Below are 288,358 nucleotides of genomic sequence, written 5' to 3' on the forward strand. Positions count from 1 at the left end.
ACTAGACAGCCGACCCTTGTTCGGATTTAGCTTTAACTTCGGAGTGTGTGTGTGTATATGTGTATATATATATATATATATATATATATATATATATATGTGTGTGTGTGTGTGTGTGTGTGTGTGTGCTTGTATGTGTGTTTTACTAGTACTAGATGATCTGCATGTGCACTGATCAGGTGAACCTTAATTCAGTACATTTGCTCATGACCTCAATTTTTTTTATCGGATAAACATCAATAATAATGATAACGACGATGATAGCACATGATTGTATAATGTTAATGATTATAAATATCATAATGTTGATACCAAGGATGATAATGATGATAATGATGGTGAAACATCACTACATGTAGTGATGATACTAAAATGTTAATGAAGTACACCTGTTTATCAAAGGGTTCTGCGACACTACCAACAACTGGCCAAGCAAAATTCTAAGTGCTAAACCATGGTCAAAAGGTCAGAGATGAATTTTCAAGTTTGCCTTCATTCCACAGGTTTTGATCAGGTCCTTGACTGTTTTTTTTTTAATAGTTAACGATTGCTAATGAGTTGTGAGTGGCTGCAGTCCCTATTGTTCGCTGGTGCTACTCCGCGTGAACTTCGCAGAAGATCTCGATTTGATGTTTAAGATGGATTATGGACAAAATAAAACTGCTTGTGGTTGAGAGTGAACACACAAAATTCTTATCTTCAAGTCCCCCAATTCGTTAATGAAGCGAAGAAGAAAGCAATGCTTTATATCCAGTAATCACACAAAGTGACAAGTCAAATATGAGGGACAGGAGGAGGAGCAGTTTTCTAATGTCACGAACCAACTAAGAGACAGAGAGATAGATGAACACAAAGTATCTCTTGTAATGAGCAAAATATATTTTATTTGATGATGATGATGATGATGATGATGATGATAATGATGATGATGATGATTCACAGCATTCATATGGCGCCATGTATCTGTTAAACAGTAGCAGCAGCAGCAGCAACAACAACAAGAACAACGACAACAAACATTCAAAGCGCAGACTCCTCCCTGAATGTTAGCAATAATTGAATGCCAGGTGAAAAATGTGTCTAAGGCTTCGAAGCGCTCCAAATCGCCAGTGTCAATATTGTTAGGTCTCGAACCCAAAACTTACCAGCTTTGTATGCAATGTAATGTAATGTAATGTAATGTAATGTAATGTAATGTAATGGTTATAAACAGGCGCGCCGGAAGCAGTTTTGGATTGGGGGGGGGGGGGGGGGCAAAGATTGGAGAGGGCTCAAGATTAGACCATGCATATGTTACACAATATATACACACACACACACACACATCTATTATATATATATATATATATATATATATATATATATATATGTATATATCAGCTATGTATATGTAAAGTGGCGTACTGTGGGTCGAAACATGGGGGGAACCATAAAGTAATTTTGACGGTCTGTATGCTTGTGCGTGTGTGCGTGAGCAATAATGGGACTACAATACATTACGGAATGTGATACATTCAACAACGCAGTCATTGAGGAACATTGTAAGTTTTCCTTACATGGATTATGGAATGACGGTGTGAAACGATCGACAAATTATATACTGTCAGCAACATAAGGTGAATGGCATAACAATAAAATGCGAGCGAGCGAAGCGAGCGAGCTTGAAAATGTTGATATTCTACAGTTCCAAAACTGGAGTTTTAATTGTAGCTATATATTTCGCTTTGGAAATAAATGGGGCGCATCGGGCGCAACTGCTGGCAATTATTGGCAGCAGCATTAGGAGAATGGCATAAAGATTCAATGCGAGCGAGCGAAGCGAGCAAGCTTGAAAATTTTGACATTCTACAGTCCCAAATCCGGGGTTTGTAGCTATATCTTTCACTTTGGAAATTAATGGGGCGATGCATCGGCCGCAACTGCTGGCAATTACTGGCAGCAACATTAGGAGAATGGCATGAGGATTCAATGCGAGCGAGCAAAGCGAGCGAGCTTGAGAATTTTGACATTTTACAGTCCCCAAACTCCCGTTTGTAGCTATGTCTTTCGCTTTGGAAATTAAGGGGGGGGGGGGCATCGGGCGCAACTGCTGGCAATCACTGCAGCAACGTTAGGAGGGTGGCATAACGATTCGATGCGAGCGAGCGAAGCGAGCGAGCTTGAAAATTTTGACATGTTACAGTCCAAAAACTCCCGTTTGTAGCTTTATTTATCTTTCGCTTTGGAAATTAAGGGGTGGGGGCATCGGGCGCAACTACTGGCAATTACTGTCAGCAACATTAGGAGAATGGCATAACGATTCAACGAGAGCGAGCGAAGAGAGCGAGCTTGAAAATTTTGAAATTCTAGAGTCCAACAACTGCCGTCGTAGCTATGTTTTTCGCTTTAGAAATTAAGGGGGAGGCGCACCGGCTCAACTGCTGGATGCGAGCGAGCGAAGCGAGCGAGCTTGAAAATTTTGACATTTTACAGTCCAAAAGCTGCCGTTTGTAACCATATTTTTTCCCTTTTATTCATATATATACATATTTATTTCATTTTCTTTGTTTATTCATTTATTTTTATTATTATTATTATTTTAATTTTTTTTTTTTTTTTTGGGGGGGGGGCTTTTTGGGGGGGCAAAAATGCGTTTTGCTCCCCCCCCACTTTTTGGATTGGGGGGGGGGGGGGGGGCGGCCGCCCCCCTGCCCCCCACTTCCGGCGCCTATGGTTATAAAGAATACGAAAATGTAGCACCATTCACAGCTTTTCCGATTCCATTAACAGATTCGAGTCTGCATGGTCTGGTGCAGGCGAATTTAATTCTTTCTTTCTTTCTTTTTTCCTATCTTTGTTGGGAATGCCGTTCAAGTCAAGCTGTGGTTTTGAATAAACGTTGATAGTGAACATCTGTATTTTTTCTCCATCACTTATGAGATAAATGTGCTTGTTTATAATAACCATAATACGACTTGAAAACTTGGATGGGCATATACGCTTCTCACCAACGTTGAACATCGTGTTGCCACTACAGCATATGCTCTGCATATGCTATTTTACCTGGAGTTAAAACACTGAAATTAAATTAAAACAGTTATCAAAATCAAATTAAGCTATACAATTTCCCATCAATGTAACAGAATTACAATTTAAACTGTGGCTCTACAAAGAGATTATTTGAATGCCGAATTCTGCGAAAACCTTGAATTTCATTCAAGTTTAAATACCTATGTCGATCTTCGGGAAGCTGAGAGACAGAGAGAGAGAGAGAGAGAGGGAGAGAGAGTGAGAAAGAGAGAGAAAAGGTGTTTTGTAAAAATAGAACTGAGATCCTGTTTCGTATACCATTTCAGAAAAGTTAATGATTTGGGATGAAATGGGAGCACACCATATTCGAGGAGTTAATTTAGTCAAAAAGAGAATGGATGGGTATCAGATTTACGAATTAGAGCGCGAGGTAGACTTTCTATAAACAGAAATGAATGAAACTCGATATAGTAGTTTGAAGAGCTCATGAAGCTTTCAGGCCGCCATTCTTCAGAAATCTCCGATTCGACGTGTAAATACTGTCAAGTGATTATGACCACATTCAACTGATCTGCAATTTATATGACGTTGTCATTCAGCAATATCATGGTCAAAATTCACTGGAAAATCGATTGAAATAACATTGTCAGTCGATCGATTAATAGGATTGTTAATTCACTCCATCAATGACATGATTATTCAACAACGTTATTATGCAATACCTCACCAACTTTACGATATATATCTTAAAAAGTAACCCATCCCTGGCAGGTCTGCAATATGCGATTCTTTAAGTTCTTTAGTTTTACTGAGAATTATGAGTGTATAAATTATATAAATTACATACTATACAACTGTCCACGTTGGTTAAATGACAGTTGACTGTAGCCACATTTTCTTTTTTAGCATTGCAATGACTCCTTTTTGTTTTTACTCTCATGGGACTAGTGATAAATATCATGATAATCTAGATAATGGATGTGTTACTAATTTTCCATCGTTATTTGTTAGGAATCTTGGAGTGTGTTTTGACACGCATCTGAACATGGAAGCACACATCACAAAATGTGCATACCATATGATTTATAACCTTAGACGTATCAGGAAATATTTTGATGAGAACAGTATGAAAATGATTGTCCAAGCATGTATTGTTAGTAAATTGGATTATTGTAATGGGTTATTATACGTGTTATATGGACTCCCTGATTCTCAAGTTGGGCGCCTGCAGCGAGTCCAAAACTCCTGTGCAAGGCTTATTTGTAACAAACCTAGGTTTTCAAGGATTACTCCTCTTCTGAAAGATTTACACTGGCTTCCTATTAGTAAACGAATATTGTTTAAGGTCTTGTTGATTGTATATAAGTCACTTATCGGTCAAGCCCCCAGTTACATATCCGAATTATTAGTGTTTAAATCTCATCGACCTACTCATAATTTGCGCGGTTCTAAGGACACTCTTCTTTTACTGATTCCAACATGTAAAACAAAAGTAACATTGGGAGACAGAGCATTTGCCTGTGCAGCTCCCAAACTCTGGAATGATCTACCATTAGAAATCTGGATATCCCCAACAGTATAGCAGTCTTTAAATCACGACTCAAAACACATCTTTTCATTTAACTGTTCGTTATTATCAAGCACATTAGAAGCTTTTGCAGCGCAGAAGAATATATATTATGTCTAAAGGTTTTACGCTTTATAAATTGATATACATTGTATTATTATCATAACGTATCATTAGTATATCAATATTTAAGGAAGTATCAGTGTATAGGCCTTTATCATTAAGAGTATACAGCTTCCATGATTCCCACTTCTTCCACAATGTATTCTTTTTTTTCCATATTTTACGCCCTCGCCTTTCACTCTATATATCTAATTTGGCAGGAGAAAATATAATGCATAAGAATGAATAGATTTGGAGGAAAACTATACGAAACCCCTAATTCGGGGGGAGATGATCAATTCAGTGCTTATAAGCTGTTAAAAGCGAGTAAATCCTTGGACTGGTCGAGTCCAGGGATTGTTGGATAAAAGCACGTGGAAATTATTGCCCACTCCTAGCATTTTTACAATCCATTTAGGCCAAGACAAAATGAGATATCTAATGTATTTTGGAAGATCTAATTATAATTTTGTTTCTTTTTTACAATGCCATCATCCACGAAGACTGTATGAGTTCTTTTTGAATGCTTTTTGCCGATGATCCATTCAATATATTCAAAATAATACTTTTATTGCTGTTTGCAAACACATTGTATTAAGATCGATCTATACCACGTTAACAAAGAAGCATGCATAAAAGAAGAGATCACACACACACACACACAAAGAAATGGGATCATGATAATATACAAGAGAGAATTATTAACTACCAAAAAATATACGCACACTCACTACTATATATACTCTATATAGATAATTGAATAATAATAATAATAATAATGATAATGATAATAGACATATATTATATAATAATCATATACATACTTGCATACATATGATTTTGTATATATATATATATATATATATATATATGTATTATATTTATTTATTTATTCATTTATTTATTTATACAGTAATTGAATAGGATGCTACGCAACGGCAATTTAAACTCTGAGCATACAAAAGTAATGCACTTTAAAGGCATCCAGGGTCCAGAAGAGAGAGGGAGAGAGAGAGAGAGAGAGAGAGAGAGCTAGGTCGTTACAGACAACGAGGCGGAGACAAGGCCATTATCGATATGTCACGTGCCAATACCTCTAACATCCATTGTAAGATCCAGATGAACAGCTAGATATCTTGCAGAGCCAGGCGCAGAGAGAGCTTTAGTAAGTCTCGGCAGACATAATGATGTATATCATCAGTCATTCACATTTAATCTACTGTATAAATAATATCATGTATATCTATATCTATATACAACTGTATAGGCCTATATTATTGTCATTATTAGAATAGACACACAGACAGATCTACGTATAATGCTGATCCTTCAAGTATTTACTGATTATATACAGATTTGCGTCGTATAATAATGATTATGCATAATCAAACCCTCAGTAAATTATCAGCGCGCCTCCCTGGTAAAACAGCTCATTATTCATGTCTGCACTGAGGCAGAGGAGATGCCTTTGTTGTGCATCTAAATCATCATTGATTTGTTGAACAATGCAGCAATACTGGCAGAACACATCAGTGAAGTTTGAGGAAAATTGAACAGTGTGTTCAAAGAGTTATGAATTTGTAAAGCTGCGGCGCCGTCATTGCTGGATGTTAAGACTACAAAAGTTTGTGATGTCACTGCAGAACAACGATGTATATATGTTATATATATATATATATATATATATATATATATATATATATATTTAAAGAATGCAATACATTTTTATTTTTCTATAAAGATCTAGGAAAGATCAAGTCACTTACCTCTTTCAGAAATCAGCAGGAATGATGTTACCCTTATTATAATAATGTCAGTGCCAAGTCGACGGAATGTGTCCTTTTCATAAAGAATGACACCTTGCGGCATTCTTCTTATTTTTTTCTTTATAACAATGGTGTTCTGATGTGACGTCACAAACTCTGGTAGTCTTTTCATCCCGTGGTGGTGGAAGCAAGAAAAAAAAAACACAAATGTTCGGATTGACGAACCTTAATTCATTTTGGGATTAACGAACATCTAAGTATAGGGAATTTGTATTGTCGAAATAACAAAACTTCAGAATAACAATTAAATTGATCGTATTTTCGGATTAACGAACCTTCAGGGTAAACGAACACCATCCATCGTAGCCATTCCGTCTATTGCTTCTTGTGTAGAAGAGTGACGCCAGAATAAAACATGCATAATAAGTCATCACATCTTATTCGTATCGATGATGGGATAATTTTGTATAATATAGGTTTTCCCGTCCAATTTCGCACTTTTGTCAGTCCAATTCCTAATTGCTGCATTCAATTTAGCAAAATTTAGCGTAGATGACATGTTCGGTAGTTCAATTTTATGATCTCTTCATTCAAATTCATTTTGGAGCATTCAAATTACCTTTAGCGTCATTCTAATTAACACTTTTTCAATTGAAATTCGTAAAACTAGCACCATTTCGTTATTCGTTCATTCAATTTAGAATGATATAGTCACGTGATCACGGACATGCCGCACTCGTTCATTCAAATTCATTTTTGGGCATCCAATTTAACATCTTTTGCAGTCAATTTAGCACGCATGTTTATGCTTTGGTTCTTTCTTTTTTTGTCAACACAGTTACTGTTTTGCAAGCGTCATTACATTTCATATTTTCGTACTTATTTGAGAGATTTTGGCAACATTTTTTTTTCTTCAATGTGCCTAGTGATTCTTCCAGTCTGAAGATTTAGTGCATCATGTGGCCACAACTTATCTGGCCGTTGAGTGCTTTATTCCGAGTGTGTCGGCCAGTTCTTGGAAGTCAAGGTTATGATCATCAAATGTTTCTATAATTCTTTTTCTGTCTTCTTGAGAAATACGTCTGTATCTAACTTGTGCTGTTATGACTGTAAGAAGATGAACTTAATCTGTAGTATTGGTACATATAGGCCTAAAATGACATATATGAAAGAAAAGGGGCGCTACAGAACAACAAACCCGAGTTATGTATGGTAAAAATTACTTTTACTGCTTAACAGTGAGTGGATGAAACAAAAAGTCTTAATGTTATCACCTTTTCAAAAAAGAAATAACATGACGTTAATTTGAATGAACATGTTAGGAATTAGACTGCCCATACGCGCGAATTTGAATGACTGAAGAGCACGTGCCAATTTGAATTCTCGTTTTACGAATTCGAATGGCACATGTGCAAATTTCATTGATCGAAATGCTAAATTGAACGACCAACTTGCAATTTTGAATGACAGAATGTGCAGTGACGAGGATTTTCGCTAAATTGAATGAACCTTTTATCAAATGGACTGACAAAAGTGCGAAATTGGCCGGGAAAACCTATAATAACATGTGTAGCAGGGTGTCGAGACATGTTGATGTCCTCAGGCGTTTTGATGAGTGGTAATTATGATCAATATGAATGTCTTTATGGTGTGTTTGCACTGATGTTACACTCATTTGCATCTCTGCATAGACATACATGTTAGTAACACGGGAGTATTGGTGCACAGGTTCGTGTCGAAATTTCAAATGCTCTTTAAAATTTAACCACCCCTTAGAATTTAACCTTCCTTTCAAAATTCAATCTCGCTTTATAATTTGACATTATTTCTCCGGATGACGAAGACCACGGGAAAAATGTCGATGATCACAAAACTGCATATACTTCAAGCATCAGGGTGTGATCACTCATTTTTGGATATTGATGATAAATCATCCGCGGTTTACCCAATATTTTGGAATGTTTCAACAGCGCTCTTCACGGGTGATTCTAAAGAATTCTTGGCAGGTGTTTCTTGGAGCGCTTCGTGTTTCGCCTTCTTCAATTTGAGCATGGATCTTTAGCATAAACACCTCTTGAGTCATCATTGTTGTAACACATGTATGTTTTCCTGCCGATGAGCGTAGAGGTTGTAAGTAAGCCGGGCAGCACTTTACTTTCCTTTATTTTATTGTCGTTTTTGCTGTTGTTGTTGTAGAACAAATACAATTTTAAATGCGTTTCCACTGAAAGATCGATTAGTTTAGATCTTTGAAAAAACAAAACAAACGTGCGTGGTCATCATTCTTTAAACAATGACTAGATAAATGTGGCTTATGTAAACAATAATATTATAGGCCTATATACATGTATAGGTGAGTGAGCATGTCGCTAAGTTTCGTTGTCATCTTTAAATGTTCAACTTAAATCCTCATATTATATGAATGAGCATAATTATATAGAATGCACTATAAAATGATCAATATGAATATGCTCATAGTTTATGTATGTATCTTAAAATGCTCAACTTCTGAGACTTTTTCACGAGCGTGCACAGCAAAGGTCGTACTTGCATCTACATCTTTTTTTTTTCTATCCTTACCCGCAGTTGAATGGCGCCAGATTCTGACAGATAAAACACCTATAGGAAGCTCACACATGAAAACTGCACCATAATCATTTCGTGAAGAAAGAGATTGGGAATGTATTCGTAGTAGTGCGTTGGTGTACAATAAGCCGATAATATGATTCCCTTGTTTTCCAAGGACCTTCCCAGGAGAGCGGCAGTTACCTTGTTAAGAAACCCCGATTTATAAATTCGATTCCATTGTGTGTGTGTGTGTGTGTGTGTGTGTGTGTGTGTGCGTGTGTGTGTGTGTGTGTGTGTATGTGCGTGTGTATGTGTGTGTTGTGTGTGCGGTGCGACCTAAATTCATTTGAATCTCGGAGTATATGCCGCGACCCAATTTTACAGGGTTGCATTGGTGTACAGAACACTCATAATGTACATACACACAACAAACACATTCGAACCGTTACCCACATTAAAGTCGCACATCCCGCATGAAAACACATTTGTGGGTACAATTTTCACAGAACCTCGAATAGTGGGCATTAGCATTTAGGAAACTGCTTTCCTGAATAAGACGACATTCCATCTTCATGTATTGACCTAAGACTTGCAATTGAGTTCAAGCTGTGAATTACATCCAAATAAAAAGATAATTGCTGTCGATGTCTATTCAAAAATCAATTGCAGTTCTCTAAAATGAGCACGAGTTGCACTGGCGTTTTCAAAGATTTGTGTGTGTGTGTGTGTGTTGTACAGATTGAAATTCAGGACGTACTAGGTTTTTTTTTCCTCCATGCGAAATTTCAATTAAGTCACTGATTGTTTCCAATCTTTACCGTAACTACCTTTCATTATGAATATTGTCGATACATTTTGTTAGTAAACAAGAAAACGCCCTCAAAAGAATCAAATATTCACCTTGAAACAACGCAGTCAGTGCAAAAAGGTCAGACTTTTGTGGCGCTTATAGCTGGTACGTACAGTGTAGCCAGAATATTTAAGAAAACAACAACAATTCATAATACTAAAAGTGTTGAAAAGGAAACATAATCAAACGACACAGGAAAATCACCTCCTCAAAATGCTGACACCATTATGACCTAACTTACTATTAAGATGTTCACTTGCATGGGTTTACACAATGATTACGTGCCCTTGAGGCAATAGGAGGATATTCCAATGTTAACATCGATGCTGCTACATCAAAGAAGCCAAGTATTCCTCATTCAAACATAAGATGCAACACTTATTCCATCATGTTATCAGGCACACATTTGCATTGTGAAAAACACGAAGATGAATTTCAGAGGAATATTACTGCCGAATATGGCAGGATGAATGGGAAGAAAGAAATTCTCTGCAATTTCTGGTCGACAGTGCGATAATCTTGCCAGCAGCTGGCTTTAGTATAGGTTTTCCCGGCCAGTTTCGCACTTTTGTCAGTCCAATTCCTAATTGCTGCATTCAATTTAGCAAAATTTAGCGTAGATGACATGTTTGGTAGTTCAATTTTATGATCTCTTCATTCAAATTCATTTTGGAGCATTCAAATTACCTTTAGCGTCATTCTAATTACCTTTAGCGTCATTCTAATTAACACTTTTTCAATTGAAATTCGTAAAACTAGCACCATTTCGTTATTCGTTCATTCAATTTAGAATGATATAGTCACGTGATCACGGACATGCCGCACTCGTTCATTCAAATTCATTTTTGGGCATCCAATTTAACATCTTTTGCAGTCAATTTAGCACACATGTTTATGCTTTGGTTCTTTCTTTTTTTTTGTTAACACAGTTACTGTTTTGCAAGCGTCATTACATTTCATATGTTCGTACTTATTTGAGAGATTTTGGCAACAGTTTTTTTCTTCAATGTGCCTAGTGATTCTTCCAGTCTGAAGATTTAGTGCATCATGTGGCCACAACTTATCTGGCCGTTGAGTGCTTTATTCCGAGTGTGTCGGCCAGTTCTTGGAAGTCAAGGTTATGATCATCAAATGTTTCTATAATTCTTTTTCTGTCTTCATGAGAAATACGTCTGTATCTAACTTGTGCTGTTATGACTGTAAGAAGATGAACTTAATCTGTAGTATTGGTACATGTAGGCCTAAAATGACATGTATGAAAGAAAAGGGGCGCTACAGAACAACAAACCCGAGTTATGTATGGTAAAAATTACTTTTACTGCTTAACAGTGACTGGATGAAACAAAAAGTCTTAATGTTATCACCTTTTCAAAAAAGAAATAACATGACGTTAATTTGAATGAACATGTTAGGAATTTGACTGCCCATACGCGAAATTGAATGACTGAATTACCCCTTTCGGCCAGTGTTGGCGAATTTGAATGACTGAAGAGCACGTGCCAATTTGAATTCTCGTTTTACGAATTCGAATGGCACATGTGCAAATTTCATTGATCGAAATGCTAAATTGAACGACCAACTTGCAATTTTGAATGACAGAATGTGCAGTGACGAGGATTTTCGCTAAATTGAATGAACCTTTTATCAAATGGACTGACAAAAGTGCGAAATTGGCCGGGAAAACCTATATTATGTATTTACATGCATGATAGTAACATACGATAACGAAATTTTACGTAATAACAGCATTGATTGTTGAGAGCTGGTTGGTCGAATAGGGGTGATGTTCGCTATTCCGAAGGTTCGTTATTTCTAGGCTTCCCTGCTGACCATTTAAATTTGAAGAGAAGGAGTTGGATATAAGAATGAGAAGTTTTAATCATCATGCCAATAACTATATCAATAACGACATGTGGATCATTATTGTTTCATCATACACACATCCTTTCGCTCCTTGTCACTTTCACTCACTCTTTCTCACAGGTCCATGCATACACACACGCTTACACAATTAGGTATACACAATGGTCCGAATTCAAGAAGGTGGTACAAAATGAAACCAGGGTTTAAACCATGGACAAAAACCATGGAGCGCCAAGTGTCGCATGAAATATTTCGTTACGAAATCAGTCATTTCGTCGATGAAATTACTATTTTGTAACGAAATGACAACTTTTTGTAACTAAATGAACATTTCGTCCACGAAATGATAATCTCGTTAACGAAACGGTCATTTTGTCGACGAAATGACCAATTGCGTAACGAAATATTCCGTGCGACACTTGGCGCTCCTGGTTTTTGTCCATGGTTTAAACCATGGTTTCATTTGTACCACCTTCGTGAATTCGGGCCTATCAGTCCTGTTGATTCCTTATTCTCGCTACGCATCAGTGATCACTAACGTACGCATTAGCCTCAAAACACAGCTGCTACTGGCCAATGAGATTCTTCTATAGGGAGATATACACAACGTACCTTGTAAATTGTATTGTATGGGAATAATTGCTGGGATATCTAAGTAATGTACTCAGGACAGTTAATGAGGTTAAAGGAAAGATTTTGGAGAGGTTCAGGGGATTTCATAGGACAATGTCTCAAGCTGGATATACCAAGATGGCGAAATAATAATCATGGAGTATAGGTTTATACATCAAGTTTAGTTATTCATTTTGACCACAATCATTGAACACGGCTTTGCCTTTTCTTCACTTTTATCAATTATGATTGCAATGGTTCATGAAACAGGCCGGAGATATGTCTACCTTGAGACATGACCAAAAGCATCCACTCTTTATAGATCTTAATCTCCCTCCCATCACACTTAACTTTCATATGTCCCGATTCGCACCATTCTATATTTAATGAAATACAATAATTTATGCTTAAAACAAAAGTAACAGTAATAAAATTTAATACCTCAATAGCATCAGAATATATAAGCATTCCATAACAGCAGACAAACTTTTTTCTTTGTCATAGTCTCAGAAATAAAAGGAATCAAATGATTATACAAAACAGGATATAAATTTCATATTTCTAAAAATGATTACTCATCTTATTTTCCGCAGATTCACGTTGAAGTGATCCTTTAACAAGACGACTGTTGTTGATATCTATTTCTTTTGAGAAAATAATGTCGCACGAACAACTCACTGCACAAGGCTAGAGGTTATTATGCACTATGATTTTCAAATAGACGTAGGATGTACAAAACGCCGTTTCTATAAAAGGGGTCAAAGTCAAAAGGTGAAGAAGAATACGAACATTCGTGTGTACCTTCTTGGATCGGCCGGCCATTTTGTGAGTACTACATATGCGTAGTGCATCTCTCTGTGCGTAACGAACTTTTGATAGTTTTTTAGGGTCTTAAAAGTTTGACCACATTCCATCTGATACGTATTCGCACCTTCCTATAGGTTGAACAGACAACAGATTGTGATGCAATCCCTATATATGTACTTTGATCGGAGCCAGACAGAAATCAGCAATATTGAACCCGGAAGTACGGCATACTAACCTGGTAAGCGTATATACACACACGCATGTTATGAGGCTCATTCTAATCAGCACTTTTTCAATTGAAATTCGTAAAAAAAGCACCATTTCGTTATTCGTTCATTCAGTTTAGAATGATATAGTCACGTGATCACGGACATGCTGCACTCGTTCATTCAAATTCATTCTTGGGCATCCAATTTAACATCTTTTGCAGTCAATTTAGCACGCATCTTTATGCTTTGGTTCTTTCTTCCTTTTTTTTAACAACATAGTTATTGTTTTGCAAGCGTCATTACATTTCATATTTTCGTATTCATGTTAGAGATTTTGGCAACAGTTTCTTTTCTCTCTTCAATGTGCTTATTGAGTCTTCCAGTCCGAAGATAGTGCATGTGGCCACAACCTATCTGGCCGTTGAGCGCTTTATTCCGAGTGTGTCGGCCAGTTCTAGGAAGTCAAGGTTATGATCATCAAAATAATGTTCCTATAATTCTTTTTCTGTCTTCTTGAGAAATACGTCTGTATCTAACTTGTGCTGTCATGGCTATCAAGAAGATGAAGTTAATCTGTAGTATTGGTACATGTAGGCCTAAAATGACATGTATGAAAGAAAAGGGACGTTACAGAACAACAAACTCTAGTTATATAGGGTCAAAATATGATACTTTTACTGCTTAACAGTGCGTGGATGAAACAAAAAGTCACATAGAAATACGCGTTTAAATGTTCTCACCTTTTCAAAAAAGAAATAACATGACGTTAATTTGAATGAACATGTTTGGAATTGGACTGCCCATACGCGAAATTGAATGACTGAAATACCCTTTTCGGCCAGTGCTGGTGAATATGAATGACTGAAGAGCACGTGCCAATTTGAATGCCCGTTTTACGAATTCGAAAGGCACATGTGCAAATTTCATTGATAGAAATGCTAAATTGAACGAATAACTTGCAGTTTTAAATGACAGAATGTGCAGTGACGAGGATTTTCGCTAAATTGAATGAACCTTCTATCAAATGGACTGACAAAAGTGCGAAATTGGCCGGGAAAACCTATATAATACTTGTATCGGGTGTTGCTCGACTTACAACACCTCAGAATGTTTCCATTTCTACAACGTTATGACGTTGTCCATCTCCTCTTCCTTGTTCTCTTTATTTACTTCTCTTAGTTCCCCGTGGTATCAAGGATGTAAATCACTAAATACTTACTTTTCCTGGTAAATACTTACTTCTCTTACTTCCCTGTGGTACCAAGGCTGTAAACTCCCCGAAGAATCAAATTGTGGAGATTTTATGACTTAAACACGATAATTTAGCATTCGCTTCAGAAAGATAAGTAAGGAGGGATGTTGGAAGAAAGCGCCGGACCGCTTGATGTTCTGTCATAATTATTGTTTCTCCCTTTTTTGTCCTTTGTTCGTTTGTTTGTTTGTTTGTTTGTTTGTTTTGGGAATGGAAAGTGTCATCCAAAATTGAGAAGAGTGAGATTAAAGTACATTAATCAGCAATGAAAAGGTGCTATCATGAACGTATCTAATAATGAAAGCATCCAATCAAAACAGTTCTCACAAGATGGCACTGAAGGTTCACACAAAGATGGGGTGATAAGCAGAATATGACTGGAAAGCGATAAAGGAAGCCAATTGTCGCAGTCAAATCTTTCCAATAGTCTGCAATAGCATTTCCCTGGACGATTCTGTTCATTTTATGTGTCCATAAACCCTGAAAGAACATCGATTCCACAGTGACTCTGAAAGGTCTGATGGATCCTTCTTTATTTACTCATTTACTTTAATTCATTACTTTCTTGCACCATTTCGATATAAATTCTTTATCATTGGAGGCTATACCAAAGTTTCGTAAAAATTATGCTACCGGTTTTGTTTGTCTATGAAAGGTGGGTAAGAAGAAGTGATCTACGAAAAATAAAATCATTGTGTTAAATTCTGCTTTAAAGGTAAATAGATGAATTTCTTATTTGTCTCCCAAAACAAAGGAAGAAAGTATCTTCATGTATCTTCGTAAAATGAAATGCAATTTGAATTGAATTGATTTTGAATGCAAATGAATAATTTTAAAAAGTCTTGAAACTATCCCTCAGAAAGCAAATACTTTGTAAAGGTTGAAGGGCAACTTATTACATGGCATATTTAGGCCTACGAATAGCCAAAGGGACACATGTTTACTAATGATTTCTCCCATTTCTCTCAAATTTTCATTATCTTTTTACAAGGTATTTTAACTTTTGTATATAATTACATATACAATGTCTCTGCTGGATGGTAGATATTCTCGCAACTAAAACTGTACAGGATCACGATTAGAAGAATCATATCACCATTACCTGCTCAAGTCATCCCATCATATTTTTGTAAGTGCATTGTAATTAGGCTCTTTCTTGTTTCACTAATATTCCTTATGATTTTATTCTAAGTTGCACAATCCCATAACAGGCTCACCACACAACTCCTCCAGTCAAATCAATCACAATGAATCAACTTTATTGAGCCCTAATATAAAGCACACTTAGTAAACATGGAAACTATAAATTCACACGTCTTCTAAATTGTGGCTCATTACATTGTTCGATTTTAAGAATGCATAAATTTTCATACTTGGTATCAACTTTCCTTCTGTTTTTTACTTGGTATATGCTAATTTCATATTGATGCTGAGTACTTATCGATGTGTTTACCGCTTTGTGTTTCTTTTGCTTCTAGACTTACAGTCACCATGACAACGTTTCATCAAATCAGCCGCCAGAATTTGGAGTGTCCTATCTGTCTGACACTTTTTAACCATCCTAGATCACTGACATGTTCTCACATCTTCTGCACAAACTGTCTGCAACGTATATTTCAAGCTCAGCCAGTCGAACAAGCTATAAAATGCCCTATATGCAGGAAAGAAACGCCATTACCCGGTGGAGATGTGAGTAAGTTACAAACAAACGTACCCCTCAGTTCGATGGTGGACGAAGTGAAAACCAGGAGTCCAACATGCACAGTTTGTGAGATGAACGAAAAGTCGCCAGCCGTGTCCTACTGTCAGGACTGTGGGAAATATTTGTGCAAATTATGTGAGACAAGCCACTCTACTTGGAAACCGTTCTCCAACCACGAAAAGGTGGACATGACCGAGGTGCTCTCGGGAAAAGTTTCACTTAAGAGGAGATGTAAATGTAAGAAACATCCTAACGATGACGAGGAGTGTTTCTGTACCGGATGTCGAGAGTACGTCTGCTTGAGATGCGGGATGTTAGGGCACTTACAAGCAGGGCATCAGATCGAAGAGGCAGCTATCCATGAGGAGAAATTGATGAAAAACATCAAGGAGCTACAAGAAAGCGTAAAATCAAAGAAAACAACCCTTGAAAATTATATCGATTTCATAGAGACACAGCGGAAAGAAATAACAAACATGCTGAGTAAGCTCATTGATGACATCGGCAAGACGTACGACGAATACATGCAGCTTTTGTCAGCCAGTAGAGAAGCGCTGGAATGCCAAGTGCAACGTTGGTCTGAAAAGTTCGAGAAGAAATTACAAGTCATGGAGGAAGAGAGTCGCCAAACAGTTCGTAACATGAACGCTATGGAAGAGCTGGTAAGTACCGGTGTGAAGGTACCACTAGAGAAAGACGCCTTGTTTGCAAACAACACGCTGTGTGAGAACTTAAAGAGCTTTCTTGGACGAGAGGTGTGACAGAACAAGTTCAGAACATTTCATTCATTAAACACGTGAAGGTCAATGAACTTCGTCTTGGAGAGCTGAAAGGTTACACGTGTGATGTCAAAGCAGACTTAGAGCTCTCTAGCAAAGATAGTATGACCTGTATGACTCGTGCACCAGGCGGTAAGATGGCGGTGGGATCCCGTTTCGGCGGAGTCTATTTCTACTCTCCTGATGGACGATTACAGCAGACGGAGCTGAAGGATGTCAGCGTCAGTAAAACTGGATTTCTGTCTGATGGTCGAAGTGTTATTTATGATACAAACGACAGGATGTCACTCTACACTCCACAGTGGGAGAAACTCGACCTCACATTCGAGACAATGACAGTCTGTGAAGGAGGGTTTGATGGTCTCACTGTGGATAGAGATGATAATATCTACACTAGTTATAGAGATCCCAAGAAGATCCAGGTATTTACCCCACAGGGTGGTGAGGCAGTCAGGGAAATAATGCTTGCTGATACACCCTTCCAATTATTCTCTTTTCACACCACGGGGAAACTGATACTGAATAACCTAGATGTTGTCGAGTGCCTTGATGATAAGGGATTGAAGGAGAATCACGTGATGAAGGATAGTATCTTTCCCTTCCCAGCTGTTTGTCGAGATGATTCGGTCATTGTAGCCTGGGTGAAGCATGAGGACGGTCTCGTCAGTATCGATCGATACACGAGAGATTTGGAGCACGTGTGCAATCTCCTCACTGATTTCAAAATACAAAAACCAGAAAGAGGTTGGTACTACTAGGTGTTTCAAAAAACATTTCCCACTTTTGATTCTTAATAATTCAAAAACTATATATCAGATAACACTGTCATTGATATGAGTGATAGCTGAATAGTGTACAATTTGGTTGAAGGTGGTTTAAATATGAAAGCATGAATAAGTTTCATGAAATCCATGATTAATTTCACAGTTAGGTTCCAGACTTTGTTCTATTTTTAACCCTCTGTACAAAATTTCACTTTGCACAGGGGGCAATGGGTGTGTACGGGAGTGTGTGGTTAACACCCTGACAATGGTCCTGAACAATGGCCAGGGTTTGAATGCTTCATTATTCATTCATGAGAAATTCCACTATCACAGCTAGTTTTTATTCAGCCTCTGGCAGTATCTGTGTAAAGTCACACGCCTGTCGATACTGTCGTTGAGTCGCGTCAGTGCTCTCCCTACTTCTGAAAAACAAAATTTCAATGAATACCTTCTGTTCTATCGTAAACGTGGTGACAGGAAGTAAAGAAAATCAATTAGAGTATATATACACTTGTGTATATGGAGCCTTAAATAATCTACTCTGAAACAAATCGCCCCAATGATAAATGCTGCTGAACTCTTTACCAAAAATGATCTCTTTTTCTCGAAAAAGACTACTGTAAAACGAGAAATTTTCGCGTGCATTTTGATTTCACGAATTTCGCGAGCGCCAAAATTCGCAAACTTAAAATGCACGCGAAAGCTTTTGTCTACACTAAATGCATTGAATGCCAGTAGCAATTCGCGAAAATTTCATGCCATGAAAAAGGCTGTCGGCTCCAATTCGCGAAAATTTCATGCCGCGAATATATCATGTTTTACAGTATTTGATTAGTAGACAGTTGTATTAAAATGAGGAACTTTAGATCATTTATGCTTATTTATATCCCAAATTTAGTGATATGTGAAGCAAAATTTGAAAATGATTGCCAGCTGGAATGAAATGTGGTGTTTGCAAGCACTTTACCGTGCATGAATTCAGACTAGCAGTGCCCAGGGCAATACACATGGATTATTGATTAAGCATTCATGTGCCAGGGAGCGCCAGACTGCCACAGGTGGTTCAGGCATGTCCATTGTTCAGGGCCATTGTCAGCACACACTCACATACACATCATTGGTTCCTGTGCCAAGTTCAATTTTTGTACAGAGGGTTAAAATTTGACCAAAATCTGAAACCTTACTTCAAAATCAATCTTAGATTTAATGAAACTGATTTATGCTTTCACGTGCAAATCGCCTCCAACCAAATTGTACACTATCCAGCTATTACTCATATCAATGACAGTTTTATCGAATGAACAGTATTTGAAATATTTGTGATCAAAAGTGGGAAATGTTTTTTGAAACACCTAGTATCTCCAGGAGTTTGAGAGTGGTGAGATAGCTTTCTGCACTAGAGATAGACTCTACATGTTCTTTTAATGAAATTAATGTGAATTGTCAAAGACGACTTTATTTTTTTATGATAGTATGGATCACAGTCAAATGATTGGCTGAGAGTAATCACGTGACCAGTCATTCATTTTGTCTAACATGCCCCGCGGGCAGAAGTTTTTACCTTTGACTGGTATAACAACGGCTCGGACACACGCACGTAACTGTGGCTTGCCGCGTAATTCACGCTCAATTACGCCACAATTTCATGATAACTTAGCAAAACGCACTTACTCAATAAACAATTACTATAGCGCCTACTGAATCACTTTTTTCCCCGGATTTTTCTGAAGTATAAGGTCTACATGTAGTGTTTACCCATAAAGGTAAATAAAACATTATTCACAGAGCCATTTTATAAAGCAAATAATGCGCAGGTTGAAATTCGGGACGTCAGTAGAGATGCAGCTCACTCTCAGTATATCAAAGCCTATATGTATGGGTATATCGACAAAAAAACTCATCTTATAAAATGACTGACTGAAACTACCAATAGCTAGAATCCTTGTAGATTTTCAGAATCACTGATATGTACACATGGCAAACCGCGATATTCCTGTATTAAATTACTCGTAACCAGCTTTTTTGAAAATAATATTCAATGATACATTTACTTGTAGTATTTCAAACTTTAGTATCCATTCACATATTATTCGTCACGCAACGGACTATATCATTATCAGAAAATGTTGAACTTATGCTAGACTTGCCAAGAAAATCAAACACAACATGTACCTGAGATGTAGGTTACCAACTGAACTCACTATCTGCTGATCTTAGAAGCACTCCTTCTCATCAGTATTTTAAATTATCCTTCAAAAACATTTCCTCGCAACGCATCACTCGAATTAGCGATCTTGCTCACAAATTTACTCTCACATCACAAATTGTAACTATTTACCTAACGTATAGTCCTTTACTTTTAGAAGTTAAAAATATAGATCTTTAGGTAAAGATTTTTTGTTTAATTGTGATTGTAAACTAAAAACTACAAAACACTGTATCCCCCCCTCTCTCTCTCTTCTCTGATGTTCTCCTTATTCTGACAACCCATTCTATGTCCGCTGATATTCGTTTTCTGCTTTGTTATATTCCCTTTGTGTTGTCCTCCTCAGCTAAATGTCAGGCCATTTGAAAACACTCGCTTTTCAAACTATTCATTTGTTCGTGTGTGTCCTTGTTGCTCTGTGTTTTTATAAAAGAGATTAACAAGATATTATACCACCCAGAGTTCGTTATCCCAGTCAACAAATGAATTATTGATAACCGTCTCTTCCATCGGTATGTTAAAATTCGATAGAATTTATTAGCATGTACGCACTTGATATTGTACGAGGGATTCTTTAAAGGGAGCGTATAGTTTTGGTTGAGGTTTCTAATATTTTTGGTGAGATAATGAGAAACCTCATATGAAATATGAAAGAGCATGTATAGTTCCAAGAAGGATTCAACGTTTATTTGATGAAAATCGGTTTTAAAATGGCTGAGATATAAAAAAAAAAGAGCATCCTAATAAAAAGCGGGATCCACCTTTTATCAGGACCGCTTGGTTTTACTTTATTTTTGGATGTCTCTAAAACTGATTTTCATCAAATAAACTTTGAATTCCTCTTGAAATGGTATGCTCTGTAGTATTTCATAAGTGGTTTCTTAGTATCTCACAAAAAGTTAAAAGCCCAATTCTCATCTCCACCAATACTCTACAATCTTTTTAAGTACATGTATACTCTTATAAATATTTTGATATAAATATTTGCATCGTTGATTTGTCGAATGATTTCATTTCTGCAAGTGTAGAAACAAAACTGACACTTGAAAATGATAGTCTACAAACTACAGACGTGGTCCTTTACCGATTGGGAGATGTAATAAAAAGAGAAAGTCATTTTGCATTTTTGCGTTATATCATGCACATAATAAATGAATAAGCTTTTCCTTTAGACTTAGCCTCTTGTACTAGTCATGACTCGATTTCTTCTTAAATCACACTAATCCTTTTGTGATCATCCAAACTTTGAATTGAATTGAATTGAAAAATGGTGTGATAAAGATCAAGGAATTAAAGGCATTATTTACCATTTGCAGAAACAAAAACCCAGCTTTAGTGCTACACAGTATAGTTCTAAGATGTGAGTTAGGGATATAGAAACAACCAATGTAAAAATCTAATTAGTACATTGTATATTCAATATTAAGTGTTGTTAAATGTACAAAATGAGAGCAATAGTTATGATAAATTTGTTTTTCGAGTAAACCGTCTACAGTTGTGGTTTATTGAGGAAAATGTTGATATCTCCCTATTAGGCCTTTTTGTAAAATTCTTCTCTTGAACATTTTTTAAATCACTGCTCCCAATGGTAAACAATACCTTTAAGTCGAGAAAGTAAGTGTGCTGCTTAAACGACGTTAAAAAACACACACAAAACATACTGCCAATATTAACTAATTAACAAATCAATGTCTCCTGTGCACTTTGAAGCAAAATTACACTCGCGACATTTTGACAGCAATCAACTGAACCTTTCAGGATACTATGCATGATTGTGGTAAATTAGGATTTGATAATTGATATTGTTCAAGCAATTCACGTATCTACACCTCATTTTCTCGGGGATGGGCCCTTTACCTTCTTTCTTCGTTAAAAAAAAGAAAGAAAACGCACCTATACACATAGATAGGGTCATCGTAAATCAGTAAGTATTGGTAAAATCAATATGTTCACAGATCGAAAAAGTCACTTCTTGTTTCTCCTGAAACGCATTTTAGGTTTACTTTGTGGAGTTGTCCGGATCGGCATTACCGCGGTACAAACACTTTTCTTCTCTCTCGGCTAAGTTAGTGCCTGCACACATTCACTTGTTTGTTTTTTCTTCGCACATAATACCAAAAGGGTGTCATTGTTACAGTACTCTCTTAAAAAGTGTACTTTAAACGCAGCATTCAAATCGAATCACACACTTCCGGGCGACATGTAAAGCGATATTTTGGAGCCGTGTATGAGCTCTGTTTTCTCATCTTTTGCCACACGTTGTACCGCTTTGGTAACAAGGTGTAGAGGAATGGATTCACGCAGGAGTTCAGGTAGGATATGACCAGCGTTACGAGGCCTATGATCTGGCTGGGATCGAACCTGTCGACGTGGAGCACAGCCAGCTGGTACACCCAAAATGGGGTGTAGCATACCCAGAAGACGAAGACCACTAGGAACACGATCTGGGCCACACGCCGTTTCGACTGCCGCACCTGTCGATTACTGCTTCGATCCGGGCTGACTGTGCAGCAGAAGTGCAGCATGAGAAGGACGTAGACCGCGACGATGATTACCGAAGGGATCATGAAAGTGATGAGAAAGACGAAGATCATGTAGTTGTGCAAGGAGTTATCTCCACTCAAAGTCCACGTGCACGTCTTTTTGATCGCCCCTTGGGCGTCACGGATCCGAGTCAGTGACATGCTGGCAATCATGGGCGTGGCGAGCACGATGGCGGAGACCCAAATGACGGCCACCACGCGGCGAGCGAATCCGACGCTGCGGTGCTTGAGAGACAACATGGGATGCACGACGGCGACGTAGCGTTCGATGCTCATTACGGTAAGGATGTACACACTGGCTTGCATGGTGATGATGTCGATGCTCAAAATCAACCGGCAACCGACGTCACCAAACATCCACCCGCCCTGGTTGTAGTTCGTCAACGTGTAGAACAAACAGCCGAATACGTATAACAAATCGGCGGCAGCCATGTTGACGATGTACGTATTGATTGTGTTCACATTCACACTGCTTGTCGGTTTCAAGGCTAGAAGAATAACCAGGGCATTGGCGCACACTCCGATGATGAATATACACAAGAAGCCCGCGATCAGAATGGATTTGAAGATCATGTCGTCGTCGTTGTGGTCGTAATCGTAGCGCCTAGACGGAGTCGACGTTGACTGGACGCGAAGTGAGGCAGAAAACGCGGGAAACGACAACCGCGTAAAGTTGAAGGATTTCAAATCTTCTAACATTGTTAGGTTATTGAGGCATATTAAAGCAATACCTCTTCCTCCTGTATAAAGTCGTTCTGGCCTCTAGCTTGGTAGCTACGCACCTTTAACAATGTTCATGAAGATTTCGACTTGATTTGTGTTGTTGGATACATTAAGCTGACGTCAGCACGTCTCGGTCATGATACGCATTCTAGGTCAGGAAACTTGGCCATAAAGTTTATGAAGTCAGAGTGTGCGAAAGTTTGTAAGAGTCAAACATAACTAGGCTGACAAAAAAAAAGGAAGAAAAAATTAAAAATATCTTTAGATATGCCGAACAGTGTAACTCCAAGAAACACATCTGCTCTGAATCTTCTACATAGTACGAGTCTTGTCAAAGGAAACCATGCGTTTACTTTGGCGGAAATCGTTGCTGAGTCAAAGTGGGTCCAGGTGTAGATTAAGTAGGATTTGGTTCCTTCGCAATTTGAAATATGAATACCAGGTTCTGTGAAATATTTGTTACTCTAAGCCAGATTCTGCTACGATAAGGTTTACTAGAACACACGCTAGCCAATTTACAACACTGCACGCTGTCTCCTGAGGCACTGTGTCCATATCATGGCGGAGTGGTGACAAAGTGACACATCGTGACATGCAATAACCACTCTTGTTCCTTACCTTCCGAACCATGCACTCCCATATACAGGACATGACATTTGCTTTTCCCTGTGCAATATTTTAACGTTGATATCATATCACACACCGTCGAACATCTTACCGCTTCTACCGAAGTCTTTGCTCCGCGCATAGTTGCGGAAGAGTGCCACGTAGAACAAAAAAGTAGATACTCCTTCAGTGTGATGTTGGAAGCAGCCAGCGGGTTTCCATGGTTACACCATCAAATCATTGCTTTGGCATGATCAGGCGTGAAACACAGACAAGAGATGAATCGAGGGTAACCACGGCGTGCTTAATAATCGGAGAGCGCCTCACAGCTGTAGATGTCGGAGAAAATATGCATAATGATTAACAAGGGAATTGGCACAACGCCGCAGCATTAGCGGGCATCCAGCCCTTCTTATCGGAAGAAGGTGGTAATGGGAGTTTTCTCCGCTGAGCGTTAGTGGTGGGTGGTCATCAGCACGCCATCAGTTATCAGTGCATTGTTCTCTCGACAGAGCTGTAGACGCCGAGTGTTTCGTCGACTCCAGTGGCAAGATGCTTTATAGAGTGTCCATGGTGAGCCCTGAACACGAGACAATATTGTGTGCCTGGCTGTTTCCTGTAAATCACGTGATTTTTTTCAGGGCACTGAAGTCACTCTCGCCCCCCCTCTCTCTCTGTCTCTCTTGCTGTCTTTCTTTATGAATAATAATAATGTGTGTATATTTCTTTGACTTATTTGTGTCCAGTCCAGTAAACGACGCCTCCAAATACAGAACAAAAAACAAAACAAAAAAGACACTGAACGTGAAACGATTTCACTTAACTTTCAAGTGTGTATTTTGCAATATGTTATCATTAGCTAGTTTGAGTTTTGTTTATTTGTTTGTTTCTGTAAAGAATAAAAATAAGAATACTTGATTCGGAAAGTTGATAGGATGAAGTAAGACAAGAAGCAGCAAAGGTCGTAATGGCTTCTTTACCTGCTGCCGTATACCCAGACGTGTCACATCCCAAGAATGTATGCCGGTTCATCCCTAGTGTTTACTGGTTCTTTCTTTCAAATGATTTACTTCACAGTCGGCATGCATATCAAACAAGGTTACCAAAATGATTTACATTTAAAGAATCTGAAAAAGAAAAAAAGAAAAAAAAAAGAATCATCCAAAAATGAAATTATTACGAGGCAGACTATACCGGCACATCTAAATTCTATTTTACTAAGTATGCCTATAAATAGTTCCTTTTCAACATGCAGATTAAACGAGGATACATACAATGATGTACATTTAACGAATCTGAAAAAAAAAACGGCTTGGATGTGCAGTGAATTAATGTAAGAATGTAAAACATATAGTGGTCAATCATCGTACGTTTGGTTCTATGTATAACGCTAAAGAAATATGACGGAACCTACTTATTTTCTTGGATATCAGTCTGTGAAAAGAAAAAAAAAGACAAATGAAACGACAAACAGAAAGACTGGTAGAGAGAGGAGGGGGGGGGGGATCTTCGCAGATAAACTTTGAGCAGAAATTCTCTAGCTATCGTATATCACGAAGGGACATGTAGCCAAGAATGGGAAAAAAATATCAATTCAATTATACCAACTGATGCAGTATGACCCGCCGGGGAAATTTAGATGCTTGCATACATCAACCATTAATTCAGCGCACGTGGGCAGACAACCAGGCAGACAGAACAGAGACAGACAGACAGACAGACAGCAATAATAATTTTATACCGGTAGTAATGATAATGACGATGGAACTTGTAATAATTGTGATGGTATCGAAGATGACGTTTAGAGTAAAACATTTGACGATAATAATCATGATCATAATTACATAGAGATACTGTAACTAATAGTGATAAAATGATAATTACAGTAATAATGTGATGAGAACACGAGCAGAAATTAGAGTACACGTGTCATTTATGGCACTCAGAATGCGCTCAGAATCGACAAATATGGCAGAAAAAATCACGAGTAAAACAAAGACGATGAATGACATACCATAAAGATAAATGGGTTTTAACACTTGAAATGGAAGATTGAAGCTCTGATGTTAAATCTAAGTGTTCAATATGTCACAAGAAACATTTACAATATATTATGCGTTCGCACAAATCGGACCGTTTTGATATCACTGTCATCAAAAAAAAGAGATAAAGAACTTGCATGAAATTTTCTAGGTAACTTTCTTTGACTTAATCATGGTAATTGAATGGAGAGAGGAGTAACTTTCTTTTTCACAACGTTTGAATTTGCCAGAATGCCCGTGGGATTATTTTTTTTTTCTCCGAATCGTCGTGTCAGCCAAAGAGAGGACATCACTTTAGAGTGGAATCGATAATTATCAGTTTTACACTGGGAAAATTTCTCAAGGGGGAGGAGGGGCAGAATTGTATTGTGAATATAATATTGTATCTATCTTGGCAGCACTGTGAAGTGCTAGATATTCCTTTCGATAACGTTTCATTCGTTTAATGACGCATAGGCAGTATATAGCACTCTCAGCCATATGCCAGAAGGAGGGAAGTGAGAAAAATGTTAGCTTTTGTCTCTATACTATAGACTCACAAAAATAAAACACTTTTTCAAGTTGATAATTTTTATACAAGATTGCAATATAATTGAATGAAATGTATATCACATGAAAGAAAATTTGTTCTCTTTCGTATTGGTAGGGTAACATAAAGATGAATTTTGAATTGAAACTTATTTCTCTTAATTCATCACAGCAGCTAAATGCAACACATATCACTGGACAAAGTAATATCGAAATCATGAAAATTTAGTAAATATACAACTACAGAAATCACCTAGAAAGTAAATTCTCTATGATATTTGACCAATTAGATAACGAAAAGCTATTTCTTTCTTCTATTTTTTTGTAGAAACATGACGGAATATAAGCTTGGATCCATAAAGAGGAGTGTGAAATATAACGGAACCTTCTTAAAACAATTCTGGTAAGTACGCCGACTAGTTGGTTCCTATCAGTGTAATTCTAAGGATGACGTATTGACTTGGATATCTATTAGTACGATAAAGTTTTCTGCATGTGACATCCTAGTAAGCGTATATCAAGCTACATCATAATCTAGAATATTTTATGTCTCAGATTTGGACGATTCGTCACTTGCTTCCTTTGCCATTGAAATACACATCATAATGGTTGCCCGATGGGTAAATGTCAATACCTGCTTATGTGTCATAAGGACCCAACTGTACTCCCATGGCTCAGTCAAGCTCTGATGTCACCTTTTCCACAAGTGCGCACTCTGTCGTTACCTTCATCTTCTGTCGATGTCAGTATGATTAATTTGGGAATAGTATGATATGCCGTTACCGTTCGATTCCCTATTCCGAGACAATCTATGCCTTTATTTACGCAATGATTTCCGGTGGGAAGTGACAACTGAGTCAAATTCTGCTGTCGTTTAACAGAATAAGGATTGTAGAACGATGTTCACAACTTATGCAGAAATTGTTGAATCTTGTGGCTGTCAGACCTGTCAAGTGAGTGTATAGCATTGGTTAGATTTCAGTTGATTTCAATATTATTTTTCACATTTTTCTATGGAAATGCATCGAATGTGAAAAAAATGATGCATTATGATAATCAGTATTGTCCAGTAGGCAGTTATATATATGCATGTATGACTATAATGTAGGCCCTCCTTATAGTGTTTGACCATGTATCACCCCTAAATGTTATAAAAGCGCTAAATGTGATAACAAGCCTAAATGTCGTGCATTTTAACCTTTGAGGTAATATCGAATCTAAATATTATGGATTAATACCCTGAATGTAATAATCGAATTAACCCTAAGTATAGTAACCCTGAATGTAATACATTTTAAACCTACATGCATTAACTGAAGACAACTCCAAGAGTACTACATGGTATTATCCTATTAGTAATACACTTGTGCATGTGTAAATAACCCTAAATGTATAATAACAACTCTGAATCTATTTTAGCTCTATATGTAATTCAACCCTAAACGAAATATCGACCCTAAATGTTATACATTTTAACCCAAATGTTATATATCTTAACTTTAACAATATCTTTTTTAATAATCAATTACAAATTTTCTTACCACACAAGCTGCCATAGGCTTACCATTTCAGAAATCAACAATATCATCAATTATAACTCTTTATAATGAAATAAGATTCATTAATCCGATAACGAATGAAATTTTGTGACGAACCGTTGGAATAACGAACTTTTCCTTTTTTCTTTTTTCTTTTTTCATGTTCGGATTCGATTAGATTTCGGAATAGCATACCTTATATCATTTTCGGATTAACGATCCTTCGGAATAACGTGTCTCCGAAATAAAGTAATGGAGGCCTTTGGAAAGGGCTTCAAAATGGGCGGATGTCTACATATAGATCAATGAGTTACCTAAGTCACACACAAACACACGTGCACACCCACACAGATACACATGCTTGCGGCACCCACTGCTAAGATAGAAAAATGTTGCAAAACAAACTGTCTGTCTAAAAGAAAAGAAATTGAATTAAAGGAGATTTTACTTTCGGAGCGACTTTATTAAGAATTTACAAAGACTGACACAAAAGGGGGGGGGGGGTTGTGAAGTTGCAAAGTTTTACTTGTCTTTAGTTACTATCACAGTAACATTCGTCACAATTTCAGTTTGCCAATTAGATCATCTTTAACCCTAAAACGGCCGAAGGGGGGGGGGGGGGGGTATAACTTTCAAGTCTCGCACATCTTGTGACACCATTTAAGCAAAAATCGGGCATACCGCTACGACGCTGCACGACGTTTTATACATGCTTGTCAGACCAAAAATGGCTCAAAAACGTGATTTTGTGTACAGAGTCTATGCAAATGGAGTTTGCTCACCTTATTCAAAAAGATATGATCATTTTCACGTTCATTGGCTGAAATTATTAAATTTAGCATAATTATACTAGAAATAGCTTCTGTCGTAAATTTTGCGAAGAAATGATAAAACAAAAGGTCGAAAAACAAAGAAATACATAAAAAATTCATTAAAAAATGCAATACATAAGAACTTAATTTTGATATCTGATTTTTTTTCAAGTTTATAGTTAGGAATGCTACAAAGATTGTTATCACCACACATTAGGATTCTACGAGCTTTATTTTCTGAGTTAGAGCAAAATGTATGATTTTATGCATATATTAGCATAATTAAAAAACATAATGAAAATTTCCATTTCTTTTTTAATAGTTTGGTAGACTACGCCACAGGTAATGCATGTGCCAATTTTCATGGCGATTGCGCGATCGACTGCCGAGATCTCGGGGGGGGGGGGGGGGGAGGGGTTGATTCAACCCTCCACAGAACAGTCAAAAGAGCCCGGCAGGGTTACTTAATCATTACATTACCTCATCTTATTCCCAAAATGTGAAATCACTAGTTCACGGACAAATTTTCATGAAACTTTAAAATTCGAGAACATTCTTATCTTGAATAAGATATCGATTAAACTTTACCTTTCCTGATTTATTCTGTTCATTGGAGTCTACGTGATCATAATGACGTTTCATTTTACGTTTCATTCAGATAGGAATATGTTTATCATGTGGCTCCGTCTTACACACTTGTTTAGATAATCATATTAACTCATTCTTCTTATTATTATTGTTATCATTGTTGATATTCTTATTACTCTTTTATTCTTGCACCAAAACTGAAGATTTTTTTTTTTAATTATAATTATTTTTATTAGGATTGTGCACCTTCACCCGAGCTGGTCATGTGGTTTTTCTTCAGAGGGAAGCTGCCTTTAATTTGTATGTGTGTGGCATATGTTGATGTTTATTTGTTAGTTCGCTTGTGTGTGTGTGTGTGTGCGTGTGTGTGTGAGTGTGTGTGTGTGTGTGTGTGTGTGTGTGTGTGTGTGTGTTGCCGTGTTGTTTAGGTAAATTGAATGAAAGGACTCTGACATCAATCTTACCTAGTCGCGCAATCCTTGGTTGTCAGTCCAATTTCGCGCCGTGTAAAAACAAAAACAAAAAACAGAGAACAACAACAACAGCAACTCTTCCATTGACGTGCTATTGAATATAATTCAGTTGATCGTGGTAATGATACGTTTTAGATTGTATATACGTCAGCTTATCTGTGTAGCCATGAACACGTATGACGTATGACTTCAATCTTATACGCGTGTATTCATGTATTTAGCCAACTTGCGTACATCTATACTGCTCTTGCTCTGGAGGAAAGCAATTCAAATATCATTATCGGGTTTCCTGTGGAAATGCAAACCTAATTTGTAGCTTAGAAGTTTCTTTCTTTCTCTCTCTCTAATTATACATATATATATATATATATATATATATATATATATATGTTGCGAATTCACGTATTGGCTCCAATGTAACGAAGAATAAACCGGTAATGCAATATTTCGCCAAAAAATACAATATTTCGCCATATTTTGGCGAAATATTGCATCATCGGTTTATTCTTCGTTATACATATATATATACACACACACATATACATATATATATATATATATATTTATATATATATTTCTTTCCAGAAAATATCTCACCGTCACTTTTCCTATAACGTCATAGTGGCTCACAAACATCCAACTGAAACTTGGAAGAGGTGATCATAGGTTCCAAGATTCAAAATCATCAATCCCTTCTCACACACACGTAAAAGCACTTTTTTGAAATAAAAGATATGCTTTATTTGACTTTCATTCGATATCAGGCTCCTTTTTTTACAATGAAATTAATTCGAACAAGAATGAGCAGCTGTTCTTCTCATTTTTCTCTCTCCATCTCTCTCTATCTCTCTCTCTCTCTCACACACACATATATATATCATATATATATAAAATATATATATAATATATTATATGTACAATATGTATAATGTATATATATATATACCCTCAGCAAAAAAGAAAGTAAACACTTTTTCGAGTTTACAATATTCATAGAAGATTCTGATGAAAATCAATGTATTATATACCATATTACAGGTAATTTAATTGGATATCAACCTAGTAGGTCAATATAAAGGGAAACTTTACGCATGAGTGAACACATTTGTTTTTGTCCTTCAAGGCACAAAAGTAAAAATTGACATATTGTCATTTGCAAATGCCATTTTGCAAATGCCATTGAAGATAATTATGATAACGAAAGACCAGTTTAACACAATGAGAGACATGAATGAAATAGCAAAAACAAGTTTTCGTTCTCTTTATCTCTTAATGACCTCAAACAAAATCAAAGTGGGGAAACTGAAAGGAGAAAATAAGAATTTTCTTGTCAATTCAAACTTCAAATGACATAGGGAGTAAGGGCATAAAGATTATTAAATGAGCAGAGTATCTTGATTTCATTCATTCAATTTAATGACTTAAGGATTCATGAGACAGATTCAAGAACCAAATGTAATTTACAATTTTCCGTTTTGAGAAATCAATTAAAGATCCTACCATTTTTGTTAATATTGGTCTTCTCATTTTATTTGAATTTGGATTTGACAGAAAATTCTTCATTTTCCTCCATCCTTTTTAGCCTTTATTGATCTTTCTGGGCTTCAAAGATATTATAGAGATCAAAGGTATATTTTTGCAACTGAATTCATGTTTTTTATTGTGTTACATTTGTGTTTTGATCTTATTGTTACATGGAGGAGCATTTGCGAATGAATGACAATCTGTTCTTTTTTGCAATTTAAACTTTTGTGCCTTGGAAGAGGAAAACAAAGGTGTTCACTCATGCGTAAAGTTTCCCTTGTTATTGACTCACCAAGATGATAGCCAATTGAATTACCTTTCATATGGTATATAATTCATTAACATTTAGCCAAAAATTCTATAAGAAATATGAACTTGAAAAAGTGTTTACTTTCTTTCTTTTTTGCTGAGTGTGTATATATACTTATATATATAGTAAACGAATCAGTAGAAAAAGAACGCCGTAAAAAATAATAATAAATCCTAGATCTTGAAGATCTTAAAAACGGAGCATAGCTCTCAGATACTGAAAGGCAAGGTCACACTCTTCATCATATATATATATCTTCTTTATATATACTTATATATATATATATATATATATATATATATATATACAGTATATATATATATATATATATATACATATATACAGTATATATATATATATATGCTGATTAGATATATTTCACTTCTATAGAGAACAAAAAGCACATGACAACAACTGAAAACAAGCGAAGAAAGTCAATTTTAATCCTATAGAAAGTTACCTCGTAATGTGCCATTATAATTCCATGACCGGATGACATTGTGTGTTAAGGTTACGGTCACAACTCAGAGCGACGACCGACCGATTTGTAGCCTGCTCGGTCGCTGCTGAAATTTTGGCACCGCTCAGCAGTTTTTGGAGATGTTGAGCAGGCTGTAAAACCCTAGCGATGACCGAGCAGTGCCCTGTCGATTTCCCGTCGGTCGCCGATCGATTTTCAGTAAAATTTTGGCGAAATATGGGGATCTGCAACGCGCAGAGTCCGAGCAGTCACCGAGCGATGCCCCATCGGCAACTGGACGATCTCCCAACGGCCACCGGCCGATTTTTACGAAATCGCTCAGCGACCGACGAGTGATCGATAGGTCATCTACCAGTGACCCGTAGGCGTACTGGCGGTTGCCCGCCGGTCTCTGACGAAAATTTTTCACGAGCTACCTGTGTTTATTAATGTACCTATGTGATTTGTGATGTTTTAATTAATCAATTAAGATAAAACTCGAGGCAAAAGATCTAAGAGTTGAATTATCAACTAACAAACCTCAGTTATGTGATACCACAGACAACTAGAAATTAGGATATAAACAAAAGGGAGGAACACCCAAGATGGAACAAAGATTAGAATAGATTAGAATTTTCCAAAATATCCTGTTTGGTTCTATATTTTACAATATTTTTCTATTCCTATTTAATTCCATATTCTAATTTTCCCCATCTCTTGTGATGCATTTCTTCTTCAATCCATAGGCCTTTAATGAATGATAAGGTAACCAAACCATGTTTTACTACGTCAACATATCGACACCAACTTTTAGCTTTCATCTCGTTTGTCCAAAGTGGTTATCCCTGTCTTCCATGTCCCTCATGTTGGTTGCCAATGTTGAGATGCTGAGATGTTGGTGGGGTTTCCTTGCTTCTATCCCTCACCCCCCCCCCCCCTGCTTCTTCCACATTGCCCTGGCTTCTCTCCCCCATCATCTAGTCCCTGGTTTCCTTCAGTGCTTCTGTCATTTTTATCTTAACATTTTTAGTCCCTAAATCGCTCGACGGCGACCGCTCGATCTATTCTCTTGGTTTTCTTCTGTGCTGTTGTCATTTTTGTCTCTATAATCTTTGCTCCCTAAAAGCGCTCGGCAGCGACCGCTCGATTAGGTCAGTGCCTGGGCGGTTCCCGCTCGGACACCGAGCGTATTTTGGGCAGCGAGTGAAAACTGGTCGGTCGCCGCTGAAATTTTAACTCCGCGTTAAAACTTCAGCGGCGACCGACCGATGCCCTAAAAATCAGCGGCGCCTGGTCGGTCACTGGTCGGTTACCGGTCGTTGTCCGACCGGTTTTGGCTAAAAACTCGCCGACCGGTCGCCGAGCAGGCTGATTTTGGGGGTTGTGACCGTAGCCTTACGTAAGTATTACAATTGAATGAATGTTTTGAGTGTATAATACATTCCTGCTGCGTGTATTTCGAATTGCAGAGGGAACTATCGTCATACCTTCGGTACGCTTACCGTATTTTAAAATAAATATATCGGAATATCTTTTGCCAATCTTCAGGCACTTGCGATCCACCAATAGATAAGTGTGGATAAGGGTTTTCTAGTTAAAAGCGTCTCGCCGGCGCCCGGGAGCGACTCGGTTTCGGGCAAAATTTAATGCATAGACCCGTAGAGGAAGCGTGACTGACGTGAAGTCTGTTCGGAAAAATTGCTGTTCGTAGGGGGCGGGCTTTGGTTTGTGCGATCAATGATATTTGCCCCCCACCAAAGACGAACCTCTTCAAATGGTGTGAACAATAATCACATTGCAGTATGCATGTTTGTAAAAAATACTTCATTAGGCTGATAAGTGATGTATCCTTGCAGTAGTGCAGTAGCAGGTGATCGTGACAATTTTGAAAGCGTCACTGGCGTAGGAAAACAGGAAATTCGCGTCAACGAAATCAACCTACATTTATCACAACGCCATTGTTGAAGAATCTGGAAGGTCTAAATAAGATTCTGCTTAGTTTGATATACATGTAATTGATATAAGGGATAATAGATATATAAGATTATAATTAATTTATTGATCTAAAATCATTTGATGATTAGAAAGTTAGGAAAGTTTTTCCCCCATCCCCTACTCGTCAGTGATTTTCACTCAAGTCACCATTCATTACAGAAAGTACGGTCAAGCGAAAAGTAATTCAGTTTGAAAATAGATTCTTCGGAGACACGAAATGATATCGTGCAAAAGAATAAAATGATTAAATAATGCTTTATTCAAATATCTGCATACTTGTGATAATATGACACGACTAAGAAGTATAGAAAATACGTATGTGTATTAAATAAATACTCTACATGCCTTCAAACCTGACATTTGAAGTATTTGCACAATACAATGTTGTTTAATCACTTAAGAAGACACCGTTACGTCGAAAGATAGTAAGAAATGCGAGCGTATATCACGTTTCGTCAATAGATAAGCTAGTCGCAATCTGATATACTTGTCAATTCTGTAATTTTTCAGTTCATTCTTCAACTTAAGATAGGTTCAAGTTTCTCCGACGTTTTCTGAAATCTACGAAGTCAAATAGTCGCCCAAGACACCGGAAAGACTCTGCAAGCCTTTTCAACGTTTGTAAAATACCGTAATAATGCGACAACTCCAATAATGTACTCTTTTGTTTTGTTCTCTCGTTTTTTCTTCGAAGATCGCCTCAGCATTCAATTTAACGTGCTTCCGCTCGCCTTTGGTTTTCGTGCCCAGTTCTGTGCCAGACAAACGCCGAGCTGACGCCTTACTGACTATCCTGTGTTGACTCTTTGCCGACTCTGCTCTGCGATGATGACTGCCGCCAACTCTCATGGGTCATCAGAGCATTGACTATCGTGTGATGACAGTTTGCAGACCATAATTCTAACCAATCTTCAATTTTGGCTTGGCTGCTCGTGCCTGTGGCGTTGCTGTCTTTGACCCGTCTTAAAATAGATCACAATTGAGTTTTGAGCCAATTGCTATCGACTGCCGTTCCTCCCAGCTTGGTCAGTTCGGAGGGACAGAGTAGCATCCGGAAAAAATAATATGTGAGGCTACTTTGTTCACAGACTGATCATTTTGCCGTTCTGATAGAGGCTGAGATTCTCCTTCAGTTTGGCGTTCTCTCTTCTCAAGCGGCAGTAGAGGATGGCGAATACAATGGCGATGATTATAAACGTTATCAGTACAGTGGTGAGAGCGACTTTAAACACTGACTGAATACGCGCCCGTGGGCTTAGAGGGAGAGGCCTGGGAGTAGCTGTTGCTTCCGCAGAGATCGAGGTTGGTTGAGTAGTAGGAGGCCGAGTTGTTGACGTCCATCCTGATGCTAATATATCAAAGGGGGAAAATAGAATAATATTGGGGGAAATATCAATGAATAAAACATAGAAGAATATGAGAAAAGATTTGATAATCTAAAAAGTGTGAAAAATGCGTCCCAATTATAACGAATTGGCAGTTTGGTGCTTTGTTGTGCGCTTCACATAAGGGCACACGCCATATCTTTGATCGCATCGCAAAGACCACAACATCAAATCGTCATGGTAACGAAATGTCAAACAAGACATCACAAATACGATATGATATACCACTGGTAGATCCATTCTATGCCGCTACTCATATAGATTACCAGATCATTGTAGCATTCGATTTATATTCATAATCTGATTTAAAGGTAGATATTGAACTTTATTGCAATATTCACTGTGGGCGGGAGACATGATCTAATTCCTCAGAATACTTAGGGGCGATGTCATCTAAAACTGACACGTTGGTGTCACCGGATACAACTTGGATTATTGTGAAATATTTGAAGAAGCCGCAAAAGCAATAAATCCTAAATGGCAGAAGTCAAGAGGAAGATATTATGTGGGAAATAATACATCCGAAAAGTACGACGCATGATTGATTATCGCACCAGCTACTCTGTGTTTGCCAAGACATCGTTCGCCGCGTTAAGGACGGCGATAGCTTCAGTAGATGTGAACGATACTATGCTGGAACATTTATCTTTTTTTAAACGATTCAGTCGGTATGTCACGCGGTAATGGTTAATTTAGTGCATTATTCCTCTGAGGTTCTGTACTTACATTCGTCTATATAATTCATATCGAAGGAAAACTTTGCAAAGGCATGATGTATTTAAAAGGCCCGTATGACACGAGTGGATAATTGTAACAGATGAGATACGTTACATACGTTTGCCACTTTATACCATAAAGGGTATACCATTCCTCTCAATGGTATACAGGGGCGAATCCAGGAATTCCGTAAATGGGGAGGGGCGCCTTTACAAAATATAGGGGGAGCGTGCCCCCTCCATTTTTTCTTTTTATTTCTTTTGTTTTAACCAAAAAATAACCCGGTGCGCCCCGCCTGGATCCGGCACTGGTATACCCTTCAGGCAAGTCATTTCATGTTGTTGTGTTTCTTGTGTCTTGTTCCGTCCTGTCTTAACTATTATTGTGCTGAGTACTTGCAAACAAGTGTTTTCATAAGAAACCTTTGAGTGGTTCACAGTATACAAGCATGCTTTTTAATGGACCTCTCAATTCTTTTTTTCTTTAAACGTAACATTGTATAATTGCCTATATGCATGAATATCTTCATTTGTTGACTGTCATTCATTCTTTGCACAGTGTATGCCTATGATATGATTCATGATTTATGCTGTGTTATGTTTTGTTGGAAAAAAATGAAAATAAAAAAATTGAATTGGATTGAATATTAAGTTTGTTAATCAACTGGAGTACGTGGGACTCCTTTTTCTAATTTTTTTTTGGGAAATAAAAAACATGTGTTGACGTACTTGATGAGAATTCAACGTCCGCGTGGCTGTCGTTGGTGGGAGGGTCAACGAAGGAGAAGGAAGCGGCAAAGCCCGGGTACTGTCCTGACTCGTCCGTCAAGAAGACTATATAGAGTGAACTAGACTCGGAGAGTACGGACACGGGGCCGGTGCCGAATCCGCAAAGATACTCCAGCCGCGGGCTCCTGGTGTCGTTCCCGTCGAACACGCTGAGGCTGTCGAAGTCGCAGGCGCCTTCCTCCATGTCTGGCTCGATGATGTAGGAGGCGATTTCGAGGGCGACGCGCTTGTCGGCCGGGGCGTCGATGGCGTACCGACAGAGAATGTTGGGCGGGTACAGATGGTTGGGCATGTGGAATCGAGGAGAGCTCAGCGAACCGGGCGCCGCCGTGAATTTTTCGTCGCAGCGCCATTCTGGATGGAAAATCAGTATAATTCCAATTATGACCGCGTTTCAAAACGTTTACGCTCTTCCGAACCTTTTATAAATGCCGAGAAGTCTCAGAACGAGACAAAGGAATGAATTACGGACAAACTCGTTGATTGTTCATACACTTTTGTATATCAAATAGGCGCAAGAAATTGAACGTTTTCCCATCAAAAATATTAACGAGCGAAACAATTCAGAAAAGTAAATCTGGTTAAATGAGATGTTATCAAATACCAAGCGAATATCGCTAAGTTTAGACCTACCGGCATCATATTCTAGCATGAAGCCCAGATTCTGCATGTCTGATGCGTAGTAAGTGATGACCGTTACCGGCGAGCTTACGTGGAAAACCTCGTCTGGGGCGAACCCACTTAGGCACCGTGAGATACCGACGCTGCCTGATCTCGACGTCGTGTTTGCGGCCCCGTTGATGGAGAGGAGAGCGAATGTCGACCAGCTCCCGCAGTCGACCTTTCCCCGGATAGCGAGGACCTTGAAAACGAGCGTGTTAAAACTGAGCTCTGAGAGACGAATGGTCCAGGTTTGTGCAGACGATGACAACATATTGGTTGAAACGGCGGTAAGGTAAGAAGGCGACAAAATCACGTCCGTGCTGGATACGTAAACGGGATTATCTCCAACTGAAACACAAGTAAATTAATCGCAAGCTTATCATGGCAATTTGTAATTCAAGATATCAAGCCTACTTACTGGCATAGTAAACGTCATATAGGTAGCAAATTATATATATAGTGTGTGTGGGGGGGGGGGGGTGGAATGGAAGCGGAAAGAACTATTTATTGATGGGTACCGGACAGTTTCAGTAGTAGTGGTGGACGAAATCATAACAGTATAAAAACAAATTTGAACCCGCGTTACTTACTGCATACCGAGTTTGTGATCTCGCCTTAATACGGAGAGTATCAATAAAACAGAAACGTCTATAACTACACTCTCTGCGCAGACAAATTTAGTTCATTCAAATCAGAATACATGTACTTTCCACACGAAGTCATCCGTCGTGAGCGAGAACAGAGACACAATAGATAGCAAATGGTGTGCGGAGTCAAAGTGCGGCATGAGAAAGGTGTAGAGCTATTCCAAGGAAGAAATAAGACCATAACATGGTGGGTTGCAATGCAGTAGCCCGACATCTGTCCTTTGAAAACTCCTTATTCTCATGGTTCACATGCTACGCGCTGCAGGTATGAAGTTATGAGGTAGGTATAAAAATTTGAAAGTTTGAAGTTTAAGAGTGAACATGTTATATGGCTCTCAGACAAATCCGACTAAAAATTGTTCATGTGTATAATAATGCATATAATTATGTGTAATTAAGCATTACATACATATATGTATGTATATATCTATATATATATATATATATATATATATATATATATATATGCAGTTGCCAGTCGTGTGTGTCTGTATGTGTCTGTGTCTGTGTTGGAGAGAGTATCTTCGATGGAATGAACCGAAGAGTCTAAGGCGAGTCATTATGATATGCTCACCTGAGATGTTAACTTTCCTCACGAACTGGATGAGATGGCTTGCTCTGGCTTCGGCGACGGAGACCGCGATCATGTCTTCCCCTGCCTCGGCGATGACGCACTTATACGACGGCTCCGTCTCGTTATCGCCTGTCTCGAGGTCGGAATCGTCCATGTAGAACTCGAACACGCCGCACTCAGCGCCGGCATCGAGGCACTGCTTGGCGCACCGGTGCAGATCACTGGCGGGGACCGCCCGCGTGGCCGATTTATTGGACACTCTCCGGTAGAAGAAGGGGTCGAAAAGTTTCAAGACGCCATCTGAAGGTATAAGATGTATAATCATAATAATCACGTAATATGATCATACTATAGTAAGCCCATCAAGACCGGCATGTACAGTAGCCAAGCTGGGGACCGTTTCATGAAACTTTTTGTCAGTGATTTACACTGACAACTGTCAAAAGCTACTGAAATCCCTGCGTCTGATTGGCTGATAGCAAATTGTCGGTGAAAACCTCAGACGAACTCGTTGATGAAACGCCCCCCTGGTCATCACATTTTGCTCATGCATACGTGTTGCTCATAACACACTATGATTGTTCCCAAGTGCTCTATTCTTTGCACCTGAAGAAATTTGAATGACGTATCTTACTTCTTCAGTAGATATGAACTCACAATGAAAGCTTACAATAAAAGTTAAAAACTTTATTACAACTCATTCGTCTCTACTATCTAGAAAGATTAATGTGAAAAACTGATGGAGAATCACAATGAATCAGTACAATTCTGCACGCTGGCACCTCAGCAGACATTGCACTGTCTACAGAGAAACTTTAAGCAATATTAAGCGAGTTTGCACTTCATAGCTTGACTTCATATCTTTTGATATACACACAATGTCAGAACCTTTTGCTTTTAGACATTTCGGATGGTTTTGATTCCAGTGCGTTTGTGCGTCTGGAATTGTCGTTTAAAAGGAAATGTTACACAACATATACATATATTTAAAATTCAGTTGATGTAGAAATATGAGTGAGTAAAAATACACAAAGTGACGTTTGAATGAAATCGGACAATCCGTTCAAAAGTTATGAATGCTTAAAAACTTCGTGAATCCATGTGATGTCATCGCTGGATAAGAAGACGACAACAATCCATGATGTAACACCAGAGCAACGATATGAAGGAAGTAGAAAGAAAATTTAACATATTTTGAACATTTTATCATAATGAAAGAGTACATGATTATCCTCCCCACCTCTTTCTGGTGGAAAGGGGAGCAATATCATCTTTAACATAAACGCACAAGTAAAGAAGAATGATTATGTAGGCCTACATTATATGATTATGGATACATATATCATCCTCCCTTGCTTCTGCGTTTACTCTTTATTTCCATAACTATGTATTTTTGTTCACATATTCACCACAGTACAGCTCATCGGTCTCCATACGACAATCGGGAAACCCGTCACACTTTGCGTAGTATGGCACGCACCATCCACCCTGGCACGGGAATTCCCCTTCTTTACACGTCACCACCTCTTGGTAAATGAGAGAGAGAAAAAAAAAGATGTGACAATTACACAACAACAACAACAACAATAACAAATGTTGAATTCAATGATGAATGCTTTATTTCGATTTTCTTTACACGGTATTAAAAATGTTGGAGTGCGTTTATTTTCTACTAACCATCTTTATCTTCATAATATGTTTGGATGTGTGTGTGCAAGCGTTTGGAAAACAAGCAAATGACCCTAGACAACAAGGCATTGATCACAATGAGGAAGAGATTGTACTCATATCTCTACCAAAGTAATGACGGCACGTAAGGTGATATGCGTTCGTTTATTTTAGTTCTTTGCTAGCTTTTTTATATCTTACTTCTTGTTGGATCCCTTCCTTCGAAGATGGGCTGGATCCAGTCCTGGAAAGCAATGGTACTGGATGACACACCCCTGAAGCCTGGTACGGCGCATCCCACTCCTCCGATGATTACCCCTACCAGCCACCACCTGTCCCCCTCTTTTGTCACAGTTGGTCCCCCACTATCACCCTGAACCAAACAGACAACGATAACAATAGCAATTATGATAAAAAACAATAACAACAACAATAACAATAGCAGAAGTAGTACTAGTAGTAGTAGGAGAAGGAATATAATGGTAATACATGTAATAATAGTAACAGTAATGGTAATTTACCAATTTGGTTGAGGAGGAGGTCCACGGAAAACATGCAATTACATCCCTTGGCGGCTCCTAAGATATTATAACAACGGGATTTAGGATACTATTTGAGAAATTCTTCACTCTTGAGAAATGTATGAGTGTTTTGACATTAGGATCACTATAGTTTGTGTGCTTTCGGAGTGCTGTTACCTCGATTCTTAAGTCAGAGTATGTCGTGCACATTACCTCCTTGTTATAACAGCATTTTACTGATTCACAGTTAAATTGTGGTAATCGAACCTGGCAGGAGTCTTTGCCGCCCTCTTTCGGCCCGGTGCAGATCATGTTGTCGGTGATTGGGAACGGCTTGTACTCCTCTCTGCACTGAGTGAGGTTCACCAGGGGGACGCTTACCTCCCGTAGCTGATCAGTCAGACGTCCTAGAAAACGACAGATAACTGTCCTCACTCCTTGGCAAATCGACTGAAAACGACGCATAAAATGCGATCTCCCATGGGCCAAAAAACTTCTCAGAACAGAGCAGCATCGAATACTAGTATTTTGATGGACATCAATTTGAATACCGCTCTTGGTTATTTTCGCTATCTTGTTATTGTTTCGGCGAGACTGCGATACTCCGCCCGTCAACAATCGCATTGATTAACCCAACTCGATGTATAATTCTGCGCGTGCAGCCGCCGTCGTGGCAGTTAACATTGTTTGCCTTATTCTAGGTGTGGGTGGATTGTGATACAGAGAAACACGATATCAATAAATGTCCCCACATATAATTTGCATAACTATTTTCGAACGCTGCAGTTGAATCTGTCACCACTTATTTGATATTCAGGGCATTTACTGTGATTGTGTTATGCTCTAAACCAAACCTCTCTGTTTAAGGCCAAAACATACTATATGAGTACGATTAACCTGAATTGAAAAGTTGGGCATTTTTCATGACTCACATGGTAAAGGCATACATTTATTTACACGGATCCACAGTCGCAGTCCTATAAACAAGACTGAATTGCTGTGTCATACATATATCAATGTTATAAAGTGCATTACCCCTCCCCCTCCCCCCCCAAAAAAAAATCAAAGTATGAATTAAACATTCAATACCATAAATATAAATCATTAAAAATCCTGAACTTATGCAAAAACTGAGACCTCTGAAATCATTTCTCTGGGCATCAGCCATACAGAGCCTTCGATGCATAAGACAGCTTGGCGGATAATCGATGGGAGACAATCTTGATACTCGTGTTCGAACGAAATTACAAATGAAAATGATTCCTGGCTGTCACGATTGCCATTCTCATTCTTGGATTCCTTCTTTCCCTTTTAACCTCCCTCACCTCTCTTTCTCTTCCCTCTTTTTTCTTTCTCCTTTCTTTTTCTCATTATCTCTATCTCTCACGCGATTTCGGTAACTTAAGACTCTCTTCCTTTTCATTTCTGTCTTCATTTTTTCTAAAAACCTTCAAGATATAAGCTAAATCCATAAGCAACACTTAACCAATTCTAACATTGCACCTTTTATCGATTTTGTAGCTCTTTCTCTCTATATATATTTTTCATGTTTCTTGAAATCTTCCCAGCTCTTGAAATATTTTCAAACTGTTCAAAATTTCCCTCAATAATCCGCCTCTATTCGACCATCCACTCTGAATGATATGATAGAATTCATTGCTTAAGTGATTTTATTACGATTTTTATTACGCTTTTTAGCAGTCCCCGCCATTTCCAGCAATTTTGTTTCTGCCTCTACCATATTGATAAATACGTTCATTGTATTCCTAATTATTTGTTTGTTGGAAATGAAATAAATCAACTTGAACTGGAACGATATGAAATTCATGAAAACATAATTTCCGTTTCTCGTCTCTCTGTAAGTGTGTATGAGCGCACCTCCCCCCCCCCCCCGTCTCCTTGATTTACCCTCTACTCTTCTTCTTATCTCTGTCGTTCCTTTCACCTTTCTTGTTACTCCTTGATGCTTACCTCCCTGGTAGAGGGTGCCCCACCCGGACATAGTAACCGTCCGCTCCCTCTCGAATACGCTCTTCATATCTCTCGTCGGCAGGCAAGCAGTGGTGACGTAGTCGGTCAGGTTCATGGGTGTCTGCAGCCGGATGACCGCGATGTCGAAGTCGGTGAATTCCCGATCGTAGTTGGGATGGAGAAAGATTTCTTCGGCCGTCGCTGCCTGAGCCGTTTCGGGATGATCGTATACGTTATTGGTTCCCATGAGTGCGCTGTATATTGAGGCGTCGTTCAGGACCTCTCTATTCAAAATAGGATTACAAATCAATGCTCATTCCGTTCGTAAACAGATATTAGGGAGCATTACATCTGCGACGCGAACGCTAAGACAACGCTGTCTCGCGAATGTACAGAACACCATTTGTAGCCTAGTAGCGTCGTCTGTAGCGTTCGTGACGCAGATCTAAAGCTCGCTTATGCAGCTATGAGGGTATCGTTATATACCAGCTTTGTCAAATGGTATTATCAGAAATCATTTCAGTGAGCAGCAAATAAAACTTTGCAATAACGGCTGGCATTTGAAGTGTACATCCTCCGAGGGAATACTATTTTACAATGTTACCCTGACTAAGAATGTTGATCAGTGTTATTTAATGCAGCACGTTGCCGTATTTGGAACGAGACTGATCCCTGATACTTGCGAATGTCAAGAACAAAGCATCGTTTTACTTGTGAAATCCAACCAAATGAAGCATGCCAACGGCAATAATTAGGGTTATCCTTATACACAATTAAGGCGCATTGGCTTCGTGGTACTGTATTGTACTCAACGCGAGGTATTAAGCTTATAGGGGTTCAATTCCTATCTCGTCTCGGTTTTTACCTATATCGTCTTGGCAAAAAGAGGGTGCAGATGAAGCTTAGACTCCTACAACTATTTACAACTGTAACAAAAAAAAAGAAGGATGCAGCACGAGTAGGTAGACAGGATTAGGATTACCTCTCTGATTCTCAACTGACATTATGATTGATAATGTTCATTTTTGTTGATGATTGTTTGCATTGTTTTATTTGTTTGTTTACTTGTTTTGTGTTGTTGTTGTTTTTTCTAAAGAGGAACCCCATTTTCAATAATAGTGCGACATCACTAGCAGTAGTATAAGCTAACATCACGATGATACATTTATGAAGTGTGGCAATTACTTATTCCAGGAAATGAAGACATTATTTTGGAACGTATTATTCACAATTTGATTTTACCGTCGATCGACATTGAAGTTTCAGGCATTACGTTGCACCCCATTTGTCGCTTGAAACGTGAAGTGACACCGTATAACGGTACAACGAATGAATAATTACTTTCTTCTTTTTTTATGACTGCATTTGTATCAAACAAATTGTATCTCTTATCATATTGTGAAGTTCAGACATGTAGTACTAAATTGGACCCCTCTGCACAGCACTGTTATCTCCTGTACAAGATGTTCGTTGTACAACACTCCATCGCATCGTCGTATTGAAAAAAGAAGAAGTCTGAAGTAGAAATGGAAATACGTATGAAATAAAACGAAAGATTTTATGGTGATGTGGGGCTGTTATTTTTTACAAAGTTACGTATGTATATGTCTCAATTGTTGAGCAGTTTAAAAGTCTTCGATGGAGGTTCGAAGAGTTTTACAATTACGCAATTAATCGTCGTTACTGCAAAATTTGTTTGAGAGATTGCGCTTATACATTCTCGCTGATTTTTTTTTTCAAAATGACGGATTTTGAGATACAGCCAGCCATCGACACACACGAGGAAGCCGTACGGATTCCGCCGGAATTAGTTCCGCCATTGCTAGTCCTGTATACATGCCTACCATCTGATGTGTAAAATATATCTTCCGGATGCTATATCATCAGGAGACGGCGCTTCTCAGACATTACCGCAAAACATTCCCGCGTTATGGTCTCATTAGGCGCAATTACAACCCCATGGCCACCCGTCCATGTTCTTCCAGCACAGCCCAAGCTCCTTGGTCATTAGAGACGCAAGATTGGCCGTAAAGGGTTGCTTGTCCTTAACGATCGGTTGTGCATCTTTCTTCCCCCTTTTTTAAAGTCGTTGTTGTTGTGTTTGTTTTGTTTGTTATCATCATCATTTTTTTTTTCGTTTCGCTTCTGCCCTCTCCCGCCATTGGTCTTTTATGGCGTGCTCCCTGCGCGAGATACCAGCGGTGGCCGTGACGGTTGGCTGGACATTAGCGACCTCTCTGACCATCACTCTGTGTCCAGTCGACGTCATTACATGTGATGGGGAGTATCGGTGACGCTGGGGTTTAATAATTGACTGTTAAAGTTTACAAAACACCTCAAGAAAAAGGTCGACAAAGTTTGCCATACAACTGCGCGAATAAAATAACGAAGGAGTCTTTACATCTTGGCATCTTCATTACAAAAACTTCGTATGAGTTATGCAAACTCTCCATGCCAACATAAGACATTAACAGACGAAGGCCTACATCTTGAGGAATACTTTACTATGATTATAGTAATGTGTACTATAGAAGACTTCGCGTGCACGGACGCAGTGTCCTAACACAAAAGATTGGCAGCATTTGAGCCAACACTAGACATGCTCTGTCAGAAACTTTAGGCAAGAACAGTTCGATGTCGGTAGGTAACTAAAATGGTCCTAAAAAGAAGTGGCATTCGTTGTTTGTGAACTGTCATAAAAAGATGCATGTGACTAAAAAAGAATCACAGATCAAGATGAAGATGCAGTCGTAGAACATTGAAATGCAAAGGACCAACGGCATTACAATGGGTTGATTAGTTAGCCCGAAACTGGCGGACAAGAGTTTGACATTAAAAAGAATGAAAGTGAAAGCAGATGATATGAAGAAGAGAAATAGAACAGCCAGAAAAAAACAACAACAAACAAACACATGAGAAGCATAGAATGCGTCAAAAGACGTAGGCTCGATCTGCACCAGCTTTCTTGATGCGCAAATGCGTCATTATTCCTGCATCTACTACTGTTCAAATGCTGTGGGGCAGCTATAAAGATACCCAATAAACCCTGCCGTTAAGGACGTGACCGATTCTATTGGCAGCATACAACAAGGCAATATCACCGAATTAAAGGTGAAGGATTACGTGACTAATCATTAGAGAGATCTCAATCTTGACCTCGACATTTACTGGTCCCCCCTCCCCCTCCCTCCTTGAGACTTAATGTTGTGATTTAATGTTCCTCCAAGGACGTGAATCTTCAAGATGCATCCAGGGTACCTTATCATTGCACTCGTGTTTAACCATTTGTGTCCCCGTAATTTGTTCATTTCACTTCCTCGTCTTTTCTTCTCAGCCCACCTCATCATGTTCGTCTCCTCCTTACGCCGCATCTGATGTCGAGTAATCAAGCAACCACAGGCGTCCTGTCATAATGATTTAAAGAGGTATTTTCCCCAACTTTGCGCCTTTCGAGTATGATGTATCATGCATTAACCTCTTTTTGTCGGTGCTGCAATCAAAGGACGCGCTTGTTGATCTTACCCAGTCCGCCGTTTTTTATCCTTATTCTTACTTTGATTTGTTTATCGTATGGATTCTTTTTTGTTTCTCTACTGCGTTTGTCACACTTGTTTGGTGAATCATTATCGTATAACACTTATGTCGCCGTCTGATGCAGTTGACTGTTACCAAGCGCGTTACGCATAATGATCACAAGACGATATTTTCATAAGATATCCAAATTTACTTTGCTGTCGGTAATGCAGCTTAGTTTCTTATGTACTTCCTTTTTGTCATGGTCATGCTTGTTTAAGACGGAGGACGTGCTAAGATCAAAGAAGACGCCTGCCTACTTTAAGATATCACTGGAATATTTGCCCATGCAGCTAATAAAGAGATGGCCCCGACAAGGGCAGTGGTCCGTTTGATTGCATTTTCCCATTAAAGTACAGCAACGCACGAAACGAGATTTGTATATGAGTTTTAGCCGATATACCGAGGGTTCGCGATGTTCTGCGTCTTAATCAACTATAGTCCTTTGCCACGACAACCAAAATGATGGTGGTAATGCTGTCAATGATGATGTTTACAACTTTTAAATAGTGATGATAAATAATGGCCTCATTGACAAGAAAGAGCCTATTCACTATTATCACAGTGTTATTATTACCACATCATTGGTAGGGCCCACACATTTTTTTTTTTTTTTTAGCAACTGGGTCAAAATATGTGACATTTTGGGTAACAAAGTAATGATTTCCGTTCCAAGAGTCAAGAGCCCTTAGTACCATGTCACCATACTCCTGAAATTTTACTATACCGATTGAGTAGAGTTATGGATCAAAAACTATAGGGATCACCCAACAGTACTGAAGAAACATAAGAAATCATCCATGACAACAGACGTTAAAAAAACCCAAACAAACAGAGATTTGGGATAAAAGTGAACATGTTCACCACATTTCACTCCGCGCAAAAAGAAAAAAAAAAATGTTCCTTACGAAGATTCATAGGACGATTAATTGGCCTTAAAGGATACTTATCTCTTGTGAACATTGGCCTTAAAGGCTACTTATCCCATGTGAACATCGACTGAAAACAGAATTTATCAACCTTTTGTGTGCTTGGAGTGCCGCCGATTAGCACAGAAAACTCCATAGTAAGCCTATTGTAACCACTGTCCACAGTTCTTGACACCTGGCAAAGAGAGGATTGAGTAACATCACATGCTTTTACAATAAACTCTTCTCAATTTTACTAAAGTGGTCTCGAAAAATCAAGTGGCATTTTAACCATGTGCGGACGGACGTGCAGAGCGTTCGTGCATGGACAGGCGAACTTACATGCAGTGCGCTGCCGTCAGCAGTAAGTTAGGCGCGATGAGTGTGGCGCCGCAGATGTGGTGGTCAAACTCTTGGAGAGAAGCGATCCATGGGTACTCGCCGTCCTGGGCCAGCTCTCCCCCGACAATCAGGGCCTCGGGTTTGAGTGGGACTCGCTGGTAGCCACAATTTGAGTGATCTAGATAAAGGTAATCGTGTTGAAAGCAAACAATCATGATGCAGTCGTTTAAGACTTCGGTTTTAAGATGTATGGAGATGGTAATCGAAGTTAGTGTTATCTTAAATCTGAATCTGAATCTGAACGGTTTGGTCAACAAAGTATCATCTGCAGACACATCCACCCTAACTTGGTGATATGAGAAGCGCACAGCGTATGTAACAGCTTAACGATGTCTTCCTAGCTTTGACCTTAATGTTTCCAAAGAATGACTGCTTACAATTAAGGGAAAGTAATTGTTTCCAGTCCCTTACAGTGGATATACGAAGAATGAGTCTTGAAACCACTGGTTTTGTTGCGAATCTGGAGGAACTTTTCGGTCATCTAAATGGGAAAATAGGCCTATATTACCGTGTACAATCATGCGGGCTTTCACTGACAGGAAACCTGACTTCTTCTACCTGATATGCTTTAACGGAAAGGATTATGAATTAAATTCATATTTGATTTGTCATGTGAATGTTTGTCTTTATCAACAGCTAGCAACCACAAGACCAACGGCTTTTTGAATTCCCCTTCGAAGGACAATAGGCGATGAGGAGAGCGCCTCGCCTTGAAAGGTGCACGGCCGCCTGCTGTCAGGGGGTCTCGAACCACGGACCTTGGAATAGAAATTGTCTGTGGTTTTATCTATACTTACCAATGACAGTTTCACTAGACCTAGGGAAAAAAGACTTGAACAGCAATTGCTAGAGATACTGACAATGCAACTCAAAATATTTATTCACATGAGATTCTTTTGCCCTTACAGTAATGTACAAATTAAATAGCAGATCCTTGACAAAAGAGATGGAAAATCATAATCCCTATCTCCTCAGAGTCTCATCAACCCTCCGATCGAGGACAGGTGCTATCGAGTTTTCAAATACTAAAAGCCAAGGGAGAAAATGAGGTTTAACACATAGTATTACTCCAAACGGTTAATCCACAGAAGTGGAATTGATTCTAGCGATTTAAACGACAAAAAATGATTATCTGTGGACGATTCTTTTCGATATTTTCTTCTGGTCATAAGAATGACAAGACTTGAAGAGTAGATACCACTAGAATACCAAGTTACAGTGTGTCTGGATTTTGCATCGTTTATCGTTCACTGTAACGAACAAGGTCCAGTTTGCAAGCCCTTTCAGAAGACCCTGATTTCATCTCCAGATGTATTTATCATATAGGATAGTGGCATGTGGCAAAATTAAGATGTATCAGCTGGTGAATCCATCTCTCAACGCGAGTAAATGGTATTGTTGGGAATAGATTTTTTTGTATTTTCCAGGAGACTACCCTTGCATACGTAAGTTTATTTTATCTGTTTTCCCCACTATAGCAGCATGTTGATAACTTTCCCTTTGTTTGTTTGTTTTTCATTTCCATCTGAGAAGATGGCTGGATATCCTATATTCAGCTGTAATAGCTGGTCTTCCATGGGGTCCAGGTGGATATTAGGCCGGACCACTTCACCGGCACATAGGGTTAAACACCCTGCTCTTTTGCAATGAATAATGAAGCGGGATCTTTTACATACATGAGTCGTGACTCGCGCTCCATTTTATGTCCTATTCGAGGGACAGGGTGTTTTGCCTCTAACTATAGAGGGGACGGTATGATTACATAAAGCATTTCTCAGCACGACTCGGGAATCGAACCTTTGGATCGTGAGGCAGACGCGCTACCGACTGAGCTAACTCACCGTCGTCAATAGTGAGTCAATGGTGAGCGTCTACAACATGACCCATGAGTTCAATCTTTAGGGAGCTCACTTCCAAGTGAGACCTCTTCTTCAAAATACACAGACATACTCACATGCACACTGCAAACATTACATGCTACAAATAGACATTCCTATCAAAGTTTTTACATTTCTTAGTTACAAACAGTCCAACCCAAACTTTTACCAAATCAATATCAAGAATTAAGGTGATTACTAATATATATTATTTCTAGAAGCCTTACAGGATCTCATCCATAACCCAATTTTTGTTAATAAAAAATGCTTTGTTATGGGCGATTTCAATATAGATATATTGAAATGCCACACAGTAAATGCCTCTCAGAATTTACTCGATAGTATGTTTTCAGCTTCTTTTTTACCACTTATTACTAAACCCACCCGAGTGACAGATAATACAGCTTCACTTATTGATAATATATTTTGTAATATTACGCCTACTCCTAAATCGAATATCATTTTAGCAGATATATCAGACCACTTTCCAATTTTCACATCCATCCCAGTCACCACGAAACCAATTAGTCCCACTAGAGAAGTATTTAGAAAAGTCACACCGGATAATTTACAGAATTTGAAGAATAGTCTGAATGAAGAAACTTGGAGAGAAGTATATAGCACTCATGATACGGATTTATCATTTGATGTTTTTATGAATATTTTGAATTCTCATTTAGAGAAATATGTTCCTTTGGTAGAAGTTAAACGTGATTACAAAAAGTATCCTAGATCACCATGGATAACAAAATCTCTTCTACGATCTATAAACCGGAAAAACAATTTGTATTATGCAGACAAAATTAAACGTACTGAACAATCTCATCGTAAATATATTATGTATAAAAACACTCTTACAAGAATATTGCGTTATGAAAAAAAGAAGTATTACGCGGATCAGATATCCTTTTGTAAGCATGACATGAGTAAAACTTGGAAAATAATAAACAGTGCTATAAATAAAGAAAATGATAAGTTTTGTGTTACAAGAGTTGTTTCTGGTGACAAGGAAATAACAGACCCTGTGATGATTGCAGATGCATTTAACCTTTACTTTTCGCAGATTGGACATGATCTTGCTAATAAAACTCCTGCTTGTCAAAAAAATTTCTATGAATTTCTTAAATTACCCAACTCAAATTCATTCTTTTTTGATCCGATTATTAGTTATGAAGTAAAAGATATCATTATGAGTTTGGAAAGTAAAAGAAGCTCGGGACCTGATTGTATTGATAACGTTATTTTGAAAAATATAGCTGAGAATATTGTTGAACCTTTAACTTACATTTTTAATTTGTCATTAAGCAGTGGTGTTGTTCCGCTACGAATGAAAATTGCTAAAGTAATCCCAATTTATAAGAAAGGTAATAAGGAAGATATTAGTAATTATAGACCAATTTCATTGTTGTCATCGTTTTCAAAACTGTTAGAAAAAGTTGTTTATTCTAGACTCCTTAAATTTCTTGATTTTTATGATATCATTTCTGATTCACAATTTGGTTTCCGCAAAGGACATAGCACTTCTCAAGCAATTCTCTCCTCTATTGAAAAAGTAGCCAAAGCAGTAGATAGGGCTCATCACACAGTGGGTGTCTTCCTGGACCTCTCCAAGGCCTTCGATACCATTGATCATAAAATATTACTTCATAAATTATGTCACTATGGTATACGTGGCAAGGCCTTGGAGTGGTTCAGGAGTTACCTCTCTGATCGTAAACAGTATGTTTTTCTATCTGGTCAAAACTCCTGCAACCAATCTGTCACCTGTGGTGTACCTCAGGGTAGTTTACTGGGACCTCTTTTATTCATTTTGTATATAAATGATATAATAAATGCTTCTAATATTTTATCTTTTGTACTTTTTGCTGATGACTCTAATGTTTTTCTTTCTCATTCAGATCCTCATATTTTGGTGGATTTGTTAAATTCTGAATTAAAGAGATTGTTATGTTGGATAAGGTCAAATAAGTTGTCTATAAATCTTCTTAAAACTAAATGTATATAATTTAGTAATACTTTAAATAATCTTCCTAATAATATAAAAAATAGATGATATAGTTATAGATGAAGTTGCATCAATGAAGTTTTTAGGTTTGGTTATTGACAATAAACTTTCATGGAAGTCACATATTGATAGTATTTGTCACACAATATCTCGAAATATTGGTGTTATTAATAGAGTTAAATATTATTTTTCTATTCCCACCCTTTTAATGTTATATTCAGCTTTGATTTTACCTTATTTGAATTATGGCATCATAGCTTGGGGGAACACACATCCATCATATCTCGACAGACTGTCCCGTCTCCAGAAAAAAGCTCTTCGAATAATTTGTCATGTTTCTTGGAGAGCCCACACCGATGTTTTATTTTCTGAAAACAAAATTTTAAAGATAACTGATATTTATTATTATTGTCTTGGCCAATTTATGTATAAACTTTCTAATAATTTGTTGCCGTCTGTCTTCACAAGCATGTTTGCGAGAAACCGCTCGTTCCATAAATATCCAACTCGTCACTCAGATGAATTCCATCTGCCTTTAACTAGAACAATGTTTACACATTCTATATTTACATTTGCTGGACCTAAATATTGGAACAACCTTTCTAACAGTTTGAGGACATCTCCAAGTTTAAGTTCCTTTAAGAGTAATCTGAAGAAAAATATTTTGAACAGTTATAAGAATTGTTGATTCTTTATTGGTTGCAAAGAAGTGTAAAATCCAACCTTATATTCTATTGGAATTACAGCTAAGCGGCTCCATCCATCCACTACCTCTCGTGTCCTTCTATTTTTTTTTTGTCTCTTATCTTCACACCACGCATTAAGCTGCTTTCTCCCCCCCTCTCTCTCATACACACACACACACTCACACACACACACACACACACACACACACACATACTATTTTGTTTCTCTCCTCTCTTTTCCGGCATGACAGCGACTTAGTGTAGTGTAGGGATTTGTTCAGGGTTTTTGTTTCGGATAAGTTAGGTTATAGGTCTTTTTGTCTTAGTTTCTTTGTTTCATCCATTTTCAATGCTTATCAGTCTATCGATCATATAATTTCTTGTATTACGTGTGGGGGGAATGCAGCCTACAAGCTCAGCTTTTTAGCATTCCTCCCCATTTCCAACATTTTCCTATACCTACAAGTTTTCTGTAAATTTATCCTTTACTTTGTATGATGAAATTTATGCACTGTATTCAATTTTTGTAATATATTTATATGTTTTTGTTGGAAATGAAAAATAAATGAATGAAAATGAATAGGTATTTTTTTATCGATTTTTTTTTCATATCGATTCAAGAGTTTAAAACAACGGGAAGTACAAAACAAAACTTATTTCGTAAATGGAATCAGACAAACCGAGATTGCTGTGCTATGTGAGGACGTCAAACTTCGTCATAATTATACGAATTAAGGCCGGTTTGTCCGGATTCCACGTTTTTGCTATGCATGCATAGGCCGCCCAGATTCGGGCCAGCATTATATCATTCCGGTGTAAACAGGGTCACCAGTCAGGCAGTCACAGTGTCTCTGGGGAAGAAGATATTCACTGATTTCGATGTAAGTAAGAATTTAATCGCAAGATGATATTTTAATGACTCATGAATGCAGCTATCACTACTCTTTGGGAAAGACTTTAAGATAGATATGAGTCGTTCTGTTGTGTTTTGTATTTTGCTTATTTAGCTATGTTGTAGCTTCAAAATCACTTCTTTTCAATACCTTGTTTTGTATCAGGCACATTGAAATGAGATATAAGAGCAGAATATCGTTATAAGAACTTGTGAAAAGGATAATGGTCACCGTGTATTCTTGAGAGGATGTTACGCAGAGATTCCTTGAAAAACGTTGAAGAAAGGAAACTAGATACATTCCATGGAGAAACTCAATCAAGAGACACTTCGTATATGAGACGGGAAATGGAGCTCATCCTTTTATGACGTCACAGTCATGTGACCAAGACGAAAATTTTGAAAAGCTTCAGCAGTTTCGATGCTGATTTTTTGCTGATTGTCTCTTTAATTGTCTGACCCCGGTGTATGTTTTGATTCTGTGAGTCGCAGTTATTACACCTTGTTATAACAAAAAACAAACAAACAAACAAACAGAAATCAGCAAAGAAAATGTCATAGGCGTACCCAGGATTTTTTAGAGGGGGGTGTTCAGTGGCGTACCGTGGGTCAAGACATTTGGGGGGGGGGGGCGCACCTCATGGCCGGAAGCAACATCAGAATTGCATAATTATACAATTAAATACGAGCGAGCGGAGCGAGCGAGCTTGAAAATTTTGACATTTTACAGTCCCCAAACTGCCGTTTGTAGCTATGTATAATAATGATATATATATATATATATATATTTGCTTTGGAAATTAAGGGGGTTGCACCGGGTGCAACTGCTGGCAGTTGCTGGCAGTAACATCAGGAGAATTGCATGACGATAAAATGCGAGCGAGCGAAGCGAGCGAGCTTGAAAATTTTGACATTTTACAGTCCCCAAACTGCCGTTTGTAGCTATATTTTTTCGCTTTAGAAATTAAGGGGAAGGGGCGCACCGGCCGCAACTGCTGGCAATTGCTGACAGCAACATCAGGAGAATTGCATAACAATTAAATGCGAGCGAACGAAGCGAGCGAGCTTGAAAATTTTGACATTTTACAGTCCTCAAACTGCCGTTTGTAGCTATATTTTTTCGCTTTAGAAATTAATGGGAGGGGGCGCACCGGGCGCAACTGCTGGCAATTACTGACAGCAACATCAGGAGAATTGCATAACCATTAAATGCGAGCGAGCGAAGCAAGCGAGCTTGAAAGTTTTGACATTTTACAGTCCCAAAACTGCCGTTTGTAGCTATATTTTTTCGCTTTGGAAATTAAGGGGAGGGGCGCACCGGGCGCAACTGCTGGCAATTACTGACAGCAACATCAGGAGAATTGCATAACGATTAAATGCGAGCGAGCGAAGCGAGCGAGCTTGAAAATTTTGACATTTTACAGTCCCCAAACTGCCGTTTGTAGCTATATTTTTTCGCTTTGGAAATTCGGGGGGGGGGGGGGGGGAGGGGGCGCACCGGGCGCAACTGCTGGCAATTACTGGCAGTAACATCAGGAGAATGGAATATAACGGTTAAATGCGAGCGAGGGAAGCGAGCGTATGGCAAGCCTTTTTTACATTTAAAGTTTATTTCTGATATCACAAATTCCATTTTGTGATATCATAAAATCAAATTTTTGATATCAAGAATTCAATTTATGATATCAAGAATCAAATTTGTGATATCACAAATTCCCGTAAGTGTAGCACATGAACTTAATTTGTGATATCAAGAAATCGAATTTGTGATATCACAAAATCCATTCTTGATATCACAAATTCAATTTGTGATATCAGAAATTCGAATTAGTGATATCTAAAATTCAATTTGAGATATCACTAAATGAATTTGTGATATCAGAAATTCGAATTCTTGATATCAAAAATAGGTTTCACGTGAAAAACCAATGGTGATTCGTGATATCACAAAATTATTTTTTGATATCACAAATTCGAATTTGTGATATCACGAAATAAATTTGTGATATCACTAATTTGAATTTGTGATATCAACAATTCTTATTTGTGATATCACAAATGCGAATTTCTGATATCACAAATTCTATTTTGTGATATCACGAATTGAATCATTGATATCACAAAATCGAATTTGTGATATCAGTAATTCACAGGGAATTCGAGCGTTTGTTTTGCGCTGAAATTCACCTGTGAATTCGAGCGTTAGTTGAGCGCAGAAATACATGGGGAATTCGAGCGTTAGATCAGTGCAGTAAATCCCTGTGAATTCGAGCGTTAGTTGAGCGCAGAAATACAAAGTGAATTCGAGCGTTAGTTTTGCGCTGAAAATCAACTGTGAATTCGAGCGTTAGTTGAGCGCAGAAATACAAAGTGAATTCGAGCGTTAGTTTTGCGTTGAAATTCAACTGTGAATTCGAGCGTTAGTTGAGCGCAAAAATACACAGGGATTTCGAGCGTTAGTTCAGTGCAGTAAATCCCTGTGAATTCGAGCGTTAGTTGAGCGCAGAAATACAAAGTGAATTCGAGCGTTAGTTTTGCGCTGAAATTCAACTGTGAATTCGAGCGTTAGTTGAGCGCAGAAATACACAGGGATTTCGAGCGTTAGTTCAGTGCAGAAAATCGCTGTGAATTCGAGCATTAGTTTAGCGCAGATATACAAAGTGAATTCGAGCGTTAGTTTTGCGCTGAAATTCACCTGTTAATTCGAGCGTTAGTTGAGCGCTGAAATACACAGGGAGTTCGAGCGTCAGTTCAGTGCAGAAAATCGCTGTGAATTCGAGCATTCGTTTAGCGCAGAAATACAACGGGAATTCGATAGTTAGTTTTGCCCTGGAATTCAACTGTGAATTCGAGCGTTTTTTTTTCTTCTTTTTTAGCGCAGAATACACAGGGAATTGGAACATTACTTTTGAGCTGATATTCAGATGGAAGGTATATTATACTGCTAACTTTTTTTTTAGAACAATGTTCAAAATACAAACTATATATGAGAGATTTACACATCCATCATTCCCTAAATGATCATCATGCAAGGTATATTCCGCTGAATTATTGATACAAATCAATTATTGTTTTGCAACATCTTATCATGAATTCAATGATACTATGTTCACTTAGGGCCTACATTTAATTCATCGTTTTGGTCCTCAAATTGTCATCTATTACTACATTATTGTTAATCATTATACATCCCCCCCCCCCATTTTTCATGTGGTAATCCCCTTTATATACGGTAAGACTCTTCCACCAAATCGATGATAATTATGTGTGGTTGTATGTGTATGTGTGTTATAAAAGCATACCATGTGTTTGTATTGCGGAGGACCGACCGAGGGCAATCACCCCTCTGGTCTGTGTATGTCAGCAGCGGAGAATAAGATAGAGAGACTGTGAGTCATGCAGGGTGCGAGAGGGAGTCGTAAACTTGTCAAATGTCCACCACTGGTGTCGGCTGGTGGTCACATAAAGCAACGTGTTTCTCCTAAAGACATTTTCTCACTCCTCAAAATCAGTCCTCCAGAACAAAGGGGTGTATCCATTAAGACCAATAGTGTTGGGTGTACAGTTTGCCTGCCCCAATATGTTTATGATTTTGTAAAATAATTTAAAGTGTAATTATATAGGCAAGTTTATTCAAGAACCAAAACCGGGGAGAACAAAACTGGAATGCACAAGCCCAAAAGTCTTCAGACCAGATCAAGAAGAGTGAAGATATCCAGATCTTATGAGGATTTTATGCAGCAGTATGCATGGCAAACAAACAGTTAGAATTTGTAGTAAGAAAAAAGCAGTGGTACGAAGGACTTCAATTTTGTTAATCTGCGTAATGAGAAATCTCTCTTATTAACTCGGAGGAGTAACAGGGGGAGGTCGGGAGAGAGTATCTTTCACATGACAGAGTAAAGAGAAACGCAAACAGAAGTTGTAAGTCAACCAGTCTCTGCCAAATCAGTGGCGAGAAATGGAGAAAAATAAGAATATAATAATGACTTTGAAATAATTGACAACATATCAATAATGGCATTTTAGATATGTTGCTGAACGATTTATTTTCATCGATTCTTTTAAAACCAATTCCTAATCACTTTAAATGAAGACGAGTTGCCAAAACTCTTCATTTAGGGTTTTTTGTAACTATCGTTATATACTATGTAAAGATAACACCTGAAATTCCATAGGAATATCTGCGCTAAACTAATGCTCGAATTCACAGTGTATTTCTGCGCTCAACTAACGCTCGAATTCACAGTTGAATTTCAGCGCAAAACTAATGCTCGAATTCCTTGTGTATTTCTGCGCTCAACTAACGCTCGAATTCACAGTTGGATTTCAGCGCAAAACTAATGCTCGAATTCCTTGTGTATTTCTGCGCTCAACTAACGCTCGAATTCACAGTTGGATTTCAGCGCAAAACTAATGCTCGAATTCGCTGTGTGTTTCTGCGCTCAACTAACGCTCGAATTCACAGCTGAATTTCAGCGCAAAACTAATGCTCGAATTCCCTGTGTATTTCTGCGCTCAACTAACGCTCGAATTCACAGTTGAATTTCAGCGCAAAACTAATGCTCGAATTCCGTGTGTATTTCTGCGCTCAACTAACGCTCAAATTCAAGTTGGTTTTCTGCACTGAACTAAAGCTCGAATTCCCTGTGTATTTCTGCCCTCAACTAACGCTAGAATTTACGGTTGAATTTTAGCGCAAAACTAATGCTCGAAATCAGATTATTTCTTTGCGAAAGATATGTGCTGAAATTCCATGTAAATTAATGATATCACAAATTGGAATTAGTGATATCACAAAATGTATTTCTTGATATCAAGAATGTGAATTCGTGATATCTCGAATTGAATTCGTGATATCACGAATTGAATTTGTGATATCAGTAACTCGATTTCGTGATATCAAAAAATGGTTTTACGTGATAAACCAATGGGTATTTGTGATATCAAAAATTGAATTTGTGATATCAGAAATTCGAATTTTTGATATCACGAAAGGGAATTCGTGATATCAGAAAATCTTTTTTAAAAGTAATATGGCTTGCCATACGAGCGAGCTTGAAAATTTTGACATTTTACCGTCCAAAAAACTGTCGTTTGTAGCTACATGTATATATTTTTTTCGCATTGGAGGGAGGGGGCGCCCGGTGCGCCCCCTGGATCCGCCACTGGTAGTCAAGGGTGTCGGTTTATGTTCATGATTGGGGGAGGTATGACCAGCGAGCTTGAAAATTTTGACATTTTACAGTCCCCAAACTGCCGTTTGTAGCTATGTATAATAATATATGTATATATATATATATATATATATATATATATATTTGCTTTGGAAATTAAGGGGGTTGCAGTGGGTGCAACTGCTGGCAGTTGCTGGCAGTAACATCAGGAGAATGGCATAACGATTAAATGCGAGCGAGCGAAGCGAGCGAGCTTGAAAATTTTGACATTTTAAGTCCCCAAACTGCCGTTGGCAGCTATATTTTTTCGCTTTAGAAATTAAGGGGAGGGAGCGCACCGGGTGCAACTGCTGGCAGTTGCGAGCCGAAAATTTTTATATTTCAGCTTTATACATAACATGGAATTCTTGTCATTTTTGGTTATTAAATCTTCGAATTACAATTCTAATCATAGTGACGGCCTTATAGATAACGATTTGTACCAACAGTGTCCAACCCCATCCCGGTAGGGACTTTAAAAAAGTCCACATGATATGCTTTTTCAAGCACTTATAGAAGGGGTCTTTTGAGGGTGTTTTAAATGTAATAGATATTGAAGAATTTTGGCGAGCGAGTGCAGCGAGCCGAAAATTTTTGTATTTCAGCTTACAAAACATGGAATTCTTGTCATTCTTGGTTATTAAATCTTCGAATGACAATTCTAATCAAGATATAGTGACGGTCTTATAGATAACGATTTATACCAACAGTGTTCAACCCCAATCCCATCCCGGTAGGGACTTTAAAAAAGTCCACTTGATATGCTTTTTCGAGCACTTAAAAGTTTTTTTTTTTTTTTTGAGGGTGATATGAAATCTGATAAATTTTGATAAATTTTGGCGAGCGAGCGCAGCGAGCGAGCCGACAATTGTGTATTTCACCTTACCAAACATGGAATTCTTGTCATTTTTTGGTTATTAAATCTTACAATTCTGATCAAGATGGGATAGTGACGGCTTCATAGATAACGATTTATGCCAACAAACTAAGGACTTGGAAAAATACTCTGAATTACTACGAGTGAGTGACCCGAAATTTTTATATTTCCACGTCATCATTACGTTTTGTTCTTCTTATTTTTTTTTTTGATAAATTTTGGCGAGCGGGCGCAGCGAGCGAGCCGAAAATTTTTAATTTTCAGCGTTATAAAACATGGAATTCATGGAATTCATGGAATTCATGTTCTGTTTTTATCTTGTTTGATTTGGTTTTCTGTTTGCGCGTCAGCTTCGCGCGCGGTGCAGTAACGTAGTATTAACACGTACTGTACACGAGTTCTTTTGTGCGTATGATATTATGTAACTCCATAATGTATCATCATCCACACAAACATTAAAACAAGGAAGAGAGAGAGAGAGAGAGAGAAAATGAACGCAAAAGAAAGGAAAGGCGGAATTCAAAACGGAAATAAAAGCGGTAAAGACAGCTTTTGTTTCATTTGTCAACATCTAAGCATTGCTGAAGAGGGGTGTTGAATAGCTCAAACACCTCCCTCTTGCCCAAGGGGGGTGTTTGAACACCTTAAACACCCCCTTTTGGCAAAGGGGGGTGTTTGAACACCCAAAACACCCCCCCCCCTTCGGTACGCCCTTGAAACCAACTACATATATCTACATGGAGGCACCTATCCCTTTAACGATCTTTCTCTGACCGACAAGCCGACTAATGGGCTATGGCTTTTCCACCCGTGACAGACTGCCATCCGTTATTTCAATGTCATGATCAAATTGTTCACCAAAATATTTTTCTGTTGGCCGTAATCATTCCCGGTTTTTCCTCCCTTCTTCTTCTTCTCGTATAAAGGAAACACGTTTAACATCATCCATTTGCTTCTCTGCAACGTGCTCGCAAAATGTATAAAAACGCCAGAAACTTGTTACTCTGAAGGCTAATCGAAAGTGGACGAATACGGCAAAAGCTCTTCTTCGGTGTTTCCCTGTGAAATATACCAATACCAGCCAGACCACAAATGTCGCTATAATGACCCAAGGACAAGAAGGACGTCTGGTGAATTCATTCTACTTGAACGTGACAATACAAACAGCATTAACCCGAAGGTTGTCTTTTACGGCGGGGTAAATTACCACTGTCTCTCTTTCTCTTTCTCCGTTTGCTTTAGTCACTTTAACAAAACTTGATAGTCCGTCATGCATGCATCTCGACTGAAGTCAAGAGGAACGTGACAGATGTACTAAATTTTCCAAATGTCCTTTCTTATTCAAAAGAAACAAGCCAAAATGGGTGGGGGTTAACATTTTTAAACATCTAAAGTAAGTCCATTTTTAGATAGAGGGAAATAAAACATTTCCACTGATCCCTACTTGAAATACGTATTCTTTACCCGTTCAGGACGGTTTGATTTTGCAACAACACGCATTTCCCATAGACGCTTGCCCGAGTATACTCGGGACTCGTCCTCAACGGGAGTTACCATTGAAAATTCAATGTTTTCTTCTTTTTCTTCTTTATTATGACTTCTTCATATGTTTTAACAGCTTCGTCTCAAATGAAAAAGAATGGAGTTAACTCCTTTTGTGAGCAAACTTTTACAAACTTTATCGAGGAGAAATTATAAAGTAGGGGGAATTCCGCAATCCTCACGTCAATCATTATCTATATGGACTCGGCGTTATTATTATTTTTTTTTAATTTGTAAGAATAATTTTAGTAATTCGTTTTACCGTGATAGTTCACGTTTTTTTTTTTTTTTTTTTTTTTTTTTTTTTTTTTTTTTTTTTTGCCTGTTATCGGCAACTCCGGGAAAGAGGAAGACCGCTTTAGTGACGACCCGGCAGATGGCAAATGAATGAAGGAGAAGCATAAGTAATTAAACACATGAAATGTATGTCAGTATACTTGCTCATTATAATATATTCAAATTCAGTTTTAATTACTTGAATCGAATAAAAAATCATTTAACCTGCAGTTTTGTTTTGTTTTTAGTACCTGTCCTGAAGTTTACATGCAGTCAAGCGAACAAGTCATTTGGCCTAAAAAAATATAATCACAATCATTTTCTTTTCAGCCCACGATGTTTGCTCCTTTCTGACATGATAACACCTTTCATTTTTGTTTGTTTGTTTGTTAGTTTGGTTGGTTGGGTTTTTTTTTTTGGGGGGGGGGTGGCGCAAGGAACTATAGGGAGATATGAGAAGAGGACTTACAGGGGAAGTTTCCCTAATGCGTGTGGATTGCCTAACTGCGTACATAATGGGTATTAGAACACATCCGACGTTTTAGAAAAATCTGAAAATACCTTTTACAGATTTGATTTTTTTGATTCAAGTTTTTGTGCACGCAATCGCTAGATGAGCATATTACAAGAGTTCGTGACGTCAATGTAGAATACAAAAATAAAGGAAATATTGAAAGAGTGTCATAAAAATAAAAATGAAAATAAATAAATAAAATACACATTTCTTTGAGTTGTTAGTGACACATGTACAGGGTAATCATTCCCCCATGCTTTCTTAACGAGGTATCCAGCAAGTCATTTTGATTCCTCTTTTATTATGCGAGAAAAAACGACATTTTCCGGAACTCTCTATTTTTTTTAATATTGTATACATAAAGGTCATAATTGTTTGTTTTGTTTTGTTTTATTTTCATGTTTTGTTTTCTGTTTTTATCTGGAGAATGACGATAATGCAAATTGTTTTAGATAACGCTTTCCCTCACATAAAGGGGATTAGAAAGCTCTCGCATTATTGTCCACGTTGGTTTTCTGTTCCTCCTGCCACTCACGAAGAGCGCTTTACCAGCGATTCCATGACAAAATTTGAAAAGGCTGTCAATGACATGTCGATAACTGATTTGGCTGTCGTTACCCACTCGTCGGCCGCGATCGTGAACGGGAGAACATGGGTTGTCGTTGTCGCTTTTGTATAGTTGAGTTAAGGAAGAGAAGGAGGAGAAAAAGGGACAAAACAAAAAACCGGAAGGAGCATGATGCCAGAAGCTACACATTTGGCAGAAATAGCAAAGTCAGGAGCCCGGATCAATGTCGAGGGCGTGACCTCGTGACCCGCTAATGCGCGCGATTAATCTAACGACGTGGAGAAAGCAGCCCGAAAGTCCCAGACATCTGCAACGAGTTTTAAGGGACCAAACTGGCCTCGGATCCAAACCTGAGAATGATGACGTTTGACGTGTGCAAGTGGACCTGGTGGTGGTTGTACAGGAGGAATGAATATTCAAATAAAAGGAGTTGTTCAAAGTGATAGTATTCACATGTTATAGCGCGACAGAAATGTATAGTTTTGCCATGCTTGCATCAAGGAACGTAGCTGAATATTGAACAGCCGCAAACATCTCCGGAAAATTTTCGTCGGAAATCTGCGTATCAGATGATGCAACATTCCAGCTGAAGCTCATGAGGCGAAGAAAAAAAAATAGTAATAATAATCCCTAATATTTCTTTTTTTTAAAGGTTGCTTTAAAAAGCCATCTAACTGTTTGTACTGCACATCTCACGTGACGACGTTTTGTGGAACTATAGCAATCATATCAATACTAGAAAATTCCCCCACAAAGACCACTTAATATTGGTATCCTCAAATTGTTTGTGAAAAGATGTAAGTGTGCGTGTGTGTGTGTGTGTGTGTGTGTGTGTGTGTGAGATAAAAAGTAAGTACTGTAATATCGGTTACTCGAAAAAAAAAACAATCTGTGTTTACGCGGGAAAAAAAAAGACTATCAAAAGAGTTGATTCGTATTCTCATGTTGTTGTTGTTGTTTTTTACGAACCAGTGAGAAATCTAAGGCCCAAACATCAATCACGAAAATATAGTTAGTATTGATCTCCGACTGCAACAGGACGAAATTAGAACAGTCTTGATTTTTCTTCCCAGCAGTCCGTTTTTTGTACTCTTTGCAAGTAATTTTTTTTTATTTGTCACTGATCATCTCCGAAACAACCTTTCCGCCACGATATGGTTCCCATCTTTATGAAATTGTTGTATACAGCGAAGAGGATTCCTTTGACCTTTAAAAAAACCGAATCTTGCCATTTCTGAGTGACAACACCTGTATAGTTTGATCAATTTCCGCGGGGGTGGTGGTTGGGGGATGGAAAAGGGGGCTTGCAGGATTATATGCCATAGTCTTTATTAGAATTAATTCAAATCGACGCCGGTGAACTAGAATAAAAGGTGAAAATTTCCTCAAGAATGAATAAGAATAAGATCTTTTTTTAACTTTAGTTTTAGCGATAGAGTTTGTTCCCATTCCAAATGTAAATGACGTATAATAGACCGATTGCTGATTACTTTCTGTGATTGACTTGGACATAAATCCTTATGGATGAATTCTTCCACTTTATATATATATATATATATATATATATATATATATATATATATATCGCATCAATATATTCTACAGTTATCTTTTTTAAACAATAGGAACATTTTAACAGAGGGTCCAAGCTTATCAATTTTTGGCCAAAAAAAATATTTTTCCTATGTGACAACGGGAAAGAAAATTGATGTGTGAAAGGATGACATAATCGCTTAAACATTTTTAGAAGAGAAGTGGCAGATCATTTTTCATCTGTTAAATATCACACACACACACACACACACACACGCACACACACACACACACACACACACATACACGCATTGATAATGCATGTGTGTGTGTGTGCGTGTCCGACTGATTCTATAGTCAAACTTCTACATTTTTGCTTTCAGGGGGTATTATCGAAACAAGATTGAAACACAAGATCGAGTTTCCCTTCAAACTTCTTGAACCGTTCGGAATTGAATTGATATGAGCTATACTTCACTCTAGAATTTCGTCAATTTTTTTCCTGTAGTAGAAGCTTTCACAGAGAAATGATTAGAGGTGTATGATCAAAAATTGAAAAGAAGACACACACACACACAAAAAAAAAAACCAGACGGGAACATATTTATCATAACAATTTTATCATAGTTTTCTTTCTTTTAATCTAGTGAAGATTTATATTGTTAACGTGCATGCAGATAATGGCATCACGTTTCTCTTTCCTCCTGTATATACTTTGGAAGGGATAGAAAGAGAGAATGTGTATGTGTGTGTGTGCGCGCGTTTGAGCGTGAAATAAAGAAAAAAAAGAGAAAGAATGCGAGAGTACTGCTGTATGTGATCTGGAGATTCAGACGATGAAAGATCGATTGTATGTGCTTGCTCACTTTACTCCTCACAGTAACCAATGGTAACATTCGTTGTAGATATCACGTATCAATAATGTGCTCAAGGACTACCAAATAATGACTGATAGAAAAAGAATACAATATATTTCACACATCAATATTACACGCCATGTTTCGCAGTCTCATATAACGCTACGGGCGGCTTATATCAAATTAATATTCTCATGTTTCGGTCCTCCACGTCGGAACACTGGGTTTTATGAGGTGAGAGGAGACTACGGAATTGAGTCTCGTAAAAACACACACACACAAACTTACACAGACAGGCACACACATACACACACACACACACACAAACACACATACACACACGCACATACACTCCTACAGAGAGAGCGAGAGAGAAAGAAGAAAAGAGAGCATTATATGCATACTAACATGGAGCTACAACTCTAGCTCCATTAACAAAAAGGGCACTTTGTGTAATATGTACAGCTTCGGAATGTTCTTATACTGACGCATTATCTTTTTTTAGAGTAGAAAGTCAGGTATTTGTATCATTATCATCACTTGGGCCAATTTTTTTTTTGTATAGCTTACATAATAATTCACTTAATTTAGTTTTTGAAAAAGCATTTACAAATACCCCACCCATTGTACAGATGAATATAACGTACGTTTGCACCTTACTCGAACTCTCTTCACTAAATCAAAGTTTATTCATAGTCATGATAGTGGCACTAAATCATGGAATTCCCTTGATAAAATATAAAAGGTTCTCCTAGTTTTGAATCATTTTGTATGAATTTAAAAGATTTTTTTCATTCATTTATATATATCCCACGACTAGCTTATATGCTCGGAATTGTTCCTTTTTCGCCCTGCATCGAGAATATACTGACGTGCCGTGCATTCGGTCTACCCCCTTTCTCTCTTAATTCTAAAATTAGCTTTCTTTCCATCATTGTTCTTCACTGTGACTTTCTTTTGTTGTTTGCTTTCATTCTTCGCCCATGTGAATGTGTGTGTGTGTGTGTGTGTGTGTGTGTGTGTGCGTCATATTATCACTCATTGTCACTGGTATAATGACAAGTGTATTTCTGCACTGGTTGATTAACTTTACGCTTACTGATTTTGTAAATTGTTTTTCTTTTATAATGTACTGTAGTAATGTACCGTAAGTACATGAGGGGAGAGCATTTATAGTTTGCTTTTCAGCAGCCCTAATTTTCGTTTTCAGTCAATGAAACAAGATGCATTCTTTATGATACTGTGTTACATTACATGATTATTTTGACAGTAATACAAATGTAGGGTTTGTGGAAATGGAAAGTGAAAATGAAAATGAATGAATGATGCTACTTACCCTGCCACATTTCAGCCATCACAACGAAGAACAGCACGCTCAAGACGAACAGCTGAGCGACTCCGAGGACGAGGTAAGGACAAACGTACATCTTCCTCGATGACTGGTATTCCAGGGAATGCCAGGTTTGAATTGGAGGGGGAGAACAGCTGGCGGTATACACGCTACCAGAGAGATCCGACTGGGGTATGAGGGATGAGTGAAAGACACGCAGGAATAAATAGGCAAACAATTTGAGAGAGCATTAAAGGAGGAATCTCCTCTCCGCTCGATTCGCTAAACTACCTACTTCTATTGCTAGTACTCGACAGATGATGATTACCACATCTGTTCATTTATATCTGGTATCATGTAACGAAACAGAATGTGTCAAAGTGTATAGTCCCTATATGCTTTCATATTTTCTAATTATCTTGTAAAACCAAAACGGAGAGTAAAAGCACCGTAATCAGTTCCAGTTGCAAGCTTTTGTGAGGAGAGTCCCTTAAACGATTGGAATATCATCTCCAGCTCTAAGTATGAAGATCTTGAAACAGTACCATCACTATACACAATGTGCAAAAGTCACGTTTATCATATCAGTGGCTGTGTTTACGATGCGGGTGAGGATGCATGCAGAAAAATTATGTTTCTAACTAAGAAAAACAGAGAGTTATGTTATTTTGAAGCAATTTGAAGCAATGGCTATAACATAAACAAGTTATACTGCGTGATTTTACATAATTATTGTATGTATATGTATGTACGTATGTTTTATATATAGAATATATATATAATATAATATAATATATATATATATATATATATATATATATATATATATATATATATATATATATATTTCCAATTATACTGTCGTCATTTTTTTAATTGATTGTAAGCGCTTTGGGCCTTGTGGGAAAAGCGCACTATAAATAATAGTAATAATAATAATATATATACATACATAGTATTCAAACTCTTAAAACATATGTTCTTTCTGTCATGCACACTCCCAGCGATTTTTCATCGCTTCTGTGTACAGTCTGCATCATAGACTTACATTCAGACGGACGTTTCCAGGTCTCTGACCCCTCCCTGTTGTTTCATTTTTCATTTTTTTCTTCCTTTTCCTATTTAGTGCGTCGCGTCCTAGGTATTTCCTGGCTTGCTTTTGTCATTCTGCAGTTGTCATTTTCGACGGACCCCAACAGGCTCTTTCGGCAATGTTTAAAGCCCCAGGGTATCACTTAAAATTAAACCTTTTTTATCATGTACAAAGTTAGCCATGGTAATTGGAATGTTTTCTCAAGTGATTTGTTAATTTGTACCATGCAGACACAATAAATAAAATGAAACGAAAAACTGCCGGACCCTTTCAAGGCTCCATATAGTAATCCAAACAAGTAAAATGTTATGCATTGTCAGTATTGGATATTGCAATATGATATATTTTAACGGCGTAATATAATGTACGTATGTATAGTATGCCGTATGAAAGTATCTCAACGAATTGGGAGGTCGCGCAATTCACGAAAAAAAAATCATTGCTATGATAATTAATAGTATGAAGCATTTTGTAATTTTACTTATTGTAGTTGAGAGCACAACACGTGATAGATTATCCTACGCATTCCTTTCAAACAAACTAACAAACCAAACAAAAAGCTAAACAAAGACATTCAGGGACGATAAGTCCAAAATTTAATTTTAACAACATGGGGCTATGCTTGCCACACTAGATACAATTGCTGTAGGTCAGTATTCTGTTCAAGCTGCTTTTTTAGGCGTGTGTGTCTGCACAACGTATTTTTGAATGTGGTTTTTCATTTTGCTAGAAGTTATGCCCAAGCAAGTGTATTAGTTTGGTGACTAGAGTACAAACTTCATGTTCAAGTAAAGCAATTCCACGTCTAAATTCCATATTCAGGTATAAATAGTGAGATATCTAATGGAAATTATCAATATAAAAATTTAAGAGCGGTTTCCCATATATCTGTCCAACAGCTTCAAACGATCTGAAAAAAAAAAAACAAATAATGCTGTCGTTGTTGTTGTTTTTCAATCTGCTCAATCAATGCACAGTCTCAGGCATGCTGTTTTGAGGTCAAGACGTAAATAAGGGGAAATCGAACTGCTGGTCATGGGAGAATTACAACAACAAAAAAGAGGTACATACATGTTGTGCCTTGACTGCCTTTAATTAAAGCGCTACTATAAGATTAAGCACGGCAGATGGAGGCGGGGCCATCGTGCTCGGGCAAGTGAACAGACAACAAACTCTATGGTACATGGACAGATGGAGCATCACTCACACTAGCAGACTTCGTACAAGACTATAGCGTCCTTCTTTATTAGGTTGAATTCGTTCTCTATATATCAAATGCATTACGGTATGTCATGCATGTATGTATTTCTTTTGTGTGTGTGTGTGTGTGTGTGTGTGTGTGTGTGTGTGTGCGTGTGTGTATGTATGCATTGAGCAAACTATCATGTGCCCATTTTGCGAGAATATATGTGTGTTAAAAAAGGGAAAAAATGATTTATTTTCTTTTGTGCTTGTTTGCAGACATTTTCATTGTTAGATACTGGCTCCATGTTCCTTTTTGCATGGTGTCATTTTGTGGCAGATTACTTCAAGCACTATGTGACTATTAAAACCCTCTATATGAAGAATAAAAGCATTTGGTATTTTCACTCGAAATCTTTCTTTTCTATTTTTGTTTCCTTGTTAGAACGTCGGATAACTATATGATCAAGGTGTTGTGTAGTGTTTCTAGCTATCATCTTGTGTTAATAAGTCTACATGTTATACTACTTAAACTTTAGCTATTGATATCAACGGAATTATGAAATATTCAAAGTGTCACGTATTTACGAATTGACTGAATAGAATCGATTTACACACCATGCTCGTATAGTGTTTGTCTCTATTATTGTGTTTGTTACACGGTTATTACGGTTAAAGGGATAATACATTGGTTGAGGTGAGAATTAAACTTTTATCTTTTTGCGAGATACTTAGAAACCACTTTATGAAATGTTAAACAGCATGCAATTTAAAACAATTCAAAGTTTATCTGATGACAATCGGTTTTGAAATGGCTGATCCTAATTCAAAAGCACAGTAAAACAAACAACTCTAATAAAAGTTGGGTCCCACGTTTTATTAGGATCGCTTTGTTTTGGATATCTCAGCCGTTTCAAAACATATTTTCTTCAAATAATCTTTGAATTCCTCTTAGAATTATATACTCTTTTACTTCTCATCAGGAGGTTTCTCATTATTTCAAAACACCGTCATCATAAAAAACTGAAAAACTTTAGAAACCTGAAGCCCCATCACAGCACAGAGGATTGATATTGTGTTGTTATTCTTCTTTTGCTCGCATTTAAAAATACATTTATTGATGCCAAATGTTGTGGTGCCATTATTAGAACGGAGTAGAAAGAAAAAAAAAATTGACCATCGTGATTTTCGTGCTATCATGATAATTACACCCATAAAGTCATCGTCAGGTTCTGTATATGCGACTGCTTTCTCTCCGTCCCTTAAAAAAACCATGTAGATGTCTCTCTCGTTAATGCAAAGCTGCGATGAAAAGACACAGTTTGGGGCTCAAGTAGACCGCACCATCAAATCAAATTGTTTATGATTTTCCCCGCCTCTCGCCCACATGGCGCCAAATAACAGATCATAAATTAACAAGCTGCTGCAGCCCACAAACGCAGGAGCTAATTCTGCCTTTTTGAAGACTCTCAAAAGATTTATTGATTGCACAAACGCATCATTACCTTTGCCTCTGTGTGTGTATGTGTGTGTGTGTGTATGTGTGTGTGTATGTGCGTGTGTGTTTTTATATTATGTTCACGCAATTTAGCCTTTCTCCATCCATTCACTGGTATCTATTTGAGTGAAAGGGATATGAAACATGTTCTCGAGTATCATGTACATTTAGAATGATTTTTGCATGATTTATGACCCAAACATCGTGTTTTTATCATCATTCTTCATGGCTGTCTACCCTAAAGATTTATGCATGCGTCAAAATTTGGTATTAATTGGTTGGACTTAAAAATGCGTTACTTCTCTATTTTGTCATCTTATATGTATGGAGTATATAACTTTTTTTTTTTTTTGCAATTTGTGTGGAATCTACAACGGGTATATAATGCGATGATATCAATATGCCCTTATACTGGTATTGCTGCGATTTCACGTCAATAATATATGACAATAACGGCATTATGCCAAAACGCAATGAAAATCAGTTTTTATGTTTGCTTCTCTGAAAGTACTAAGATTTGTTTGCTTGATTGTGTGTGTGTGTGTGTGTGTGTGTGTGTGTGTATGTGCGCTTGTGTTTGTTTGTTTGTGTGTATGTGTGTTCTTATCTGCTGCTTATCTTTGTCCATATTATAACTTCATCGTTAACATTGGCCTGATATCGAATGAAATTTAAATAAAGGATATCATTAAAAAAATTAAAAATGTGGGTGTGTGTGTGTGTGTGTGTGTGTGTGGTGGGGTGTGATTGTGTGTGTTTGTTTGTGTTGTATATGATTAGGCCTGTATGTGTGAAGTTAATTTTTTTTATTTTTTTACACAGATAATAAATTTGTGCCCACGCATTTCAAAAGCGGTGGCGTTTCGCGACCACTCCAGCATGTCAGCTTTCGACGCAGTGTTTTGTGACTTTCTAAATAACTGATCGATAACTCTAAAGTAACAAAACAAATTCGTTAACCTTCAGAGCAAACTGAAGAGAAAAATAACACACTACCAACAACAACTACAAGCCAACCTATCAATTTCCCCAATTTTCTCACTGGTGGACATGAAAACATATGAATATGTACATAAACGTGGACACCTATCTAGGACACGAATATATCAATATCAGTCTCGTTCACATAGGCGTGGAGGTCATTGAGCGATGCACGTTCTTTGACAGGTCTATCGGAGGGACAGCAAGGTTGAATTTGTTACTCTTTCGAAATTATTAATCTGGAGAATGTCACCTGAAGATGGTGAAACAGAGCATGATCCCTCCTCCCCCCCCCACACACAACCCCAACCCACCCACCCCTTATTCTTATTAGCTGAGTGCTATATAGAGAACAGTATTATATTGTTATGTTGAGATGAGATGAGAGAAGTCTTATTGATTTGTATTCAGGTTATGAAAACTTTCCTAACATTGATGTTTGCCAGTGAAGTGACATGAATCGCTGTCTGATATTTGAGATTATCAGTATTAACTTCGCAACAATGAAAACGCTGGAATGAAAACGTTCACAAAAAGCACACGTTTAAAAAATAAAGTACCTCGTTTTCAAAAGCGACTTGCATTCTTTATAGGTTGAAAGTTATTTTGGATAACAATGTGTGTTTTCTGTTTGTTTGTTTTTTCACTATCATATGATTATTTTTTTCTACCGAATATCAATTACTGTAATATTGTATGGGGTATCTGTAATACATCTGAAATTGATTTGTTATTTCATCAACAGAGAAAAGACATCCGAATTTGTGCACATTCTGCCTATCAAGCTCATACTAATTCTTTATTCAAACACTTCAAAACCCTGAAAGTAAACGATCTTCACACCTACCAATCTGCTAGTTTTATGTTCAAGTACATCAACAAATTACCCTGTCTTTTATGACACATTCTTCCCAAATTGTAGTGTACATTCTTATTTCATACTCGCTATCACAAATGAATGAATTTCATTTAAACAGCCCTTTAAGTGATTCCAAGCTCGCCCGTTTAGATCTATCCGACACCATGGACCAGATATATGGAATTCCCTGCCCGAACAAATATTTCATGTAAATATAATTATCATCATTTTCTTCTTTTCAGAGCAAACATGAAAAAGTACATCATGTCAAATAATGGCGATTGGTTGATTCTGATTATCATAACCACGAAATGCTCTCAGGTATTTATGCCTCTGGTTACTCTCCTTGGGACTCTTAACAATAAACCATTATTCACTCCACACATTTAAGTTTATTTATCAATGAAAAAGACACCTCGTACCACTCGCTTTACTGAGCACGTTCACCTGCACCAGCACTCATCACACTCATCCAGGCACACATCCTACTCTCTTGTTCCTAAAATAGTTTTTTGTTATCATCGCAATGTGACGCAAGATAAAGTTGTCATTTTTTATAAGTACACATACATAATGTTAATGTTGAATGATGTTTATATACATAATTATGTGTAAGTTATCCCTGTACACATGTACTGGACGTCCCAGTCAAGCTTTTTATAACTTAATATGACGATCCACACAAAATGTATAATTACATATTCCATGTTCAAACTATACTGTGCATGTTTGTGCATAATGTATGTATATGTATTTTGGGAATAAATCAAATCAAATCAAATCAAATCAAATCAAATTAAATCAAATGTATGCTTTATACGTGTGTGTGTGTGTGTGTGTGTGTGTGTTTTCATGGCTGTTGTATCTTCAAACGTTTTACTTATTTGACGACAGCCTTTTGCATTCATATTATATTACAATACATTGTACCAAATTCCGTCAGATCATTTTTTATTCCATTTTCCTGAATAGTCAAAGGAATACAATCATAATGAAGATGATGAGTAGAAAAGGACGGTTACAGTTACAGATATATATATATATATATATATATATATATATATATATATATTGTAGTTGCATCGCGTATTGGCAGTACTAGAAATAGCAATAATAATGTCACAACGCATCCCATGATGAAGAGGAAGGATCCTCGAAAATTCGGATTATTCATTAAAATCAAGATTGGCATTTAATGCATTTCTCCGTTGTGACATTATTATTGCTATATATATATATATATATATATATATATATATATATATATATATCATATATAAACATATTTGTAATAAAAGACAAAGTTACAATTTCAGAATAGAAAACTTCATCAGTGATGAATATAATAAGGATAATGATGACAATTACTTAAAGAGAATGATACATTGTAATTGCGATAGTGACATTTATGGTTAGATGTGAGATGTCATCATCGTCACTATGGTTACTATCATTGTCAGCATCTTTATCATCACTTTTAAAAGAAATATACTAGAAAACGGGAAAACGCAACATTGACGTTGATGCAAATATTGATGTTAATAAAAAAAAACAACACAAGCATGAAAACACTGAAGAAGCATAAATATATCCAGGTCCTATGATATGAAAGTGAAAAGTATTAAACTATTGCCAAAAAGATCAGTAAGAAGAGGGAAATTATATAATGAGCTGTAATGGTGCACTTTGGCATCGCAACGTTATGGACGATACTGCCATCAGTCTCATACCTAACTCTGATCCGGTATACCTCGCCAAAGTTAGTCATTGGTCATCTCAAGTTGGTGAAACGCATACAATGTGCAGTGAACTCACCTTTTTCCTCCTCTTAAAAGGCCTGTATATCAGATGACGAGAAATGGTAATGCCGAGTCGTGTTTCTCCTCCGAAGTTGATGCTGGTTCAGCTACGGAGTACCATCCAGATGTCTAAAGAGGTGCATGTATACAGCAAGAGTGTCGATAAGAAAAGTCCATTGTCTGATCTTGGTTGGATCCTCAACGAAGAAGGAAAATGTGGCAGAGCTTAGGTACCAGTCACTGCCAGTGCTCAGTGCAGTGTGCGGAGAACCCGGTTGTCACTCCGATGACCGGAGACTGTGGAAGTTGGAAGGGCGCAGGGCGGGTTAGTGTCTGTCGCCCAGAGGAATCGAATTTTCACTCCTCCTCCACTAACCTATACACACCCTGCTTCCTTATTCTCGCTCCGTAATACAGCTGTACAAGTTTCCTCCAACTCTACCATGTCCACCCCTCCCCCTCTTCTTCCTCTTGTCTTCTTCTTCATCGTTTGCGTTCTACGGTTCTCGGTACTCTTTAAGCTACTCAGATAGAGAGAGAGAGAGAGAAAGACAAAAGGAAAATTGTTCGTCAATTAATATATAAAAGTGTTCTGTCTATTCATAATCATGATCGGGATTATTTTGTGCAAATTAAACTTCCATAACAGCGCACCGTTTAAAGATAATAATTGAAAGAATTGAGGATACCACGATGGCGTGTGGGTTTTCCGTTCTGATTTTGTTTCCTGTTGTGTGTGTGTGTAGTGTGTTTTTTTTTCCACAAAGGTCAAACTGATTTTTTTTTTTAAAGCTTGTTTAGCGGATTAGAATGTGACGTCTAAACCATGGTGTCCGTAATGCTCTTATACCACACACAGTTTATATGTGTGTGTGTGTGTGTGTGTGTGTGTGTGTGTGTGCCCCGCGCTCACTCGCACAATGCTGATTGAACATGCAATATCGCGGCAAGGATCTCAGTCAGGTATTATATTCCATTAGTTCCCAGACTTACCTATAACCAGTAGGAAGAGAAAGAGAAGAAAAGAGAGATAGACAGAGAGAAAGAGAAAAGAGAAGGAGAGAGAGAGGATCCACTACTACTCCTCTCCTCCACAATCATGACAATGATTTGTAGGCATATACAAGAAAAATAATGGCTAAGACCCTGTTACATACACATTTCACAACAATCGTAACATACCAATAGCAAATTATGATCATGATTAAGTATTATAACAGCAGACCCCAATTAGGATAAATGTAACTAATAAGAGTAATAGTTGATATTCTATCAATATTAATAATAGTGATAATGAAATTGTCACTGCTGAGGAAAGAACCAATTAGCTTCAAGCGTGCTGGTTGTAATTGTTAAGGATAAATTCACGGCTCCTCTGCTGCGTATCTTCATGAGATGGCGCCCTGTATGGGCACATACCTGGCACACACTGCTTCACTGCAGTCTTTCTTTAAATCTAAAATAAGTATGTTCAAGGTCGCTGCCCCGTTGATTTAACTTTTTTTCTTTTTGTTGATGAAAAAGAGTTATTACAGAATTATTTGAATTAGTACAGGTTATTGAAAGTTATGATTTATTATTTTTCCACTCCCTTTCATTTGTATCCTTCTCTTTTGCTATTCGCCATTCGATGTTGTTGTTGTTGTTTTCTTTCTCTCAATTTATGAATACTGTATTTCAAATATGTACATTTTTACAAGAGTTATGCATTTCATAATGTCACATTGTATTTGTACTACTTCCATGTTCTGGACCCCATGGAAGACCAGCGATGCCATGTTGGCATCGCTGAATATGGGCCATCCAGCCGTTGTTGTTTTTATACGGAAAATAAAATCAATCAATCAATCAATCATTTCTAAAGTTGATCAATGATCGTCCCCGACACCTGATTATGTGCATCTTTATGAGTACATTCAGGCCGGTGTCTGGACCATAACGATTGTGTGATCATGTATCGTCACTAACAAAAGAATCTTTTCCCTCATTTCAGTCTTGTTTGGCTGATGTGCCTTTTTTCAGACGGAAAAGTCTTTGAATAAATACAGATGATGAGGAGCAGCAAACCTGAGATCATTACAAGTTTTGTGTCAAAAGATGGGTAATTGCTGATTCGCACATTTTCGCACACGCATTAGACCTCGCCTAATGGCAATATATATCTGTTATCTACCATTACCGTCCCCTTTTGCTCTGGAATAAGCTGGAGAAATGTGAAAATTTGATATTGAGATCACAAATTACAACCATTCTGCCAAAATGTTAGCTTTCTTTTAAAAACTGCCTGCTTCTCCCAAGTGAAATTGTTTTAGGTATGATTTCCTAACATACACCACAACTGCACATTCACTTTACTTGATTTTTGTGAGTTATTTTCTTCTGCGCATATATGTATAGGTTTAGATTTCTCGGATCTCCGTCTTGTTCTTTTCTATCGGCTTGCTGGCGGTGACGATCATGGGATCAAACGGTGAAGCATGCTAATGTCTTTGTGGCGCTTTGGAGATGAACGGGTGCATGAATGAATTAACGATACGATAGTGTCCATCTTAGGTCCATGATTTCAGGTATCTCTCACAGGGGTACCGCATCCAGTGGTAGAATTGAGTTATAAAAGTGTTCCGTTTGCCACCGTGGCGACACTTCCTTTTTCGTTTCTTGAAGCATGAAATAAGTATGACTTGAAGGGATGGTATAATAATGGTGGGGGATTCAGCTTTTAACTATATTTGTGAGATACTTAGAAACCACTCAATAGAATGTTCAAGAGCATGCTATTCTATAAAAGGAATTGAAAGTTTATTTGATGAAAATTGGTTTTGGAATGGCCGAGATATCCAAAACAAAGTAAAACAAAGCGATCCTAATATAGGTGTGCCCTACTTTTTATTAGGGTCGCTTTGCTTTAGATATCTCAGTCATTTCAAAACAATTTTCATGAAATAAACTTTGAATTCCTCTTGAAATAATACATGTATACTCTTCATTCATAAGAGATTTCTCTGTATCTAACAAAGAAGGGTTGGAAACCTGAAGCCCATCTCAACCAAAACTATACCATCCCTTTAAATGAAAGACCAAACTATTTCCTCACATTGACTTGATGAGTGACGAAAGAATTCCAGTCATAATCAAGATTATAAAGCGCATTAGACGGCACGCGTATTGATATCTCATCTCAGATTATGCTACACTGGTCACCCTTTTACAAAGGTTCATCAAACATTAAAAAAACAAACACTTCCCATCCCACAAGATCGAATCGCGCAGCCTGGGAACCATGGCCAGACGATCTTCCACACTCACAGGCTTCCCATCTTGCTAAAATACATCACCTCTTCAAAACTGTCCAGTATAACAAGCTGCATTCACCTTTTCTAAAGACTTGTCTATGTTTACACCTGTTAGTAACCAGACTGCAACCTGTTTAAAGTGCTATATAGGATTAATGTAATGGGCTTGCGTCAAAGATTATCAATAACGACAAGGCATGCATGATTATAAGGATTGTGTAGATAATAACGCATTACTAACAAAATGATTTACAGTGACTTTTGATGTAAAAGAAGTATCAAACATCAGTGTGAATACAATGCTACGATAAAGCCGTTCCCATACACCGACTCTGTGAGAAGAAGAAGAAGAAGAAGAAGAAGAAGAAGAAGAAGAAGAAGAAGAAGAAAATCGACTCAGTTTTGCTATTCACTAAATATTCATTAAAACTTAAAGCTATCCTATTGCAGGGCTTTTAAAATTGTTCAGTGATTGCAATGAGGGTTCTGATTTGTGACGTATTCAGATCTTCCCCGTGCCCTGACTGCCTGAGGAAAACTTTGTTCCTGACGCTTGTTAGTCCTATGTACGTAGCAGCAACTGTTAATAAATGCAAAAGTTTGTGTGATTCCGAATATTGAAGTACGCATACATTCAATAACCCTGTTAAACTATAATCGTATAGATCTCCCTAAAACAAAATAATATGCCTATTTATATTCTCAATTTGTTGATAGTATACTGCTCAAACAAGGTCGTTTCAGGTTTCAGGTTTATATATTTAATGTTCAGTGCATGATTTCACACGAGACTGTTCAGAGTGTTGCCGCGCACATTTTTGTCGGTAACTCTTCATTACAAGACACCTGAACACATTAAAAGAACCTCAACGGATATATCTGATGGCGATAATATTGCGCATTCTGCATCGTAAAACCAAAGTACGTAGGGACTTAAAGGCATAATTTATTATTTGCAGATGAAACAAAAACCCAGCATTAGTGCTTTAAAATAGTTCTAAAATGTGAGTTAGGGACAGAAACAACCACTGTAAAAATTTAAATCTGGATAATTGATGTTAAGTATTGTTAAACACACAAAATGTGAACAATAGTTATAATAAGAATGCTTCCAGACTAATCCGTCTACAGTTATGGCTTATTGAGAAAAACACTGACATCTCCTTATATTTTAAGCTTTATTGAAAAAAAAAAGATTATATGGTAGGATGTTTTATCTTGAACATTTTTTAAATCACTGCCCCCAAAAGTAAACTGTACCTTTAAACATGATAAGTGATGCAGTGTGATGAACAAAAAATACTTCCAACATCCTGTTTGCTATCCTTACCCCCCCCCCCTTATTCCCTGCTCCATCTCTCTATCTTCTCTTTCCTTCTTTCTATCTATGGCTTCCATTCTCCTATTTTTTACTTTACTTTTTTTTTATTCGCTTTCCTCCTCGACACCCTTCCCTTTGTTCTCTCCGATCTGCTCTACCGTTTACGTCTTATTGTCCTATTGTATCCTTTTAATTCACTCACTAATTCTATATGGTAACAATATGTAAAATTATTTATGATGATATTCTATTCTTCATGTATAAAGAGTCTCGAAACAAAATGAATTGTTCTTTTAATTGCTGGACGTGTTATTTTTCTGTGTTTTCTATCTTTTTTTTCCTCATTTCAATAACTCGTTTCTCTCCCTTTCTCCATCATTGCACGTGTTTCCTCCTTTCATATTAGTCTATCACCTTTGTCGTGTCTATCCCCTTTACTGTCCTTGTTTTTAACCTCCTTTCTGTTTGGAGTTTTGTTTGTTTTGTTCTTTGACATGTGTCAAAACGTCATGCAATGTGAGCTTGAGCCACCGGGGAATCGCTCCCTCTACGACGACTTTGTGGTCATTGAGTGCCAGATGATTATTAGCTCACTGAATCTCTTTTTTGAGGTGCTCCCGACCCATGATAGAGATCAGTGTTTTAGCTCCATCCAAGGAATTATTTACTGCATAAGACTAGCTCGCCAGATGGCCATACCCATTACTGGCCAAGCGACAAACTAAAAAAAAATAAATAAATGAATAAAAAATCACTTCTGACGTGGAAATTTAACACGACGAAAGTGTCAAGCGAAATGGAAATCAAACTGAATTTAAACCATGCAATTCAAGAAGGGTACATATTCTTATTTGATATTCCTGATACATAATATTTATATTATATTGGATGGCTATGGATGGGATACCAAGGATTATTATCCATACAGAGGATTTTAGAGCCCAAATACAAGTGTTATTTTGTCGACGCACCTCATAACCTCCAACCCACTTAAAAAGTTTGTTGAACTCGACCAATATTTTTTGCCGAGGCGACCAATATTTAAAATATTGGACGGCAAGAGGGGGATTCCCCAAAGTTTTTGTAAACTGCACCGTGATTGGTAGAGATATATACGAGATGACCTGAAATAAGAAGTAAAAACGTCTGTGATTGGTCAATCACGAATTAACTAGAATATCGTTTCTTCTAAAATTCTGTGTTTATACAAACAAATTTCATATATCAATTAGTTGAAATTGTTTTTCACACAATTTTTCAAAATATCACTTTCATAACAGGAAGTTAAATTTAGGTTTGATGAAAACAAGTTGCATTTTTTGTGCATGCAGGCGCAAGGCGACGATTGATCTGCAGCTCTGCATGCTCAGCGCTACTGCTAGATAGCCCGCGCGCGATCAATGTAGCCGGCCGCCGCCGCTGCGCTTGCATTTGCATGCGCGATATGCCGCATTACAGTTACTGTACATGTACGTACGTGTGTACAAGTACGTTATATACAGCACAGTATAGGACTATAGTTGTGGTAGTGGTAGCCTATTCGATCTTTCACGATCTACTGTAGATGTGACGTGAATTGTTTCTCAGATCTCGGATAGAAATACATCTAATTCTGGGCTAAATTAGCTAGATCTCGGTCTAACAGTAGCATGACGGCTACCTTAGTTGGATACACAGATCACTGTTTTATCAGAGACTGAAGTGGATTAACTTGCACTGAAGAGTGTACATGTACCATACCCCATGTCAGGATCACTACACAGTAGGAACAGCACTCGGAGTCGGAGACAGAAAGGGTAGGCCAAAGTGAAAACATTCTTTGCTAAAATCCTCTGTAGGATAATAATGATGATATTGAATGTCCTATTTTCGATTAATACAAGGAAATATTGGACTCGCTAAGCAAAATATTGGACTCGTCTTCGACTCGTCCAATATTTGTGCATAGCTCGTCCAATATTTCCTTGTATCAATCTCAAGGCCATCCAATATTATATAAATATTGCACGAGTTAGGGCCAATATTGCACGAATCGAAGATGAGTGCAATATTGACCCTAACGAGTGCAATATTCCCTGGTATTCCATGAATCAAGGCCATCCAATATAATTATTATCATCTATACAATCAAGCAGAGCAAGCATAAACTGCACAAAATTACCCGGCTTTTACTCGTCTTGGAAGTTGACTCGGCAGTCACATCCCAGCACTGAAAAGGGGAAGCTCCTAAAACTCCGTATGTAACAAACAACTAGCAAGATGTCTGCGCGCTTGTGAATTGTAACAAAATGACGCGCACTAGTAGCAAGCCTTTGCGCATTCAGCAAGCGCTCGCGCGATAGATGAGACAGAATTGAATATGGTGTGATCTTGAACGGCAAGTAACAACGGTAGCCTATGGAGAATTGATACGTTGGCCTATGCGTTTCGTTCATATTGAACGGTAAAAATTGCGCGGACTACAATACGCGTTTTTAATGCGCCGCTAAAACGTCCTATAGTATACTAATGATGCACAGGATAGAGTGTGTTAGTGAAGGTGCGGCGCGCTCGAGAGTATTGACAATGGTGCGACATGCACGAGGCGCAGCCGAGTGCATGTTTGCAACCGTTGTCAATACTCGAGAGTGAGCCGCACCTTCACTAACGCCACGAAATAATCCTGTGCATCATTAGTTTTATAAAATGGGTCGAAAACTAACAGCATTATTCACGTACCTTTGTGGGTCAATACCAGTCAGCTACATGTAGCACTCGCTCAAAAGTCAAGATGTCCGAAGATGTTCGTCCCAAACATTTACGCACGTCGCACTCGGAAATCCCGCACACTATAAGTACTGTACGTGCGTATAAGAGTATACGTACCCCACGTACTGTTATGCACAAGAAAGGCTGTTGTGGCAGCCCGCGGCCCGAACTAGAAGTTGTTTACAGGATTGACAGCGCGTATAGTAGCGCGTGACGCACTTGTAACAACTGATTGAGTGCGCACTGCTAGTGTAAAACATTGTGACGTACGTCAAGCCAGGGAGGTGGAAGAGAGACTCTTCTTAGTGCTTACCAGAAGAAAATAATGCACGCACACGTGACTCATTTCAGCGCTTCCAATTGGCTACATTCTTGAACCCATTTTATAAATGATAATATTAGTTATCCCCTGCTTGTTCACGAAATACGGGCAAATATCTACGGTCTGGTGCCATATTCCATGAGGCCGAAGGCCGAATGGAATATGGCACCAGACCGTAGATATTTCCCGTATTTCGTAAGAACAAGCAGGGGGGTAACGATTTTATCTTTTAGTGTAAGTGCTAACCTTCTTCTCGCTGATTTCCTCTCGTGAATGATGTTGAAATCGCCGGCTGTCAGCCATGACCATGTTGACTTTATAGGCCTACGTCTCGCGAGCGAGCTGATTACTGCATACATGCTATGCGCGCATACTGTACACGTACACCGCCATAAGATACTGCAGTGCAGTAGCCAGATAAGTTGCTGTTGTTTATCAAGCGTCTAGTGGTCTCAGGTTATGTGCGCAATACGCTTGAGGACCGCGCGCTGTCCATTTGTTTTGTACAGGATTAGCGCGCACTTTCCTATAAGCGTCTTTGGTACAGCGCAGCTGGCCGTGTAATACAGGATCATGACGTCATATCACGGAATACGGGATATATTCAGTGGTTGATTGACCAATGAGATTACAGAATTCACCATCACTAAAAGATAATGTTATTTATTGTATGTGGGTCACCAATTGAATAATTACAACCTCATTATACGTTGGTTGATGTTCGACACACTATACCCAACCTAATCCCTACCCCAAGAAAATGAATGTGGAATTTCAACCCACAAAATGAAACAAAGGCTTCCTAGGTTATTTCATAAATTGTCTCTGTTTTCTGTCCCAGTCAAGAATAATGATTAGGAGCTTATGTTCTTCAGCAAAAGTATTAAGTCATATCAGAGGAAGCATCGTCAGTGTTAGCACTGATCACATCCAGGAGGCTAGTCCGGGTTATTACTATACCCCAGCATTGCCGGGTATAATCCATTGATTTTTACTTGTGTCAACAGAGGGACATTGTTGGCAAAGTATTGAAGTTCGCACCAGGTAGGATTCGAATCCTAAACCTCCCGTTAGGAGAACAAACCCTGAGCCATATTCACTCTACCACTGCTCTCGCTACGATTTTCATTACCTACTCATAATAAGCTCATTGCCTCCAACTAATCAGTACATAGGTCCTATGGTCACTATTTCAAAAGAAGCGTTTATCTTCCTCTTCTTCTTCTTCTTCTTCTTTTTATTCTTTGTGTGTGAAGTGATTATGTTTTCCTATTTTGCATCACATTCTCTATTCTATCCATCATAGTTTTGCATATCAAGTCTCATTACAGTGTATGTCTTCAGGCGTGAGTAGGAAGGTATCTACAGACGAGTATCCAAGTTTCTTTATTTTGTTTTCCCTCAGAAAAGTTAACTTAAAAAAGAATGTCGCCATAGATTTTAGGCTACACTTGTAGTAGTAGATACGCCTGATAGCAGACAATTACATCATGTCTTATGCGAATGATTCACTCTCAAATTTATTGCAAAATCATACAAATTGATATGCACGCAATTTCGAATAAGTATGACTGTTCATGTAAAAATTATGTTTCATTTTTCTAGTCACCCAAAAAGTATCACCAACGCATTTAAACACAAACACATCCACACACACTGGACTTTCTGTTTTATATAAGAAGAACAGTCATGTTCATAATTACTCTACTCGTCAGCAAACCTTATTCCATATACCTCGTACAAGCACCACCTTTTGCACAAAACACTGTTATATATTCTGGTCCTAAGCTTTGGAACAATTTTCCAATTGACGTTAAGTCTGCCCCCAGTTTATCTGTATTCAAGCAAAGATACCCCCCCCCCCCCCATCTCATTGCATGTTGATGTTGATTGATGATAATACACTGTATGGCCTTTAATTAATGACCAATATGTTTGTTTTACGCCTACTTGAACTGTATGTCACTACTCTCTCCGTTTTTACTTCTTTTCCTCTCTTCCTTCCCCACCTCACTCTTGTTTTTTTTTTTGTTTCCCACTTCAGCCCTTTATTTACTAAGTATTTTGCAATACACTGTATATCATTTCCACTCATCTGCTTGTAGGCCTACTAGTAATAAATATTATTTCTTTTATGAGGGGACCTTGTTTAACAAGCTGTGCTTGCTCAAGGTCCCCACACAACATTCCATGTAAACATCAACCTAGTTCAATTTTTGTAATTATACAAAACAATGTACCTGTCCCCAGGCGCGCCGGAAGCAGTTTTGGATTGGGGGGGGGGGGGGGGGCAAATATTGGAGGGGGCTCACGATAGACCATACATATTGTTACACAATGTACACGTACACATACATACACACACACACACACACACACACACACATATATATATATATATATATATATATATATATATGTGTGTGTGTGTGTGTGTGTGTGTGTGTGTACAATGGCGTACCGTGGGTCGAGACATGGGGGGGGGGGCATCTTGTGGAAGAGTAATTTTGAGGGTGTGTATGCTTGTGCGTGCGCGAGTCAGTCTGCAAACTTTAAATAATGGGACCACAATGCATTACGGAATGTGATACATTCAACAACGCAGTCATTGAGCAACATTGTAAGTTTTCCTTACATGGATTATGGAATGACGGTGTGAAACGACAAGCACTGTCAGCAACATCAGGAGAATTGCATAACAATAAAATGCGAGCGAGCTTGAAAATTTTGACATTTTACAGTCCCCAAACTGCCGTTTGTGGCTGTATCTTTCGCTTTTGAAATTAAGGGGGCGCACCGGGCGCAACTGCTGGCAATTACTGGCAGCAACATTAGGAGAATGGCATAACGATTCAATGCGAGCGAGCGAAGCGAGCGAGCTTGAAAATTGTGACATTCTAGAGTCCAAAAACTGCCGTTTGTAGCTATGTTTTTCGCTTTGGAAAATGGGAGGCGCATCGGGCTCAACTGCTGGCAATTACTAGCAGCAACGTTAGGAGAATGGCATAACGATTAAATGCGAGCGAGTAAAGCGAGCGAGCTTGAAAATATTGTAACGAGCCAACCTCGTTACGGTCCTCTATTAGTAACTTTCTCGTATAAAAATGTCTTTTCTTACATTTCTTTTATCAGTTACGAAGCAGTGCCTTATTCTATCTTTTCACCTATCCTCTCACTCTATATCCTTCCGCCTGTTGCTATGTCTATTTTCTTTTCTTCACTCTCCACCTCTTCTCTTCTCTCACTGCTTCAAAATGTAAGATGAATTGTAAAAGTCGCTAGAAGTTTATGCTTTGGCTGTGAATTGTCATAGAAATCATTAGAGTTGCTTTAGTCACGACAAGCATATAACTCATAGCATAACTGATCCGAGAATAGAAATCTGAAATTTAATCATTGGTCGGTATTCCAATATCGAAGTTTACGGCATTCATGACCTATAGTTGACATATCCTTAGCTGAATTTGTTTTGCTTGGATACGTGTTATAAGTATAGAAACGGTCAATGCACATTGCATTCAGCAACTTCATACATTCTTTAAGGCATTGAAGAATGCCCGGAATCCCGTTTTGTTATGAACTGACGGCCAGGAATATTTTAATAATTGAAGGATTTAGCATGTGTAGCGAATATTTGAGTGGTAACTTACCCCATGTTGACGGAAATATGAAGGAATATGGAGTTTGAAGACGATGTTAAGTTCTTACGAAGGATCCAAAACATTGCCGATAGATGCGCGTACCGCGTAGTGTTCATTCAGGGTTGTAGACCTTCCCTCGTACGTTATCATCGATATTTTGGCCCATTATTTTAATTCATATCCAAATTTCCTAAATTCACCATATCTGAGAAAAATAAGTTGCAATTACTGATATATGAACTAGCTTTTGGTGATAGAAGTGAATTTTATTATTCTTCGGAAGCTAACTCGCAAATTGATGCAAGTTTGGATGCGAGCTTTGGCTTCGCATCGCTGTGATGACGTAGCCACGTCAGCGTGTGATTTGGATCCTCCGTGTGTGAAAATTACTGTTATTTTGTCGATTCTGGTCAATATTAGAGAAATTTGGTTTGTTATATGTATCTGGTCATTTAGTAAATAACTCACAATTTATAAAGATGCAGATTTTTTTTGTTATGGAAAGTGATAGTTGTCGAGATAATAAGAGATTTGCGACGTCAAACTAGTACAAAATCTACGGAGTGTACAAGTTCAGCGCTTAGCGCTCACCATAGCTACCTCCGCGTAGTGTTTCCCGTGACGTCCGCATTAAGAGTATATAAGCAGGAGAAATTTTAAAGGGACACAGTCCTCACGAAATTTAAAAAAATATGTTGTTGTTGGTACCTCCAATGAACTACTTTCGCCAAAAACAAACTTTAAAATCACCAAATAAGCTCGTACATTTTGGTTGAAAAAGTGTGACTCTGCATGGTGAATATGCTAATGAGCAAGTCTTGGCGGAGAGTCATACGTCGTCGATGCACAACTCTTTCCAGCCGTGTTCTGCTCGTTATCCGTACGCTCCCTAGTTTACCCGGATGCATGAAGACGTCGGTGGCTACTCCGACTCGTATTTGACATTGTTTCTACGTTGTGTGTGTGTGTGTGTGTGTGTGTTTGTGTGTGTGTGTATGTATTGTGTATTATATTCGCACGTGTGGACGGTACAACTAGATGATAGATCTACGGTAGATACGCGTACGCATCCCGTACGCGGTTTGCCCTTCGCACTTTTCCAGTCTCAAGCGCAGCTGCAGCCGTACCTGTCGCCGCTCATGCATGTTCTATAGTACGTACAGAGTGTACATATTTGTAGGTAGAAACGATTTTACACAGGCCTGCTAGTACACTACAGGGGCGACCGCATTCAGCGTCGTCTGGTCAGGCTATCTTACATCAGTAGTTTTGCTCGAATCGTGCAGAAAATTTCCCAGGAAAATCCTTTTTTCCGTCCCAGACCAACAAAAGTATCGTGAAAGGTGAGCTGTATGGCTGGGAAATATCGGTACAACGATGCCGAACATAAGAAACTTAGGGCCTACAAAATCTCGAAATCGTGTTGTGACCTACCTGTGCGTGGACAATTTGTGAAGCGATGTTTTTACGTGGACCGGCAGGCTGTGGCCCTCGGTTATAAACCGAGAAAACTCCTGAAACCAGATGCAATCCTGACCATTTGCTCACATGAGTTATAAAACAGAAACACCTCGAGCATCGACTTCGAAGAGAACCGAGGGAAAAAAGCGTAGAGAGGTAAGGAAAGTGGCTAGCTATGTTTAATTTACCCTGGGCCTGCAGCCGGGGTTGGACTGCAGTACAGTGCCACTGAGCTAGCTGCTGCCAGTGCCGACTGGACATGCACGGCAAAGTGGAGCGAAATCATATCCCTACGGCTACGACCCCCTGTGTTTACCCTTCCCGGCTCACGTCATATTTTTTTTTTCGAGGAAAGGCGATTATCTGACTACTTACAGAAATATTGAGATACAAACAATATTTTCTTTGAAGAATTCGACTCTCTCATGCACAGGTTATCTTCGGTTTGAATGCCAAAATCGACTGGACGGAGTCGAGTGTACTGTGTATGTATACATTGGTATGGTAAGGATTTGCGCGCGAGAGTGGTTTCTACGCTAAGAAGTATGCAACACGGACGGAAGCTAGAAAACGACCGTGCCTATTTGATGTCAAGTTCATGGTATATTTGGTTTAAAAATACATATAAATTTATGTTTACAATATTAATTTTTCGTAAATTATATATATCTAAGCTTGAAATATTTTGTTTGAAATTATAAAACCACAAACTTTCACATTATATGATAAAATTGCAACTAATCATTTGAACACTTAAATTGGTTTTTAGAGGCACGGCTGTCAACTTGGTGAGTAGGGCATGCACTACGTAGCATCTTTTTGCCGGCTCTTTCACGATCGCTTGCAGGAATTATTTTTCAAAAATCGCGTACGGAGACAATTTTTGATGTCCAAGCGTATAAATTGGTGAAAGTTTATATTTTTTACTCTTCTTAATTATCAGTACAGTGAAAATCTCAGGACTGCTTCCCTTTAAGATCGTGAGGAGACTCCCGGAGTCCTGCTCCAGGTAACGAGCTACTCTCTGCTCACTCCTCAACACACTACTTTCTTTCTCCCTCCCCCTCCCCTTATGTAGAGGAGACTCTTGGAGTTCTACTCCAAGTATCGAGCATCTGCTCACTCCTCTACATCTCAACTACACCCCCCCCCCCCTTATGTCCCCATGTATAAATTCAACTTATATTTTGGGATATTTCGGCAAATTCAAAAAGAGTTAGAGACATGCTTTGTATTAGTTTCATGAGATGTCATGTTAGGGATTCTGGCGAGTCAGAAACTAAGGGGAAATAGAAGAACTTATTCACACGTACAATCAAACGAAGTGTATGCATGGTTCGGTATTAGAATTTACGAATTGGCTTAGGCATGCATTAATAAATGAGTATGTAACAGTGGCGATTTTGAAATGTTGTAAATGAAAGATTAAACTTTGATTTTTGTTTTTGTTGAACCTGAAATCTGAGTACTACAACCTTGTGTCTTTCTTTGTTTCTGTGTACGACTCACTTGACTTAGTTTCTATTTTCACACACCACACAACCCATACACATCTACTACTACTACACATCTACTACATACAAACACTACACATACACACACACACACACACACACACTACACATATATTCCTCTCCTTTAATATTCCATCTTCCCTCCTCGGTCATATACTTTGACCAAAGAACTCATCCCCACCGAGTCTATTAGTTTCCGAAGGGTCGATTTACTCTGTATATGTTTTTACCGCTCGGACATTTGGGCTTAACACCTCGCCCACGGAGTTGATCAATCTTTCTGGAAAACACACAACATCTACACTAATAACTCTCGGTCATATTATATTCTGTGGTAGTGGCGACAGTGCGTTCTCGACGAAGATCAAACAACAAACAACTAAAAGGGCGATACACACAACACAACAACGACCTTTTAAAAAGCCATCTAAAGCCCGCCACACAAATTTTTTGTGTCAGGAGTGGGATAATTCGGAAATATATCCAACATGGAGGGACAAGGAGATGAAATAACAGAACAATTGACAGAATATCCCAAAAGAGAGAATGAGTCTAGTGAGTCTTCTTCCGACACAGAAACCACACAAGCGTCTAGGAAATTGACTAAATCTAAGTCTAAGAGACATGGCATGCAAACTCGAATTCTTTCCAGACTGACGAAATTGATGGAACAAATGATGACTCTGACCAAACATACGAACAAACGAAGTAGGCGTAAACGTGCTGGTTCAAACTCTTCTACTGAAGAACTAACTGACATATCTTCATTAGATAGTGAAGTAGTGTTGAACTTTGACAAGGACCAACACACACAACAACCAGTTGAGAACTTGAGTGCTACCACACATCAGCCAATGGCTGAGACTGTAGAACAAGTCACTCACACTGGCACTCACACTGTCCAACCAACCAGCATTACAGACCACGCAACTAACAATGAACCGCGAACTGGACATGGTCTTTCCACTCGCCCCCACATTATGCCTGATAAATATGATGGTAGCGCGGACTGGGCTGACTATGAGTCACACTTTGAATCTTGCCGAACAATTAACAACTGGACTGACGAAGAAGCTGTCAGATATATGTCTGCTAGTCTTAGGGGACCTGCCCTTAGGTTATTGAACGAACGTAGAGCAACCAAGTGGACATACTTTGACTTGAAATCCCAACTGTCGATGAGATTCTCGTCCTCCAAACAAGCTGAAAGTTACCTGCTTGAACTTCGTGCTCGTAAGAGACGAGCAAACGAATCTTTCCAAGAACTTGGACGAGCTATTAGGGAACTAACTACAAAGGCCTATCCAGACTTTGACTCGGACGGAATTGACCGTCTAGCTAAGATCCACTTCACTGATGCTATCGAGAATCCGGAGATCCGAACGGGGATTTTCCACGCAAAACCTAAGACTTTGGACAACATGATCGAGGCAGCCATAACAACTGAGACATTTCTCTTGACTGAGACTCAGCGTTCGTGGAAAAAGACCACGCACAACAGAGCCGTAGATGGAGAGCAAAAATGTCAGAAAGACTTGCAGAGAACAATTGATCAAGCGGTAGAAAAAGCGGTTAGACACGCAATGTCTCAGCACAACGGTGACAGAAATGATAGACCTAATCAGAACCAACAGGCTACAACCGTTGTGTACTACTACTGTAACAAACCAGGTCACATTGAGAGGAATTGTTTCAAGAAACAGTCTGATTTGAGACAGCAAGTGCAAACTAACTACCGACCTGGACACGATCACATGGGAAACTCTGAACAAATTCGTCAGTCAAACCAATTTGGGCCGCCCACGAGGGCCACGGCGCGGCCAATCACAAAGTAGAATCGGCCCGCCAACCAAAACAAAGAGACAATGAAACCCCGAAAACTCACTCTTCCCCCAATACTGCAAATTGTGATGGTTTGTTTGTTAGAGTATGTATTCATGATAGAGAATACAAATTTCTTGTAGACACTGGAGCCTCGGACTCCTACATTTCTAGACAGGTATATGAGAATATCCCATTGAATGACAGGCCTATGCTGCAGAAACCAAATAGAAATGCTAAGTTAGCAGATAACTCTCCTCTTCCCCTCGATGGTGTAGTGACACTCGAATTGAAGATAGGCCCTACTTGTGGAATTTCTAGATTGCTAGTCGCTGACATTAGCAATGATGGTATTTTGGGTCTTGACAACTTGTGTAGAATGGGAGCTAAGTTAGACTTTAGCACTTTTGAGCTCTCGACTAAATGGGGAAGCATTGAATGCGAAAGAGAGTGTGATGGATTACTTTTCTGTCGCATTAGTACAACAGAGACTGTTACCGTCCCAGCGGGACATGAGGTTCTTATCAAGGGAACCGTCAAAGACAAACTCAGGCCGAATAAGTTTGGAATTGTGGAAGTAGGCGATGCTCAGAACCATCTAACAAAGTCAGGACTGATCGTAGCTCGTACTTTGGTCAGAACAGGGAATGAAACTGTCCCAATGAGAATCTTCAATCCCTCACCTTCAAACAAAGTAATCAAGAAAGGAACTTACTTGGGAACGATAACAGTAGTTGATGAGAATGACATTGAGACCACTCCAAACTCTGTAGTAGCAAACTCTGATGAAGTACCAGAACACTTGCGAGATCTATTAGAAAGAAGCACTGAGGAACTTCCTCACCAGTATCACAAGGATGTAGCAAATCTGTTAACTGAATTTCACGATGTTTTCTCGCAAGGAGAGAATGATATTGGCAGAACCAATCTTGTCAAACACAGCATTGACACGGAAAGACAACATCCCATTAGACAAAGACCTAGGAAGCATCCATTCGGTCAAAGGACTGAGATCAAACGACAAGTATCAGAACTTTTGGACAAAGGGCAATAGAAACAGCAGATAGTCCCTGGTCATCAAACATAGTTCTTGTACGTAAGAAAGACGGCACGCAGAGATTTTGCGTGGACTATCGGCAACTCAATGCTGCCACTATCAAAGATGCTTATCCGTTACCACGCATTGACGAAACACTTGATGCCTTATCAGGCGCTTCTTGGTTTTCAACCTTAGACTTAGCCAGCGGCTATTGGCAGGTAGGGCTCGATGATGATGCAAAACAGAAATCAGCTTTCTTAGCCGATGGTGGGCTCTATGCTTGGAACGTCATGCCTTTCGGGTTATGTAACGCCCCTGCCACTTTTGAACGACTAATGGACAAAGTCTTGAGAGGACTCCACTGGGAAACCCTCTTAGTGTACTTAGATGATGTAATCGTTTTCGGTAGTTCAGTACCAGAGGAACTCGCGAGACTGAAACAAGTGTTTCAGAGATTGAGACAAGCAAACCTGAAACTAAAACCAAAGAAGTGTCACTTGTTCAAAACTAAGGTGTCTTACCTTGGGCACGAAGTATCGAACCTAGGAATATCGACTCAGACAGAGAAAACCGAGGCAATCAAAAACTGGCCAACACCAACAAACGTCAAAGAAGTTAGAAGTTTTCTTGGGCTAGCCTCGTATTACAGACGCTTTGTTAAGGACTTCGCCTCTATTGCGAAAGCTCTTCACCAGTTAACCGAAAAGAAACGTGCCGGGCGGTTCGAATGGAGTCCCGCTTGTCAAAACGCATTCGATGAACTGAAGAATAGACTAACAACTACTCCCATCCTTGCGTACCCTACTTTAGAAGGAGAATTGATCCTTGACACTGATGCGAGTAAAGACGGTATCGGTGGGGTACTTTCTGTAGTCTTGGATGGACAAGAACGGGTTATCGCTTACGGAAGCAAAGTCCTGAGTAAAGCCGAACGTAACTACTGCGTCACGCGTAGGGAATTACTAGCAGTAGTCACTTACTTGAAGCATTTCAAACAGTACCTTTACGGTAGACATGTCAAAGTGAGAACTGACCACGGAGCCTTGCGATGGCTCACCAACTTCAAACAACCTGAGGGCCAACTAGCCCGATGGCTTGAGGTTATATCGGAGTATGACATTGAGATAGTTCATAGGGCTGGTCGCAGCCACGCCAATGCAGACGCACTTTCAAGACGACCTTGTACACAATGTGGTAGAGAAACTGACTGTGAACTTGAAACTAACGAACTAAACTTTGGTCGAACTTGTGTTATTCAGTTGTCGGATGATGGTAGTTTTGTTGAGATAAGGAAGGCTCAACTAGATGATCCAAGTCTAAGGCCAGTCATAGAGGCTTTAGAACGCGGAATTAAGCCGACAAAGGAGGAAATGTCTCCTCTCTCGTTTAGGACCAAAGTGTTGTTAGGTCATTGGGGACAGTTGCATATGTGTAATGGAGTTCTTTTCCGGAAATGGGAATCGGAAGATAGTAGGACTACTAGAGATAGACTAGTTTTGCCGAAATCTATGGTACATGAAGTTTTACAGGAACTTCACTCCGGAATTTTTGGTGGACATCTCGGGTCTACCAAAACGCTAAAGAACGCTCAGCTTCGTTATTATTGGGTCGGGATGAAAGCAGATGTTAGATCTTTCATTCGACAATGTACCGCATGTAGTAGGCGGAAAACTTATGGGAAGAAACGAAGAGCACCGTTGCAACAGAGACAATCTGGCAGTCCGATGGAGCGGATTGCATTAGATATTTTAGGGCCCCTTCGGTTGACCTATGATGGCAATAGGTATATTTTGGTGGTAGCAGATTACTACACTAAGTTTGTTGAGGCCTATGCCATTCCTGATGAACAAGCGCATACCGTTGCGCAGAAGTTAGTAGAGGAATTTGTCTGCCGATATGGTGTACCGAAGGAAATTCATACAGATCAAGGTCGTAATTTCGAGTCGAATTTGTTTCAAGAAGTCTGTAAGCTCATAGGAGCTAAGAAAACACGAACTACAATCCGAAGTCAGACGGAATGATAGAACGTTTCAATAGGACACTGTTAGGAATGCTAGCCACGATGATCGACCCTCTTGAACACCAGCAAGACTGGGATCGTTATATCCCATTTGCCACCGCTGCCTATAGAGGCACTGTTCATGAGACAATTCAAGAAACCCCGAATATGATGATGTTTGGCCGCGAGGTCACCCAACCCATAGATCTGGTAGCACAACACTCTGCCCCTGAATTACGCACAGATTACGCTGCCGAACTTAGAGACCGTATGGAAGACATCCATACACGGGTGACCAAACATGCCAAAACGAATATGACACGACAGAAGAGAAATTACGATAGGCAAACGTCAGGTGAAACTTTCAAAGTCGGACAGTTTGTGTGGCTTCGGAACGACTTTCGTAGGAAGGGTGTAAGTCCCAAACTAACTAACAGATGGGAAGGCCCATTCAGAGTCACCACTCGACTCTCTGACGTGACTTACCGCATTCAACTCACTCCCAGAAGCAAACCAAAGATAGTACATTTCGACCGTCTCAAACCCTACACAGGGGAAGAACTAGCCCCATGGCAAGAGACGCCATCAGATACCCACTTGATTGAAGGGGTTACTTCAGACCATCCAAGTGATGACGACAATGATGAAATTCTGAGTAACCTACATTCCGAACGAACCGACTTGACATCCTTCCAAACCCAACAATCCAGACGCTATCCTTTAAGGGCTAGAAGACCCCCTGACTATTTCTACTAGCCCTTCTCCCATCCCATCACCCAGGGACTTCACCAGGCGTCGCCAAACCCGCCTGTCCTTCCCCCACCAGCAACCCCGGGACCTCCCCTTCTCCTCCCCTACCCCCACCCTGATTTCGCCGATTAAAAAAACATCCTAGTCGGCGCACTTCAAATCCGACCCCGGTTGCTGTTCCAATGGACTAGGCCGGCCGGCCTACCTACTGAAGTGGCAACGGAGTCGCTTCTACCTTCGCCAGTCTCGAAGCCTGACGTCGACTTCACCCTCGTCAACCCCGAAGCCCCAGACCCCGAAGGATTGACGCTACGTGTTTCTCGCCGGATCCCTTTTCTCTCCGCATCCTGCCGCGCCTGTGGATCTCTGCACGTCCAGTGTTCTTATTATGCGATGTATTTATCTCTGAATGATGCATGAATCTTTCTACCGTATCTATCTGTCTTCACCTTTTATCTTTCCTATTCACTCTTGTCACTTCCTTCTTTTCTCTCTCTCACCCTCTCTCTGTTTTTCTTGTATCATTCAGTGCATGTTTATATTCTCATGAGGTGTGTATATATGGAATCTATCTCTGAAGGATAGATGTTTCTACCGTATCTTTCTCTCTCCTTTCCTTCCTCTCTCTTCTCTTCTTTCTGTCTCTGTTTTCTTCTATCCTTCAGTGCATGTGAATCATTTGTAACGCCACTGAAATTGATGTTTGGTGTTTTAAATGTTTAAGATTATTAATAATTTCTTCGAGGAAACCAAAACTTGTTCTCAAAATAATCACCGGAATGTGGTGAATAGAATGGCTAATTTGGTAAGTATTAGCCATTGCTTCCTGAAGTAAGTATCTTGACGCACATTTTCACTAAAAGTTTATGGATTATGGATATTTGGTATGAATTGACTGTTTTGGAGTGTGCGTAGTTTTTGGTGTTCGATGTGACTCAGAGGAGTTTGTTATTGGATGGGTATATAGGACCTACATTCACATATTCAGGAAGCAAAGGCTAATGTCTATCAAATGCTTGTGGTTTACAGATCAAAGTTGGGACTTTGATGATATTTTTATGATTGTACGAGCCAACCTCGTTACGGTCCTCTACTAGTAGAGAAACGGTTGCTGTATTATTGCACTTTGCATTCAGCAACTTCATACATTCTTTAAGGCATTGAAGAATGCCCGGAATCCCGTTTTGTTATGAACTGACGGCCAGGAATATTTTAATAATTGAAGGATTTAGCATGTGTAGCGAATATTTGAGTGGTAACTTACCCCATGTTGACAGAAATATTAAGGAATATGGAGTTTGAAGACGATGTTAAGTCCTATACGAAGGATCCAAAACATTACCGATAGATGCGCGTACCGCGCAGCGTTCATTCAGGGTTGTAGACCTTCCCTCGTACGTTATCATCGATACTTTGCCCATTCATTTTAATTCATATCCAAAATTCCCTACATTCACCATATCTGAGAAAAATAAGTTGTAATTACTGATATATGAACTAGCTTTTGGTGATAGAAGTGAATTTTATTATTCTTCGGAAGCTAACTCGCAAATTGATACAAGTTTGAATGCGAGCTTTGGCTTCGCATCGCTGTGATGAGCCACGTCAGCGTGTGATTTGGATCCTCCGTGTGTGAAAATTACTGCTATTTTGTCGATTCTGGTCAATATTGGAGAAATTTGGTTTGTTATATGTATCTGGTCATTTAGTAAATAACTCACAATTTATAAAGATGCAGATTCTTTGTTATGGAAAGTGATAGTTGTCGAGATAATAAGAGATTTGCGACGTCAAATTAGCACAAAATCTACGGAGTGTACAAGTTCAGCGCTTAGCGCATACCGTAGCTACCTCCGCGTAGTGTCTCCCGCGACGTCCGCATTAAGAGTATATAAGCAGGAGAAATTTTTAGATCTACAGGAGACTCCCGGAGTCCTGCTCCAGGTAACGAGCTACTCTCTGCTCACTCCTCAACACACTACTTTCTTTCTCCCTCCCCCCTCCCCTTATGTAGAGGAGACTCTTGGAGTTATACTCCAAGTATCGAGCATCTGCTCACTCCTCTACATCTCAACTACACCCCCCCCCCCCTATGTCCCCATGTAAAATGTCAACTTATATTTTAGGATCTTTCGGCAAATTCAAAAAGAGTTAGAGACATGCTTTGTATTAGTTTCATGAGATGTCATGTTAGGGATTTTGGCGAGTCAGAAACTAAGGGGAAATAGAAGAACTTATTCACACGTACAATCAAACGAAGTGTATGCATGGTTCGGTATTTTATTTCGTGAGTTTACGCAAGAACTCACAGTGAGAGCCCGCTCAACGCGCGCGCAGTCATATCGCTTCTTCGCACGTTTTGCACGAGGGGCTAAGTTCCCTCATCGCAGTCTAAATCCAGTTTTATTCGTCCTTTTAACTGTGCATCTTCGCAATATCTTATCATATTGTGGATTGTTATTTTTTATAGCTCAGTTAGAGCTGACTTTGCTTCGGAAGTGGATTTTTATTCACGAGATATCGCGGGATGGAAATTCCGCTTTCCGCTCCCCCACAGCATACAGCTAAGCCTGTCGTGGGTGGCACCACTAGTACGAGCGCCCTGCATACAGCTAAGTCTGTCGTGGCGATGGTGACTACAGCCGTGCATCATGAACCCAAGTGTTCGCCGGCTAGTATTAAGGCTCCAACAAAGAAAGAAGGGAATGGGAAAACCCTTAAAAAACCCACCAAACCGGGCCTAAGTAAGAAGGCAGCTCCCCCTAAAGAGAAGACGGACGCGGAGGTGCTTTCCCGCCTTTCTAAACTCGAATCCATGTTTGAAAAGGTCATGGAAATACTGCCGTCTCAGCCTACTCGTATCCAACAACAGCAACTACGTGCCGGCCATGTTGGCACGGCTTGTACCGCAGAAAACCACGGTGGTGTGCCGTTTGGGGGCATGGATGTGTGTGCTACAGACGATAGTACGCAAGCACGCGGTACGCTGCACGACGACCACGGCGGCAGCAGCTACAGTGGGGATGAATGCGATTTCCCTGCGGCGGCAGCGGGTTACGCACCCGCAGAGCTCACGGGGCGGCCAGTACAAGTGCCATCCTTTGCTGCAAAATTTGCGGTCTCCGCCTGTGTGGGCGACCCTATCAATGACGAATTGGCAAATTCTACAAATTATCTCATCTCCCATTGTCTGGAGGAAAAATCTATGGAAGAGTCAGCGGCAAACTACCCAGCACCGAGCAATTGCCCCAACTTACTAGTCCCTAAAGTCAATCCAGTGATTTGGGATAATGTGACACAGACTACGCGCAGCAGAGACGTTAAGCTGCAGAGAGTACAGAAATCTCTTACCCGCGGGCTGTGTGCGTTCCTACAAACTCTTCCTACTGACTTGAACGAGGCGCAACAGGACGCACTCGCTTTACTCTGTAATGCCAATTACGAGATGAATTGCCTGAGAAAGGAGCTGATCAAGCCCGATATGAACGCTGCTTACGCACATCTGTGCAAGCCTACTACGCCCGTGACCGCGTTTCTATTCGGTGATGACTTGGGACAACGTGTAAAAGATCTCAAGGAGGAGAATAGGGCTGCCTTTAGTGTGGTTAAAGGCCAGGCTAAGAGATCTACTCATCAGCCGTACCACCCATACAAGCGCACGGCCAGCGGTGGATTCAGCCGGAAGCAATATCGGAACGCAGGCTGGCTCGCAGCTGGCGATACATCCAGGCCTTTTTTAGGCCAGCAGCAGCGGGGATACAGACATTCAGCCCCGCACACGCAGACTCGCCCACCTCCAGCTCATGCGCACAACCGGGGGCAGAGCTACTCGACAGCAACCCCAGCCAAGCCAAACACTGTGTCACGGAGAAAGTAACTGCACTACCCAAGGAGGTAAGTTGCAGGCCTAGCTCTTGTGGAAATACACAATCTACTCACACTGTACAGTCAGTTTTTGACATTGAACATGTAGATGTTCCATTAGACCTGCCCGTTGGGGGTCGATTGAGGCATTTTAGCAAACAGTGGAATCATATTACCACTGATCCTTTCATACTTGATGCAATTAGCGGTTACAAACTTGAATTTCAAGAGGCGTATAGCCCACCTCACAGAGGTAAACCGCCTTACCACTACAGAGTGGGTAATGCTGAGGAGAGCAAGATTGACATTGAAATTCGAAAACTGGCCGAGAAAGGCGTAATCGAAGAATGCCAGCATGTGGCTGGAGAATTTGTGTCCAATATCTTTACACGCCCAAAGAAAAATGGGGACATACGCCTAATTTTAGATTTATCGGACCTCAATGACAGTCTGAATGTACAGCATTTCAAAATGGATAACATCCATACGGCTACAACCCTAATTTCCCCTGGTTGTTACCTTGCCTCAATCGACCTTCGAGATGCCTACTACTCTGTCCCTGTTCACCCCTCATATCGCAAGTATTTGAGATTTGTCTGGCACGAGAAATGTTGGCAATTTAAGGTACTCCCCAATGGCCTTAGTACAGCGCCTAGGCTCTTCACAAAGCTTATGAAGCCGGTGTTCGCAAAGCTGCGACAGGCAGGCCACCTGGTTGTGGGGTATTTAGATGACACTCTCATAATCGGTGAAACTGAATCACAAGCACTAGAAGCGGTGCAAGCAACCACAAAACTGCTCTCTGACCTTGGTTTTGTCATTCATTCAGAGAAATCTATCCTAGAGCCTCAGCAACGGCTCCAATTTTTGGGGTTTATCTTGGATTCGGAAAGCATGACTATAACGCTCCCGCATGAGAAATGTCAAAATATCAGGGCAGTATGTGCGGAATTGCTAGGGAAACAAAACCCTACTATTAGGCAGGTGGCGCAGGTCATTGGGAAACTGATTGCTACTTTCCCTGCTATTCAATATGGCCCCCTCTTCTATCGTAACCTAGAAAGAGACAAAATTCTTGCACTAAAATCAAGCAAAGGGCATTTTGATCGACCTATGAATTTGTCTGAAGCTTCTAAACAGGAGTTAATGTGGTGGTTCAATAACATTCACTGCCAGTCGGCACCAATTAGTCGAGATCGGCCAGCTTTAGAGCTACGTACTGACGCCAGTGGGCAAGGATGGGGTGCCACTGATTTAAGCAGTGAAACTGGCGGTAGATGGGATGATCAGGAGATAGTGCATGCTCTAAACAATGAAATCAACTATCTTGAAATCTTAGCTGCAGGGCTTGGTTTGAAGTCATTTTGCGGCCACCTGCATGATACACATGTGCTCATTAGAACTGACAACACAACAGCTGTAGCCTACCTGAACAATATGGGAGGCATTAAATCTCGAGCCTGCGACAGGGCAGCACGAGACATTTGGGTTTGGTGTAAGGAAAGGAATATCTGGATCACAGCAGCCTATTTACCAGGTCGTGACAATACAGAAGCAGACAGGAGATCTCGTCATTTTAATGACAGAACAGAATGGATGCTGAATAAGAAAGTTTTTACTGATATCACTAAGAAATGTGGTACTCCCCAAATTGATCTTTTCGCGTCCAGACTCAATAAGCAGCTGCCTGCGTACGTTACGTGGCTGCCTGACCCAGATGCGGTTTCTGTGGATGCATTCACTCTGAATTGGGGTGATCTGTATTTCTACGCATTCCCTCCTTTCTGCCTCATCCCCAAATGTCTCCAAAAAATAGAAAACGACAAGGCACATGGTCTCTTGATTGTCCCAAACTGGCCTACGCAAGCGTGGTTTCCTCGCATGAGGAGAATGCTTAAAGATGAACCACTCTTAATTCCTAGACACAGGAATTTGATTACGCAACCAGTATCTGGGGAACCGCACCCTTTACACGCTTGCCTTGATCTGTTATGTTGCAGGTTTTGAAGCTGCCGTTCGAGAACTCTGGCATGAGCAGCAGAACGGTGGACATCTTGGCAGCATCTTGGAGGGCATCAACCCAAAGACAATATTGTACATATATAAGGAAATGGAGAAAGTTTTGTACACTTAAGAAGGAAAGTCACCTTCATGCCAAGATTAATTTTGTTTTGGAGTTTTTTACACACATGTTTTATGAAGAGAACTTGAGCTATTCAGCTATTAACTCAGCACGGAGTGCACTTGCTACCTTTCTAGTGTTAGAGGATGAACAATTTACTGTCAGCACTCATCCGCTTCTCTCTCGTTTTATGAGAGGTGTGTTCCAGCTCAGACCCCCAAGGCCGCGGTATTCGGAAATTTGGGACGTGAATATTGTTTTTAGATATTTGAGAAGTCTAGCTCCCGCTAACTCGCTTAGCTTGAAGCAATTAACGATGAAGCTGTGCATGTTACTGGCCTTGATATCCACCCAGAGGGTACAGACTTTGCATTGCCTGAATCTAGACAGCATGATTCTCAAACAATCTATGGTGTCATTCAAAGTTAATGAACATCTTAAGCAGTCTAGACCTGGGAATTTTGGATTGGACGTACTTTTGAAAGCGTACCCCCCAGACAGACGTTTGTGTGTAGTTACATACATTAAGGCCTACCTTCGGAGAACCAAAGAGATCCGAGGAGAGGAAAGTCATCTCTTCATTAGTTTTCGCAAGCCTTTCAAGAGAGTAACGGCACAGACAATTTCTCGATGGATCAAAGAAATCATGACTGGCGCTGGCATTGACACCACAATGTTCAGTGCACATTCAACCCGAGCAGCATCTAGCTCAGCAGCAAACAGGGCGGATGCACCTATTCCTCTGATCCTCGCAAAAGCAGGCTGGTCAAAAGAACGAACATTCCGTAAATTCTACGACAAACCTCTACAAGAAGAGGGACAGTGCCTGTCACAACTCATTGTGAGGGAATAATGGCCTCAGACCAAGGTAATTTGAGCTTACATTTTGCTTGCCATTGTGCATGCTTGAGTTTGTTCAGTTGGAACAAATGTGACTTCTGTGCTACAAAATCTCACTGTGAGTTCTTGCGTAAACTCACGAAATAAAATAGAAAGATTAAACGAGAACTTACCTGTTTGAAGTTTGATCTTTATTTTATGAGGGAGTTGGAGAAAGAATTCACAGTCCCTCCTCTCCCTTCCCATGGCATGAATACTATTACAAAATGTATAGATCAACTTCAAGTAAGTTCTCAATCTTTCCACTCTGACAGAAGTCACATCTTGTTGCTACGAAGTATGACTGCGCGCGCGTTGAGCGGGCTCTCACTGTGAATTCTTTCTCCAACTCCCTCATAAAATAAAGATCAAACTTCAAACAGGTAAGTTCTCGTTTAATCTTTCTATTAGAATTTACGAATTGGCTTAGGCATGCATTGATAAATGAGTATGTAACAGTGGCGATTTTGAAATGTTGTAAATGAAAGATTAAACTTTGATTTTTGTTTTTGTTGAACTTGAAATCTGAGTACCACAACCTTGTGTCTTTCTTTGTTTCTGTGTACGACTCACTTGACTTAGTTTCTATTTTCACACACCACACAACCCATACACACCTACTACTACTACTACTACTACACATCTACTACATACACACACACATACACACACACACACACACACACACACACACTACACATATATTCCTCTCCTTGAATATTCCATCTTCCCTCCTCGGTCATATACTTTGATCAAAGAACTCATCCCCACCGAGACTATTAGTTTCCGAAGGGTCGATTTACTCTGTATATGTTTTTACCGCTCGGACATTTGGGCTTAACATCTCGCCCACGGAGTTGATCAATCTTTCTGGAAAACACACAACATCTACACTAGTAACTCTCGGTCATATTATATTCTGTGGTAGTGGCGACAGTGTGCCCTCGACGACAAACAAACAAACAACAAACAACTCAAAAGGGCGATACACAAAACAACAACGACCTTTTAAAAAGCCATCTAAAGCCCGCCACACAAATTTTTTGGTGTCAGGAGTGGGATAATTTGGAAATAAATCCAACATGGAGGGACAAGGAGATGAAATAACAGAACAATTGACAGAATATCCCAAAATAGAGAATGAGTCTAGTGAGTCTTCTTCCGACACAGAAACCACACAAGCGTCTAGGAAATCGACTAAATCTAAGTCTAAGAGACATGGCATGCAAACTCGAATTCTTTCCAGACTGACGAAATTGATGGAACAAATGATGACTCTGACCAAACGTACGAACAAACAAAGTAGGCGTAAACGTGCTGGTTCAAACTCTTCTACTGAAGAACTAACTGACACATCTTCATTAGATAGTGAAGTAGTGCTGAACTTTGACAAGGACCAACACACACAACAACCAGTTGAGAACTTGAGTGCTACCACACATCAGCCAATGGCTGAGACTGTAGAACAAGTCACTCACACTGGCACTCACACTGTCCAACCAACCAGCACTACAGACTACCCAACTAACAATGAACCGCGAACAGAACATGGTCTTTCCACTCGCCCACACATTATGCCTGATAAATATGATGGTAGCGCGGACTGGGCTGACTATGAGTCACACTTTGAATCTTGCCGAACAATTAACAACTGGACTGACGAAGAAGCTGTCAGATACTTGTCTGCTAGTCTTAGGGGACCTGCCCTCAGGTTATTGAACGAACGTAGAGCAACCAAGTGGACATACTTTGACTTAAAATCCAAACTGTCGATGAGATTCTCGTCCTCCAAACAAGCTGAAAGTTACCTACATGAACTTCGTGCTCGTAAGAGACGAGCAAACGAATCTTTCCAAGAGCTTGGACGAGCTATTAGGGAACTAACTACAAAGGCCTATCCAGACTTTGACTCGGACGGAATTGACCGTCTAGCTAAGATCCACTTCACTGATGCTATCGAGAATCCGGAGATCCGAACGGGGATTTTCCACGCAAAACCTAAGACTTTGGACAATATGATTGAAGCGGCAATAACAACTGAAACATTTCTGCTAACCGAATCTCAGCGTTCGTGGAAAAAGACCACGCACAACAGAGCCGTAGATGGAGAGCAAAAATGTCAGAAAGACTTGCAGAGAACAATTGATCAAGCGGTAGAAAAAGCGGTTAGAGACGCAATGTCTCAGCACAACGGTGACAGAAATGATAGACCTAATCAGAACCAACAGGCTACAACCGTTGTGTGCTACTACTGTAACAAACCAGGTCACATTGAGAGGAATTGTTTCAAGAAACAGTCTGATTTGAGACAGCAAGTGCAGACTAACTACCGACCTGGACACGATCACATGGGAAACTCTGAACAAATTCGTCAGTCAAACCAATTTGGGCCGCCCACGAGGGCCACGGCGCGGCCAATCACAAAGTAGAATCGGCCCGCCAACCAAAACAAAGAGACAATGAAACCCCGAAAACTCACTCTTCCCCCAATACTGCAAATTGTGATGGTTTGTTTGTTAGAGTATGTATTCATGATAGGGAATACAAATTTCTTGTAGACACTGGAGCCTCGGACTCCTACATTTCTAGACAGGTATATGAGAATATCCCATTGAATGACAGGCCTATGCTACAGAAACCGGGGGCGGCCGCCCCACCCCCCCCCCCCCCCCCCACTTCCGGCGCCTATGCCTGTCCCCACAAGGGGTTTGTGTTAGATGTGAATGGTTTGTGAAATAAATTGAAATTGAATTGAAAATTGACTCAGTCTGTCTGTTATTTTGGCGTAGAGGGAGATGAAGCTCGATGGATACTAGTATGTGTGCGTACGATATGTATAATGAAGCGAAGCGCACTGCGTGGTACGTGCGCGTACGCCGCTGATATACAGCTTACCATAGAGCTGATAAACACTGTCTCCCTGAACAGCTGTTTGTGATATTTGGAATAGATATGTAAATATCGCTGGCTATTCTATGAAAAGCAAACATGGACCTTCGATCAGTCTTCAGTAATCACTCGACGGAAGGTTACTCCGTGGGCCATGTATCAGGTATGTTGATCCATTGCTTGCCGATAACATAATTTGTGTTTATCAAGCTGGTTGTATTCCCGGTGTATTGTTGCATTGCCATCCCGTATAGCAGGGAAAGGTACGGGCTGTCCGCCCTCACTGAGCCTTCGGTGGCCGCTGGTAGTGTTACCTGAGCCAGGCTGGCTGTGCTGTGTGGCTGTGTAAGATCGGAGCGGAGCCTCCGCAGCAGTATGGGGGAATTCGCCAAATGAACTCGCTGTGCAGCTGAATAAAAAATGAACTGTAAAGAGATGGAGGCGTGGTTGTCATGGTTGTTATCAAACTATATTTTCTCATTTATTAAACGTACATGTAATATGCTCATTACATTGCCTTGCTTCCACAAATCATGTATAAATATCCCTTCTGTGGAAGCAGCCAGTGCAGTGCAGCAGTGCTGGTGCCTGGTGCAGTGGTGGAAGCAGGCATGCAGATAAACAACAAAACAAGGTTTCCTGGGCATAGTAGAAGTCGTTGGAACTATCGTGCTTTTGTCATGTTATCTCAGAATGAATGTACATTGTAGTATTCTATTTTTACTAGCATCAACTTCCCTGTCTAAACTTTTGCCGGGTGCATACAACCTACAGACGATTGTACTGATGCATGTGTACCTTGCCTTGTAATTGTACACGTATTTGACTGCATGACAGTGTTGTATCCAAAGTGGGTCTGGGGCAATTACCCCTTGAGCAATTACTCCAGACCCTTCCCCTGACCCTAACCCTAATCCAAATCCTGAACCTAATCCTAACCCTAACCCAGACTCAAACCCTAAACCTAACCCTAAATCCTAATCTTAGTTAACTCTAACCTTATCACTAACCAGTAGGCAGTATTTAGCTGCGGGGTAATTGCCCTCAGGGGGTAATTGCCCTGATATGATCCAAACTACATGTAGACAAAGACCCGAGATGTGATGTTCTAATGCTGTACATCTGAACTATTGTAAATAACTGCAAACAGTCTCCCGTGAATGCAAGCCACTGTACATCCCATATCATTGCATGCAGCCCCTCGTATGATTCGTGTGGTGAGGCCCTGGCTATCAAATTTGTTGACAGTAAAAGTTTGCAGACAATGCCACACATTTGAAATAGACATGACATCAACATGCAATGTCTCTGTAATTGCAGTTGTACCTCAAGTAGATGGAACGTGCATTGTAAAGTAATGCATCTTTCACTAGATGTGGAATTCTGTTTTCACCCAAGTCTACAGTATCACACTTTGCATTTTAGCCAACTTTATAGAGGTCCAGAAGATACAGGAACCTTGGTTTTTCTTTGTTATTCAATATTAAATTCTCTTTGTAATTCAGTGCAGCATTGATAAGTTAGCCTTGCAGAAGTCAAAAAGATACCAAAGGACTTTGCACAGATATTTTATGGTCACATTGTATTTCAAAAATTCTCCTAATGATTAAAGTGAGTATTGTACAGAGTGTGAGCCAACCTTGGTATACAGGTATGGTTGTAGATCAAGAAGAACTAGAACCCTGTTATTTGCCCCTTTTTATTTAAATAATTTGTTTTGTTTATCAGCATGGACAAATCCACAAGTCATTAAAGTTGAAATGAGATATCAATCGTAATGGAGGTTGTTGTTTGGAGATGGCTTTGTCCATGGAAGAATGTATACTTTTTGTTTGTAGTCTCAGAGAGCCTCAGTACATAAGATTATTTTGCATCATAAGAAACTATATTAAAGAAATTCTTCTGGTTTGACTTTGAGTATAAATTGGTATTCATTCTTTACATTGAATTCTGTCAGTTTTAGTCAACATTTGTATGCCTGTAGACACTTCCAACTTGTAAATATATGTACAAATACACATTGCATATTCTGTAGTCCAAGATGCATTATCTCACGTGAGGTTACATGCAACCAATTGGTAGACCATATATAATTTGTGTGAAGATGCATTGTGTCCTGAGCAATACCAGAACAGTTTTGCATCAAAGATCAGCGGGAAGGGGCACGATCCCCCCAATATAACTTTGCTGTTATTTGATTACATCACCATCATATTAATTAGCAGACAGGTAGATCAACTCATACTCCACATGATCATTCATTTGAACTTCCTCAAAGTCACCCATAGAAGAAAATATGGTTTTGTATCTAAAGGACACAGGAAATAATGCTAAAAAAATGGTTTTTCTCTGTTATACTATTTTATTCCCATTATACACAATGTCTTGTTATACTTATAGACCAATCATTTTCATATTTGCCACAAACGATATGCAAGTTGAACTTCATTATGTTAAGGTTGAAATTTCTCAAGGTTGTCACATGGGGGCACTATTCATTACCTCCGCCAAGGGAAGAAGTTATATTTTTGTTACCTTTTGTTTGTTAGTTTGTTAGTTTGTCCATGTGTAAAATAACTCAAAAATAAGTGAATGGATTTGGATAAAACTTACAGGGAAGGCCCAGGATGATACAAGTAAGAGATGATTAAATTTTGGTAGTGATCCAAGAATTTTGGGGGAATTTATGAAGGATTTTTAATATGGAGTTCAGGCTGCGCGTATTTGAGGTTTGCTTGTGGGCACTAAAGTGCGTGCTCTAGTTTCTGCTAGGGCAAGGCGTGCTGTGCAGCTGAGGGTTTATGACGTAACAAAGGCATCAATATTGGGAAATCGGGTGATTTTTCAGCATGCATATAGCCTTTTGTCAAGGCCCTCTCGCTGTATGGTGAAGAGAGCCCAGCTGAGTGGGGTTGCGCGAGGGCCTTTTGAGATCTGCTTCGCATCCTTTTGTTAGCCCTTTGAATTACCGAGTTTTGCTCCCCGATTTCGGGAGCAAAAGTCGGACCAATCAGCGTGTCTGTCTGCTCGAACCCGATTTGAATGGAGCGAATGCACGCCGCAGACCACACAGAACTCTACACACACAGAGTGTGTAGAGTTCTGTGGCAGACCTCTGCGGGTGGTCAGTGATGCATGCGAACAGACATGACAACACGTCCAAGACTGAGGATTCGGGGAGCGCGCCATTCCATTGGTTGACCGGAACCTGATAAAATGAGTATTCAGAGGGTTCACGTGTCATGAATAATAATGTGTGAAGCAGATCTCAAAAGGCCCTCGCGCTGGCGCGCTCGGCTGGGCTCGCTTCGCTCGCCCATTACAGCGAGAGGGCCTTGACAAAAGGCTAGCATGCATACTGTACCTGTGGGTGGAAATCACTGATCTCTATGGAAGAGGTCAAAGAGCTTTTCCCTAGTGGTGGAGAGGAGAAAATGTCTTTTGGAAGACATCGGTGGAAATTAGCTGCTTGACGGAGGTCTGCGCTCTCAGAGTGCTTTAAAATAAATACATGTAAAGAAATACATCATGAGACCTACATGTATGATTTATTGTTTGGGATAAGTTCATGTATAGTTATTATATTTCATAATATTTCAGTGATGTTATAATTTGGAGTTTGCAGATTAATATGATAAACAAATGATCCAGACATTTGTGCGAAAGATTCAAAATGATGCAAAAAAGGGTAATTTTTGGAAATTATAGTTTTGTCAGTTCATGGAGCTATTGTTTGGTGCCTATGTCACATTAAAAAAAAGAGGAAATGATAGAATTATTTCCGGGCCATTCACAACCATCATTACTTCACATTTAACTTGTTCAGAATATTACAGCCAAGAAATGCCCACTTCATGTACTATTGTACTGTTATTGGAGTTAAACCCCAAACAAAGTTCTGGTACACCTGCTAAAGTTGTCAAATTTTGCTCCAAATTGTGAACGTACAGAATTTGTATGCCTAGGAAATGTGCGGAATAACGCTGTAATAACGAGATATTCGATGGGTAACGACGAAAATGGGTAATATTAACCAAAAACGTTCAGTCTCAGAACTTTCCGGAACAGGGTCAGGCTAGACTCGGACTCGGGGATAACTCGGCCTCGCTTTGCTTGACGGCGGGATGAGTTGTATCGGTTGTCCCTCTGGATTGTACAGTGTTGTACATTATGGAAGCGGCCTGTAAAAACTACATTGTAGCATTCTGGCTACTCGCAGTAATGGTCCGAGTTGTTACAACGCGCGCATCAAAAACCTCTTTGGCGCGCATGCAAAATTAGTGTGCGCCTCTCAAGCACCTCTAAAAACAATCAAAGACACTTGATAAACAACAACAAACACTTCAAAGACCGCGCATCTCAGCAACTGAGGTGATGTGCGTATACTAGCAGGCTTGAGGACCGCGCGCTGTCCATTTGTTTTGTACAGGATTAGCACGCACTTTCCTGTCTGCTCAGTAAGGCCTCGTTTGGTACTTGTAGTATTATAGAGTACTGATGAACATGGCGATCACGAACTGTGTGTAAATTGTCTGAAATAGGGTCGAGTTTTCCCTGAGACCGAGTTAGTCTGGAGCCTTTTGGAATAAAAGTTGGTCTACCGACTTTCATTATTTTTCTCAAAATACTCCAAAACGACTCATCATTCCGGCAAACCACGTCAGCCAGGTAAGTTTCTTTGTAGACTCTTTCAATATATCGCAAGCAAATATGAAATGGTGCCAGACGGGTTCTCAAGCCCTTACCAGAACTTTGTTTTTACTTTAAATAGGGAAAGGAAAAGAGCAAAATCTGACTGACATGTTTGTCAATTTACATTTGCCATGGCAACCAGCAATATCAAACATAGCAAAATTTTAAATATCATCAAAATATTCGCAATAAGATTTTGGGAAAAGTCACAAAATTTGGCTGAAATTGGATTAAGGGCAAAGAGTGGTAAATAGAAATGCACTGTATAGTGTACATACCCTGTACATGTACATGTATAATGGTAGGGGCACAATGTGCCCCCCTTGGGCTTTACAATTTTGTACCTTACACTGGAATTCAGACGTGTCTTTATGCCTCTGCTTTGGCTGAGCATGCTACTTTCTTGCCAAATTTCTAATGACACTTAAACAAATTTGATAAGAAGAATAGAAATGAAAAGTTGAATACGTTATAATTGATAGAAGCTGTTTGAAAGGTCAAAGGTCAGAGAAAGTCTGTGAAAATTCTAAAATAGCAAGAATGGCCATTATATCGTAATGTTACAAATGTTGTACTTCAAGTCAACAAAGAGATTTCAACTTTACAATTGTAAGGTGTCATGAATTAGTCACAATTAATTGAGAAATATTTTCTTTCCTAGTGCAAAGAGGGTTAGAGAGCACTCTTCAATATCAGTGGTCCAGATCAGTAATTTCATACAGTACAAAGTGTTCTGTAAGTACAGCAAAGATCAATGAAGGGCTGCTTATGGTACAATGACACAATACAGCGATAAGAAGAAAACACATACAAATTACATTGTATAGGGTACCCCAACTGACTTCAGTGAAGTTGCTCTAGTGTTTTGCTTTGTTTTGTTATTGTAAATTGTCTTCCAGCAATTTCTTCATTACACATTTACCGGGACCATGTGGAAAGAAAGCAAATCTTTTCCAAGCTGTACTTGTATGATGAACAAGGGTTTGGATATTTGGGGAAAAGCAATCCTACTCATTTACAGTGTATACTTTGGCGGGGCTGATGCTGAATAATCAGATACAGAGGACATTAGTGGAAGTAAATATTAAAGTCCCTTGTTAGGTTACGATGTAGATTCATTTGTTAGGGAATGAGCTCTTTGCAGTCTGTTGTAAATTGTGAAAGCACGGATTGTTGAATACATAAGTACACAACTTCAGCCTCATGACACACCTTAATCCTATGGAGTGTTTAACTTGTACTTCACTTGATTTACACACCACCATCAGAGAATTATACTGAGGACAGCCTGGTGGACTAGGGCATACAAATGTAGGCCTATGTTTTCAAACTCAGTGCCACATCAGGTACGTTGTATTCTGAGCAGAATTCGCTGCATACATTGTATACAAGGCATAATGTACACATATCATATACACCCGTATGATATACTTCTGTATGCATAGCCCAGGATCATGGGGTACTCACAAGTTATTCTCGTGATAGAGAACAAGTATCCAAGGACTGAATTTAGAAGGGAGTGCATACAAGCCACAAAAACACCTACTGTAGGTGCATTGTATGCAACTAGGCATTCAAAATGTGTCAATAGCTAGCCATTACCATAAAGGGGTGGGGTGTACCATTCATGAGCAAATTTGTGGAATGTAGAGGGCCATGGGGGCTATTCATGGTTCCTTTCTTTAGCAGCTCTTTATAGGAAAATCTTCTTTCCTTTTATTGTGTAACTTGCTTTTCAAATCAATTGAGCTCTCCTTAAAACTCTTCAATAAACGTTTCAATGGACGCAGACGTTTTGGATTTAATGCTGCTTTAGTGTACTACAAGGTCATTTATTGCAGACACAATTGTACATTGTAGACATACTGCACAAGTAATTACCACTGGTATCCCTATCTGAGTGTGAGTATAGTAGATCTGTGGTTTCATCGGTAATGCATTCATCCCAATGAAATTCATACATGTATTCCAGCCAGTATTTTTGATACCCAAAAACAAATACCTGTGTAAATTGTGCATTATATTCATGAGCCAATTACAGTATACTAGTACGTACACTGTACATGTATGCATGCCCATTTCCCTCACTTGAGTGGCATTGTTTTTATTTGGTTTCTCTGTTTGTTTTGGTGGAATGGGGTTTGTTGGTGGGATGAGATTGTTCACTTTACAAAATGTTTTTGGATTAAAAGCAGGTGTAAAAGGCTGAATAACATATTTTACCATGTAAAACTAATTTGTGGCATTCATTATTTTTTTTTCTGAAGATTTAGATGATGATGTCTTACACTCTGATCTCAAAGAATAGCCAGAGAATATTAGAGCTATTTGTAGTGAATGTTTTGTATGTCTATATTTGTAGATAAAAAAAAGAAAAAAACAACTTGATAGATTAAACATTTGTAACTGTTGCCATTGCACCTGGTAATTCCACCTGAATTTCAGGTTTTATATTTCATACACTGCAAATCTCTGCTGGTTTTATCAAAATCAAGATTTTTCAGGCTGACAATGTCATTGCAAATCTCTTTTAATTTTTTAAAAAATTAATCATTGTATTATGTTTTTTTTGCTAGTTATAAAGGGTTAATAGTCATTGCAATGACTCACCTCAATGTAGTGTTTTAGATTGAGTAAACATTGACTTTGGTTTGGATTTGATTTATTGAGAGAATATTAGAGCTATTTGTAGTGAATGTTTTGTATGTCTATATTTGTAGATAAAAAAAAGAAAAAAAAAACAACTTGATAGATTAAACATTTGTAACTGTTGCCATTGCACCTGGTAATTCCACCTGAATTTCAGGTTTTATATTTCATACACTGCTAATCTCTGCTGGTTTTATCAAAATCAAGATTTTTCAGGCTGACAATGTCATTGCAAACCTCTTTTAATTTTTAAAAAAATTAATCATTGTATTATGTTTTTTGCTAGTCATAAAGGGTTAATAGTCATTGCAATGACTCACCTCAATGTAGTGCTTTAGATTGAGTAAACATTGACTTTGGTTTAGATTTGAAAAAGATCAGAGGTATTGGGTGGGCTTGAAGATGTGTACACTGTACATTAAAGTGTTCAGATATTACCTGTGTATGTGACCTTGGACAAATACAATGCGTTTGACTATTATGATTATGATGCAGAAATAAGGGTTTGCATGTTTGCTTTCCTCTAATGTTTGAGAGGAACTGTACCGGGGTACCATTGGTATATAAACCTCAGTTCCCCTGCCTCCACTCCCAGCAAATATTCACTTATTAGATTTTTAATGACTGTCAATACTTTCTCACTTCTTCTCATCTGGACGGGACAACTCAACCCTATAGATCAATTTGCTAGTATTGTAGCGCGAGTAACCGATATATTTTTAGAAATGCCACAAATAATTTGTTTCTAACGGCTCGGAGCACCTTTTGTTCACAAATGAGAATCCTAAGATCAATAAAAATCTGGCTGTAGACATATTGTTGGACTCTTATCAGTGTATACATAGAGTACATATTATCATGTTACTCATTCGGCATCAGGGTTCCGAAGAGGCTACTCGTCATTTTCTTGTTGCACTGATCAGGTTGTGAGGCTGGATCAGATACAATGTACCATCATTGCAAAAACGTAGTCTCTCAACTATGAGGCCAGACAGTTGAGTTGACATGTTTGTCTTCCAAGGAGCATGCATTCAAATGCAAGTTAGCAGGTACAGTTGTTGCAGTCATTTTGAGTGATCTACATGGATGCAGTATCCAGGATTTATATGATGAAAGCATCATGCTTCTTCTTTTGTGAGTACCACTTGATTATTGTGTCTCTCCCCTAGATTACTTTCCTTTTTTTATGCCTCCGCCACGTAGTGGTGCCGGAGGCATTATGTTTTCGGGTTGTCCGTCCGTCCGTCCGTCCGTCCGTACGTACGTCTGTACGTACGTCCGTCCGCTTTCGTTTACGCGATAACTTGAGTAATATTTACTGGAATTTTACCAAACTTGGTCCAAGTATGAAGTATGATGGGGCAATGATTTGATTAGATTTTAGGTGAAATCGACAAAATGTCAAAGGTCAAAGGTCAAGGTCAAATCATGAAATTTATCCGTTTACGCGATAACTCAAGACTGTATGGAGCAAATTTCACCAAACTTTGTTGGAGGATGATGTATGATGGGACAATTACTTGATTAGTTTTTCAGTGAAATCGGACAGAGGTCAAAGGTCAAAGATCAAGGTCAAATCCTAAAATTTATCTGTTTACGTGATAACTCAAAACTGGATGAAGCAGCTTTCACCAAACTTGGTCGAAGGATGATGTATGATGGGACAATTAGTTGAGTAGATTTTAGTGACATTGACAAGAGGTCAAAGGTCAAAAGGTCAAGGTCAAATGCTAAAAATGTTGCTATTTCCCCCATATCTATGCAATGCCCGCAGTTATTTTCTTGAAACTTAGTGTAGACATGTACTACTGCATAAAGATTCTCCAGAGAGAGTTTCATGTCATAAGGTCAAAGGTCAAAAGGTCAAAGGTTAGGTGAAAATGTTGCAATATCACATTTCTCACAAATGGTTCAATGTACATGTATCTTCATGGAACTTGGTACATATGCATGTACTGACTGGCAGGGATTATCTAGGGAAGTTAGGGGTCATGGGTCAATAGTCATGGGTCAAAGGTCAAGGTCAACTCCTCAAAATGTTACTATTTCCCTCATATACTAGTATATGCAATAATTGCATTAGTTTTAAAATTTAATATATGTACATGTATTACTTAATGGAGATTCTCTTGGAAGTTTCCAGCCAGAAGGTCAAAGGTCAAAGGTTAAGGTCAAAGGTTAGGTTTAAATGAAAAAAAAAGATATATTTTGTACTGTAATTACACTCTTTCTTCATACCTTGAAAATTATACTCAATGCATAAACTTATAATAAGGTCGGTCAGAAGTCAAGTAAAAATTTTCAATTCCCCAAATATGTGTACCTGTACTCTTTCATAGACAATTATAGCAAACCCAGTTCGTGGAAAGTGAACATTCAAGATATTTCTGATAAACCTGTTAGTGTATTTCGATATTTTGCCAGTTATGTGAAACTGTCATCACACATTGTGAAGACATTGTACTATACACCTATTGGGAGAATCATGCATTATGGCGGAGGCATCAGTCGCCGTAGCGACATTTCTAGTTTATACCTGTTTTTTTTTTTTCTGTCTTGATCATTATGATAATGCTACAATGTACATGTGACAGTTCATGGTACATGTATTAGCAAGCTTCTCATTATCATCATTTTAACATTGCAACACGAACACCATTACTACTATTTTGTTATTGTTGTTATCTTTACAGCTATTAAAGTTGAATGATCATATTAGCATAATCAGTTATAGTTTATGTGTACAGACCATCTGTATACAGTTATTGTATCATTGTTGATGTTCTTGTAGTATACACTGTCATTAATAATGTTGCTGTCACTAAATTCAGTATTCTTATTGAGGATATAAATTACCATAGTGAATGGGGGCCTCTGCATGATTAATACCATATTCTTTGACCTCTTTTTATGCACTGTACTCACATGTAGTGTCTTGCTAGACTCTTTGCTCTCACACATCTCTCTTCACCTGTTGCTGATCAGGCAGCATCAATCAGTGCTCAGAGTGTGAGGTGTAGGATAAAGAAAAAAATATGCTACAAGTAAACTGAATCAATAAATGACATGACTGAATCATGTAATGCTTTCAACATCAGACCACTGTCAAAATAATCTAGTACATCTACATATGGCCACAAATTATGAGGGAATGTGGTTTGGTGACAGTGAAATGCCTTAAAAAAAAAAAATAAATACAGTGAACCATAAATCATACAGCTTGATTGTACAATATTGTTCAGTGTTGAGCTTCTAAAGTGTACATGTGTGTTATGTACGTACTGCATATTTGTACACTACTATTGTAGACATTGTATGTAATGTATTGTTATTAATTAAATGCAATATCATTTTTTTTTTCAAGAAAGTAACACATTTCATTGATGAAATAAGTTAATGCCAGATATTTCTAATTTATGCACAGCTGATAAAATGGAAGTTTTGTAATGGCTCGGATTAGATAGCATGTGTCTCAAATTTGCGTCACATGATTTTTCACTTGCGAAGAAGTTTACTCCATTTTGTTGTGAAATACAAACAGCAAAATATGTGTTATGCCTATACAATGTACATATGTATATAAAACCCACATACTCACATGCACATATAATTTGAAAAGTGTATACAAACATAAAAACATGTTTATACATGTATAGTTGTACAGTTTGTAATACAGAATATTTTACATCTTATTTTGGCAAGGGTTGAAGAACTTCAACTGAATCAGTTAGAAGTACAATAATAGATTATTAGACATTTTGCCCCATTGAAAATCCTTTCTGTTGAAAAGATATGTGAGCAACAGATCTAATATGAGCATTGCCTATTTTGTACAAGTGCCTTGCCTTATTTGAGAGAGGATATCTACTTCAATCATTCACTTCATATATTTTTTAGAATTATTTTCCAACTTTTACTACGCATCTGCACATGGTCAGAAATTTCATTCTGAATCTACACCATCACTACCACTACTGATACCTGTAGTATTTTTTCCTTCATTTTCCATTTCCCAAATGTGTCATTAAATATAAGTGTCATCACTAACTGCGATTTAGGGATGCTTAAGGTACAGCATCCCCCTGTGGTCGGTGGTGATGCAGGCATTCTCAATTTCGTCTACCGACGCAAACTATGACATCATCCCAGCGCCATGGAAACGGGAGGCAGTGCAGGCATCTTCCACGCAAACCACATGTATGCACAGAGAGGATCATTTAAAGCCAGCTCGCAGTATCCCTGATCGAAAATTGCTGAGCAAATCCTCCTCTCCCCCATCCCCCATTGTGTGTCAGACAAAAGCTGGAGGAGTATGCCGTCCCCTCCGAACCTGATGCGCTCATTAGGGATGCGCGCGTGGTAAAGTGGGGATGGTGACGTAGCGCTGACGTCTTTGCCGGTGCGCATAGAAAATCAGTCTGGTGTGTTTATTCCCCCCTCACGCAAACCACAATGTATGATACACTAGGCAAGTGGAAGTTGGGGGGAAAACATCAGTCGGTATCAAACTAAGGCAGCTACAGCAGACATGCCATATACAACTGTACATCTGTACAAATTGTACAGTGTACATGAATCTTTTAAACCTTAGTACGTACGTGCAAGGATGACTACTTTGAAGAGAAGATCTGCAGTTCTTGTCGAGTACGTGTACAATACAATATATTATTATGAATATCATACAGTATGTGCAATTCATATGAATTCCTAAAATGCGTGTGTGTGTGTGTGTGTCTGTGTGTCTGTGTGTGTGTGTGTCTGTGTGTGTGTGTGTCTGTGTGAATAGAAGTACAATGTAGTCCAAAAGAGATGCATGTTGGAATTGCTGTTCCTGTAGTTCAGCTCAGTGAATTACAAATAGAAAAAAAAAAAAAACAGTCCAAATTTTGGGCCGTTTGATGTATCGCAAAGTACAATGCATTCTGAATGAGACATTCCTTTCTTTAATTCATATTGTCATGCAAAAAAGGGGATTAATTCTACAATAACTTGGATTTGAGGTGATGTCAGGTTGGCCAAAGATGGAAAGAATGATTAAATGATGCCTCTGTTTTATCATGGCATTTTAATGCTTTAAAAATTACATTATTATCGTTTTGTTGGTTTGATGTGTGTACATACATGTCTCGTGGTTGTTGCTTGGATGTGAATATCTTGTTGAACCCTGTGAAGATCAATCGCCTATTTTTCTGAAAACTACTGTATTCAGATCATGTTTAATTTTTTATATTCAGTGCAAATATTAGATTATTTTGATATAATGGTTTAAAAGGTATATTTGAATCTCTGTCACAAATTATATAAGCTGAAGACTGAACAACTCTAACTCAAATATTAAAATGTCTACTTAGCAACGCTTGCAACAGCTGTTACTGTACATGTATTTCCAGAGTGTAAACACACTTCCAAAGTAAATGTAAGTCTGAACTTGTTTATTTTCTGATACTGTAACTGGTGACTGTGTTTGTAGAAGAAGGGGTGAAGCAAATTAACTAATAGGCAAATGGGGCAAATTTGATAATGTTTCTGAGTAACAAAGTCAATAGACCTCCCTTTATTGGTTTTACAGCTCCAGACTCTGAGGTTATTTGATGTCGTGGCACCTACAGACAAGATTATAATCAGAGACTACATGTATTTGGGGCTATTTAATGTATACAAATGCATAAAATGTTCAATGCAAAGCTAGTTTCCCAGACAGTAAGCATGGAAACAAGACATTCAAAGCCATGTTATGATACAAAAGCGAGTTACTCAGTAGGCCTACACTGTACTTGTCCAAATATGATTGCAACATGTTCTACAGGTGTACATTGTACACAGTGTCTTGATATGCTGTACTTGTACATGTAGAGTCACAAATGCTATTTCTAAAGTCAAGATTTTTGTCGCATAAGAGCCCCTCTACCCCCCCCCCTTCCACAAAACAAGGAGAAAGGAAAACCTAAAATTGATATACAGTTTATTATATATTATTTTATAAAATACAACACAAATGATATGAAAAACTAATCCCACAAACAAACCTAAAGGAGATGCACTGTCACAGCACATCATATTACATTTTCTTACTTTCTTCCTTTCTTCCTTTGTTTACTTGTACTTGTATCTTGAAGGTGAACCTTGCTTTCACAGCAAGGGGGAGGGGGCAATATGAATGTACATTGTATACCCCCTTCCCCTTAACCCCCTCCCTATTAAATCTAGTCTTTATTCTGGCTTCCTTGTTTACTTACAAGTACTTTTATCTTTTATATTCATCCAGCATCTTTTACAGTGTATATCATCCAATGTGGGCTGCAGACCATGATTTAATATTAAACTGTACAACTGAACGTAATGTATGTAAAGAAGTGAGGATGCAGTACAAGATTGAGATGGCATCTCTTGGTAATTCTTCCCCCGCCTCCTCAACATCAAATGGATGTGGGTGTAATAAGAAGATGGCATTTTCCATCTCAGCTTGCATAATTCATAATGTAAGCATTGTGCCTCCGTATCATATGGTGATGTTGGCCTTTAAATGCATTGTATGAGTACATGTCTGAACTGCTGTCTGGCTCCAGATTACATTTTTACAACCTCATTTTCAACCTCTCCACTTGCACACGCTATTTCTGAGGTGTTGGTACACCCAAGGAGGTACAATGTATACCTCCTTGGTACACCTCTCCAACAAGCCATCTCTTCTGATGATAAGCTTTCTCTGAAAGGTCCTCAGTACTGTTTTCAGGCATATTCCAGGCTTGTAAGCAAACATTTTTTCCATTGGCAGATTGCATTTTTGTTCTCAAGTGACTCTTGCATTGTACTGCAGGGTGTGGAGAGAATTACATATTGTATTATGCTCATGAGAAGAAAGGATGAAATCTCAAACCTTTCTTTTTCATACACTCTGTACACCTGTACACCTGTACACTGTCAAGGAGCTACTGTACAATGACATTGTACTTGTAGTTGCACCCATCGAAAATGATATTTCCTAATTTGGAGTTCACCGGAATCATTACTTGTATGTTGTGCAGGAGAGAGAAGGAAGACATTTTGTCTTTTCATTTCTTGCGCCATCTTTTGATATTAGTGCTAGAGTGATGCGCAGGACATTGTGTATGAAAAGTTCGAATTTGTAGCGATAGTGTATGCACAGAAGCCAAAATGTTCCCCGGCCCCTGTACAGTGTACAGTACTACAAACGTCTGTTATTCTAGAGGCATCGATGATGAGAGAATACTGACAGTATACATTGTAATGTTTGCGGATATGTACTACAGTATGTACAATTTTCTATGCATGCACGTTAAATGGCTGAGATATCCAAAACAAAGAGATCCTAATTTCAAGAGGTGGGACCCACCTAAGCTTTTACAATTCATGTATAATAGGATCTCTTTGTTTTGCTTCTTTTTTTTGTGGATATCTCAGCCATTTCAAAACTGATTTTCATCAAAGAAACTTTGAATTCCTCTTAGAATTGTATGTTCTTAAACAGTCCATGAAGTGGTTTCTATCTACAATGTAAATAGTACATGTATCTTGCAAAAAGTTAAAAGCTGAATTCTCACCTCAACCAATACTACATGTTGTATGCCATCCCTTTGATATGCAGTGTACAGTAACTGCAAAAACAGCAACAATAAGAAAGAAAATGAAGGAAAATTATGATGAACTTTAAAATGCAGATGTTCACCAAAGTACTGTACATGCAATTATACGATTGTATGCTAAAATTGACTGCCCATTGGGTTGGTTACATGGTTGTGGGATTCTGAGGCTGTGCTCCTCATACAAATGTATGTACACAAGGAGTATCATACACTGATATTGCTTTGAACTCAATGTTCAAAGGAAAGCCAGTGCGGTATTAATAATTTGCTTCAAGAAGATTTGCAGGTATTCATTTGATATGATCTGGAGTATCGCCATAAGCTGGGGTTTCGACATGGAAGGAACTGATTTATGATAGTCTCCAATTACAGCCGCCATTATAGCCAAAACTATAGAAGTCCCCCTAATATAAGTGTGATGATAGCTACCATTTCAGGCACATTATGTATAATAACAACAGCAAAGCCTTGCAGCAGTCTTCATGCATGTGTAATATTCCACACAGCAGAATGTTAATCACTTTTTCACTTTGATATTTGATTTGTCACGCCGTGCACCGGGGTACCGTCGTAACCTGGGGTATGGCGTTGTGTACCAACATCTCATGTCCATTACACGTATCATACAGGTGTACAATGTTGTAATGGTGATTACACAATTGTATGTTCTCATCATCAGTGCTGCCATAAATCAGCGTGGCAATGACAATCGCAATGCTAATTTTCCTTCCATGTCAACTTTTAAACAGGGAAGAGTACAACAGAGCATGTAAATGAGAAAACAAAAACAGGATTATTTGCAAGCATTGATTGTTGCATATGATATAATCACAAACAAGAAAGCATTTTTGTGCATAATAATGCTAAGAATTATTTTTACACATTTTTGGTAACCCAGGGTACAGCGCTAAAGAAAAAAAAATTCAACAAAATGGCGAATTTTTATTTGGTACCCCAGGGTACCAAATATTGCACCATTTATGGAATATGGCGTGGAATTTGCCTCGTCATCATCTTGCGAACATGTGATGACAAAATGCTGTGCTTTCACATTTGTCACATTTACTCAGATTTACAAGTGTGTGGGTATTAGACGTAACACATAACAGGTGGTACACACCCACATGCCGTATGATAACTGTGATGGCTCATATTACTGTGAGTGCTCCTCTATTGATATTAATTCTCTTCTATGGTATACATTCATACATAATGACAAATGGCAAAGTGAATCCAGGGAGCTACAAAAGTGTATCTCCATTAATTGTGAATCCCAAGAGTATGTATCCTATGGTATAGCTACATGTAGCACTGTCAGAAACCTAATCTCAGCTTGTTTAATCATTGGTATCAAGGCAATTACCTCAGGGCGATTACCTTCCTCCCCCCCCCCCCCCCCCCCCCCCCCCCATACTGGTTAGTGCTACGGTTAGAGTAAAGATTAGGATTAGGGTTAGGTTTAGGGTTTGATAGGGTTAGAATTAGGTTCAGGATTAGGATTATGGTTAAGGTATAAAGGGGAAGGGTTTGGGGTAATTGCCCAGGGAATTGCCCTAGACTGTGTTTACAGCTGTATTCTACTGCTCTGTTTTGACACCCTACAGTATGCACACACATGTAAGTACTGTATTAATATGGAAGTATGACCATGTTATAAGAGATGGTGTAGATCAGGTGCCCCATGATGTGTGTGTGTATGTGTTTGTTTGTTTGTTTGTTCTTTCTATCACCTCACCCTGCAGGTGTCAGCATGTTAATTCCAGCAGTTTGACAATCACGCCATCTGGTTATTCTGAGTCCATGAGTAATATTACATAAGTGTATTCAGGGAGGTCTGCTGATAGTTTTTTTTTTTTTTGGGGGGGGGGGGGGCAAAAATAGTATGTGCACTTCATGTACTGGTTTAGAAAATAGTTCCCATTTTTAGCTGGTTGAATTTGCACCTGTAGATTAATAATGTAAATGGTGCTGACAATTTGCATTACACTGCACAGGAGCTGGCTGTTTTCTAGCAAGTTGTGAATTGCTAGTTGCAATGGCTCCAGTTGCTACCGAAGGGAGTGGTTGCCACTTGCTTAAGACAAATTGCTGGAAAATGTGGCGTAAGTACATGTACATGGTTTTACACACACAATTGTGTTTGTGTATACTGTAAACTGGTGTCAATTTGCATATCATTGGAGTACTATTACTGAATGTACACTACTGTATTCCTCACAAACTTCATACAAAGCAAGCTGCCCATGATTCGACCATAACGCCGTCCAAAATTTGACCATCTGTTACATGTAAAACATATGCGTTTGTGTGCGGTTTAATTTTAGCATGGGGAGGTTGAACCTTGGCATTTCTGCTTTACTTAACCCTTTTTATGCTGTTGGTGCTGATTGGCAGAGGAAACCCTAGAGCATTGCCATTGTATTTGCTGTCCTACATTTGTGAGTCTCAGGCACAGGAAGAAAAGGTGAAGCATCACTTTCTTTTCAGTAACTCTTGCATGATGCATCTATGCATTACATGTTGTATACAGGGCCCGGCGCACTGTTTTCAAAAGTGTGGGGGCCCACTTCCGGGTTTGATGAGCTAACAAGCAAAAAAAAAAAAAAAAAAAAGGTCCTCAGCTCATCTCTCCCCGTCCCCGCGTCCACTTCCGGGTTTCTTCAGCTGACAAGCAAAAAAACAAACAAAAAAGGTCCTCAGCTCATTCTCTCCCCTCCCATTTTAGTGCCACTTACGTATTTCCGGGTTGAAAAAAGTGTGGGGGCCCAAAGTGATGACACCTTATGTATTCCTTTGTATGGTGCACAAAAAGTGTGGGGGCCCGAGCCCCCATGGCCCCCACGGCTGCGCCGCCCCTGGTATAATGAGCACCAAACATGCTGCAAGGTGGCTTTGTGAATATCCTCTAGATCTACTGCAAGCCGCCAATAATTTGACCACAACGCAGTCCAAAATTCAACCACCCACTACTATATACACTGTACACGTATGTAGAAACCTATACTTTTGTGCACGGTTGAACCTTGGCACGGTAGAACCTTGGCATGGTAGGTCAAACCTTGGTACGGGTGCCGATATGTGTCATTTGTAAAACTTAGTGTAGTTCCAATTGTTCAGCTTTGCTAAAAAAAAAAAAATTGCTTATAAATTTACTGTAAAACACAATATTTTCGTGGCATGAAATTTTTGCGAATTGGAGCCAACGGCCTTTTTTGCAGCATGAAATATTCCTGAGTTGCCTGTAACATTCAATGCGTATAGTGTAGACAATTACAGAACTTTCACATACATTTTAATTTCACGAATCTTGGCTCTCGCGAAATTCGCAAAATTAAAATGCACGCGAACATTCCTTGTCTAACAGCATATCACCTACATGTATAGACTGTTCTTATCAAGAGTTTATTGACACTCATGTAAACTCCGTTGGCCTAACCTCTGGGTTCCAATTCCTTGAGAGTGTGGTGGATTGATCAAGTGGTAAAAGTGCAATGCTTGTTTATGGCACTAAAAACTAGGGGCTATAAAACGTTAAACTTTCCTTTATACAATTGTACTGGTACTTGTATGAGACAGTCGTATCCATGTCTATACCATACAAACTGTATCTTGACCTCAGAAGTTATTTCTGAGTGCCGATTAAGACCGGGCAGCGAAGGCACGCTGTACCGTACGTTCAAAGCAAATAGGGATTTGACCTGTAAAACTACATGATGAGGTGGAATCACCAGCAGTTTGTAATGTTCTTGACTTGGAACAAAGTTCTAAAAGGCAGGTACTAGCTAAAAGAGATGCAAAATGATTTGATAAGTTGAAATAGGCTTGTAGAGGGGTACTCATGTTGTCCCCCACCCCATCCCACATTCCACATTCACGTCGGGATGAGAGTTGATTTTTTTGCATGTTTTTGAATTTGCGAATAGCACCCGACTCATGAAATTTGCAATTTAAATAAAAACCTAGTGAAATATTCGCCGTATACTGTACTCTCTCAGTAAGACTGTATAAATGTGTTATGCACACACTGCTTCAATCTGTTGTTGACATTTAATGAGGTGTGTATACTGGGGGAGGGGGTGCATGCAGCTACTGAGTACAATCGTATGTGTTTTTGTTTGCTTCTGTACCATAGCATATAATATCTTCTTTTTTTGTTGGATTATTTGCCGCTTCAAGGATCTTGCACAATGAAGGAACTGATAATGCTGTCAGCTGCCTGGGTCTAACCAATGCTTTTTGGTTTCTTGTCAGCCTTGTTATTCATAATGTGTGTTCTTGGTGCATTACATTGTAAACCCAATATTGAAAAAAAAAAAGAAACTTAAAAAGAAGAATCAATTGCTAAATTTATTCATTTCATGTATTCATTTACATAATTATTATTTTGTTTTTCTTTCTTGTTTGTTTCTCTTACAGCTGAAACCTTGTCAGAGGATGAGGATGAGATGAGCAGTAAGATGAGTCGACAGAGGCGGGGATCAGGGGGGTACACGCCAGCCCCAGGGGGGCCCTTCTCCGCCCTCATACCCAGTATGTGGCCCCAGGACATTCTGGCCAAACTCGCACAGGTGGGGGCTCAGCGTGCGTGCTACTTTTAGTGCATCTTCTTGATTAGCATCGCATGACCTTTTAGTCACGAAAATGTTTACAACATCTGCCACATATCTCAAGGGTCCTGGTTGGAAATATAGATTGATAATACTTGCTATACAGGACTGGCCTAAGAGTTATTATTATCACTAGGCCCATGTTCATTTGGAAGTATCACCACACTTAAGACTATGAAAGATGGTTTAATACATCTTTCCAATCACTTCACAAGGAAAAGTCACTAAGTAATGCCAATCATAAGAAATATTATGAGTTTTTACCACAATAATTTCACATGAGAATTTAACTGGGCAGTCTTCTAAACATAGACATACCACCATGATGTTGATCTAGTAGTGGCTAGTTGCATGTTTGTGTGACTTTGGGGAGGAATCCAAACATTGAATAAAAGTCATATTATGAGGATATGATGGGTTTTCTGCAGTGAGGGTTTTCGTGCAAGATTGTCCCAGCAAATTTTGTAGGAAGTTTGAAATATTGCACTCCAGTTTACAATATTTCTGGTGATGTTTTGTGAGACTTTTGGCACTGTTGCCCGCCAACTTTCACTGAATTGTCAATTTTCTTTGTTTCTATCATTTCAATTTCATGATTTTTCACTCTGAGTGTGAATGATATGCTGATATCAACTTTGCAGTCAGTGGCAACTCTTCATTATTAAGAGGCCCAGATGTTCTTCTCGTCTGATAATGCATAATGATAATGCTATGGTCTCATTAAACTCGGGTAGTTCCTTCAGTGGTGACACTGTTCTCTCTATTTTGATAGAGAGCACAGCCATTTCATTACTGCAACAAAGCCAGGAAACAAGTTTTATTTTATAGCAGAGTGAAAAAATGGTTGGCTTTCAGAGCTGCGGAGTTAGGTTTCCTGATTCTGTTTGGATGCTTCCTGAATATGTGGTATCTCTTCATATCTATATGTGTAGAGAATATAAGATTCTCCCTGACATAAATTTTTTTTTCCCCATTGAGATGCAGATATCTCCCTGATTTTGATTGGTGAATGTTGTCGGCATTGGCTTTAATCACCTTGTCTTAATAGAAAGTGCAGGATTTGAACTTTTGGCTCTCCCAATTCAAAACCCAGAGTCTAATCCAATCTAACATGTCTTCTCCGTATCTTGAAGTGATGAATACCAAATGAAAACCCAACGGTTGATCCCTAATATATCTTATGAAGACTCTTAGCTACTCGCCCACCCCAAATGAAAGAACCCCAAACAAACAAATTATTCACATAGGAGGGCTTCTTTATTTGACTTCTGAAAAACTCTGTGAGCATTGCCATTTTCTTCACTAACAGTCCCACATATATACTTCACTTGATGTATTTTGTTTTTGTCTGCTTCTCCTGTGCAACATTTCTTCACAGACTGAAGATTCGGGTGCAGTCGGAGACTTTTATTACGACGAGTTTGGCTTCAGGGTAGAAGAAGAAGGTGAGAAAATTTCAAAGGTGTTGAAAAAGAGTCTGGAAAGGTGGTAAAGCCATTCAAATATTTTTTTTTTCTGTAAAAACCGAACAAGTTATAGAAAGATTTGCGAGACATGAATTCCATGTTTTGTCAAATACAAGATCAGATTGACACAAAAGGTGTCTCCTAGTGTAGACAGTCATTTACCAGCAATTGAAATGGAAATTAAAGAAGGGTATTCTTGAAAATCTAAACCAAACATGCATAGCCCTTCCTGCATTTTGGTACATGTTATGTTGCTTTTAGTTTTACTTTGAGGATATCAGTGTATTGTTGAGATTTATTGCCCTTCCTCCTATTTTTTTTTTTCGGCATGACACAATTCTTTAAAAAGAATGTCATTGATATGGATTCCATCAGACTATTGATAGATGTTTGGTGATAGGTGTGATGAAAGGCAAATATGGAGATTCTGACTTTTTCTGGAGTGTAGCAGATCTCTTCCTTTGGAATTATGCAATGTATGCGCATGATTCTTTAAATGAAATCGTGCATTTCTGATGAAAAAAAAAAAGAGATTATGTAGGGGGATAAAGCGGAAGATTTAATGAAGTATGTTGTGCCGTAATATGTATGAAGGACAGGCGCGTGGGTTAGAGATGAATATTTTCTTGTCACAGAATTTGTATGGGTTTTTTTGGTTTTGTTTTTGTTCGTTTGTTTGATAGGTCACATGTCTTGTGTTGGCTATCCTTGAAATATTTGTGCCTCATAAAGCAGTTCTCTGTGTGTTTGATAGTGAGTGGGTGTCTGTGTGTTTTTTTTATGCAATTGTGTAGGTTTGTGGGTGGGTGTTTTGTAGTCGTGTTGTATGTAATGATTAAAAAAAAAATTCTGATGGAGTACTATTCATGCTATGCATCTATTGTGTACATTTTCTACGTTTCGTGTATACAAGTCTGCCAATCTCAAACACAGCCGAAAGTTGCTTTAGCATTTTAAGTCAAGGAAAAGCTGTCGAAGTATACTGTAGCTAGATTTTAGATGTATCGTTCCATATCTCATTTACTCCATGTAAGAAGGTTATTTCACTGGTTTTCTTCAGTGTGTTTTCAATTTAATAGGAAACTCTACAACCCATACCCACAGTAATCAGGGTAGATATGATGTACTGTATGGTTTTGTTGTAATCAAGCTACAAGTGAGGAAATTGCATAAGCCAGAGTCATGTATATTCAAATTCAGTGAGAAAATGATGTAATACCCTTGTAATTTTCCTTTTTGGGGCACACAAATTTTATTTCACTTATTTCATGTCTTTATGTTAGTTCTATAAAACAAATATCATCCTCCCCTACTCTAGGGTTGTAATGATTTTGATGGCAATAATAATGTCTCTTTCTTTTAGAGGTGGGAATAGAATTATCAATCAATTCCCAACGAGAGATATTGTTTTAATGATATGTTGTGTAGAAATCAGTTGGAGAGTTATGAGGACATGACATCATCACCTCATCTTATTTGCATAAAATGATTTTTAACATTGATGTCTCTGTCTCACCAAAATATGAACTTTTCATATTTTTGCCAAATTGCTATGAATCATTCAGTCACATTTCAGCTGCTGAAATGTTTTGACCATCCTCGTACTCTCTTCATCAAAGTCATTTGAAGTCGGATGTTTGGAGTGTTACTTTAAATGAATACAGACAAACGCAGGGTAAAACACCACCCTTTGACATTGAGTCAGTATCAATGCAACCACTTCAAAAGCCACCAAACACTTGAAAGAGATACTGTGAATCCTAAAATAGGGTGACTGGCTGTATTTCTACCAGCAGCTTTTATCGAGACTATACCTTTGTGTCATGCAGCTGTAGAGATGTAGAAATTGTCTCCGAATGTGGAGGCTGTGGTGTATTGCAATACGAGCCCTCATCTATTTACTTCTTGCTTGCTGCAAGCCTTTTCTTCTACTTCATTTCCCCTCCACCTCCCCCCCCCCCCCCATACTCTGTTATGTCTTCATATCAAAAAGGACTGATTGTACACGTAGCTCCTACCCCATTCAAGTTTATTCAGCAAGGTTTGAAAACATCTATGGAATTTTCTTTCATATCTCATTTTAGAATCCATGAACCTCTTTTGGCAGGAGAAAGCATTCATGGAATTTTCTTTCAATATATTCTCTTGGACTACAGAACATCTTGTCTAATTATGCCAGGCTTTGATGTAATCATTATGCTGTATACACTATTGGAATGCCTTATTCAAATTTTCACAAATTTCACAGTTGGACTGATAATCACCAAATTATAGAAAACATGCAGAAATACTGTCTTTCAAAACACCATGCAACATACATGATCTCCAAGTTGGAAAATTGCCAGACATTTTTCTTCATGATGAAAATTTGTTATATTAATTTTCTAATTCAATCATGGTGTTTTTCGAATGAGAATTCAACCTCCCGTGAAATTATCTTTGTAGGAGTCTTACAATTCCTGAAATACATCTGTACTATGCTTACGAAGCATGCATGTCATATACATGTGTTATGTATAATCTGCTGAGTTCATGAGGTAACATGATAACATCCTGATCCAGTCTCCCTTATATGAGTCTAGATCATACAGCGGATGTTACAGTGTAACTAAGATGTGTATGTACAATATTGTATGTGCTGATATGTGTAGAATCATCCAGGCTGTATTACAGTGTCATAGCTAAAGACTCTATAGAGTACACACGCACATTTATATTATCCCTTGTAAAAGGTGTACATATATGTCATATCTTGTACATATTCAGAGTTAAATATGAAAGTCCCCCCCCCCCACCTTCAAGCTATTCATTTAGTTCTGTTTCTGCTAAATACATTTCAACTATTTGTAAGTACATTTCAATACATGTAATTCAATTCTAATGCATGAGTTGTACAGTAGCTATGCCATGCGAGTGTCTTTGCAAGCTTTCTAGCTGTCAGAAACAATCCTGGTCATAAAGATATTATAATATAAGTTAAAGAGTTTGTCGGTAAACCAGTCTATCAATGAATGAATTTGTCATTGTGACACTGTGAGACACCATGAGACACTATGCCTTAATTTGAGGAGGAGTTTTAAGGGAAAGGAGGGATGGAATTACTACAGGTGTAAAGTCATATGTCTGGTGTACATAGCATCTATGTGTATACACCTCTACATGTAGCTCTAGCTCAGCATCTGTAAGTACTGTAGCTCCCTGGCTTTCTGTAAATGTCAAGACTCTAGAAGCAGTGTTGCGTGGTGCAAAAAGTCCATCAACACAGCTGTCGGCTACCGACAATGTCATTATGGCAAGAGTATGTAATGTGTGCACAGTGTGCTAATAGGGTCCCCAACCCATCAAGCCCCTGAAATTACATTTATGTGGTTTGGTGCTGTAGCTTATAATAATAATAATCTCTATTATTCACTATTGTTAATGTTTCATATTAAAGGGGGTGTACAAATCTCCTTCATTTAAATTGATGTCCCTTTTATTATTGTTTTGTATTCATTAATTTTGGTTGTAAGATATTCCAATGGTTCTCTAGGCTACATTTATAACCAATTCTTCGAGTGATAACATATTTTTAACAAAAACAGACTTTTTTGTCTCTCTCAAATCAATTGGCAAATGTTTGCAAATTTCCGTGTGATTTTACACAGATTTAAGAAAACTGACAATTTTTTTTCTCTTTTATTTTCCTTCCAATACGATATGTATCGATTAATCATGGTTCACTTGCAGGCATCCCTTTGGGATCTGTGACTTTTAGCACATGCAAGCCTTCTTCATTACCATATGTTATATTTCAGCAGGCAAACGGTGTAGTTTGATGACACTTACCGGTACTGCATGTACCTTTGTACATGGTAATTGAAATGAAGCCTTGGTACTGTGCTGCAGCAAATTTTCACCAGTATTACTTTTATGTAGCAGTTCAATAGGACTGGGTTGTTTGCTGCAATCTATGGACTATTACTGAAGTGTGCAACTCTTTGATTTTTTTTTCATATAAAAATAAACATATTTGCATTCATGTGTGCATCAAATCTGTATTGTTTGGTGCGGTTTGCCGAGGTTAAAGGGATGGTACAATATTGGTGGAGATGAGAATTGGGCTTTTAACTTTTTGAAAGATACCACGAAAACACTTATGAAATAGTACAGAGCATACCATTTTAAGAGGAATTCAAAGTTTATTTGAAGAAAATCAGGTTTGGAATGACTGAAACATCCAAAAACAAAGTAAAACAAAGCGATTGTAATAAAGTGTGGGTCCCACACTTATTAGAATCGTTCTGTTTTGGATATCTCTGCCATTTCAAAACCCATTTTCATCAAATAAACGTTGAATTCCTCATGGATTTACATGCTCTTTCATATTTCATAAGAAAATTCTCATTATCTTACCAAAAAAAATGTTAGAAACCTGAAATTAGGTCTCAACCAAACTATACAATCCCTTTAAGAATGCACACGCTGCACTCTAATAACCTACAATGTATCTGATTTTGTTATACTGTAGGCAGCGCTTGACAGTTTATACACTGTATACATGTTATTTATAAATTCATTCGCTGCAGTTTTTTTTTTAACCTCTTATCACCTACTGAATAGCATCTCCTCTCTATTATGATTTCATTCAACTTTTGTTATTGTATCTCTGTTACTATTTTCTCAGTAGTTCTTATGACACTAAACTGCAGTAAACAAATGTATTTTTTATTCATATTCATGATATTATCTGTCCCTTTAATGAACCAGTCACCTCCTACTGTAGGAATTTTTGCGTCAGGTCTTTTGAAATAGGACTCTGTCATGCTGTGGTTGTCATTATTTGATTTGATTTGAATGGAACTGAATTGAATTGAAATTGATTGATTTGAATTACCCTCATCTTTTCACTCTCTCTACTAGACAAAGCTGAGCCCAACTCCAGCAAACTTCTGAGCGAGCCATTTGTAGAAGACCCCCAGCAGAGGTTAAAGTGGACAGCCTACTTCGAGTTTGCACACAATGCTGATGTAGAAGACCTGACATGGGAAAAGGTATATTTTCGTGGGGGGAGGAGGATGGTGTTATTGTGTCGTCACCGTTGTGGCTGGGAAAAAAAAAATATACATGATTAAGACAGTCTTTTTTTCTTTTGAATGGAAATTGATGTTGGCATATCATTCAGCCAGCAAGACAGGTGAACATTTTGTTGGGCTGGAACAAAAACAACCATAACTTATGAAAGTTTTTTCATAAGAACTACACACAAAAAAACACAACAACTGCAAGACTACTAGAAAAAGAGTAAAATAAACATTGAGAATCATTCTTTTATTGTCATTGATCCATCTGTCTCTTCTCTTCCTCCCTGTCGCTCCTGTCATTTTGATTTTTTAATATGTTGGTACACATTGATAGTGCCTGTGTGTTTCTGTTTGCCTTTCTGTACATGTATCTCTGTTCCTCATGTTCTCTAGTTTGGTGAATTTGTTCATTGTACCGTCTTTCCAACTTGCCTCGTTTGGGCCATTTGTCACAATTTTTTTTTTGTTAATCTGTCTGAGTAACTATATCTTGCTTAGTAGCTCTTTCTCTTTCTCTTTCTTTTTCTGTATCTATTTATTTGTTCCTAGTCTGTCCACTTTAATACCTGTCTATTTACATTACTGTATCTAGCCCTGTATATTATATGAATTTTATATACCTGTCAATCTATCAATCTGTTCATTTAGATATATATCCTTTCTATCTATCTCTATATGTGTCTCTGTCTTATGTCTTCACTTTTCTTTCTCTTTTCTTTCTCTCACTATCATCTTATCTATCAATCTATCCATAATCCATCTATGTTTCCATCCATTCATCTATTCATTTGTCTATCTATCTATCCATCTATCTTAATCTATCTATCCATTTAACTGTCTGTCCTTCCATTCATCTGTCTGTGTACACGTACCTGTCTCTCTATCTCACAATCTGCCCTTTTATCTTCCTGTGGTTTTTACAGATGGATAGCAGACTGCCACAGACGGAGAAGCTGCGGTCCCTGGTGAGGGAGGGAATTCCCCACAGTATGCGCCCCCAGCTGTGGATGAGACTCTGTGGGGCCCAGGAGAAGAAGACCAGCAGCGAGATGACGTATAAGGTATAAACAGACATTTTTAACCGTCAAAATTTAATTTGAGATGCACCGCGCTTGGTGCAAACATTTTTGTGCCTCCGCCACAAAACTGTCTCCAGAGGCATTATTAACCATCAAATTGTTTGTTATTATCTGCATTCACGTACGGGAGTTAGCGGTTTTTGCACCATAACACGAAAATCAGTTTATTTTCCACCATTCACATATGCAAAAAAAAAAAAAAAAGGGAAAAAATCAGTGGGCTGTATTAAAAGGAAGTGCTTTGAATCTTTAGACTGTGTGCATAAGCAATGACCAAAGTGTGCATACCTGGGGGGCATTTCATGAAGCAGTTTGGTCGGATATTTTTCTGGCAAACTGTTACAAGCTACTGAAATCCTTGTATCTGATTGGCTGAGAGCAAATTTGTCTGACAACTTTGTCAGACAAAATGCTTCGTGAAATGCCCCCCTGGCATGGCAATTGCATTGTGAGATTTAAAAAAAAAAAAAAAAAAAATCAATGGTTTCTTCCCGTGCCAAATTATTGCGAGAGTATCAAAAACAAAACAAACCAAAACAACCTAAGCTGAACTGATTTTTGCATCATGATACATTTTCCAAGAGTAATTCATTTGATTTGTGTGCCTGCACACTGGAATTAATGGTTTTTGCATCCCCTTCAGTTGACTTTGGGTGTGTGTAAGCAGGCATGTTGGGTGTTTTTCATTGGTGCAGGCTTCCTCTTAACTGTGCATGAGAAAGTGAGAGAGGGAGGGAGAGAGCCTAAGAGATTCATGTCATTTGATTTGTGTTAATGTGCTGATAATTAATTGCATTGCCTGCCTGAAAACCTCAACTTATTTTTAGACTTAATTGTACTTTAAGTGGAAACCCCCAAAATAAACTCTCTCCCCACTGGGACCACAGATGTGTATTTATAAAGTGATCAACCAGAACGATGGAGATTGAACTTAAATTGCCACACTCTTACATGTACATCATTTCCCTTTTAAATCTGACCTGTACCATTGCTGACCACTTCATACATTCCCCAGAGTCTTCAATCATTAGTGATGATGTGGTTTTCTCAGCCCTGGATGTCAAACCAGTATAGATGCCTGTGGCCTCTGTGATGTATAAAGCCATGCTTCTGGCGAGCATTACGTAACATCTTGGAAACTTCTGAAAGGGATGAAGGCTGGTAGGCCATTGGAATTAGTTTTTCAGTGCAGATGGTAATTGGTTTCGACTGCATTTATATGGAAAGTGCCATACAGTTGTTTTTGGAGAATAACAGCTTCATACACATTTGCTTGTTGTACTATAGTGTCAGTGATTACTTTTATTCTTCCCATTAAACTGCAGGAAATAATCAAAGCCAGTTCCAGTGACCAGTCAATGGCTGCAAAACAGATTGAAAAGGTGAGAAAAGACAAACACATTTTAAAAAATGTAAATGTTACAATGTGAGTGAGTTGATTATCTACATCTGGCACAGTCTATAGCTAAATGTTCTTCAGTTTGACTGCTCTATTTGAAAAGACAAAATTTTACCCATCAAAACAGGGTGGTATAGCGATGACATAATTGCAAAAACTCTTACATAGCTATATTGAAAAGAATGCATTGTAAATATTGATGGCGTAGACTTGCACAGAACCTTCAATAAGTTTTATCGATCAATCCATTTGTTAACAAAAATCTGTTGTATACTGCATGTAAGAAGAAATGTGCATTATAACAATTATCAAATGGTCTACATGGTGTACATTAATACTGATCAGTGATTGGTCATAAATGTAATCATGTGACTGATGCAGCGAAGATAACAAATTTTCCAAGTATATCGTGAACAGTGACATCACATCAGGTAGTGTAATTTTAGCATTTCTACTGTCTGCAGAAGGGTCTAGAATGAAATGATGTGATTTTTTTGCAAACCTATAGTATAACATAAGTTGCCTTGTCCAAAGTTGAAATAAACACTTGACAGTCCTTTTGGAGTTATAGTACTCCTTTGAAAGGGCGATATCTGTGTAATGCGCATTGAAGTGGATAAAAAGAGCTGGAAAGAACAGTATTGACCCACACACCAGTGATTTGCAGAGAATACACAATGCCACATGACATGAAATTGTGTGCTCTCAACTCGAATGCTCTCACATGGTAGGAGTATTATATGTAGTAATCATCAACATAGTAGTACTATATGCACTGTTATTTTCACGTACAAACATTTTTGTGAATGAAGCAGTCATATACATTTTCGCGAGATGTTGTTTCTGCAAATTGACACCGATGTTAATGTGAATACACTATCACCCAAGCGCATCAAGACATTTTCGCGTGTTGTTAAATTCGCGATCCAACTGTGATTCGTGAAATTCATGGAAATCAAACCCTAGCGAAAATGATAGCTTATACAGTAGAGTAGCAGTGATGCCGCTGTATAGTATGGTTGTACCAACTGCAACAAAAGTTTTGGCAACATTTCAATGTTTGTGTACTCCAACAGGACCTACTACGGACCATGCCCAGCAACGCTTGCTTCTCCACCCAGAAGAGTACTGGTGTGCCCAGGCTGCGGCGAGTCTTACGAGGCATCTCCTGGCTCTACCCTGACATTGGCTACTGTCAAGGGACGGGCGTGGTAGGTTCAAACGTAACATAAAATATATGATATAATATGCAGGGCTCAACACTAACACTTTTCTCTAGTGGCCTGTTCAGACCACTATAGTCTATGAATTTGCAATTTTGGTTAAAGAAGAAATGTAGTGGCTAGAAATAAAGGGAAATGTGAATTTTCATTTTTAATTTGAGCTGCTTGATTAGGCTACCAAAAAATAACTTCATTGGAAATTTGGTGGCCCAACATCAATATTTAGCGGCCCCAGGCCATGACACCGCTGCTAATGTCAAGCCCTGTGATATGTTACCTCATAAAGTTTGTAATAGTAAATGAGTGTGATTGGTGGCATACAATACATGCACATAGTGCATATGGATCATGTAGTGTCGGCTGTTGGTAAAGCTTTCTTATAGTCATTCATTAATTTCATGTGATCGATTGTAATCTAGCATTTGTGCAGGCCCAGTTCTGTTTTTACTCCACACAGTGTATTTTGCATAGATGAGAAGATATGTTCTTCATGTGCAGTACACAAATAGTCCTGTACAACCGAACATTACGAGGCTCCGTGCACCGAGTCTTTAGGCTGGCATGTAGCAGGTTGTGTTCTACCACTTGTTTGAGGAAAGAATAATTTCTCTACAATAAGTTTCTCGTAATGCTGGCTCTTTACGATTCAATGAAAAATTGTGAGGGTGTCACAGTTCCTATTTTGCCTTTTTTTCCCCCATGTTTGTGTGTGTGTATTGAGCTCCCCTCTAAGCACATTGAGTTAGTTCACTTGTTCTAGTATCTTGTTTGCATCAATCACTACAGATTGTAGCTTCCCTGCTTCTCTTTATGGATGAGGAAGATGCATTCTGGATCCTGTGTTCGCTGATAGAGGACCTGGTCCCACCGTCATATTTCTCACATACACTCCTTGGAGTCCAGGTACTCAGTGGAACCTCATATTGCTTTCTTCATTTGACCCATTGATTCCTAGAAACTACATTTCTGTGGTATTTTGCTTAATTTTGTTGGTATATTTTATATATAATAACACATTTATTTTTTTCCTTTTAATGTGAGTGATTTATAATGAAGAATAAGATATTTTCTTTTGTTAGATGGAGCTCTTTGGTGTTCATGTGTAGTAATTGCTTATTTTACTTACAGAATAACTCATGAGAGATTATTGAAAGCCTCTAAATCACTAGATTTGTTACTGATCCTGAAATTGGCAACACGCCTTTGAAGATTTGAATTCAAGTTTTCTGTCTTGTATTGGCAAATTTGTGTTTTATTTTTTTCCACCAGATTTTTGGCAGATTCAATGAAACTGACTAATTTGATTTATCTCAGATAAAAAATATGCAGTAAAATTTGTATTTTCTGACTTGATGAGAACAAGGAGTTTTCTGAAGGAAGATTATCCCGGAACATGTTAGAAATCCTGTAAAACTAAAACGTTCTTGTGCATTTTAATTTTGCAACTAATACCAGGATTTGTGAAAATCATAATGCAGCATTCTTTTCTACACTGTATATGCATTGAATGCCAGGGGAAATTCTTGGAAATTTCATGCCGCGAAAAAGGCCGTCAGCTCCACTTTGCAAAAATTTCATGCCGTGAAAATATATAACACTACAGTAAATAATAGCATTCACCTTGTGCACTGAGGAGCTGAGGATAAGAAATTCACAGCAGGTTTGGTTGTGTATTTGTTTCTTTGCAGGCTGACCAGAGGGTGCTACGTCAACTGATGGTCAGCTACCTTCCAGAGCTTGACCAGCTCCTTAAGAGTCATGACATTGGTGAGGCATAAATCTGACAATTTCATTTATTAAGTTTCCACACAAATCATACAGTGCTGTGTTTATAACATCCATCCATGGCAATATAAAGTAACACATAAATTATAAGGTGTGAGTTCAGTATATAATGGAGAGATAATTTCATTTCTCATGAGAATTTTTACTCTTTTGGTGTAAAACTGGAATAGACATGGGTCAGCTATTTTTTTTTTCCCTAGAGCTGATTTGAAACTGAAATTCTTATGGGTTTTATTGTTTTTGTTTTTCTGCCAGAAATAGTTAGCCTTTTGACAAGGCTTCGTGGTTAAGTCTGACAATTAAGCATGGCTAAAATGAGGCTAATCACAAGAACCCAAGTTTATAATAACCAAGGGCGACAGTGATGCAAGCCCTTGTCAAATGGCTATTAAAAGAAATAGTTTGATATTCAAAGAAAGTATCATTCGAAGAGACATTTGTGAAAGAGTGAAATCCCCCTTCCCTCCGCTTCCCTCAAAAAAAGAAAAGAAAAGAAATAGGGAACAACAAAACTTACTGAACCAGAAACAAGTTTTGAAAGTCTCCATTGGTACTTGTAGATGTATTTCCTTCAGCAGTAAGAATTGGAATCTTCCATAGTCCCCTACCCGAACCCTTCTCCCCATCTCCACTCTGCAGCTTAAGTGGGATACTATTCAACCTGCTTTCACAGACCAGTGAACATTAAAGCAATATAACTTTCCAAGCCCTTTTCATTCTTCAGTATCTGAACTGTTTTTCCTGCTAATCCTTGAGATGCTTGTGTACACAGGAATAAAGGCAGATTAAAGGGTGTCTATGACTTATTCCTGTACTGTGTATCCATTTTACATGTTAATTGGTTCTCAGTTAATAGCTTTGTAATAGTTTTGGTTTTCTTTTTACAGGCTTGTAGTGTATTCCTGTGAGGAAATACTGGGAGACAGTGCCCAGTGTCCACTAAAGAAGCTTCTCAGTTTGGAGTCTCTCTTTTATTCAGAGGGCATTGAAGACTAGTCTTTGTATCAGACTTGCAGCTGCCGGTCTCAGTCTGGAGTGTTTCTGTTATTCATAGGACATTTAAGACTAGTCTTTGAATCAGACTGGCAGCTACCGATCTGTCTGTAGTGGATCAGGTTGGAGCTTGATGTCTTTGCGGCTTCAGATTCAGTTCCCGTAACAGAAATAGTCACCACAAAAAGACAAAATTTTAAGTTGATTGCTAAGCTAGGACAAGTAGAAAATAGATTTTGAAGAAATGTACTACGTGTACAAGTAGGTTCCCCAAATGCACACAAAAGCTTGGGTTGAGTGTAGGCTTCAAATTACTGTTCCACAGACTATGTCACTATTAAAGCCAACCCCCAGACCACTCTCTGACAAAGCTGTAGATGATGGGCACTTTGATAGCCTGGTCCATGTTTAGACCAAACCTAGACCAGTTTCAGTAATTGGCGGTGGGGGGTTAATATGAAAACGGGAATAGAGATATGGCCTCCTTGGATTGGCATGTTGATGGATTGATAGTCATTAGGAGATAAGTAGCTCTTACAGATAGGTCAGCAGTCAACATCACATAGCAGCATTAGCCTCATTTCAAGTCTTACCAAGCCAGGTCACAGACCACTGGTTTGAACCAGCAATACATAACTGTGGAGTTTATCATGACAAGCACCATGTATTTTTTTAAAATATCTTTATTTGAATCTTGAAAATGTGAATATCAGTGATGGACCTTTAATTTCTTGTGCTAGTATCAACATTTTTGTTTGCATGTCATTTGTGCATGTGTGTGAGTTTTAAGGGCTGAATTGGGAAAAATGAGTTAGATTCCTTTGGTCTAGGGGCCCAGCACATGTTGTAAATTCACCATAGCTTTGGCAGTGAACATTCCTTGCATGATTGATCAGGGCAGTCAGAAATTATTTGCTTTATATAATGTGAGAAATTTTGCGTGCAGATTGTTTTTGTTTTTGTTTTCATATTTCATGCTAGTCTGAACTATCACAAGCACAATAAATCCAAGTCTTGAGATTTTTTTAGTTGACACCAAGAAACTTTTATCCAGGAAATTATGAACATGTGTAAAATTCTCTAAAATCGAACGTCCAAAAGTTTCGGAGTATACTGTACTTGACAGCACTATATTGGTAGTTCTAAATTTTCTAAAAGAAAGAAAGAAAAAAATCATTCTCACTGGACACCAATTTTTCATTGCCTCTGTGTGTGTTGCCATTAAGAAATGGGTCAGGGAATGAAGTCAGATGTGAAGTGTGCCATTGAGACTGCTTGTGGACAACCTATTTCACACTTGTTCCTCTTTTTGGTGACATTTGTCAAAAAAAAAATCAATCAATCAATAAAATGGTGTTTTTTGTGTTGTTCCGGCCGGTCAGAGTTGTCGCTGATCACACTCCACTGGTTCCTGACCGCCTTCGCCGGGGTGGTTCACATGAAGGTCCTACTGCGAGTCTGGGACATGTTCTTCTTTGAGGGCTCCATCGTGCTGTTCCAAGTCACACTTGCCATGTTCAAAAAGAAGGTCAGTGTGATATGATGAGATGTTAAAGGGGGAGAGGGGGTGTGGAGTCATTGGTATGAAAGGGGCATGTAATTATGTGATGAGATATTAAAGGGGAGGGGGTGTGGAGTCATTGGTATGAAAGGGGCATGTAATTATGTGATGAGATGTTAAAGGGGAAGGGGTGTGGAGTCATTGGTATGAAAGGGGCATGTAATTATGTGATGAGATATTAAAGGGGAGGGGTGTGGAGTCATTGGTATGAAAGGGGCATGTAATTATGTGAAAAGAGTGTGTAATGATTTGACATGACATAACAGGGTAAACTAATGCAATGATTTGAGATGGAGTAATGATGTCAAATGGTCTTTTTATTTGTAAAAGGGTGAATGATGGCAAATATGCATAATTATGTGAATGGGTGTATAATTATGTGGAAGGTGTAAGGTTATTCAGAAATGTGTATACCATTGTGTTTAAGAGACTACGGTAATGTGATAAAAAGTATAAGGATCTAAAGGGGAGTGTAATGATGTGAAACTGCATAATGTGAAAGGAGTACAGTATACACTGTACAATGTATGATATAATAGGGTGTGAAATGATGCTACGAAATTTATGAAACTGAAAGAGCTTGTCTTGGTGTATAATAGTGAATAATGATGAATATTCGTATTTGCCTTAGGTATTGATTTTGATGAGATATCTGTTTTTCTTTTCATTATCTTTTTTTAACATCCTGCATGGTTGCAACAGGATGTATTTAATACCATCATTGACTAATGTACAGTGTAGATACGATGCCAAGAAATATTCCCAGGGAGTGTAGATGGTGCACAATAGAAGTATGGACATAAAACTTGTGCAGAAATTTCAGGGGGTGTATGATTTCCTCCATTAATTTTGTTTTACCCTTCAGACTTACATTTATTTTTTGGCAGGCCATATTTGATTGTTGGTCTGCCATTGTATGTGAACATAGCTCCCCAGTCTCCTTCATTTTGCAGGAAGCTATTTCAATTCAAATCAATTTAATTTCTCAATCAATTTATCAATTTTATTTACTCCATTGACTCGCTATTATTAGATTTATTTTTTTGCTACAATTTTATTTCAAATATCACATTCTTTTTATACAATTACAAAAACAGGCAACGTAATACAACAGTTTATGAACGTACATTTCTTGCACACCTTGCAAAAATATGTAATCATATATAAAAAATGTATAAAAATATGTTTTTTTGTACACCCTGAAAAAAGGCTCTCTGATAGAGAAATTATCATTGCCTAATGAGATGCGTGTAACGTAAAGATGTCACTGAAGGCTTTCTTTAAATCTCTGATTTAGATTTGAGAATGTTGGCAAACTTGTTTGTATGCATCCCCCCCCCCCCATGACTTTTGCGTAAATATGCACCACATTCCTCCCAACCTCTGGAGCTACATTATTTCTTCTTTCCGCCATCATTGTCGTCTGTTCAGGAGGAGGATCTTCTAGCCCTGGATAACTCGGCCCAGATCTTCAACTCGCTCTCGGACTTGCCGGGGGAGGTGGACGACATGGACCAACTCATCCAGGTAAAACCTCTTCCTTGTCACTGTCTCTCTGACATTGTCCCCCACTTTTTTCTTTCCTCAGCTTCAACAGATTCTTGTTTCTTGCTTCCATCGTCTCTTTCTGCGTTAAATTAACATGCTGTCCTCTATCCCGTCTAAGTCTTTTGATGCCTGTCCTTTCCATCTGCAGCACTAAATTTGTCTCGAGCTCACTCTTTCATTACTGTTGCCAGTGTCTTTTACATATATTTTGGTGTGGTAGATTTGAGAGAGTTATAAGGGAACTTTCCCAAATACATACATAGATTGAGAACACATCAGTGAATAGATTGTCCAATTTTCCTGTTCCATGTGTCTTACTAATATGGCTGCATTCACTCAATCCACATGTATATTTGGGGTACATTTCCCTTTACAGTTTGAACTGGGCTTCGCTTTTGGAGTCATCATCACAATGTAGGTGATATTTTTCTTTGTTGCTTCCAGGCCGGTTGTTTTAGTGAGGCATTTAATCACTTGATTAAAGTTGTACAGACCTTTTTTGAGTACTTCTATACAGGAGAGTGTTTGTCACTTGGATGGACATCTGATAAGTGACTGCTTGTAGATTACTAGTCCTAAGATGAAGATTAAGACTACAATGAGATATAAAAAGTCCAACCTTGTATGGCATAGGGATTTTTTCATGAAGTTGTATGGTCCTTGTGGCGAATAACATCCTCTACACTGTACAATGTATGTGTATTATAAAGGTGTACGCTGTTTGTATAAGGGCAAGTCCAAGATAACACGCGCGTTACGTATGGGACATTCAGAGACTTTTATGACCTGAAAAATAGTGTTAATGGCTTTTGATCATATTAAACTTTATCATGGTGATTGATATCTAGGAGAAGTATAATCATGCAAAAAATAGAGAAAAATGACCTTCACAATTATATTCTAGAAGAGAAAATATGTGCTGTTACGTATGGGACCAGAAAAGTTTTGTTTTTTTGAACATTTTTTTCAACCTCAAAACTCTCTGAAAGTATTTCATTCTACAACTTGTAACTCACTGTGATGAAAGTCACAACACTCAAGATTATCACAGGTAAGTTTTGTGTCATAAGGTAAAAAGCTCTAATTACAGGTTCTAATTAAAGACAGACATGACGTGTTACGTATGGGACAGTTACGTATGGGACAGTTTGTCCCCCATTCATTTAGTGTGTGAAAAACCATGTTTATGGGTATTTTGCATAAAATTGAAGTAAAATCAGTTGAAACTTCTCAAATACTGATCCAGATTGTCAAGGAAACAATATTTCCCAAATATATACCATCCTAATCATATTCAATCATATTTTTATATTTTTATGACCAACCTGAGTATGCATGCCCTTTGTCCCCCATTCGTTTAGTGTGTGGAGAGACATGTTTATGGGTATTTTGCAAAATAATTTTGCAAAATACCCATAAACAATTTTTTGCATAATTATTGAAATGGAATCAGTTGAAACTACTCAAATACTGATCCAGATTGACAAGGGAACAATATTCCCCAAATATTTACCATCATAATCATATTTAATCATATTCCATATTTTTATGACCAACCTGAGTATGTATGCCCTATTTTTATCAGGATAGTTACTACTGAAAAGTTGAATAGTGTTTACTTTCATTGATGAAGGGCAGTTTGCCATTTTGTTTCAATAAAAAATAACTTGACACAAGAAATATTAATTTTTATACAATGTAAATAAGCAATACCTGCTGCGTGGAACCCAAGTGATCGAGTAGATGTCTGTCAAGCAGTCAGGTCATTGATTCGAGTCACACCTCAGTATGTATACCCATGAATTTTGTCGTGGCTATTATTGAAACCTGAATAAGGACAATTTGTGTATCACTTGCAATAAAAAAAAATCATTTTACTTTATATTCTGTTTAAATATTTATATCACAACCATTTCAAATTGGATCTTCATCACTAAACTTTGAATTCCTCTAGTCTTAGGATTGTATGCTCTTTAGTAATTCATATAATTGGTTTCCAATCATCTCATTAAATGTTGGAAACTGAATCCCCATTTCTACAAAAAACTATACCATCCCTTTAATGCTGATTTTTCATTGTGTATTTTGCCATTTTCCCCTCCCCCTTTCTGAAAATTGTTCAATCAAGTACATGTATTGTTTAAAGTGTCTATAACTCAAAAAGTAGCGACAATGTTGGGATGCTTTCTTCAGGATGATTGACCATTTGTGTACTGAGAGACCTTCCCAGCTAGCTACTATGCATTCACATGCATTATGTATGAGGATGTCCCATACGTAACGCATTTGTCCCATACGTAACATTATTTCAATGCCTAATAAAAAATATTCCTTTTACTGTTTTTTCTTTTTTCTATGGTATTTAATTTCTCTAAACAATAAATTAGAACTTTCCAAAAGGGCATTAATATAACCTTAGCAATTTCAGAAAAAACCTAAAAAAATGACCTCAATTTGTTACGTATGGGACATCTCATGATAAGACACGAGCTAATTTGCATAATCATTTGCATAATCCCTAAGTTTTCATACCAAGTTAAACTATTTGATGAACTTCTTATGTCCACATATTAATCAAATATCATTTGCTTTCCTTTGAATTAATATGAATTTTTATAAATGTCCCATACGTAACGCTATGTTTCACATTTATGCAAATGAAGCCCTTGAAATTTGCATAAATTTACGTAATATAATTTTTTCCTCCATGGAAATCAAAACTTCAACTCATAAGCTTCAAAATGATACCAAACATATCAATATTGAGCAAAGATGAAATTTTGCCTTCTGAGGGGACCTTATCTTGGACTTGCCCATAAGTGAGCAAATAAAGGGCGATACATCCAATGACATTGCTTTCCCGCACTTTTTACTTTGCAAAGACAAGTAAAGTGTGGAGGTGTATCAGCATCTTCTTTGCTCGTAAGGTGGATTCCATTAGTCGAAGGTATGAACACAACACACACAAATGTACACACAAAAACCAACACATCTTACACACAATCACACTCACAAACCTTAACCAATAAACAGTCATGGGCCATATAGCCCATACAATACCAAATACCTTGTCAATCCCCAACCTTCTAACTGCCACACACACACCATCCAGTTACACAACCAACAGCTACTGAAGCCTATACACTGAGAAGCCATGCACAGGTAATACCATTGAACTATTACTGTAAGAACACAACTCTTTCCATATGGCTATGCGACTTGCTATGTATGATTTCATATATCCATATACCCATACAGCTTCATGCCTGTGGCATCCAGATACCCTTCAAACTGCCACAAGTTTGAATCATTATCCTATATTCCTGTGTGATCTTCAGTATTTACTCTGATTTATTCACAGTCATATATTGATTAGACTACCTACATAATTCTAATTTATGTCCAGATTCCGATATTTGTAAATGACTGTCTTTATTATACACAACCATGATTGTGGCCAAAAAAGGCCAAAAGCATAGTAATATAGACAAGTGCAGGGAAGCTACATCATTGAATGTGTCACCCTTATTTGCCTCAGTTATGCATGTATATAAAATATGTTTCTCCTCTGTACATGTATGTATGTTTCTCCTACTTGCCCAAGTGGGCATTTTGGTAATGGTCCCATACTTTTGAACAAGCAAGTTGCCATTCATTTCACTTGCCCGATAGCGAGATTTTGTTGCCACAGACAACTGGGTGAATGGATTTGGGCAATCTGTCTGTTGATTGTACACCAATGAAAAATGCTATGAACAGTATTACACAATGTTCATTGTCTTCCCAAGTAATACTTTGTTTTTGTTGGTGTTGTTGTTGTTGTTGTGACCTCAGCTGTGGTTGTGTTTTGTTTTGTTTTGTTTGGTTTGGTTATGATGATGTAAGTGCAAATATCTTAAACTGTGGAGTAGGAAGCAAATGGTGCATTACTGTTTGATGAGACCGTGTAAGACGCAAAAGCTTTGCAGCGTTTGTTATGTCTGTACGGGTGTCTGTGTGTTAGCTATCTGCTATGATAGATGGCTGTTATGAAGACAGAGCAATAAATAAGTGTTTGCTTCATGAGCATGATATCTGAGTTTGTACTAGATGTACTTGTAAGCTTAGAAATTGAACTTGTGCATATATCATGGATGTCTGAAGGGTACAATGCAGAGACCTACAATGTACATGATGATGTAGGTAGTGCAGAGCTGCCAACTACAATGTAATGTATCATTTTGGACTTTGGATGACTGTTTTTTTTTTGTTGTTGCACAATATTTAGAATGTTTCTCTTCATTAAAAGAATGCACAAATAATACATTTTCAGGAGATCTTTTTTTTTTCTGAATGGGAATTACACAGGCATAATACATGTAAATGATATTTCTCATTTTCTTATGCAATATATGACTTTGCCTTAACAGATTTTTTTTTCCTTTTAGTATGTTTTACAGTCTGCAGATTTTTTTTTTTCAGCCCTAGCAGTGTGGAGAATGTGATTTATTATTATTATTTTTTTAAATTTATGGACAAATCAATGTTTTGGAAAAAATGCAAGTATTTAACATGCTAGTTTGCATCTCTTGCTTTCAAAATGGTCGTGAACAGCCTTTAGGTGTCCGTCCGAGAGATTTGCTAATAAGGAACTATGACATATCGATGTCTTTAAAAATGATCTTGATCCATCGCGATATATATTACTTGTCCAGTTATGAAATACCTCTTGTACAATTTGGGTGATACAAAAAGCAAAACATAATGTTTTTCTCTTGTTGTGATCAATTATCAAGAAAAAGAAAATGAAGATGATGATAAATGCAGGCAGTTTTCTACACCAGATGGTCCCACTCAGCTAGTCAAATTCTCACCCCCCCCCCCCACCACTACAATATATCACTCCAATTATAGTCATGTGAGATACACCTATTAAAAATAGCATGCTACAATTTGTTGGCATCCCGTGGCGTTTACCTCTTGTAGTGTGTGATTTGCGCAGCTCCATCTTTTTTCTCATCTTCTCTCACTTTTGTCAGATTTGGTGTGTGAGAATGCTGCCAGATGTTGGATGACTAAAAATCTGCATATGAATCTCTCCCGTTTCAGGCATCACTGTCCAGTGGGAGTGTCCTATTCTTGCTGTGGGGGGAGAAGGGGGGGGGGGGGGAGGGGATGATGTCTCGAGGAAAATGGCTATAAAGATGCTTAAGAAGAATGCAAGATTACTGGTAGTCAGTGCCCTGTCCGGAATATGAGTTTGAGGGAGGCATTTTAATGTTGCACATGGGTAACTTGTCCCTCGGGGCTACATTCATTGTGAGAGGACATGTTTGACAGGCAACTTCAACGGGCCGAATGCATAAACGCTAGCAATTGCTTGTGCTAGCCTTTTACTCGAATCCGTATGCATAAAAACAAGCAATTGCTTGCAAGCAGAAGCTTTTGCTAGCAAGCACATGCTGCCCGCAAGCAATTGCTTAGAGACCAAGCATTTGCTTAAAAACGTATGCATAAAACATACTATTTGCTAGTTCTTGCTAGCAATTGCTTATGATTTTCCAAGCTCTGTAAGATGAGCTTGAGCTTTTGCTTAACAGAAACGTTCCCTTTTAAGTATCATTTTCATATTTATGAAAGAAAGACCACACTTGTGAAGGAGTGGTATAAATCTACAAGAAATTACTCATAAGTAGTGTAAGAAACTTTTTCATTTCAACAACGGGAATGTCCAGCGGTTAGCACGCAAAATGTGATGAAAAACAGGTAGGATCCATGTCTGACTTCGATGGAGAGCAAGGAGACCTCTCTCCACGTGCGATCTGGCAAATCCGGGCTGCTGTAAGCTGCAGTGATGGGAATCAGCCAGTAATACGTGTGTGTGTATAGATGTGTGTGTATGTGTCTGTGTGTGCATTTCATAGCTCTTCTGCTATGTCTGGAAATGTTTCCACACACACATGCCCTTTCAAATACACGCTGCCACACTCGCCTTTGTTCTTGTGTTCGCACAGGCGTGACATCCTTTTTGTTGAAAACGCAAGCAATTGCTTGTGCGGGACAAGCAAAAGGTATTGGCATAAGCAAAAGATTATGCATATGGATTTAAGCAATTGCTTGAGCTAGACCTTTTGCTAGACGAGCTTGTGCTTTTGCTTGAAGCAATTGCTTTTACAAGCAATTGCTTGTTTTATGCATTCGGCCCAATTACTTTGTGAGATTCTTGCAAGCTACAGATATTTGCTTGTACAGTGTAGTGAATGAGAAAACTATTCAACATGGCTGCATTGAAAACCTACCCATGTTTTTCTAGCATACATTGCCATATAGCTGTCAACTGATATGTCTTCCCCATGTTCAATATTTATTTTTCTTTCATTCAAAATAATTAAAGAAAATGGTTTTGAAATGAAAGGTGTTAATTTTCTAAATTTTGTTTCCTTGCAAATTATAACAAATGTCATAAATGGCAGTTACATTAAAAAAACAACATTTTTTACCTCGTTTTATTTTTGCTCTCAGAATGTTTTTCTTTATGCATCAGTGTATATCATGTGCTGTATGCTTCTTGCTATGGAATAATTTCATCTTAAAAAAAAGAATACTTTTTTTGCCTCCTATATGTTTTTCACTATTCATTGGTATACAGTGTGCTCTGTTTGGCCTTCAGGGGCTGGCAAGCTTGCATAAAAAGGGTGAATCTTTGTATTGACTCTCAGTAAAATAATAAAGTCCTCTTCTACCTTCTGTTAACCTTGTAATGATGGAAATACGATGTATACACTGGAGCTTGCTCTTCTGAGCAGACGTACAACTGTTGTAGTATTCAAATCTTTCCCTAGATATTCAAGTGTGTTGTATAAACCACAATGGCATGGCATTTGAGTTTATGTGATGTGAAGTGCCCCCATGCCCGATATAACCCCTTTTAGGTTATTTTGTTCAGGCGTGTTTGCCCAGCCAATAGATTGAATACATGTGTAAATGTCAAAAGCAGAAAGCCTCCCAGTCATTGATTTGTATTCTAATACCGAGCCTAAAAAATGATAAGAGCAAGAAAAGGAGCAGTTGGTGGACTTTCTGAGCGGAATTGAGTTGTTTGCCAACAAATACAAATCCTGGTGTGCCAGAGTACAAGCCGCGACTGAAAGTCTCGTCGACTGGCGTGGATTCCTGTTTCAAGTAGTAAACATCATCTTTCATATATGGCATGTGCCGGTTCACAGGCTTATACTAGATGGGAGAAAAGAAAGAGAGAGGAAAAACAAAATCAAGGCAAGAACCACCTGAACTTGCAATGGAGGGGTCTGCATAATTTATGCAAATTAGAGCAGCCACGTGTGATGTCCTGATTTCCATACAGTTTCTCTTTGGGACCAGCCGGATGTGCTGTCGACGTTGTACATTTACTGTTCACAATAGGTAATCTGCCGTGTGAATAAACAGCTGTTTTTGTGTTGTCTAATATAATGCCTAATCAATTGTGGTGATAGATATAAATGTGCATTGTGTATCTGTAGAGAAATATTCTTCTTGATATTCGGAGGACATGCACCTGTTGTACTTTGGTGGTGCAGTTCTTGTTGGATGGATCATTCGACATCAGCGGGGGTTCTTAGTACTCGTGGGAGTTTGGTCTTGAGGATAATTAGCTGTGGAATAATTCATGATGGTGAATCAAGGGAGTGAATTACAATTGTCCACATCTTTGCCAGACATGAAGGTAGGAGTAGGCGTGTTGAAGCACATTGGATATATTTCAGTGTGCAGTGTTTGCCCCGTGTTGATGATCATGGCATTACAATATGTGTATGGTTGATAATATTTTCCTCAAATTTGCAATCGATTTCAACCTGTGTACATGTATGTTGCAGTATCATGATCCTCATTGTAGGAAAACGAGAAGCCAATGTTTTTCGTTGAAGAAAAGTAGCCAGAAAATAAAAGCAGTCGGGACTTAACTGATCCGTACACAGTATTAAAGTAATTGTTTTGGATTTTCCGATTTTGATGTTCACATGTTGCATGCACTGTACCTGCAAACAAATTCCAGTTTAGGTATTTTTGATTTATAGATAGAAGTGTGTGTGTGAAGAGAATGGGCCAACCTACTTATTGAATAACCCCACTCTCCTTTAGTCTGTGATTGGGCCTGACTGGTACGCCAGGGAAAGATTATCTCATCGCAAAATGTAAACTCCCAAACATTAACACATTATGATCCGCCTACCAATTCATTAATATGCTGAGCCTACCAATTCATTAATATGCTGAGAACATATTTTATGACTCCCTGCAAATTCAGCAAATCACATTAATTGTAATTAATTAATCCATTGTGTATAAATATAACAGGCCGTTTATCACTGTTCATGTATAACAGGTTGACATTGTCTATCTTATATGAAATTGGAAATTGATAAGTACATACACTTAGCACTTTTTTTTTTTTGTAAGTATGTGAAACCTGACATGAGATTAGAAGTTATACAGACCATGTAGACTGGAATTGGCAGATTTCACATAGGAAAACAGAATGAGCTAGTCTGGAACACCTATACTAGTGACTATCACAGACGGTCAAAACTGTCTGTGATGGCTGCCGTATCTGGGAGACTGGTCTCCAGAAATCAGTCTATCATTTGAAAATGAAAATTGTGCCCAATTGAATGAAATTGTATTCTTCATCTTTACATTTGGCCCTGTAGTCTATGGAAATGCAAGCTTTTGATGTCCCCTGGTATTTGGGGGCTTCGTGCTTTACCTGTGAGGTGAGTGAATTGCACGCTTCAAGGCCTGTAACTCAGCCATTCACTACAGGAGAACCTTTTTAAAGTGAAACTCTACCCTGTGTTTCAATGTTGACAAAACAAAAATGAACAAAACAGAAATGTAAAAGTTATTTTCTTTTTAATGTAACATGCATGAACTTTAGTAGTTAGCAAAGGATATTCAAGTAAGAGTGATTTTAATATGTGTTTTTACAAAACAATATAATTGGTTTAAACCATGAATGCAAATTAGATGAGGACATAATGTCATTGGTCCACATTGTACCGGTAATGTTTACATTCCAAAGATGGAAATTATTCACTTTGTCAATGATTTAGCAACTACACCACCATTAAAGGCTATTTTTACTTTAAAATCAACATGCCTTTAGCATAACATGATGCAAAAATTGTGGTTTTTTTTATTGCATTACTTGAATAAAAAAAGACATTCAGTTAAGAAATTAATATGAGACCTGTTTATAGTAATATCATTGCCTCACCTTACTTGCATCTATGTGCCTGCAACTTCACAAAAGCACATGAAAATTTAAGAATCAGTATAGCTTTATCCTTTGATTTTTTTATTGTAATTAAACTTTTAACATTCTGTTTACTTGGATGAAAACCTTGTGGCAACGTCAACTTGAATGCAGACTAGAATTTCTCTTTAATCGAGCAGTAGGCCGAGAAACATTCCAGTTTCAGTTATCATTTTCGTTATTGTTTAAATTAACCCATTTACCATACATAGGCTCATGACCTCCCTTCATATGTTGGGCATTGTTGCAAGTAGTTCTATCATATTTGTGTTTTTTGTTTGGAAGTATTATTTTCCATATCACTTTGGGGCAGATATGATTTGGGATATATACACCTTGTACATGTAGTTACAAACACCAATTTCAAATCGCAACATGACTCGGTATCGATATTTGTTTTTAGAATGTCATCATGTACAATACCTGTGTACAAAGTGTTCAAATGTATCTATGTATCTGAACACACTAGTGACATGTAAGACTTATCATGAATTCATCTTAGTGTGTAACTTTTGAAAATGATCTGTCACCATATGTCGATGGCATACTCACTAATGACTTCTGTGTTCATACAATGTTTTATATTTTTTCCTTTAATATGCATCAACATGATTCAGCCATTACGAAAGCAGATTGTACAGAGAAAGTGTTGTGTAATATTTTCATGCACTTTTTGTTCTCAGAGATCATGTCTTAAATTATGTATGAAAATATGTGGTTTTTTTTTTTTTGGGGGGGGGGGGCAAAATTCTCAACTATTTCAATATATACTTTAGACTAGGGATTTTTCCCCTGTTTCAATTTGCATCGGTTTCATGGCTTGTATTTGTGATTTATTATTAAGAAAAAAAAAAGAGATTAATTGCTCAGAATGCTGGTTTCAAGTAGCGGTGCACCATATGCATACAGATTTATCGTCATGTTTCCATCTGCCAATGATTTTGAAATTTAGGCCATCCAGCTTGAGAGCTACTCGTCTCTATTTGCTTAGTGTTGCTGGGCTTCAAATGGAAATGGGTACGCTGTGTGTAATGTGAAGAATCATGTGGTAGGTGTATCAATGCTGGGAGGATTGGTAAATTAGAACTTGCTTCGTGATTGGCTTGAATAAGCACCACATATCAGTTATCTTTTCTTCTTCTTCTTCTTCTTCTTTTTTTGCATTTACATGTAGTTTTGTTGTCAGTAGTGCAGGGTCATGCACTATTAAACAAATGAAGCATGGGTCTGGGTGCATCAGTAGGAATTGTGAGGTATTATAAACTATGGAATTGAACTGGAATTTAAAAAGGGATGCATGATTCTAATTGTCATTATCAATATCATTCTTTGTCGCTGCTATTGAAATAAAAGCAGTTGAAGCAAAGATTTTACCCTTATGGTATTCTGATGTTACATAGTATTACCTTCTTCAAATCAGTTCACTCTGTTGCTAGTAATTCATATCAATGTCTTTCTTTTCTCTGTGGACCCTGTTACAAGCTATTCAATTTTAATACCTATAACTTCCGAATACACTATTATACTAGGAAACAGTTCTTTGCATTAGATGTTTGTTATGCCTGGCATGCCTTGGGCATGCTTTTTGGTGGTCATGAATATTAGAGTTTTTTCTTCTTCTTTTTCTTCTCCTTCCTGTATCTGGAGGTATGCATTAGATCAAATTTATGGAAAAGTAAGCTTGTCCATTATTGGGGACACTGGAATATCTTGCAAGCAAGCCACTTAAAAAGAGAGAGAAGACATTTTTCAAATGAACCTTTAAAGGGATTGTACAGTATTGGTGGAGATGAGAATTGGGCTTTTAGCTTTTTGCAAGATACCAAGAAAACACTTATGATATAGTACAGAGCATACCATTTTAAGAGGAATTCAAAGTTTATTTGATGAAAATCGAGTTTGAAATGACTGAAACATCCAAAAACAAAGTAAAACAAAGCGATCATAATAATGTGTGGGTCCCACACTTTATTTGAATCGCTCTTTTTTGGATATCTCAGCCATTTCAAAACCAATTTTCATCAAATGAGCGTTGAATTCCTCATAGAATTACATGCTCTTTCGTATTTAATGAGAGGTTTCTCATTATCTCACCAAAAAATGTTAGAAACCTGAAATTAGGTCTCAACCAAAACTACATATAATCCCTTTAAGGTAGAAGCTCTCATTAGCGAGACCTCTCAGTCTCATCAAGAAGTCTCCCTCAGATGCCTTCATATCAAGGAGAGGCATTATATATACATGTGTATGACAATTTTGAGATGAGCTACCCCTGACCTTGGAGGGACATCATGTTCATCTTCCGCAGTCGGCAGATATCTTCTGGACGGCCGGATACCGGGCTGTCCCCAGCTATAAGAATGTCTGAAGGACACGGAGAGTGTTAATGACCCAGGAGGACTTCATCTGTATGCAAAGTGTTCACCAGATGGGGTAGTCATTTGAAATTGGGGTATAATGAGCCCAAATTTCTCTGCAATGTCGCCGCCCTTCCCATCATACTTTGCACAGTAGCGACCTTTGTCGTATTTGAAGTGTTGTCTGGTACAATGTTCTAACTCCCAGAAAGTTTTCTTTTTTGTTTTATGTATATGATAGACATATCACTCTGGTAGAATGCCTCCACAATTACATTTTACAAGTGAGACGGGGATGGTCTTCCCTTGAGTACAATAAGCCAGTTCAAAGTAACATTGATCTGCACTTGAGCAGATAAAGGTCAACTGTGAATAACAATATAATGAGACACAGAATTGTAATATGAGCAATGTCATGGACAGTGCCTGGACAGTTTCTTTATATTTTCCAGTGATTTGTCATTCCTAAACATTCAAGGGAGCATGCTAGCATTTCAAAAGCAAGTAGGACTATGTATATTAAAATGGGTGATATCTACTAATCTAGTAGATTTGCAACCAGTTCGTTTCAGTGATTTAATTTTGGGGTCATTTGAATCATCCCTATTTTTAAACTGCCAATGGGTCTATGTGGTTGGACTGAGAAGTGATCTTTTCTTTATTAATTCCTCGTCTGGGAGAGCAGTTAGTGTCTTCAATCAATAGCTACTGTTGGCAGTGTATTAATTATCAATTTGATACTCTACCTCACAAGGAGTTGTAAATCTATCATTTCTATGTCCATAATAAACTGTACTTACAAGGTGGTGTAACATAACAGGGGAGATGATATAGATAACATGGGGAGACTCTGTTCTTGATAATTTAGTGTCACCTAATATGGCTCAAATTATAGTGATATACAGTGATGTGGTAGTGACTGTGCATTATCAAGCAGATGGTGTGGTGCTTAGTTCGGAAACTACCTACACTGTAGCAATCAGATGGGGCTGAGTGAGAAGGATATGGAAGGCACATATTAGATGTGCCATTATTTGAGCTGCAGAAATTATCGTCTTGTACTTGTTACCTTGGCAACTCAGAATTTTACTACATATCCTACACTAGAGAAAGAGTTGATAGAACCAGTCAAATTCATCTAATCTGCACAAAAAAAAAAAAAAAAAAATGCAACAGAATCCTCTACTTTACTATGTGTTGCCAATTTGAGGATCAGGAATAAATGAAGCAATTTGTATGTAGAGGCTTTTAATAATCATACAACCAATTTAATCATTTTGTATATTACCAGAATGTGGCTCAAATTAAAGAGTATTCTTCCATATAAAAAAAAAACACTATGTAGTAATGAATAATGTAAATTATATAGCAAAAATAGACACTGTAGACTTAAAAATGGCAATTTCATAGACGTGATAGGTTAAAGAACCTGCTGGATGTGATGGGATACGAAGTTGAGAATGATTTCTTTATGAACAGTGTGTGCCAGCATTCTTTTGCTTATTGACTTACAACATCAGAACTAAGAAAACACAGACTTATGTTGTAACAAATTAAGTTTGAAAAAAAAATAGCTGTTTCCACTTGGACATCAAGTATGTGCATGCTTCAAGGACAGTGTGCATTTAATCTTGTCCTCCCCCATTTTTTTTTTCCACCGTCTGAACGAGAATTATGATGAAAGCCTGTGGATGAGAAATATGATCTGAATTCTACTCTTCCACTGGTACCTCTCATGGAAATAAAATTTATTACATTTCCTTCTTAATGTTGGAAACTCAGTTTGTAAATGCATGGAATATGCGAGCAAATGTTCCAGATGTGGTTGTTTAGGGCAATGCAGAAGACTTCAAACATTTGGTGGACTTGTCACCAGCTTATTATAGAATTTTCTATTTGAGAGCATCTTTGGCGAGAATTATGTGGAATTGCAAATGGACTGCTAGTATTTAACTGTTACTTGTGAAGGTGTGATAAGGAAAGACGCTGTCTATCCAATTACCTCAAGGTGACCTAAAATTAATGGGGACACTTTTTGTGACAAACGTGTTCAAAAGATAAAGTGGACGACAGAATCCTGATGAAAGTCATATTTTGGATGAGCAGTGTTTGTGTGTCAGACTAGACTTATATTTCTGAATACTCATTAAAGGACAAGTTCACCTTCATAGACATGTGGGTTGAGTGAATGCAGCAATTTTAGTAGAACACATCAATGAGAGTTTGAGGAAAATCGGACAATCCGTTCAAAAGTTATGAATTTTTGAAGTTTCTGCTCAGTTACGGCTGGATGAGAAGATTACTATAGCTTGTGATGTCATATGAGTACAACTACAAAAGAAAGTATAAAGAAAATTCAAGATATTCTCGCTTTTCTCACATAATAAAAGAACACTATGACTCGACTTCTCTCTTTCAGAAGTCAGGGGAAATAATATTACCCCTAAACATAAGTCAGTAACATGTCGAAGAAATGTGCACTTTATTCAAAAAGTCAAGTTTTGTGAAATTCTCTTTTTATTTTCTTTATATTGTGACATTAATGTGACATCATACACTGTAGTAGTCTTCTCCTCCAGCAGTGATTGCACAGATACTTTAAAAATTCATAACTTTTGAACGGATTGTCGGATTTTCCCCAAGCTTTCACTGATGTGTTCTACTAATATTGTTGCCTTCACTCAATCCACATGTATATGAAGGCGAACTTGTCCTTTAATTATCAAATGTAGCATTTTCTAGCATGTTTGCTGCAAAGTGCAATACTCCCTTCTGAAAATAGCTGTGGAGATAAGGGGGCTGATGATTTTTTTTTTTACAATTGTACATGACTTTCATGACCAATAACCTTGATAGGGACATCAAGGTTTTCTCATTTTTTTGTTTTCTTTGTCTCCGTCATTTCATCTTCACACTTTTATCTCTCACCTGGACGCATATCTTTCTCACAGAAATATGAGGTGTGTAAACTTCCATTGGCATGGTCTGTTTAAGTTTTATTTCCCACCCTATTCCCCGTCCTTTGTCCCATCTCCCCTCCCAAATCCCCTTAACCTGCTGTTCATCCAGTCTCAAATAGTAAGAGTGGTCCAAAGGCATCCCCTTCGCAAAAAAACAAAAACAAAAACACCAAAACAAAACCTCCCCCTTAATAAAAAAATAAAAAACTAACAAACAAAGAAGGAAGAGCATTACCATTGTCATTTTACCCATGTATGCCAAACATCGTCATGTTAAAATGCCTGCCATGGATGATATTAGTGATCTCATTCATTCATCTTCAGATCTTCATAAGATTTCATTCATATCTCATCTTTTTTAAAGGTACATAGTATTCACTCATTTAGTGCATAGTACCCCTTTTGGTGTTGTAGATCAGATGTGTAGTTGCTTTTAGCTTCTTCTTTTTTTTTTTTCAATAGCTCAATATACATGTAATAGCTCAATAGAATGACATCATGTTTCTTCAACATGTCATATACTGGTATCGTGTCAGTGTTGTGTAAAAACAAATATTGTTCAGATTATATTTCCACTTCCAGTGAGAAAGAAGCTATCATATTTTGCTTTCCAAGTATTTCATTTTCCTTGGTGAATACATTCTATGGTTTGTATTTATGTTACAAGCCATATATTTATATTTTTTTATGTTACTCATGGACAATAAACTTGTGTACAGTTATCAATAATTAAAGGGAAAAAAAAAAGGATGTTCTATAGACAAGAGACACATATCCATATTGTAGCTATTCACCAAAGCCAACAGTGTAGAGTCAAGACAAAGAGAAAGATGCAGAAATATGTTGTGTGCTAACACATACACACACACAGACAGATAGATAGATATACATTTCTGCATATACTCAGAGTTGCTACAGAGGGCAACATAATTATAGAGACCAACCCTGTGCATGCTCGATGGTACGTACCTGCATTTTACCAAGACCTGAGTAACCAGGCTGTGGCTGATTTAGATATGACGTGGTATTCAAGCTGTAGGAGTGGTTTGGTAGAATGTGTTTACGCACTTAGTGTTGGCTTCTGAATGCTTGTTTTCAATCACTCTGTGTTGTAATCATGACGCGCTCACATAGTAGTTCTCTCCCGTTGTAGAATGAGCAATGGAATATGGCTTCAATCCAGCTCATCATATTTTATAGCATGCCAGAATATCCTTTGGATACTTAGAAATGTATACTTGATCATCAGATAATATCATCACTTATGATTTTTTGTTCTTTTTTTCCAATTCTTTATATCATCTTTATATATGTGTATTACAAATATGTGTTTTCTGATTCAGTTTTGATTGAATGTTGATTCATTTGACAGGCAACTCTTCTAGATGGCTAGTCTTTTGTAAAGGGAACACAGATACATGTACTGTATATACTTTGTATTTACAAACAGAAATCACTGATGTTCAGTAGGCTTCGTTGTTTGAATTATGGCACAGTCTTTCTCATTACCTTATCAAATGATATGCTGTGCCTACAAATCTCTTTTATATCAATCATTTCTGAAAAAACAACAACACCTAAATAAAAATGTAATGCATGTTAATGTCATACCAATTACCCACATACAGGACAGTCAGGAATTGTGGCTTATGTTTACCTGTATGTACTCTGTATCAGTGCATTTTGCAAGATGCAACACTGCAAGTAGAATGACATGCTAGAAGAGTTCAAGATAAGATATAAAAGATATACCTGAAAAGGAGATCTATAAAGATGAAAATATGACTTTCTTAATGACTGCCTATGCAAAAGTTAATTAACAAAAAAAAAAATGAAGGGTAGTGGGTTCACTTTGCACTTTGGAACTCAATGCTTGCTGTCATTGCTGGAACGATGATGATCCGTAAATCTGTTATATTTTTCAGTAGCTTTTTTTTTCTCTCAGATAGCCATTATTCCTGTTGATAGATGTTCAGTCCCATCTCATCAAAGATGTGATTAAAATGGATGTATATCCACATCATGCTGTGGTATTATTGGCAAAAAGGAAAATGTACATGTATTTGGTGCTTACAACAGCATAATCATTGATCCTGAATGTGGTCATTTTTATATCATCTTTTTCCATGTTGATTATAAGTTGTGTTAGGTTTAATAGTAAATTGTAATTACATTTATGAACAAGAATTCCTTGAACACATAATGTTAGGACCTATTCATACTAAAGTCAATTATGTAGGAGATGAATAAAAGTGGTGTAACTATAAGAGTTGCATCGCAGATCATTTGGAATTTTGAGGAAAGTGCTTCAGTTCTGAGGCTTCATGTTACTAATGATTATAATTATGTCAGTAGTAGGAAGTGAAAACCCACCCGCTTGTGTTATAGTCTGGACTTTTGCAACTTACGAAAGACAAATGAAACCAAATTTGTGTGCACAGAAGTAATTCTCAACTGTCTTTTCCTCTTGATGCCATCACCACTCTCTAGATTGGCATGAAACATTCCGCCTCACTGACGGACATCATAGTGGACACGCACAGACGCAAGCACCTGGCATATCTCATGGCCGAGCAGGGCGCCATCGTCAACCCGGACTCTGCAGGCAACCTACCGAAACAGGCAAGTGGACGCGCAAATCTTGTGCCCTGGCTACGTCCTTTGTGGGACTCTGATACTGTACACACGACCTCAATGTCATTGGCAGCACAGTGCCAACTTATGTGGTCACACAAACTACATTCATACTGCCAATCAGCAATTTTCATGTCAACTGTGTATCTGGCATAATCTTAAAAAAATCTAAAAAAAAAAAAAAAAATCATTTAAAATGTAAACGTCCTGACAAGGATGTGTAATGCCTGTGTTTATAGTGTGTTTCTTTGGATTTAGTTATCATTTTTAGACATAAATGGGAGACACTGAAAATGTTTCAGCCAAAATGCATCCACATTGTTTGGATTTAGGTTTAAATTAAGCGAGGAAAATCACTCCTGAAGAGTTTACTGCTGTAAATATCATGGCAGTTCCCAATTATTGGGTGAGCACTGAATTATTGAAAGCACTCACTCATTTTAATGGAGCAGATCTGTGAAACTTTTGTACAGTTGGATATGTCATGAGGAAAATAATGACGGCAAGGTAGTAGTTTGAATGTCACTTCTTGTAGGATTTTTTCTCAGTCTTTCAAAAAGACAAAAGGAGGAGAAAGTTGACCTTGAACAATTACACATCTCGAGGGCAATCAAGTTATTACTGCAGCTGTTTTAATCTCCTTCTGGTCAGCTGAAATTTGACAAAAGAATGTGTACATACTTTTGATGTACTCAAGCTGTTACTATCAATTTGTTTAAACTTGTGTTGTTGTCACATGTATGGCCAGAGTTTTCGTTAATAAAGTTAAAGATTTTTTGACACTTCTTTCTCTTCCTTTACAGCAAGTGAACAAGAGACAGCTTCAAAGAAGAAAATCCCTCATGGGATCGCTCTTTCGTAAGTATCTACAAGAAAAATTGCAATCGTTCACTTAATTCAACTAGACTTGCAAGTTCTACCTGAAAAGACCTTGTTCTGTGGCCAGACATGTATTTGAAATCAAATGATATTCATTGTTGGTTCAACTGATATTCTGGCAGGCAAAATGGAATGAAAATACTGCATTGAAAACTGCACATCAGAAATAAAATGTGTGTGCAATAGGACGTGGAAATGATTGGAATGAAAAGTATTGGAAAACTGTTAACAAAAAAGAACACCCCTCATACTTTTCCTAGTTTAAAGTTTGCTTCAAGTGTGCAATATAAACTGCCAATCCACTGCCACCTCCACCCCCACTCAGATGAAAACAAAAAACAAAACTAAACTAAAAAGCAATATCCACCTTCCATGTCATTTAAACTTTGTTTTGGCAAGTTTTTTGCATAGATTCTGAAGTTTACAAGACCCTAGGTAAATGACAGTTCTATATTGAAATGACTTTGGAGAAAGAAAAAAAAAAGATGACTTGAACCAGTTCGAGGACTGTTCCTTCAGGCATTGATTAGTTTATATCCCATTTGCTACAATCAATATCAACCACATTCATATTGTGATGTGATGTTTTAACCCTATTCCCACCGGGGGGGGGGGGGCATGCATTTTCGCATGATTATTCCGCAACGCGTGATGCTCTTGCTGCGACATTTAGTGACTTTTTTCTTTCAAGTATCGCGCAACTTTTGAGACCAAATTTGTTGCTCCCGGGCATACCGTTTTGAATCCACGCCCCTTTGAAAAAAGTTCGTCGACCCAAAAATTGCTCAAAAAAGTAAAAAAAAAACCAAAGAAATACATAAGAAATTCAATAAACAATAAAATACATAAGAAATAATTATGAAACCGAATTTTTGCTTCAATGTTATTGTTGAGGATATTGAAAAGAATATGTTCAACAAAAATTAGAAGTTTTCGAGCTTTACTTTTTTATTTTAAAGTTCTTTTTGTTGATCCCCATTCACATGAAACAAAATTTTCAAAGTTTGTAGTTGTATATATATGTCCTTGTATTTTTAGGTGAATGAAATAAACTGAACTGAACTGAACTGATTTATAGGCAAAAAATTATTTATTTGTAAATTAGCATAAATTAATTAATATAAAATACATAAATTAAAATTTGAAAAATCTAACTATACAGTCTTGTAGATTACATTGGCCTCAATCTTAGTGAAAATTTTCGCGAGGATCGCGCGATCCACGACCGAGATCTGAAGGGGGGGGGCCAAAAAGGCCCCCCCCCGGTGGTTTCAAGTCCCTCAAAAAACCCAGTGGGATTAGGGTTAATGCAAAATAGTCCGTAAAAATATCTTGCTGTATCAGATGAATGTGTTTGAAAAGTTATATTTAATGTTTTCTGTCTTTACATCATTTGTTTGTTTTGTTTGTTTGTTTGTTTCTGTTTTTTTGCAGCGAGTCAAGATGACAAGATGGACCTAAAGGCCAAGAACATCAGGCAGACAGAGCTGGTGTCTGACCTCCGAGAAGCCATCCAGCAGATCGGCAGACATTTCCAGGCCATCGACCCAAAGAATGCCAAAATTGTAAGTCTAGATGGTCTTCAATCAAGACCTTTCAGTAATTTGAAGCGAAACATTCAACCCCCTCCCAAAGCCTCGCCTCACTATGAAATTGCACTTACGTCATGCTTCACACATTTCAGTCTTTTAGCCTAGTTGGTCATCAAACTAATGAATCACTGGTGTTCTTTATATTTTGGCTAAGCAATGTAATTGTGGTGGAAGGACTGTCAAAATTTTGATTGGGCATGGATGTTGAGATTTCAGTTTGAGAAAACTTGTATCAGCCCTGAAAACATCTCATCTGTAATGATGCAGACAACCATGCAGAGCATTAACTAATAATGTCGTCAAATCTTTTTTCTCTGAACTTAATTTAACTTTGAGCACAAGAAGTTGGAAAGATCTTGCCTTTTGTGACCATTATGAAAGAGTGCAATTCGACTTTTTTCTCAGTTGGATGTGCAATGCAATGATGAAGCCGATGACCAATATGGAGATTTCAACCATTGAAGATATGTTTTTATGCCTCCGCCAACGAAGTGGCCGGAGGCATTATGTTTTTTGAGTAATGAATCACATTAGAAAAGTGATAATTTGCATCACCACATTGACCAACTAGAGAGCCAAGTGATCATGAATTTGATGGATAGCCATTTCTAGCAAGTAATAGATTACAGTTTATGCCATATTTATATATATATTGAGCAAGTCAAATCTTTTCATGAATCCGGACTGCCCAACACTCTTGCGAGTGGTTAAATTCACAATTGTGGAGTGCAGTAATGAACAGAGAAATGTAAGTGTTCATATTGCATTTATGATGGGATCAGAGTTAATATTTAGGTGGGATCTTAAATTTGCAAATAGCACCTGACTCGCAAGATTTGCCAAAACAAAAATCACATGAAATATATGGTGTATGCGGTATTTTCCTGGCAGCAGTATCATTGGCTCATGAAGCTGCAATGTCCTTCATCTTGTTAATGTGTATAATTCTGTTGATGTATATCATCCTGTTCCACATGGGTGTGTGTCTTATTGTTTGCTGTTTTGTAGAGTTTGATTCCGGATTACTCGTTGGAGAGCCACCAGAAGGACCACGAGCAGTTTGTCAACATCACGAGGACGAGAAAGAGGCGGGCCAAGGCCCTGCTGGACTTTGAGAGACACGATGATGATGAGCTTGGATTCAGGAAAAACGATATCATCACAGTGAGTGGAACCAAAGTGGAGCTCATAAAAGATTTAATTTTTTTTTGCAATTTCCATGATATCTGCTAAAAAGAAATGTTGATGTTTGGACTACTAGGACAGAAGGAGAATCTTACACATATTTCAGTTTGGCTGAGAAGCAATTTGGTCAATACTTGTGATTAAACACATCATCATCGTAGGTGGAATTGGAAGTGGAGCTGATCAAATCAAATTCTTTCCATTCCCACTTTGTCTGGTAAAAACAAAGTTAGATGTTCGGAAAATCAGTGGGGGAACAATAAATTTTTGTGTGGCTGAGATGCATTTTCGTTCTCTTATTGAATCACTACAGATACTTTTTAGGTCTCAGTTAACCTTAAATTGCTACCAAATGCACGTAGTCAGCTTTGCGATGAATTGGCCATATTTTGCCCTGAATATGTGATGAGAGAACTACCCAAACATTCATGACTTTATTGACCTGTTTGGTAAAGAAAGTGGGAATCTTGAAAGGTTTGGGAAATTCTGCAGCTGTGCATGCAATTCCTTTCAAGAGTATTGAAAGGAAAAGTGTTTTTTGCACCTGGGATGATTAAATTCACACTCGAGTATGCAGGAATGTATGTCAACAGGTGGAAGATCATTTCAATGCAAATTTTGTGGTATGAATTGTTTGCTATAAACAAAGAACCAGACAGCTCATTTCAATGCAAATTTTGTGGTGGGGGGTTGGTATTTCTCCAAGCATTTTGTTGGATACTGTTTTTCTGACAGACTGTTATAAGCTTCTGAAATCCTTGCATCTGATTGGCTGAGAGCAAATTTGTCAGAAAAAAAAAAATTGACATCTAATCATGCCCCCTGAACTTGTTGTTGTAAACAAAGAGTTTTGCCCTCAAACAAACTGTGCCCCGTTTTACACACTGAATCAGTTTGCTGTGAATAATTATGTTCAGTGCATGATTGATATCAATTGTGCTATTAAAGATAATATAAAGTTTTGGTACCTCAAAAGTTTCCCTGAGTTTCCTTGTCTTAGTTTGTGTTTCAGGTTAAAGTACCTTTCATATAACTAACACTGTGAGAATTACTCGCCCCAAAGTGCTCTCATGTCTTAGTAATCATGCAATAATGGTTTCATACCAGAGCAGAGCGGGCTCTGAAAAATTCGAACGAGCCGTTAGTTTGACTCGACGCGGTACCGCGACAATCAATGTACACGTATTGTACAAAACCATTATTGCATGATTACTAAGACATGAGAGCACTTTGGGGCGAGTAAGTCTCACAGTGGTAGTTATATGAAAGGTACTTTAACCTGAAACACGAACTAAGACAAGGAAACTCAGGAAAACTTTTGAGGTACCAAAACTTTATGTTATCTTTAAACTCAGCTTCTTTTTATTTGTTTTTCTTGCATGGTACTAGACCCTCGCACAATTGAAAAGCATAAGGTCAGATTCAGTAAAGCCGGTGAAATATTGCAAAGTAACTACTCTCCTCTCAAAAGTCTTTAGTGGTTCCTTCAGCCTTGATTTCAGTGCAGAGCAATAGGCAAAAATTCTGCATTTCTTTCGCACATCAGTTTTACCTTTCCCAATTTCCACTTGTACAAAATAAAGTGGAGATGCCCTTTAAAAATTCACTTCACTTTCTCTTGCATTTTTTGCTGTTTTCAAATAGTAGTAGCCCTCTGATATAAACCTATCCATTCAGGGGAGTGTGTCATGTATGCAAATTGTATGTACAACATGAGAACGAAAGGTTTTCCCATGTAACCAAAAAGCTTGCCCAAACTCATTCTTGCATGTGATGAGGTAGTCAATGCTGATATAATCAGACTTATACAGCAAAGTAGGTATCCATGACAAAAACATCATGAAACTTTTGAACACCCTTAAAAACCCTCCTATTCTGTCGAATGCCTTATGAAAATGGCCTGTGCCATTAGAAATCATGTGAAAAATTGATCACATGTCAAGAAATTTTGATCCAGTAATGAACCGTTAACAACAGACCTACCAGATCTTCCACATCTGTGGGAAGCTCCCTGAAAAAACAAAAGAAAGACGTTACAATGTATATTTGTGTCATTCCGACCAGAGAACATTAACCCATCGAGGACGGACTGATTTTGCTGTAATACGCATTTCCAATAGACACCTGCCCAAGTATACTCGGGACTCGTCTTCAATTGGTTAAAGCCTGACTTTACTTTGGAGTTGCTTTTGCCTATTAGAATGCATGTCGCAAACAAGTGTCTCTGCTATTCCTCTTTTAAGCCACCCTGGTTAGGATGTGGGAATATTGGCAGCCTTTAAAAACAAATAAACAAGCAAACTTGTCCCATCATTATCATTTTTGGTTGTTGTTGTTTTGTTTTTTTCCCCACAGATTATCTCCCAGAAAGATGAGCACTGCTGGGTTGGGGAGCTGAATGGCCTGAGGGGTTGGTTCCCAGCCAAGTTTGTTGAGATCCTTGATGAGCGGAGTAAGCAGTACACCATGGCTGGAGACGACTCCGTCACAGAAACCATCACAGACCTCGTCAGAGGATCGTAAGTTTCCTTGCCTGGTCGCTGTAGAGCATGTCACCAAAGCAGACATTCTTGACATATTGTGCATTGGAATAGACCTTTTTGGTTTTAAGACACTGTAACTTATGTTGGTCATAACTGGGGTCCTTCCAAAATAAGAAGGAAAGGGGATTCAGTGGGCTATGTAATGAGTCAGGAACATTGCTATGTTATTGCATAAATCAATTGTTGTATAGGCATACTGAAGCACCCCAGGTATGGCTGAACTAGACATTAACACTTAAAAAAAACAAAAAGCAAAAAACAAACAAAAAACAAAAAACAAAAAGCAAAAACAGCACCCAAGCCAAACAGGTCTATACAGCAGGTCAAACAAGCAGAAGTAGGGTGCCAGCAAGCAACTGTTTATCTATTCATTCATTCATTCATTCATTCTACTAATTCAATAAATCATTTGTTCATTCATCTATTCTCAATCAATCCATGTAGAATCATGCACAGTCATGGCAAGTAGCAATGCTTGCAGTTACTGTGGCAACACGCAGAATACTCAAGGCTGTTTAATTGTTGTTGTCTAGCTATTGTCATGGTAACTGCAATTGTTTGAGATTTCCATTGTTGCCGAGCACTTTGAGGAAATGAGGCCCATCAGAGTTATGAGCCCAAGGAAGGGCATGCGGAAATATCTGGTTGAAATATCTGGTTTCTCTGTGGAAAACAACAACAGTAACAACAAAACACCTCAGGGGTATTTTTTGTTCCAAAGTTTGCATCATGCTTAACATCATTGCTGTTGGCCAATCGCAAAGAAGAAAAAGAAAGGAGGATTATGGTCAGGATATTGGGAGTTGAAACATAAAAGTGACGGGGACCCATGAGAAGATAGAAAGCCACATGTCAAGCCCGGTTTCATCAGCCCCTAATTTCACGGTTCCTGGCCCACTTTTCTTGTCAGTTCATGAGGAGAGTAAGTGTCTGGTTTGGCCAACGATACCTTCCTCCCGCATGGCACCCACGAATCATATTAGATTAATGTATTGTGTGTCTGCGGAGAATGGCTGGAGGGTGTGTGGGGGGAGTGGGGGGAGGGGGAGGAGGGGAGGGATGATGATGGAGGGGTGGGATAGTGGTATGTCTGTGTATGCCTGTGTGGCTTTCTGAGCCAGCATGTTTGCGTTGGTGTTGACGGGGATAACGATAATGTTATGCTTTTCTGGGATTCTGGGTTCGTGGAAAGAGATTATCCAGCCTGGTCCTGTGGGATGTGGCCTGCACATGACCCTGCTTTCATGGCAGTCAAGGATTAATAGATGATTTCTTTTTGTTCAGTCTGCTGTGAGATAAGTAAAAAAAAAATGGTTTGACATAAGTCTAGGAACTGTACAGACTTTGTGGAAGCCTGTAAATCCTATTTGACCCCATAAGAAAACAAAGGCCACATGCTTTGTGCTTGAGTCATGTTAAAGTGAGTCATGTTAAAGTGAGAAAAAAGAACGACAAAAAACAACAACATGGCAGCCAACGCACTATAACCTTTGACATGCATGGTGGTTTAATTTTAGAAGTAAGACAGCCAAGATTTGGACAGGACATCACTTAATTGGTTATCTGACAACTAATCCAAAGAAGTGATTTTTACCAAAATTTGAGATACAAGATCTCGTCACCCCAGCAATGCAATAATGAACTAGTCAGTGCATTTATGTACTCATTCATTTTCAATGAAGTATTTATCCATACAGATTGTTGTAAAGCTATTTGTTTGTCATTTCGTGTCTCCTCTGCAATAGTTGAGTGGTGTATTTTCAGTGACAATGAATGGTTGTCATAACTAAAGTACTTTCTTTTCCAACCAGCTTTGTATTTCATTTTCTATAATTCCATGCATTCACCAAACAAGTAAAAACAACAAAAACAGTTAAACATGAATCAGAGGTGCAGTTCTGGCGGATATGTGTCTTTACATTTTGTCATGGCAGTTGCTTTGTCAATCAGAATATAGTTTTGATGTTTTTGATATACCTTTTCAAAATATAATGGCAGTGTATACCTTTCCCCACACAGGTTATGTCCAGCTTTAAAGTCACTGTTTGAACACGGCCTGAAGCAGCCCACCATTTTGGGAACAACGTACCACCCGTGGCATTTCATCGAGGAGGTAAGCAAAGTCTGTTAACCATCCGTGTAGACTTTTGGTCAATGATTAAACATGCTGCAGAAAGCTGTAGACTTGAAAAATCTGTAGTTGTGCCTGTTCCTCAAACTACAGTCAGACCTGTCTTCATTGACTGCTCAAGGGAAACACAAAATGTGGTAATTGTAGACAAGTTAAAGGAGGTAACTATTGCGATATAATGTCCGATATGATAACAAGTACACCACAATACCCTCAATTAAAAACGAGAGAATTACAAGATATCACATCCCCTAGAGGCTGCTATCTCAGCTAAGCAAACTGCCTATTGATGATTGTCTCCTCCACCTGTACCATAATGTGTGTTCTTGTATACACAGAATTATATTCATTTCCTTTAAGTACTCTTTTAGGTACTCTTATTTATATGTTGATGAGAATGTTGTTGATTTTTCATAATGATTCCACGTATTCAAGTGGAGAAATTTAAAAACTGAAAATGGAACTGAAGCAAGCGTTTGCTAGTTGCCCTGCCCCTCTGAAGGATCACCCATTACCTTTAACCCGTTAAGGACGAGTTCCGAGTATATTCGGGCAAGTGTCTATGGGAAGATTGTGTTGTGGCAAAATCAGCCCGTCCTCAACAGGTAAAGGACTCTGAAACTAGAGTAAAGCTACGTGTAGTAGCTGTAGACAAGATTCAATGGTATCTGCTTTATGCAATGTCCAAAATAGTTATAGTACTCTGCCGCTGTGCTCTGAGTGTCCACTGCTGAGTGGCTATTTCAGTCATCCAGGGGGAATCCAAATCCTTAGTCACTTGTCAAGTTAGGCAGGTGGTCTCTATGCAAAGGATCTAAAAACAACACACTTTCTTCCTATGTGGTGGCAACAGCGAGGTGGTCCTTACAGATACACGTAGGTACACATAGTCACTAGAGGGGATTTGATAATAAATCAATATCTTAGCAAGCTGTATCAGATAATAAGTGCCCTCAGTGAAATATTATATCAAGTGCATAGCTGCACTCTAAACTCAAAAAATAACTAAAAAAATGGGATTCCAAGTTGGCAGAGTGACCTGCTGTCCACAAGGCTTTCAGCTCAAAAATGTCGTGGTGCCACCGTGCTGCAAAATTACTAAAAGAGCGCCATCTATGTTGGATGTGCACACAGGTATTTACTGCCAATGAGGGTGTAAAATGCTGATACTCCTGCAAACAGGAAGGCACTGCCATGCTTGCTTAGTGTCTTTCGGAGTTTATAGTTGTGGCAAGCCGCCAAGGCCAGGTGACACTTCCAAGAAAACGGGGCTGATGATTGCTTGCCAGACAAATGAGATCATACCAGTCAAATTGGATCATTCCAGTCAACATAGTGTGGGCTTAGCTGGAGGAATCTGGCTTTTTTTTTTCACAAGTTAGATCCACAGCAAATACTACTTTAATAGTTCTAATGAACCCATAGAAAGTCCCAAGCTGCCCACATTTACAACTCACAGACACACATCTATAACACTATTCTTAACAGAAAAAAGTTCCAATGGAGGCGTTTTGCCTTGGTCAATATAAGCCTCTAGCTACGACCGTAATTCCGGATACCTGTGGAATGTGGTTTTATGCTATCACAGCACAGCAAAGATGAGATACGTTGTATTCTAGTAATTTTGTATTTAGAATTATGATATTTTGTATTCTAGTAATTTTGTATTTAGAATTATGATATTTGCGCCTAAAGATGGTTGTTTCAGTACTTTCAAACTTGTCAAACTGTCACATTTTAAGATATGTCTCTGTGTGTTGAGAAAGAAATAAGAAACTGTAGAAAGAGTTACCCAACTGACATGCAGTTTATCCAACAGTCATGAATGGAAATCTGGTGTAATCTTTTTTTTTTTCCTTTTTTTTTAGGCAGTCATGACATATAGCCAGGTAATCCAGTACAAGTGTAGCGGTGGTGTCACACACAGTGCACAGAGGGGTGAAATTTCAATAAGTTGTTTTGGGCTTTTTGATTTCTAACTGTTTTTTTGTTTATAATCTTGAAAGAAATCAAGCAAACATGAGTCTCCTGTTGCAGTGCAGTAGAAAAGGGAGCTTTAGAGTTTTGCGAGGCAGATGTTTAGAGGAAAACACCTGTTCTACGCATGTGCAAAATTCCTTGTCAAAATCGATCTCGCGTCGTCTGAGATTTCACAGTCAGTTCTGGGCAATTTTAGCATCCGCTCAAATTCATGATGCAGAGATCTACTCGATGCAATGATCATAATCATGTGAGGTTGCCATTTTACTTTGTATAGGCTGTATTCTCATGTAATCTACTGTAAAGCTGCTTTGCAACATGACGCTGGGAGAGAGAACAGCCAACGCAAATGTCGTCTGGGCGTCCACGTCGCAAATCTAAAGCTTTCTAATATCATAGCAACAGCACTATTAGTAGAAGTGCACCTTATTGTTGTTGTTGATATTATCATATTCATGTGTCAATATATCGGGGAGCTCTGTGAGGAGGAAAATGCATTCAGTGTAGTGAGTATGTACTGACTTGTAAGAAAGGAACAACAAGCAGTAGATGGGTTCACTGAGAGAACAGGATGTGTGCTAGTGGGAGGATGGAGGTATATAGGAGATAGCAAAGTTCCAGTGATGAGGAAAATTTTTTTAGAGTCTAGAACCCTTCCCCTCTGATCTCCAGAGTACCATCCCCACGTACAAGTGACCTTTGCAGTGTCTAGAGGTTCCTTTGCAGCACCAGCGTCTACTCAGTCGAAGCAGGCCGTAAATGTCAGACTGTCATTTGACAATAGATCGCAGCGTTGGATGATTAGAACCATAATCAAGACGAAGACACACACAATTTTAGCAGTGACTGATTGCATTTGATCCTTGACATAGGTTGTTGAATGTTGGTAAATGTTTACTTCATTTCTTGCTGGAACCAGACACAAAGTCTTCAGTGTCTTGTTCTACACTTCTGAACCCCTACCTTATGCTCAAAAATCAAGAGAACAGAAGTTACTTCATTTCATGCTGGAACCAGACGCAAAGTCTTCAGTGTCTTGTTCTACCCATCCCCTACCTTATGCTCGAAAATCAAGAGAACAACACCAAGAGAGTACCCCAGCTTTCAAAACGATATTTGTCGCCGTATACAGACTGTAGCCTGTCTGTATCCATTCATGCACTGTTGCCCACAAAGTGAGCCAAATGAAAGTTTCTTCAGTCCGTGTGCATTGTTTCAATCGCCAAGACCATTGTCTGTGCCTCTTTTTATGTGACAAAAGAAATTAGGTGTGAATTACGGAACATACTTTTTATTCTTCAAATTCATGAAATTTGTCCATCGAGATGTTTTTATACTTTTTATTTGCACAGTTCTTCTTTTGATCTTAAAAAAAAAAGATTAAGATTCTGCAGTACCTTCTTTTCTTATGTGTCAACCTATTTTCACCAAGCAGCGAATAATTACGGAGTGGGTTTTCGAACAATTCATTCCATTAGACTTGATAATAGAAGTTTGCATGTGGAGTTTTTGTGACCTGCTGTATGTGATTGTGCCTGCAATCATTTGCTTGCCACAGAAAGGTGTTTTTTTTACCCACGCCGATGTAATCGGCAGGGGGTTATGTAAAGGGTTCCGTATGTTTGTTTGTTTGTTTGTTTGTTTGTTTGTTTGTTTGTTTGTTTGTTTGTATGTTTGTTTGTTTGTTTGTTTGTGTACAAGATAACAAGAGAACGGGTAAACGGATTTGCACGAAATGTTCAGGGAATGTTTGGATAATGACAGGAAAGAATCGATTAGATTTTGGTGATAATCGGTTGACCCTTGCAAATTCTGTGTGACCTTGAAGTTTTGACCCCATGGTATAGTGACCACTCCGAACATTTTCCGTTTCTTTGCGATTTTCCGCTACCATACAAATATGGCGCGCCATTTGATCAATAATGCCGATTAACTGTTCATCGCCGAAAAACACTGTTTATCGGCGATAAACACTGAAAAAACACTGTTTATCGGCGATAAACAGTGTTTATCGAACGAAAAACACTGTTTATCAAGTGATAAACAGTGTTTATCGAGAAAAACTATGTTTATCGACCAAGCGATAAACAGTGTTTATCGAGGAAAAACTATGTTTATCGATCGACCGATAAACAGAGTTTTTTGTGATAAACACTGTTTATCGACCGCCGATAAACGGTGTTTATCGAGAAAAATTCAGTTTATCAGTTGATAAAGGTGTGATAAACAGAGCTTCATCTTGATAAACAGAGTTTATCGCTCGATAAAGTGTTTATCGCCGATAAACAGTGTTGTTGGTCGATCGGCGCGCCATATACAAAAGCGTATCTCCCAAACGATCCGACTTCGCTGCATGCAACTCTGTTCGTATTAAAGACGATCCAACTTCGCTGCTCAACACCATTCGTAAGAATTTCGAAATTTACGTTTATTTGAGGAACTATGTCCTTCTTGATTTATGAAAGTTCGGGGTTCGCTCTCCGTCGTCACAAACTGTCCCGTATTTGGTGATTTTTCAAATTAACATTGATTCTTTTTTTGGTTGTTTGTTGGAGGAGCATTCCTCAATCATGAAATAATTTTGCTCGGTCCCAGTCACACTGCACGATATGCGCACTCATTGTCAATGCGTGTTCAAGGCCGGTGAAACTGCATCGCGCTCTACCCTGTTGGCGCAAAATTGCATCGCGGACGTTGCGGCGCTCGTTGGTGACCGAATACTGGTGCAGTATATATTTGCATTCAACCCTTGCATTGAATAATTGCCGTAGGGGGGTAATTGCCCAGGGGGTACGTAAAATTTGTTTTTCTTTTTACCCACGCCGATGAAAATCGGCAGGGGGTTATGTAAAGGGTTCCGTATGTTTGTTTGTTTGTTTGTTTGGTTTTTTTTGTTTGTTTTTTGTTTGTGTACAAGATAACAAGAGAACGGGTAAACGGATTTGCACGAAATGTTATGGGGATGTTTGGATAATGGCAGGAAAGAATCGATTAGATTTTGGTGATAATCGGTTGACCCTTGCAAATTCTGTGTGACCTTGAAGTTTTGACCCCATGGTATAGTGACCACTCCGAAAATTTCCCGTTTCTCACTTTGCGATTTTCCGCTACCATACGAAAACATAAACTCCCAAACGATCCGACTTCGCTGCTCAAATGTTCGTAAGAATTCCGAAATTTACGTTTAGGCCTATTTGAGGGACTATGTCCTTCTAGATTTATGAAAGTTCGTTCTCCGTCATCACAAACTGGCCCGTATTTTGATGATTTTTCAAATTAACATTGATTGTTTTTTTCGTTGGAGGAGCATTTGCTCGGTCGCAGTCACACTGCACGATATGCGTGCTCAATGTCAATGCGTGTGCAAGGCCGCTGAAAATGCATCGCGCTCTACACTGTTGGTGCAAAATTGCATCGGGGACGTTGCGGCGCTCGTTGGTGGCCGAATACTGGTGCAGTAGACATTTGCATTCAACCCTTGCATTGAATAATTCCCGTAGACACTAATCATAGGGGTAATTGCCTAGGGGGTACGTAAATTTTGTTTTTCTTTTGCGCTTTTGTGGATACAATCGTACCATCAAAGATCGTACACTCATACGACCTTTGATATCATCACACTCTCGGCTTGCTATAATCAAAATATCCCGCAAGAAAACGGCGTATTTCTCGATTTTTAGCGCCTTTTCCGCGACTTAATTCGCGCGCGCTTGGAAAAGTTCCGATTCTGCACTTTTGACTGTGGAATTTGGGATTTTCGATGGATTTTTGGAGGAGACTTGAGGACTTTCCTGTACGTGAATGAGTGTTAATACCGTATGTGTAATGATGTGATTTGCGTGTGATGTGACTGTAGAACCAAAGATCGTACACTTCAGTGTACGATCTTTTGGTAGAACTCACTGGCTGGTGATAAAGCACACTGGCAATTAAGTGGCCGAATTCTGGTAGATGACCGAAAGCACATTATGTTTACCCCGACTTTGTACCTAGGCGTGGGTCTGCCGCCTTTGACGGCCCCTCTCTAGTTTTTTTTTTTTTTTGGGGGGGGGGGGGGGTCAACATTTATCCAGCTGAAAGGTAGTACATGATATTTTGTATTTGTAACATACATTGTACGTATGGATATGCATTTTCATTTTGTAAATCAGATTCAAGTCTGCAGGAATGCTTCAAAGGTCAAATCAAGACCATGAAAATTGTTGTGTTTTCTGAGTTGATGTAGTAAAGTTGAGAAGTGACATGAATTTATTCTCTGTGACAGTATTTCTGTCCCTTGCGCTCTGTGGAAATGTGTGATGCATGCAGTCAAAATTTGTGTAATATCGGTTTGACAACTCCATTGTAACCACTCCAAAAAGTTTGTTGACTCTTGCCACTGTGTGTGTATTGATTATCTGTCCATGAGAATTCATCTTGGGAGTACCTGTAACTCCATCTCCTCTCCCCTAACTCCTCCCCACCCCCACCCCTTACCATCACTGCTGCCATCAGTATGTGTCCTAGAATGTGACATGAGCTAAAAACGTGACTATGAGTCACCCTCTCGCCTCTTCCCCATCCCCACCAGTGCTCCTCCCCCCTCCCCATCCCTACATGCCGGTGTCCCCCCCCCCCCCCCCCCCTCCCCCCTCAGCTTAATATTGATTCCCCACTCTCCTGTGCTAGCTCATTCCTTATTGTTCCAACCATTGTGCTCATTGTGCGTATTGAAGGAGAAGGTAGGGAGCTGTAAATACACTCTATAATGTAGGCAGGCCCCCTTTCTCCTCCCCTTTCCCCTCTACCACCCCCCCCCCCCCCCAAATGAAAAGAAGCAAAAGAAAAGAAATAAAAAATACATGATGAGAAAAAAGAAAGAAGAGCTAGAGGCTGGACAGTAATAACAAAGCCTCTGAAAGAACGAAACACTGCCGGTGTACTTGGTAGACCAACTGGCTACTTTAGCTGTCCATGCTTCAAACATGTGATCAGCAAGTACCAGCCATCAAGCCCCCCTGGCTTGGAAAACAAAAAGGTGTTTACTTCTTCCGTCCCATAGAATTGATTCGTGCAAGGTTAACAGATCTTTGTATTTGAGAGGATAGTGACTATTTAAGTAACTCTTAATTCTGCTTAAGGCCACAGCTCAGAAAAAAGGACAATTATGATAAAGAAGGTGGCCTTATTTTCATTGTTTTTGAGGTCAAATTTAAAAAGAAAAAGAGAGAAGAAGATTGAAAGGGACAGAGACAAAGAGAACAGTGGACTATTGTTATCTTATTTGCTTCTGGTTGATTTGAAAACAGACTTTTGACGCTCTTCGCTCTTTGGAAAGGACTCTTTATTGTGTTTTTACTTTCGCTATGTTTAACCACCTTGATTTTAATCGATTGAATGGCCACATGTTTTTTTTTTTCTTGCTTATAACATGGCCTTAAAGATGTCTGCTGATTGACAAGGAAGCAGATGGCTTGAAGCAAGAAGTGTCCTTGAAAATCACTATTTCAGTTTCAAACCCATACATTTCTTTTATCATACCAAAATTGAAAGCATCATATCAGAAATTTGTCATCTGAATGTGGTAACATAGCATACATGCATAATGAATATAAGTGTGAAAATGTACATTGTACTTCATGTACACCATATGTTCCTGTAAGCATTGTTAACCTGTTGAGGACGGGCTGATTTTACTACAACATGCATGTCCCATAGACATTTGCCCGAGTATACCGTAAAACATGATATTTTCGCAGCATGAAATTTTCGCGAATTGTGGGCGACGGCCTTCTTCGCAGCATGAAATTTTCATGAGTTGCCTCAAACATTCAGTACATATAGTGTAGACAAGAACTTTCACATGCATTTTGATTTCCAGATTCTTGGCTTTTGCAAAATTTGTGAAATTAAAATGCATGTGAATATTCCTCATTTTACAGTATCAATCAGGACTAATCTTCAACGAGTTGTTACATAGTTGCAGTGGATTTCCCACTCTGTTTGATTTTTGTTGATTGTAATGTTGCATATGAAATAAGGTTTGGGATGACTATCCACATTTGTGCAGCCCTTGGTTTCTGCCAGAGTTTATAAACTACTTTACATACAAATTATCAGTAGTACATGATTACAATCAGAGTGTGTTTGCACAAATTTTGAGCAGACTTGTGTAGGCAACTCTGCAAGTACAATCAGACATACATTTCAAGGTACTACATCACAGTGACAATACACTTTTAATAGCAACCTATGTACATGTAAAGAGTGGATGGATGGTTTTAGACTCAGTGCAACCTGTGGTTGTGGTCTTGAAGAGTTGTGAGAATGGTGTGAGTGACTAGTGTGGCATTCATCAGTGGCAACAGCTCTTTGATGGATCAGTGGGCTTAACAGGCAAAATCAAAATTTTGCATCATTTTGTGGTTGTATGTGAAAAGTTTACTTTAGTAGCTTCCTGCTTTCCTTCTTATTTTGATTTGTCTAACCAGAATTGGTGAAGGACACTGCAGATTTAATTTCATGTACTACCTCTCACATGGCCTCTCTAATGTTTCATATACACTGTGTTCCCGATGGCCACAGCAATCATGTTTCAGGCCACATGGAGGAAATAGGATGAACATGAGGGGGGGGGGGGGGATGGTGTAAATGATGTAAATGTAGCATAACAAAAAAAAAAAAAGAAAAAAAAAGAGCTTATCACGATATCACATGATTAACAGTTACGGATGAGACCTTACCGGCTCTGTCTCCCATCTAGGAATACTGAACCTATATATAATTGTAGAAGAGATCCAGTGATTAGATAAGCAGTGCAATTTCAATACCAAAATTGGCAAAAGTCCGCTCATGAGTTCAGATCAAAACTGTGATGTCCTCCAAATTATGGGTTAGTGGACGATTAAAGTAGGGGGGATGACAGAAAAAAAGTGGTCAAAAACCACCCACCCTCTTGTCACATGATGGAAGTGATGTGGATTTTTGGTCACGTGTCCACCCATGCTATGCCCTTGAGCCCTGTGGGCATTGATCTGTTGATTTCCTGGACCCGTGCCACCCCCCCCCCCCTTGCCGCCAATTCTATTTACCATCACCTCAATCAATATCACTTTCTCTTCAGTGGATTAGTCATCGCGATTACAAAACGTCCTTTGCCAAGACAGTTTTATTCTTACATTATCATGCTAAGCCCTTTCAAAGAAGAAAAAGAAGAAGGAAAAAAAAAAATACAACACAGTTTGGCAGAGCAGGACTTTCTGTTTACCAGAACAGTAGCTACCATCCCTGTTTGTGGAAGCCTGCAAAGGTCTTACATTTTAACTTAACAAACATACAAATGTTGAACCGTGTATTATGATTGCGTAACACGGTTTCAGAGAGAGGACAAATTATGTAAGATACCACTGAGTGTTTGAAATAGATTGATTGAGGAGTTTGAATGGGGTTGCATAACATTATTGTTCTTGAAAAAAATGCATTGGGACATTCAAAGAGTGTCTTAAGGACACTGATGCATTTGGGGATGAGGGTGACAAAGATGAAGGGCTGTATTTAGCTGCTGTTTCCCAGAATAGATTTTGAGAATTCTCCAAGAATTTAGCATACTACAATGTAGCTGTGATGAGGAGAGGCCCATTGATGGACAGTGAGGCTAATAAAGCAAGCCTCTTTGTTATACCACTCTATGGACTTCACCTCTGCCATGGATGGAGCATCCATGTTCTTATATCTTCTACATTATATTCAGTGCCCCCTAGCTTCACTTTCTATTATTTTAATGCCTCTGCCTCGAAAGGGTGTTTGAGGTGTATTTCTTTTCTTCTTTCTGAACGCTGATTGTGCCAATCAAGTCAATTCATAATCAAAAAGTTCTTGTCGAGTACATTTATGAAATGCTGCTTCTCAATTTCATGATCCTTATTTACCCCCGGATTGTGCGTGTTCCTGTGAGTACTGATTGACGCAGAAAAGTCCATAGTATTGTCCACACTGCCCCAAGTCTGTGGCACAGATAGGGTTTAAAGAGAAGAACCATTTCTGTAAAAGTTAAGCCTTAATGGTGAAAGGGTGAATCCACAAGTGAGTTCAAGAATGAGTAGGATTTGTAGGAATCACAGCAGGAAATTGCAAAAACTCTTTCCCCTGCTTGCTGTAATGAGTATTCAGGCAAGGACTCCATACTTATAACCCTATTGAGGACAAGCTAATTTTGTTGTAACACACATTTCCCATAGGCACCTGCCTAGAGCATACTTGTCTCCAGTGGGATTAATAATGGGCAGGTGCCCATTTATTTCACTTGCCCATCAGTGAGTCTTTAGTTGCCTCGATAGTAGCACTCTGCACATGCATAGTATCAAGAGGTTTGAACTGTGACCGCTTTTTAATACATTTTGTTATATGTCACTGACATATGTATGAAACCATTTTTTTTTTTAAACAACTTGCTGAAATCAGTGCAAAACATGTCTACATTATGACACATCTACATGTGTTTATGGCTTCTCTTATTATATCTGCACCATATAACAACACTAGACACTTGTGATTGTCAGGAGTGACATTGCTGAAACGACTGATTTTGGTCAATAATGAGATTTACTTTACACGTAACAGTGTCATTCCTAAACCTCCAACGTTATGCAATGTAGGGGTTGTCCCTTACTTAATGATCATCTGTATTATATCTGTGTTTGTACATTGTTAGTTCACATAGCAGTTATTTTTACAGTCATTTTCTGGTCTACCACATGAGCCTTAATTGCCTAAATTCACAAAGGTAGTTTGGATTTCTGCCATGGATTAGGCAAATTTGCATCTGCGTAGATGTGCGTGACAGATCGTTGCATATGCAAACAGACAACATATCCAAAAGTAAATGTGTTGATACGTGCATGTGAAGGGTATGCTTATTTTGCATTTGTTTTAGTTCATGGACTGACTCTAAACCATGGATTTTATTTAAACCCATCTTTGTTAAGTCGTGACAATGTGTCTGTTTACTTGAGACGTTCTTCAAGGCCTCTTCTGTGTAGACACAACCCACCATTCCCAAACACATTCTGATTGTTCTCCCTGCCCAGGCGAGTGCCAAGGAGGTTGAGAGGGACTTTGAATCTGTGTACTCCAGATTGGTGCTATGTAAGACATACAGGTACGTAAACATAATGCTGGGATGTGTTTTACAGGCAATGAGATAATAATCTGACTCCAAGCAAGGTTGTTCACATTGAAAATTGTAATTACCACAGAGATTTCTTGTGTGTCATATACAATACTTCACCTTTGTTTTGTGTTTGTGCAGTATATAGATTGCATGTAGAGCATTCAGCCGTAATACAAGAGTGGTGAGTTCAAAGTTGAATCACCACATAGATTGTATTATTTTTTGTGCTAACAGATCAACTATGCGAAGGATTCCTTTAGACTCTGTTTTCCATATTTATATATATTTTTATTTTGTTTCTGGTCTTTTTACGTGAATGAAGGAGTTCCTCTCAAATAAAAGGCAATTACAGTTCCACAATAACACTCACAAATTGGGCACTTTACTGAGTTTACTCATGTCTATAGCTACACAGGTGCTACATTTTTTTTAAAATTATTATTTGCATAGTAGCAGTGCTGTCTCAATCCAAGTTTGCTCAAAATTTGTACTTGTTGCCTTCTGCCTCTGCAGGTTGGATGAGGACGGAAAGGTGTTGACCCCAGAGGAGTTGCTCTACCGGTCAGTCCAGGCCGTGAACCTGACCCATGACCTTGCCCATGCCCAGATGGACGTCAAGTTCCGGTCATTGGCCTGTCTGGGGCTCAAGTGAGTATTTTCCATGAGGACATCTATCAAAATGGTTACGGCCAACAACACAAGAGTGAGATGAACATTGTAGTTCACTGAAATGAAGATTTGTGTGAAATCAGATAAGTGATGAGGAAATTAGGATTCAATTGATGACAGTAAATCAGTTAGCTTACCATCCAAAGTTACTTCAGTGCCCTTGGGTAATGTGAGACTGTGGTAGCTTAAAGATGAGAGGAAGCATTATTATTGAGAATATGAACAAATTAAGTTCTTGAAGGTGTAGTCAAGATATTTTCAGTGCACTGGTAGTGCTGAGTTTATTGAATGAAAAGGGGAAAAGATAGTTTCAGCTTTATTTCCTAGTCGTGATATTTCACCACAATGGCAGGATTCCTGCCATGATACTGTGTTAAAGCAGGAGTTGAAATGTCTCTTCAAGCCCATAACCAACACCTGGATATGATGAATGTAATACTTGTACAGGAAGGGGCATGATTTGGGGATTTTAGTGTCTTTATGCAGCTGAAAGAGTTATCTGCACTGATATCTTTGTATGTTTGCATGATCAGACCGGATGTGGATAAACAGGTTAACTAACCTTTCTTCCCCTTTATTTTCTATTCTCTATTTTTTTTCTTCTCTCCATATCTCCCCCACCCCCCACCCCCCACCCCCCCCCCGCTCTCTCTTCTTGTTCGTGACTCTCCTTCCCACCCTCACTCTCTCCCCCTTTCTTCCTCATCACCATCTTTCTTCATTCTCTTCTACCCATCTTAACTATTCCCTGTCTTGCCTCTTCCAACCCCTCTTCTCCTCTTTTTCTTCCACTACCTTCTTTCCATCCCTTCTTCCCTTTCCCCTCTCCCTTCCTTTCCATACTGTCTTTTTTCCTCCACCTCTTCCTCCTCCCTCCTCCTCCTCCTCCTTCCCTCCCCTCTTCCTCCCCCTCTCCCTCCTCCCCCTCTCCCTCCTCCCCTCCTCCTCCTGCCCCTCCTCCTCCCCCTCCTCCTCTCCTCCTGCCCCTCCTCCTCTCTCCTCCCCCTCCTCCCTTCCTTCCCCTCTCCCTCCTGCCCCTCCCTCCTGCCCCTCCTCCTCCTCCTTCTCCCCTCCTCCTCCTCCTTTTACTCTTCCCCTCATCCTCCTCCTCCCCCTCCCCCTCTCCCTCCTCCTCCTCCTCCTCCCCCTCCTCTTCCCCCTCCCCCTCCTCCTCCTCCTCCACTCTTCTCTCCTCCCCATCCCTGCACCCACAGTGAGCAAGTCCTCCACCTATGGCTGGAGACGCTGTGCTCTTGTGACAGCGTGGTTGAGAAGTGGTACCACCCATGGTCCTTCCTGCGCAGCCCCGGCTGGGTGCAGATCAAGTGTGAGCTGAGAATCCTCTCCAAGTTTGCCTTCAGCCTCTCACAGGACTGGGAGCTTCCCTTGAAGAAGGACGTAAGTACACAACCTGTCCTAACTGGACAGTGCCCTGTGGGTATTTTTCTATTGCTCTTGCTCTTTTTTGGTGGCATTTCTCTCAGGCAACTTGTCAGTAACCAGCAAGGATCCTAGCCCTCATTTGCAGAACACACAGGGGAATAGAGAGAATGATATGTTTAATAGTCTAATCTACACACAAGCTTGGTTCTCCTCCAAGATTTCAAGAAAAGCGTAAGATGGTCATGTGAAGAAAGTACTGTAGCACTTACAGATTACTGTTTTGACACAACCCAAATTTCTCGTCATGTACTGATCCATACATCTACTGAGGCAATGACAACTATGAAGAAAATATCCTGACATCCTTGAAATGCCAGAAGCCCTTCACCTCTTCCTTTTCATTCCCTTTGAAGTTTTTGATACTAAATGCTGATAAACTTTGTGGAAGAAAATGATGCCTTTTAGGATTTTTAGTTATTCTTCTGACCATGATAATTCAAACATTGGTTTCAAGCTCCTCTTCAATGAGACTTAAAAAAAAAAATAAATTGTTTGGGGACAGCAATACTTTCTCCTGCAGGGAATCTTGTTGTTAGGCTTCAAAACTGTGACCTTATAGCAGCAAAACAGATATTCTGACAGGTCATATTTTTATGGAAGAAAGGATGGAATGCCAATGAGGGCTATTGCCCTTAACCTTTGACCTCTTTCTCCTTTATGATCTTCTGGTCTTTCCATATATGTGTTGTACTTGTCGTTGTGTTGATGTATTGTCCCAAGATGTATATAAAGGCGTTCTCTGGACATTTTTCAAATAATGAAAAATACCTTGACAGAAGGAATCTGGTGCCCATTTTGTTCAAGACATGGAGTAAACCCATAGCTTAACTCTTTGAAATCCTGCCTCTTCAAATCATTCGTAGTTGCTGATGGGTACACTAACAGAAATCTGGCAGCTGTTAATGGTCAATTATAACAATAAGTTAAATTTGGCTTTTGTATTTTTTATTTATTTTATTTATTTTTTTGTTTTTTTTGCTACCAAGAGCAATTCTCATAGAATTTGGGTATAATCTCTTTAGTCTTTTTAGTTTATTTTGTTGATACAATTCTTGTTATATTAATGAGGGTTTTCATATGCTGAGGTGCTTTGACAAAGGGAATAAGAAATGTCAAGTATGCGATCAAAATCAGGTACACTAGCTGAAGCCCTTCTCAGCCAATACTAATATTCTGGGAAATTCTTGATGCTTGTCCTGTATAATCAAAGACCTGCCATTTTTCTTGCATTTTTATATGAAATCCATGACTGCAAGAAACTCTTTGGCCTCTTGCAATAGCTTGCTTGTTTAAGAAATTTAGTCAGTTTGCCCTTTCTAAGCAAAATCAAGTACAGTCAATTCTTTTGTGTAGAATTCTTGCCTGAATAGGCTCTTTTGCTGTTTTTCCCTGTAAATGCTCTAGTCCTCTGTCATTAATATCTTGTAAGTTGATATTTGTACCATATTTTATGTAAACATCCCAGGACGTAATTGTCCTCAGAGGGTAATTGCCATGATAATTATGCTTTTTATGTTACTGTAAGAACTTTAATGACAAATTTTGTGTGTCCCATATGAAATATCTGATTGGTAAATAGGATTTTTGAAGGAAATTGTTATTTCAAAGAAAATTTGAAATTTTGAACATTCACACTAAACAGCTGATAAAGACTTTTACCTGGACTGATACTACGGTCACATGATCTACACTGGCCAATCAGAGGTGCTCAGCAGCTTCAACATCAGATTTATGTACATGTTTGATTTTGGTCTTTTTCTTTAATATATGTCTGTTTTCCATCAAATGTTCTCTTTTTTTCCTATTCATTTTGTCATTAATTTTTTATTGCTCTTGTACCACAGCAATTTTTAAAACAATGTTTTTGCTATTTTACTGAAGTTGAAGGGTGGGATGGGTACCTGGTCCATCAGTATACAGGCTTCAACAGTACTCTTCTGTATCACATATCTATCTACACAGTACATTTGCACAATTTCATTTGTTATATACTCATCTGTCAACAACTGCCATTCTTACTTTACTCTTCTTATTAGAAGAGATGATTCAGAAAAAAAAAAGAATACGACATTTCAAGTGAAAGTATTTGTCATAGCAAACACAGAACAAAATAGCTTTTGGTGGCAGCTTTCTGAATAGATCATGGACCTTCTTACAAATCACAAATCGTGATTCTCGACTTGATCAATATTTATGAGTGGGATGTGAGTTAAGATGATTCATTGTCAATGTGTGCTGGGCTCTGTTTTATGAAGAGTTAAAATTGATTATATAGTTGATTTCAACTCTAAGTCTATGGCAGACTGTGTGGTAGGGAAATTTAAAATCGATTTTATCTTTTGATAAAACGGGGCCCAGGTATGTCACAAGTGCAGTGTGTTGTTTGCTGCCCATTGAAAATCAGCCTTCGTGTGATACATAGAATAACTTTTCTTTTGCTATATCTTACCTACAAGTATTGTATGCTAACTGAAAAAAAAAAAAACATCAATAACAAAAAAGCCCCCCCCCCCCCCGAAAAAAAAAACAATAATAATGATAAAATAAAATAAACCCACCTCTAAACTAACAAGGAAAAGAAATGAGTGAAAGCGGAGGGAGAATGGTGACAACATTTTCTCATTTTTCTGCAGATATGGTCGCGGTCGCCTAATCTGCCTCAGGTAACTATGGCAACAGTCTGCCTTTCTCATGCTTGGCTACTCCAACAAAGCCATTAGAATTCTTTGCAGCTCCCAGCATGAAAATAAAAAAATCAGTATTTAGAGGAGAAGTAGATTTAGAAAAAATGTATCAATTTGGTTTGCTTAGTCAGTATTCTTTTGTTTTGCATGCCAACATGATATACTATAATCTGTCGGTAGTGGCAATATGGGTGATGGTATTTGAATAACAGCATACACTCCAGTTAATACTTGCTACATCGTCAATCAGGTAAGAAATGCATGTGTAAAAACCTATTTTTTTTTTATAAAAGCATCCATTATAACACATAATCAGTCCAAAGCTATTTACTGTGTGCAACAACGTCAATTACACTTGACAGAGTCAAAATGCCTGGATACCCTTGCGGAAATAAACATTTCTGAAGGAGTTTCATGGCACTGTTCATGCTGCACATATAAATGACTGCATATGCATAATAGAAACATATTATGCATGATATTTACCAGCATGATGTTGTTCAGTAACAAAAAGAATGCAGAAGTGTCATCATTCTACACGGTATGGAATTATATCATGGCAGTGTCAAAGAAAGTTTATCCAAAGCAAATAGCATTGGATGCAGGCTGCCTCATTCTTCAATGCTGCTTCAGGCATCTTGTCCACATTTTATGGCTAAAATTGTCCCTTCTGTACTCCAAAGTGCTGCAAAAGCTCTTCACAATGCTTTACACATTTTAAACGAAAATGTGAGGTACAATCGTAAATGAATAAGAGGCTGTCTTTTTGTCTCACAAAGGCCTCCAGAAGAGCAAGTTCAAGTTCAAGTTTATTTAACCAATTCATTAAACATTTGACATTTTACAAAAGGATACAGCATTAAAGGGTGTGTACAGTTCTGGTCGAGGTGAAGATTTAGCTTTTAATGTTTTGTGAGATATTCAGAAACCACTCTATGAGATGTCAAAGAGCATGCAGTTCTAAGGGGTATCAAAAGTTTATTTGATGAAAATCGGTTTTGAAATGGCTGAGATATCCAAAAACAAGGTGAAACAAAGATATACTAATAAAGTTGGGGCATGTCGCCTTTTATTATTAGCACTTTTTTGGATATCTCAGCCATTTGAAAAACAATTTTCATCAAATAAATGTTGAATCCTTCTTAAAATTACATGCTCTTTCATATTTCATAAGAGGCTTTTCATTATCTCACTTAGGAATGTTCAAAACATGAATCCCTACCTCAACCAGTACTGTACAGTCCCTTTAAGAATAATGAATGGTTTGGGACCCCAAAAGAAGCAGAGCTTGTAAAAAAGGGGTAACTCACATCTGCTGGAACAATGGCAAATTAATTTCAGTTTTATGTCAAAACATGCTAGAAATATGGACAGATTTGTGCTGTCATACTCATACCTTGGGCCAAACACATCAAATTCTGTGAAATTGAAGGCATGTTGAATAGAAACATACTAATTTTTTAGCTTTGCAGATGAAGTGGTCATGAGGCAATTTTGCTCTCAGAAGTTTATTCATAACTAAATCACACTACCAAATACAACCAATGCCTGTGCTATTTCACATTCTTCCAGACAAATTGATGATTTTTAGAGGTTGGCATTCAATCAGTTATTGTCCAAGGTAAACGAATGCTGAGTTCAACAGGTGCTGAAGGAAATTTAACTCCAGAAAAAAAAAGAAGTTATAGCAGTCACTAGTAAAAGTCCAAATATTGATGGTTTGGAAAGTTTTGTCTATTTCAAGCTCTTTCTCCAATTTCTTTGATTGAAATATATCAGTTTAGAAATACAGTTGTATATTATCAAAGCTTTGATAGGATATCATGCTTCAAAATTTGACATCTTGAACCTTGGCTATACTCTGCCGCATCTAATGATATGTATTTATTTCATATTCGTCTGCATGTGAGCTGTTTTGCTGTTGTATCTAACTTTTGTCATCTTTCACCTTGACCAGTCTCCTCTCTTTTACTAAGACTAGAATAATGTTCATTTTGTGCATTCATAGTAATTACATATGATATTCCATCTTACTACATGGTTGATTGGATATACTATACCTTTGGTCAATTAATGTCCATAACTCTCTTTTTTTTTTTATGTGGACCTATTGAGTGTCCAACTTTACACTGACATCATATCCCATGGGTTTCATTGTATTCTGTATTCTACTGTATTCTTTGCTATTTTGTTCAACTACCTGTGAGCACTTTTCACATATGAGGTGTGCTTGTATGCAATTCATGACGTACAGTTCTTAGATTGGATATGCCCTATCTCCTGCAATGAATGTCATGAAATCTGCATTTTCTTTTCTTTTCGCTTGAATGGTGGAATTTGATATATTGTTTTATTCCATTATATTTGCACCAGTCATATGACAAGATGTTTTATTTTTGTCTTTCCTTCCTAAGTGCGAAGCTATTGTCTGTCTTAAACTGTACATCTGATAAGTTTAATTTCCCTTGAGGGCATGCACAGTTTTAAATAGTCCAGCAGTAAAATGAAATGAAAACGAAAGTGGTCGATGTTGTAGAACACAAGCAATGAACACGACTGATTGGAATGTTGATATGATTGGAATGTTGATAAAGTATAAACGGTGGGGTTCCCCGTGACTCAAAGCAAATGAACTTTGCCTGATGTAAAGAAGTTTCATTTTTCATTGTCAGGATAAGGACAAGATAAAGATCTATTCTTGAGGAAATATTTATTTCTTTTTGATGAAGGGAGAGGCTTTTGGCAAACTCAAGAATGTGGGAATGTAAAGATGTTCCATCCTCAAAATGCAATTAGCAGAGTCATGGTACAAAATGCCTCCAAGGAACATGTTGAAACCAGAACCAGAACCAGAACTAAGCACAGTATAAAGAGTGTTCCTAACATGACACCAGGGAACATGTGCACATCAGGAGTTTTTTCAAGAGCAAAACACACAAAGAGCATTTCTAAGTTAGCAACTCAATTCCTTGGCAGAGAGATTCAATAGGAAAATTTCTTCCTGGAAGTCAGGATCTTTTGTGTACTGAATCATCATGTGTCGGCTGTTGTTCAAACTTACCCCTTTTTTTTTCCCTTACTTATTGACAACATTTTGATTTGAGGCCCTTCTTTTAACGCAGCAAGTTCCTCAAGGGAAATTTCATTTTGCGTCTCTTTCTGTATGAAATGAGTTCTTGAGGGATGTTTTCAGTTTTTAAGGGCCTTTTGGGTTTTCTCATATCATCATTTTGTATTTATTTTGTGTGTGGATTGGGCAGAGAGGATTGAACATTCTGTGTTTTGACTGATTCCATGGACAACACACATAACTCTTTGGCTGTTGATTCTTGATACTCAAGGCACTGCCAGATTAGATGCCAATTAAGATCAAAATATCTTCTTTCCAAGTAGATGTTTTCCCTTGATGCACTACTCCTAGTTTCACGATTCATCACTTAATTGAAAAAAAAAGTTACTTTTTTGTGATGAAGGTATTCTAATGCAGAAGTGATTCTTTACCTAACCCCAAAATGACCCAAATGTACAATGTAGCATGAAAAGAAGAGATGAAAATATAAAAAAGATAAAAATAAAAATACTGGCAAATAGAATTGTGTACTAGATATGTTTCCCACCCCCATATCAGAATGATATTTTCAAGAATAATCATAAAGGAGTTTGTGTGTCTATTTGCTGCTTGAGTATAGGAATAGTCAGAAGAAGCCAAATGCTTGTCTTTTTTTTTGTGTGTGTGTGTGTGGTTGCTATGGAATCAGATTAAAACTGAGAATTGCTCATTCCCTTCTATGCTAGCTCACACGACCATTCATCTTTTGATTTTCTTCTTCCTCTTCTCCTCTCGCATCCATCCTTCCCGTAGAGCCAAAAGTCGCTCAAAGACAGCGTTCAAGACATGCTCATCAAGCACCACCTCTTCAGCTGGGACCTTTAACCTCTGAACTCTAACCTTTGTCATTTATATATGACCTGTGAACTTTTCGAGTGGGAGTCGATCATCACTGCACGCGTACATCCCCTCTATGAATTAACAAGAACGGGGAGTAGATGAGGATTTACTTTTCTTCGTGTCTGGAGACTTGTGTCACACTTTGTAACAACTGCGGTGGTGTTAATACGTGGTGTAGGGAAGGAATTCACCTGTCTTTTTTGAGAAGCAGACTTGTTTTAACAAAATGTTTATTCGTATTGGTGTCTGTTTCCATGCCGGCTCTAATGACCATTGTTCTAATGCTCATGGAATGTAACAGTTTACTCTTTTGTGGCTTTTGCCTAGACAGTTCATTAATGTTTTCATTCACCACCACCATTACCATGACTTTGAGTTTATGCATGACTGCACACAATGTACGTGCCATGAACTTTGTCACTGAGTGTCGGTGATTAAGCTTTTGATTTGTGCAGTATTTGGGGATTTGTGTGTTGGGTCTTTTCTCTATATATATCTCTCTCTGTAGATAGATATATATATGTCTCATGGCTCAGAGCTTGCCAGCTAGTCAAATGCATAACCTGCCGCATACTGTACTTCCTGTTTGAATTTGAACCCTCGTGATTGTGAAATGTAAAAGGAAGAACTATTTTAAAAAGAAAGTAACCTTCGTGGTGCTTTGCTTATCAGCACTGGCTGTAGTGCACCTGTTCTACTGAGGTACATGTATATATCTCATTTTGATGATAAGAATCCAGAGGATAGCATATCTAGGGTTTCCCTCCTCAGGTTATCAGGGAATTTGAAATCCGTGTACAGAGATTAGTCAGAATTGATTAACTCACTCCAGCAACTGAATGGACCATGGGTTTAGAGCGTCCAGTAATGCCCTTCCCTGGTAATGGATACCCTCTATGTTTTAACAACTGGAAAATGCTTTAAGCATGCAAGAGGAATAATATGAAAAAGCATTTTCCATTTCATCATTAGCTGAATTTGTGCTGTTTAACTTAAATTCTATTTGCTGGGGAAAAAAAAAGACCGAAATGCAAAACAAACAGGAATTGACCTTTTGAACCTCATGTAGAAGAAATGTCACACAAAATCATGAAAGCCAGAAGGCTTCCATGAGAGAGGGATGCACCTTCAAGATCATCAGACGAGTGGAGAAGGAAACTCTGACTGACATCTCCCATCTGTTCGAAAGCAAAACCAGTCAATTCAACGGTTGGATAGGACTAGGCCCCTTCAGGGCATCACATGAAAATTTGATTTCGTTGAGTTTGTTGTCATGATGCATATTAAAAACAGCCAATGACTCAGCTATGTCATCGCCATCAAGGAAGTAAAAGATAGCTGGACCCTACCCACTCTTTATATCTTGTCTGTTTGATTTTTTTGTTTTTTCTTCTCTGTTACTGAATTCCTAGGAAGAACAAAATAAGTAGGGATAATAGGTACCCTTGGGTGATTTTGATATAAAAGGAAGGATAGGAGTTAATATATTTTATCTTGGAGTGGAAGAGTCGTTTTTGCGATGCTTTCCTTCCCTAGTCGGGGATTTCTCTGTCCGGAGGGCTGGCGGGCAGTGGGGAGAGATGACAATCGGGACGTGTTTCCTGCGGGAGTCCCAACATGAGACTTGTAAGACAGGATGCCCGCATCATGGCAGGGTGCCAGACCACTTACAGTCACGCCATAACAATTTATGATCAGTCTGCGGCCAAGGTGATGAGAAAACGCGAAACGTCTTCTTCAATTTCATCGATACTTTTTCGCCTCTCCACGAAGGAAAAATTCTATCAAGGCTTCTCCCCTTTTTTTATCCCTATCATGCAACATCCTCTGCTAGTGATGTCAGGAAATCAAATGTATGTATTTTTAGGGGTTATGTTACATGTGAAATTTGATTCTAAGTTTATTTATAAGAATGAAAGATGGGCTTGGTGTAGGCAGGGTGCAGTATTGCCGGGAGGAAATGAGTTGCCCATAGTGGCATAACAACAATGACTCCCACGTGCCGAGCCACGCAGCTAGCGGCATATTTGGTACAAAGTTAAATTGCGTGAGTATCTGTTTCTCTCTAATATTTTCCCTCCGTTTTTCTTTTTCTTTCTTTTTTATTTTAATCTGAGTGGGAAAGTCATAAAGATATGGGTGAGGTTTTCAGTGCCCAGATATCACACCCAATGTACCATCACTGTCCAATCACCATTAGAATTTAGTTTGTGGCTATATACTACTCCGTAGACAGTACAGAAATGTAGACATTTCCGGGGGGGGGGGGCTCAAAGATGTCTGATATCATTATGAGAAATTCAATGGAAAGCTATGAAGTACTTGTTCCACACTGCTAAGTTCCGAGTTGCCGGATTCGAAAAGTGAGTTCTCACACAACCGAGATTACATAGATGGGATAGACTTCCATGTAAGCCATACAATTGCAACTTTCAGAAGTATGTTGATGACTTATTTCTTTGCAAAAGATTCTTTTCCTCAGCGGTACATACGACCTCAAAAGCAGAGTAGCCCATTTAGATATGATTGTAGATAATTGTGAAGGATGTTTATGCCGTAAAACAGAACAGTTTGCCTTTTTAAAAACATAGCTTTATGGCTTATGCCTCAAGATTTTAGCAGAAAGACCACTCCCGACTGCCACAGTTTAATAAGTGTACACTGCCAAACCAAGCAAAATATTTTTTGCTTCTTTAAAAAAGAAAATCAGCACCATAAAAATTACAGTTGAATGCAGAAAATATCTATGTCAATGTCTGTGGCCCTTCTGTTCATAGAGTCATTACCAGAAACTGCCAAGGTATTTTTTTTTGTTGTTGCAATTTTCACACATTCCATATTTGCATGCTAAGAGAGGATTAGTATTGCTTTGCAAGCATTCTCATATCTTTCGGTGCCATGTGTGAAGTCCATTTACTTATTTTACGATTCCCTTAGATTTCAAAAGCAGAGGAGGTCGCCCTGTTAGGGTAGCAGCTTTGTCAAAAACGTCATTGACAATGCTGAATTCTATGTCATTGTAGCAATATCCTAATAGAGTGTGTAGGGTGAACTCAGGTAACATTGGTCGGAACGGTAGGTGCTGGAACAATTTCCATGCTGGTTGGACAAAATGTCAAACCCGTGTCCTGAATTCCTGTATCAGAATGCAGTCACCCCACCACTCCTGGTAGCAATGGATTCTATTTTTAGACCTTCTAAACAGTAAATGCTCACTTTTTGTTGTATCACCCATTTCATACACCTGTCAGAGCCACGTGAGCAAAGAACAACAACAAAAATAAATAATTAGATGAAAAATAAGATCCAGAGCTTCAGTATTGAAAAAAAAAAAAATTGTTTTGAAGGGGGGGGGGGGGCGGTCATAAGGGATAAACAAATTTTGTCAAGGAGAATGTTCATGGTGCATTGAACAGTGGAGTTTGAAAAGCTTATTCACCCTCCCTTGCCAAAATGTGTTTGCACATGCAAAATCCACTCAGCGGAATGGAATGGGGTACACATTTAGTGTTTATCATTGGTAGAGAGTGCTGTAAGCAGCTGCACTTGCCATTGCACTATGCTATCACGATGGAACCTATCCATGTGTGTATCAAAGACAACATTCCCTGGTAATTTGTTTTCATGCTTTTAATGCTTTTATAACTGAATTTGTCCTTAAGCTGTGTGTGATTGTGTGATCAAACTTTCAAGGGCACCATGTTCTGTTGATTTCCTGCACTGTGTTGTGTTGATTTATATCTCCATTCTACCTTACGTGAATTCCAAGAAATGGTGTAATAGCTGACTCGGGGTAATAAAGAAAAGAAAAATGTAGTATGTTGCCATAATGCACCTATCGTGATTAAGAGAAACTTGCAAAGTGGGTGGAGTCAGGCTCCCAAGGCACTTTGACCAATCAGGACTCTTTGTTTGAAATTATGTAGAGTCAGTATGCATTGATTACCTCAGCAAGGCATGTCACAAAAATTGCATGCAAGTTTTAAAACTGATAGCTGAAAATTCAGGAATTTCCCTCCTCCCCCTCCCTCTCCATCCTACTTTTTGTTTATGCCATTCTGTTTTGATCATCTCTTGCCAAGCGTGTCCCTGTCAGCTTTCTCTGAACTAGCGACTATCATAGTATATCAAGTTTGACAAGACGATTAAATACTTCCCCTTCAAAGTACTTTAACTGTTTTCTTAGTGCAGTGCTCTTTTTATGAACAAGGGGAAAGTTATAGTGCAAATTGCCTTGGCTGCTTGCCAACAAAATCGAAGGCCAGTGGTGATAAAGAGTTAATCACTTTGCCATGACTATTCTTTAGCTTAAAAAAACAGCTAATGCAAAACAAACAGTAACATAAGAATTATGCCATGAATTTCCTATCCATCTGATGTAAAGCCAACAGTCTTGTAAACACAGAGGAATGCCCAGAGAAACAGGTGAATCTTGTAGATTGTTCACCTTGGGCGCTTGGCAAGTTGCCAATCTTGTCATTGTTGATTTCTTTTTAATTGTTTGAACGCTTCACACTTTTTGTCTTTAAAAACAAACAAACAAACAAAAATCAATATAGCATTGTGTAGAACATGTGGTGATTGTGAAAGGTCCCTGGAGAAAAAAGCTGATAGAAATTGAGGAATGTGTTTCCACCTGTGAATTAATGGGCCAATCACCTGGCCTGCCTCAAGTGAGACCAAGATGGCTTTAAACTTCACTGTTCATTTTACAATGAGAAACCACAATGTCGGTGCTTTTAAGGATACACATTTTACCACTGGTGTCATGTTCCTAAGTATTCTATTCCACTAATTTTCAGTATAAATTTTGCCGAAGATCCTGTAATTTTTACTAAAGACATACTGTAATGCACAGAGTATATTTGTCTTCAAATCTAACAGACAATGTATTAACCCTTTCAGTACGGGAACCTGGTGGCCCACATAATAAGTCTATGGGTTTTTCAGCATCCAGTATGGAACGGAGGAAGTATTGGGACAGCAGATATGTTCAATTTCTTACATGCGTAATAGATCAAGGCACAGAGTCACAGATTTTGTTAACATGTATTTTGAGATATGCTCCTTTCTTGAATGACATATTGTTGGAATGTCTGACATTAACTGTGAGCTAAGTAACTGCCATCTGAATCAGTAAAAGAAAAAAAGGAAACAATTTTGTCCATGAGAGGCAGAAATTACATTTGCCCTGCAACAATGAACAAATAAGTTGCAAATGTGGCACATCTTGGGAGAATTTTTTCTGTAACCGTGAAGTATCGTGTCAGTTGGAACCAGAAGGTTGCTAACTGTAGAGTAAGTGCGATCTGCTGCTCAGGACTAGTAATGGTACATTGACCCTCTCCCATTTTCTTCCCCTCTTGTTTTGAACAGTCATCGTGGTGTGTGTTGTACAGGTGAATACTAGTATGCCAAGAATTCAGTGGTTGTACAAAGATAGTGTACTTCTTCAGGGTTAATTAGTGTATAAGTTAAACAGTTGCTACCTTTTGCAATTGAGTGGAATGCATACTGTGTGTGGAACTGGCATCTACAGCCACAATAGGAGAGTCCATAATGTATTCAAATTTATGCATACTTCATCATAGCAAGCTATACAACATTTGTTTCTCACCTGTTTAATAGAGTACCAAAGTCATGATGTCACAGTCTTTTGTTATAGCTTGGGTTGGAACCAGGTGCAAGCATGGTCACATGGTTGGCAACAATAGCATTCACAGATTGCACCAGGCAGTAAGGTTGTGTAGAACCAGTTTCCATGGCGATGAATGGTTATGATATCACATTTTGGTACTCTATGCAGGTGAAGATCTCTCTCCAGCTAGGTTGTCAGGTGCACACAGTAGTCAGTGCTATGTCAGGCAAGCCTCCAGGAAGCTTTCTGGTTATCATATAACTTGGGTTGATGAAATAAGTATGAAGTGTGAGTGTATGATGAAAGTGGGCCATTTGATTTAACTTAACTGCCTCTTATAGCTTTCCATGAAGTAATGAGGACGTATACCCAGGTTCTGGAAGTCATTTTCTGTGTATTCTGTAATTACAAGGTTATAGCGATATACAATTGTATGAAGATGTCATTTTAATACCTAGGATATTATTTAAGAATGCATTCCAGTAACCTGTAATAATTTCTTTGCATAGGCAGACAGTAATGTCACCACATTCCATTTTAAAATCACTTTCAGAAGAAGTCACATGTTGTAAAGTTAGCTAGACAATGTTTGTGATTGGTGGTTGTGTATGAGAATGCACACCGTTCTTTATCAACAATGCCAAGCGATACAGCTGCAAGCCTTCCGAGTAGAAAATACCCCCTTTCTGCATGGTGCAGTTGAAGGTGACAGAACTGTGGACCCAAAAGGGATTCAGGACTATCAAATTTGGTTACAATGATCAGGGGTGGATCCAGGAATTCCGTAAAGAGGGTGCACCTTTTAAATACAAAATTAAAGGGGGGGGGGGGGTGCACGCACCCCTTCCCCATTTTTTCTTTTTATTTCTTTTGCTTTTTAACAAAAGATAGAGGAGGCACCCGGTGCGCTTCCTCCTGGATCTGCCACCGATGATAGCTGAATTCACATGTTTACTTGGTATATTCAAATATCAAGATGTGTACAGTCTGTTTATTGAGTGGGGATGTTTTAATGTTTGACTCAAAAGGTATTCATGTGTACATGCACACATAGAACTATTAAAACTCATCACTGCAGAAATTATTTCTTTTATTTCATGATAGCATGGCCTTGGCTGATTGTGTAGCATACAAAAACTCTTCTGAAGGGGAAAAAATGCACCCAATATTTAACAGAAAATGGTAGAAAAAAACAACAACAAACCTTTGTCAGCAATTACTGACAAGTGTTCATCTTACTCTAAAGGGATTTTGTTGACGCAATGATCTCTCCCTCCCTCTCTCTCTCTCTCTCTCTCAGATGCATTTTAAAGCAAGAGTATGTAAGCACAGACAAACATGCAAAATGCTACGAATTTGAGTCAACTTTCTGAGTCTTTGCGTAGGAGAGGAAAAAAGTTATTGTAAAAAAATAAATAAAAGTACTACATATTGTTGAGCCTTGAATCCTTTTAAACTGGAAAGGGTGATGTATTCCAAATGTATCTTTATGTATTCACAATGCAATGTGTTCATAATATTGTAGATGCTTGCTGCATATGTGATGTGGCTTTCAATGTACTAGTAGGTAGTCACCAGTTATATAGCAAATGTTATAAAGAGATGAAAAATATATTTGAGTCCATATTCTATCTCCTGTGAAATTTTTAAGGCACAGGATTAAGTTTATTCATGACTGTGCTTTCAGTTTAATTTCATATTTAACTTATGGGATTGCTAATATACTTCAGTGCAATGCCATATTAAATGAAAGATCCTCACATATTTAATGTAATGGGAATTGTGAAATGCCTTTCATGACATATAAGCATTTAGTGTTTTGTAGCATATAAGTCATCAGATGTTACTGTTTTAAGCATGATGTTACTTTCAAAAGTCATGTGTATCTTTCACATGTGTACTGTATAACTTAAGAATGCATTTTTTTTTTTGGGGGGGGGGGATGGGGTTATTGTCTTTTTTAAAGAACAGTCCCTCTTCTTTTTTTGTTTTGTTTTGTTTTGTTTTTGCTTTTGTTTTTGTTTTTGTTGTTGACTGCACAACAATCTATAATGCATATTTGGTTTATTCTCTTGAATTGAGTGTGAATATACATGTATGAAGGCATCATTTTATCTGTAACTGTTCTGTATGAACAGAAAAAGTTAATTGCCAAAAATATTGTCTATGTGAATGGAAATAATACAGAGTATTCAAGTATGTATTATTCACAGTTAGTATCCGATCGGTTTACTGTCATTCTTGTGAGACAGTTACTTACTTCAGTTTTTACCTCTCCCTTAAGGGTTATTCTGTTTCTACAGTGCCAAAGCCTCACTCATACAGCTGAACTTGCAGGCTCGATTTCATTGTGTGAAAAGTTTGTTGCAGTTGTGCCTCATAATCTGTGGCCCACAAAATCCCCAAACCCAGTGAGATTTATGATTTTTTTATGTGTAATCATCATTCAGAAGGAATATGGAAATCCTGTTTTGTTCACTCACAAAATGGCCATAAATGCAATACAGTGTGCTCTGGCTCGAGTTGGAAGAATCAGTTGACGTACAGGTATTTGCAGTCTTGAGAATATTTATGTAAGGATTGAAATAGTTACACATCGATGTTGAAATATGTCTGTAATTATGGTTGTGCAATATACAAAATAATGTACTAGATATTTATTAGAGCAAATGAAACTTGAATCTAAATGGGAATGCATATTCAAATACATGTATGGACTGACACAAAGTTTCATGTAGGCCTACAGTGTATGTCTGATATTGAATCATTTCTCATAATGTACAGATTCTCTAAACTGATTCACATAGTACTGTACCTTGTAATTCTTTAGAAAAAACAAACAAGCTTGCATTTGTGATATGGCATCCAATTTCCCTTTCAGTTTCAGTGGTTTGAAAAATCAAGTTTACAACTTTATGGTTTATCATTCTTCATCCATTTAACCATTCCATGGTCAGCACCTGTGTTCTTTCTCGTGATCAATGTGTTTCTGTACATTGGTTCCATCTCATTATTTTTTGACATACACTTTTATTTGAGGGCGAAAAGGGCATTAACTGTATAGATGGTGATATTAACACCTTTCTGCTTCTCAAATGGCGTGGGATCCCTGTCTCCTTTATTGCATATTCTAAAGTTATTGCCGTTATTTATCATCACAAATTTATTACAAGCTCTTTGATATTTTGATACTGGCATGTGTGTAGTACAGTACTTCCTTCTCCATTCTGAAACATGAATGACTCGGAGTTCCTTTATATTTTATGAACCAGCACTAAGATTACAAGCCTACATTATGTAAGACGCCTTGTGCTGATAAATCTAAGAGATAATCCCAACAGAAATATGCAGAAATATAGTATCATGTTATATGTCAGTTGAATCCTAATTGCTGTAATGTCATCGTAAGTGCGACATTCATGCACTGTTTGCATATGACTCATCTTTAAAATTCTGTGAGATTAGATCTAGGTGAGTACTAGCAGTTACAGTTTTTGTTTTGCATTTAATGTTCTATCCTTGCCCTCTTTCTCCCAGCAGTCCTTGCCAGCGCTGAGGGCCAGCATCTGTGATATGTTAATTAAGTACCACCTGTTCAGTTGGGAACTGTGAGGGCGGTGCTGACAGCCGCACCATGCTGTTCGCTATGACCAACACGCCAGTCGCTTCATCCAGTTTGATGTAGGAAAAACAGATTGGCAACGCCCCATTTCTATTGTCTAGTGTTCTAATACATGCTTCCATAAACACTTGTCAAATTGCATAGAGCACGGGTCATGTGACCCTCATTAAGCCTTTCTTTACCAGGGACTTTGGACATTGTCTAATTGGTATAGGGTTTTCTACTCAAAGCACTCAACGGGTTAATTAATTCTGTAGACCAAGCTCTACTAAATAGTGTCCCTTCAATAGCTTCTCATTGACATACAAACATAGCCAGTGCTATTGTTGTTGGTTTTTTTTTTTTTTTTTTTTGGGGGGGGGAATCTTTTTCATTTGAACTATGTAGTAAGAATGGGATGTGGGCTAGCTCAAAGAGTTTTCAACATGAATTTTCTGCACTTTACAAAGTGATTTTTTTTGTTGATTTTTCTTCAATTTGTATGCATTTTTAAGTAATATTCATGAAAACAAGATTGGAGTTGTGTCACTTTGAAAAATGAAGCAAGGGAATAGAAATGTCATCATCACAGGAGTATTAATTGTTTCCACAGTACTTAATTTTCAAGACCCCAGGATGTGTTTTGGGTACATTCAAAGTTTGATCAAGTATGGTCAGGTTAACTTTATTCGTAGCTTAAAGACTTGTCAGGCATTCGGTCTGTGGTGAAGTACATTTTCCTTCCTTCTACACTGATACACAGAAAGCATGGACGTTAGAATTTTTACTTGAATTCTGTGAACAACACTTGTTATAAAGCATCACCTTGCTTTAATATGCTTAATGTTTTTTAGTTTTATGCTCACCAATGTGTGACCCGTAAAGTTCACATGCTGTTAGACATGCAAACTAGATCGCCTAATCCTAATATTGTCCTTTTTTCCTTTGTGTTTTTATTATTATACCTGTAGGGCATTGTTGTTCTCTGTAGTAGTTTAAGTTGTCGAATACATTCCATGTGAAAAAAAGAAAGAAAAGAAAATGTATGTATGACGTATTATGATTACATGAGACACGAAATGGACCATTGCATCTAATATTTGAAAGTACATGTATATGTCAATATAACACACATACCTGCACATAAAGACATACATTATAAACACACACATGCACATACAGATGTACCTTCATATGGCACACACACAAACGCGCGCACACACGCATGAACACACACATATACAACCTCACCTAGTCCATGCAAATCTGCCTACTGACAGAAAATTTGTTTACCATCAATGTTTCATGAATCATGATCACATTCTTTTTTCTTTTCTTCTTTTGATGCATAAATAAAAATCTGTACTTTTATTGCTCTTCCCGATTGTGAAATGATGGGGTGCTGTGAGTTCCATGAGTGTTCACTGTAATCCAGCCAAAATAATTGCTTTTCTGTATACTTTAACATGAGTCAGGTTTTCAGTCCTTGTTGATATTTTGACATTCCTGAAATGCACAGAGTGTTAGTTAGGTCTGTTTTTTTGCTGAGAGAAAAATCTGTGAAAATGAATTCTGATATTTTGGGTGATTATTAGCATGTTTTTTATCAATACTTGATTCAAATACTTACCAGTGTCATAATGGAAATGATAGATATTCCATCAATATTGATAAAAAGGTAATGCACAACAATGCACCCACCTGGCTTCATGCAGGCAACCCGATAACTGTATCTGCCATATTCTTCACCAAAAACAATGGATGATTTTTCGCGAATAAGTTCCAAGGTTCACAATTTTTTTCTATTCTTTCTACATGAATATGATATTTGAATCTTGATTTTATATAGCATTGAATACTTGAAAGAGTGGTCTGTTGAATGAACGGACATACTGTAGAACGTAGATTTTCATCAGTATTTAGGACATCAGTCGTGTATTTAATAGCATTCGTTGTACTCGAGCACCGCTGTAATTGGCATGAGAGCTGAGTACGATCGAGCTCGTCGCTGGTGGCGTTATTAACTTCACACTAGAGCCGCGGTCACAGTAGCAAAACTTCAAACTTTGCTGACATAAACTTTGCGAAGTTTTACCAATGTGATCGCGGCTACATACGACTTGTCCGATTGTTTTACTGTTTTTTACTTCTTTTTTCTGAGAGTCTCTTTTGTGCACTTGTGTATCATTTTATTTGTTGCAATCTGGAAGGATCGATACAGCTTGGAATGTACAATATTATATTTCTGTCAGCAGTACCTGCGTACAAGCAAGAGGTATCATTTCATGTCTTGTCTACAAAGGGTTTCATGCGAAATCACAGTTTGGCAATGTGATGTACAGCTGTAGGGTACATGCAGGTAATATGAGACTATTAAGCTCATTTGCATAAATGGCATGAAGATGCATACAGAGAAACCCATCAAACTTTGTTTTTGGGAATTAGCAACTATTCATCCTTCCTTTTATATAGCATTTGCACCAATCAAATATTTTTGTTGACAGTTAATATGCAAATTATGACATCATCGCAGAAGTCTCATATTACCTGCATGTGCAGGTAATATGAGACTGTGCATGGTAGACATTGTGTCAATGTTAAAATGACAATCTTATGTCTTAAATTCATGACTTTTTTCTATTGGTGTTGTTTGACTATTTAATTTTAATAGATATCATATGAATATTATCTAAAACTGAGACAAATAACACAATTTTAAGCCAAAAATTGAATTTAAGCATGAAACGCCATTTTCCGTGTGTTTGTACACAAATCTCGGAAATTCTCAAATTTGACGCCGACATGAGATTTCATTACGGACATGAGATTATTACGTAAAGGTCGTTTACTTTTATTTTTCACAAAATAGGTATCAAATGTTGCACAAAAGTTCAAAGAAAAAAAGATAATCCCGATGGGCATTTTATTATATTTTATTATTCTTTTTTTTTTTTGCAACTGAGCTAGGCCTGGCCTAGCTCAGTTGCAAAAAGAAAATTGAATAAAAAATAATAAAAACCGCGGAAATATCACACAAAACGTTGAGACCCCAGTCTTTTATGGTTAAAACTATGAAAATTGTGAATTCAAATGTTTGAAGTAATCGTGTACAGTATCTAACACATATAAAATAACACTTAAACTAAAGATTAAAGCACACCAAATTAATTGTGGCATTAATTTGGAAGCACCCTATCTAAAGTACACAAATATTAATTTACATACATGTTCATATAGCTGTGTGTTGTAATTTGTGATACATTTTTTATATACTTTGAACATAAAAAAACTGTCAGAGAAGAAAATGAGGTATTTTGATGTTGGCTTCTATCTAATTAGGCAAGTCACTTGAAATCAGAGATGTCAATAAAACCTGTCCGCCATATTGACGTCTCATATTACCTGCAGCTTGTTGGGTCTTGTTGGTCCCCTTTGAAGCCATATAACACATATTTAGTACAGTACATAGACCAAAACACACTTTCTTTGGTTAAACCAATCAATGAGCTTACGTAAAATGCAAAGAATTGATTTCACACACAATAACTTTACTTACACCAGTGTAATTGGTGAAATGTCAAATCTTATATCAAGGCTAAAAAATACTGTAATTTTTACATATCTTTTCAGTATTTAGTGATATTCTCACCAAACTTTCAGTCAGCGAGCAGGAAAATCATCAAGAACTAAGCACAGTGATGATACAAAACTATAGATGGCGCAATATGCATTTTGGAAGTGGTTCAGGTGGAGTAATAAGGGTTTTTAAGTCACGCGTGCCATATTACCTGCAGTATCATATTACCTGCATGTACCCTATACCTTTATTAATTGTATTCACTACTTATTCTCGCCTTGGGAACGATAGGGCGTAAACTTCATACATTTGGTTCTTATCTGCTTCTCATCTGATTCTCAAATGGTGATTTGTAAATATGTACAAGTCTGAGGAGAAAATAGCCAACATCACAGTATTTTGTTTTATTCTAAGACACTGTGACACAAAGTACGTTACTTTGTGTAGCCATGATTAGTCTTGTGTGGTTGTGACACGCTCTTTCCGTTCAAAGTGCAATGATGTTTGGAACACAATTAACATGTTTAAAGAAATGAGCGTTATCTCTTGAGATGTGTGTGTATATACGATTGTATATTTATTTTAGATTGTAACGGCTTTCATTATTTGTTGCAAGTGGAATGCTAATTGCACATTAATTTCTGTCCTGAGAGATGACGCCGTTATTTATTTCTGTATAATAGTCACTATACAAATAACAGTACGAGTTTGGGTCATGGAAGTGTAGCTAGCGGAGAAATCTAGGCGATTACTCGTAAATGATTGAAAGCAAAAAGAAGATATTTTCGTGGTTACAAGTAATAAAGACGTAGCTGCATAACACGAATTATTTGGTCAATTGTTCTTCTTCAGTGTACAAAACGACTTTGCAGTGGACTGTTGATAATAATATAACCTCATGACAATCAAATTACATTAATTTAAGACAGTGGCGTATCTAGGGAAAACGGCGCCCGGGGCAAGCGCGAAAATTGCGCCCCTAATTTCTGAAAAAGTGTTCAACCCTATACCCATTCCGGTAGGGACTTTATTTGTTTGTTTGTTTGTTTGCTTTTATTTCCGTCTTCATATAAAAATACACACATTACAAGTTACATATACATTAGGGGTCTTTTGAGGGTGATTCAAATGTAATGAATTTTGATAAATTGTGGCGAGCGAGCGCAGCGAGCGAGCCAAAAATTTTTGCATTTCAGCTTACAAAACATGGAATTCTTGTCATTTTTTGCTAATCATATCTTACAATATTTCCGCGTCATCATCACGTTTTGTTATTATCTCTTTCTTTCTTTTTTTTTTTTTTTTGGTAAATTTTGGCGAGCGAGCGCAGCGAGCGAGCCGGAAAATTTTGTATTTCAGTTTACAAAACTTGGAATTCTTGTCATTTTTTGCTTATCAAATCTTACAATTCTAATCAAGCTATCGTGACGACCTTATAGATAACGATTTATACCAACAAACTGAGGACTTGAAAAAATACTCTAAATTAGTACGAGCGAGTGAGCCGAAATTTGTATATTTCCGCGTCATCATTACGTTATGTTCTTATCTGTTTTTATTTGTTTTTTTTCCGCGCCCCCCCCCCCCCCCCTCACGTATGTTCGAAACCGTTCTACGGGCGTTGGCGTCCTCTTTTGATCCAATCGGCGATCGCTTCAGAATGAATTAAATTGCAGCCGCTGCTCCGTGTAACATTTTTCCTGCTAAATATAAAATGACACGTGTGAACACGATAGACATTGTCATTTTGTCCGCGTCATCGTCACGTTTTGTTCTTATCTTTCTCTTCCTTTTTTTTTTGGATAGATTTTGGCGAGCGAGCGTAGCGAGCGAGCTGAAATTTTTTTTTATTTCAGCTTACAAAACATGGAACTCTTGTCATTTTTTGCGTATTAAATCTTACAATTCTAATCAAGATATAGTGACGACCTTATAGATGACAATTTATACCAACAAACTGAAGACTTGAAAAAATACTCTAAATTAGTACGAGCGAGTGAGCCGAAGTTTGTATATTTCCACGTCATCATTAAGTTTTGTTATTATCTTGTTTGATTTGTTGTTGTTTTTTTGCCCCCCCCCGTATGTTCGAAACCGTTGGCGCCTTCTTTTGATCCAATTGGCTATCGCTTCAGAACGAAAGAAATTGCAGCCGCTGCTCCGTGAAACATTTTGCCTGCTAAATATAAAATGACATGAATGAACACAATAGACATTGTCATTTTGTCCACGTTATCATCACGTTTTGTACTTACCTTCTTTTTTTATATAAATTTTGGCGAGCGAACGCAGCGAGCGAGCCGAAAATGTTTGTTTTTCAGCTTACAGAACATGGAATTCTTGTGTAAACACAATAAACATTGTCATTTTGTACGCGTCATCATCATGTTTTGTTTTTATCTTGTTTGATTTGGTTTTCTGCCCCCCCCCCCCCAACCATTCTCCCTCCCTTTCCGGGCGATTTTTTTTTCTTCTTCTTCTTTTCTTTTCTTTTTTCTTTTTTTTTCTTCTTCTTCATTTTTTTCTTCTTTTTTTTCTTCTTCTTCTTCGTTTTTTTTTTCGTTTTTTGCGCCCCCAAGGAGTGGCGCCCGGGGCACGTGCCCCCCTTGCCCCCCCCTAGATACGCCACTGATTTAAGACGGTGTGGAATCAACTCGTGCGGAAACTACCTTAGTTAACGCAACATCCTATGCTGCCATTGAATATACCAGTTTTACTAATCGGGCTGCAAATACAGTTGATAGTAGGCCTATACGTACAGTTTCCTTAGAGGACTTGTAACGCAAGGAACTACTCAATACGACCGTTTCGGTAATGTATTCAAATTCCATGCATGAATTATTCCCAAAAGTTGCCCTTAACAATCACCAAAGATAAGCTTGACGGAGGCTTGCCCTATCTAGCAACAACTAACTGAAATCACGTCTAAGACACGTAGTTGGAGGGAACTGGGAGAGTGGAATGGTGCCGGTACTCGGCTGTCGATAAGAAACATCCATGAATTGTAATACGTGTAGGCCTATACATTACAGAAACAGTCCCGCTCCTGTGAACGTACGTGAAATAAGTTGATGGGTGCTATGACGGGTAAGCCCCAGCCAAGTTTCGTAGTCGTTACAGGGATCAAATTTTGACAGAAAGATACCAGTATGCGTCATAGAGTTAAATAAGAAATTAAACTTGGAGAGCGACACATTATCCCGCATACTGTATGGTATGCACCATAAGCATGTATGTATTCAAGCCATAGAAAGGAATTGAGGAGCACAGAGAAAATTTTTAATGGTTGAATTATGAATACATTGTCCCATTTTATCCCAGCGCAGTCATAATCTCTTATTTTTCTTTTTCTGTGTATGGATGCGTGTTTGTGTTTACCGTTCTAGTAACATTCACCTCCTATGCGAAATCGATTTGTTCTTAGCGCACAGCAATGCAATCCTTTTGTCACCGTTAATCATACAGTCTCCACAACTCAAGAAGAAGAAAAGAGAAGAAAAAAAAAAAAAAGGAGAGGGGGCCCTGAGGAGAACCCAAAGCCCAAACTGTGAAGGACATTTTTCCCAACTCATTGATTTGTTTTTACTGTTGCACATTTAAATGCAAATTCTGTGGCGCAACAGTTAGGACTCATCATGCAGGACCACAAACCGTCATGTTGTTTTTTCGCCACTCGCAAAAGCGAGACCAAAAGAAGGGCTCAAATTATTTGATTTGCATTGAGTTAAACGTGTTTCACTCTCTACTGTGTTGTTGTTGCTGTTGTTTCATTCATAAAGGGTTTAACTGTGTTTTTAACAATGAAACAAACCAACACCATAGTAATGATGAATGATTATCAAAATGACCGTTACGTTACAGAGAATCCAGGCACAATGTATAACTTAACTGTACTTTTGGGGGCTGAAAGTATGTAGTGTCAGTCCGGAGGCCTTTTTTTTTTTTTTTTTTTTTTTTTTGCCTACAGAAGTGTCGGACTCATGCCCCATGGGCCTCATTTGCCTAGTGTCCAGCATATGGGATGTATGACTCGTGGGCTGTATTACTAGTGGACTGTGTGACTCGTGGGTGACGAACTCGTGACGTGCACCCTATGTATTCGCCTACCCCCCCCCCCCCCCACCACCACCACCACCCCACGACTGTGGACATAGCAAAACAATCTGAATGGTAGACAGTTTATTAACATGGAAATGTTTCACTTAAGTTTCACCTTTTTTTTTCTACGAAACATGCAGGATTGACAAATTCTCTTTGGTTTTCCAAGCATGTCGAAAAGGAATGAATTATATCTTACGAATTTAATACATCACTGTATTTAGATGCCATAACTTAAATACTGACAAATTGGAGGATATATTTGTTTAGTTAGCTACCAAAAACATGATTTTGGTGAGTCTTTTATTATCTACATATATATATATATATATATATATATATATATATATGAAAAGATGTGTGGTGATGACATCGTGGATTGTTCATATACTTATGCAAAATAATGTGTTTACAAAATAGTATGTGACACTATAGTTCCACAAGTGTCTTATGTTATCCTATGTCAATGAAACTTCGACTATTTTGTTGTTGTTTTTTCACTCTTCATATCAAAGTCAACTTGAATCTGAAGTAGCATTTCACCTCAGTTATCAAATGACTGTTACGACAATAAAATGCACCTGATGCTGGAATCGGTATACCCGACACACGACTCGATTTACTTCCTAACGGCTGGATTCGAATTCCGCGACACCTGCGTTTTCTTTACCACATTATCAGAGCGATGATATATGACTTCCCGACGACTTCACGATGCTAAAATCACATGTTACTCTGCAGAGGGGGCCCCTGAGAGAGAGAAAGAAAAAAAAAAAACATATGTAAATGAAAATAAAAAGTACTCCGGATTTTCCCCTCTTTAATATGTACAATGTTAAAAGAAAGCTGGCTTCCAACAAAGTCGTGACACGAAGATGAAGGTCGCTCAACGTTGGGAGAAAACCTGAATGTCAAAACCGTGAACCCTGTGCTTCAGTTTTGTACGTGACTCCCTTGCGGATCGTATGTCTTTATTTTGGTTCTTGGTAGATATGCTTACGTTTTAACCAGGAAAAGGGGTTCAGGATAAGGAGCCAGTGCGGTGAGGTCAACAACATGAGAAACTTGAATGCTACGAAGAGAATATTATGAGGACAACAATAACTTCCACAGTAATAACAAGAAGTATACACAAATACTCCGCGCAAGGTGAAACTTGAATCAGCGGTCAACGAACTTACAATTGCATAGACGGGAAAACTTATTGCCCCTCGCACTTCGGATGTCACCGGATATGTGAAAAGAAATAACTGTGAAATCTAACAATCTGCTAGAAATGGAGTTTGTCAGGCTAGCTATTTATAGGCATATTCCGAAACAACAAACGCAACGTTTGCGACGTTCAATTAGACCTAGCGTTTGCCTCGGTATTGTGCCGATAATATGCAGAATTTATTCTGGCTTTGACAAAAGACTTAAAGGGATTGTATAGTTTGTGGTTAAGGTGGAGCCTCGGGATTCCAACTTTTTTTTGTGAGATAATGAGCAACCTTTTATGAAATATGATAGAACACACAATTCTAGGAGGAATTCAAAGTTTATATGATGAAATTGGTTATGAAACGGCTGACATATCCAAAAAACAAACAAACAAACAAACAACGAGATTCTTATTAAAGGTAAGACCCATCTTTTACTAGGACCACTTTGTTTTACTGTTTTGGACATCTCAGCCATTTCAAAACCGAATTTCATCAAATAAACTTTGAATTTCTCTTAGAATTGTTTGCTGTTTAATATTTCATAATTGGCTTCTAATTATCCAGCAAATTGTAAAAATTTTAATCCCCCATCTCAACCAAAACTATACCATATTTTTAAAAAGCTCATGATATATTCTTGTTGTTGTTGTTGTGCCTATGTCTCGACAACATAACATTAAATGTCTTTGCCTCCTAGAACATGGGTATCTTCAATCCTCGCCAAAACAATCTAAACTGGAGCCTGTCCGTGAATGGTTTATTTGAAAACACTACCATGTAAATCCTATTTTTCGCGTTTCGTGTGGTGTGGTGTCTTTTAATACATCGTAATCTGTGTATAACTTGTACATTAAGTTGAGTATACGTATAAGGCATCCATTTGGTAATGCTTGCCTTGGAGATGTGAATATTCACCTGTCTATCTTGCACTTTCTGCTGTGTCACACTGGGGACTCCATCTTGGTACATGTATTGGCTGAGACCGCTGCAATCACGTGACGGGCTGACCCATCATGAAATACCGGAGTAGTATTGGTGAGCTCTCAGCACGAAACGCAAAAGACCTGTGATTCACAAAGGTCTATTTCACCTGTTTGTTTGTTTATTTATTTGTGGCAACATGCAACGAAAATAATGTAGGATTCGGATACGATGTTTGATATGTTGAGGTTTCCTCTAGGCCTATGCCGATGAAGTTTTCAAGCCACTAGTCTATCTCTTGCTACTGCATCAGACTCGGCGTCGAAACTGAACTCGAGAATTCGATGATGACTACATTGTACTTGCCTTGTATGACGGGTCAGCACCATTTGGCAGCTACATTTGGCGAGATATAATCAACACTGTAATTACCATACAAGAGAGAAAGGAAAAACAAATTTAATCATGTGACTGACACTATTTACATTTATGGAGGTATCTCTATTTAATTCTAGACGAAGTAAAGTGAGATTCTTATCCATTTGAGGACTTTGGATGAACAGGCAGGTGGGTAAATATCCTTATACTGTTTTGTTTGTCACTTAAAGTGAAGGTAACGAAGACATATGGGATGACCCTCCGTACTAAAATGAGGTCACAGGTGAGCTTTTAGCAGGCTTTGTTGTTGTTGTTGAGTTTGTTGGCTTGGTCCTTTTTTTCAGTTTTTTTAAGTCGATTTTTATTTGTTTCCTCGAACAACAATGCATATAGAACTACTGCCTCATGCAAGTGTTCTCCTTGCCAAAAGCCGCATGACGAGACCTTGACGGGACAATGTCGTTCCTTCCTTTGAACGGATTACAAAATAATGGCCCTGCCTCCGACACGCCCCCTCGGTCGATACCGCCTCCAGTTTCACTGACCAATAAGAGACGGGCGTTTAGACCGCACCCCCAGCATGCCCCCGTATGCCGCTGTTGTCGTAACGACTGCTGTGCATGTTGTAGCAACGCGAGTTAATTCATTTTCCCAGGTCTGCGAAATGTGAGAGGACCCAACGCACCTGTTAGCAACCCTCGATGGCACGTGGAATGCCCAACTACCTTCCTTCCTTTCCCACCGATACTTATTTCATACAATTACCATTGAACTACAACTTTTACAGCGTATTTGATTTCAACCCATTCGAGCAAGGTATTCACCTCTCTTTCTTTACGGTCACACAATGTGATAAAGTTCTGAAAGGACTATTTGGATGAGAGAGGTGGGGAACGAAGGAGGTAACGTTAGTTATCGAAACTCTCTCCTCTTCATTTTGTCATTTTTATTATGTTTTTTTTTTTTTGTTTTTGTTTTTGTTTTTTGGTGGTTCCGTGGCATTTACACCTGCGACAATCACGCCCATGAAATATGTGCACACCAAGCAAAACATAAAGCCTACCCACAAACAAAACCCTATAACCCCATCCTAATCCTCACATCAAACTAAACCTAAAACCATGTCACAGCGATATACCTCTAAGTCCTTGGAGAAAATGAGACCGGAGCAATTGTCGCAGGAGCAAATGTCGTGTCACCCTTTTCGCTCGGTTGACTGTATCGGTCAACCACGTTTATGTAAAACAGCACTGCCTTCTGCCTGTCATGCCTGTCCTGCTGTACGTGTAGGTAAGGTCACTCACAAACAAGTGCAGTGTGCACGAAGCCCAACATTTCATTGTGAAATGGCACTCATATCCAGAGTTCTCAAGTTCACCGAGACGATGATTTAACCTGACAAAAACAAACAAACAAACAAACAAACAAACAAACAAACAAACAAACAAACATAAACAAAACAAAACACAAACGGCATTATCTTATACATGTATTTTGTCGATTTGGATCATTTATGACAGTTTCTCAGAGAGAGTGCCTGGCAGTAGAAAAATTAGTCGTGTCGTTGCAGAACACGTCCGCAAGTAATTTACAGAAGATGCGGTTGTACATAGTTTTTTCTGTAACGGCTCTGGCCAATATATCTGTAGTGTCTCAATGCTCTTGGCTGAAGGTGGAAACATAACGGTTTCTTTGGCTGTTTGGCAAGAGAATGCCGAAAATATAGATCCTACATGGAGCCCAACGGCGACCCCTGTTAATACTTGAGCGTAATCAATGCAAGTGAAATCCTTGGGACTGGTTCGGTTTGTAAGGAACTCTGGTATTGGGTGGACCTTGTAGATATCTTCCACCGACGCACTAACGACAAAAACACCCGTTTTCGTAAGGCCATGCGCCAAAGTTGCAGCGCAGAGAATGGTTGACTACCAATTTACCAAAGACACGTAATTTTGCAATATAGACCTCATATTTTCACGGGGCCCTGGGACGTATCACAAAAAATCAAACTTGTTTCACCGATCTTCCCGGCTCTGGCGAAGTGACGCAGTAGCCCCCTTTGTCACAACATCTTGAACTCGTTGATAACTCAGACTGGAAAATATCACGTCCTTTGAAGATGTAGTGACGTCCAATCCCTGGAGAGCGTCCAGGTACGAAGCGGCCATGACCTCACGCATTAGGTAAGCCGTTCTAGGACGGACATCAGTCATTATTCCGTATTCTCCGATTCAGCCGTAAGGCGAGGAGGAGGAGGAAAGAGTATCTCCCCAATCGCTGTAGACCTCAACCTGTCCTGTTTTTACTGATCTCGAGGAGAGGGGCTGTTGAATGCCACTTGATGTCCTGCTTGACTACATAATTAACTACGGGTGATGTTCGTTATTTCGAGGGTTTCTTAATCCGAAAATAATATAAGGTTCGTTATTCCGAAGATGATCGTTATTCCGAAAGACACAAATTATTTATACCTGGAAGTTAGTTAATCCGAAGGGTCCGTTAATCCGAACATCGATTCTGTGACGTTATTGCGAAGTTTCGTTATTCTGAAGGTTCGTAAATCCGAAAATGGAATAAGGTTTGTTCCTCCAAGGGTTCGATAATCCGAAAATGAGATAAGGTTCGATCGTCATATACCAAAGGTTCATTAATCCGAAAATAAAAGGAGGTTCGTTAGGCCGAAAATGTGAAGACGGTATACGTGCTAACGAGTCTTCGGAATAACGCCAGCTGTAGCCAAGACCTATAAACGAGCAGAATGTTGATCATTAACCATTAGTTGCGAATATGACATGATAATTAGTATCAGATTTAAAGGTCTTGTTTACCTTTGGGAGCAGTGATTGTAAAAAATGTTCAAGACATCACATTTGATGCATATGTGTAGGTCTGTTGTATCACAAAACATCCTACCACATGAAATTTTCACAACAAAGCCTAAAATATAAGGAGATATCAGTATTTTCTAAATAAACCGTAACTGTAGACGGTTTAGTCTGAAAACATTTTTATCATAACTATTGTTCATAGTTTGTATATTTAAGAATACTTAACATCGATTACACGGATTCAAATTTTTACAGCTGTTGTTTCTATCCCAGACTCACATTTACTCACTATTGTAAAACACTAATGCTGGGTTTTTGTTTCATCTGCAAAAGGTAAGTAATGCCTTTAAGATACAAAGGTTATGGACTTTCGTCATATTTTACGTGATCAAGTTAAATTCTTGGTCAGGATTACGGAGACAAAAAAAAAAAAATGGACGCTGTGATGACCTTTTTATCTCACAACTCTCCCACTGGGTTGCACACAAATCTTTTATTACCAAAGTTCCCTTCTTTACATTCTCAATGAAGAAATTATTATGCTTCGACTCAAGTTACTCTCGGGTGAAATCATTTATAGCAGTCACGATTGTCTTAAAAAGTGATCTGCAGTTGCGGAATTTTTGACCTAAAATTACTTTTCGTAACATTTCAATATAATTACCGAGTATACGCAAACGATGCGGGAGCCGAGAGCAGTTCGAAGTGACACGTGACATGCATGTGATATGGACAGGTAAATCATCACTACTCTGACATCCGGAGTGGCCTACTGTAATAATTTGCTTATGTGCCATTCTAGCTTCAGAACTTTCTCCCTTTTTGTTCGGTTTTGATAAAACTTAAACCTATTTTGTTTCTGATTTTACACCATATTAATCAAGTCGACTTGAAGGTGCAATGGAATACCTGGTAAAGTAAGCACCTGCTAATACCGTGTGGAATAGCATTGTAGTTGTACCCGCCAAAATTTGATTCAAATCACAGACTCGCTTGACAGTGATGAATAACAGTATACCGTGAAATACACTCTCTCGCGCTTGAATGCTTTTTGCAGTCTCTTTTTTGGCGAACAGGGACCTGAACTACATCTCACATTTTCGCAACGACTGAACTTTCATGACTATTTGAAGACAACCGCATCAAAATATATCCTCGAAATGCATTATCTCTATTATCCGTCTTAGTACGGTCTGCTATGTCGAAATATTGGATCCCGTGAGATTTTCGTGCCAAAATTGATTTTTTTAGCTAACTTGGTCAATTTGGGGGTGCTGAATCCAAAAAACTTTGATTCCATTTTTTTCGACCACGTCTTCAGCCGCCATTTTGAATTTCAAAATGGCCGCCATAGCAAACTGTATTTTGACCCAGATCTCATAATGTGCGCATCATGGAAGGTTCAAATTTGATGCAAAAAGCATGTTTATAATGTCAGACATTGTGATACACCATTTCCTGATATTGTAGATTGTTTTGATACAATTTGAGGGCTGCCATCTTGAAATTCAAAATGGCCGCCATAGCTAAATGCACTTTTACCTGTATCTCAGGTTGTAAGCATTATGGAAAGTATAAATTTGGGCCAAAAAGCATGCTTATGATGTCAGATATGCTAATATATACATATTTGTTTTAAATGATGGATAATTTTGGTTGGCGGCCATCTTGAAATTCAAAATGGCCACCATAGCAAATATAATTGGGCCTATATCTCATATTGTATGCATTGTGTAAGGTTCTAACTTTGGCAAAGAGCATGCGTTTGCTATCATACTTTCTGAAACATCTTTATCTGAAATGATGGTCCATTTTGATATCATAGGTGGCCATCTTGAAATTCAAAATGGCCGCCATACCAGAATGTATATTTCGACCCGTATTTCATGCTGTAAACAATACAGAAAGTTCACATTTCGGGCATAAACCGGGCTCATGATGTTGAACATTCAGATGTACTTTGATCCCCTCCCTAAAATTGCAGATCATTTTTGAGGCTGCCATTTTATCATTCAAAATGGCTGCTCTTCAGCTAATATCTGTGGTCGACAAGCAGCTTTTAGGCATATCAATGTTTATGGTGGTGTACATTGTACATTATTTTACAAACACAGACACACACACATAATCATATACATTCTGTAATAATGGATTATTCGCATTGGCTGCCACTCATGAAATTCAAGATGATTTCGACCCATATTTGGTACTGTAAGATCTTTACCCTGCAAACTCAAGCATGCTGGAGTACTTTCATGTAGGACCTATGTGTAAGTCAATCACTTCAATAAATAGTGTTATCATTGCATAGGAGGGACTGCTTCCTGTAGGTACACTGCCATGTTGAAATGCAAAATGGCTGCCATGGGAAACATTCCTTTAAGAGCATTGCATTTGGGTAAAACTTGTGAATGGGAAATCATGTGATTCTGGTGTCAAAGCAAATGACTTTCAAAAGTGCCTCAATAACTGTGTCTGGGTGACTAAATGCCCCCATTTAGACGATTTGGTTGTAGAACTTAAATAAACAATATTAGCCGTGTACTAGAAAATTTATTGGAAATTTACTTTAGTTAATGTCTTCTAGGCTCATTCCCTGCATGTGTTCTTAAAGTCACAGCACTTGTATATAGGGCTGTACACAGGGGAGAATTGGTTCTAAATTCTTCCAGAAACAATGACTTTTGCATTTCTTGTCATTATTATGAACATGATAATGAATTATGTGGCTACCGTTGGTGTAGGAAGCTCAAAGCATTTAATTGCACAGTTTATGTATATCCGCTGGAAATAACTACAATGTACCATATCAAATTCCCCTGTATAGTAGAGGCACAAATTAGGTTTTGAAGGTTTACAAGGTTTGTTCTCTGGATGTGTTGTATCAAGACTCTACGAAAGCAAAGCGGGAGATTGTCCAGGTTGAAGTCATCCACGCCCAACTTCTGGAAGGCATGGACTGTGTCATTGGATATTCTGCATGATTCAAGGCTTAGAGAATTCTTGATCCATCTGCTCTTTGAGACATCCTCAAATTTTCAACTTCATCCTGTGCCATGAAAGGCATGACCAAGCAGACCTTTGTTTTTCGCAACAATTTGCAGAACATAATCTCTCAACATTGTCAATTGTACTTAATCATCTCCCCTTTTCTAGTGATGGAGCAGACAACATGCGATGCAGTATTAAAAGTAAAGCAAAGATCCATTAGGAGAATGAAAATGTCAGTGTCTATACGTAATAATCATCAATATCTCTGAAATTCCCTGTTGCTCTTGAAGTAGCATTTAATACATGCAACGGAATGAGGATATCTGCTTCCTCATTGTGACGGGTGACAGCTCCCATGGCATCTTTGATGAACCTTTTGTTTCTTTTTTTCCCCGTTCTGTGTCAGATGGAATTGACTGATCAGTATTTCAACTTTCAGGCTGATTATTTGGCTCAGTTTTGTGGGTTTCTAAGGCATGGGTACGAAAAATGAACCTTTGTTAGTCAGAATGAGGAGAAGGCCATAAATTGTGAGATGAAGAGTGATTGTGGAATTACTTGATAGAACAGTAGAACTTATAACTTCCAATAATTGTATCCTCCAGTAATGACTGGATAATGACAGGTCTATCAGACTGTTGTACCGGTAGAAGTGTTATAAGAAGGCAGTGGTCTTCTTAAGCTTAGTGACTTTTGATCCAATCTTACATCGTGTATTTCAATTGCAAGAGCTGAATGACTGGCCTTTCTCATATTATCCCAGACAGATTTTTTTTAATTCTTTCAGATACAAATTCTTAGTAAAGAACATGAAAACATCCATTTTCATCTCTTTCTAAAATATCCTCCTTGAATGTTTCCGATACCTGATTGCCAAACACCACGTTCATCAGTTTCAATGCAGTGATAATTTTTGAGATTACCCTCGTGTGATGGAGTTCTAAATTGTTGAGGAATTCTTATGCATCCAAAGTGCCACAGAACTGAGCTATTATTGCTCCTTGGTAGTTTTAGAGTCATTGGCGGTACAGCAGTAAGCATCTTGGAAGTCTTGATAATTGAGGATGACCCACACAAGGGCAATCAGGAAAAACCTACTCATTGGCATTCCTTATTCATTCTGTGTTATTCCAGAAATACATCCAGCAATTATGAGCTCCCTGATGAGTTGTTTTATTTTGTGGTCAACAAACAAGCTTGTGAATGGGATGCCTGGTAGGGTCACCATGGCATTTCTTGACATTGCGAGACTTTTCCGTGTTTGTCTTCATTCTCTCAAGGCAGCATCAAGTTTTTGAAGATCACCTTTAATTGTATCAATGCTTACTTTTGTACAAATATTTAATAACTGGGATTGAATGTAACTATTGACGAGGTTCCACGAAACCAAATAATGTTTTGCCTGAAAGGCAAAAACAAATCACGTGTAAGCGAATCACATACCCGCTTGGCGCTATTATGGGACGTGGGATGTAACGCTTACACGCTTGCCCACACTTATGGGAAATGGTATGGGACCCCTCCCCTCCCCCCCCCCCCCCCCACACACAGTTTTTGTCCCTCAGGATGGCTTGATGACATCATTGGAACCTCGTCCTTACAGTCTGAATTTATGGCGGCCATTTTGAATTAAGAGATGGCTGTCGTTCTGCGTGACCTGAACGTGAATTCGGTCTAACTAAGACAATTTTGGCAAATTTATGTAGGGCGCTTACCACAGTATCATATGTTTTTCTATGGCCACCATCTTGAATTTCAAGATGGTGGCCTATCTAATGATCGACAATAGGAAACAGCTGTATTGGAACGTTGGACACCACTAGCATGTCTATTACTGAGAATTTGATGCTCCTACAATAATTGCAACATGAGATATGGGTAAAAACGCTATGGCGGCCATTTTGAATTTCAAGATGGCAGCCCAGAAATTGTATCGAAACAAGCCACAATAACAGAAAATGATATATCAGAGTGGCTGACATCACAACCATGCATTTTGCACCAAATTTGAAGCTTCTACAATGCTCACTGCATGAGATATGGTTCAAAATACTGTTTGCTATGGCGGCCATTTTGAAATTCAAGATGGCAGCCTACAAATTGTATCAAAACAATCCACAATATCAGAAAAAGATATACCAGAGTGTCTGACATCACAACCATGCACTTTGCACCAAATTTGAAGCTTCTATAATACTCACTTAATGAGATATGGATAAAATTACAGTTTACTATGGCGGCCATTTTGAAATTCAAAATGGCGGCTGAAGACGTGGTCAGAAAAAATGGAACCAAACTTTTTTGGATTCAGCACCCCCAAATTGACAAAGTTAGCCAAAAAAATCAATTTTGGCACAAAAATCTCACGGGATTACATAGTAGCCTCTACTATCTCGAAAAATAAATTGACTCATTAAAACTTCACTCAAAATCCCTCAGGGTTAATAGGAATTATGGCCAATTATGGAAATTGAAAGAAATTAGTAGGTGACTCCATAAGATTTTTTTTTTCACATAAGGGGGTCTAGGGCAATTACCCCCAGGGCAATTACCCCGCACCCTTCCCCTGGCCCTAATCCTAATCCTAATCCTGAACCTAACCCTAACCCTAACCCAAACTCCTAACCCTAAACCTAACCCTAATCTTTACTCTAACCTTACCACTAACCAGTATTTGGCCGGGGGGTAATTGCCCTCCGGGGGTAATTGCCTGGATACGGTGAGGGGAAATGGTTACGCGACACCCCTATCAGCATACGTGGACTCCCAGTCCTTTGCTGAATGGAAATTGATATGTCGAAGAAAAAACAATCCGGAAAAAAAGACTGCGAGAAGGTACCCGCCGTCATTCCCTCTCAGTGGCAATGGGTGGAGACTCGTTCTTCCAGGAACCTGATCCGTCAATGTCGCCCTCTTCCCTTGTCCCTAGTGTTGTGCAAAACAAAAACAAAATTGAAATTTGCATCACGTTCAGTTAGGCTTGAAGAAAAAGACACATGCCAAACAAGCACTATATTGAAGAGGTTTCATCAAAAGAGAACTGTTAATTAAAAAGCTCATGATACGGCATACTATTTCATGCGTATATACATAATAATGATATTAGCATTAACATGCGATGCAAATTCAGTGACACAGGTGTCGTGGCATGCCAGTCCTGCCATTCATCTACTTTTTGTTTTTGTTGAGTTCTTTATTCGAATTTCGTTCGGTGCCACAAAATTCACATTCACATGAACAAAACAAAACTTTGTACAAAGAAAAACAACACTATGCACAAACATGGTATATACCCCCAGAATTATGTCAAGCTTACATTACAACTCCTTTGACCGAAAACGAAATCCGTGTTTTTTTAACTCATATATTTTCTCGCAGTGCCCACAATTAAGGTCACGATAGTTTGCTCAAGGCAATTTCACCACTTCTTTCTTGAAAAAGAAAAGTTCAATTTACCCACACACGCCAAGACATAATTTCATTGGATTTCTTTTTCTTTTTGACACGAAATTAAAACAGTGTCCATCCCATCATGATCGTATCCCAAATGACCAAAGAAGCAAAAGGACTTACAGGGGTGTATTGCTTAATTGCGGAACTCGCAAAACATGACTTGGGGGATATTCTTTGAGGACCACACAAACTGATTAGAGGGTTTTGAATTAATGGCATCTTCAACTCAGCTCTTTTGCATGTAAACACACGGTAGCGATCAATACCGCAAATCAACAATGCATGTGAAATTGTAAAGCTCAATAACTTTCTTAATTCGTGTCTCTTTTTGATGGACCTTCTGCCGGTCTCTTTGGTAAATATTCCTCTATTCATGAGACAACTTGAGCATGATGTAGAATTGCATCAGAAGGATGAATTGTCATAAATTCGCAATGGTAAGGGCGCCGCCACAATTTTTGAGTAACGTTTTTCCTCCTCCTCCTCCTCCCCCCCCCCCCCCCCACCCCCATCTCCCTGAGTCGTCCACCACTGAACAAACCTCTGCGTCCAGATACAGGGGACACCCGATGACTATCCAATACATCATGATTTCAATCAAAATTTCTTTACGAGAGAGAAAACTGCGACACCTTAATATGAATTGGAAGAGATTTTGGATATTTCAGCCATTTCAAACCGATTTTCGTCAAATAAACTTTGAATTCCTCTTACAATTGTGTGTTCATTGATATTCATAGAAGTATTATCTCACACAAAGGTAAAACTTGAATTCTCATCTCATGGTGAATAGATATATTGATGTTACGCTCCCCTATATTATGACGAGTTCGTCCATTATTAATGTCGAATGAGATCGAAGATTTAAATATTATTTGGTTGTGTCTTCGTAGGTGTGGGCGAGCTTGGTGGTGGGCGAAAGCAAAGCTTATGGGGATCACTCAAAGTCAAAGTCTGTAGCAACTATTCTGCTTTGCACCCCCTTCCCAGACAGAAAGGCCAAAATGGTGGTAGAGCCGTAGAGAGGTTACTAGGTGAAACTTCCATTTCTCCTCATACAGCCTCTGTCACGTCATCCCCCTCCCCCCACCCCCCGGCACGGATACAGACAGACAAGATAGAGAAAAGGGTTAAGATAGAGGAAGAAAAAGAGGGAGAGCAGGGGTGTATCCAGGATTTTTTCTGGGGGGTCGTAATAAATAAAAAAATTGGACCTTTCCCTTTGCGAGGGAGCGGAGCGACCGAGCGGGGGGAGGGTGTGGGAGGGGGTGTCCCCCCTCGGACGGTAGGGAGTTTTTGAATTTTGTATCTTAATTAAGGGGCCATTTGGTGCATACAAAAGTGACTTTTTCGGCATGGCAGTGCGGCTTAGAAATAAGATATGGCATATTAAAACTAAGTTACGAAATTTACGAGGTTTTTGACAATTTGCTGGAACACCACCTGGTCACTTTTTTTCCCTGTTGTATATAGGGTAAAAAGCCCTCGAAAAACAAAAATATCTTTTACAAAAAGTGGACCTTTTGAAATTGTTTTTTTTTTTTTTTTTTTGGGGGGGGGGTTCGTACGACCCTCCCGACCCCCCCCCCCCCCCCTTGCATACACCCATGGAGAGGGATGAAGGAAAGACTGGAGAAAATGTGGTGAGTGCATTTCGGATGACGTAGTTTATTTTGACGGAACTAAGTACGCTTCAATCAACATCACGTGAGATTGCATGGATGGAAAACAAGATGAACATGATTTAGAAAATGTGGTAGTAAAACGACCGTCCAACATCTAATGCCCCCGCATAATGTATCATACACTTGGGATTTGGAGTCCTAGTGGAAGAATCCAAAGGGAGACATGCAAAGCCAAGTTCCAAAATGATATCAAGTGGGAATAACCCCGAGCAGTTTCGTTGCTATTACTCGAACACCAGCTTTTAAGGAGGGAAATTAGGTGCCCCCACAATTCCCCGTCAAATAAGTTACTAAAGGATCCTTACTTCCTTTCAATCACCATCTCACCAAAATGGCACAGGTCATCGGAAAAATAAAAGCGAGGAAGCGGAGCGAGGTTATGGGAAAGCAGCCACGCTTGTTATCCATTGCCATGGCAACAGACAACATTTGTCTTAGTTTGAATGCGATAGGTATCGAATGCCACTATGACAGCGGGGTTGGATCATCTCACGAACATCTGGCGTTATTTGCCCCATACAAGATCACGTCGTGGCTTCATGATTTCAGCTCAGTTTATCCATCATGTCCAAGGGTGATATATACCTCTTTGGTTTATCTTACAAGCATTGACAACCATACAACGTTGATCTGCGACAACATTGTACCCAATCAATCAATCAATCACTTTAGTAATCAATAACAATCAAGCAAGCAAGTAGTCAATCATTTCAGTAATGATGCAGTATGAAAAAAACATCATGGCTTACTCTACAGTGATAATCATAAATGGTTTTTTGAAAGAGAAAATCAAGGTGAAAAAAAAAACCAAACCCAATCTATTGTAAGGTGAACATATTTTAGGTATGATGCGAATATAATGGAGAAATAAGATTAGATGATGTAGGCTAAAAAAACGCAATGTTGTACATAACATAATTATGAACAATATATCTACAAAATTAACACATAGAAAATTATGTATTTCGTGCATGAATTACACATAATAATGTGTGAATGCATATTCATATTCTGTACCACTATAGATACAGGTGAAGTCTTTGTTTAACAATGGAACCTACAAAGAAAGTCCATGTACAGTATAGGCCTAGTTGCCAGAATGGATTTCGAGATTTTTTTCTTAAAGTTTGTTTGTTTGTTTGTTTGTTTGTTAGTTTGTTTGTTTTGGCCTCCAATTTCAGTTCACTTCATTTTCGCTTGAACATAATAAGGGGAATATCCATATACAAGCGGACATGGAATATTCCTTGTATAACCGTGAAGATTTCCGTCTGTGCAATCTTGATGTATTATTTCGTCCGACGATAGCTTCCCCCGCGTCGAGTGTTCATAGTCCCACGTGCAATTATCAGTGTCGGCTACCCAGATTTCTTATTGCACTTTTTCCCCCAAACAGTTTTGACTGGGATATTTACTTGTCAAGTATGAGAATGTTCTTGGTGCCAAGAGGCGAAACAAAAGGTCTGTAAAGCTGAAAGGGGAACGTAAAAAGTCATTCATTATATCCAAATGGGGATTTTCGAGGGCGTTCACTATTCCTCAGCAGGCCTCAGTGGTGAAAATCCAGTTAGACCATGGAGCTATATAGGAGCTATGAGCTCCATGGTCAGATCAGATCTTGGTTGTCAGCGATAGGAATGGATGCGTCGACATGGCTGGGCTTCCTAGAGCACGTGTCCAATTAAGGGCGTTGTAACAACTGCAATGAGCATCAATCCTAATCCTCGTCAATCTAATCCCATCGACAAAAATGTCTAGACACACTATTCACATAAGGTAATGGACTCGAAATTGTGGCTATACTTTCCCAAAGCTGACCCTAAATGAGCCTTTTCTACAAACAAAGCGTGTATTTGGTTAGAAATAATGACAACCATGCGCCGGGCAAACACATGTATTGCATAATAAAACAAATACAAGAGACAGAACCCAAAGAAAGGATTGTCTATTTGTGTCCTGTAGAAAGCCTTCGACAGATCAGGGACGACCCTGGACAGAAAAAGGTTCCATGTTCTTCGTTTTATTTGCTTTTTAGGTGTCCTTGAGTCTTGTCTTCTGTAAGTTTGAGAAATCGATGATTTCCAAGAAGATACCAGAAAGGCCAATTAGATAAATGCATGTAAGCGTTGAGAACGACACTCTCTCGCATCTGTAAACTAGTCTCGGCGTTCCTTTTAGTGTTTAATCGATACCGCGTATCGATATGATCAATCGCTCATTTTATACCGCCGAGTGTCGGCCGACGAAATAATATCGCGAGCCGTCTGTGTGACACCGGAGATCAATAGTCGTGTAATTAGAACGACGAGGACGTCGAATATGGCGTTGAGGATGGCAAAGAGACGGATGATGACCCTAGACATATCGATAATGTTCCTAGACATTATCGACGTTTTAGTACAAAGAGCGGTGGTACTTTGGCGGACCAGACAAGAGAGACGATGACACCGAGGCATGATTATCGTCTTTCTACCCTATTTGCGACAGTTAGCCATGCGTCGAAGCAGGGATGTGAACCTACCTCCCTGGTCGAAGTATCCGTTATTCAAAGGCCTTTAGATTCGAGACAACTTTTCCCTGGTAACTTGAGGGAACAGCAATCTACAAACTGCGTTATAGTTTATAGTTGTCCAAATCATATCAGATCAAAATTTGATGTGTCAAGGTGAAGTAAGAGCCTGAAGTTATTCAGAATTATTAATGATCATAATTGAATGTCATTATTATCTTTGATTTCAACAAATTCGTTTACTCGAAATGAGTATTGACATTTCAATAATATCACAAGAGATCTTGAAACGTATATAAGTGAAACGGAAAACTGAACTCAGATACAAGTGACTCCTCATCTAAGGATTATCGTACTCTGTAATGTTATTTTCTTGTGTTTGGTCAAGAAAAGCGTGATAATAGATGTTGATACTACTGACCACAGCGGATGATGTTCCTTATTCCGGAGGTTCGTTAATCCAAAATTGAAATAAGCTTAGTTATTCCGAAGGTTCGTTAATCCGAAAATGAAATAAGCTTCGTTGTTGCGAAGGTGATGTGTTATTCCTCAACACACAAATCCCGAATATCCACCTGGATGTTCGTCCGAAATTGCGATATTTGTCGAGTTATTCAGAAGTTTTGCTGTTCCAAGGGTTCGTTATTTCAAAAGTTCGTAATTCTGAGAATCAAATAAGGTTCGTTAGGCTTTATTCGAAAGAAAGATCCGTACCATAACGAACCTTCAAATAATCATATTTACGAACCTCCGTAATAGCAAAAGTAACCGCATACTAATTCATTGATAAGTTAAAAAATTATAGAAATGAATGAAAGAATCAATCAATCAATCAATCACTCAATCAATCAATCAATCAATTAATCAATCAATCAATCAATCCATCCATCCATCCATCAATCAATCAATCAATCAATCAATCAATCAATCAATCAATCAATCAATCAATCAATCAATCAATCAGAAAATCGGCAGTTATATATGGATCTTGGAATAAAACGTCTACCGCTAATGGAGTACTGCAGTTTGTTTTCCGTTTTTGCTCTTATAACAGCATGTCAAGATGGATTGTATCAGAGAGATGGGAAAGAGATCTTTTTCCACCATCCTGATTATATAGGAGATATCTGGACCTATTGAGTGAGTGATTTCACATTTAGGACAAGGTCTCGTGGACACCCACGCGCATGCCCAGTGCCACCTACTTCGATCGGTCAAAATAATTGATAAGCGTGATAGCCATTTTGCGTCGATGTTGAATCTCTTTATGCGACAAAGGTCGGTATGAGTCACTTTCGGTATAATAGTGTCCATTTTCAAGCTGCTTTTGAAGGATGGGCACGATGGCATGTTATGCATCTATGACATTTTCCGAATCTGGAAATAAATTGATTGAATTAGAATCAATGAATAAAAAGGTCCTTTTCAATATAAATTTCTTTTCATTAACTTCTAACATCATTTTGTTTTTAAAGGAAACATATAACTAATAACATACACGGTTTGACATACGTTATTAAAAAAAAGACTGATAAATAGCATTTTCCAGTATTATGTTGCGCAACAACAAAGATCAATGATTTTGTTCAACAAGTTTTACCTTGCAAAACAATCTCGAAGAAGTTGACTTGACCAAAATGAAAAAAACAGAAGGAAAGGCAAATTCATCCAATGATCACGAAAATCATAACGGAGGCTTCATTAACACGAAAAATTGTGATAATTACACGGCATTTATGTTTACAGAGACGATGGAAACGTCCAGTGAGATAGGGAATAGAGAGTGGCTCAAGAGTGAAGGGGTTTGATGGGGTAGACAAGAACCCATCTTATTTTCACTTGTGTGCCAAACTTACAATACAGTGAAAAGTGACGTCATTTAATGGTCCCGCCTGTTGATATTCTGACCTTTCATATTTCATTCGTCATTCTACAACAGTCAAAACTTACTTTACAGGGAGAGATCAGGCAAAACGGAGTCAGGATTTTACCATAAAGGACAATGTGTAGTTTCATATCCGAACATGTTGGAATATTGTATTATGGCTTCGATACGATAAAACACGATCGCCTTTGGTATGTGTGGGTGTGAATAATGAAATTTAACCATCAATTGTGACAAGCACTCGCTCGAAAACGAAATTGAAGGTGCTGTAAAGTGCGTATAGCCAGTCCATTTTACTAATTTGATTGCACAGAATCATTCAAAATGATTGAAAAAAAAATATAAAAAAATCATGCCGAAACAAACCTAAAAATTGAATGGTTATATATAACTTTTTACCCATGATTGATGTGCCATGATTAAATGTGCCTTAAAATTGAATTTGAAAGACTAACATGACATCGATTGAACAAACATGCAAAGTCACTCCGTCCTTTCAAATACAAGAATTTGAATACAGATGAAATTTTTTTTTGGAAAAAAAGTGCAATGATGATGTTTTTACGACATCGGTCGGGGAAAACCTACATTACATCCGACAGCGACAGTGTGTTTATCTTGCCGAGCGACGACGAACAGTACCAAACTCAAAATCGGCACTCCCCATAACCTGGTGTGGCTTGAAAGTACTCAGATATACATGTTGGGGAAAAAAAAGTTTGAACAAGTTTGGGGCAGTTTGTTCCATCTGATTTTGAAGGATTATAGCTGGGAGACTACCTTGCATGGACGTCAATAAGCTTTTCTTCACGAGGTCCGTGTAAAATGACCTTAGAGCAATGTATTTTCTTGCTCACTTTTTACCCTCGTTCGAAAAAGAAAAAAGAACAGAATCATGATTTTTAGTATGCCAAACACCCTTGCGCCATATGGCCCTTCAATGGTTGCGGAATCAATGCCGATACCGGATGATCGACGATAACCGATCAAGGCAAAATTGATACACTCTTTTCCTTTCCTCCTTTTCATACATCCTTCCTCTCTAAATAAGCGACTTTTAAACTACGAAACTTTGAGGTAGTATTCAGTAACCGTTCCCTGATGTGTGTGTGTGTGTGTGTGTGTGTGTGTGTGTGTGTGTGTGTGTGTGTGTGTGTGTGTGTGTGTGGGTGTGTGGGTGTGTGATTTTCGTTACCTTTTCAAACTTTTGTTTGTCATTGAACTGAAGCAACCTTGAGCTGCTTATCGATATTACATCGAGCATGAGCAGGAGAGCGCCCGCGAGCGAGAATTCAAAAAAAAAAAAAAAAAAAAAAAGAACGGGAGAGACATGATAAGAAAGAAAGGTATTGAACGATGGCATTGATAGTGTATGTAGGTTGGGGGCGGTAGGTTGCTTGTGGTTGGAGATATCTAATGAGAAAAATTTACGAGGTATTATAGCAATATCGCTGATGTTATCGGAGAAAATATCGTGGGGTCGTCAAAATTTGGGTCGATGCGCCCAGATTGGCAGTGTTCTTATGAAGGACATTGATGGACATTGATGCAAATAACAATGATAACTTGTAAAATATATAAAAGCCAATGTCCTTGAGGTCTGGTAATTCCTGTAGATTTTGACACACGATATATCCGGTTTTCCTTGACAATCGGTCACTCTCGCTGGTCTTTTGTCTGGGAGTGAATATAACTTGTCATTTAACGTGATCAGATGATTAACAGCTGATTTCCTCTCTCGCAGAATGTCCTCCAGATACAATATAGGCGTTAGAACTATTCAGAGTTAAACCTTTATGAGTAAGGTTCCTTTTAACTCACCTGTCCAAAGTTGGTTTTAGCAATAAAAGGAACTCAATCTGCGAAGGACAGCGCCTAAAGCTTGAATATTATATTCAGAATTGTGAAAACCAGAAATGAAATAAACCAAAGCTGTACTAAAAGAAAAGAAAAGGAAAAAAAGAATGAAAAGATCCCCCGAGAAAGAAAAAAAAAATGGAAATCTAAATCTTTATCTCGTATGACTTTTTAACCGCAAAAGGGCCTAAATCGCGGTAATGACTGCATGCTATATGGTTGACGAAAGATGTCAACCTTGACTACCGTTATGTTAAACAGAAAAAAAAAGAGAATATTACTATTATAGATTACACCGTAGATTACGGTATGAGGATATCTGCTTGGCAGGAGAAGCTATAAGATGATCACACATTATCCACACGTTTTATCGTCATCAAAACTGTTTATATTCTAATGCATGTATACGTGCACCGGAAAATAGCAGGGTGATAATCTCCTTTTCTAGTTCTTTTGTGTCGACGATGTTGAGTCTGCAAAGTTGAAAAGCGCTTTATAGACGAGATGATTGGTCGTAATTACGGGTCTCGCTTTAACACGACTATACAAATTCCCAACAAACACCAGTACTTAACTCTTTTCAGTATCTGCTAATCCACAGTGTTCCCTCCCTTTAGACTCGCTCCTTGTATAAGCCTGTTCCGTTCTATCACACCTGTTTGCAGACCAATTACACTTATTAGTTGAGATCCCAATAATGAAGTCGAGACCTCTCTAAGGGGCTTCATCATCATAAAAGGGCTTTAGGGAGCTTTAACCGGATCGCTTGTTGAACAATGGTCAAGGTTTAGACTCCCTGATTAAAAAGGCGAGTCTAAACTGCGACGACCCGCTAAGCAACTTGTTTGATGGCCTTACACTACTGTACTCGGACTAATAGACGGGTATACTGGAGACATCATCGTCTTGTTCAGCCAAAGCAGGGAGGTGGGAAGAGAACCTCCCTGGCCAAAGGAAGAAACGGCCTCGTCGGAATTCATTGCCAAACGAAGACGTGCTTATTTCAGTGCACAAGTAGCTACGATTCATTCATAACGTGTGCATGCTTACAATATTTCTCGAACATCATTTTATTATCCTTGAAGTATGCTTGCAAACATGTTGATATCTAACATTATTAATAAACATAAACACATTTATATACCCCGAGGCCGTCATCTCCAGTCAAGCACAATGCTTATTGATGCACTTTTGTTCGTCGAAGTAATACACTGTATATGTCATGTTTACACGTAAATTACGTTATTTCTTTCATGCTCTATGTATGTTATGGGCAAGTTTAGTTATCACTGATTTTATCATGTCATATCATATAGTTAAAATAGTCGTTGATCGGTTACGTTTTCTATTTATACTATAGACGAATAAAACAAACTGAAACTGAAACGAAAGATCAAAAAGTGGGTCACCCCTGCTAGTGGCTGCCCATAAACACTTGGATGAAAGAATTCAAAGAGTAAACTCTGCTCCGAATTCGAAAACAGCGACTTAAAAGCATCTATCTGAAAGGGTGAAAAAACATGCACGGTGAAAAAAAAAAGCATGAGGACCAAACAACATTTCTGCACGTACACTATGTGGCGTACGTGAGTGACGTATGAGACTTTTTAAACTCACAGTATGACTCACCATACAAAACGCGACCATTGTTCCTTGTTTGTAGATCTCTTGAGAACCCTCTGCCATGGAAATATTTTCTGTCCTTGAAGTTGAACGCCTAAAAGCCCATGTACACAGTATTCTCCACGGCACGAGACTTATAACTTTAAAAAATTATCTTGTATAGTCAAAATCAAACAGGTTTATGAAGGTTTGCTGAAGGCTATATGTACCGTAATATTCCTCCTTATTGGTTTAAAAAAAAACTGATTTTTTTTTAAATTGTTTAAAAACATGTATAACAAGCATTATTGTCTACGGCATGAGATTCACAGAAATCACAAGTAAACATGTTCATTAAGACTTGATGAAGATTATGTACACAAATAATACTCTTCTGGCATTATTATTTTAGATGCTTGAAACGATGATCTGCTTCTCATTTTGGATGGAAGTTCACCTGGCCGCGAAGTTATACTACAATATTGTTACCTCACCCTCAAGATATCGTTTTACAATGCTATGTAGATTACTCCAAGGTGACAGAAAGAAAACTTGGCAGATTTGTTTATCTGGTGCCTCAAATTATCGTTAGCCTTTAAAATAATTATACCCTTCTCGTACATTCCAAGGCTCTTCAGAGTTTGATATTTTCTCTTTTTCCCCATGCGTGCGCACACGACATAGTCAAGCCGAGACAATGAAAACGAAGAGAAAGAAAAGTCACGGGCGCGGTTCAAGGAAATTGGTCACTTGGGGAAATCCAGGAATATTCCATTTTCGGAACACACAGATGCTCGTTCTCAATGCCCTATAAAACTTGAAAATGTTATTCGTGAAATCTCTTCCGATGTCGTAAACATGATCTTTCTCGCTCATCATTTAGCTGATCCAAATAACATTTGATGAATGCGAAGTCCATCTGCTCACCGGATTTTAACGAAAAGTGCATCTTATAGGCCTCGAGTCGGGTCGCATCGTTTGTTTTCTAATTGTAACTCGATTGATTGAAGGCATCTGATCGTTCGAGAACATTATCATGACCAAGACATTGCATTAATGATATTGTAGAATCGACAAGCATGAGATGATTTGTGATGTTTTAGGGACATTTTTCGTCATTTTGGATCATATGATATACGTCTGCTATCATTTAGCCATGCATGACATCATCATAGGGAGGAAAAAGAAAAAAAGGGGGAGGGGGCAGAAGAGGAGATTACAATGATGATGTGGGATCATTATGGTGGTGGTGGTGATGATGATGATGATAATGATGATGATGCGGATGATAATGGTAATGATGGTAATGATGATGTTGATAATGATGACGATGATGATGATGCGGATGATGATGGTGATGATGGTGGTAATGATGATGATGCGGATGATGATGATGATGATGATTATGATGCGGATGATGATAATGCCGATGATGATGATGATACGGATGATGATAATGATGCGGATGATGATAATGCGGATGATGATGATGACAAAGAAGGAGGAGGAGGAGGAGGTGATAATGATGATGAGGAAGAAGAAACACGAATACAGGGAAGAAGGATATAATGATGACGAAGACGAAGCAAGATTGCGAAGATGATGTGGAAGGAGAAGAAAAAAAGAAGAAAAGCAAATGATGAAAATGAAGAAAGAGGAGGAAGAGACGAAGAAGATGACAAAGAAGAAAGACTATAGACTGAGAGGGAAAGAGACCCTAAAGCTATTGTTGAAGGAATGTGTGGGAACCAGGATGTTTTGCTCTTGATGCCTACGTGCATACAAACTGACAACCAAGGAGCTCCTTGTGATAACCGAGCGTTTACTTTCTATCGAGTCCTAATTTGACGCCTTTTACTGCGTGCAGTGAGTCTTTATACCAGATCACGCATGAGCAAAGAAAATGTCATCTCGGTGCACTACATCTAACACGTAGTGATTACCGACTTCCCCTTGGTTTTCCTAGTAGATTGACAGTGTCAAGGACATTATTATGTCCCGCGCAGTACCTTCACAGTTCGGGAAGGAGAACACCTTAACTGCTTCACCAGCATTCGAATGTATGTGATGTAACTGTCTTCATGTTGTAATGCTGTTTTCACTCCATTATTTGACAGATGTGTTTATTCTAGACATTTCTCCTTTGAGGTTAGTTTCGCATGACACGCTGTAATAAGCCTGACGAGTAAGAGTGCACGGATATTTGATGCTCTAGATAGAAGATGATTCGTAGAAAGCGCGAGGGATTCTCAGCGAGAGATTCCCGGCGAGGGATTCCCAATAGAACAACAACAATAACAACTAAGTTCAACAAAGGCGACTTTACTCGTTAATATTTTATTTAAAAAATGCACGAAGAGGAAATGTAATGAGCCTGACGAGTAAAAAATGCATTTATTTGGATTTTCATGCAGCAAGTGTAAGGGATTCCCAGCGAGGGAGGGTTTCCCCACCGCAACAAGTTCCATCAAAGTTGAGCCTGACGAGTAAAAATGCATTGTTATTTGGATTCTCATGCAGAAAGTGTAAGGGATTCCCAGCGAGGGAGGGTTTCCCCACCGCATCAAGTTCCATCAAAGTTGAAACGTGGATACTAGTTTTATCATGGAGGTAGAAAAGAGACTCTACCTACCTCCATGGTTTTATATGCGAGGAGACTAAGTGGAAGGGAGGGAAAGGGTGCGGGGGAAGAGAAGTCGGTGTGTACTTTCAGTTTGTCACGTTCGACAGTGTCATTCACGTCGTTACTGTCAGTCAACTTACACCGTTTCAGAGTATATGGGCCATTCTCAGATTAAGTGTTCAATTCCATGTGAGTAAAACCGAAAAATCAACCACAAAGTGATACATTCAAAGATGTGTTTTTGGTAACTTCAAAACCGGTCAAATACGAAACAAAAAGTGGAACATTCTAAATGATGGCCATTCATTGAGTAAAAATGAATTGAAATAGAGCATCATATATGATTTTTGATCGCCAATCAGATACGTTACCGCAAATTTACATGTTGTAATGGACTCCTAACTTTGAATTAAATTCATTGTTTTGATCCAATTTCTGTTCAGGAAAAGACATCTGTCCCCCCTAAAAATATTGGGTTTTTTTCAAGAGGTAAAGACGTTGTCATCCCTTGCTAATTGGTAGAAATTATTTCTGTGTGGTAGGTTGAAATATGTTTTTTGCTGAAATGAAATATAACCTTAAGATTCACTTTGTATTTTTAACAAACTTCGCTTACAAATAAAGTTTCGAATGCCACAAATCATGCAAAGGGAACGAATCGATCTGGAATTTGCACAGGAAACAAATATGAATTGCTTTCCCGGGGAAATAACTATTGAAAAACATCGAATTGCCTTTGGTAACGTATCTGGTAAAATATGACTAATAATTTTAGTTGTGTATGAAGTAATAAATATCACCTGTTTAATTATTTACCTTATGAATTGATGTAAAAATGAATGATGTAAACCCAAATTAACCATTTTAAACATTGTACGTAATATTTAAACTATGAAATGTAGTGGAAAAGAGCCCTAAATGTGGGAGCTGAGTTCTTCATTCACAGAATATTCTCATCTTACGTCTGAATGAATTTATCCATCTGAGTATAAATATTCATTAAGTTTTGATGGATAATGCAAATAAGGTTTAAAAAATATATTTTTGCAGGCACTTAGAAGGAAGTAGGTACAGTCTCTATGAACTCAATATACTAAAAAGTTGTTTGATCTATGGTAACGTATTTGGCTCACCCCTTTTAATGAAAATGAATAAATAATTGTTCAACTTATCAATGAATCTTGAGTAGTTCTTCATATGTTGAAAAACACTAGAATAAATATGCAACAGAACACTGAAACTTTTCTCGGAAGCTTTTCATAAACTACTTTTTACTCTTTCAAAGTTAGGTAACGTATCTGGCGTACCGTAAATGAATCTGTCGGTGAAGTTACAGAGCAATTTCTACTGAATATTCTTCATTTGAACATAACTTTGATTTTTTATGGAAGCGTCATTCTATGCAGAATTGTTTTATGAACACTTTGTTTTACATAACATTATTTGTCAGCGTGGGTGCCCTGAATAATACGTAACGTATCTGCTAAATCTGAAAAGCAAAAAACTGATATGCTGAATCATAGCTTCGTCTTGTAAAATAAACATAAAAAGTTGTTGCATAGAATATGAAAGTGGCTGGGTTTTATAGAATAGAACTTTTGAGTTTGTGAGCGCACAACGATTTGTTTGTCAAAACATTTACAATTGTTTTTCAGCATTTTGATTATGTGGTAACGTATCTGTCGGAAAACTTGGCATTAAGTTGTGAGACACTGACGCAGAAAGAAAAATCATGTGGAAGTGTTGCTCTTTTTCACCTCCCTGTCCTTTTGGTGTAAGAATATAATCCTGAGGTCCAACAAAACGAAGCATGTAATGTGTAGGGATGAATTTTGACCAGATTTGATCCCCTGGAAGCACAAGACCAATGAGCAAAATTCGATCACGTATCTGGGGTAACGTATCTGTGGTAACGTATATGGTCGATCATATTATTATGAGAGCGATATCTACCGAATATTTCTCACTTGTACTGAACTTTAATGTTGAATCGATGCGTCATTCCGAGGAGTATTGTGTAATATACAATTTGTCTGACATTGCAATATCTGTCGCAGTGGGTGGCGTGAAAAGTATGTAACGTATCTGTCCAAATAAAAATGTAGAAAACCGATATTTCAAACATTGTACCGTATTCTCAATAAAAAGCTGTCGTACACAAAATCTAAGTACTTGCAATGTATGAGGTATATCCTCAGGGTTTCATATACACAGGGTCATTGCATGGTCTTGTTATTTTCGCAATGCTGTAACACTAAAGAAACTGGTAACGTATCTGGCGGTGAATTTGGCGACAGGTTTCAAAAGGCTATAAAAAAGAAGACAATAAGAATTTTTGAACTTTTCGAATATTGTGATTAGCACATATGAAATGCTCATCGTCCATGCAAATGATATTTGGAAAGTGTGTTTGTGGACGGAGAGGAGCAATAAAACATAATTCTAAAATAGCCGGCGACACTGCGTTTTGGGGGTCTTAACGAAGTTTAACAGCAAAATTTTATACAAAAAGGCAGACAACCGCATTTGATCGTGTTTATTTTTAACAAATAATGTCCTCGTGATATATCATAAACATTTAGATAGCATCTAATAGGTTTCAGGGAACCGCAAACTGTCATGGAATGTCGGCGACACCAAAATTCCGTATTTGCACACTTTTACTGAGAATGGGCCATATAGCCTTTGGACGCATGAGACGACATTTATGCCCAGTTAAAGGGATGAGTGTGTAGTTTTGGTTGAGATGAGAGATTCAGATTTCAACTATTTGTGAGATAATTAGAAACCTCTTATAAATATGAAAGAGCATACAATTCTAAGAGGGAATTTGATATTCATTTTTATTTTGATGAAATGACTGAGTTATCACAAAACAAAGTTAAACGAAGCAGTCCTAATAAAAGGTGGGTCCCTCCTTTTATTAGGACCTCTTTGTTTTGGGATGTCGCAGCCGTTTCAACACCAATTTCCATCAAATAAACTTTAAATTTATCTTAAAACTGTACATTGTTTCATATCTTACAAGAGGTTTCCCATTATCTCCTAAAAGTTTTGGGAAAAAACCCCATCTCAACCAAAAGTATACTACCCCTTTAACCCTTTGTGCGCTGTAAGCCCCGTTTGGCACAGAAAACCTCATATATAGCATTGTACATGGCACACTGCGCAAGGTCACTGGCACAGAAAAAGTGAATAGATGACACAAATATTGATATTAATTGTATCTCCTCACCAAATTATACAAAAACTGTCAAAAAAATGACAAGAATGCGATATGAAAGAAGGATAAGAGTTACTTTAATATGATTGACGATAAAAACAAAACTCTTTACCGATATCACTTTTTCGACTGTTGTGTTCGTCGTCAAATTATACCGCAATCGCAGTGGAGTGGATCTCCTCCTCACCAGCAAACCATTGTTACATCCTAGACACTAATGCTCATCGAGCTTTGTGGGATATAAGTTTGTAGTATAATGTAAGTTTAAAGAGAGAAACGATCCCATTGAGTTTATAATAGCCATATCTCAAAGTTTACTTTCTGGCGGGGAAAACAGACAACGGAACAACAACCCTCATCCCAACTCTCCCTGATCATGAGGGTATTTCATAGTCAAATATCAGTGGTTCGTAATTGAAATAGATGAACCACATAGCATAGTCTTGGTCATTTGTTTGTTTGTTTGTTTGTTTGTTTGTTTTTTTTTTGGGTAAACATGCGTAAGTCATCCTTCAAATGTGACACTGACGTACAACGGTTGTCAACGGTTGTGAAAGAGCTCATTCACGGAATTGCCATACACATTATGTTGTTAGATGGCTAGCTGAAACGGAAATTATTACTTGATTGAGTTCAAAAAAACCTGTTTACTGTATTCAAATCGATCTATGCATGTCATAATGAAATAGGAATATTACTGGTGACGCTTATTGTAAACTGCTTTTGTTCAAAAAGTCAAGCTACATACCAATTACCCCGTCCCTCGGTGTAGTCTTACCCTTTAACTCTCTCTGGCCCATCGATCAAAAATAAAACAAAACAAAACAAAACAAAAGAAAACAAAACAAAAATGCCTTTGGCAATACAGTGAAAGTATTCGCTGATGGCAGTGATTGAGTCAACCGCACGGACAAGCTGGCTACTTTGCGTTAAACATATATACGGCGAGAAGAGAGGAAGTTCTGCTTTTGTGATGTGATGAGGTGAAGGTCGGCCTTACTTTAGTTTTTTTTTTTTTTATTTTAGGTCCATAGGAAGACCCCTCCAGGGAATGGTGCTTGACTGTGAAATCGGGGACACAAGGTGAACTTCTGGTGTGGAAGGAAAGAGAGAGATGGGGGTGGGGGTGGGGGTTGGCATGACGGATGTAAGATCCTTGACGGTTGCAGAACGTAGATTTTTAACAATTGAGACGAATAGAGTGACACAGTATAATCATGCACGGTATGTCATTCATCTTGACAAAATAATGGCGCAACCTACTTGTTTATCGAGATTTTGTTTACAGGTATGCAGACTCGTAACAAAGAGGCGCCAAACGCAAGGACGAAAACTTTTTTAAGGCTGTGGGTTATTTTATATTGCGTATACAATTCAAGGCCAGAACAGACCCAACAAGCTTGAGATCCAGTGTTCAAGGTTTTCAAATGCTGTTGTGGTGGCGTCACCCAAAAGTAACATGCCTGTAATATAGCTATGTGGTATACCAGAGAGGTGGAAGTCGACCTAGCATTTAGTAGCAAATTGTTTGTCCAAACTGTTGTAGTGATGAGGTGAATACAAACACACACCAACGCAAACACACTGAAAAAGCCTTATACCATCTGCACAGATCGCCCCTATAACAAAAAAAAAAATCATCTTAGTATCAGGTCTATAATAACCGCTTATTATAGTATTGTTCATTTTAGCAGCTGAAGTAAAACAAAGAGATTTACAGAAATTTAATCAAATTCAGGTATAAATGCAGATAAGTTTGTGCAATAGAAATAAATGTACTTATAGTTAAAGGAAATGCTTGAGCAAACTGAATGGTGTAAAGGAAAAGCTTGTAGAATGCTGTCCCCTGGGACTGCGTGGGATGTCAAAGGGTCACAAGTTTCCACGAAAAGATGGCAATTGTTACAACCACTCACATTATGCAAAATTGATGAGGTGATTGATCTGCAAATGCATCTTCGTTGTATTTCCTTTTTTTGTAATAAAATGTTCTTAATAGGGGAATCCCATCACATATATTATTGTGCTGTCGTAACGGAACGAAGATAACCTTCAGCGTTGAGGGGATGCCTGTTGCTGTAGATTATCTAGCAAATACGTGACTCTATCACCTCCCTGCTCTATACAAACAATAGTATACAAACCAAGCCGCGGGGGGGGGGGGGGGGGGGGGGGAGGTGAGATGATGATTTCATGATGATGATCACGTCATACCTAATTTGCATAAGTGATTGATTGCAACTACTGCCCCAGTAACGGGAAGACACGTGAAATTTGAAGGCTCTTTAACTTTCTTCATACACGTTAGATTTTGAAGAAAGTTATTTGATGAAACTTGCACATTTGGAACCCTCAGCTTCTTACTCACACCAACGTGATGGAAGATCAGACAACTAGGCACCATGACCATGCGTCAGCATAAAATCTACTTTCAATATCATCATTTTGTATTTTTTTTTATCTTGATCACCGAGAGAGAGAGAGAGAGAGAGAGAGAGAGAGAGAGGGAGAGAGAGAGAGAGAGAGGAGAGAGGGGGTAAAGTATGTTTTAGTGTGTATGTGTGTCATGGGTTTGCTGTGATAATACTTTACGAAAAATTCCACCAAAACAGGCTAATGCACAAACTTCTGGATTTTTCCTGGATATATCTGTGGATTTTTCGATTGGATTTTTTGTCCCCGCCGAACGAGTTCGAGCAGGGGACTATGAAACGGGCTCCGTACGTGTGTGTGTCTGTGCGTCCGTCCGTCTGTGCGTCCGTCCGTCCGTGCGTCCGTCCGTGCGTCCGTCCGTGTGTGCGTCCGTGTGTGATCAAAATGTTCAATTTGCTACTTCTCTGTCTTTTATGAGCCAATTTTGATTCTGTTTGCTTTATATGATAGCACTACATGGGAGCTTTAAAACTTCTACACAGAATTTCAGTTGTGACCTTTGACCTTGATTTTTGACCTATATTGTACATTTTGCGACAAAATGCTACTCCTTCGCCATTTCTAACCCGATTTCGATTCCGTTTGCTTTATATGATTGCACTAGTTGAGGGTTTCAAAACTTCTACACAGAATTTTGACCTTTGACTTCTTTGACCTTTGACCTTGATTTTTGACCTATATTGTGCATTTTGCTACAAAATGCTACTCCTTCGCCATTTCTAACCCGATTTCGATTCCGTTTGCTTTATGTGATAGCACTAGGTGAGGGCTTCAAAACTTCTACACAGAATTTTGACCTTTGTCTTCTTTGACCTTTGACCTTGATTTTTGACCTATATTGTACATTGGCTACAAAATGCTACTCCTTCGCCATTTCTAACCCAATTTCGATTCCATTTGCTTTATGTGATGGCACTAGGTGAGGGCTTCAAAACTTCTACACAGAATTTTGACCTTTAACTTCTTTGACCTTTGACCTTGATTTTTTACCTATATTGCACATTTTGCTACAAAATGCTACTTCCGGCGGGGACATATATTACGCACCGCGTAATTTCTACTTTTCCTTGTTTTATACAGTTTTCTTAATGATGACGTTTTATTAGGGATATAGATGACGCAAATTTAAGTGCTTAATTTCTTCACCTCCGACTGGTTTATATTGTTTCAATCAAATCGTATGCATTACCAGTTTATAAGAAAGGTTGTTTAAATGACAGACCAGAAACTGGCTCGACATTGTAATTGCTCGACAAAGCACAGTATATACTACAGTGTATTTCATTAGTTGTCGACCGGAATTAATGAGCCAAATAGCTTGTTCCTTTTATACAGAGGGAAGCTATCAAAAATTTAAACGAATGCATTAGTAAATCCTTCAATGTCATATTCTTATATTTCAATACCTGGAATTCACTTTGTATGCAAAAGTTATTCCTCATGTCAGGTATGCTTTCTGGTTATTGGTAAAACTCTTAAATACAAATGTATAGATGAAATTTGTTTGCTCTGAATCTAAATCTTATATACATTACTTCTGATAAATCGGTATTTCGTCAGACATGTGACAGTATGGGATAACAATGATGATGATGATAATAATAATAATGTAGTAGGAGTAATGATAATAATAACAATTATTATTTTTATTATTATTATTATTATTATTATTAGTAGTAGTAGTAGTAGCAGTAGTAGTAGTAGTATAGTATCATTATTATCATTATCATGATTATTAACCCAGGAAAGTTTTTTTTTAGGTGTTTTTTTTTTACACAGAAAATAGTTCCAGTAAAATTCTATAAAGAAAGGAGTCTCGAAAATCATATACGTCATCCTTATTCATTATGTTCTTATCTGTCTTGAATGCTTGTGAATCAAAAACAAAATTGAATAAAGTCCCTCGAGTGAGGATAAAGAATAAAACATAATAATAACGAAAATGACGTTCTTGTTCAAGATGTCATAAGCAGGTATTTATATACGGACCTTTTTGAAAGAGCAATTATAAGAAACGTGTAAAATAGTTCAGTGACCCGCGTCACACTTTTCACGTTGAGGAACGTTTTAGATACCGCTCTTTATCCTTGGGATATAATCTAAATCACCGGATTCCAAAGAGGAAGGTCAAAGATAAAAGTATTCTTTCGTTTAATAGTTTAGTCACGTTTAGATTTTCTTCTTCCCTTTTGATTTCCATGTATTGTGATATATAGTTAAAACTTTGTAGCTGTAACATTTCATCTTTAGTTGGGTGCGGGAGTGTCTCAGAAGGGAAGAATCAACTACTTTGAGTGACATTTTATTTCAATAATTTATACAAAGAAGAAAATACATTTTATTCAATTAGACTCGAGCTGTGGAGTTTTTGTAAGTGGTGTTAAAATTGTGGTATCAGTGCATTATAGGCGATGGGTGTTCATCGCATTCACGTCTACAATACACTAATTCATATGATTTGATGATATGTGAATATCTCTTCTTTTCTTCTGCCCCTCCCTCTTCTCCTCCTCTCCCTTTTTTTTCCTTCTTCTTCTTCTTGTATGTGATGTTACAGTATTAATTGGTGTGGAGCGTGCTATGTCCAAAGAAGAATTTGAATATAATACAAGAGTAGAAAACTCAGCTGCGTGCGCAAGGTTAAAGACATTATCTACCATTTACAGATAACACAAAATGCAGCATTAGTGCTTCAAAATTGTTCTAAAATGTGAGTTAGGGATAGAAAGAACCAATGTAAAAATGTTAATCAGTATAAATGTTAACTATTGCTGAATATACAAAATGTTAAGAAATATTTATAGCAAAATTGTTTCATGAATAAACCGTCTAAGGTTATTGTTTATTGAGAAAAATAGTGACATCTCCTTATATTTTAGGCGTTATTGCAATTTCTTTAATGGTGGATAGGACGTTTTGTGATACAATGGACCTACACATAAACATGCATCAAATGTGATGCGTGGCGAATGGCTTTCTTGCCTGCGCAGTCATTAAAACAGCGAGGTCTTTGATTAAAGCTGTCTATACTTGTTTCAAAATACAGTGTGTAGATGATAAATTGCAGAAATCTGTACTGTGCCTTTGAGACCTTCCGCAGGTTCCTGTAAACTAAAATATTTTTAAATCACTACTCCCAATGGTAAACAATACCTTTACAAAGTATCCCCCCCCCCCCATGTCTTTAGGTGGTCCTAACACACAAAATATTTGGTTGAGGAGCATGCACTCAACAAGAAGATTACTGCCTTTTGATGTTTGTTGTTGGGATTTTATTATTCTCGAAGCATTTTAGAACATCATATACCTTTAGAAAGACCGTATAATGCCATTAGCAGTTTTCGGCGTCAATGAAATGCAATGGCCTGAAACGTTCTGTCAACATAAACTTCCTCCCACAGCCGCTATAATTATAGCAAACAACTCATCAAGTAAATCGCTCGTTTAATGAACTTCCCCTTAACTCTTAACGTGCCATGGTCGCCGAACGGCGACCTTAGTGCTGACGTGCCATGGTCGCCGATCGGCGACAAAGAAGAGCGCGAAAAACATTGATTATTTAAGTTCTTATGGTACCATAATGTGTTACACCAAGAAACTGACAATGATATGTACTGGTAGCTGACTAGCATAGCCATCGTTTTCACCAAAAATATGAGTATGCTTACATTGGAAAATTTTGAGTAAATACGTGATTTTTCGGCTAGATGTATTTTTTTCGCGTCGGGAAAATCCGCAGCGAGCGCACCCTCTGCGAGATGTGTATAGATCAAAAGTCTCATTGGTAAACCACGCGTGTGTATGCTATTTAATCTGCGTGTATTGCCTATGCGGTTCCAGTTGTATTGTTCCGCTTGGATGCTGTCCGGCGGGAAGCTGCTTTGATTTTGTCCCTCAAAGACGGTAAGCTTGCGTTCGTCGGTCAAGTCTTTCATCCTTTTATTTTGGTGAACTTCACTAATCGTCCCCACGCTAGCATACAAAAGAAGAAGACGCTTTTGTTCTTGTCTTATGCACGTGTGCAGTGAACGGAAAGTAGACCTGTAAACTATGCCGCTTGGTACCACACGTAGTTCGTAGTTTGTTTTGGCGTGATTACCTTCTCCTAGTTCGAAGCGAAATGAAATTCAAAGTAGAAATCTAGTGTTTCGGAATTTCAGACAAAATATAGATCGCAAAAGATGAACATTATTTTGCTTAGTTCAGTTTAAAAATTGTAGGCAGCGTTCGCAAAGAGCGAATAGAGCTGTTGTTTTGAGCGACGACATGCAAATAGTACAAATACTAATCAACACTGGTTTTGACCCAAAACCGATTTTTTTTTCTTCTCAAACTTACGAAAGTGACTGGAACTGTAATTTTAGCGCAAACTGGCTGTATTGGTTTTACTCCACCGATATGAAAGTACATTATAGAGCCTGATTTTCTATATGTATGTGACGATGTGCACGTGAAAATCAGTCAAACTATGTTGTTATCCATGTACTGGTTTTTGTTTTTGTGCTTGCGTCCACGGTTGCATTTTTTTTTTCTTTGAGGGTTTCTCTTCAATTGGTCTTCATACTGTACCTCTTTCGGCATGCCTTCTCTCTTATTATGTTGCTTCTTCTTTTCTCTATACATTTTGAAGAAATGCATTGAGCGTATCTCCGTATCCGTAAAATTTGTCATTGTCCTGCCGTATTTTGGAGGATGTTTTGGTTCTTGTAGCTTTCCGGCTATAAATAGCGTGTAAATAACCTTGGCTATTGGAACAGTAAATGTCTCTAACTACGTACTCTCGAATTAGCGACCAGAATCGTTGCGAACGTCAAGAATATTTATCTTATTTCTTTTGGCCAAAAACAAAAACAAAATCAAAACAAACAAAAAAGAACCATCGACAGTCGATTGGTGTATTATAGAAATTGTTTACTCAACCACGCAAAATGATCAATAATTATTTATCATTTCATGATAACAAAAATCGAAGCTGTATCGTTTATCGTCAAGCAATGATGCAGACACAATCCCTACAGCACAGTCTCGATAAAGTAGAACAGAATTCGATTAGTAATTCGTAGACAGCCAATATCAAATTCGCAAACGGGTTTTCTTGTTTGATTTTGATTTCAACTGTTTAGGAAGCTCGAAACCTATAATTTGATAGGTTTCCAAACATTCATCGCTCAGTGAGACACAGAATTAAAGTATATTTACGCATTTATGTTATTTGTTGAGCTTTGCTTATCGTTTATCCTACCTCTTATAGAAACGTGTTATTTTCCCCGAGTCGCAGGTGAAGAGGAAAATGTTCAAACTCAAGCAAATCCATCAAAGTTATTATTACGTAGGACTTTAGATAAGAGAGAGAGGGAGAGAGAGAGAGAGAGGATGCAAAGTAACATCAAACTATTTGTTAGCATGCAGATTTTGAAAACTTCAAACTCAGATCCCGCTGTTCAGTCCTTGGAGTAAAACAGTGTTGGAGATCACACAAAAAAAGAAAGAAAGAAATGTCGGATGATGCTTCATGAAAACTGTGTCACAACGCAATGAAGGTACGAATTCAAGTACGGAACTAACATCCATCGGCTATTATAAACCAATGAAGGAACTTCAACAGTAGAGTGATCGATGTTATGATTTCCATGAACGTTCAAAATAATTCTGATGGTTACAAATCGCTCGGTATGAAACCTATATTGGCAGGCGCTATAGAGATTTCTGACGTCATGTGAAAGTATGGAATGTGCCGTTGAATAATGTCATATTCAGATAATCAAATGTTTCACGGCGAATGAGACTAAAGACAATCAAAGACAGCAAACATTGAAAAAGCATACCAGCAATGTAAAACGTGATTTTATACTTGTCGGCACCTACAGTTTTGTCTTCTTGTCACCAATTTTGCTATGCAGATCAGGCCTACTGTCAGGGGGCATTTGATTCTTTTTAAGTGTTATTTGTACCGTAATGATTTTGTTGAATGTAATTGCATTGTTCGCTCCTTCATCATGATATGTGCAAAGCTGCCTTTCCTTTCACTGTTTATCTGTGTCATGTTTTAGTGTCTTGTCTCAATTCGTTGTTATTTTCGCTGTTCTGATCGGGCTTTTGGAAATTTCAAATCTGACTGAATTCATTCGTTTGCAAGATTCAATTACTTCACAACTCTGGCCGCATAGTTCACAAGTACAGCGCTATTGAACTTTACTATTTCAAAGTGAGATGATCGTTTCGAGAATGAGAGGGCTCCTCCCAACGTAGCGCTATTTTACCGAATCATGAAATGAATGGTGAGCTTTTCAGTTGCACGCACATGGCTTCAAACACCAGCGCTGGGCTTACAAGCACGTGGTGTGCTGCTCCGAGCGACTGACCTCGTGGTGCTGAGATTGAACTGGTTTTCTAGCCAAACCCACTTTACTTTGATTTCTCTGGATTGGCAATAAACACAAAAGTGGTATACTACCGTGAATTAACTTTGTTATAATATTTTGGTAATGTTGTGATCGGATGGACAGTGGCTGGCAATAGGTTGATCGGATCAACATTCTTGATTGATACAGCGTTAGACAAATAAAAACCGGAAGGCGTGTGCACTTTTATCGGTCAGATCACGGCAGCATCTTCGCTTTCGATCAGGAGTCATGTTCATCCTTCAAGCTGCCCCTAGCAACCGCTAGTGTGTATTGTACTCAATCAGTACTCGGATGATCTCCGCCGTTACCAAGGAATTGCGCGCGCACAAATCCTCGCTGACAAAGGCCTGCCGATTTCAATAGAGCGCGCCCGCCCGTAGTCCGCATAGACAAAAGAAGGATTAGAGGGTGCTTCCTTCTCAAGTGGACAAAAGACACTTTCCAGGGCCCGGGACAATTACTTTAGTTTCAAATACAGGATCTGGGACTAAAGGACTCCGATTTGGGAATGAATTACTGAGGCAGAAAGAGAAATTGCTCAGACAAAATAAACCGCTTGTATCTTTTGAATTATACAATTCTAGAAGACAATTTTGCTATCATTTGAAACGGGAGATGTAGCTCTAAAACTTTCTCACAGAGTCAAGGGAGCGTTCTATTGAAGAAAAACCACGACTGACTCTTTCTTTTCATACTACACAAAAAATTCCAATAATTTTTTGATGATATTATTCATTTCTGCAATATTTCAAGTTCAGATAGATATTACGGAAAACTGACTACATGGCACGAAAGAACAATCATTTCTTGATATTTGTTGTGTAGAACTCAATTCAAAACAGTCGATAGTTTGAAAGATATGGCAGTTTTAAATTACATTGTCAGTCCAGTTTCGATACATTCTGGCCTTAAGTAAAAACCTCTGGCACGTTAGGGGTTTTGGGCCTGGCACATTAAGAGTTAATGAACTCAGTGAACTTCTCATCTGTCATTCAGTTTTAAAGTCATTACAGCAGCTTTGTTTATCGCCTTCTTTCCTTAGAAAATTCCAAATGAAGGACAAAGACGTCCTTTACGAGTCAATTTGAGACCCACGCAAGGCAAACTTTGCAAAAAGGAATTGTTGAACAGAGGCACACACTGCAGCACTTGGATCGACAAAGTCACGAAGAGATTGAAGGTACTCTTGTTGAGGAGAGGTATGGGGGAGATTTCTTTTAGAAAACAATGCATCTGTTTGACTTCCGGAAAGAATTTCCGTAGCATCATAAAATGCTTTTATTCGACACGAAGTACCGTAAGCAAAACTGTGACCCTTCAATCACGACAAACGTAACTAAATCATTAACCTGCGGTGTGACGATGACATCTGCCATATCGGAAAGATTGAGTATTAAAGAGGAACCACTAAAAACGAAAGTAACTGCATGAACTACAAAGTATATACCATATTTCTTTTCATAAACTCAGTTTAGAATAGCAATTTGATGTAAGTTCTTTTCTTCTGTTGTTGAAAAGAAACATAATGCAAGTGTTCCAGTCACCCGCCGCAGTAACACATTGGCTAGTAAAGCGGTAAACGACGACATGGTGCAGCACGGTGAGCCTCGCATCCATCGCTGAGTTCATGGTCGAGAAGGACTTTGGGACGGAGACAGTCTTGGGCAATCAACACCATACTGTAATATGATTCTAATGAATAGAATAAAATCAAACAAAGATATCTAATGGTATAAAGGGGTCAGATATACCAAGGATGGTTACAAGAACGTAAAGTTTGCTTTATTTGCAGATTGATTTAGAATAGTATTGTCATGCATGTCACGAGCAAGAACGTGTCCACACGTCACACTATAGATAAACCAAACTCAGAACATGTGTCTGCTCACGTAACACTCTCGCTGATTATCTAATATCAACGGCTCTGCTTGTAATCGTTTTTAATGTATGATTCCAGGTGGGAAACTGACAATAATAAGGAAAGGGTGGACTAGTTATATATCAAAAGGGCCTCTCGAAGAAAAGTCCCTAATTCAAACCTTGTTTAAAATTCTATGACAAAGAGCGTAGTGGTAAACAAGGCGCGACCCTGTAATGATCGCCCTATGATACCACCCAAGCAGAACAATGTCAAAAGCGCTAACCGACCCGCCGTCCTATTGAGTCTGGATGTTGGCCTACAATGTTCGTCGGAGTAAATGACAATGGGGATAATGATAATGAGAATCTGGGCATACTCCTGTCCTCATCTCGTCCCTAGATAGAGACAAATGAATGAGTAACTGCAGACTTCAACCGATACCAGACCTGCGATCAGACAGCTCCATTGTCGTCCAATAAAGGGTCTATAGGTCTAGCTTTTACAGCGCCAGACGCGAGGTACAGACGCTCCAAAAGCTCAAGTATATTAAAAGGGCAACTGTTTTTGGTGGATGTTAATGTTTTGAATTTGTGCGTGTGTGTTTTTTTTTTCATGGAGTTCTATATATACATTTTTTTTTTCGATCCATCTTCCATCCTTCCATCCATGGTTCAAACAGGGAAGTATTAGTGCAAGTTTCATTAGGGGCCAGAAATCTAAATGATAATAGGTTGTCCCGGGGTATCATTGTAAGCAAACTCTTAACTCAGTCAGCTACTAATATCACATGTATGGCTTCTCACATTAATGTTTCAACGTAAGCAGTACGAAGGGAAGAATGTTTTAAAGGTACTGGTTACCACTGGGAGCAGTAGTTAAGAAATGTTCGAGTTATCACATTCGATGCACATGTGTAGGTCAGTTAGGCCTATATCTCAAAACATCCTATATATATATACCATATAAAAATTTCGCAATAAAACCTATAATATAAGGAGATATCACTATTTGTCTCAATAAACCATAGTTACTGTAGACGATTTATTCTTGAAACGATTTTATTGTAACCATTGCTCACATGGGTTCAGATGGGTTTTTGTTTATGCGTTTGACATCGGATTTCGCGAAAAGCATTTTGTATTTGCTGACATTCGCAGTGTAGCAGGTTTTTTTTTTTTTCATTAATGAGATTCATCCGTATCAAATTTATTTTCTAAGTCCCATTTTGCATATCTTCATTTAGTTGTTCAGCATTTTCACTATAAACTTACCCATTCTTTTTTTCTCACCATGTTGTGCTACCAAGTACATTGTATATCGATTATATATCATCTTATATCTTGCCATGAGAAGTATATACATATCGCAAGCTGAAGATCAGCGCGTCGCTGGGACTTGTCTCTCGCTGATGGTTTGGCTCCATCTTACGTGGCGAATCGCTTTCTTGCCTGCGCAGTCATTAAAACAGCGAGGTCTTTGATTAAAGGGATAGTCCAGTATTGGTGGGGATGAGAACTGGGCTTTTAACTTTTTGCGAGATACCAAGAAAACACTTATGATGTAGTACAGAGCATACCATTTTAAGAGGAATTCAAAGTTTATTCGATGAAAATCGGGTTTGGAGTGACTGAAACATTAAAAAACAAAACAAAGGAAAACAAAGCGATCGTAACAAAGTGTGGGTCCCACACTTTATTAGAATCGCTCTTTTTTGGATATCTCAGCCATTTCAAAACCAATTTTCATCAAATAAACGTTGAATTCCTTATAGAATTACATGCTCTGTCATATTTCATAAGAAGTTTCTCATTATTTTCACAAAAAAAAATAGAAACCTGGAAATAGGTCTCAACCATAACTGTGTGATCCTTTTAAAGCTATACTTGTTTCAAAATAGATGATAAATCGCAGAAATCTGTACTGTGCCTTTGAGACATTCCGCAGGTTCCTGTCATTTTTATTTCCCCTAAATTTAGTGTGTAGCACCCATTAGATTTTAACCCATTGTGTGCTTTGAGTGGGTTAGGATTATAGGGCCTACACACTGGTTCGAAACCCTTGCACAGATAGTGTAAAATACAAAGGCTGTCCGAAGTTACTATAGGGACAATCATCTTACTAGTTTTAGCCCCCCCCCCAAAAAAAAAAACAACAAACAAACAAACAAACAAACAAGCAAACAAACAAACAAACGACAACAACAACAAACAAAAATCAAGATTACCGGTAATTATAAAAACAAGCAGCATTCGTTTGTATTTCTCTTTTTAACCCCTCCTTTTCAAATCTAAGTATTATCAGGGAGGTGGAAGCACCTCCCTGGTATTATTATACCATTGATACTGAGTCAATGCAATGGTCATTCGTGTTTAAGTCAATGGGGTGGCTGTCATTTATATTTCATTTTTTCTTAAATTTCTGCAAACAGTTGCAATAGAGTAATGCAGTAGATCCACTTTTTGTTACTTATGCTATGTTGTTTCTATTAGGCCTATAACACCGCACAATATAAGTTACAAAAATATGGGATGAGAAAAAACGATGTACCTTTTCCGACACCGTTTTAGGAATGCATACGGTAACTTCAGAGGAGAGGCATTATCCAGATGGGTTGTTTTTAAAATCTATTTTATTGATAATGAAACTGTCCTAAACAAAGGAAATTGTCTATGAAATATAAAGCGAAAGGCCTTTAGAAACTTAGGACCGTTAGAGTATGGACCATCAACCACCGAGGATTGTTGAGGGCTCGTCTTATTCTTCACATTCTATTATGGTGTTGACTGGATTGCCGTTATAGGCCTTTTAAGTATAACTTGAAAGCAGATCGATTAAAGAGAAAAAAATGAAGAAACACCACTGCTTCTCTACTTGGAATTGGATCAGGTTTAGTTATTGTCTATTTTTCAAAATCCAGCCCAACACATATCAAAAGATGACTGATGCAAACCGTGAGGTGATTTAGTTGTCACGGCGACTAATGAAAATGAGGTTACAGGAACGCAATGTATAGGAACGATAGAGGAAGTTCATGAGAATATATCATAATAGTTGATACAATCATCGTAATCTGGTAATAGTCTCGCGCGTTGAGCTGGGACACCACGTGGGCTGAAGCACATCTCGCGGGCCTCGCTGTTTGTCCCACGCAAATCACGGTGTCCTTTCAAACGATGTTGACGTGCTGCACAGTGCGGACACCCTGGGGAAAATCCATTTGTTTTGAACCACAAAAACAAGAAAATCCCGCGTAGAACACACCCACCGCATCCACGCTCCGCGACTGCCTAATCAATATTGATTGACAAGCATCATTGACCAATCACAGATAAGAGCGGCTATCGGGTTATCTGTGATTGGTCCGGATGGAAGAATGACGTCTGTCGACCTAGGATCCTTGCCTTGACTTATTCCAAGCCAGCAAACTTGTTATTGTTTGCGGGAACCGCAAATTATGAGGTATATCTAGATATCTCTCGATAAGAGACGCAACGGTATAAATACGACGCGAGCTCTCTTCTTTCTCTCACAGGCAAGATTTGACCGATATCGTAGAAGTCCAAGACGTTGTGTTTTTAATTCCTTGCTGGACACTTCTATGAGCAATCGCTACATTTCCTTTTTGCCAAAGCAGGAGTATACTATCTCAACACTTGGAAGTCAAATTTGCCGTCACGGAAAAACAAACAAGTTTCTACGTTGGTCCTTCTCATCAGCGATATATCGCATAACAAAAAATTGTGCGACATCACCAATTTTCCATCTTGTCTAGTTTGCAGCCAAGCTCCAAGATGAATGTTTGTCACTTCCATCTCCTTGCAGCCATCCTGTCCGTCTTCATAGCAATGACTACAGCAGGTAAAGACACACAATGCCTTTGTGCTTCAAACGAGTCGCATGGTTAGGTTAAAGACACTCAGTCGTGGCGAGTGGTTTGTGCGGCACGGAGACGAGCGCAACACGCTGCCTCCCCCATTCTGTATCAAATGTAGTGACCCCCGAATGAGAATAGCGCTGGCTCAATGGGTCAGCGAAAGTACGGTAGGCTACAAGAGAGCTCCCTGTGCTTATCTCCTAACCCAAAATGGCTGTCAAAGCGAGCCACGAGAGCTTCCGAATGGACGCACACTCTCAGTGCGCATGCACATGAAGAGAGGCCGAAAGAGCCACGCGTCTTCTGGCCTCTCTCCTCCAATCACCACAGCTCGCGGTAACAATATTTGTGTATGATACGTACAGGCACACACACACATACACACACACACACACACACACACACACACACACACGCCGCAGCGTCTTCTGGCCTCTCTCCTCCAATCACCGTAGCTCGCGGTGACAATGTTTGTGTATGATGCGTACACACACACACACACACACACACTTGTCTCAGTGGTAGCATTGCGCAATTGCATGCACAAACTTCGGTCGTTCGGAGTTTACGTACCATTAGGGATGGCGATCGGCTGCCTTTAACAGGTTGATAAATGAGAATATGTTAGTGTGAGTAATTCGTGCTTCATTTCTTTCGTGAAGCGATGCTGCCTTCCTCCCCATTTCTCTTCTATTGTCATATGAAATTCTTGCCTTCTGTGTGTTGTTTTCCGAATAAATGAATGCGATTCTTCTCACTGTGAGTCTATGTAGTGTAGATGGCCACACGTTCTAGTGTGTAGCTATGGAGCTATAGTATAGTGGCTCCACGGTGTAGCAATCATGCCGTTTTACTATCTGGGTCCAAACTCCGTGTTTGTCCTTGGAGTGGGACGTGTGACGTGGTGGTAAAATCATAAGTGTTCATGGTAATTGCGTTATCGGCAATCAAAGACTGCTACAAACTGTAAATATTTGCTTGGGTGCACGTAATTTACTCTGTGTCATGTGCGGCATGGAACCTACATTTTTTGTCTGGTGCCAGTGCAGTGCCAGTGCAGTGCAGTGGTAGTAGTCATATTTTTATGTTGACTGTTCTCAAACTTATCGGCATTATCGTAGAGTTGATGCTATGAAGATTTGTACGTTTCGGCTAGAACGGACGTTGATCTTAAGGTTCCGGGTTGTAGTTTTTATGTTTTTTTTATGTTTTTTGTTTGTTTTGTTTTGTTTCCAACGATACATCTCGAACATAATTTATGCTATATTCTAGTTAGGAATACACCGCATCCAACTCTACAAATTCCTTACAGAGATGCAAAGATATACGATTCCACTTCAGTCAGATCTGGTGAACTGCATCTGCTCGAACATGTGACGATCTGACCTCATCTGTTCCCAGGGTCGTGTTTCTCTGTGAGGTCTTGTTTGGCCCAACCAGCTGCCAATAATTCCTTAGTCTACTTTGCATACTGCAGGTTTCCATCTCGGACTTCAGGAGATTTACTAGACACTAGTCTAGTATTCTTTGTTTGGGATTTGAATCTTGGCAAACATGGTAGATAATCAACATAACTTTTTAATGTCAGGATTTCATTGACTTCATCGGAGAGTGGCATGGTTTGTTAGAATATTTCTTTTGCAGATGACTGTGAAGATGCTTCGTCACTTTCGTGTGAAATTGGGACATGACTTTAAGTCTTGGAAGATAGACTAGCATTCTCCTCTTGTTTGTCACGATTCGTCAGAAGAGTTGAAAACATCATGAAGGCGCTGTTACTAACTCGCTTCAGTGCTCGCCTTTTTTCGCTGACCTGGGAATTTGGAAAGGCGGAGGCCCCTGATTTTATTTGCGCTGTCCTTTGTCCTTACAAATTTCTCACAGTAGAGTTAACTTCTCTCGGGATATTTTGTCGCAGTATATATGATATATTTCCCCTAGTCTTGTATCTGGATTCAGAATTACCCGTGATTATCGTCTCGCAGATCATGTTTTATCAAAATAAACACATTCCCCGAGTCTGAAGAGTAATCGAAGGAATGCACCTATTTATTTTGCAAGCATAATTATTTTGTTCTTCCCGAATAATATGAATTATGCCAACAACTATACTTGCACCAGGTCTATCGTCGTTGCCAAATACCAGACCCAAGTCGACATTTTTAATAAGGTGGTATATATAAAGTGGCCACGCCCATCTAAGAGAGAGGGAGAGGGATAGTGTTTCTAGGCCGCCTGCGATCTGTGTTATCACAGCAAATAACGCATGATGTCACGTTTCAGTTTCCAAATAGTCGTTGACATCAGAGCTATTGCAAATACAATAAACAATAATAAAAATTTGTTTTCCTGAGTGGATGGCATCGTCTGTCGGGCACCGCTGGATATGTCATTCCACGCTTGCTACGACGTGATTTGTTCTATATAAGTTTATCATGGACCAGGGAGGTGAGACCTCACCTCCCTTGTTCTATCATGGACCAGGGAGGTGAGACCTCACCTCCCTGCATGGACCTAAGGTCCATGGTTCTATCCATGTCGATATTATCGATGGTCCGTTAGCTGCATGCTGGCCTTTACAGAGTCACAAGTTAAATGTATTTTAATGAGCACATGTTGAAAGTGATCATTTTGAAAGGCAAATTTGTTTTTCTTTTTTCTTTTATAAAATGGAAGAATGACAGGTTCAACAAATCTTATATTTATTTGGACATGTTCAGAAATGTTTTGTTTTTATTTTTACATGGATTTCATCCCCCTCCCCCCCCCCCAAAAAAAAAAAAAAAACCCGGAAGAAATAGCCTATGATATGTTCATGCACGTTGATGTCTGCATTTTGGTTGAACAATAATTGTGACGATGTCGAAAGGATTGTCGGACAAGGCAAATAAACGACAAACAGCTATCATTGTGCATACAAATTTTGGAGCGTAGGATTTTATGTTCTATAAAAGACGTCAATGGGAAAATGATGAACTGCGTTAGGCCTATTTATTGGGAGTGTAACCAACACAGAAACAGCGGTGAATATTCAGAGAGGTGACATACGTAGGGTCTATATTGTTTATTGACTTGGTCCCGAATGATGAGATCTTGGTTACTCGGGAAGTAAGGAGTGGAATAGGGAAAGGCGTGCTTCTTGGACAAACAAGAACTAAATTTAGAACCTATCGTGTAAATACGATCACGGGCTGAAAGGATTGTGTTTGTGTATTAACCTTCCGAAGTATTTTTGAGAAGCGGAAGATAGAAAGGGAGAGAAATGTAGAAGAGATAAGCACATCATGCACCTCTCTCAGTAAATTTTCAAACCTCTCCCCATCCCCATCCCCATGACCGTCACCCTCAACGTCATCTTCCCCTTCGCCTTGTAAATGACCCTACCCCTTCCTGCTATAGTAATCACGTTGACCTCACGCTCTCGAGTTCACCTTCACTTCCCGTCCAGCCCTCCCCTCAACATCAAACCTGAAAGTCACCTTGCCAGTGATGCCACGTGTCGGCACAAAACGTGTGTTGGTTATTCTCGATGCTCCCTTGCCCTGCCCGCATCCAGGGGCGTCAAACTGAGGGTGATGGAGAGGAGGGGGGGGGGGGGGGGGGGGGAGGGGTATTATTTCACACGGGCACATGCCACAAATCATCAATGCAATATCTATTTTTTTTCCTGTCTCTCTTTCTCAAACATCGCTGTTTTTATGGTCAGGTTGATTTTGTTTTCCCCCGGCATGTTTCTTCACAGTAGAGCAGTCATTGCTGCAGGCTTTCTTATCTGAAATACTGAGTCATGTCACAAAAGTTTGACACGAGTCATTGCTTTACCCTGCAGCTCTATTATACAATACGAAAATAGCTCACACCAAACATAGATATAACAAGGATGTAGCACTGTGTAATAGCACCTCTTTAGCGGTTGTCCCTCGTCATTCTCGTAAAGTCATATTAAACGGGTTACTGTGTACTGTTGACGCGAAGTTCGCACGAGTTACAGTTGTAGAATGATTACTCTTTATAAATTAGGGTGAACGGTGTATGAATGTAAGCATGATCTCATGAAAGCATTCTTATTACAGTGTATTGTCTTTTGTCTCTTTATTGCACAGTTGCACCGGACAACTTGTGGCCCTTTGACCTGTTGGACGTGCCTCCCGAGGAGCAGGCCCAGCAGCAGCTTTTGGAAGGAGACTCGCAGACGTCAACGGCCGGAGCGACGGCGGAGGAGACCCTGGAAGCCATCGAACGCGAGACGTTCCGTGAGATCACCGAGCACGAGCTCCTCAAGGACCAGCGCCAATACACGCCCCGGAAGTGCTGCAAGATCGGTAAGAAGGTGGCCGACAAGGGCTTCTACTGCAACATCGACCTGATGCAGGTGGAGAAGAAGAACAACAACGTTTACCGCCGCAAGATGAAGTTCCAGGGCGCGGACAGCACGGCCATGGCGCGTTCGTACAAATCTCTGCTGCTCCGCGTTGAGAAGTGTTACCCGAACAAGGCATCCCGTTCCATGTTCTCCAAGTGTTGCGAATGGCAGCTCCAGATCATCACGGATCTGGACAACTGCAAGTTCCTGGAGACGCGGGAGGCCAGGAGAGAGTGCAAAGAAAGAGTGAGGGCGCGCGAGGGGTGAACGCGGACTGACTGACGGTCTGAGACCAGTTTGTGACTGGTCTTGAGGACATTGCACAGACATTTAACATGTAAATTATCAACTCTTGAAAATGAACATGGTACTGAGAGAAAGTGGTGCATGCTCTCAGAGAGTTAGCAGTAAGGCTTGGACATTGCCTTGGGACCTTGTAGACCGAAGTTATAGGAGTGTCTTCTCTCTTCGGAACTGTTCTATCAAGATATGTCGAGAAAGGATCCCGGGTTCGGGTGTAAAAGAGAATTGCAAAGTAACCTTAGTGGGATGATCAGCTCCCTTGGCCATGTCACCAATAAGGTGACGAGTATCTAGTGCAAGCTTTGAAGGAGATAGGATCAACTACAGCTGTATCGCTCTTTCTTTCCGTACAGGTGTATGTGATCCTTGTGTAGATCGATGTAGGCCTAATGGGTTTGGAGCATGATCGTAGGATTATAACTGAGATGGTTTTCACTAAACTTAAGGTATTTTATACATCCAGTGCCTTGCAGTCATGTTACCAGTGTGCCTTCGGACTTCACTGTTCAAATGTTGGAGGGAGAATTATTCTGAAAAATGGAAAGGAAGCAATTGATCCTTTCAGTTTATCGAAGGATGTGGTATGTTAATTTTCAAACTTTCCTTGGCGACACCGAAAGATTATCACTGCCAGTATTTACATTTTTTTTCAACTTCCTGTATTCTGGTGTACATAGCTATACATGTAGATATGGATGTACATGATATAGTAAGTGACGTAATTAACGATCATCGCCTACGAAAAACGGAGCACTTTATATCATTTCATTCTTTTTTTTTTTCAAGGTTTACAATAACAGTCAAATTTAAGCTGTACAGTACATGTATATGAAATTATTGAATCCGATTCGAAAGCATTTCCACACTTTGCCTAATTTGGGAATGAGTGATAATTCATTTTCGAAAACCAATGGCGGCACTTCCAGAAAGTTTATCGCAGATGCGAGATGAATGGTCAACTTGAGGATAAAGGAAGTGATAGAGCAGGCTGCATGTGAAAGGAAACACTTGAAAATACCAGCTGGGTGATTTTGTTAATTTCCCAATTTTGTGTCCGGAGGGATACAATTGTGTTTGACGTCACTCTCGTATATACTTGGAAAAGGAGAGGTTGTTTTCTAACCTTGTATTTGCCTTTTTTTATTGTGATTGCTTTGTCCTTCTGTGGTTCATAATGTTTTATGAGGTTCGGTCCAAAGGAGAAATAAGTCCATAGGTCAGTCCAGTCAGAGGCAATGAGCCGTACACATCCATAACTCTTGAGGCGTTTGTTGAATAGCTCTGGTCAATTATGTTTGGCCTGGTCCCCGGTCTTTACTTTGTTTTTCTCGCCAAAGTGACCTCGCCTGAAGCGGATGATTAGTGAGCGATTCTGCGAAACGGCAAATTTTCAATGAAAGAATAGTCCCGTGAACTAAGAAAATTTGAATTTTATGATTACACAACGTAAAGAAAACTTTACGAAGTCCCCCCCCCCCCCCTTCCCCCAACACAAAAGAAGGGAAAAATGAAAATTAGAAGACTGCTTACTAGCGTATATTTCAGAAGAAAAAGAAATCCACTCCCAGGTGAACCGAATTGACTATGGCCAAATCCATCGACTCATAAAAGGTGACCTGACCTTTGGGTGCTTAACCTCTTATATCTCTGTAGCAGAACAGATTTCTTTAAAGAAAAAAAAAGAGGATTAAGAACCAGAATTGACTGCTTTGAAAGACCGAAGCGATGGGTGCAAATAAAATACTTTGCAGAACTCAAGGATTTTCCTTGTTTACTGACATTTACTGACCACAAAAGGAAATTACACACTGAATTTGCTGCTCGACGAAGTCGTAACGCAGTTGGTAATTTGTTGTCGTTACAGGCACCAACTCCTGAAAAATTATGTCACTTTTAGGAAGGATTTGAAGGTGTGAAGTTCTTTCCCTCTCGTTCACTCTTCCATTCACCCTTATTCACTCTTTTTTTTACAAACTAAGTGTCTGCTAAGGCGCGTTACATGGAGTTTTTTATATCAAACTAAAATAATATTGCTCCCCAAAATAAAAACAACAACATGAATTTCATCTTGCAATAAAACGCCATGCTCACAATGCTTTGGAGTTCAATACAACATGTGCAATGACACTTAAAGACTGTCAGATGTAGATGGTTAGAGATTAGACCATCATGTGGAAAATATTTACCCCCCCCCCCCCCATTTCTTTTTTTTTTTCCGTCGGTCTTTCTCTCCCCCCCCCCCCCTTTTCTCTTTTCTACCTCTCTAAAAGGGGAACGTTCATAAGAACGATCAAGGCACCTTTTCTTTCTGCCGAGCGTACATCAATGCTACAGTGTGAATCAATGTCAAAACATTTTTCTCCACGGGAGCATGCGACGGTGTACTCGAATACTCGAAAATTGATGAATCCTATGCCTTGCTTCTGAAGTGGTACTGTAATAAAAAGTGTATTCTTTTATACATGATGCATATTTTGATTTGCCTTCCCTGCTGATGATGTACAAGTGTGTTGGCACATTGATATCGGTGTATTTTCAGTAGGGTAATAGTAACTGTTTATGGTGATGCGAGTCATCCTGAAATATATGTTTCTGCTTGGTCTATTGTTTGTGTGTGCGTATGTGCATGTGCGTGTGTGTGTGCGCGCGTGTTTGCGTTATTGAGTAATGTCTAAAATAGGTGTTGCTTTATGACGTGAGATGCGTTCCTTTGGTGTTATTCTGCATGAAGAACCCATCGACCCTGACGACAGAATCGTGATTGCGAGTTTCTTCGTGGATGCTGTGAAACGTGTGGGGGCGCGTGACAGCTAAAACGGGTTTTTGGTAGAGGTTATTGCTTTGTTGTGTCCGCGTGTAATACTGTTTTACATGGCTGCATTTCCATAGCTTGAAGTCATTGTGCCCTGGAAGCTTTTGTTGAAAACGCTCTATGCGTGTCATGATTGCATGGCTACATTCCGAAAGACCCTTGAACCATCTGCGGAGAGGTAGCTTTGTAAGATAAAAGACAAATACGAGTATATTGTTCAGGAAAACAAAAGACAGCCCGGGTAAACAAATCGAGGCGACGAAAACGAAAGGTGTTGTTTCCTAGTCCCGTTTGATTTAGCAAGTTGTTCTCCTTTTTCCCCATGATCCGTTATAAGAACAACCATTCCAAAGTTTTTCATTCCAACATGAGGCTCGCAGCCTTTCATTGAGCTCATTTTCTTACAAGTAGTTTCTTTAGAAACAAATGATAATTACCAGTACAATCAAAGATGCCACACACGAACACAGACAGACAAACATTTACACAATGTGGTTGCTAACAATATTTTTTTTTTTGCAACTGATTGACAAATTGCCCTACATCGACGTAAATAAGCACTGAATTGATCAGTGTTTTTAGTAGTAGCCATGATAAAAAAATCATGGGCGTACATACTCCAGCAGGATTCGAACCTACGACCTCCTGATTTTTTATCATGGCTACTACTAAAAACACTGATCAATTCAGTGCTTATTTACGTCGATGTAGGGCAATTTGTCAATCAGTTGCAATGAAAACATCTCGACGGAAGAATTTCATGAATTTGAATATTTTTTTTTCTCCCCACTGGTATTTTATTTATCATTCTGTCTTAAATGTGCAATATTTATCAAAACAAAAGCATGATTATGATAGTTCTATAATAAGCTCACCGACAAAAAGTGCACTTTTGAACGTAGACCTATTATCTATCATTTTACAGGACAATAACATAGTAATCTATCAATAAAACAAGCATCTGACCGAACAACACTAATTCATTCTGAAATGCAGCATTGTGATAGTCCCTAATGATGCCATTGCATGAATGAAAACGTAGGGTTCCCACACTTCTTACTTTTGGTGAAAATTTTGTTGAAACATGGGAAAGATCAGATTCCATAATGCTACTACTTGTATGTCAAGGATCCACCGACATTAAACTTGTAATTTTAAACTTTTTTTTTCAGAGTTAACTTGAATGTGGAGTCGTGCTTCGGTATGTATCAATGCACTGTTTTGTGTGTGTACGTGTTTCGCCTGCATGTATGCGTGTGTGTGTGTGTGTGTGTGTGTGTGTAGAAACATGTGTTTTATTAAAACTGAATTATGTCTCATCTTTTGCAGCATTTAGAAAGTGGACAATGACAAAAATTGAAAAAAAAGATGTGTCTGAAATTTTATGGAATGGGAATGGCAGAATTGAAAGGAAATTTTTACGTCAAGATGTGGGAAGAGATTAGTGGGTGCAGAAAGATAGGTGGGGAATTTTTAAACTGATTATTCTAACAATAGGAATACATATCCAAAGGTAAGTTTGTTTGTTTTTTCAATTAAAATTTGCATGAAAAAGGGAATTCATATAAGAACTGATCCCCTATTGGAAAAAAAGTCATATCTAGCCAGTTCAATTTTCTTTTTAAAATCTTGGTTAGAATAGTATAGATTTATTAACAATTATTGATGTCTGCACTAAATTATTTTAAAAATGAGAGGATTACTCTCTATAAAAAAAACGAGTGAAAATTTTCACTCTTAAAGGAGTGAATACAAAAAAGAGTGAATTTTGAGTGAAATTGGGGTGAATTTTTAGTGAAAATGTTTATTTTCACTCATTTTGGAGTGACCTCAGGGATCACTCGAAGATTTTGGAGTGATCCCTGACGTCACTCTAAAACGAGTGAAAATGAACATTTTCACTCAAAATTCACTCTTTTTTGTATTCACTCCTTTAAGAGTGAAAATTTTCACTCGATTTTTTTAGAGAGTAAATGCTAGCATATAGATGTGGTTATTCGTTTGATTTAGAACTGAAGGTTTTAGAACAAAAACAAAACCCTACAACTGAATGATCTAATTCACAAAAAATGCATTTTTGATAACAATTTGCAAAAATTATATGATTCCAAGATAAAAGATGTTCAAACTAATTTTGAGTAGTATACTGAAGAAAATATCAAGGGAATATCTACGTTTTTACATGGACTTATCTTTACTCAAGAGCAACTTTTAGAATTTGGTTTCGTGGCAGATAAAGTTATAGTGCTCATCTTGTAACCAAGAAATAAAAACTTATGAACATGTATTTTTGCAATTTCAGACAGTTACAGATTCATGAAAAGCTATCGCATTACGATCTTTTGGAAATTCGAGACATGCACTGGGCAGACATTGTGTGTGTGTGTGTGTGTGTGTGTGTGCATAGGCGCCGGAAGTGGGGGGGCAGGGGGGGGGGGCGGCCGCCCCCCCCCCCCAATCCAAAAAGTGGGGGGGGGGGCAACGCGCATTTTTGCCCCCCCCCCCCAAAAAGCCCCCCCCCCAAAAAAAAAAAATAATAATAATAATAATGATAATAAAAATAAATGAATAAACAAAGAAAATAAAATAAATATGTATATAAATGAATAAAAGGGAAAAAATATGGCTACAAACGGCAGCTTTTGGATTGTAAAATGTCAAAATTTTCAAGCTCGCTCGCTTCGCTCGCTCGCATCCAGCAGTTGAGCCCGGTGCGCCTCCCCCTTAATTTCTAAAGCGAAAAACATAGCTACGACGGCAGTTGTTGGACTCTAGAATGTCAAAATTTTAAAGCTCGCTCGCTTCGCTCGCTCGCATTGAATCGTTATGCCATTATCCTAATGTTGCTGACAGTAATTGCCAGTAGTTGCGCCCGATGCCCCCACCCCTTAATTTCCAAAGCGAAAGATAGATATAGCTACAAACGGGAGTTTTGGGACTGTAAAATGTCAACATTTTCAAGCTCGCTCGCATTGAATCGTTATGCCATTCTCCTAATGTTGCTGCCAGTAATTGCCAGCAGTTGCGTCCGATGCGCCGCCCCATTAATTTCCAAAGTGAAAGATAAAGCTACAAACCCCAGTTTTGGGACTGTAGAATGTCAAAATTTTCAAGCTTGCTCGCTTCGCTCGCTCGCATTGAATCGTTATGTCATTCTCCTAATGTTGCTGCCAATAATTGCCAGCAGTTGCACCCGCTGCGCCCCCATTTATTTCAAAGCGAAATATGTAGCTACAATTAAAGCTCCAGTTTTGGAACTGTAGAATATCAAAATTTTCAAGCTCGCTCTCTTCGCTCGCTCGCATTTTATTGTTATGCCATTCACCTTATGTTGCTGACAGTATATAATTTGTCGATCGTTTCACACCGTCATTCCATAATCCATGTAAGGAAAACTTACAATGTTCCTCAATGACTGCGTTGTTGAATGTATCACATTCCGTAATGTCTTGTAGTCCCATTATTGCTCACGCACACACGCACAAGCATACAGACCGTCAAAATTACTTTATGGTTCCCCCCATGTTTCGACCCACCGTACGCCACTTTACATATATATATATATATATATATATATATATATATATATATAATAGATGTGTGTGTGCGTGTGTGTGTGTGTGTGTGTGTGTATGTGTATATTGTGTAACATATGCATGGTCTAATCTTGAGCCCCCTCCAATGTTTGCCCCCCCCCCCCCCCCCAATCCAAAACTGCTTCCGGCGCGCCTGTGTGTGTGTGTGTGTGGGATTGCCGAGCAGTTCAGTGAGAATGAAGTTTGTCAACTCTGATCATTTTGCTGAAAATTATTTGTAAGTCAGAAGTAGAGGTAGTCTTCCACCCTTTAACACAATTCAGAAAAGAATGGTAGAAGGTATTGGAGGCAAAAAAACAAAAACAAAAACAAAAACTTGGCAATCAAGGAAGGAAAATTGGGGTCGTATTTAATAAAGTGGGAATATGCATTTTTATGTTACTCACTTAGTAAACATATATATATATCCTCCCAGTCGGAGGAACCGAGTTCGATTCCCGCCCAGTGCTTACGTCCTTGGACAAGATGTTTTTACCCACAAATGTCCCTCTCGACCCAGGTGTATAAATGGGTACCTGGCAACGCTGGGGTAATCATAATGGCAGGGCCCTCTGGTAGAGCAGTGGCAACACTGAAGAGGCTACCCTGAATAAATAAGACCTTATTATTATTATTATTATTATTATTATCATTATTATTATTATTATTATTATTATTATTATTATTATTATCATTAACAGTCAGTATGAATATGCAAATGGAAAGTGAGCATGTTATCCCTTCAACACTTGCAATATAGTTTGTACGTGAATTTTGAAATTTCCAGTTTTTCATTAAAACGCGATTATCCCTGAGGCTTAAATCCTCGTATATCTAACTGATTACTATTCTGAAGTTATTCAACCAGAAATAACGTCATGTTTCAGACTTAAAGGACAGAAACATTGAATTTTCGCCATTTTTTGGGTTCACGATCAATGGAAAATTGTGAAGTTATGACATGGTTAGCTCACTCACGTGCATATTCATATCAAGCGAGATAATGTATTTGAAGACAGCATTCTCTTCTCTGTGGTTTGGCAATTAAATAGATTACTAGAGAACACGGAAACGAGTTTTTAATTGATTGATTGATTGTTTAAAATTGTTTTTGTAATTATGTTTCCAATTACATAATACTTGGAACAGGAAGGCAGTTCTTCAGATTCAGATTCTGATTCATCTTCTTTTGATCTATGATAAGAAATAGAAATTCTGTTCCATTTGGTATATGTAAAATAATGCAAACACATTGCGCATCAAAGCGTACTTCAATTGAATTCTTCAATTCACTTCAGTTCAAATTCTATTGAAATTCACAACATGTCTCTCTACCAGTCATCGTCCACGCTATAGATTATATATTCACAATTCCACTCTCCACTTTTAAGATTCTGTATAACCACAGGCAATCTCTCGGATACATAATTGCGAAGATGTCATGGGCGCACCGTTTGCAGCATTATATTGAACCACCCTCACTTTCTCCACTCTTTTTTCTACCAAGTCAAATGATTAATCAAAACTAGGTCCATGATTTAAACAAGCAACTATAGTGGAGAATGAAATATTGTCCACTCCGTCACACGAATCGGCGCGGCGGGGTATAATCTCAGAGAACAACCCGCCATCTTCCAATCACGTGAACAAGTTTGAAAGTTCGGCGAGTTTTGCCCTCCTCCCTGCTCTTTTATGACTCTTGTCACTTATAGGGCTCACACCTGCAAATAACATGGACTGTCCCAGACCCCTTCACAAATTCGTACCAAAGATACCAAAATAAATGAAGAAAAAAATTGATTAAAAATCAATGATGTAGTTTGGCAAAAAACTGAATAGCTGTAGATATTGAGTATGAATTCCTCTACAAACTGCATTTTGGTTGGAAGATGAAAGCTTTTCTGATGGAATTTGAGGGGACTATATTTCATTGGGTACGTGTACGGAAAATAGGTGATTTTTTGAGTGACAAGAACTCGTAGTCTGGCTTTGCGGACCCCTGGACAGAATTAGAGCAGAACAACTCACCCTGGCAATCTGATGGATGAAAGGTAATATCTCACTTATTCAGGTTAGTGAAGATGAAACACCTCATTTCTCCCAGCTATTTTACAGAATTTTTTGAAATTTGAATTTTAACACACGTCTCTATGGGGAATTATTTACCCGTGTGAGCCCTATAGAGAATGCACGCAATACATGCAAGTCTATGGGAAGTATTCATCCCATACAAGCTCTGCTGGTTTATGTTGATCTTGTATTGTGTCAGATCTCTCTTCCTCCCTCCCCTTCTCCTCCCTACTCCCCCCCCCCCCCCCTCTACCTCTCTCCTCTACTCCCCCCCCCCCCCCAACTCTATCTTGCTACAATTTCTTTTCTTAATATTATGTTCTTGTGGGTTGTGGTACTAGATCTTAGTAAATAGCAGTCATTAGTATCACACAACTTTGAATGACTTCTTGTATTGTGTATCTTGTATTGTGTCAGATCTCTTCCTCCCTCCCCCTTCTGCTCCCTACCCCCCCCCTCCCTCTACCTCTCTCCTCTACTCCCCCCCCCCCCCCACTCTTCCTTGCTACAATTTCTTTTCTTAATATTATGTTCTTGTGGTACTAGATCTTAGTAAATAGCAGTCATCAGTATCACACAACTTTGAATGACTGTTAATCTTGTATTGTGTATCTTGTATTGTGTCAGATCTCTTCCTCCCTCCCCTTCCCCTCCCTACCCCCCTCTCTCTACCTCTCTCCTCTACTCCCCCCCCCCCTCATCTGCCTTGCTACTATTTCTTTTCTTAATATTATGTTCTTGTCACTAGATCTTAGTACATAGCTGTCAGTCATCAGTATCACACAACTTTGAATGACTGTGTTATTTTAATGTATTTCTTTGTTTTGGCTACCACTGAAACAGCTCAAAATACATAAAGTTAGTCTGTTTGACAAAACAAAGTCTTATCAAGTACTTTGTAGGCTATAAGGTGATGATGGCACACCCACAATCAAGGATAACTGCCTGGATCTATGCATTCATCTTATGAAGAACTGATCAAAACTGCAAGATTTATTTTTAAAAAAACCCTAAAGGGCATGATTTTCTAAAAGTGTCCCTTTGAGAAGCTTTATAATCCTTGAAAGTGTAATTTCTCATATGATGTAGGGGCAAATATCATAAAAAACACATTTATGATGTTTAAAAGTCAAATAAGAAATATGACCTCCACTATAGGGCTCACACCTGTAAATAACATGGACTGTCCCAGACCCCTTCACAAATTCGTACCAAAGATACCAAAATAAATGAAGAAAAAAATTGATTAAAAATCAATGATGTAGTTTGGCAAAAAACTGAATAACTGTAGATATTGAGTATGAATTCCTCTACAAACTGCATTTTGGTTGGAAGATGAAAGCTTTTCTGATGGAATTTGAGGGGACTATATTTCATTGGGTACGTGTACGGAAAATAGGTGATTTTTTGAGTGACAAGAACTCGTAGTCTGGCTTTGCGGACCCCTGGACAGAATTAGAGCAGAACAACTCACCCTGGCAATCTGATGGATGAAAGGTAATATCTCACTTATTCAGGTTAGTGAAGATGAAACACCTCATTTCTCCCAGCTATTTTACAGAATTTTTTGAAATTTGAATTTTAACACACGTCTCTATGGGGAATTATTTACCCGTGTGAGCCCTATATGCTCATGTACTGTGATGATCAAAAGCCCATATCGACCAAAGAAAACCAATAGCAGAGGAGGACGGAGATAGTCATTTGACAATGAGGCGTGACAAATTGATTTGCTCGTTACTAACTTATGAGAGAATGGAAGCGACATACCTCATTCCTTCGATTACAGCTTCCTTGTCTCCTATTTGTTTTATCTAGACTTCTGTGCTTACACCAGCGTAAAGAGGAAATAAAACCGACCGAGCTGGTTATTGATTTTATTCATTGATTAAGCATTGTCCGATTTGTATCGCAACTCCCTTTTTTGTGCAATGTTCAGTAAGCGGAAAGAATAGTCCTGTTCTTCAGAAAGTCACGGAAAGTTCGTATTACTATTCATCAATTTGAATCAATTTGCGCACTCGCACGCATCCACACAAGCAGAAAACACTGAAGTACATGCAGACAAAAGTGCACAAACATTGACTTGCTCAATTCATTTCATGAGATCATGCTATTTTTTTCTTTTTAACTAGATGATACCAAGGTGCAGTTCTGTCATGTAGTTCATATTTTGTTTTCTCTATACATATCATGCTACAATGCATATTGCTAATGATTCACTTTATATTTAGTTGTAATGCCCCAGTCACATAAACATCCCGCACCACCCCGGACCACCCCGGATCAGATCCGGGGTGATCCGGGGAGAGATCCGTGTTGACGCCGGGGACATCCGGGGACATCCGGGATGCCAACACGGCAACTTTTGGATGTCAAAGACATCCGGCGTCATCCGGGGACTGCCGTGTTGGCAGAGCAATCCGGGGTGGTCCGTGTGGCTGCCGTGTAAATGCCGGGAAGGTCCGTGTTGATGCCTGGAACGACCGTGTAGGTGCCGGGAGTATCCTTGGCAGTCCATCACTTCTTTTTTCACATCAAGATCACACGGACCCACGCGACTGCCCTATAAATTGGGGGAGATTTCAACATCATCTCACTTCTCTCTGCTGCCACAGGCGCTGCATCAAAATAAAGTAAAAGAAAGAGGTCCTAACAAAATAATATTATGGTGGCCCATCTACTTTTATCTAGACATCTTTCTTTACTTTATCTGGGACATCTCAACCATATCTAAACCGAATTTCATGAAATAAACTTTTAATTCCTCTTAGAAATGTATGCTCTTGGAAGTATGTCGTATAAGTGGATTTTGATTATCTTGCAAAAAGTTAAAACCTGAATCCTCATCTAAACCAGAACTGCACTATCCCTTAGAATTGTGGAATTTACAAAAAGTGCAGTCAGATAATGTACGTTCCAAATCCATTATATTTCTGCTATGTTGTGTATTTGTGTGTGTGTGTATGTTTGTGTGTTTTATAATAACTTTTTTTGTATCTAAAAATCAATTTACCGGGATTTTAAGGGCTAAAGTCTGGTACTCGCCTTATGTTGTCAACTTCACAGCAAACGAGACTACATGAACGATCTACCTTTGTTCATTATAATTTTGCATCTCATATCTCCATAAAGGTTAAAAAAAGATCAAGTTTTTGAATCGCATGTTTCAGTGATCGGGGTTTGATGTAAATCGGTAGTTAAATGTGTCAATGAACATAAATGCTTTGTCAGATACGTTACCATCATTTATCGATTCTTGAGGCCTTATTTATTACAGACAGGTGCAAAGGAAAATTGAATTCATGTGTATTATTTGCATAGAAATCTTTTCCAATTTCATTTTTATGAATTGGTAAAAAATGAATGAAATCTGTGATGTTGAATTTTTGTCACAATATGTACAACTGTAATGACACACTTTTCGGAGAATGGCCCATACGATCCCTTTAAAGATGCAACATGATTTGTGATATATCAGTTTAATGTGTGAATTTTTTGATGATTATACTCAAGAAGCAAAAACGATGTGGACGTGACGAGAACGAGAAGAGGACTGATGAATATTCAAAATTTTCTCGCTTTTTCGTCTGCAGGTGTGGCACGTATGTAGCTGCCGTGTTGGTCCGTGTCGCTGCAGTGTTTGTCCGTGTTTCTGCCGTGTTGGTCCATGTTTCTGCCGTGTTGGTCCTTGTAGATGCCGGCTTTGTCCGGCATGGTCCGTGTTAGCGCCGTGTAGATGCCGTGTAGCTGCCGTGTTAGTCCGGCTTTATCCATGTAGCTGCCTTGTTGATGCCGTGTGTACAGTCATAAATGCTCGTCGACGCTCCATTCGGGGCAAATCTATCCCGTATCTCCCCGGATCATCGCATGCATGATCCGGGGATTGCCGTGTAGATCCTTGAGCATCCGTGTTTATATGTGACTGGGGCTTTAAGATTACGATATTTGAACCTTAGTATTGAGTGTGCATGAGTCTACATCTTATGCGGGAATCTATTATATCGTGTTTCTTTACCGAAGTGAAGATGTCACAGTTTTCTTGTGTTCGAGCATGGTAAACAATTGTTGTTTTCAAATTATATTCGGGGAACATGAGGTTGTTTAGAACCAGTTTCGATGTCAATGAATGGCGATGGCGTTATGCTTCGGTGTTCTAATGGAATATTAACAATGAAGGGATCAAAGGTCACGTAGCAGGAACACAAACAATATACAAACAAGCAAACCGTATCAACCTCTTACCATTGATGTCCATGTTAACTTTCTTAAACAGTTTTAGGTAATGTACTCCCATAACTAAGAAGCAAATATGACTCTGAAAAAAAAAAATAACTATGGCTGTAAAGGTTTTAACATCACAGACTTCATCAAGACCCAATGTATTATGATGTATATAATGTATAATTATATTATTACGGTTCTGATTTATGAGTTTGTTGTGACAGTTCATTTACAAAATATGAGATATTACCTCTATAAATTGATAATTGAAAGGAAAAGCCACACAAAAAATGCGGGAACACACAGAGAGAAAACACGGTTCACGACAAAAAGGAAAAACACATCACAAAAGACTAGAATGTTATTGTGGGTGGAATAAAGCTGGCACACAATATCTTTGACCTCAAAGAGCTTCTCTCAAAACAACTCTGTTTTGCAGCATACATTTGACAATGCACAATATTAGTTGATTCACTTCAACATATATATTTTCTTTTTATAAAAATACCCTCAACAGTTCTTGTATTGAAATAGTCAAGGTCGAAAATTATGGAGAATGTGTAATGTACGGTTGTCGTTAATTCTTCTTTTTTTTTCTATTTTTTTTTTTTTGTCTACACAGTAGAGATGTCTTAAAATTAATAGGGATAATCATAGCAAGGGTATCCCTGACTCGTTCAATAAGCAACCACCCCACCACAAAAGAAAAAAAAAACAAAACAAAACAAATCAAAAAAGGACAGGTGAATTCTTCAATGATGAGACACGATATTTGGCAATATTGTTTTGTTTTGCTTTTATTCTAGCTGCCATAAGGCAGCCCCTGTTTAACATACGAATCGGTATTGTAAAGCGACATCTATACTTGCTAGTTTACAATCAGCCCACAAATAGATGAAATCATAATAAGCCAAGACCTCTTTGATATTAATGTCAGCATGATTATCGGCCTAAGGATTCATTCTCCATCTTTATTTTCTTCTTCTGCGCCAGTAGGCATCTATACTTTAAACATTATTAGTTTCGTCTCCTCCTTTGTCACTATCCTTCATGTTGATGTCATATGTTTTTCTATTATGATACTGTATTATATGTATATACTTTATGCACACACACACACACACACACACACACACGTATATATATATATATATATATATATAAACAGGGTTGGACACGTATAGCCTCTTTGCCTCTGGTGGCCATTTTGGGTCGCTAATATCACCAATATTTAATCTGAAATTTTTGGTGGCTCTAAATACTGTAAGTGCAAACGTATAACAATACGTTTTGAACCCTATAGTTGCCCTACTACATTTGGGGGCCCGACATCAATGTCTACCACCGGGCCACAGCTAATGTCAAGCCGTAATATAATCTATATCATACCATGATATCATATTTCACCATAATACATGATTAATGTCACTCGTTTTCTAAAATTGCTGTGAATTTCTTGATTTTGTTTACTGAGTTTCTAGTCAAAATCATTTTCTTTCTTTACTTTTTTTTTGAGGGGGGCGGATGCGGGGGTGCATGCTTTATCATTCGTGACAGTATAACGACCGCGGGATGAAAATAGCCTTTAACAATCAAAGATGCAGAACAATACGTTCCATGTTGTCGGCGTTGTGCCTTAGAGTTGCATTTGTCACCTATTGTATCATGGAGGTTTGGGCCAAATTTAGAAAACCAGGAAACTGCAATGCTCCTTAGTTTTGAAGGATGCTTGAACGGTTAATTGTTTGCGAGAGTTTACGGTTCGTAGTCTTTTTCAGAAACATTCAGTAAGGACGAGGAGAGTGGCGTCACGTTAATTTATATTGAAATAATTGGATTTGTCGCGTGGGTTACTAATCAAACATCACCAGGACAAGATGGGTTTGTGTGTGTTTTGTGTGTGTGTGTGTGTGCGTGTGTATGTGCGTGTGTGTACTCCGATGTTATATAGGCACTTTTACAGATTTACAGATCCATACTTGGGACTTTGTCCGGTAAAAGTAACCATGCTAACCATAACAAAATCTTTCGACTCCGTTTCTTTTATCGAATCAGTAACCACGGGGACGTAAACCTTTAATCAAAATCGCGTATGTTTTTCTGTGTGCTATTAAGTCTCCCTTTGTTTTTATCAAATAAATTAAATCAAATAATCAATCTTTCTTCATACTCTCCACACTGCCCCAAATGATTTGATTTGAATGCGGTCACGTAATTTTGGTAGGCAAGACACTAATTCAGGATGAGTGTTCAATCAAGTAAATGAAGTTGCACCTTATGAGAAGAGGTATATTAACTTCAACAATTCCAAGAGCTCAGGCCAACCTGCTATCAAACAATTCATAATACGTCAAAATGTTCAAAGTCCACTCATGCTTCTGTATGATCATCATATCAGTGATTTCACGTTTGAGGAATGCCTGTCATCCGATTAGCTGACAGTCGATAGGAGGAAAGGTCACTTTGGGTTCAGGATTTGTAAATATATTGACTTGATATAGGATAGCCATCCATCTTGGCATAATTACCAGAGCACACACGTTGAAAGGGAATATGCAAGAGCTTGCATGGAGGTTGGTTGAGGTAATAGACTTATTAACCTATGAATATTCAAATTAATGTATACATATCTTCATGACAATGTCCGTCGACCACCCCCCCCCCCCCATCGTCGTCGTAGATACTTTATTCAATAAGTTTCAGTTTCAGTTTGATCTTATTTGTCCACTTGTACAAAATATACAGAAATACACACAATTACACAATGTAAATGACAAAGTAGGGGACTTCCAATCTTACAGTCTTGTATGATAATATAGACATACAGGTATACAAAAGGAATTGACATATTGTGAACAACAACATATTTCGAGGTACAAGAGGGGGAGACCGTCATCAATAAGCAATGTGCTTGACTGGTAGGAAGGCCTCGCACTGTAAAAACATCGGTGTTAGATTTAACACCATGGGTGTTAAATCTAACACCGATCAAACTTCAACAGAGGACCACACCCACAGGTGTTGAAAATGTATTTTGACGGTGTTAAAAAGTGTTCGCCTGGCACTTCGTGGTGTTATTTTGACACTGTGGCTGGTGATATATTTGACACTGCGCTAGAGTTAATTCAATAATGACACTGCATGGTGTTGATTTGATATTGGTGGTGTTAATTTTAATGGTATAACACCCGTCCAGCTTCAATAGGGGACCACACCAACTGGTGTTACTGTGGTGTAAATGTGTTTACACATTTTTTTCAAAAATCAAGTACTTTATCAGAGCGCAACTTTGTCGTCTTGTTGAAGTTCAAAATTGACAAGAAGTGCAGTAACTAAGAAACTATTCAAAAAACAATTTTAAAATTTGAAATGACACCCAGAGGTGTTAATCTAACACCATGAATGAGCACCGGAAATTTAACACCAGCTCGGTGTTTCATATTTAACACCAGACTTTTTGCAGTGCGGATAACATGATACATTAGAAAAATCGAAGTTTGGAACTGAAGGAGGAATGACAAAAAGCTAAACAAAACTTAAACACAGGACTATAACAAGACAAAAACGAAGGAATAAGAAATCATTAATGTTTGTATGCCAATAGTTGAATTCAATAAAACGTATGACTAAAAAATAAAAGTAAAAAAGGACAAAGAATGGGATTAACAGTTTCTAGAGATGGTTGACGAACATTGTCAAACTATCCTATAAAGGAACTCTTTTCGGGTTGAAAGTGAAAAACAATGTTTGAGGTTTCATATATATGCACCAGTGTGTGGAAGGGAAATAATAATGATAATAATAAAGGGCATTTATATCGCGCAGCTACCATGATGATAATACTCTATACTGCGTATTACAAAATGACATGCATACAAGAAATTCAAACAGAAAATACATTACTTCAAGAGATAACTTTTTAACCTGACCGTAAACTCATTAATTTTAACTGCTTGTCTTACAAACAAAGGGAGATTATTCCATAATTTTGGTGCAGCGTACAAAAATGCCCTGTCACCAAGAGTAACTTTTGATTCCCCCGATGGATATTTCAATGTTTGATCCCGTGAACTTTGAAGGTGATAAAATGTTTGATATGATGTTTTTAGCTCTACATGTTCCTGTATGTACACTGTTGCTGTACCATGAATAGCTCTATATACAATTAGCAGAGTTTTGAATATGATTCTCTGCTTTACAGGCAAGTAATGTAATGCACGTAGTAGACTACAATGAGAAAAACGAGGAGAATTGCAAACTAATCTAGCACATGCATTTTGCACCCTTTGTAGTTTACCTAATTGATTATCAGGTAAGCCATAAAATAAACTGTTACAATAATCCAATATGCTTGTGACAAACGCATGGATGATTTTTTTCAGTACTTTCCCGTGTCAAATGCTTCCGAATATGTGCAATATTAAACAAATGATAAAATGAATTTAACGTACTTCAGAGATATTTCTGTCAAAGGTTAAGCGTGAATCAAACCACACTCCCAGATTCCGTGCAGAATCAACAGGATAAATATCAACATCAATCACTTTCAGGCTTTCAGTGAGTAATTTTGAAACTTGCTGTTGAGTGCCACATATTACAAATTCAGTTTTCTTATCATTAAGTAGAAGATTATTGGATAATAACCATTTGTGAAGATGCACAATACATCGCTCTATAATGGACACAGAATAATTCTCATCTGCTGCAGTAGGTGAAAAAGATATGTATCTAAAACAGCTGTGAATCATCCGCATAGGTATGACACATTACTTCAGGGAAATTGTGTTGGATTTCATGAAAATGGCTACCAACACTCACACCCACAGAATCATACACAGATTTTGATCTGCGTTCAATAAGTCAAATTTTTTATATTACATCACGGTAATACGGTTGAACATAACATGTGTCAAAGCTTTAAATGTATTTTTCCCCTGTTGTATTCTTCAGTTCATGCGACTAATGTGAGTTCTAGTCACATCCAGACCTCAAACAATAATTGGGATTTTTTTGTTTTGATTTCAAGTAAATTTTACTTGAAATCAAGGAGATGAGACAAAAAGTCTTACCTCTCTGCTCAAAGTGACAATCCTTCACAGCAGTATTTGAGAACGGTGCATGGGCGTAGTTTTGTTTATTTCTCTGTAGGCCGATACCTCCTGTGAAGAAACAAGAACCACTGATGTTACAATGATTCAGACCAGATAAGCCAATTCTTCTACCTAGTCATCTTCAGTCTGTCTCAGAATCAGATAGAGAGCCAAAAATTATCTTAAACACTCATTTTTCATCAAATTTATCTCTGAGTTTGACACAAACGTTCCTTAAAGTCCAGCTATATAGTTTTGATTAACGACATCAGTTCCTTAAAATGCTTTTGTTCAATAGCTCCTTTCAGTTGAAACTATACTGGACTAGTGATTGAAGTTGCATTCATTCGAACCCTCCCCCTCCCCCCCCCCCCCCCCAAAAAAAAAAAAAACTATCACATTATGCTGCAGTAAATGTTGTCGAGAGAGAGAGAGAGAGAAAGAGAATTAAAATAAATTTTCTGTCACCGCAGTCTTGGAAGTGTCTTTATGAAGGGAAATCAGGGTCAAAATTCCAGGACTAAAAAGGCTTCATCTTATACAACACTTCTAGCTCGAATTACGTCAATTAACCTGAAAGTCACCTTCAGCAAAGAAATAGCAATCGTTAGCTATTATGCCACTGTCAGAGACTTTTATTGATTTGTCGTTTCCTTTACGAAACGCCCCCACAACCTGTTCTAAATACAGATTATAGACCTACACAGAAACTGGAGGAGCACTCCGAGAGAGCGCACCATCGCCAAGCAGCCATGTATCATTAGAACATCGTCATTTCGCAGGCAGTATCTTCAACACAACCGCAGAGGTATACGAGGGAAATCTACTACTATACATCAATTTCATGACCCCCATATTGAATAGTTTCTTCTTTGCTTCAATAATTATAGACAGTCTGCAAACTTGGTGAAAATCCAATCATCCGTTGTTTAGTTATTGGGAGATCAAAGGGTGTGTACAGTTCTGGTCGAGGTGTAGATTTAGCTTTTAACATGTTGCGAGATATTTAGAAACCACTCTATGGAGATGTAAGGGGGAATGCAGTTCTAAGGGGTATCAAAAGTTTATTCGATGAAAATCGGTTCTGAAATGGCTGAGATATCCCAAAACAAGGTGAAACAAAGAGATCCTAATAAAGTTGTGGCATGTCGCCTTTTATTATTAGCACTTTTTTGGATATCTCAGCTATTTGAAAACCAATTTTCATCAAATAAACGTTGAATCCTTACAATTACATGCTCTTTCATACTTCATAATAGGCTTTTCATTATCTCACTTAGGAATGTTCAAAACATGAATCCCTACCTCAACCAGGGGTCTAGGGCAATTACCCCCTGGGCAATTACCCCGGACCCTTCCCCTGTCCCTAATTCTAATCCTAATCCGGAAACTAATCCTAACCATAACCCAAACTCCTAACACTAAACCCAACCCTAACCCTAATCTTAACTCTAATAACCTTACCACTAACCAGTATTTAGCCGGGGGGTAATTGCCCTCTGGGGGTAATTGCCCGGATACGCTCAGTACTGTACAGTCCCTTTAAAAGCATTGCGGCATTGTTTATCATATTTTTGCAGATGATGCAAATACTCAGCTTAAGTGCTTCAGAATAGTTTTAAAATGTGAGTTAGGGATAGAAACAATTAGGGTAAAAAAAAATAATCAGTATAATCTAATGTTAAGTATTGTTAGATATACAAAATGTGAACAACAGTTATGATAAAGATATTGTCAGTCATTTCATTAACTAATACTGAGTACACGCCCGACTTTGAAGGCACTCGCTCCGTGCTTGGCGAGACTGCTCCGTGCTAGATACGTGCTTGAACACAAATTCTGTGCAGTATATGGACATCTGACATTGTGCACATTTTGAAAATTTTTGGCTCTTTTTTCACTGGTGTCAAAAAAAAAATGGAAAAAATCACCAATATATACCTGTGAGAAGCCTAATGAATCCGATGGAAAATATATATGGTGACTGCGTCATCTCCTAAGAAACTGATAAAATACTCCTAGGGACACATTCATGTTCTCTGGACGCTGTTACATTCCGAAAATTTTGATTTTAATTGTAGAAAGATTAAGATCTGGTTTTGCAGGATGCAGAGGGGAATATTCTATAAGAAAAAGACAGCAGTCCTTCTTCTACTAGCTATTCCGAGATCTTCATGAACAAACGCACCACAAAACAGACCGAAAGCACCCAGAAACTGTAATACTTAATAGAATCATTAAACGTGAGCGTCGGTAGTTAGCACTGTACATCTATGCATACAGCAACAACTGCATTTCATATTGCAGTAGTCTTCGCCGCGTGTAACAGTGTTTTCTGATGCCGTCATGCAAGACTTGTTGATGCAGGGTTGGTTAATTTCTCCATTTGTTGCAGGAACAATTAAAATTCCAGAGGAGATCGCCAAACAATGCATGTGTGACAGAAATCCTGTCAAGCTAAAAGTCACCTTCGGTCTGAGGGAGCAGCGTTCAGCAGTGCACACAGGTCATAAGTTTAATTCTTTTTCTTTTTTTAAGTATAATGCTGATGGATGTCTAATAAGAACAATAATAGAAATGATGGTGGTGATGATGATGATAATAATAATAATAATAATAATAATAATAATAATAATAATAATTATGATAATAATAACAATGATGATGATGATGATAATGATAATGATAATGATAATAATAACAATGATGATGATGATAATGATATAACCATTATTATAACTATTATTAGAACAATGTTATAATGATGATAGTCATAAGAACTTTTTTTTTTCTACAGGGATTTGAACAGTAATTTAACGCATGTACCTATAGCTGGAATAATTCAAATTAATACTATCAATACAATACATGAACATAATTATTGTCATGTAACGTATCAGCAAAACACTGCACGATTCATAAATGAAAGAGGTAAGAGTATCAATCTATTTCAGAATGTACCACGGTATATGTAACTGTCGAATATGAACTAGTAGTCTATTCCGTATAATAGCTTAGGAATACACACAGATAGAGGCAGCTCTGTCGCTGCACCTAGTGTGTGTAGGCAGATCGGATAGAAGAGTGCCATCCCACGAGAGAACGACACCCACGAGTCATACGGTCCACGAGTTATACAGCCTATGGGTTCTACTCTAGGCAAATAAGGTCCATGAGTCTGACACTCGGTAAACAAGGCCACGAGTTCTACACTTTGAAAACAACGCCCCGAGTTCGACAGTACGCCATGGGGCTTAACGGACTCGTGGGACTTGTTTGGCTAGTGTCTGACTCATGGGCCTTATTTACTTTATAGTGTCGAATTCACGGGCTATATGACTCGTGGGATGTATAACTCGAGAGGCGTATCATGGGCTATGTGACTGGTCGGCGTCAAACTTGTGACTTGCACCCGATAGAAGTTGCATGTCATGAACGGAGTAGTAACAAACGGAGGTGGTGCAGCGTCAGAAGTTCTGTGAGAGAAAATGGCGTGTAAATAATTCATGTTCACTTTTCAGGCGAAGAAGATGATTTTAAGTTCATGCAATGCTGGACCGGTAGCTTGTAAATATTTGGAAGGAGAGGGGAGATGTATTATTAGATGCATAAGTTGACGGAAAGAGGAATTTTCATCGGACAATCCTTTCTTTTGATTTTGAACAAAAGTCACTAGAAAAGCAATTCATTATTCTACATAAGAAATACTTGAAAATGATATTCACGAAGACTATAGTACCTATAGCATATTCAAAATTCAGTCAAATATATTTTCTCCCAATTTGTATCATTTGATAACGAACGAATATCCTGGCAAAGGGGACTGATTTATAAGGGTTGCATTCATCGTAAAAGATAGTATAATTAACATTTGTACAGGTGACACTGACACGACATTTGTTTTGCTCCGGCGACAAATCATTGTTCTGGTCTTATTTTTTCCATGGACTTCGGGTTAGGGTTAGGATTGTGATATAAGCTTATAAGACTTAGTTTGATGTGAGGATCTAATAGGATTAGGGTTAGGCTTATGCTTGTGGGTAGAATTCATATTTGAATTAGCATGTAGATATTTCATGGGAGCAATTGTCACAGGAACCATTTCTACATCAGTATTTGATTTTTTTTTTCATATTACTTTAGTTTCTTATAAATGTCATCAAGTCACTGAAATCAGCTGCACCACTCACGTCGCTATACACTACAGATGAAGAAAAAGAAACATGCACAGCTCTCATTCGAAACGTGGTATTTTCTCCTCGCCTGTTATGGTTGTTATTCGTTTTCACTTGTCAGAGCCCCGAGCTGTTTGTAAATAAAGGAATGCCCCCCCCCCCCCCCCCCCCGCCCGCGTATGTTTTCTTTCTTTCTCTCTCTCTCTCTCTCTCTCTCTCTCTCTCTCTCTCTCTCTCTCTCTCTCTCTCTTCTGTCCTTTCTACGCCTTCTTCTGACTCCTTGCATTGTTCCCGTTCAAGAGAATTCTATTGTGGGTTGAAATCAGAAAGTAAATACGCGCAGAGAGAATCGCCATAAGAGGAGTGAATCATAACACATGTACAGTTTTGGCGTTTCGCCAAAACTGCCCTCGACAATCCTCATCAGGTCCGAGATGTTGTGTTTTCGAAAGTGACCAATTCCTCGAATGGAGGCAACAAAATTGGCCACGTGTCACTTGTGAGCGTCTCTGTTGTCGTAAACAATAACAACAACAACACGTGTTGTGGATTTTCTGTGATCATGATAATAGTATTTCAACTGACGATCAAAACATTTTACTGACGAGCAAAATATTTGACTGATGATAAACAAACAAGTACACCCCCTGTGTGTTCAAGAAATAAGTGCGCTGCCCTTTACGTCCTGCCCAAGGGTCGCTTTGAGTCTTCTGCCCGGGCGAGCAGCCCGGGCTTCGCTGTAGGGCTCACACCCGTAAATACAATGGAATATCCCAGACCCCCTTCACAAATTCGTACCAAAGATACCAAAATAAATGAAGAAAAAAATTAATTAAAAACCAATGATGTAGTTTGGCAAAAAACTGAATAGCTGTAGATATTGAGTATGAATTCCTCTACAAACTGCATTTTGGTTGGAAGACGAAAGCTTTTCTGATGGAATTTTAGGGGACAATATTATTCATTGGGTACGTGTACGGAAAATAGGTGATTTTTTTTTTTTGAGTGACAAGAACTCGTAGTCTGGCTTTGCGGACCCCTGGACAGAATTTGGGCTGAAGAATCCACCCTGAAAATTTGATGGATGAAAGGGTATATCTCACTTATCCAGGTTAGTGAAGCTGAAACACCTCATTTCTCCCAGCTATTTTACAAAATTTTTTGAAATTTGATTTTTAACACACATCCCTATGGGGAAATATTTATGGGTGTGAGCCCTATATATAGAGTTGCTCATTTGAAATCCATTTGAGTGTCTGTCGCATTTTGGTGACAAAAGCTGCGGGTTGAGTCCTATGACTGGACTACCAGCAGCTCAGTGTCACTACAAACACAGACAAAGATTGTTGTCCCTGGCAAATTTCAGTTCAATTTCGAAGTATTGAAATCGTACGTGACCAACGGGCTTCAAACACAGTTCCTTGATGTGATTCTCCTGAAATACGTGTACCTTTATATATATATATATATTAAACACTGGTTGTATTGTGAAATAGTGATACGGTGATTGCCCTGAACGTAATGGGATGTCATTTATTGTTAGTGTGAATTGTTATTGTTCTGTCCGAGTAAAATTTTCAAACACACGTAAAACAAGTAAAAGCACTGATTTACTGATATGATCACTTGGAATATATATCTTCAACATCGATTTTGTCCCAAGTACCGGAGAAGAGCGCTGTAGCCCCAGATCACTGTTACAGCAAACGGTTGTAACTCCGTTTTGCAGCCTTTGCGAATTTGCAACACTTAAATAACGAAAGGCAGAATTTTCCATAAGGAGTAAATTCCATGCAACGGTATTCAGAGCAAGTTATTTTACAAGCTTCTATATAGTGGCTTAGAGCGGTGGCGTTATTTACTGGTGCCATATTCCGGAACACATTTATGGCTTTCGACCGCTGTGAATTCGTAATCAGAGACCCTACTGAGGCAGGCCCACATTAGTTTTTCCTCCTGTTTTAAGTACAGATTAGAACTGAGTACAGATGAGACATTTTGTGTCTAAAGCCTGCACTCCCTCTCATTTGGAAGATTCATTCCCTGACTTTGAAAATATTGATATAATGTCTAATCCATCCATCCTGATGTCCACAATCACAATGTGAAAAGTGTGGTGAGAAAAAATAAAATGACAATAAAACAGAAGGAAGATGAAGCCCGTAGTTTGAGGACATGAAAACTAGAGGGCGCTATACAAGATTCGTGGATGGGAATGGAGATTCAACATTGACTGCTGGGTCAATACCGTTTTTGGCGTGCTGCTAAAAAACAAAAACAAAAACAAACAAAAAAAAAACCACACACACACACACACACACACACACACACACACACACACACAGATACTCTACACCCAATTTCCGTAGCCCATAATCATCTGGGAAAATTTGTTTCAGACGCAGATCGACTATAATATCAAATCTTTTTGGAGTCTTTAATTTCAGCAGAGCTCCAATGTGACTAACAATCTCTAGTGGCGGTGATGATGATAAAGAAAAGATGTAACATAGAACGCAAGCAGTCCACTGTATAACAAATCTGGTATACCCTAATGATTCTCTACTCACCATCTGTTCAATACTAAAGAACAACGGTTTCCTTTATGGCCATCAATGTCATCTACCACAAATACAGTAACTATACAACAATAGCAACTACAACAGCACCAAAGTAGTTGTAGTACATGAAGTAGTTAAAAAAGCAAATGGAGGGCGAACATTACATCTCGACTTCGACATATCTCAATGACAGCTTGGGGACAACTATTGGTTCTATGCAAAAGTTTTCTATTTTACCGCATGTTTATGCGTAAACATTACTTAATCCGTACTTGTCGAGAATCCATTTTCCGTTCCATGCCTTTCGTCAAATCATCACGCGTGATTTTCTTTTATTTTTTGTGAGATATTATTTACCGTGGGGAGTAGTGATTTTAAAGTGTCAAAGTTATCACATTTGATGCACACGTGTAGGTCAGTTGTATCACAAAACACCCTTCCACATAAAAATTTCGCAGTAAAGCCTAAAATATGAGGCGATATCACTGTTTTCCTCAATAAACCATGACTTGGAAAGTTTAGTCTAGAAACAATTTTTATTATAACTACTATTCACATGTTGTATATTTAACAATACATAACAAGAATTATACTAATTACTAGTTTAATATTGGTAGTTTCTATCCCTAACTCTCATTTCAAAACTATTTTAAAGCAGAAAGCTGGGTTTTTGTTTCCTTTGCAAATAGTAAATAATGTCTTTAAAGTACGGAACCAGTGATTTCATTCAAATTGAAAGGAACACATTTTTGAGTTTATGTAATTAAAGAATTCTCTGCGAGTCACATGACAATACATTAATTTTTGTGTCGTGTGCAAAAGGAGGCCTTCAATTCACGAATGGTCTTGTATTGTTTGGTGATGATACATATTTCTTGGAGGTAAATACATCTAAACGTCAGTTTGTAACGATTTACGTTACAAACGCGGATCACGAATGTTCTCTTTTAATCTTGCAAACATTTGGAGTCATAATGTGCTATGACGTAAAATGCCAAATTTTGACAGATGTAATCTTAACGAAATACTGTATTTAGTCGTTCATTTTCTGCTTCTTGATTTAACCATCTTATCGTTTGTATTTTTCTGTCATCCGATTCTTGATTTTACATCTCTCTGTTCGAGTATTTCAAGACGTTGAAAGACCTTGTAATCAATTTTCATTTAGTTTCTACTGCATTATTTCTTGGTAAATTATTCTAATTTGGTAATAGAATTTAAAGTTTATTAACAGAACTAATGTACATTTATTTTCTATCTTCGAATCATCAAAATCCGTTAATTGATTTTTTTTTTCTGCGATATCCTGAAAGGAAATTTGATTAATGTATGAAGTTATGTCGAGGAATATGAAATCAAACAAACTATCATTTTTTTTTCTTTCTTGTTTACCAACTATGTGACTCGTGAGCATGGTATGTACGTAGAGATGAGCGCATGACGTACTATGGTCACCCTGAGTAACAGGCATTGATCATCACGGCATTTAACTGCGTTGACATCAAAAACTTTGGCACAATGTATGTAATAGAGTCACTACCCGTGACCTACATGCTTATACAATGTGATTGATGATGTTTGATACACCGCATGTAAGTTCTTTCAATATGAGGATAATCGAGTAATTCTAAATGTACATCATAACGAAATTCGAAGTTTTGACGACGAATTGTTAGAATTTGTCCAAACTGGATCGATCACTCTTGGGTCACGTTGACGTCACTTCAAATCAGTTAAAAAAACACGAAGAACACACTCAATTACTGTAGGACCGGAATGAACGGCGCCATCTAAGTCCTAATGACGACTACGCTGTCAGAACAAGAGATTGGAAAGGTCATACAATGTGCACTAGTTACTTTTTTACCATTACTGATCAAGGTTTCATTTTACCAACGTTTCTTCCTCTTTACCATTCCTATTCAAGAAAATAATAACACTGAATCATCATTCAAAATCACAACGGACTGACCATTCCAAGTCAATGAATGGACATCGCGTGCATAGGTCAGTAAAACTAGGTCTTATTACCATTGTAAAGAAAAACTAGGACTATATTATTCATCATAGCAAACTGCGCGGGGCGGTAGGCCCTACTTCCGAATTGTTGCTCAGTGGTGATGAAATATAAACAATTGACCCTTTTCCCTTCAAAAGTGCGTGTTTTTGTATTTGTATTTGCTTTTTGGTTTCTATTAAAAAATAGGTAAGTCTAGCTACTCCCTAGTAAAACAAACAAACAAACAAACAAACTTGATGTTAACAGAATAAAAAGTATTACCACTCACAATTTATTATGTTTGCTATCTAGTATTTTTTCCCCATTTCTTTTTACACAACGAGATTGTGCCTTAGGAAGCCTTTTGAAAGGCAACAAAGAGTCCTGTTAATCGTGTTCAGAAAGCATTGTCTGCATTGGAATTTGTTTTCACATCCAATATATATATATATATATATATATATATATTATATATATATATATATATGGATGTGAAGACAAATTCCAAAGCAGACAATGTTTTCTGAACACGATTAACACACGTGTGTATGTGTGTGTGTGTGTGTTTGTGTGTGTGCACGCGTGTGTGTTAAAGTCCATTGAAATTGCTCAGCAGAGACAAGAGACAATTTCACTTGTCCTATATGTGAGAACAGAGCTGTATTGAGCTCCAGATTTTTAAAATATTGAACTTCTTACAATGTTATGTCGAGCCCTATACGAATGTATGGTATGTATATAGGAATGTATGCAAGTAGGTAGGTTTATAGGTAGGTATCTATATCAATAAACTAGTGTGGAGATATTGTAGCATAGTGGATACGAATCTTTAGACTTTTGATCGAATCAAGTCAAAATCATTTGTCAAAAGACAAAGTGTCTTTACTCACGATGTCCCTCTCAACCTAGGTGTATAAATGGGTACCTGGCAGTACTAGGGTAATATACCAGAGAGGTGAGATTCATCTCCCTGGTAATACTGATAGCTTCTGGTAGAGCAGTGGCAACACTGGAAGGACTACCCTGGAAAGAGATGGCCATAGCATTAACTTAATTTAATTACAATAACAAACACCTTCAACTATATACAGTGTACCAGTATCTCACTTTTGGCACATGAGCAGAAAGGAATCAAAATTAGATACCGTACCTCACAAGGACTCACAAGGGTTTAATGCACTAATAGGACTCGACCCCGAAACTTCATTTTTATGGCGAAGTGCACTTATTGCTATTTTACATTTTTCTCTTTCCCACAGAGGTCCTCAAATATAAAATCCAGTGTTACTTTTTCAGAATTTCCCTTGTTTTTCTGCCAAATTGGCGAAACAAGCGCAGTGTTCCTCTAAATATGAACATGGACCTAGTAATGGAGGAGTGTATGTTCTTTCTCCATACGAGAAACTCTTTTTTTTGAGAGAGAGAGAGAGAGAGAGAGAGAGAGAGGGAGGGAGAGGAACTAACTCACATTGCCCAACGCTATAAGTAGCACTGATTTATTGAAGTATTAATTTTGTTAATCTAAACTTATTCACTCAGGATGACTTGTCTAGCATGAGCTGATTTCATAAAGGTCCTGATATAAAATACATTGATATACATGTATATCAACAAGTGATTAGTCTCAGCAGAATCTATCTTCAGCAAAGAAAAAAGTCAAGGCCAGCTGCAGCAACAGAAAAAGAAAAGACAACAAATCAAACAAATGAGATTTTACTATATTACTTCTATCTTATCTTCTTTTTTTTTAATCTGAAGTAATAAAACACACACACTGCACATGCACACACACTTTTTGTTCGATGATATTGAATTTCATTCGATATTACGTCCATCAGTTAACAATGACATTGATATGAACAAAAATTGGCAGCTGTATTCTTTTCTCTTGTGCTGCTAAATCATTCTTTCCAACATACAGCACAATAATTATGTACTGTATATATATATATGTATATATATATATGTTTGCAAATCATACTATGTATAAGAAAAATGACATAAAACTATGCAGAAACACAAAAACTTGTACTGTTGAATCACCATTTTTTAACATACCTTTTTTTTGCAGAGCATACTCAATGAAAATAAGAAAAAAATATATATATAAAATTCTGCATAATTCTTTGAGAAAAAAGATTTGAACAACTTGATCAAATTCGTCAATATCTGCTTTATTACTTAAACTTCCTTACCCTACCTTGAGAATACAGCATTTCTCACAATCTGCAGTAAACTTAAGAAGGAAATAAAAAACTCATACTTGAATTTACCGAACGAAATTCATCATTTTTTAAACCTATCAACCTACCCCATCCCAATATCTGATATCATTATACAAAACCAGGGATGTGCTCTCTTCTGAACAAAACATTCGCCCACGCATACGCCCACGCAAGCATACACACACACACACACACACACACACACATGTATATATATATATATATATATATATATATATGTTTGTTTGTTTGTTTGTTTGATTTTTTTTCTTCCAACACAATTTCATACATAAATCAAGATTATTTTCAGTAATATCACATGGAATATCAGTAAGCAGATTACAAGTACATGATTCAAAGAAGGAAAATCAATGTGTAAATTAATTTCATTAACAAATTATAAATCGTATTACCAATTTTCCAAATAATTATCTGAGAAATTATGCGAAAGAAAGACTGCCACTGTAACCAAAAGCTTGAGCACGTGGCAGCCCAGGACCTATCTACATAATACACAAAAAAAATATATATTGTTTGCGGAATGGAGAAATACTGCAAAATATAAAACACTGTAAATACATTATGTTTTTTATATTCCTAGTGCATAGATACGAATAAGAGTAACGTGAAATATGGTGATGATGATGATGATGATGATGTATGATGATGTTGACAGGGTAATGATAAAGAAAAATGTGATAATGAAGATGAAAGTGATGGTGGTGATGCTGAAGATAATGGGAATGAAATGAAATGATAGACACAGAAACATTGCGTGTATTTATTGTAGTTTTAAATCCAATTTACAGGAAAAGAAATGTGATCAAACAAAACAAAATATATATTCAAATGTTATATTCATAGATTGTAATCTGACAGTAATGTAGCTTTAAATCTAACCTTAATAGAATATAAAGTTTTACATGATTTAACATAATCTGGGAGTGTATTCCAAGGATTTCGTCCATTATGTCTTATAGATTTTTGTGCAATTAATAATCTGGGATTTACTAAATGAAAATTTTGCGAATTACGAGTGGGATATGAATGAACGGTATAATTCAGTTTAAAGAAATCGTGAAGAATATTTGGAAGTAAGTATGTGATAAAAACCTAAAATGGCATTAGATGGTTTTTATCACACACACACACACACACACACACACACACACACACACACATATATATATATATATATATATATATATATATATATATGTGTGTGTGTGTGTGTGTGTGTGTGTGTGTATGCATGCGTGGGCGTATGCGTGGGCGTATGTTTTGTACATATATATAGAGAGAGAAACCTATAAGGTAGGAACTTTTATATCATTTGACCAGATGTCTGTGACCGTACTGCTTGCTCGGACAAATCTAGAAAGTATCAGGAAGTCAGGGGGTCATCGTTTATCAACCAATAAAAAGTGTTAATCAACTCCTATGGCTATCAGATAGGTACCATGAAGCCAACAGAAAACAGGAAGACGGGACAATAGAGATTATTGGTCATTACGAAACCGAGTCTTGATATAGAAGAGTTAGAATCCATCTAGGGATGCCTCTTAATCTGACGAATGTTCAGAATTGACGAGTTGATTATGGTTATCATCTCCTTCACCAGGCACGAGTTAAAGGGGCATTCCAGACGATTTTCATAATTTCACATCATGTAGTACATAAATTGACAGCTCCATGTATAGATTTGTGGAATTGATTGTAGTCCTTGAGCAGAGAAACAATACTCTGAAAAATCTTTAAAAAATTACACTGAAGAGTGTTCATGACATAGGAGCCTCATATATTTTAGAAATGTAGCAGTGTAATTCCATTACATTACAACTTGCTTAACAATTTCACCTGTGTAGAATCTATGCATGATATCTTCTTTTGTTCTGTTTCCTTGAGCCCCAACTCATGAATTGTTATGGTGAGGTTGCTATGTCATCATCCCTATTCATTGCAATTTGTTGTAAATTTTGAAAACATGCTTGTTCCTCAACCCAATGACTATAGATTCTGAAATTCTGTACTCGGTATAACTGATTTATAGTCGTTCAAATGCAAAAGTCTGAAAACCATCCGGAGATCTCCTTAAAAAAAGAACAAAAAAAAAAGAATAAAACAAAATAAAACAAAAACATGCACAGCTGCAACAAACCAGGAAAAACAAAACGAAAAGCGAAATTGCCTTTCAAATGAGAGATAACAAGAAGGCCACAATATGTTTATGAAGGACAGGGATCACCTCCCTGACAAGGATAACTCCCCTCCCCTCCTACACCTTTTCTCTCTCCCTCTCTCGCTCCCCACAGCCCCACCCCCCCCCCACCACCACACACACACACTCTTTTCATGGGGATCTATCACTTTGGCTACTCCCGTTTCGTCTAATTGCCATTTATTCTCAACCCACATGGACTAATCCCATTCCGTCTGCAACCGGTTCGTGTAATGACCATTAGTCCAATTGCCACCTCATTACTAGTCGGTCAACTTCCATGTGGGCTATGCCCATTTTGTCTAATGCCAACATTTTATTAGACAAAATGGGGGAAAAATCAAGGAGAAAAAATGCAATTAGACCATCAGGGCCCCGTTTTATCACAAGATATAATCGATTGTAAATATCCTTACCACCCAGGCTGCCATAGACTTACCATCAATTATATAGTCAATCATAACTCTTCACAAAAAAGGGCCCTGGTCAATAGACGAAACGATAATTAGCCAAAGTGAGGATTAGACCAAACGGGCATTAGACGAAATTGATAGTACACCAAGAAAAAAAAAGTTGAGCCGAAGAGGGGTTAGACAAACTGGTAAGTAGACAATCTGATATTAGGCCAAGTGGCAATAAACCTTTTTCATCCTTCCGACCAGGGAGCGTCTCACCACTCTGCTCCCATAGAGGAAAGTTCAACGTGTCAAAGTACAACACGCCTTTCAATGCTATCATCGCTATACAACCTTACGGAATGTCATGAAATTATCATCTCCACTTGAAACATCTTAAAGGGAATATAATAGTTTTGGTGGAGATGGAGATTCAAGTGTTCACTTTTGGGGTTACAATTAGAAATCACTTACGATAAGAAAGAGCATCATAGTTGGGGGCCTAAGGGCTCAAAATGGGTTGTTTGGTTTAGATTCTTCCAAAAGCACAAAATTTGGCTCATAGGTCCCTTGTACCATACTCTTTCGATTTTTGATGGGCGCCAAGACTAAAAACCCTTGGGGCCACCAATTGGTGGAATCCAATATGGCCGCCATCCGGGTTAACGGTCAATTGCAGTTACAAATTGAAAAGGTTTATTAATGTTATGAATCCCATGTGGAAGATTCTACGGGGTTAGAGAATGTGATTGTAAATATCATTTCTGCAATTCAAAGTCACTATCACCTCGCAAGGTCACTTTCAAACTCAAATAAGGGTCAAATCAGGCATTTTGTGCATTTTTCGAAATGGCGTCTGTGAGCATTCAACTGCAATTCACTGGTACCCCTATTTTGTCCCATTTGTCATCTCTTCCATACCCCTTCAATGGTCAATTAGGGCTAAGAGCGGTTCAATCCTCCTACATTATCAATAATTATTATGACAAATAAATAAAAAAATTATATTTAAGATATATATATATATATATATATATATATATATTGAAAATTTGAGCACAGAAAATGGGCTTCCATTGTCTTCTTTTTCTTTTCTCATTTTTTTTTGTTCAAAGTTTTCATTATTTATCAATTGTTTCTGGTCAGTTTTTCCATTCTTTGTTTAAATAATATATATATATATATATATATATATATATATATATATATATGCTTAAATACGGCCGCCATCCTATTCCAAGGTACCGAATCAGGGTGCAATGGCAAAGAGGGTAATAAACACGCCTAATATTATTTTGTCTTTGTTTTTCCTTCTGACAAGATAGCTGGATAGCCCGTAAGCAACTAGCTGGTCAGTTGTATGCACTTGGGGTGGACCACTTTACCGGTTTATGCACCTTGAGTTTTCCGATACCGGAATGCCGATTCGGGATCTTTTCACGTGTCTGGGTTTGTGATTCTGTCACACAATGGACTTCCACTTTTTATATCCAAGTTATGAGGTGCAAATTTGTCGTGCCTCTACTAGAGGGGACGGTATGACAACACACACCATTGCTCAGCTAGACTTGATATAAGTGGGATTCGAACCCGCGCCGAAACACCAGTCTTTAGACCGCAAGCCATACGCTACCGACTGAGCCACCTCGTCACCTTTCATGGTCAATTATATAACTTTCCAGCTGGCAAGCGATATGATTCTCCTCCTGCTGAAATTGGTGTATGCTTGCTCTCCCTTGCTTCCGAGGAATCAAGCTCCTCAATCCAGGTCAGACCAGTATTCTAGGGGCAGTTAACTAAATTCGATCATTAAAGTCCTTTAATGGCAGTATCGTATATATCAGAGTAGGTGAAGACAATTCAGCTGAAGGTTTTTTTCTTATCTTTTTTTATTCTCTTTTTATCAAAGGAAACCATGTCTTTACTGAAAGCGCAAATGACTAGGGAAACTGAACACCTATTGATGTTGTATGGGATATTGATCCTGAAGAAAATAATCTTAACATTTTTGCGCAGCAACACTGTTCAGTCCTCTGACAAGAGATGGTGATGATACCACTCAAATCTCAAATTATGATTGGAAGAGCGTAGCGGCTTCCTGAAAATTAGGATTGAAAAATAAAGAACTGCCCTCATTTGTCAGCGCACATATACCCAAGAATAAATGGGACGGACAGCTCATCCTGAGCACCTGATTCGAGACGGAAATATCCAACAGGAATTGTGATCTCACAACCCTTCAGCTTTCCAACAACTTAGATGCGATCTACGCAAAGATATCCTTACAAAGGATTACATAATGTTTTCTGACAGCATTTTCTGAAAAGAGTATACAATCGCACGAATGAGCATAACATCACATTTTCGGTAGTGTGCTTTTTTTAATCCCTTTGATCTGACGGAGTTATGGGTGGGTCGTGGTACTATTGAAAAGATAAAGGACTTATCAGCTCTTCCAGAGCCCGACATCAGGCACTGACAGGGTGCGGCATTACTTCAGACTTGCTTTGATGTGGCATGCAAAATGCTAGTATGGGTCAGCAAACCAGAGCCCTCTGACACATTAACTTCTTTAATGATTGTGCTCATGTCCAGCAAGGACTGATGAGCAACAAGGTTTATGGGGCAGCCTGCGTCAACGAGGGTAGGCATCATCTCGTCATAGCGTGGGAGCAGATCATCAGAAACCACCCTATCTGATGTGATCCCTGACTGCAGGGAGTGGAGTTGGAGGAAGATGGCACAGGTACATGGCAATTACTAGTACTATCAGCCACTCTCCGCAATGCTTCAGTACCAAATTTCATTCTTCTGCACCACAGCTGTCTTCAAGGCATGCATTGGGAGGTGGAAAACATAAAAATGGAAAAAAAAAATCTATGAAATGAATGAATGAATGAATGAATGAATGAATGAATGAATGAGGGTGAAAATGCACAATGTAGCGCAGGTGTCAGACGAGCCATGGTCAGTAGTTTGATATTGCTGCAAAATTAAAGTGGGGGGGGGGGGGGGGGGAGGGGATTGAGGGCCTATCTGACGGGTGGAGACATTGTCGCAATGCCAGCGTCTCGAAGAAATTATTTTCGCTGTCACAACTAAAGCGATTTCCAGGGCGACGTCCAAAACGTCTTCAAACAAAGGGACAACTTATTTGCTTGGAAGTCACGGGGATGTTGGCACGCTTTTGCAGTGCAGGGTCTTATCAGAGACATCTTTTCTCAGCGACTTCTCCCTTTCGTCGCCATTATGGTATTACAGTTTCCACAAGATGTGGGGACATCTCGAAGATGTTGTAGACAAATTTAGTCCCCACGACATGGCCACAGTGATGGAGACTTCGCAGAGACGTCTCGGAGACAAGCTGGAAGACGGAAATAGTTTCGGCAAAAATCGGAAATGTTCGATTCTCCTGCGAATCCTGGAGATTGGGCTCGTCTCCAGGAGACGTGCGTCGTAGAGATGTTGCGGAGAGTAGAGTTGCAACCTATGGTCTTCAGACCAACGAGATACCAACTTATAAAGTCTTGTGATATCATACCAATTTGCGTCCAAGCACTTTGGATAGAATCTTAATAGACCCTAGAACGTGTCATGAAAGTTGTACTATAGCATATCTAATCTGTACCCTGTTAATGGTGTCACTGTGGCACCTGTGAAATATGCTTGTTCCCTACATGGCGTCACCAGGACCGTCATGTTCGCTGAACGGCACATGTAGCTGCGGAGGCAGAAAAAAATTCCTATAAGGACTTTGGAATCGAATTTTCTTACACAAGTTAGAAAATAGCAAATTGATGCCAACCTGATGTACTAAAAACTCTCTTAAACACGACAGATTTTTTTCTTTTTTTCATCCAGATGAGGAGTGATCTTCATAATTATTATTCAATTGAATTTAGCTCTGAATTATGAATATCTATTGTGATTGAGGATCCGTGAACTGCAACAGAGAAATAAAAAACACTTCTCTTTTTAGTGGCAGCGTCAAGGACGCTGGTGATATAGAGAGTAGCCCCCCTCCCTCCCTTATTACTAAACGATTAATATATTAGGTAGCAATAGGATTCTATTTCTCATATATGTATGTTTTTATTGCATTCCTTGCAGATGAAGATGAAAATAATAATCCAATAATACAACTCTTGAAAACTCTTTGAAAGGGCATTACCCAAAATTCTAACGAGCTCTTTTGGCTGTCATTAAAGCAAATGCAAATATATTGAATTCCGCATATATGACCAGTCGGTGAGGACATTTCCTCTTAGCTCCTGTAATGTAAAAATAATTAATGGAATGATTGTGGCATGAACTATGATATTTCATAGCTTTGGGCAGAACCTCACGTAAAAGCTTGTGTAGCCATATTATAACAGGCCATAATTGAAATGATGCAAAAAAAAAAAAATACCGTAAGTAATCATTAAAAATGAAATTGAAGGGTTACTAAGTCTTCAAATTTGATTGTGAAGTAAGGATCTGAGTAAGATCCCTTAAACCTAATTACGTTTCAAGTTTCAAGTTTCTTTATTTCACCAAAGCAAAGAAGATATAAAAACAAACAAACACATACAACAACATTAGAATACAAAAATGCAAACATACCAGTTAAACAGTGTAAAAGGAATTGCTATGGTAGGCAGCAGCCAGAAAGGAAATGTCCCTTGTTTTCGGCTGACCTAAAAACATTCACTCTCAGAGAGGGGTTCTTATTATAATTCATGAGTGTATACCTAGTGTTTGAAATCTTAACACGAAAGCAGATATATTGATGTTACTCGTGAGAAAGCCCACCTCTCCCTCTCCCACAGCCCTCAACAACTGCAATTCTATTAGCAGGGCTGGCATTCCCCTATATTGACTGTGGATAATATGCAAGCCATTTTCTAAATTACCTATTGTGAATATAATGGTTTAAACCCCAAATGACCTTAAGGGAGACCTTATATAAGGAAACATTGACATCATACCATAAAACAACTTCAGAATCGAATTCCTTGACCCATAAAACCTCTAAAGCTGACTTTTCAAATTATTGTAACACTTTAAAGATCTTTTTGTTATGGACTGGCCTTAGGTGGCAGCCATATTGGATTTTGTAAATATGCCGCCCCGGAGGGCGCCCTTCTCAAGAAATACGCCTTTTTTCTTTTTTCTTTTTTAGCCGTACCGTCGACAACTGCAATTCTATTACTAAGGCTGGCATTCCTGGAATATTGACCATAGGGCATGCTATTTTTTCAATAAACTGTTATGAATACGATGTCTTGACTCCTAAATGACCTTAAGGTGACCTTATAAGGATAAATTGACTTCAGACCATAAAAACAATTTCAGATTCGAATTCCTTGACTCAGAAAACCTCTTTACCCTGACTTTTTAAATGATTGTAACCCTTTTATGTAATCAAATGCAAGTGACCTATAGGGCTCACACCCATAAATATTTCCCCCATAGGGATGTGTGTTAAAAATCAAATTTCAAAAAATTCTGTAAAATAGCTGGAAGAAATGAGGTGTTTCAGCTTCACTAACATGGATAAGTTAGATGTACCCTTTCATCCATCAAATTCTCAGGGTGGATAATTCAGTTCAAATTCTGTTCAGGGGTCCGAAAAGACAGACTACGAGTTCTTGTGCACTCAAAAAAATCACCCATTTTCCGTACACGTACCCAATGAAATATAGTCCCCTCAAATTCCACCAGAAAAGCTTTCATCTTCTAACCAAAATGCAATTTGTAGAGGAATTCATACTCAATATCTACAGCTATTCATTTTTTTTGCCAAACTACATCACTGATTTTTAATTAATTTTTTTCTTCATTTATTTTGGTATCTTTGGTACGAATTTGTGAAGGGGTCTCAGACATTCCATTGTATTTACGGGTGTGAGCCCTATAGTGAAGGTCATACTTCTCATTTGACTTTTAAACATCATAAATGTGTTTTTGATGATATTTGCACCTACATCATATGGGAAATTACACATTCAAGGGTTATAAAGCTTCTCAAAGGGACACTTTTGAAACTCACACCCTTTGAGGTTTTTTAAAAAAATAAAAATGTAGTGTTGATCAGTTCTTCATAAGATGAATACCTAGATGCAGGCAGTAATCTTTGATTATGGGGGTGTCATCATCACATTATTGCCTACAAAATACTTGAAAAGACTTTGTTTTGTCAAACAGACTAACTTTATGACTTTTGACCTGTTTCAGTGGTAGCCAAACAAAGAAATACATTAAAATAACACAGTCATTCAAAGTTGTGTGATACTGATGACTGCTATGTACTAAGATCTATCTATACCACAACAACATAATAGAAAACAAATTATAGCCAAACAGAGTGGGGGGGGGGGGGGGTAGAGAGGAGAGAGGTGGGGGGGGGGGGGGGTAGGAAGGGGAAGGGGGAGGGAGGAGAGAGATCTGACACAATACATCAACATAAACCAGCAGAGTTTGTATGGGATGAATACTTCCCATAGACTTGTGTGCATTGCATGCATCCTCTATAGGGCTCACACCCATAAATATTTCCCCATAGGGATGTGTGTTAAAAATCAAATTTCAAAAAATTCTGTAAAATAGCTGGGAGAAATGAGGTGTTTCAGCTTCACTAACCTGGATAAGTTAGATGTACCCTTTCATCCATCAAATTCTCAGGGTGGATAATTCAGTTCAAATTCTGTTCAGGGTCCGAAAGACAGACTACGAGTTCTTGTCACTCAAAAAATCACCCATTTTCCGTACACGTACCCAATGAAATATAGTCCCCTCAAATTCCACCAGAAAAGCTTTCATCTTCTAACCAAAATGCAATTTGTAGAGGAATTCATACTCAATATCTACAGCTATTCAGTTTTTTGCCAAACTGCATCACTGATTTTTAATTAATTTTTTCTTCATTTATTTTGGTATCTTTGGTACGAATTTGTGAAGGGGTCTCAGACATTCCATTGTATTTACGGGTGTGAGCCCTTTAAACATATATGGCGGCCATATTGGACTTTGCCAATATGGCCGCCCCAGAGGGCGCCCTTCTTGGCGCCCATCAAAAATCGAAATAGTATGGTTTGGGCTACATGTGTGCCAAATTTGGTGCTTTTGGAAAAAATGAACCAAAAATCCCTTGCGCCCCCACTAATACAATTGAAAGAGAAATTAAAAGTTTATATCACGAAAATCGGTTTTGAAATGGCTGAGATATCCAAAAACCTAATATCCTAATGACTATACGTATAGTGGGATCCAGCTTTTATTAGGGTCGCTTTGTTTTAGGTCATTTTATGGACATCACGGCGATTTCAAAACTGAGTTTCATTAAATCAACTTTGAATTCCGCCTAGAATTGTATGCTCTTCAATACTTCATTTAAGAGGTTTCTAATTACCATACAAAAAATAAAACCTGAATACCCATTTCAACCACATCTAACTTATATCATCCCTTAAAAGCGTTGAATTCTCCCCGGATCACTCTTGGGCTGGTCTCGGGCTGGTTACCCCAAGGAGGTTTCATAGCTGGAGTTCCAACTGGCTATAATCATTCAAACAGTTGTCAGTTTTGTATTGATGTACGAAAGTATTCCACAGGTGCATTTTGTGCCTTTGATGATCGATGCTCGACGCCGCCGTCTTCCTCAGCAATCGTATGTAAAGATTCATTTTGAACGCTAACATATTAATATTGGCCATATTTTGCTTATTTATTTATTAAATGAAATGAAAATTCACTTAGTGATAAAGCATGTAAAACAAAAGTTAATCTCATCCAGAAATTTGTGCAAAAGTGTAAATCAGAGCTGTATCATATGAAAACGTTTAAACCTACTATCCTGGAAAGCCGGTTTTATCACTTTTCCACTTAATTTCCACAAATCAACCTAATATGGAATAATCTTCAAGTATTATTCTTTATTGATAGATATATCAGATCAGTGATCGGGTATGCCCAGTCGAGTAAATTTCATCTTTATTTCAGCATTTTTTTGTGTGCAATTTCTATTCGCAGCATCCTCGTGTCTGTACCACATACCTTTAATAAGAAGGGATAGTGAAAGGTAATTACCATCACAAAGACTTATCTTCCTTAGAAAGTGGCTGGTGATTATGCAATGAGACACGAGTAAATTGTCTTCCTGTCTGCGTGGCAGATCCTGTTTGAAACAAGCTTTGATTATTTCTGAGAGGCGGCATCGAACATCTAGCAAAGGAAATAAGACGGTTATGACTCGTTACGAAATGACTGATTTCGTAACGAAAATAGGCCATGCGACACTTGGAGCTTCATACAAAACTACGGTCTTTGTCTATGATTTACACCATGACAAAGACCGTGCCACCTTCGTGAATTAATCAATGACCAATTAATTAATTAATTGATCAATAATGACCAATGTGTGTATTTACGCCTACATGAACTGCATGTCACTACTCTCTCCGTTTTTATTTCTTTTCTTCTCTTCCTTCCCCACTCTTGTTTTTTGTTTCCCACCTCAGCCCTTTATTTATTTTGCAATACACCGTATATCACTTCCACTCATCTGCATGTAATATTTCTCTTTTGAGGGGACCTTGTTTAACGTGCTGTGCTTTCTCAAGGTCAACACGGAACATTCCATGTAAACATCAACCTAGTTCAATTTTTTTTTTTTGTAATTATACAAAACAATATACTTGTCCCCACGAGGGGTTTGTGTTACATGTGAATGGTTTTTGAAAATACATTGAAATTGAAATTGAATTGAATTGAAATTCGGGCCTATCATTAAGTTTACATTTATGTTCACTGTATATTTGTTGTCTATTATATCTTAGTCTTCCCTATTGAAATCAACTCAAACATTGAGCGGAATCTCTAAAATAGGAAAATCACTTGGAAATCGATCTTAATTATCATCGAAGCATATAACGCTTCAAACAGTAAGGAAAATAGGTGACATTTCCCACGTCCCTGCATTTACTTGATATGGTTGTAATCTTTCATTGCTTCATTTCTGTTGCGACTATGAATCTTTTTTTTTTTCACATTTCCAAGCCTTTGTGTGAACCTGACTATAGTACCGCCCCGTTACAAGGATTCCACAATTTCCAGCTATCGCGTCACAAAAGAACAATGTATTGTGTGGTAAGAAACAACATTGGATGATTAAAAAAAAACCCACGCAGCTGTTGAACGAATTATGATTCTACAGTTTTAGAAAGTTGACATCCTCATTTGGAGGAAGTAGTCGGAAACCCCATATTTCAAACTCGACCACAAATTGCCGGTTGAAGCGCTTGGACAGCACGAAATAGCCAACACTCATGCAACCTTCCTGCATTT

The 288,358-nt window shown here is 38.4% G+C and overlaps 6 protein-coding genes across 6 annotated transcripts; 4 read left to right on the forward strand and 2 right to left on the reverse strand.

Annotated features, from left to right (window-relative positions):
• Positions 1-22,227: 22,227 nt before the first annotated feature.
• On the reverse strand, positions 22,228-23,172 carry LOC139718832 (urotensin-2 receptor-like). Its single transcript, XM_071630296.1, has one exon. The coding sequence runs from the start codon at positions 23,170-23,172 to the stop codon at positions 22,228-22,230; it is 945 nt and encodes a 314-aa protein (XP_071486397.1).
• Positions 23,173-35,280: 12,108 nt separating this feature from the next.
• On the reverse strand, positions 35,281-88,856 carry LOC139718817 (uncharacterized). Its single transcript, XM_071630281.1, has 11 exons — positions 88,785-88,856; positions 66,195-66,375; positions 47,956-48,133; positions 43,133-43,416; positions 41,429-41,568; positions 40,842-41,013; positions 40,382-40,498; positions 38,973-39,272; positions 37,722-38,099; positions 37,029-37,442; positions 35,281-35,546 (listed from the first exon to the last, which is right to left on the reverse strand). The coding sequence occupies exons 1-11, from the start codon at positions 88,854-88,856 to the stop codon at positions 35,281-35,283; spliced, it is 2,502 nt and encodes an 833-aa protein (XP_071486382.1).
• Positions 88,857-95,985: 7,129 nt separating this feature from the next.
• LOC139718842 (uncharacterized) lies at positions 95,986-99,498 on the forward strand. The gene is made up of 2 exons (XM_071630306.1): positions 95,986-97,403; positions 99,374-99,498. The coding sequence occupies exon 1, from the start codon at positions 96,037-96,039 to the stop codon at positions 97,384-97,386; it is 1,350 nt and encodes a 449-aa protein (XP_071486407.1). The 5' UTR covers positions 95,986-96,036; the 3' UTR covers positions 97,387-97,403; positions 99,374-99,498.
• LOC139718843 (uncharacterized) lies at positions 98,359-100,752 on the forward strand. The gene has a single exon (XM_071630307.1). It carries the CDS (start codon positions 99,365-99,367, stop codon positions 100,346-100,348), a length of 984 nt encoding a protein of 327 aa, XP_071486408.1. The 5' UTR covers positions 98,359-99,364; the 3' UTR covers positions 100,349-100,752.
• Positions 100,753-103,293: 2,541 nt separating this feature from the next.
• LOC139718844 (small G protein signaling modulator 3 homolog) lies at positions 103,294-194,414 on the forward strand. The gene is made up of 22 exons (XM_071630308.1): positions 103,294-103,426; positions 122,625-122,776; positions 124,194-124,260; positions 129,184-129,314; positions 130,268-130,405; positions 131,749-131,805; positions 132,899-133,033; positions 133,832-133,948; positions 134,734-134,812; positions 137,206-137,351; positions 138,816-138,911; positions 156,032-156,163; positions 156,979-157,033; positions 158,489-158,619; positions 159,655-159,810; positions 162,187-162,350; positions 164,394-164,487; positions 175,551-175,621; positions 176,147-176,281; positions 177,517-177,700; positions 180,379-180,408; positions 193,557-194,414. The coding sequence occupies exons 1-22, from the start codon at positions 103,363-103,365 to the stop codon at positions 193,626-193,628; spliced, it is 2,406 nt and encodes an 801-aa protein (XP_071486409.1). The 5' UTR covers positions 103,294-103,362; the 3' UTR covers positions 193,629-194,414.
• Positions 194,415-242,568: 48,154 nt separating this feature from the next.
• LOC139718845 (uncharacterized) lies at positions 242,569-247,684 on the forward strand. The gene is made up of 2 exons (XM_071630309.1): positions 242,569-243,005; positions 247,125-247,684. Exons 1-2 carry the CDS (start codon positions 242,939-242,941, stop codon positions 247,649-247,651), a joined length of 594 nt encoding a protein of 197 aa, XP_071486410.1. The 5' UTR covers positions 242,569-242,938; the 3' UTR covers positions 247,652-247,684.
• Positions 247,685-288,358: the final 40,674 nt, after the last annotated feature.

This window comes from Diadema antillarum, unplaced genomic scaffold, assembly GCF_040938485.1.
Source record: "Diadema antillarum isolate AM-2024a unplaced genomic scaffold, OU_Dant_1.0 scf00000100, whole genome shotgun sequence".
Taxonomy (NCBI): domain Eukaryota; kingdom Metazoa; phylum Echinodermata; class Echinoidea; order Diadematoida; family Diadematidae; genus Diadema; species Diadema antillarum.

What these genes read in the sequence shown, in the direction of transcription:
- LOC139718844 (XM_071630308.1), top strand. Translation starts at nt 103,363, where the DNA reads ATGGACCTTCGATCAGTCTTCAGTAATCACTCGACGGAAGGTTACTCC. An exon ending in CAGGCAACCTACCGAAACAG is followed by an intron (nt 156,164 to 156,978) that starts GCAAGTGGACGC and finishes CTTCCTTTACAG; the next exon opens with CAAGTGAACAAGAGACAGCT. An exon ending in CGTGGCATTTCATCGAGGAG is followed by an intron (nt 164,488 to 175,550) that starts GTAAGCAAAGTC and finishes CTCCCTGCCCAG; the next exon opens with GCGAGTGCCAAGGAGGTTGA.
- LOC139718832 (XM_071630296.1), bottom strand. Translation starts at nt 23,172, where the DNA reads ATGATCTTCAAATCCATTCTGATCGCGGGCTTCTTGTGTATATTCATC.
- LOC139718845 (XM_071630309.1), top strand. Translation starts at nt 242,939, where the DNA reads ATGAATGTTTGTCACTTCCATCTCCTTGCAGCCATCCTGTCCGTCTTC. An exon ending in CATAGCAATGACTACAGCAG is followed by an intron (nt 243,006 to 247,124) that starts GTAAAGACACAC and finishes TTTATTGCACAG; the next exon opens with TTGCACCGGACAACTTGTGG.
- LOC139718817 (XM_071630281.1), bottom strand. Translation starts at nt 88,856, where the DNA reads ATGTCCAGTTCGCGGTTCATTGTTAGTTGCGTGGTCTGTAATGCTGGT. An exon ending in GAGGAAAGTTAACATCTCAG is followed by an intron (nt 38,100 to 38,972) that starts GTGAGCATATCA and finishes CTTGTGTTTCAG; the next exon opens with TTGGAGATAATCCCGTTTAC. An exon ending in GGACGTTGAATTCTCATCAA is followed by an intron (nt 35,547 to 37,028) that starts GTACGTCAACAC and finishes TTGATATATTAG; the next exon opens with CATCAGGATGGACGTCAACA.
- LOC139718843 (XM_071630307.1), top strand. Translation starts at nt 99,365, where the DNA reads ATGTTGCAGGTTTTGAAGCTGCCGTTCGAGAACTCTGGCATGAGCAGC.
- LOC139718842 (XM_071630306.1), top strand. Translation starts at nt 96,037, where the DNA reads ATGGAAATTCCGCTTTCCGCTCCCCCACAGCATACAGCTAAGCCTGTC.